This window comes from Accipiter gentilis, chromosome 1 (genome assembly GCF_929443795.1).
Source record: "Accipiter gentilis chromosome 1, bAccGen1.1, whole genome shotgun sequence".
In the NCBI taxonomy this organism is placed as follows: Eukaryota; Metazoa; Chordata; class Aves; order Accipitriformes; family Accipitridae; genus Astur; species Astur gentilis.
Genome location: NC_064880.1, coordinates 53,572,081 through 53,860,438, shown reverse-complemented (window position 1 = coordinate 53,860,438; position 288,358 = coordinate 53,572,081). Strand labels below are relative to the sequence as shown.

The 288,358-nt window shown below is 45.0% G+C and overlaps 2 protein-coding genes and 1 long non-coding RNA gene across 17 annotated transcripts; 1 reads left to right on the top strand and 2 right to left on the bottom strand.

Annotated features, from left to right (window-relative positions):
- Nucleotides 1-91,932: 91,932 nt before the first annotated feature.
- On the bottom strand, nucleotides 91,933-97,547 carry LOC126037852 (uncharacterized). 3 transcript variants are annotated; one of them, XR_007505827.1, is made up of 4 exons: nucleotides 96,895-97,547; nucleotides 96,517-96,612; nucleotides 94,061-94,841; nucleotides 91,933-93,716 (listed from the first exon to the last, which is right to left on the bottom strand). It is a non-coding gene; the product is annotated as an uncharacterized LOC126037852 (long non-coding RNA). The 3 variants fall into 3 exon arrangements; XR_007505825.1 differs by having other exon boundaries at nucleotides 94,061-96,612; XR_007505826.1 differs by having other exon boundaries at nucleotides 94,061-96,612; nucleotides 97,324-97,547.
- A 237-nt stretch (nucleotides 97,548-97,784) lies between these two features.
- PRPF40A (pre-mRNA processing factor 40 homolog A) lies at nucleotides 97,785-125,538 on the top strand. Of its 5 annotated transcripts, none has more exons than XM_049798712.1 (26): nucleotides 97,785-98,454; nucleotides 99,551-99,688; nucleotides 102,683-102,763; nucleotides 105,328-105,358; nucleotides 105,604-105,626; nucleotides 107,746-107,823; nucleotides 107,930-108,040; nucleotides 108,494-108,614; nucleotides 109,909-109,933; nucleotides 110,316-110,630; nucleotides 111,493-111,601; nucleotides 112,597-112,661; nucleotides 113,302-113,466; nucleotides 114,185-114,293; nucleotides 115,790-115,940; nucleotides 116,741-116,874; nucleotides 117,267-117,381; nucleotides 117,539-117,630; nucleotides 117,806-117,922; nucleotides 118,444-118,581; nucleotides 119,255-119,350; nucleotides 120,369-120,455; nucleotides 120,545-120,641; nucleotides 120,739-120,800; nucleotides 121,950-122,078; nucleotides 123,258-125,538. In XM_049798712.1, exons 1-26 carry the CDS (start codon nucleotides 98,089-98,091, stop codon nucleotides 123,348-123,350), a joined length of 3,048 nt encoding a protein of 1,015 aa, XP_049654669.1. In that variant the 5' UTR covers nucleotides 97,785-98,088; the 3' UTR covers nucleotides 123,351-125,538. The 5 variants fall into 5 exon arrangements, with proteins under 5 accessions (XP_049654669.1, XP_049654661.1, XP_049654650.1 ...); XM_049798704.1 differs by having other exon boundaries at nucleotides 117,527-117,630; XM_049798693.1 differs by having other exon boundaries at nucleotides 107,722-107,823.
- Nucleotides 125,539-126,779: 1,241 nt separating this feature from the next.
- FMNL2 (formin like 2) lies at nucleotides 126,780-279,955 on the bottom strand. Of its 9 annotated transcripts, none has more exons than XM_049805942.1 (28): nucleotides 279,694-279,955; nucleotides 198,336-198,419; nucleotides 188,650-188,730; nucleotides 185,106-185,182; nucleotides 182,945-183,028; nucleotides 181,163-181,315; nucleotides 170,444-170,552; nucleotides 169,145-169,221; nucleotides 166,606-166,699; nucleotides 152,790-152,864; nucleotides 148,661-148,771; nucleotides 147,272-147,421; nucleotides 145,220-145,321; nucleotides 143,918-144,233; nucleotides 143,267-143,470; nucleotides 142,106-142,126; nucleotides 139,737-139,861; nucleotides 138,884-139,086; nucleotides 137,483-137,717; nucleotides 136,702-136,770; nucleotides 136,451-136,531; nucleotides 135,964-136,093; nucleotides 135,622-135,785; nucleotides 135,241-135,342; nucleotides 134,651-134,749; nucleotides 133,606-133,729; nucleotides 130,372-130,418; nucleotides 126,780-128,905 (listed from the first exon to the last, which is right to left on the bottom strand). In XM_049805942.1, the coding sequence occupies exons 1-28, from the start codon at nucleotides 279,808-279,810 to the stop codon at nucleotides 128,867-128,869; spliced, it is 3,273 nt and encodes a 1,090-aa protein (XP_049661899.1). In that variant the 5' UTR covers nucleotides 279,811-279,955; the 3' UTR covers nucleotides 126,780-128,866. The 9 variants fall into 9 exon arrangements, with proteins under 9 accessions (XP_049661899.1, XP_049661861.1, XP_049661924.1 ...); XM_049805913.1 differs by having other exon boundaries at nucleotides 128,795-128,905; nucleotides 130,325-130,418; XM_049805904.1 differs by lacking the exon at nucleotides 130,372-130,418.
- Nucleotides 279,956-288,358: the final 8,403 nt, after the last annotated feature.

Below are 288,358 nucleotides of genomic sequence, written 5' to 3'. Positions count from 1 at the left end.
ATACTTATTAGGCAGGTACCATCTTAGCATATGAAGACTGAAAAAAAATCACACAAGTCCATTTGTAGAGTCACCCAGTGATCCCCATCAGGGACATGTAGAGTGCCAGTAGCCAAGTTCACCAAGTACTGTAGGAGGTAGCCTTTCTTAACATGTTATTTTTCCTTTTTTTTCCCCTTGATCTCTGCCTTTCATCAATATTTCTGCTTGTATCATTCACGTTGGAGGTTGGAAATAAATGGTGTTTTCTCTGCCAACAGCAGTACCCCAGCACGCTCCCTGGAATTTACTACAACAGCGGGGAGCATGCCTGAATCCCAGGGGTTTCCTGAAAGCTTGTCAGGACCCATGAAAAGAACTAAATAGAATATTTGTATACAAATTAACACAGAACCATAACAGACTTTCTAGTGTTAAGTCATCCCATTGGCCTTCTCATAAGTCTGAGAGTGGGGTTTTGACCAAAAATCTGTCCTTCATATTCAGACCTTAATTTCCTTCTCCTCACTTGATCTCATTACTTGTAATTTTTTTTGGCTTATAAGTCTATGGCTCTGGCAGGCAGCTCCCAGCCTCATCGCCTGCTGCTTTGGGGCTCCTGCGAAGTGACCTGCTGGGCTTCAATGAACAATTTCTAGAAGGAGCTCAGCGCAGCGAGGAGCGCATCGTGCGGCACTACTCCAGTATCACATCCCGGTCGCGCCATGAAAGGCACAACGGCAGCACGGAATAGGGCACAAAGCGGGTTTACGGCTGCCAGATTGAATTAAGGAATAAAATAATTCGTGCCTGCAGCAAACAAACTGATTAGTGGCAGCACACCCAGAAAACTCCTCTTAATTTCTGGGCGATTAGGGCACTTTGCTAAGACTTCTAGCAGCCTCCAAGGTCCTATTTATCCCGCAGGGAAAAGGAAACGACTGAGACGCCGGAATAGGTTGGGTTTGTGGGAGGATGGCAGTGCTCATCGTGTAGGTATCCCAAAGTGGTGCCTTAGGGCAACCAGCTCATGGTTTTCAACCCAATGACAAAAGCTACTGAAATGAATTTACAAAGGTATAAGTGCCTGAAAGCTAGTTTTATGGAAAAAATTATCTCTTTAGGCACAGAGAAGCAGACCCAGGGCAAGCAGCTCTGCCTTTCCAGCACAGCCCTATACCACACGCTGCTCGTATTTATCCTACAGAAAGATTATTGCCAAGTACACAAGTAAGGTATTAGCTACAAGTCTGATTTTTCAATCCTTATCATGACCATTAGTTACAAAATAATATCAATTAACATAATCTAAATGTTTGGCACAGTCACTGCAGTCTGTGGGCAGGCTGGAAGAAGCACAGAGCCCAGGATGGCTTCTCCTGGAGATCACTATGGCTGATTAGTTCCCTAATTCCTGCAATTATTAACCTTAATGAAATTCTGCTCCCTAATAGCTGCATAGCTATTGATTTTTAATTGTTTTGTTTGTGCCTTGAATTGATTAATATCAATTCTGGAAGGCATGCACAGCAGGAAGAGTCATATGTCATTTGCAAATTAACACAAAACCAAAATGAACCCAGTAAGCAGCCGTGCGTGAGGGAGCTGCCGAGAGCATCCGTGGACCGAGCTCCATGAGCATCCCCATCCCAGACAGCTATAAGGCCATTAAAGCCTCTGCCTGAAGGGGACAAGATGAGAGATGGAGGGCAGGTAAAGACGTCGCATCTTGCTCGCTTGTCGTGGCGTAGTTTATATCTCCTTCTGCTAGTGCCCTGGGCACTGCTCGCAGCAGTGCAAGAACCGAGGAGGAGGCAAGGAGCGCTCTCCTGCCCAAGACCGGCCAGTCTCTCGGATATCCTTTTCCCTGGTTTTAATTATATTTTTATAGAAGACATTTGGCATAATTTTGTCAAAAAGTTATACAAAGAGACAACTAGGTAAGTTAGGATTTTTAGGTCACTTGTTCAATGTCGCTGTGATGAGCGTTCCTTTCAGACACGGGCAGCCGAGGAACGGCCCCGAGAGGCTGAGGGGGTCCGCACGGCCGCGGGGACCCTGCGCTTACAACGCGGTGCACGGAAAGCCTTCTTCAACGTTAGGCCAGGAAACCGAAAGAAGTGAACTTACGGTCGCTGAGTTTGCATGTATAGAACTAGACCGCTGAGCATCTGAGCTACATCTAATGTAAATAAAAGAGATAAATTCTTCTTTGTCACGTATCCAAGACGTTTCTCTAGTTTTAGATTAAGCAGTATCCTCAAAGGTAGCAAGAAGTGGCCTACCTACTTCATAAACAAAACCCCAAGCTTTAAAAAAGTTCACACATTAGTATATTTTCTTCAGATGAACTAACTATTAAGTTACATAAAGGAGCTGTGCTAAACAACATAATTAGAAAAAAAAGAAAAACGAGACTAACATCCAATAACAACGAGAAGCAAGGGAGGACCGGGAGCAAGACGCAGCCCTTCTCCAGGGTAGTCACCAAGCTCCTCGCCTGGGGAGCGGTGGGGACAGGTCAGGGCATCGAGCCACCTTTGGGACGGCGGTCCTGTCACTGCTGCAGCCCCGTGCTTCGGCAGGAAGATTCCCATGGGAGAGGAAATCTTCTTGACCTAGATCTGTCCTGTTTTCCTGAAACCGGTAAACGCGATGCCTAAAAAGGAGCCATTTCATCTCTGGCATCTCTCCCCGGGATGTTCCCGTTATGTTACTTGTACCGCTGTGCACAAACGAGGGGAGCACGCTTGCTTGCGAACCAACCCCCGCAGCTTTCTAACTTCAGGCTGGTTTACCACCAAAACTCCCGAGAGGACAAAGGAGATCCCTCTCCTGCCTGCTGGTGGGCGAGCAGCCTCCAGCCTCAACTCTCCGGTTTTCCCTCGAGCATCCTGCAGCAGGGATGCGGGGATGCAGCTCAGCGCATCGTTCCCAGCCGCCCACCATCAGCCCCCCCCCCGGTGCCCGGGTGGGCGTCTGTGAAAGGCGAGCGATGGCTCTGCCACCCCGCCAGCCCCAAACTCGCTCCCCCCGCCGGCACCAGCACCGGCACTGGTACCGGCAAGCACGGCGGGGGCTGCCATTTGCTCTGGATTAACATCTTGCCGGAGCGCATCCCTCCTTCCTCCCCATCAACAGCTCGGGGAATTACAGTCCGCAGCAACTGGCATTTCCACAGGCTTTAGCATTTACCTTTTTATTATTTTTTTTACGTTAACAGGCATAGAAATCCTGAGTCTTAAGGAAGAATACCGCTATTCAGAGTATTTATCTTCCAGCAGCCTCCAGTTCAGAGAAGGGGTGCCGCTTACTCGATTCACATCGGAAATTTAAATCTCCTAGCAGAAAGGTGTGCAAACCAAAGTGCAGCAGAACTCTCTGCTTGACTTTCCAATAAATAGAGGAAATAACTTTGCGTGCAGGACGTACCTGTGAGGTGGTTCACTCCCAGCTGGGGCATTACCATGTACACGCAAAAACCTTGAAATTCATCATAAATGAGAGGGGCAGGGTAGATGCCACAGCCCCTTAGTCTTTATAATTTCAAAACTGCCTCTGCTTTCTCAATTTTAACAAATCCACGTTACTACTCAATTTCCAGTTGGCCAAAATAACGCACAGCGGTGAGAAGCAGGAGCTAGTTTAATCTGCTTTTCAAAGTGGGATTCTTCTAGTGTTTTGTGTTGGAGATGGAGTCTCCTGTAACCTGCTTGTAGGAATATATGGTCTGATCAGAAGATATCAAGTTTCTCAGCTCTACTGGAAATTTTGCTGAACCTTCTATAAAGTGGAGATGAAATTTAAGAAACTTTCTCCAGTAATAGCTGGCAAGTTACTATACATAAAGCAAAACTTTTTCATCTCTGGAATTCAGGAATTAATTTAATTTTCTTTCTCATGCTTATAAGATTAAATAAAACACATTTTATGCTCCCCATAAATACGAATTACTGTGTGTTTCATTTTGACATTTTACGTGAGAAACTATTAATATAGAAAAGTTTGGGCCAGATACGATATCCGCGCTGCCTCTGTAGATGAAATAGGTTGCTCGCTACACACAAGAGAATTCACAGATTCAGTAAATCAGGAGCGGTTTATCCTCTTTTTCAATTTCAGCAATCATTAGCATTGGGTCTTTGCGCTGGGCTGGGGTGAAGATACGCTTGTTTTAGGGACACGAGGAATATTGGGCTCAACCCAACAGGCTGCTGCCAACCTGCCCTCGCTGCCTGTACCTGCCCACGACGCTTCTTTTTGCTCACGCCTGCCCTTCCCAAGCAAAAAACCAACCCATTTTTTTTCCTGTTAGCTGTCACTGTGGTTAGAGGGGATGCTAGGATCTCGCAGAGCGCGTCCAGAGTCTGCCGGTCCAGCTACCACAGACAGCCCTGCCAACCGTGAGCTGGCTCTGCCTAAGTGAGGTCTCCGCTGCCGTAATGGAAAATTCCCCTGGGGCCAAGCAAGATGCTGCTTTTTGTACTCGTCTGAGACTGTACGACACTGCTCTGCTTTAATTAGCTTCTCAGAATCGAGGTACTTCAGCGTGTAATTACGAGCAAGCATTTCGACAGACGTTATGCCGAGATGGAGGCTCAGCAGTACAATACAGCAGAGCCTTCGTGTTCTTCCCCGAATTTCTCTATTTGCCGAGTGTTGGGTTATGGTGAGGGCCCCCTCCCGCGGTGGATGAGCTGTGCAGGGTCAGCCGGCTGCCCTGGGGGGACTCCAAAGTGACACCCCTTGCCAGAGAAGGGGCTGAGCGTGCAGCCCCCCAGCCCTGCCACGGCTGGACCCCCCCTGCCAGGCACAAGCTCCCCCAAATCCAGGCACCACCCAGTTGACAAGGGAGCTTACACGTCCTTCGAGAAGATGCTCTTCTCCTTGCGTCGCTGTAAGTGGTGATGCTCGCGGTGGCGAAAGCAGCACGGAGCAGCTTAACCCTGCCAAGGAGCGGTGGGAAGAAGAAAACCACCGTCATGCGCGGTCGGTCACAACTCCCGTACCTCCTCCGGCTGTGATCTCCGACTTCATTTCATGGGTCCCCACCAGAAGAAGCCCTTCTGGCAGAGGGAAGGAAGGCAATGGGCAGCTATAGCTCCCTTTTCTTCCCCAGGTACAATATTCACTGTAACACCCCAATGCCTCCAGGTCCGCGGACTGAGAGTTCGTTGGGGTGGTTTCCCACAAAGCCAGCGCTCTGGGTGCCTAACGCTGTGATCAAAGTTAAATACACACAATATTTCCGTCCTCGTACAGTCCTTAAAATCAATATTAGCAAAAAGAGCAAGGATGGGAGATGAGTGTTGGGGGAAAAAAAAAAAAAAAAAAAAGGCAAAAGAACCATAAAAAGAGAGGGTGAAATACTGATGTTGCCCTGTGAAAGCATGCTAAATGCTCTCTTGAGAACGAGTGAACTGCAAGAACGATCCTGCACCGTGCAGCAAGCAGCGATCTGGGTGGTGCAGGGCTCTGCCTGCTGTCGCCCCTCGGAGCTGGTTTTCCTGCCTCTCGGGACGAGACGACCAGCGTACACCCAGCCCACGGTTTGCACTTTTGAAAAGAGCAGAGAGATTTTTCAAAACTATTATTTCCCCGTGAAAAATAAACTTAACGTGAGCTGGAAAAGAAAGCGAACAAGCAGACAAAAGAAAGGAAACGCTTAGCTACAGTAAGCGTAAAAGAAAACAGGTTTCATTTAATCTTCACAATGAATGGAGAAGACTGACTCTTCATCTTATTAAAGTGTGAAAAGATCGCTATAGCTGTCAAGTTAGTTTAAATTTATTAGCTTCTCCAGAAAGCATTTTGGAGTGGATTCCTGGTATTAGAGCACTTCACTTTTCGAACCTTCTGTTTTACTGAGCTTCTTCCAAAAAAACAAAACCAAGCCAAATATTTTTTTCCTATTAGCTGCCATTTTGGTTTGTGGGGATATTAGGCTCTTGCTGCTTTTTGAACACATGTTGTTAATGGCTCTAAACATAGCAAATATTACCAGTTACCGACCTGCCTGCTGCCCTTATTCACTCCTCCCTCATTTGAAAAATCTAGGACAGGCTTTAGAGCAACTCACAGTCAATGATAGGGCCCATAAGCAAAGCTGCTCTTTAGATTGATAAACAAATTTAGAAAAAAACCTCCTGTTTACCTGCACACCTTAGTTATAAATGACTACAAGTTTCAGGATTTGACCTATAAAAATTATATATATTAAACCAAAGAGCGCTATAATGATCAGTTAGCTAAAAAAAACGAGGCATGGCTTTTAATTGTAGCATTCATTGGTTTTTCTAGGTGTAAACTGAAAGGGAAGAGGGAGGGAGGGAGGGGTGTTGTAGCAGAGCAGGGCTCAGAACAAGGTGATATTTCTGTTTACTGTCACAAAAATGACCAACCGAAATGAAAAATGCGTTATGTGGAAAGGCACTTCCCCAGCAGGCTTTCTGGGCTGTTATGCTGTTAGGGGCTTGGGTTCTCCCGAGGTATTAATTACTGGAAATTATCACCCAAGGAGGCAGCGCCTTCCCTGGTGAGTTGCTCTGAAGATGTTGCTGGAAAACCTGGGATGCCTGCGATGGCCAACAGCTCTGGGACAGCGGGGGGATAGGACAAATCACTCCCCATGTGTTTTCCCCCACCTGGGTTAAGCTGAGCTTCCTGGGAAAATAACGTATTATTTAATTTATGCTACCGGATAGGGTGACATAGTGAGAGCCGGCAAAACAGCCGTGCCGTGTTGGAGCGGTTCACAAGGCAGAGAGAACAGCCAGCTCCAGCCGCGGTGGCTGCCAGGTCAGCGGCGCAAAGTCAGCGCTGGATCCGTCCCGCCGTCCACATACGGACAGTCTGACCCTTCTTCTGCCGAGATCCGATAAGCCTGCCTGATATATCCCTGGCGTATAACTCTTTCTACGGTGCAGCGTGGTGGAAGAGGCAGCTGACACCGATGCTCATGGTTAGTGACCAGCAGTACCATTGTAACAGGCCTCTTTTTCCTTTTTTTTTTTTTTTTTAAAGAATTCCTTTGCTCTCCTAGCTTGAACATTAAGATTTGTCAAGCCATCGACCCAGCAGAGCTGAAGCACCAGGAACCAGCCGAGTCAGGAGGTATTTCCAGGAGCATCCCTGTTACCTTCAAGCGTAACCCTTTCTTTAAGAAGACATTTGGGTACCTGAGGACCGTCCTGCTGCAATTCAGAGCTGCAGGCATTTAAACAGCATTTCTACCAGACACCAAGGGAGAAAGAAACGTGTCCGCAGCATTGCTAGCCCAGGTCAGAGCGCAAGTGCGGTCGGCCGGGGCGGACTTCTGCAAAGTCTGTTGCATCCCTAAACCTCTTGGCTCAGCTCCTTGGAGGCACTTAAGAGCCCAGACCTGGCGACTGCAACAGATCCATTTAAAAGCCAGCATTTACCCTCTTTGGAAGATGTTATTCTGCACTGGGTGTTGGCAGGCTAATGCAGTCCCTGTGGCGGCCGGCCGGGAGGCGAGAGACGCTCTGCCCCGGCTCCCCAGGGGTTTTCACCTAATGGAAGTCTGGGCTCACGCCAAGCTCTGCTTTCCCAGTGATTTTACTGCAGAAACCAGAAATACAAAGCGACAGCGACAGGAGAACAGACGTTGATGAGAGGAGTGGAGCAGCTATTCAGGAACGGTTCATCCCCATGTCAAACCCAAGCCTTTCTCTTTCGTGCCACGGTTAGCTAGGATTGCGTGAATTACTGGTCTTGAACTGCCTGCTACAATGAAAATTATGTTTCAAGTGGCCCCTTGCTGTGATCTGCTCCTTTTGAGGCAAATCAGAAAAAAAAAAACAACCCACCTCACAGTGTGGGCAGGACAGACAGAATCACCACAGTCCCGCTAGCCGAAATGCCAGGCGACCTTGCACACCGTAAAGTGGAGGAAAAGTCCAAAAACTAACATGGGATCTCAAAGCATTTAGTGAAACTATGTTTTACCCAAAAGGCATGTTTTTCAGCCATCCGCCTGAACAGGTGGAGGTTGACTTTAACCATGGAGCTCCTCTTGCTGCCAAAATAAAGCACCAGAAAACTTCCCCGCCGTGGGGCTGGTCAGCATCCGCGGAGCCGGTCCCCTGCGCGCTGGGAGGAGATGAGGCTGGCTGGCACACGCCACCTGCCCGGCAGATGACAAAGGCTTAGTTTTAAGTAATGGGTTTATTAAAGTAAACTACATCCCCAAGCGATGGTTTACTGAAACACAGTGATTTCTCTTCAACACATACGGCGTAGGCTGGGCTTTGCTGAAAGGTGCTGGAAGGAAACAGGGATTTGGGGAGACACTGTTTGAATTTATGGGTACGCAGTAGAGTTCCAGCTGTACAGAAGTTACACACTGCTATAAATTCCGGTTTTGTAACTGGAAGTATTTCATAAAAGTATGTTGAAACAGTAAGTGGATATTCATTTTGCAATGAGTTGTAAATACCGCATTGTAAATATTAATCATCGTGCAAACATACTAGCAAGCCTTGATTTTAATATATGCATTCAAAATGTGACAAATTTTGCTTCAGATCACATATTTTGCCAGCTGGGCATTAATTTGAGGAGCTCTACTTCAGTGCTTTATTAAGCTATCTGTTTATATCATGATCAAACCAAATAGTGTGAAGTGAGAAATGGAAAAATATCGTTTCAAACCATTTACCTCTAACTGATGCCAGCTGCTCTCTTCTCAAATGCCATTTTAACAAACGCCAGCCCCACTGGGGAGCCCAGCGATTTCATCACTCCCAAACACGCAAGTCCCTTCAACAAGGATATTTATTACTTATTTCTTAGGTCCTAAACTCTGTTTTAATTCTGGCAGAAAGTGGCTTAAAAAACTGAAGTAGTACTCTTATTTTTATATGCTTATACACAGTACAATTTTTTTGTTCTCAAGATAACTCAAACTAATTGCACAGCAAAACCGTATTCAACATAAACAAGGAGCTTAATATTCCACTCGATTGCAAAAATATGATGGAATGTAAAAGGAAGTAGCACGCGGCAAGACGGGTGCTGGATCCTCAGGCGAGCTGAACCAAGGGCACAGCTGAGCAAGCAGGTTTGTCTGGCTTTTATAGAAAAATAACTTCACAGTATTTACTCCCACACTAATCCCAGATGAATTATTTCACTAGAAGTAGCTTGCAAAAAAAAAAAAAATCTTACAGATGCCAAAATTTAGATTTCCAATGAAACCTCAGCAGCGTATTTTCGCCTTTTGCTAGAGAACAGCCTGGAAATGGATTCAGTCGGCTGAAATTCAAGGCAGCTCGCAGCAGAGGGGACATTAGTGCTGCTAACCCAAAACCAGAGCCCCTTTCACCACGGCTCCTACCGCTCAGGGAGGACGTGTTTGTGTTTGAAAGCTAACAGGGCTACGCTGGGGTGAACCTCTGCCAACCTGGCTGGGTTTCCTCAACCTTTCCTTGACAGTGAGCAATGAAACTCAAGCCACCTCGAGTTTAAATATTTATACTTTGATCTGAAACGTAACAGCTTTCCTATGATGTTTTATTGTTTTATATTCCCTGTGTATGTTTAAAGGCAGAAGTCTAAATATCTGTCACGGGGAATGGCAACTTGCTATATATTATAACCACTAATGTTTTTTGTCCTTTCCACAGCATATTCAAGTTTAACGTGTGCTGCGTTCCCTGGGCTCTGCAGTTAAATGCGATTTATAAACTTGCAGGTGATATCGTAATTTACCAGTGTTTCAGAAAAACAACCCTGAGAAGTCGCAGTACCATCCAGCTTTTTAAAATTCCAGTCCCATGGGGGTAAGACTAACCCCAAAGTGACGGTGGCAGCAGGGAAAACCACATTCCAGAGAGACCCGGCTGCCGCCCTGCCCTCCATCACGGCACTGCACCAGCTGGGCGCTGAGCCTAGCCTAAGGGTAAAGCTTGGGTTTAGGCAAATATCAGCCTTCGGACGCATTTTCTGCCTGCTACCTGGAGCTAGCAGGGACAAGATGACCGAGGGGCTGCTGCTGCATGTGCCTCCTGCCAGGATATAAGGGGCACGAGCGGGAGGCTGGTGTTAAATGGTGAAATAGAGAGTCGGCGCTGGATTTCTGGCACATCGCTATTGACCCGGCATCAGGTCCCCTCGCCGGCGAGCCCTGCCTGCCGCGGCAGCCGAAATCGACCTGGCCACGGCGAGAGAACCGCTGCCCCTCAGCTGCCCTTCTGTGCCCGGCCGTTCAAAGCTACGCCACAAAAATCAAAAACATCTCCCACCTCCACTGGCGGCTCTCCGGTTTCCCCCGCCAGCTACAAAAGCTGCGCCGGGGTTAGGCGGAGAAAAACACGATAGGGCAGCAGGAGCCAGCTCGAAGCACGGGATGCAGAGGTGTCCCAGGACCAGGGCTCCCTGTGACAAGGAACCAGAAGCAGAGAGGGCAAAACACAAAAAAAAATTCTTGCCCTGATCCTTAGGAGCACCCAGTCCTACCCAGTATCCCAGGCACAGTACCGGGGAGTTATAAACAGCTTTTCTCTCTGACCCAACGTAATAAACGGGATGCTTTAAGGCTGCAGAAGCGATTAGAGGATGGGCAGACCGCGACCAGACAGGAGGAGACGGAGGTTTGGTGCCTCCGGGTGATAACGCGGATCAATGACGCTCCGGTTTCTGGAGTACGTCCTGGGTCCCGGCTGTCGGCTGCGGCTGATTTATGGTAAATCAGGGTCATCTGCGAGAGCTCGTACTGAAAATGAAGTAAAACACGGGACGAAGGAGCGAGAGGAGGACGGTTTCTGGACTAAAACTGGGCAACGAGGTGGAGTGCAAAGATAGCGTCCAAGTAGCTTCTGGAATACACTATGTTTGTTTTACGTGAATATTCTTTAAGCAGTTAATTTAGGCACAGAACAGTAATTACTGACCTCATATGCGTCCCCTGTGCGTTATCACGGGTTTATATAAGCAATAGTTTCGGGTTTTTGTCTCGTTTTCCTTTGCAGGGCAGGTTAGGGGCCAGCATTCGCTGCCTGATGATGCGCAGAGCTCCAGAGCAGGAGGAGGTAACCTCACCCTCCGGCTCCTTTCAGACAACTCTCACTTGGAGATTTGCCTTCTCATTCCCTTTGGCTTATTTGGATGCCTCCCTGGCTCCCCCCTGGGGGGGTCCCAGGGCAATGCCCACCCCAGCAACCCCTCCAGGATGGGGGACACCAGCCTCCTCTTCAGGCTGTGCGCTTCCAGTATACGTAGGCAAAATAACATTTAACATTAGGACCAGCAGCTCATAAGCTTGCAAAAGCCAAAACGGCCAAGTTTTTGTCTCCTCCCTGGCCTGGCCAGGTTTACCCCCTCTGATTTAAACCCATCTTGCCATGCAACATGTCTTTGCTCAGAAGGGAAAAAAGCATCTCAGGGTATTCCTAGGAGTCACTGCTGTGGATTAGGCTGTTGTCTCCAGACAGCAGGGAAGCACGCCTGGAAAAAATGTGAGCGTATGCTGTTCAATCAACCTGGTTTAGAAAATTTTATACACATGCAGGAGAAGCAGCACACAGCTATTAACATTAAATCAAACTTAAGGGTTTATATTTTGCACCCTGTAACACTCAGTTGGAAATAAAATTGCTTAGTAGGTGGACTGAACATAAAAACAGTACGGTATAAAATATTTCAATGTTTGCTTCATTTCACATAATAGCTATTCCTATTATTAATTGCTAAGCGATTGAAACACTCTTTCTCTGGAAATAAATGCATAAGAAATATGCATCTCCTTGAGTGACGTCCATGGAAAAAACAAAGCATTAAGGAAGGCAGAAGTAACAGATGTCGCTCAGGCTCCCCTGTTCCCATCTCTAATTAAGTTAGGAACCAATCCACTTTTATTAACATAATTTTTTTTTTAAAAAAATAATTTTTTCCTCTAGCTTAAAAATATCCCATTTCTGTTATACAAGCAGTAACTGCTCAGGCAATGTTTACCTTTTGTCAAGACTATCTATTTGCACTTTTTTAATGTTTTTGTACAATTCTGCTATACACTGCAGAACGAACCGCCAGAAACCAAGACCCGGCAGCGGCTGTGCAGCATCCCCACCCGAGCAGCAGCCTCCTCCGGGGGAAGCTTCTTGAGCCGTCCTCGGGCATGAGGGAGAGCTCGAGTAACCCTCTTGTTGGGGCAACGTGCTTGCATACGCTTGGGTCAGTCATGACAAGACAAGTGGGTTTACCTGGGGTTTTGTATCCTGGGAAAATGAGGAGGAAAAACCCCCACTTCTTTGCATAAGTGCTGCGGTCATACCTTTGGGAAGGATTGTATCTACCTGATGGTTTCTGCTATCTTAACCTATTCCAGCAGGATCCACAAGATAACTCCCCTAAGGAGTCAGTGGAAAAATACCTGGGAGGTGCCAAACTCTCAGTGGTGCACACGCTGTAATCAGGGAAATAGGGAAAAAAGAATAAAGTCATTCTGTGGGAGAAGAGAAAAAAAATCTGGATGTAAAATCTCATTGTATACCTCCCGGGAGAGACAAAGGGCGCTCAGCACCAGAAACTCCTCAGGAACCCTGCCTGCTGGCATCTCAGACGCTTTCCTGGTCCAGGATCGGGCTGTTCCTATGCTGCATGCAAAGGTACCGTTTCAGGTTTTGTGAATGCCCATGATGAGTTATCCCACAGTTCAGATACCATCTCCAGACACTACTGAGCAGAGCAGCAAAGCTCATTACAGTGTGGAGCTGGCTTGGACGTCGTTGGCTTCCCACATTAGTTTTTCACATCCCCTTTACTCCTCAGCCACATCAATTGCAGTTATACATGTTCATGGCTTTGCAATTAGTGACAGGCAAGCGAGCACAGGTTGGAATAAAAGGTTAATGCTATTCCGACATCCCTCCCAAGGAAGCGACAAGGGTCAGCAAGTTTTTGACGTGCCTTCTTGCAGCATTTGAGAAGCTGCGTGCTGCAGAAGCCACAGTGATGCAGAGGAGATGCGTGGGAGAGGAGATCATCTCCAGAGGTCACGTTGCCAAAGATCACAAATGCAGCTGCTGGAACCAATCTAATTTAACTGCTAAATTAAACATGGTTACTGCCTCAGGGACCTCTCCATAACAAAAAGGTAAAGCTGTCATGTTTCTCAAAACCAAGTATATATGTAGATTTGAAACAATAGCACAGAAATTAATTATTTCCCAAAATAAGAACTCTCGAAAACATCATCTAAGCTGGGTTCCTCCTTGTTTTGCATCTGAGAGCAGTCTGTATTCTAAGCCAAGACTGAGGACACCAATGCCAAGACATCACCCAAGCTCCATCGCCTCATCCCCTGCCCAGCCCGCAGCCACGCTGGGAACGGCTCCCGCGTTTTGCAACAGGAGCCCCACGTCCCCTCTACATCTCTGCTGGTGCTTGCTCTGCTGCTGTGAAGTTTAGCTTAGGGATGATGGATATTGGGTGGTTCCCACCACCACGACTAAACTATGGGGAGCCCGTGCCTGTGCTGACACGCTACCAGGTCCTTATGGCAAAGGGACTGCGAGGGAGAGGGAGCACCGAAGGGCAAGACGTGCCGTTCATTAAATATAGTGCCTGCTCCCCCCGCACTCCGCAGAGGAGCCACAAACCCACTTTTCTGCCAAGTGCTAGATGGAAGCTGCTGGAGGACCTTAAGTGCAATTGCACGGTTCTGCTTCCCAGAAGGAACAAAGAAATTAAGTCACTACGACGTTATGCATAAGGTGAAGCTGAATTAAAATGAGATCTCCAAATCAAATAAAAACCCAAAAAAGGCTGCAAAAATGAGCAAGCCTTTCCAGAAGCTTTCCAATGTCCTCATCAAGATGGTCGGAGTGGGCCATAATGAACAAAGGAACCTCGGCTCATGCATTACACCCCAAAAAAGTTATTGACATGCAAAAAATGTAATGAGAAAGCGAAGGGCAAGAGGGAAAGAACAGTTTACAAGAAGCGACGACAAAACTAGCTACAAGGGCAGCACTTAACGGATAAAGTGGTTCATCTGGGAAAAGTAGTTTATAAACAGCAGAGGGGAAAACGCTGAAGCCTCCCCATCATTCTCCACTTCTCTCAGCCAAAGCATTTGCAAACAAGCGCAGAGAACAGTTGTCGTTGCGATGCCCGGCTACTCGGAGCAAAGAGTCAGCGGGTTTCCTGCACATATGCTAAAGGATAACTTTCTCGTTGGCTGGGAACAGCCACAACGGGCTGCCGGGAGCGCAGCTCCGTTCCCGCGTCCACCGCTGGCCAACAGCTGCTCCCACCGCCAAAGTGTGCAAAATGCAACTGGTTTTGGAGATGCTGGCATACAGAGAAGACTTACAGTTGAGAAAAAAATGGGTTAAACATTGCACGTGATCAAGTTAAAGTGCCATAAAACGCTTTCCCTTGAGAACGGCAAAACTACTAGCAAAACTCTCCATTGTGCAAAGGCAACTGTTATCTCAGCTTACTTTTTACAACTGAAAGTGTCCAGTTGTAATAAAAGGAACACAAATATCTTGCTTAAAAACTATAACCTTTGCATAGTCATTACAGCCTACATAAAACCTGTGGGAGGCATGCCAGCAAAGTACAAAACAGGTACTAAAAACTCCACGTTTATGCACACAGATCAGTGGATTCAGCTAAAGGATTTCCAAGTAGTTCTATTAATAAGCCCTTAATACAGAGTTATTTGGTATTGGGCAGCATCATTAAATGTTATTGCACAGGACTGTAATACCAATTTAATGGTATTACTCAATTCATGAAACACAGCCCAGGGAGTCAATAAATAGAGCCGAGACCCACGGGAGAAAGGCACAACACGGAGAAGAGCGGTTGGGAACGCGGGCAGGAGGACTGCGCACAGGGATGCGACACGTGGGAGTAAGCTCCCGGACAACAGCACTCCTTATCCCCATTCCCAATACCTGCCAGCACTCCTGCTACATCCCACCCACCAATCCTTACCCCAGTAACTACATTTTCCAAAACCTATTATGAAAAGACAAAACCTATTACATGTCCCCTCAACCCCAGCTTTGGTTTTCACGCTCTTCCTCCTATCTAAAATAGCAGCCAGCAACATCTCCTCATTTAAAAAAAAACCAAATGGTATTTATGAAATTTTTAAACCATGTCTTGGTGCAAGCGATTACGATGCGTGAAGCAAAGTTACATGGGTAATATGGATTTAAACAGAGCCTGCCTCTGTTCGTGGTCCTCCTGCGCTGCAATGGAAGGTCTCCAGCTTGCTGGTCATGGCAAACACAAGGGAAGCTGTGATAAAATAAGTCATCTCCCTGCTGGGCTGGTCCCAGCTGCGAGCTACGCTGCGCCGAGGAGAGATGGGGTGCCCGAAGGAGAGGAGGGGGCTTTTGGCCACATTTGCCGTCGAGGGCGGCCACTGCGACAGCCCAGCTCGGCACAGGACTCTGCCTACCACAAAACACCAAAATGCCATTTTGAAGCATCTTATTTTAATCCTATTTTTCAAATTCCCCCTTACTAGATAAGGGAATAGTTCAGCTTTGTCCTCCAGTTGGTGCTAGGGCTGGCCAGCATTCTGCACAAGCCACACAGCAATGTATTCTGATATATGGGAATACCAGGTTAATTCAGGTCAGTGGCTTGTGTTAGAAGGTGGCTGTCCAGCAAACAGGTATTATTGAAAGATCCATTTCTCCTGTTTCAAGACAGAACAGGTTTTTCAACAGATTTTAACCTTTCCTATGTAGTATTTTGAGTTTTATTTCCTTTTTAAAATATTGTTTATTTGGAAAAGTCTTCCAAAAATCTTGCAAATTCTGTTTCTGCTAATATGTAATTAAGCAGGCTCATTTGGGGAAGAATACTGCCCAGATCGAGTGCCCCATGACGTAATAGATTGTATGGCAATTTACTGTAGCATGGTATAATTGCTTGTGACAAAGTGCTTCCATGTGTCAGCATGTAATGCCGCTTCCCAGGACAATTGATTTTAGAGAGGGAGAGAACCCAAATTTATGTAACAGTAGGATACAGTGGTGTTTCCTACACTATTCAAATATCCCGGATTTTTCTCTGGTCTTTTACATACCTGTTTTAGCATAAAAGAAATTAAGAACTTGCTTTGTTATGGGGGCATTTTATATAACCATACAGTCGCTACAACAGATCCTCATGGGAGAAATATGACATGACTTTGTGCCCAGAGAAATAAGCTGATTTTTCTCTCTTGCCTGCCTTGGAGTTGCACAGAAAAAATCCATTAGGTTTCAATATTGCTGCAGGGCAATTATTTTTTCCAGGGCACTCTTTGGTGATGCCCTGTCACTGTGGAACATTCTTGCTTCACTTGGATATTTTGCACGGTTGCTGATGTCTATTTTAAAAAGCCAAGCTACCGAACGCTGACACTCCCCCCCCCCCCCCCAGTCTGGGCACCAAACCCACAGATGAAAATGCCTCCATAGACCCGCAGCTTCTGAGCTCCATCAGGACTGGAATCGTTAGGTCCTTCCTGAGCTGCTCTTAGAATTTGGATTTGGCAAGCAAATTACTCTAAACATTATCGATAAGCCCTTGTTGGTTTTTTTGGTTTTTGGTTTTGTTTTTTTTTTAAGTAGTCAGATTACTTTAAATTACCTTTATCATTCTCATGTGAAGTCTCATGTCAGGTTCCTCCACCCAGTAACTACTTTCACCTGGTTACTGTACGGTCTCTGCTCTGCACCACATCCCTTTCCCACTCCCATTTCAACCCCCCAGACATGACAGTGACAGGGATCAGCAAGAGGAAAACCAAGTTCTTCACCTCTTGATTGCAAGATGTTTGGGCCCCAGGTACAGTCTGCCTGGGTCCAGCTTGATTTTGGAAGCAGACTGCCACCAAACTTGCATTTCTCATGTCCAGCTCTCTAACCCCTGACATTCTCTCTCCTTAATTATTTGAAGAAAATACTGAAGCTCAGTAAGGATCCCACAGCCACTGCAGCACCCTGATGGGAAAGCCAGAAGATGACCCTGTTAAAACTTGGATACATCCCCGCGTCGGCCAGCGTGTCTCCAAGTACTGCCCAATCTATATTCCTTCTGCAAAAGACAACCGAGGATGTGAAAGTCACCTGCGTTTGGGTGGGAAAGGGTCGTTCTTGAACAAGGACCTACCTCTTGGCCGTTATCAGCTTTCAGGGCTGCGACACCGTCTGCCAGCGGGGACATTTGGGTGCTTCTCGCACCCCCAAATGGGGCAGCCGTGGGAAAGCAAAGCGGTCCTGGCCTGAGATGCACCTCCTGAACCGACCGATAAAGCATTTTAAAGACACACACAGGAGCAAGATTCCAGCTAGTGGATCAGAGGCCACATGAGGATACCCGAGAGTTTAAAAAACAAAAACCCCCTGGCTCTGTTACTGCTAAAGATACTTCCTTTAGTAGCATTTCGGATGTACAGACTTCATTAAAAAAGGCCATCAAGCCTTGCAGTGAAAAGCACAACAGAACCATCAACAACCTAGCATTTTTTCTGATCTTTTCAATTATTCACCCCTTGCATTACCAGTGGGGTTTAGTCATCTGATGCTCCCAGACTGCTTTTTCCATGATGAATTCATGTTTTGACAGGCTTAAAATTTGAAAGTCCTCTTCGAGAAAGAACAGCAAATAAAATCAATAGCAAACACAGCATATTGAAAAGACCACAGCTTAATAAAAAAAAGACTCTGAATTCAGTAATCTTCATGTTCCCAGAGAAAAAGTAGTCATTTCCCAAGAAAGATTTCATTGTCACTGCCAGAGGTTTGTTTTAAAAGGGATGCATAATGCCACCGGCAGCATCCCATCGCCCCAGGTCTTGGCAACCTGATAGACAATAAGGGAAAAAAAATAAAACCTAACCGCAGCAAGCTTACAATCTGCACTTTTAATATTACAGTCCGCCGTTCCCTCTTATTGCAACATCTGCCTCTGACAACTCTCTCCGCTTTTAGTTAAACGTCAGGACCTCGCGTTGTGCAAGAACAGCAGCAACCAGCGTCAGGCGACTTGGTACAAGTTTAAATTCATATCCATTTATTTTCACGTATATACCGGGACCACAACAGGCACGGGCGGTGCAGATGAAGGTACCGAGACCCGAAGCCTGCCCACGCCGACCGACGTGCTGTGTCCTGGGTCAGAGGAACGTACGCAGAGAGCAACCCTCGCTAACGCGACAGGTTTTGCCATCAGCAGAGACATAAACCACGAGCAACCAGGCTTCTCCGAGGGACTCGCAACTTATGCACGTGAGGCAGATGGTTTGCTAACAAGGTTTAATCTGACTTCAAAATTTGCGTTCATAATCTTGCTTTAAATACACGACATCTGCATAAAATACATTAAAAAAACCACTCTCACAGCTATATAAGTTGTGATGCAGATTTAATGAATCTAATTTGATAAAAATGAGCGAAACAGATGTGATTTTTTTCATCATTTCTATCCCCTTGCCTTGCAAATTTTAAGAATTTTTTAAAATACATTTTAATTTAGCTTAGATCAAGAGACATGGACAACCTAGCAAACTGTTTCCCACATTTTGGGAAGTGAGTTTCAAAATGCATTTGGCCTAGGGTTTGCCTGCAGAAAAGATCGATTCTTTGCTAGTTTTGAAAAATCTGACCTTTCTTCCCAGCCACAAAATGAGAAGCGTAAGCACTTATCACATAAACGGGTCTCAAAAGATAGCCAGAGAGCAGAAACCTCAGAATGATGAGTAGCCACACTGACTTCTGCCTGATTCAAGGATAGCGTGAAGAAAACATCATGGGAAACGAAAAGATATTTATGTCAATTATCTAAATACACCCAAAAAGGGGCTTATTCTGCCAGGAAGAATACAGGCCTTATCCCAGGGAGAAACAGCAAGACCTCTGGCAGCTGCTGAATATTGAAATTAATTTTCCATCAGAAGGTGACACAAAATATCCAGATAACAATCTTCTGTTGAGCACAGGAGCATCATATTAGCCTCATTAGAGCTGCAAAATTAACTTGAAATCCTGCAGATACGACAGGTTTACCGCTCGCCTGTGGGATTTGGAACAAAACAGCCAACGGAGCATAACGTAACAGCAAAGAGCCCAGGCACGCGCTGAGCGTCTCCATCCCACGGGCAGCGGTGTCTGACGAGCAGATTGCGCATTAACCTGCCCCGTCCTTCGTGAAAGAGGCTCAGTACGCCGAACAGGCTAATTTCTGGTGATGGGAAGCACCGTTACTGTTGAGCCCTGGTTTCCTTTGCTTCTTCCAAGAAAAGTTTGCAAGGATGAAAATGAAGGTGAGCTTCAGATTAACTACTCAGATCTGCACTTGCCTGCTGCTGCCCAGATTGCAGGTGCTGGGGAGACTAAAGTCTTCAGTGGTGTTGTCCTGGCTCTAAAGTGAGGCTAAGCACTCTTCATATACAATTAAAAATTAAAAAAAAAATAAAAAAAAATCTATGCAACACTTTTTAAAATAAACTGCCTAAAGATTCAAAGCAGCACCGAGCTGACACTTGGGTGAGATGGGATGCTGGAACAGAACAGGTCTGGGACGCTGGAGCGCTCAAGCCTGTGATGAGGAATTGCATCCCCACATACTGCAAAATCCTGCTGGGAGCCCCCGATCCAGAGGGGACCAGGACAGGGCCAACTAAAAGCATTTACACCCAAAGCACAAGGTTAAGATTTTGCACAAATCTGGTTTATACAGCGGCAGGCAGCAAACAGGTGCCTCTGCTAAAACAAAACGGGAGCCTGGACCCAGTGCCAGGGAAAAGCTGGAGGGAAGGGGAAAGCGATGAGCAGGACCAGGCGAGGGAAGGGGAGCTGGGTGGGAAGCAGCAGTCAGAAATCAGGGAGAAAAAAAATGGAAAAGCAAGCACATGTTTTTGACTGCAGCTTTTGGTTAGGCACATGCGACGCTTGGGCACCTGCTAAAAGTAGATCTAGAGGTTGCTGAGATAGATCAAAGTGATCACCAAACTTTTTAACAAAATTAGCCTACATCTAAGCAAGGGGGAAAAAAAAAAGAATTTCTAGCTAGTTGGTTTGCCCCAGTAGAGCTTCATGCTTTGCTTGTTCTTCCAGAACGATGCTCCCACCTCTGGTGACCCCGCAGCCGAGCAAGGGGGAACACCCTGGTACCTCCTGCCTTGTCCACAAGAAAGGCAGTAAGTGGCATTGGCATAAGACAATAGAAATCCAACAATATGAATGACAAGTGTTTTGCTGAGTTTCTAAGAATGGAATTTATTTAATGACATCTCAAAAAAAAAGGAAAAAAAAAAAAAAAGCCGCACTGCTGTGCTTGATCTCATCCTCATAGTTGTGTAAGCCAGCGTCAAATTTTCTGAGAAAATTCACAGGGAGGATCTGCATTTGAGCGGGTGTAAGGTTTAAGCAGAATAGACTTTTGCTGCTCCAGTTGCATGGCCAGAAACTCAAAGTGCTGTTTAAGAATGGTCTTGAGAAGCCATAAGGTGAAATTGTTTTTATCTTACATATAGTAGTTCTTTCCCATGAAAATCTGTGTATCCAAAATCGAGATGCAACAGGTTCATTCCTCTCACAGTTGAGGCTATTAACAAAATGGGACATTCCACCACATTGAGATAAACAGGGCAATACCTGAAGCCCGAATTCCTCAGTTCGGCTTTGCTTGAGAAGTGCCCCAGAAGTGGTTTAAATCAAAAACCATTAAAATGTTACTTTTGTTTGAAGAAGTTTAGTGCCAAGGTCCCGGGTCATCCTCCCACCTCACCCCTTTTTAAGCATTTGCTCTTTTTCACATGTTCAAATTCCTGCTGCAAATATGTGAAGATACTGCAGCTCTCCTTACCTTCAGTGGATAAAATTATCATTTATTTTCTTGTAACACCCTAGTGAAGTCTCACCCTCCTTTGGTAAATTGGATCTAAATGCTGATTAATTTAACAACATAAATCAAGAAAAGTATAGCTGCTTCTAGACTTTGTTGAATGTAAGACACTAGAGAGATCAGGCTGTGACAAGTCATCATTAGATTTTCCTATGAAGAATTTCAGCAAAGATAATTTTAAAAAATGTCCTGCTCAGAGTGTTTACTGTGGGGAAAAAAAAAATTCAACAGTTATGCAGAAAAACTCTTGTGTGAAAACAGAATTATTTATCATGCTTATCCTCTAGCAAACTAAAATTAGAAATGGTTGCTGGAACAGAGAAGTGTTTCCCCCCCTGCCAGGTGAAAATATATGGGAAGAGTGCCAAAATCATCCCTGGAATTATACCCATAGCAAAGGCAGAGATAAGTTTGGCAGGATCCTAGCCCCGGTTTTGTGCAGGGGGTAGCATGAGGCAGCTCTGCTCGTTACTCAAGACGACTAACAGCCCTCCTCAGCCACGGGGCTGGAGCTTCCACTGCAAACGAAGGCACCAGAAAACTCCAGAACGAAGCTCAATTTTACAGACAGCTGTATGAATATAGATGAACCGCCGCAAAACAGACCACACAGGCATAAAAATAATCTGAAACCTCTGAGAGCAGAGTAGAAAAGCACCAGGACCGACCAATGCCCCGCTGATGCCAACGCTACCCATGGCACTGACTTCAGCCAGATGAGTATTTTACACCCAACGCTAACTGATGTCCTATCCCCTTAGTCAAATGCTATTATCTGTGGAGATACCACAGGTCCACCAAGTGCTAGCCTCCAAACACAGGTGCTTGGAAGAATATTGAAAATAGAGCAAACAAGAACAATCTGTTTATGTGGCATTGAAAAACCCCAGTACCTTAAAAATGAAATGTATTTTTAGAAAATCTTTACATTTAGATAGTACAATAATACAGTCGTTACTGAAAAAAACTTCAAAAGCAGTTGCCTTCAGCTTCAGCAGATCTCTGAATACATACATACGAGGTTTTAACCTTGAGTTCAGTTGCTTCTACAGAAGTTGGTAGAGGTTTATTTGTGTACACCCAGTAAGTTTCTGAGCTGTTGGATATGGGGGTTCTGGGTTGTTTGAGGAGGGTTTTTGTTTATTTGGGTTTGTTTTTTTTTCACTTGGTGTGGTTTTGTTTGTAAGATAGTTGAGGGTAATAATAAAACAGAAAAACCCATTGCTAGACTCAGAAGCCAAAATAAAGTCTAACATCCCTTTCTACAGTTGTTTTAATTGGTTAAAAGCAATGTCCTTTCATGTCTTTTATTCAGCACCAACTACTGTTTGTAGAGTTGAAGACTACAAATAAAACTTTTAGGGCTGTGTTCAGATAAGCCCATTTCTTCTTAAAATGATTTAATTCATTTTAAGGTCTGGGTTAATCACTACAAAAATGTTATGAGGCTTCTTGCTAACTGACACCACAGTAACTCACCCGGCATCTGCCCTGGCAAGACCACAAGTCGCCTTAGAGCTCGAGCATCTTATGGAGGATGGGTTATCTAGTCCTCCTTTGGAGACTGGAAGGTTTGCATAATTCACTGCACGGCAATGGTTAATTATACTCAGTCCTAAATGTCGACATTGCTTCTACCAGTGAATTTTCATTTTCCATTTCCCATCATCTCCAGACAGAATTGCTTTCTGCACACTCAAAGCCCTTCTCTTTATACCAGTATCTTCTCATTTTAGCCAAGTTTTTCGTTAAGGAAAATATTTCACATTTTAAGTAAGATAAAGTTAAATGAATATTTCTTTAATGGAAATTATTTGGGCCACTAAGCAGCAGTTTAGCAGCTTGAAAAAGGAACAAGCAGGAGAAAACAAATTGCACTATTTTAAGATCAGCTCTCTGTGCTGCAGTTAAGGCATAATTTAGTCTTATAATAAGGCCAAATTCTTATCATATTTCATGAAGGTTTTGAGAAATAGTCAGATGACTCTACCAATTTCCATTCTAGTCTAATTGCAAGTCAACTGCATTTATTTTAAAGACTTAATTTAAATAGTCATAACAATTAGCTGAACAGGAGTGAATGGGACATCCAACTCTCAGCACTGACACACTAAACCATGGGTAAACCAAGAGCAGATCCCCATGCCGCGCTGTACGCAGCTGCTGAAGACAGCAAAACCCCCCTCATTTTACTATCACTGGGGTCCCTGCCTCAGTTTCCACTTGTACAACAGCAGAAGGAATAACATCAACCACCTCTGCAAAACAAGAATTATAAAAATGCTGAGAGATTAGAGGTACAAATATTATCTAAATTAAGCACAAAAGCATGCATGGTACTGTTGGACTTGGTGAATAATTTACATTTCAGTTTAGGAGCAAGAGGAAGCAGACTACAGTAAAGACTGTTTTTATCCCTGCACGGATTAATTTTTTGATCTGAACATACGTAGTTTGGAAAATAAACATTTGAGTTTAGACTTAAACTGTTCATACTTTCTATCCTTAAGAACCAGTTGCTACTCTATCTGGCCAAAATTTTTCAACACAATGAGCCCTCTGAGCCCCCTTTTTTTTTTAATTCTTTAAATCAGCCCGTTATTTGTTGAAATAGATTGAATAGCTTCAATTCTATTTTTGATTAGTTTATATTTAATCCATGACTAAACCAAAATTCTCCGGTCAACGGAAGCCAAAGCTCCATGGGAAAATTTAATGCATTTCTACCCGAGGAAGTTAATGCTTGCCAAACATCAAAGCACAAAGCACGGTTGCCAAAGCTCTTCACCAAAGCACGTTATTTTTGGCCAACATATTTTTGTAAAAAGGCAGTTACTGCATAAAGGGGGACCGTCACCTCTGTGGGAACGACTGGTTTGAACACCATAAATCTCTCAAAACGGCGCTTTGCGTGCACCCCGCTTTGCAAGAACACCTTGCCACGGCCCTTTTGGTCACAGCGGCTACGGCGGCGTTGGGGCATTCCCACCCAGCTGCACACGCAGCGTGTGAAAAATGGGTTTTTCTTTCTTTCCGTGGGCTTGTGGCGCAGGAAATTCAAGGAGCCAGAAAGACGAGCCTCTCTCCACTCTTGGCAGGCACACGCTGTCCACCCTCCCAGCTATCGTTTCTTCATGGGGGAGAAATTTGCCAAACCCCATCTTCTCCCTCCACTTGCAGCTCCCGGCAGCCTGCAAGGTTTTTGGGGACGAGCCGTTAATTTCATTTCCATGGTCAATGCCAAGCTGAAATGATGCAATAGGACTCAAGAGCCCCCAAACTGCACCCAATTTGGGGGGCCTGGAGCAGTGGAGCCCCAAGAGGGTCAGGGTGTGGAGATGAATCCCACCTCTCCCCTCCATCTTTCTTCGTTATAACCCAATAACGGGGTTTCAGAGGGGCAAGGCAGAAAGCAATTTACGCAGCTCTTACGCCTCTCTATTATTCATTGCCTTATTGGATACAGGTTTATACAACTCTGTAGCCTTGGGTAGCTTGCAACACAATAATAAAATACGATAAACTCGGTAAAGTACTTTTCCTGTCTCACATCCCAAGGCGCTGTACAAATAAGATTTAAGAGATAAGGTCCATCCCAACTTTATGAGGAGAAAGTGCAGTAAACGGAGACTAAAATAAGAATCATGACACCAGCCATACATTAGTCTACACCTATATGGAGCAAGAATTGGGTTGTGGTTTACACTATATTTCAAGTCTTTCCCCCCCACCCCACTCCTTTTTCTTTAAATGTATAATCTACAGAGAAATTAGGAACCAGCATGGGACTGCATGGACACACGGACAGTATGAAGCATCTGCCCACAAAAAGAAATTGCTCAAGCCTGGCGACATTCCCAGGTGTAAAAATAAATTCTTCAAAAATTGTCAGTCAAGTCTCAGAGGGCAGATAGGCGTAGGTAGGAAGATGGCTAAGATGCTAACTAGAAAAAAATAGCTTTATTGAATTGATCTCTATTAAAGAGAAAATGACACCTCAAGGGCAGCAGACATGCAGCACCATCTGCAGCAGGGCTTTTTTCAGAATTAGCCTTAACCAGTTTTGAAACATGCAACTGTGATTGTCCTTGAGCAGACTTTCAGTGGTTTGATGCCACCGTGCAGATCAGCAGGAAAAGCCAGCCCAATTAAGTTGTAAAGTCTTAAAAGTTCATACGTGGGTTACAATGGGTTTCTTTTGCAGGGGACCAGACCAGAGAAATAAAAAATTCCCTCGGCCTCCAGTGGACAGGTCCTTTGTAAGTATTATTTTGTAGCAGCTGTCCCAGTGAGATGGGAAGGAGCGGCCAGCGTGGCTTGGGACACGATGGATAAGCAAAGCCAGGTGCCGGGAGCAGAGTCCCAGGGATGCGGAGCAGCTCCAGCATGACCACGCAGGGTGTTCTGCAAACAGTAAGGCAATTAGCCCAGCCTTAATTAAGAGCAATAGAAGCACCAGTCTTGCTCATCCATATCCATCAGGGGATACTTGGACAGGGCTCTGAGCAAAAGCCCTACGTGGAGTAACAGACCAAGCTGGACCATCCCTAGACACCTCCCTAAATTTAGAACTGCCACAGCGTACGTTTGGAGTATGGTGCAGGGATGGATGCCAGGGACACGGAGCTTCACCGGAGAGAAAAAAAAATAATAAATCACACCATAAGGGTCAAAACGCACAAATAATAGCATGAGAGGTTTAGAGCAGTAAGTGATTGAAGGTTAGTGCAAGTAACTCCAGCACAGAGTAGCACATTATTCAGCAAAACCCCTAATTTAGGCTTATTTCCCCTGGCAATAGCCAGTTTTCACGATATTTAATGGAAACAATTATCCTTGAGAAATACACACCTCTTTCACATGGGTCTGAAATTGGACTATGTTTCCAAATTAGAGAATGAAGAGTTGAGACAATTTTATCCTGCTGAAAATTCATCTTAAAAGTCATTAATTTGCCAGACACAAAATACATAAGAACTGGGCTGGGTGCACTGTTTTTCAAAAAAGCTGCACTACAGTTTCCGACATAGGTTACTTATTTTCAAGTTGAACTCAATGCCATGTTAGATTTTAATTAAACATAATGCAAAAATAAAGCATGTGTGAAAATGCTGCTCTCCTGATGCCTCCAACACAAGGCGTTTCTTGCTTTCACCATAGTGCAGAAGTATTTTGTATCTACTACCATCACCTCCATGGGGCAGGATGGATGCCCTGTGTAGCAAGTTTATGTAATTAAGGATGAAAAACAATCGGCAGGATCTTCCTTTCAGAGAAAGAAGAAATTGCATCTCAGCATGAAGATGCTCATCACATCTCCCAAACAGCGACAACTAAAAGCTTTTGCTGTTTATCTCGCTCCCTGTGTGCTGCTCACTACAACTTTTTTTTTTTTTTTTTTTTTTTAAACACCTTTATTGACATGGCCACACTGTCAAACAGGTTGCTAAAGTGATGCAGACTGAGAATAACCATAGGAATAAAGAATAAGAAGCAAGAGACCAGTTCCAGCCACCCTAGAAGATGCTCTTCCCTGCCACGCGCTGCCGTGCCCCACAGTTACGAAGCTGTTTAAGCTGTGGGATGCAAAGGGACCAAACTGGGGCGAGGGGACACGACTGATTTGCCAAAAGCATCCTCGGAGACATTTACCGCCACACAGAAAATAATGCGTATCGTGTTTATTCACATAATTTCACATTCAGGAGCAGACTCAAAAGCAAATTCCCTAAGTCGGAGCTCTAATTCAAGATTAACGACTTTGAACATAGTGCTAATAAAACATGCACAACTCCACGAAAGCCGCCCAGAGAGATTTATGTCAGAAATGGATACCGGCCTTCAGCCTAGCAGTCTCCGACCACCCCAGCCCATCTCCTTTTAACCGAACGAACCCAGCCTCGCGTCTCTGTAAATATTCCTGTGAGCACGGAGGTGCCAGCGGCGGGGAGCCGGGCAGAGCACACCCCCATCGCTCCTCGTTGCCCACCTCAGAGGACGCAGTTTCTGCTCCGAAACCCCACTTCGAGCAAAGCAAAACCCAGGGCCGAAGCCGGTGCGTTTTGGCAGAACTCTGCAGAGCCCCGTGCGCTGCTTTCGGTCGCTCTCCCTACCTGCCAGGAGGCATGTATTGAGGGTAAACATACTTTTCCTTCCCAACTCTAGAAAATCAGGCTGAAGCAGAGCTAGCAGAAACCGGACTGAATTTGAAAACCAATCTTTTTCCACAAACGCTGGCACAAGAGACTGAAATAAGAATAACAAAAATCAGCAGCAGAGTAGCAGGCTTTCATTGCACTCACAGGATTCGATCTGTATTGCAGCTTTATTGTGTACATTGCTCAAAAATATGCATAAATACAACTTAGTATTGCACTGTGAAACTAACTGAGCAAGAAAAAAAAAAAAAAAAAAAATCAGGCACATTACCAGAGCTGCAATAGATGTTGGTATTGCACCACTGAGAACAATTTAAAGATTGATATTTATTTCTGTCACTATATAAATTATATCTTGGGAGCCAAAAAGCAAAATAGGAGACATTGTAATAAAACAGCATTTTGTTCTGACTACTTTATTACCTTCAGAGGTGAATAAAACCAGAGAACCATGTTTTATTTTCTGTATTATAATCTGACTTTCTTTGCTGAAAAAAAAGAGAAGTATTTCAAATCAGTAGATAAACCTAAGTAAGAGCTATTCCCCCTCTACAGTGATTTTCCATTTAATAGCATTCACAAACATTACTCCCATGACTGGCTGCAGGAACATCATGTGGTAATGCTCCTGCCAATCCTGTTTAAATGGCAAGGTTACCTTTGGTCCATGCTCTTCAAATTTAGCAAATCAACAATAAATACCAGATCAAGTAGTGTACTGTTACTACAGACTCCTCCTTGCACCTCTGCTAAATATTACTTTTCAGGGTTTTTAGAAATTATGGGAAGTCAAACACCAGCCAACATATTTAAACCCAAACACAAGTCTAGTTTGACTCTTCTGAGTCACCTTCAAAGCGAGAAGTCTCCATCCCAAGTCCTTTGCAGGGATATTTGCCTTCAGTCACCTCTCTCAGCCCTTCAAAACAAAAAAAAGAAAAACCACTTGGCATCATCTCAGGAGTTTTTTCATAGCTTGTTACTTGACTGTCCGAACACCATTAAGTACATTTGCCCAAAGAGGTGTTAAGAGACTCTCCAGGCTGCCGAGGCAGCCTAGAAGTGTTCACGGTGGGTGGGTGCGAGAGGGACAAGGAGGTCCCAGGCCACCCCTTCCCACCGGCTCTCTCTTGTCCCTCTCTCCAGGCAGCTATGTCAGCCTGGATCCGGGCTAGAGAGAGCTGGCCAAGGGACATTTTGGGGCTGGTTCCTCATTTCACTCCAGTTTTGTACATTTTCCCTGTTCCCCGGCTCTGGAAAAAGTTAAGAGCGTCCCAGGACTAGGAACAAAACTCCACTTTATGCAACACCGATGAAGGGCTTTGAGATGAGGTCCTTGCACACTGACAGCGAGACCAAAAGATGACGACCACCTTTTTCAGTTCCATCAGCCATTTCTGATGAATAAGGAGACACAAACATTAGGCCCATCTTCTCTGAGAGTATATTGAAAATTAGGCTCAGAGTGGATGAATCTCACAGACCAGCACTCACCTGCAGCAAGAGGCACAGAGTGAATTTTCCCCCATTTCTCTGTAGCCACATATGTCAGTGAACATACCGGTGCTACCCGCTCCACCACGCTGTTTGTAAGGGATCAGGAACCCATTTCCATGAGCACTGTGCAGGGGGTTTTGAGTTTGGAAGAGGGAGGAGGAGACAGCAGAACCATCTGCTACAGAGCACCTGGTTGACCTTGGACCAACTCCAGCTGTGATGGGTGCACAGCCCTCGCTTTTTTATAAAACAGCATCTAATCTCAAAATTATATATGTCCATCAGGCTTCCCGCCCAGTTATCTCACTGCAAATACTTTCTGTATTCCACTTCTATAACGCTTCTGGAGTTAGTTTTAGACAACCCCAATTACCTGTTGTAAGAACTTCTGCCCCAGTGCTGCTTATCTCGGCAAACCCAAGCCTTGCTAACGGAGCTACCAAAGTCAGAGCCACAGCATGACAGCTTTCAAACCATCGTTGCTGCCGTTGACTACAGGCCATTGACCTTAGCGTAAACCAGGACAAAACTGTACGACTACAGCTGCGTGCATATGAAATATCACATTCCAGTTTTACATCTAAAGGAGCGTCACTCATCCATACAAAGTCTCCCAGGAACTCCAGTTCACTTGCTCAAAGGCCACCTTAATACCCACAAAATTAACACGTTTTGCCTTATTAAGCAAATCAATTCATATTTTTCTACAGCTAGACCAGCGGGCTTTAGCATAGGAATGATGAAAACCTTGTTCCAAAACCTTGTTTTGGAGCCACTTGTGTTTAAATTAAAGAAAACTTCTTCTGGATACATAATGTTTTCAGTCATAAGAAACAGACATGTCGAGTTCAGATAGAGAGACGCCAGTTGAGGTTTTTGAGCTCAGCCCAGCTGCTGGAGGAGAAAATAGATGTCATGCTTGTAGGTGCAGCATCTGGCAACCTGCACGGCCTGAGGTGTGGAAAAACCCGGTTCTCGTGCAGGAGGGGAGGTGGGGAGGGACAGCCTGGGTTTGTCAGCACTGGCTGGCAGCGCAGTCCCATACGTAACTACTCGGGTATACCGAGCTGTCCAGAGATGTCCAGAGAGCTGGGGTTTTGGGGAGAGCTGACGGCTCGTGCAATGGAGACCTTGAGAAGTCCCACAGGGCTGGCAGCAATGGGAAGCATTAACGGATTATTTATGGCCTGTTTTATATCACAAACTGCCAACCCGATAGAAGCAGGGATGCAAACCTACCAAAACATGCTTGGTTTGGACCAATGCTATACGCTACCGTGTCCTCTGACGTGCTTTGTCTATTCTCTAGTTTCCCATAATTTATTTCAGTCGCTGCCACTGCGAAGAGTCACGCGGAGCAGAGGCGAGGATTCCCCAGGCAGTCTAGAGAGGGACATCTTCTGCTCTAGAGTATGAGATTTTAAAAATATAAACCAAAAAGTGTTGAAACTGCTGCAACTCTGTAATGCAATCCTAGCTCCTAAAATCTGTCCCACAAAGCCGCTCATATCAGCTGTCCCCAGGCTGACAGAGGAAGCAACCGAGAAACAACCTGTTATATTGGCTACGTATGTGCGTAGGTACACACACCTCGTTAGGTGAAATGGGCTGGCAGCTGGGGTGAACATCAGCACCCCAGACACGCTCAAGCTAGTCCTTTAGCACAAGGACAGGTGTTAGAAAATGTATTGAAGCCCCGTTACAAGTCAGTTGTCCAGCCACGGACAGCCACCATTTCAGGTAGCGGCACCTTGCAACAAGGCACAGAAGAGGGAAAATGCTGTAACCACAACAGCAGGAGAAGGAAGGCTTCCAGTCATCATTCGCAGACCAACAGAACTGCAGACAACATGTTTGCAGACAACACAAGAGGCGTTCAATTTAACTGTAACCTCTTGGTTGTGACGCTTGGAGACTGACACTAGAAGTAGAGTTTAGAAAGCAGTTTTATTGCAGCATAAAATACAATAGGGGAGAGCCCTCTTTTTTTGTACGTAACTTTTAGCTGGGTAAATCAGATTTTTAAAGCCTGGATCACTACTGTCAAGAGTATTTTCTGCACAAGATCACAGTCTGTCAGCCCTGTCATGCATACAGCTACTAACTGTCTTCCTTTCATTTTAAGCTTTTAAACTGTCTACTTCGCGTTGTACCTTTCATCTTCAACCTTCGGAAGACGTGCCCTGTATCTTCTGGCACGCCGCAGAGATGCGGAGGTCCCAAACGCTGGCAGATAAAACCCAACAGACAGCGCAGCAACCCAACCTGCCGGCAACGCGCTGCCCGGCTCCGGCACCGCAGCCGATGAAGAGGCATGAGGCAAGGGTGAGGGGCTCCACGGCCCTGCCAAAATCCCCCTTCACGCTCCTCTTGGGCAGCAGGAAAGGCTCAAACAACCCCCAAGAGTCACCACCTTCATCCAAACCCAAATATTTAGTGTTTCTAAATAAGCGATAAAGTCTGCCTTTGTGCTCATGTCCAAGGGTCCCTATTTATAAAAGGCAGGAATTCACTCTGCAGTTTGGAGATTATAGTTTTTCATGGGAAAAGTTACTTTCACTGTGTACATGTAGCATTTTCTCAGCGCCACTGCTCATATTAAAACAGAATTAAAGCATCTGTTTGGCAAAACAAGTTAATTATTAATCACAGGTGGTAACAGCCAGTCAGCCAGGTAACAACAAGGGGACTCTACTTGTATTACACAAAACAGAGGGAAAGAAAATCAATATGTTCCTCTAAAACGGGATCCTTTTCCTAAAGCGACATTTTTACAGTACCTTGTTCTCAATATTTATTTCATCCCCAGGTTAAAGGATCATCACTCACCTTGTGTGACTGGGTTGAAGGAACGAACAGCCCCTTAAGCCCCGCACGGCTGCCCCGAATCGGGCACCCCAGCCCTCTCCCACACCCTGCAGCATCCCAACCCCAGCCCATGTCACCCACAGGTAATTAGGTGTGCACATGGCTTGCTTAGGGCAGAGACTTAAATCAGCTATTTTGCAGCAAATGACAACAAGACAAGGTATAAAAGTGCATGGATGTTTTTTCTTACTGATGTGAAATAACTTACAACACATTAAACCCATTCCTTGGTCAAAAATCATTACAGCACTTGAGCACCCATCTCTAAGGTGGTCCAAACACATCCTCTCACTGCAAGGGGGCCCTGAAAGGGTAACAGCAGTTTTCAAAGCTACTTCTTAAAACAATTCACTTAATTAACACCTGTCAAGCATCCAACACCAAGTTAGCAAACAGGAGTTGTTCTGTCTGCAACACGCTCTCCAAGCACACTCATGCGCATTCCTTGGTCGCTCATCCGTCAGCACAGTGACATTTGCAGGGGAAGCAAAACCCACAGAAAAGGTGCAGAGGAAAGAAATCCCTCCCCACAGCTCATTCATTAGGACTCATTTGGACATTTTATGCCAGGCTTTACTTTTGTTTAAGTTGAGCAATACGTTCTTTAAATAGCCTTTTATCTCTGAAATCAAGGATACTGCTCATAAAGCAAAAATATTGCCCAGTGCAAGGAAGCGCAGTGAAACCTTGTCCAAGCTCAGCAAACATCACCGTGTGAACTAAGCCACCATCCATCAACGCTGTGTTGTATCACACACAACCAGTTAATAGAGGGTCACAGCGACTACCTGGATACACAAGATGGCAAAAGCAGCAAAACATTTCCAGCTTCACTGTGGTTCCTGTATTTTCCATGGAAAGGAGCCCTGGATGCCCCTTTTCCTGGAAAGGAAAGCTGGCAGAGGGGGACCCAGCTCAACACCTGGGAGGCATCGCTGCTGGGAAGAGCAGCCTGGAGAGCGGAGATTAAACAGCAAAGACCGGTTTATAAATCCAGTGCAGTTTTTAGCAGCTGCTCCAGCCTCCTGCTGCACCAGGCAGGTCTGGGCTGGCAGACTGGGAGCCATGGGGACCGGAGGGGACAGCCAAGGGATGATGCCAGAGGTGACTTGATTCGTAGCAGAAAATCTGGGATGAAGGAGAAAAAGGGAGAGCGAGCTGTTGACTCATTTTCACGGTTTCATTAAATGAGAATACAATTGTTTGGAGCTCAAGTCATTTAGTACATGTAATAAAGATCTTCGGTCTTGCCTTGCAAAGGAACAATCGTTACAGTGATTCCCAATTTCAGCCTGAAGAGTTACCAGCTAGGTTATTCCTGTACTGTCGCTTGACGAACAGTAGGGTTGTGTTTGCAAAATGGGAGGCCTTGCAAAAATCTGACCTACGGAACAAAGATGATAAAAGTTATTTAAAAAGTGGAAGGATTCTTATCCAATAGGGACATATCTTCATTGCCAAGATTATGTAGAAAAAGGGCTACCAGTCATTTTAATAATGGCCCTTTTTACAATCTATTTTAGTAGTACCAGCAGTATTTCAAATAGTTACAAAATTGCGCTCTATCATTTTTAATGAAAGCCAAGAGCTTTTTACAAAGCCAATGCAACAGCAAGATACTAGGTGCTATATAAAAGAAGCTGCAATAGTAGAAAATTACTAATCACATTGTGTCAGTGCCTAAGGGCTCAGACCTGAAAGGTGTGCTCCACTGTGCTAGGTGCTGTACAAATACTTCAAAACAAACTTACCACAAGGAAGCTATAATTAAAAGTAAAAAAAAAAATTCTTGAAGTGAACCACACTGGGTTTTAGTTAGAAGTACAAAGCAACTGTGAGATCAACTTTTTGGTGTCACAAGATACTGCCTATTTAACAACTTTGGGGGTTTTACAGGCTTTCTTGGAAGTCTAAGTAGGGAGGGGAAAGGGGAGCGACTTGGGAATATGCACAGACTAGCTTTTTTGAAGCATAAGAAAATACCCAGGAGCACACATACACGGTACACATTGAAGACAGAAATGCTCCAGAAATTGCCACCAGCAGCATGGCAGGCACGGCAGCAGGGGATCACAGGGTTGGGGGGGGCCAGTCCCAGCAGGACCCCCAGGGCAGAAAAGGAGCCCGAGTTCATACCAGGTAAGCTGTTGGTCATCTGTACAGAGATGGCAGAAGACATGCTGCTGCTCAGCTTGGGCAAGGGTCATTGCTGATAACACAGCCTAAAACCAGGACCAGTCCCTGCAAGCTGGGTGATATACCCAGTTTCCATCATTGCTACGACAAGCCTGGAGCCCAGTAATTTGGCATAGACCAGTGCGCACGACAGGTAGCCTGGAAATAACTCCCTTAACTACTGAAAACTTTTAACTCCTACAGCAAACAGCGGTTTGCAGACCAACGTGCCATGGGATTTTCTGGAAGCCGCTGCTGTGAAGTTTCCCCACTTACCAAAAACCTAGCGCTAAGGAATGGGATGATCCATCCTAGCTTGTTTTTACAACAGAAGTCATTTTTCATCACACGCAGTGGAACAGAGGCCCTACACGCAAGCGTGACATGAAGAACCTGAAAAATGGCAGGGGGAGGGAGTTTCACCTCTGTGGTCAGCAAAGAGCCCTTGGAGCTTCCTTCCCCCTTGACTGGAAGCAGTCTCTCTTTCTTCACCGGAGCACCGCACGCTCTTCAGATGCAAACGTACGAGAGCCGGATGGGGCGAGCATAAAAACGCAAATCGGCACGCTCAGACCAGGCTGTGCTCATCCGGCTATTTTTAGTTTCACGGAGGACTTTAAATCCCCGCTGGGTTCAGCATAACACACCAGCGGTCTTTCAAACCAGCTCAGTCATCGCGTGTTACCAACAATGGCCGGTGGCCCCGCGGGACCCCGGCCAGCCCGCTCCCCCGGCCTCACCTCTTTGACGGGAAAGTCAACCCCAACCAGTTCTCAACACGCCTCCTCCCAATGGCATCAAACAGGTCATCGTCCCTAAAGCCATTTATCAATTGCCATGGTTTAACCTGGCCCCATCCAGCCTCACTGCAATTGCAACCACCCAAAAGGAAGGGTGGGAGAGCGGTGGGTTCAGTTTGGTCTTGTTTTCCTCTGAGAATCTTGGCCATGTTTGGTAATTTTGTTTGTGGCTTGAGATATCACTTTTCCATACAGCAGAGGCCTTGGGGAAACTTCTGCAGTTATCAGAAATTATTTAAAAAATCTGCTTAACCTGTATTATTCCAGCCTACTAGCATTTATCTCTAAAGGTAAAAGAAAGAACTAATGAAAAGGTCTATGCCTTGAAGCCCTTTCCTACAGGGACACTTGAGTGTAGGAAAGCTTGTTGTTTTGGAAAGACATTTTTAAGAGAATATTTCAAGTTAATATTAACAGAATATCAACGCTGCTTGAAAGTCATACCAGGGCAGGCTGTGCTCCCTTCTTTTCAGTAAGTCAGTCAACACTACTATTTCTTCATCCCTCACTGTTTCTTGAGATTCTTGGGTGATTTGAACCATTAAAGAATTTCAGATAAATTCCTGATGCCTTGAGAGAGTCTTCTCTTTCCTCCCTCGCTCCCTTCTGCCCCTTAGTGTCCCCAGACACCTGGGAATAAAGTCCCAGGAGCAGGACCAGACAACAAGAGTAAAATGATTCTGTTCAAGACCTTCTGATCATTAATACCCAATTAACCAGCAGCAAGGATCAGCTGAGCACTGGCTGACCTGAGGAAACCTGCCCCAGCACAGGCAGAGCTGAGGACAGTGACACTCATCTCGCACCAGAGCGGCACCGGCACATCCAAATCATGTTTTAAAGGGGGCAGAGGCAGAACGAGACTCTCTGGATTAAAATACGATTTTGGCAGTATCCAGCCCAAGCAAAGATGGCAACGATCTACTAATTTTCACGGCTGTAAATGAGTTTGGAGTGAACTCCCACGCTGCCAGGGTAGGTTTCACAGTTCATCCCAACTGAGAGGCTCAGAGAGGTCTGGCTGAGGCACCACACAGGGTACAGCAAGCCAAAACAAAAAGAACAAACCAACCCCAAAACAAGGGACTAACATTTCAGATTGCTATAAGCAAACTTTGTCTATAAAACGAGAGCTACGCAGAACCTGATCCAAGTTCTACATCTTCATCAAGTGGCTGATTTACTCATTATTCAGAAGCGAGGAGGCAAGGGCTTCATAACAGCAATAGTCACCTGCCTTTTTTTTCTTTTACTTTTTCTCCCCGCATTCTGCAAATGCATTTGCTGAACCCATAGCTGCATGTGTTGCCATCCACAGAAACACCAATATTAAAGTAATTTGTGAGTGGTGATGATGCTATAATTTCTTATAATTCAGCATTAAAGGACGGAAAAAAAGCAAAACAATGAAGGCACACAAGGAAAATAGCAAGCAGAAGTCCTAAATATACTGCATGTTTTAAAACCACCTGCCTGCTGGTCCTTAGTGAACCTTTCTGCTCCTCCGTGCCCGTGATGGAGCCGCAGAGGAGCGCGGGGTTTAGCACAGAAACCGGCGAGTCAGAGGATGGGCGTCTGCTGTGCAGGGACACGATCCGACCGCATCCGCGCTTGCCAGCAGAACCCATCGATCAACGTTCGTACACAATCAATGATGCTGGCCAATGACTTTGGGGTGCTTTGCAAGGGGGAATTTCACTAATGGTTAGTACATTACAACTCCAAGCAGCGCAGCCCTAAGATGAAGTACAAAGTCAATGAACCCAGGCAGCAGCTATACATTTGATAACCTTCATCACGAAGGAAACCCTTCCACTGCCAGGAACCCACATTTTGGGCCCCTGCAGGGACTGCCCCTCCTGCAGGTTTCTGTTGCAAGGGACGTGGGAGTCATAGAGTGTCCCAGGATGGGGCCCCTCTGGGTGTCTGACGGGCTGGGGACTGCTGGGACACCCACTCCACCGACGAGACAGGTAAGAGGGATCTGAGATGTGGGACTGCCCTTCGGTTAGCACTTCTAGGGACATGAAAAAAAATTTGTTATTTCATAGCAGACCTGTCTAACAACTTCACTGAACGACATACTTAATGAACATAAACACAAGTTGTCCGTGGTTTTGAAATGCACCTGGCAAAACAAAGAACCTAAATTAAAGAAGGAAATCCTTCCTCCTCTCCCAAGTTGCAAATTAACTGACACAACACCGCAGGGCCAGCTCCGGGGCACGCTCACGGCACCTGGCTTGTACCCCTCGCCCACCTCCCCTCCCACAAGCACGGCTCGAGAGAAACAGCAAGAAACATGACGTGCAGACGACACAAAATCAATATAATCTACCAGTATGGAAGGGGAAAGACAAGGGAAATCAGCTGTCGCAAAAAGCTTGCAAAAGCGTCAGACAAAATCAGCGGGTTGGATGGGAAAGGAAGAGGTTTTGGGTTAGGAAATGTTGTCTGTGCTGAGCTTCTGGGGAAGGAAGCTCACGTGTGCCACAGGTGAACGGAATATACAACTGGTGACACGAAAACAACACATTTCTGAATACAAATATTAGCCTTGTGCTGAAGGATGCAAATGGTGAGCATCAAAGGAGTATCACACCCAGCTTACGCAGATGCCATTAAAGCAAATGAGCCTAAGCAATGTTTGTTATAGCACCCAAACATAGTGCAAGCACCCACATTACACTTGTAGGAGGCTCATGGTTTGGGCAGGCAGGCTGGTCGTGCCGTATGGCCACGGGTGCGCAGAGGGACCACGAGCCACCAAAGGGACGGGCACACGGGGCAGCCTTGTCATCCGCAGCATGAAAATTCAACTTGTCACAGCAGCATGCGTGGGGGTGACTTGAGACGCTATTACTTCTCCTCAGCGAATTCCATACCAGTATTTTTCCTTCTCTTTTATCATGCGTTTTGTCCTACCTGCGTTGCTTTTGAATTTCAAGGACAGCCATGGCTGTGTAACACAGCAGAAACTATTTATTTTATGATCACACATTCCAGAATATTAATTGGATAAATTACAGTTCTTATTTCAGTCAAATGGACATTTTAGTTATAGAAGGGAAGATCCATAAGCTTCCCAGTACATCCCACTATTTTATTTAGAGCACCTAGAAATTATCATTTCCACATATTTTCATTTCAGAGACCACATTGCAATTTATGTCTTGAAAATATATTTATTCAGAGCTCTCCTGTAACAAAATTCTTATTTGACAAGTTGTCCATCAAAAGTGTTTTCAGCTGCAACAATGTCATGAGTCACGCAGCAACCCAGAGATCCTGACCTGTATGTGTTTGTTTCTCAGTCTTGTCAACTAGCAACCAGCTCATTTGATGGTCTGTAAAAGTGTCTTCTCCGGAAGGCAAATATTTTTCCAGATTACTTGGAAGAAAAGTTCTTTTTAATCAAGACCTAGCATAAAATGCTTCCTTGTTCCTTCCCATCATTGCTCAGTTTTGATTTTATTCTCTAAAAATTAGTTGAGATCTAGGCAACGTCAAAACAAACAGCTAAACTGAGCAGGCAGCGACACATCCCTGGGTAATTTGTTCTGTGAAGGGAAGGAAAAAGCCCTTTTACATTGGTGTCAAATACACTAGTCATAAGTTTTCTCAACCTAGACTGAGGAAAGACTGGATGGGGCCAGATAAAAAAAGACCCACTAGAGTTTCATTTGCCAGAACATCATCTGACAACCCTTAAGAAATACCGACCAACTACGAGCTGGAAGACAAAAGGCATAACAAGTTCAAGTGACTTACCTGAGTTTAAAAATAAGTCTTTAGTCAAAAAGCCTTACCTGGGTAGACAAGGGTGCCTCCCCATTTAATTAGAGGTAGGTATAGGTGAGTTACTGGTACAATAGTCTGGTTTTTGAGTGTGGAACTCTGAGGGCTGGGGCTTGTCCCTATTTATTATAGTCTAGGTGACAGAAGAAGAAAAATATAGACCACCACTACCCCAAAAACATTCAGATATCAAATGATAAACTTTTAAGAAGGCAGCTGTATTTTTCTCCTCTTTATTGATCTGGAAGTTTCCAGTGTGAATTTAGTTCCCAGAGGTATGATTATTAGACACAAAACCCCTTTGAAGCTGGTGACAATCTCTGCACCAGCTCAAGAAAATACGAGCGCAGATCTATGTAAAAGTCACCATTTTGAAAGGTTTCCATTTCTGCATACAGATTGCCTTATTCTTCATTTCTATCAAGTCTAAAAAGAACTGCTGGGAAGAGTGATGAGGGATTAGCTTTACAGACAGGACATTTCATTTGGTAAGCAACAGTTTCATGTGTGTCTCAGATTGTCAATTAAGTTGAAGAGATTATTAAAGAATTCACAAAATTGAAAAGTCATCGTCTCTGCAAGGCTGGTACGAAGTGAGCTCACAGTACCTCAGGTCTCAGAGATGAGCAGCAGCAGTGGGAGATCACTCAAAATGCTCATTTCTAATCAGTTCTGTAAGACTCATTTGCAGGGGAAATTTTCCGTTTTGGGAACCGTACAAAATGTCACATCTTTCAAGAGAGCCTTATCAGAATAAAAACAACAAATAAAATGCCAAGTTCTGACACTGTAAAAGTTCATTGCAGTGAAAGCTGTATTTCATTACTTTACCTCCGAAAGTAACTCTATACCCAGAGCTTTAATTATAATCAGCTACAGACAAAAACAGAGGAACATAGTCAATGGAAAAGCTGTCATGGGAATATGCAGATGTGATCCCAAAGCTCAATATCCAGGTCTGGAGTACAGATGTCCCAAAGCTAAAGAGTTTTTTAAAGTTCTATCAGCCTAACAGGTTGAAGTTGTTTAGCCTGAACGTCACCTGCAAATGCAGGACGACCAGCGTAAGAGGGTTTTGCAAAAGATACAGGATATAAAAGCAGCACTTGGGAAAAACTCATAATTACAACGGGCTGGTTTCCCCAAAAAGGCGGTAGAGAAATAAGGGCAAAGTAGACCATGAGGAACTAAACCAGCCCAAGGGCAACAGAGTAAAGTAGTTACAGAAGTTGAGGAGTCCTGGTCCTGCCAAAAGTAAAGTCAAGGAGCCCCTACCTGGCCAGCCCGCTGAATCACACCCGACCTCCCACCCCTGGTACTTCATTGCTCTAGTTCAATTAGACCAGCAGAACTGTTTATTATGGAGCCTGAAAGGATGTGGAAATTTAAAAGAGAAAAACAAAATCAAAAACCGCAACAGTAATAAAATGGCTTAATATTGTGAACATCTTGGTACCCCAAAATAAAAACATTCTAAAACAGCTACTGGGCGATCTGAAATGCTTCCTAACAAGATTTATCAAAACCTGGGGAAAATAAGAGTTCTGTAGTTCAGTGAATTGTACCCTCTAACCTTTGATAAGACCATTCTGCTTTTATTTCTCAGAACAAAAATAAGTCTGCAACAGCAAAACTTTGCCTTGAAATGAGCCATCATGTCACTAGAGACGTTCAACAAAGCTATTTCTCTCCTGAAACATAAAATGAGGAAACTTTGCATTTTGGATTGAAATAGAGAGCTTAGCTACCTCATTATACACCGCAAAAACCTGCCCTTGCCACAACTGGCAGAAACTTCACCCCCAGCTTCAGCAGAGGCTTGGCAACAGAATCCATCATGGTTTACAGAGACCAAAAGAGTCATACACAAAAGGAAAAAGCCCGAAGAAATTTCATTTTATCGGCAACTGTTGTCCCTACCCAAGGAAACATTTATGCTAAAAGCTGAAGCCCCATTGTCTGTGGTTTCTCCTAAGTTTATGGAGGATTGATGGACTCACATTATTTACATAAGTGAATAAAAAAGTGACACTACCATTGCATACAAAATGTCACCGAGGACTCATCTTTGCTGATCTTTTTCTTATCCACCGAGGCAACAACCCAATTAAATATCTATATTCCCTCTGCAGCGGAGCTGATCCCACATTTCCCGACAAATTTCAAGTGTAGAAGAATAAATTACCTCTTTTATAATGATAAAAAACACAGGCTGAGAAAACAAAGCCGTTCTGTACAATTGCATGTCTTGCTAAACCCCTCTGCCTATTGCTTCTAGTCTATTAGCTTCTATGAAACCTGTTAGTATTTGTTCCTTTAAAAAAAAAAAAAAGCAATAAAGCGCACACAAGCCTATTTTCCCCCATCCCTCCCAAAGCTAATTTGTGTAGGTTTTAATGCGATGCCTTTTGGCGACGAGTACAGCTGCCCACCCCAAGTGCTAGCGTTGCAGGCAGCCAGCTAAACGCAGGATGGACCCTTGGCATCACCCCAGCTGCTTCTCTCTCCTTTAGAAACGGCACGGCAAGTGCTTTAACATGCATATGAAAATGTACGTTAGATAAGGTTAGAAAACAGACGCCAGCAGCAAAATATCAGCTCGCTACAATATACCCAGCAGCCTTAAAAAAAATAAAATAAAATTAAAAAAAAAAAAATGGAAGCCACCACGCTGTCACCAGTGGGAGCCCAGCAGGGTCAGACGGAACTCACGGCACAGCCCACGGCACGGAACCAAATCCCCGCTGCACCGCGGCAAACCTCTCCTCGGCATCCACGTGCAGCACAGCCTTAGCCCCGAGTTACCGGGGCATTGGCCCTAACAGCTTATTTTTATCCAAATCCTACCTTTGGCAAGAGTGAAGACAGCAGGGTTTTTGATCGCTTCGGTGCGGATAAGTAGTCTTCTTTCTCAGCGCTCAAAGAAAACCAATGTTAAGAGTTTCTCTCATGCTTTGCGACGTAGCTGAACATTTTCCAATTTTTATTACAATGGTGCTTTGCTCAAATTAGAGCTAGGTAGAGCCCCGCGTGCCTTTTGAGCCCTTTGTCAGAGGCTAGTGCTCCTTTTAGAGCTCTGCCCTGTTTGTTGTACATAAAAATCAAGCTTCTCAGACTGTTTTCTCTCCTTTAAAGCCTCATCTCAGCTTGAGTACGTGTCCCTTCCCAGGCCTCAGCCAGATCTTTACGCCAGTTAGGTTAATCGCTAGCACCAGGTTTAATACATTCTTAATTATGACTAAAGCCATAGCAGGTCTGTACATTCTGGGGGGAATTGTGTCACTGTAATGGTTATTTACAGCCTGGTCCTGCCAGCAGGTGCCCAGCCCCACATCACACACGGCTCTGCCTGCATCCTATAGAAATAGCCATCACCATGGCCATAACCGCAGACATCACAGTGATACATGTTTTTTTTCTTACTCGCTATAGGAAGCACCCTCTCCCTTAAATCCCTGTAACGCCACTATCATTACGAGACGTCAGAGAGAGTAAATCCAGACTGTGCCCTACATTATTTATAGCCCTTGCTCCATTCAGAGAGAACAAATACCTTATTCAGCTCTAACTTATAGACATTTAATGAAAAACAACATGCTTTTCTGCCTAGTTAATTTTGAAAGTAAGGATTTATCTTAGTGTTTGGTTTAGTCTGTAAAGTGTCTGGCTCTGCTTGTTTTATCAGGCTGTATGCAGCTATAAGAGAGCTGAGTAAGTACAACTACCCATGGCACACGCTGATGGTAAACTGCATCCTGTGTGCCTTATTCGGACAGATTCTTTTGAATTTCAGAGCAAATTTTGACCAAGTAAGGCATCTGAATCCAAACTAAAGCTGAGCTATAAACCTTGTGATGCCATTTTCTGATCCCAGGGATTTTCCAGTAATTAGAAGACGACACACGAACTTAGTCTACTGCTGATTTATAAGGGCTACTACATATTTCATCGGCAGAAGAGGAGTTTGTTGTGAACAGACCCAACAAGTTAAAGCATCTGCCCCGGCAGCAGCAGGGGGTGAGTATTTATCGGCAGAGCCGGCAGGTGCTGTAACCCCGCTGTCACCGGGAGCTACGCTTCCATAAGCACAGTCTCACCAAGCAATTAGCACACACCCAGTTTTAAGGAAAGGAATATCACCTTCCCAAACCAAAACAGGAAAACAAAAAAGAAAACCCAGAAATCGGAGACTGCTGCAGATGTACTTCAAGTGCTGCAAGCAAGGGCAGCTCAAGCTGAAGGTCTCTTTTTTGGCACCTTGAACTTCGCAGATATGTGTCCAGCTCAGAGGCACGCCCATCCAACTCGCATGGACACGTCTCTATTTGTAGCCCACAGATTCAATTAGAGAGGAAGCTGACATACATGCCTTAATTGCACTTTCCATTACCACTGCTGCTCAGATGCTGCAATTCTCTCTCCTTTCTGGCAGCACAGCCAAGAGCTGCATCCACTCCCTGGGATGCTCATTAGCTAAAAGCCCATGTACCAAGCACCAGTACATGTTCTTAGTTTATTTTTTTTTAAAAATAGCTGGGCCTATGGCTGGTGCCCAGCTAATTGCCCAAGTGTCTGGAAGTTCCTGTCAGCCAAGGAGTTCAGGTCTGAGTTTCCCCGTGACCTGACCACACATAGCCACTCCGACCCCAACAGCATAGGTTTACTGATTCTACCTACTTCTTAACAAATTTTAACATTGCTCATTCCCTGGAGAATAAGATCCCGTAAGAAAATCCCATTAACTCCTCCCCTGTAACTCTCAGTACAAATTCAAATCAGCCTGGAAGCGCGAGAGGCAAAGCATGTTTTAATTACCTGGGAGCAGTACCTAAACCAATTTGCCCAAACCTCTCCTAAAACAGCAAGTCAAAGCAGCTGAGCCTTCATCAGGAACGGTTTAACAAGCCTGGATTTAAATAAGAACAGGGACGTGCATCACCCCCTTCCCTTTCTAAGCCATATTTTGAAGGGGAAGCAAGAGAACCAGTTTCTGGAGGATAAATGCAGAAGAGTGTTCAATCAGAGTAATCATGTTGAAGTCTGCGATTTTGCTCCATTAGAATACTTATGTATCAATGCACATAAATACAATGACCCCACAAAACCACCCCTCTTTTCCACCAGTGCTGCCTGCACAAGCCACCTCTGGGCAGCAAAATGGGCGGCCCCCAGACCCCCAAGCAAAAAGCCACCTTCACGTGGTAATTATTCAGCTCATCATTTGACACCACAAGGTAACGACTGGGTTTCTTGTTTATTATACTGGCACGCAATTCCTCCAGGGACGGTGCAGTTACACAGCTGAGGGATGGGTTTGCCCCAGTGACTTGCTGTTAGTTTTGGCCGGGATGACGGATGCCGAGATGTCACATTGCACCCACTGTAGATGAGGGTTCTGCAATGTGCCATTTTGCACTTCCTAAGCCCAGACTTTGTTTTTCCCTAGAAAGTGAAGTCCCCCCAACCATAGGCACACCTCTGCTGCTCCAAAACAGTTCCAAAGCCACTCAGGGAAACTTGATCCCTTGCTCCGAAGCAAGGGAAGTGAAAACCATTGCTCTTCAGGAGGAAATAAATCCAGCTAATTGGGCGTCATCACGCTAAGACACTGATTTACAGTGAGTGCAAACACACAAGAATCCCTTTTAAAGCAGGCGAGTTACCAGAGGTGGGGGAGATGGGTAGGACAGGTTGGATTCCCAAGTCCCCGCTGGGCTTCCCTGCCAAAAAAAGCTCCAGCTCCTCTGTCATTAAATGTCACGCGTGGGACCTCATGCTTGGTCAGAGATGCTGCTGCCGAATGTAGTTCTCAGACTACCAGAAAGTGGCTTGAGTAAAAATCAAATCACAATCAACAGAAACCAAAGAAGGGAAACTCTGGGATATTGAAATTGGAGCAGGTCTGAAGGAAAGAAAGAAGTTAAAGTTATGCACCAAGAAGGAAAGCACTGCATAAAAGCAAGTGACCTATTAAAGCAGAAAAGGAAAGTTAAATTGAAAGGGCAACGCACAATAGAATACAACATACTCCTCTTGCACATTTTGAGAGGTGCTCAAATTCCAATGCTTATAACTTCCAGTAGAGTGTGATGGGAAAGCAGTGCCCAGCCCCACGTGCAGGTCTACCAGCAGGGAGTACAGGCTACTCGCCATCCAAGCATCACTCCAAACCCTGCCTCTTCCTCAGCACCACACCGGAGAGGGAGATTTCAAAACAAACAAACCAAGCCAAACAAAACCACAAACAAACCAACCCACGCACCACACCACCACAAAAAAAAACAAAAACAACAACAAAAAAACCCCAGAACCCCCCCCCCCCCACCCAATCAACCACACAGCCTCCTCCTACTTGTGATGGGCTCTGCCAACATCAGTCCATGACTTCAGAAGCAAAGGGGTCAAAGGAAGAGCAAGTGTAGGGCAACCCCAGTTATTTATTCCAAGAAGTTGATCAGGACTGTGACAAGGGATCATGAAATAAGGCTGAGGTTCTGGGCACACATCCAGCTCAGAGAGTGTCAGATACAGCCCTCAGTTAAAACTGGTGAAGATATAGGCACCATCGCCTTGCAGAAGAGTTTACTGGTAGAGCGTTGGTTAAAATCATGTAAGCAAATATTGTTCTGTTTAAAAACACAATTAGGCTCAAATACACACATTTTGCTCATGATTTTGTCAAAGATTCAAATGAAAATACATGTAAGAGTTTGATGTGTTTAGTGGTTTCCCCGATAGAAGAATTTGAGGTTCAGCCCACGGTAATGCTTCTAAAAACATTGCATGGATGTAAAACTGAAATATAATCCACCAAGTTTATTTTTAACGTTCTCCAAGCATTGTGTATTTCAGATGGCAGAGCTGGGGCACTGGACTGAATTAGAGTGCTTACCTGAGCCCCGAGACACCCGTGAGTGCTTGGGTGCAGCAGGCTCTGCTTGTCACCAGTTGTCCACAGAGCCCTTAAAATGGGATGTAAGCACCGCGGCAAGTGATCCCAGCCTAACGGGAGCTGCTTGCCTGTTATCCAGGGACGGGCTGAGCAGTATAAGGGAAGGATTCAGAGATTTCGTGTTAAGGAAGAGGCAAGTTTTAGAAAAATAAAACAAGCAAACATCAAAAATTTCCGCTCTTAATACCATGTTTAAGTTGGCATTCCTATGACAAATACTGATGTATTTGATAACTTCTGTGTTCTAGACAGTCTCGTTTAAATGTATTTTTCACAGCAAAGCATCATGGTGCTCCAGAAGTGAACTCCATCCAATATTTATTTAAACTTTCAGTGCTTTGCTGTTGCATCTCATGTTCTGGTAAGTTCTTCTCTTACCAAAGTCCTAATTCATTTAGCATTGATGCTAAGAAATGATCCCTCCCAACAGCACCGCCTCAGGTCTAATAATTCCCAGCAGGAAAAGTTAATTGAACAGCCTTCTGGCTGAGACAACATTTGATTTTCCTTTTCTAAAACCCATCAGCATCTGCAGGTGTTTTGGCCACTTTCTGGGAACAAGTAAAGGGAAAGTGCTTCCATTTCAGAGAGACACATTATCTCTGATGAAGAACAATTTGTGAAATGGCAAGCTTTTTGCAAGAGCAGGAAGTAAGGAAAAGTGTGATAATGAAAGTCTGGTAACCTGTAGGCTGTTCAAATAGACCAAGAGTTACTGGCCAAGGGAAGCAAGCTCAATAAAACCAAAGCAAGAGACTAGTGAAAAAAGCCCCTGGAAACAGATGAAGATAAAAATGCAAATTCACTACACTGAAAACCACACAGATCTTATTCATCCCTGAAAAATTTTTTAAATAAAGGATCTGGCAGGAATAACATCAACTCAGAGCTGATGATACCAGTTCCACTTGCCAATAGATAGGCACCCATGTAAATGATGCCCATGCAGTGACATAGAAGACAACACATTCAGAGGTGATGACCTGAGATCATATAAAGAGCAATTAGCACAGTTCAGTGGTGAGCTGCCTGATACACTTCTTCTGTACATTAGCATATTGCACGATTTTCTTAAAGAGCAATACTTTTTTTTTTTTTTTTTTGGAGGATCACATGATGTAGTTGATCATTACTCCCAATGGAGAGCAAATAATCTTGGTCATTAAGCTGAGAAAGCTCAGCTGCAGCAAACTAAGAAACACATTAGAGCTTTCCCCATATATAAGCAAGAGAAACTGTTTCACTGAAGATGTTAGAAAGATGCAAACTGGAAAGACATGATACTCTTCTGTCTCACAGAGGAATCACCTGAGGGTCAGTGGTTTACTTTTTCCCCACCTCTTCCCCTGTCTTGGTTTACAGGCTTGGATCACTTAGATCCCAACGCCCCCCAAAAATTCCACTTAATTTTTGGTGACAACAGCGGATAGTCAAGATAGCCTTTGCAATGAGAATTTCACCCTATGGCATTTACTATGTAGGTAAATAAGATTATTTTGGGGTCCAGCACAACATACACCATACAGATGAGGCTCTTCCAATCCCCGTCCCTGCAAAGAGCCATCCCAACTGGGACACGGGATCACCCAGCTGATCCCCACAGCTCTGCACATCACACGAGACACATCCTCAGGGCAGAGGAGCTCCATCCTTGCAGGACCATCTGCCTCAAAGCTAACTTGTAAGCCAGCACAGATCCCTGTAGCATCACGATGTTTCAGCCACTGCCCAGCACACACCCCCCCATGCCGAGCTCTTCTGGGCACCAGACAGCTTATTTTAAATATTTAGACTACTCAGCTCTCTGCCCTCAGACTCAAAATGAAAAATGCATGACTTATTCTTGGTATTTATTTTTCATCTGTAAGTATCTTCTGTTTTGTCATAAAATAAATTCCACGTTAGACTCAAATACATTTCAAAGTTTTGCATCTTCAGGGGAATGTATGAGATTAGTTGTTTTTCCTGGGAAAAACAAAAACCTAAACTGCTTAAGAATTCAATTAACTTGTGAAACTTACTGTCATTAGGGATGATAAAATATAAAACTGTGAAAAGATTCAACAAATGCATGTATAGTCATGTGACTAAGAAAAGCCTCCTCAAAGCGCATGAAGCACACAATACATCATCCTGTAATTGTCATCATGGTGCCAAAGCAGATTTCATCAAATCCTAGAATAGTTTGGGTTGGAAGGCACCTTATAGCTCATCTATAAGTTCCAAACCCCCCTGCCATGGGCAGGGGCACCTTCCACTAGACCAGGTTGCTCAAAGCCCCATCCAGCCTGGCCTCGAACACTGCCAGGGATCGAGCACCCACAACCTCTCTGGGCAACCTGTTCCAGTGCCTGAACAACCTGAATTTACATGGGTGATCTCACTTCTGGTATTTTCTAGAGAGGTTTTTCCTGCCAGCCTATACAACCCAAGCCCATAATGCCCCAGGTGCTCCACAGCCAGGCTCTCTCCCACCCAACTCCTGCCACTTTCAACAGGGACTTAAAACAGAGACACTCCTGCAGCATGTTTTTATGTCAGCTAACCAAATTTTATTAAAATCCATTTCAGCCAGATTTCTTACGACTGGCTCTGGTCTGACATCAAACCAGGCTATTCTTGTCCATGGTCACTTTTTCCTTTGATTCAGATTTGATTTTATTGCTCACAAGAAATGCCAAATGGATTCCTGAGAAGACACAAGAGTGCTGCCTACTCCTGGAACAGAAATGTGAAGAGGGAATTGAAGAATGCAGCTTTCATTCAGGTTTTTAACAGAGAAAGCTGCATTCAGTACACAGATAGTTTGTTTCCGTGGTCCATTTATCCTTGGGCCTTTCCAGGTACAGAAGTGCCAGCTGAGAGCAAAGGATATTTCAACTAAGACCAATTAATTCACAACTTTGGCATTACACAAAACCTGGATTATTACAAGCAGCACAAAAGGCAGCAGTTTCATCTAGTAACATCTTCCTTACAGATGTTAATATCCAGAACTTCAGGGAAATCCTAAAGAAATCACAAGCAAAGTTGCCCAAATTTGAAAACACGGCAGGTTTTGGCTAAAGCTGCTGGTCCACAAAATTCAAAGCCAAATTGTATCAGGTAGAGCCTATGTATTAGGATTAATTTATGCAAGGATCAGTTCACCTCCCAACATTTTTACTCCATCCTAGAAGTTTTTGTCGTCAGAAGAGTAACCCCATCTTCCTCACCTACATCCAGATGTTCATTGCGTGTTTCCCCGTGCTTCTCCAAGGGCCACCACGGTTCCTAGTCCCTGGGAAGACGCATCCAAGAGCCGCACCACTGCTGAGCAGACAGCAGAAACATTGGGCAAAGGAGACTAGCCACTAGAGATATGGCCAATTACAAGATTTACTTGATTATAAAGATATAGGGCACCCACAGCTCCTCTCCGACCCCGTTTTGCTGCCAGGGGTGCAGGCACTCCCAAGTGCAGAGCATCAATTCAGGCTCCCTGCACACACGGCCATCGACAGCTTTCCCTCTCTAGTTTTGAGCAGAGAGTTTCAAGGAGGAAACAAAGCTTCTGGGAGTATTCTTAGGATTTAGGCTTCTCTGGAAACCTGGTATGACTTACTTGTGCTCATTAAAATATAAAAATAAAAGATGCTTGTTACCCGCATAGACCAAGTAGGTAGATTAAACACTATGTCCCCTCAGTCATGGAAAATTGACACTGCTAAGGCTCAAAGCATCCATCTCAAATTACTTTGTGAATCATTTTCCCTTCTGGGGAAGGAAAAAAAAAAAAAAAAAAGACAAGAAGCAACTAAAGCAACTATGCAGTTATTTTCTATTTCTTTTTTATCATTTCACCATTGCCACCTGCTGTGCAATATTTTATGCTCCATTTCTTCCAGTTAGGCTATTTCTAGGTGAAAAAAAGAAGTAATTTATTTTGTTCAGGTACGGGAGGTATTTATGTATTGTTCTACAGTGATGGACACCTATGAAGTCTGAAGGATAGAAACACTAATCTAGCACAAGAGACATCAGCCCTATAGGCAGAACAAGCTTTAAAGGAGGCTATAACCATTCTCCCTTGTTTTTTGAGTGAAAAAGGAAGTATCTTCTGCTTTATGATTTGAGGAAAACAGCACGGAAGAATGAGATTTATGTGAGCCGACATAGAAGTGCATGCTTCAATCTGTAGCTATTCCAAAACAGTGTCTTTAAAAGATGTGACCAGCCCCAGATGTTTCTCTGACACAGGACCAACTGCAGCCACGGATTCATTTTCCCTTTTCGGTGGAAGCAAGACGGGCAGTTGCAAGACTTTCTCCTGCTATTACATAGAGCAAAGTTTCCAGACTGCACTGACTTTCCTTCATTTCCAGCCCCAGTGATGAATCCGATGCCTGAAGCCCAACTTTCTTCTTTTTTGGACTCCTACCAAAACAAACCCCAGAATGCCTGTCACTTTTTTTATAACCTCAGAAGACTTATTACTGCAGCCGCTAACTATTCTGGGACACAATACAGTTCCTCAAAACTACACATTCATCTTTACAAGAGAAACCTAATGATTTTTTTTTTTTTTTTCCCCAAGCAAACATTAGTCTCCAAGATTCAGAGGCATATTTTACATTAACAACAGTACTGTAAACAAGACAACCCCTGCTCATCACACCTGATGTTGTTAAAAATAGAGCCTGCAGAGGCACCCTGTGTCTGGATGACATTATTAGAGGAGTCCGCTCCCACTCACCAGGCTAATGCAGCTGCCCCCCACAACAGTCCACACCACAAGCGTGATGCAGAAGAAGGGAGTCTCAGCCTTGGTGTCACGTTTTGACAGAGGAGCAGAGGAACCATCACTGCTTTGCAGTCACTTAACTGAATACCTGAAAGAGGATGGGTTTTCTCTCCATGTACTTCATTGTCAAGGACCACAGTCGTAAACATTTGCGCACATTTCTCTGGAGACAAAGGTATTCCAATAAGACAATTTTACTAACTGCTGATGCTATGAGGTTCCCTCAAGTTTCTCCAATTCCTGGCTATTCCAGGATGTGGTAGTTGACAGTGCAGCAACATAAGAGTTAAGTGAACAAGACAAGCAATTTCTAATGCCTTTTTATTGACACACCTGATACTCAAACTAGTCACCAGCCCCTTCTGCTTGCACCAGGGAGAGCTGTGCAGGGAGCACCAGGGTCTTTGACTATTTTTGTTACTACTGCCTAAATAGCCATCTTCGTACAGCAGTCAGTATTAACCATTTACTGGGTTTTTCTAGGCAGGGGTTGGGTAAGCCTGCAGCACGTCAGAGTCTTATCGTACCTTTCTGGTACTCTAATAGCATGCTTTTTGAATCAGTTTTCCTGGTTAACCAGAGGCAGAAGTGTTCACACCAACCCTGGCACTCAAAAGGCTGAAAGCAAAGCCCACTGGTCTGCAGCGGACCTGGAAGGAAGGGATCCCCAAAACCCTCATTTTGGCCCAACTCAGACAGAACTAGTACAAAAAGAGTCTGGGCAAGACACTTAACCCTCAAGAGTCACTGTAAATTCACTTAGGATATAATTAAGGGTATGAATTACACTGAACACGTGACTTGAATCTAGCTGAAAATTTTACATTCATAACTTAAAACAATTTAGCTCACAGCAGGAGAGTGCTAATGCTTGAAATCAAAGCAGGTGAAGGCAGAGGCTTCACTGCCTACATACCAAAGTGATAAACGATAACTTGAGATAACTCAAATAAGGTGAAATATATAGGTGATACAGGATTTGATATACCCAGGTTTTAATGAAGAGAAACTCATCGTGAGGAACTGATATCTTCTGTTGTGTACTTGGTTCCTCCTCCTGCTTGCAACCAAGCAACCACCTCTAATACGCAGGACTAAATGAAGTGTTACAGTGGAAAACCCACGACCAATTTTTAACTTCCACCTATAAGGAGGGTCTTTTATTTTGCACAATTCCATCATTTTTGCTGTCCTCTGTGACCTAAAGTTAGTTAAACAAAATCTTTTACACCTTCCTCTTGCTTTTCTTAGGACTGCTGTGAACATTTAAAGGTCACTTACAGCTGTGTTTTAGAAATCACACTGCTCTCCAGCCTTCCCTCCCCTTTGTCATGTGCCTGACATTTCTCAGATGGATTTTGCCTTTTGTGCCCTCCGTTCATCTGCTCCACCACGTCGCCTCCTTTGGCGAAGCAACCTGTGTTAAGCCAAAGCACTTCCCCAGGGGCGATTGCAGTGAACTTTCCTGCCACTAAAGGAGCAGCTTTGGAGGAGTCAAAATGCCCCTTTTGCTGAGCCACCAGCCAGCAAAGTACCAAAGAAATCACAAAACCCTCTCTGAAGGTCATTGAAATACCTTGGGTAGCACAGCAGTCAAACTAGAAATAAGCAATAAGCCACCAACAGGGTCAGCAGGAATCGTGCAAACTGTTAGGGAGCTCACAGTGGGGTCTTGCAGAACATACCACAGCTCACCAGCACCACCAGTGCCTCTGCCCACGCCGTCATCCCCGCCAGCAGGTTCCTGGCAGCCTTCGGTCTCGACAAACACACACGCAGCAGGCAAGCAGTCTTCTGGCATCTTCTCAGCTTCCCTAGTGAATTATCCGGTTTTGACGCTGCTTTTGTCACAAGTGGGGCATTCGCAGACCTCTATGGGTTCTGATAGGAGTATTCCTGATGTCTCGGGTATAATTTATAAGCAGCCCTGTTCTAAAGATAAACCCAGTCTTTGAGCAAGAATGACATTTGACACAATTTTTTTTTTTTTTAAGATACTTAGTACATTCTATTTTCATTCTTGCATGGAAAAAAAGAAGAATATTTTAAAATCAGGTAGTCACTGTGAGACCACATCCTTGTCCTTCAGCCAAACCCACATTTTACCCTTACCTGTGAGCACAAACTGCGCTTACAGACCCTTTAACACACACCTAACAGCTCCTGCCACCTGCTCCCACCATTCATTCTGCTCTTTTGTTTTTGAAAATATGGTTGCTTTATGTTACAGACATAGCAAGGATAAATGCGGAGAGTTCATTTTCTGTGGGAGATAATGGAAAATAACATTGAGAAGTGACTTCTGTGCAGCAAGAACTAGACCGGTATATTTTCAGAAATTCAGAAGAACATTTACTTCAACGAATAAAACAAAACTGGGAAATTTTCCACCACTGCCTTGATTCACAACTCTGATCAAACAGCTCGCTCTGCCCCAGTTCTCCCTAGATCAAAATGGGCATAGGTATCTATCCCACAAGGATTAGCACACCCTAAGAGAGAGTATTTTAACTTAGCATCAAGCATAATGTCTGTGTAAGTGGCTCAAATGATAGCAATGCCAACTTTTCCTTGGATGGAAAGAGAGAAAATAAGTAGAAATTAGCAATTTGGATGGAGCAGAACACAGCAGCCGTTAACCATTTATCCCTCACAACAGCCTACCCAGAAAAAGCATTTTCTTTTTCCCAGCCTAGGAAAGAGCACCGTAAAGATGTGATGTGCTCTTTGACACTGTTGTGTAACCTTTTCATACTTCCAGTCGCTGCCATTTCACACCACCGTGTTACTTCTGGGACATTCATCAAGGAAAGCATCCCGAGATGCACGACACACTGTCTGCAGGAGACACGCACGACCCGAGAAGAGAAGGCAGACAGACTCCCAGCACCACTGGCCATCAAGATGTAAGGTTTATGACAACAGGAGAACATCAGACACAGTTTTATGTCCATCAGGTCATCATCCGCAGATCTGAAATCACAAATTTATTCGGGGGAAAGACGGTTCAAGAGCTCTCTGCCCTTTAAGATCCTTGCAGGTTTTAAACAATTTCCACCGAGACCACCACAAGCATCTCCTCTTGAGCTCATTTTTAGACAGCTCTGTCAGTACACGCTAGCTTGACACTTGTGATCCTGGACAGTAAGGAGCATCACAAATTGAAGTGAACACAGAATTTTTTTTAATTGGAAACCAATACAAATTCCACATCTCCAGCAATGAACATATCCAGTGATGAGCAGTTAGCACAGCTTCCCTAACACAAAGTAAAAGGGAAAATAAGTCTGGTCTCACCTTGTAAACTCAAAGCAGAGATATTTAGCACAATCAACTGACATGTGGAGTGGTTTGCCACAGCAGGCTGGAGTCAAGAACAGCAGCTGGATATTGAAAGCTGATTTTACAGACAATAATGAAAACATGTATTTATGCATGCCAAAATGCAATTAATTAAAAAAAAAAAAAATCACATCTCACGCTTCAGTGTGATAACTTATTGCTGTAAGGATGAGGAGTGAGATTTTGCTTCTTATTCACTGGTGAAGTGGCCGTTGCTGGAAACAGGTAACCACATACAACGGACACAGATCTGATCTCTGCTCTGAGCTTGGGGGCCAAGTTAAGAAACTGCCAGTCATTGACAAGAACGATGACATATCAAAGTAAACCTCTTTTCTTTATTCATTTCAGATACCTGCAAGTGCTCAGGTGTTTCTCTTCATTCAACACAGAAAGTAAGATTCCATACAAATTAAGAGACCTTTCAAAAATTAGAAATAGTATTTGTTCTCCCAGGTGTCAACCTGTGGTGAATTCAGGCCAAGATACTGGTCCATATGGCAAGATACACTGGGCAGGACATGCCGTACCTGCTGCCAGGCTGCTGGCGCCAGCTGTGCCCAGAGCAGAGTCAAGGGGCAGAAAAGAGAAGAGCACATATAAGCACAGCCCTTCAATCTGCGATTTGGGACACACACCAGCCTTCCTGCTCCAGGGATAAAAAGCCATGGATGCAACAGCCAGCCATGAGGTGAGGGACTCGTATTGTCTGCTTGTGCGGATTCCTGCCCTTCGCCTGCACTGCCCCAGCTAGAGGCAAATACAGTGACCCATAAGCTGGAGTAAAAACGTACTGCTTCATCACCTTCAGTAGGGCTACACGAAATGAAGATCTGGCCATGTGTTTTTGCTTAAAAACCAAGAATTCAGCCAATACGTCCATGCAAAACTGCACATCGCGAGTGTATGCAAGGGCGTTCTCATTACAGCTATACACACCTCGACTCCTCCAGCGCTCCCGTGGTTCTGGCTGGCAGAAAGGTACTGCCACTTGCCAAATCCCTGTTCCTCGGCAATAAGGGTATTAGAACAACTTGAATAGCAGACCCAGGAGCATATCAAACAATTATCAATAAACAGCAGCAGCAATGAAGAGCACTGACCTTTTACAGGGCTGAGTGAAAAAAAGCCATGAAGTAAATCAAATGATTCCCAGCAAGTTTAATGGGATTCACATCAGTCCCAACCTGAAAAAAGTTATCCAAATGCCATTAAAACAATGACAATCTGTCTATGCTGTCCCCCAAGCAACAAATGGAAAATAAGACAGAAAGCTGTTTTCTTCTGTGTATCTCAGCTTCCATGGAGTTATCTTCACTTTACTCAAGATAGCATCTAGAAAATAACCAATGGTCTATTTGTCATACATATCTGTAACTTGCTTCTACATTAGTCATATTTTCAGAACAACTTTGTAGTAAGGAGGTTTTGGATATTTTTCTTTCACTAAAACCCACAATTTCCCCTCTACCCCTTTGCTTTCTCCATGCAGGCTGAGAAGAAGTTCATTGAACATCTTTGACATGCAAATACACTAGCAATATCCCACCCCACCCCATTTCTGAAGTTTATGGAACACTTTGATCAAAACAAAAACCTTACAGCTTCCCTTCCAATTTCTGTATTCCCATTTGTCCCTAGAGAGGCAGTCTGCCTACACAGGCTGTGTTGGGTCTGGAAAGGCAGAGGAGCATTGCACACTCACATGCAACTCAAAACGTTCAAACAGCAACAAAGAGGATGTTTCTCAGCAACTCTCCCAACGCCCCTCTCCTCCAAATCCACTTCTGCATTTTCATCACAATATTACTGATTCCCCATGGACTATATGGGAATAGCAAATACCCATTCGCAGTAAAAGGATCTGAGAACAGGTTGTGCTGCTGAAGGCAAAAGCAAAGCTAATTCTTTTCTGAGCTCTCACGTTGATGAGATCGGTCACTGAAAATCCCCCCAATTTAATTGTGTACAACCCACTGCCTCATTGCACACAGCCTCTTGTGGTATTTTGCCATTCAACATGAAATTGTCTGCGTCCTCCCTCACAGTAAAAAGAAGGAGTGCCTAAATTTTCAGGGGAAAATCTACAAAAGGTAGAGGACAATGTTCTTCCACATACTGCTGATAAGGGAATAATGGTCAAGATACACTTAGGATAAGAAGTGCCAATTAACTCTGGAGATGGCCACCTCCTTTGATGTTTTCTTCCTTATTAAGGTGCTGAAAATACTTAATGTTTGTGAAACACTTCAATTATTACCATTTGTAGACATGAAACCCAAACATTTAAGATCTGCAGAAACACATGCATTTCCCATCATCCAGCCTGGAGATTTCTAATGTTTCTTCCATGTCATAAACAAAAGTACAAGTAGGTCCTTCATTCTAAACAGCATTTGCATGAAACCCAGATTCCAGTTAAAGCCTTGATTTGTTCCTTCTGTTCTTTCTCCATTTGAAGTCACCACTCCCTGCGGTATCACAGCTGGCTACTACAGAAATTAATTCTGTGCCCCAGCACCAAATTTGCAGGATACTGACGGGAAGCATCCAAGAACAGTGGGAGCTTAAGATCAATCATACAAATTATTATTTAATCTAAAGGCTGGAAATATGTGGAGGTCCAGGGAATCTAACAGAGTCAGGATTAGTCTTTCTTCATCATAAAAATGAAGTAGTTAAATGTTGCGGACTTTGGGGTTTTTTTTAAAAGCACTGCTCAGATAAAGCTCGAGTCCTTCTCCCTAGATAGACATCAACAGAATATAATCATGCAGATATTAACGTTCGAGGCAGGAAGAACTACTCATCAGCTAAAATGGAGCAAAGTCAGATGTCATGTTTGTGGAGCAGACTCCGCGGGCTCTTAGCAAACCGCAGACGACTCGCACGTGATGTCAGAATAGCATCTACGCTTTGTCAGAATTCAGGACGACCATATGGAAATCTCAGAAGACCTTTTGCTCTGCACAGGGAGGAGGAGCAATGCAGCACCGGCCTGTCTGCACCATCAGGTCTCCCCGTGGAAAGCCCTTGTGTGCTACAGTCAACCGGGTTTTGCTGCCATTACAAAGAGCCAAAGGAAAATGCATTTTTATAAATGCCTATTGACAGAAAAGTTGGTTTTAATGAGTAAACAACAAAATGACACATCTTATTTACATGTACCCGATGCCCAAGAACGACACCGGAGAGTTGTAGCTTGTGGAGAATGTAATAGGCCAGAAATTATAATAAATGTCCACGCATTTGGTTAGAGAACGGCAGAATACTGCACAGGTGCTTGTAGAAGAGAGTTCATCTTGACTGGAAGCTCAAGTTACTGATTGAAGTAAATGCTCTCACCACCAGCCAAAGCATCTGGTACATCTGCATTTCTCCATTTACTATTCTGGCATAGGAATATTTGACAGATGCCAATCTCTTCCAAGTATGAAAGAGGAAGAGACATTTTGACAAGCCTTATGGAATGGGAAAAATAATTTTTGCCAGCCAGAAATGCATCTACCCTGTACAGTTAAATTGGTACCTAATAAAACATGCTAAAAAACCTTCTTATTTGGACATGCTATTACCTAAATAACATTTCTGTAGGTGTAAATTGGCAGCACACTTTGACATAAGGTTTCTATTTTTCATGACAACTTTGTGATTTTCTTAAAATTTATTTTATACTCCCTAGTGAACTCTTGCATGAGGGCAGCCCATTTTAGAGAAATGTGTGCTTCTGTTTTTATCTTTTGGAACATCAAATCTTGTTTTACAGGCTCAGTCTATCACAGAGGTGTAACAGTTTGTGAAGAAAGTCAGCAACAGATAGACAAAGTGCTATTTCATTAACAGTTAAATAGCAGAAATAAACTCTGTTTCAAGAGATCCATCTCTAAGTGTACTTTCACTGAAGAGTTGAATATGCATTTTTTAAAAAAAATCTTGCTTTATACACTTAATTGCTAGGCATCAATCTTTAAATTACTGAAGATGAGTAGAAAAAAAATAATCATACATGGAAACAAAGGAGCACGTTGTAAACACCACGTGTGTCTGCTACAAAGACCATTACTATTCATGTGTGACCTCTTAAAACAGACCAAATCCTCATGCACAGAAATCATAGCATCAGTATGGAATAATACCACTCACAATAGCCGAAAGCTCCTGTTAAATGCTGGGAATTGTAGGTTGCATGAAGGCTTTTATTCCTTTTGTGCACCTGACCATCTCAGCTGCAAAGCTGTCAGGGAGACTGTTTAGATTCAACTAAGAAAATGCTCCAAAACCAATCCCTTCCCCTGCAGATACCCAACGCTTTAGTCCCTCAGTCTGAGCTATCAGGGACCTGCATCTTCACATGGACAATTGAGCCAGGCTCGTTAAAACACAGCCTTCAACCGCAGGATTAGCGCTTTGCTCACTCATTTCAGCAGCCAGCGTCCTTTACAGCGGGGCTTACAGTGAACAGACACATGGCACCCAGTTTAAATCCTGATGTTGTTCGTGCCACCATGTTACATCCCTTTTTTTTTTTTTTTTGCCTAGAATAAAGGACCCTAGGTTGTGACCGTCTCCATGATGGAGCAAGAAACTAGAGCTTTGCTTTGGAGAGAGCAGTTTGGGAGCACAGATGCAGAAGGGATGATGGCACACAGACATGCATTTATATCTTCTCTGCATGTGTGTCCCCCCATCCAGAGCGAGCCATCTTTCACCCTATCATGCCATAACCAAGAACCTCTGTGGCTGCTTGAACTTGAAAAGTTTTTAAACAGCTTCCCATGAGCCACACTACCAGGCAAAAACCAGGCTACAGTGATGGGTATGCAGTCACTCCTCTCACCAAACTAAGCCTATGCAGGAGGAAGCGTGACCTCTTTTTGCACAGACCTACCAAAAAGGAGAACACACCAAGTGGTATTTGCAGATATGAAAGCGTGACCCAGCTGGCTAATAGTCTTCTTCACTCGTAGCTCTGCCAAGTGCCTAAATCCCTTGCTTACTGCAGAAAGTTACCTCCTGAATACTTTTAGGCTAGCAGAATTATTTGGTCAAGCACATCTCAGCGGTGACCATTTATCCCCACCAATACACAGAAGCATTCCTTGCTGCGGCACAAAGGAAAAAAAAGTTTGCAACAATATTGGGTTTAAGACCACTTGTAATCCACACGCTCCTACACCTAGCGCAGGAAACCAGTACCAGGCTGCAAACTGCATTTCTTAAACACAAGTTTCTAGTTGCATGCTGGAAATAACACCTTGTAGTTTCAAGTGTTGGGCAGACAATGTTGTTAATTCTGTAGCTCATAGTACAGACACACGGTAGGTGATTATTTTTCATGAGTCCAGAAATACCAGATTAGCTGTAGTTAGCCAAGAAACATACTGGTAATAGAATAATGACAAAATAACCAACAGTAACTCCCGCTTCCTCCTCGCCCACCATACACGTGCCCTCGCTAGTGTCAGTTCAGCGTTTTGTCTCCGCTGGAGGGTATACTCTTAAACACTACATTTCCAGTAATCCTTAAATTGTTCGCAGATTCAGCTGCTATCGGTCTGTCAAGCAAGGAAATAAAAGTCTGTTTTAAGGAGCAGAAGCTCTTATTCCGGCATTTGAGAACAGCTACAGATGAAGCAGCATGCAGAGAGCTCCTGGCACACCAGGTTCAGATTTCATGCCTCTGCTGTGCGAGGTTAAATGCCAAGCTCTTGTCTCCGCAGAGCTGGGCTAGCGATCGATGGGAGAACTGTACTGCGGAGCGATTGATTCCTTCCCTTCAAGGGGATCCAGATACTCTCGCTTCTACTGAGGACAGTTATTAAGGTGTCTGGTTCTTCTAAATATTTCCTAATTACATTTTCTGAAATATTGCACTCGTTTCACAAAACCTCCCTTAAATCTTATTTCCTCAGTGAGTTGGCATTATAAATCATTTCGCAGGAGGCACAGTCATGTAAAACAGCAAAATAGATACAAATCACCTCAACACCTCCTCATCACTCAAGAAATCAGCTATAAGATTCATGATCTAGTAATAAGATGAATTAACAGACTGCTGCAAATAGTCTGGTCATTAACAGCGTGTGAGCTTTACATGAAGCATCCATGAAGCCTGTCTAGGAGGACACAGGCTTCTCCATCTTTATCACTGTCAAAAATCTCCATACGAATAAATGAAGCCACAGACTACTTCGTAACGCAAAGTAGCGAATTAAAACTTAATGACACCACTGTAGCAGAGACAATTTCCAACCTCTGCCTTTGTTACCAGAAAGCAGGATACTGCATAACTAAAATAAATCATTACAAGCTGTACAGCAGAGAGTTTGTCTTTAATGAGTTTCCCCAGAAATTTGCCACTGAGAGGAAAAGTTGCAGGTTTTGCTCTGTGAAAGAGAGAGGTCCCCACTACCCACCAGGCATGCTACAAAAACAATGAAACACCCCTGGTTTGGTGGCATGTGTATTCTGATTGTGCTGGTTTTAGCAGCTTTCAAGTCACCAACACAATCTTGTTTCACGCAAAAAAGGCTTAGTTCTGTACAACAAAGACACAATGATATTGAGGCCAAGAAACCCCCAGAGCCAGAGAAGGTCACCAAATTCATACTGAATTAGTCAAAAGAACAATAACACTTTGAACTCCAATTCTCATCCTTATTAGGCACTCCCAACTCCAACTGTTTTCATACCTTGATGGACACAGATTAAAAACTCAGAAACAGACTGAGCCACTGGGCAGCATTATTTGGGGAAACAACGTCTAATAAGAGAATGAATTGAGCATATCCTAGAAGTTTAAGTACTAACACACATTCCCCACCCCACCCCCCTTAAACTCTTGATGCCTTCTTTCCACCTCACTTTCTAATAGTTTCCTCTAATCCCTACCTAGAATCATGAATCTCCAAGCCCCCCCCCCCCCCCCAAGACAGAAGCAAAACAAACCTGTGCCTTTTTACAGTGCTGATTTTGAAAGCCAACAGCAGAAACAACAGCCAGCAACCCCCTCCACCCCTAGCAAGTACCTTATACCATCGCCAGCCTAACTTATATGGAGAGGAGCTACTAACAGGTGTAAGTAATGATCACCCCAACCTCCTCCCTGCAAAGCTGCATCTGGGAAGGGTGATATTAAAAGCCTGGTAGCAATTCCCAGTCTGATAGGTATCACCTGTGTTTCTGCAAAAGCTACCTCTCACCACCTAGCCCAGGACTGGCTTTCCTACTTTCTATTTGGAAAACACTTGGTCCTGCTCCTCTACCTTCCCAGATCATGCACTCGAAAGGACACAAGCATCATCACCTTGTGTCATTTGTCATCTTAAGGTGACAAACCCCAACATCCAAGATGCCTATAACTTCAAAATTGATAAATCCACACAGTATTTGTGCAGGTGATTAATCATTAGCAAACAACTTGTTAATTAAGGTTGCTGATTAAAAGATGTAAACATCAAAGCTGCACCTGCTTTCTAAATTGATCTCCGTTAAAGTGTAAATATTTTATCTGTACAAGATGGGAAAACAGAATGTCACCAGTGTTTAATCTGTGCCATTCATTACAGATTTATATTAACCTTTAGAAAAGCAGTGACTACATCACAGCGTTCAGGATGAACCACTGTTAAGAATAAGACTGGAGTCAATTAAAAATTGAAGGATGGTGCTGTACTAAAGGACAGAAGGTGGTGATGATGATGATGATGGTGATAATTATTATACCATTGCAACAATCCTAAAGCCACAGTTAAAGAAGGACTTTCCTCTGGTGTTATATTGTCATGCAGATATAACTTTAAGTTAAATTTTTCAATCTAAATAGTAACATTTGGGTTTAGCACATGGGGAAGAAGTTTGATCAAACTCCCAGGTGATCATTTTAGACCACTCCAAAGCAGAAGTTCCGTCACTCAACTGAGTCTAACGCAGCCTAAAAACTTCACAACAATAAGGTATAAAAATACGTAAGAAATAACTGCTTAAAGCCAGGGGATCATATAAAATGAGTTCGGAATACGAGTTCACAAACACCACAGGTATATTTTCATCCTTTTGTTCTAATAGACTACCACCAAACTGATTCCCAAAATAACTGACAGAAATCAGGGAGGGCAAATAATATTTGCCAGAAAACCCCAAAGCACCAATAAGGCAGGCTATTCTGAGTTTGAGAGTATTTCTAGTTATTAAGTCAAAAATTAACTACAGGAATTAGGACATCTTCCAAAATCAAACAGAAACCATAATTTATAACATCTTTAAAATTATGCTATTATTATGAGGTATGGAAGAAGCTGATAAAAATTATTTCATGCACAATTTCTAGATTTCATGTGCAAGAGATACAGATATGCTGAGTTTACTGTTGGGAATACATCTTGCACTTTGGCTGCAATTATTTCCGTCCATGCTATCATATTGCTTGACAAATGTGACGGACCGAGAGACTGCATTTCAAGGCATGTTCGCAAGCTGGCAAAGCAAAACTAAGTTAAGGATGCATGTGAGCGTACAGAATTTCAGGATCTGACATAGTTCTGATGCAATGCTTCAGTACCCATAAAAATGAAGAGATGCAGGAATGAGATAGCGGTACGTAATTATAATGTCAGAGGCTAAAAGATGCCTGAAAACACAGGCTAAAATGAGCACTATTGCCTAGTACATTATCTTCCAACCCCAAAATGACAATAGCTTTACTGCATAATTGCACTTTTATTGTTTTATTGCACTCATTAAGAAGAGCAGCCTTTCTCTCTTTATTCCTTTCTGACTACTTGTCTCCACTGCTCCTGGCTGCTGGCCTAAATCCCTCATCCAAACTTATCTGCGGAGCAACTGGCAACGGTCTGGAAATAGCCGGCTGGTCCCACGGCGCGTCCCTTCCCAGTGCCTAGATGCTAAACCCCGTTCGGAGACGGCTCGGCGTGCCCTGAGAGAGGCCTCGGCACTGGTTTCCCATGGAGTCCCTTGCCGCAATTGGCACGAGGAGGTCCTTGCTGTGCCAGGAGGAAGGGAAATGATCCGTGCAATCAAGGTGGGAGGCTCTCGAAAGTTTATTTTTGCTTGGCACCACAAACATCGAGATATGTGCACGCAGAAGGCTGTTAAATCTCCGAATGTCCCTAAATCCGGTGGGTCAGCTCAGTTGGTGACTTTCCGCTTCGTTTTTTTTTCTTTTTGCGCATATTCCCCTTGGTACGCAGCTGTGCAGAGCTAACTCTAGCACAGGCGGTGTCCGATGTTGTAAACGGCATGGTATCGATGCACTCGACATGGAGTAAATCTCTATTAGGACTAAAGTATTCTTGCTCGTACAAAGGCAGATTGTAAACACAACCTCCAAAGATAGCTGACTTGCTGTACCAGACTGGTCACCCGCCGAAGGAGGACGTGACAACCAAGGGAAGAAAATCCCCTCACCCTCAAGTCTTTGGATAACATCGCAGACTGAAGTCCCCAGTCCTGCAGTCAATAAAGTGGAATTTCAGTCAAAATCAGTGGGATTTTGCCTACTTTTGGCCAAACGATCCGATCCTTCAAGGAAGGCCACGTACCGAAGGAGGAGGAATTGCTGCAGTTGCAATGCGCTGGCAGAAGTCTTTGCAACACCTGCTCATCAGAAGAACAGCTGTCACTTAGTTAAGCATCATTTTAAATGAGACCCAGGACCAAATTTGGATGCACTAATGAACAAATAAATTATTGACACTAAGTGCATGGCTGTACTTGTTCCACTAGTCTTGAGGGTTAAGCTTGCCAGAGGGGATGAATAATCACAGTTTGTCCTTTGAGGGCCTGTTATACAAGGCACAATCCGGTTATTTAAGTGCAGGTCACGCTGACTTCGATTGCATTGTTTACTGAGGAGTTACATACATGCATGAAGAACTCATAAAGACAGACCCACAGGCTGGCCACTTCTTAAGGCGAAGCATGACCCGGTTTCAGAAAGTTCTCCACAACCGCAGTGCTTTATAAATCATTTCTCATAAAAGATGGTGGATTTAAACTCTCGATGATCTCCAAGTTCTTGTGTGTTACTAGGGTTTGAAGAGTGAATGGCAGAATGAACAGACTGGTGTCCTTCTGTGGAAGCTGGCTGTAAGATATTGAGGTGAGGCACACTAAGAATTACAAATATTAGACATTTTTGGTAGAGTTAGGATCTAAAATTTAAGGTAACCCTACTAGAAATAGTAAGTTTGACGGAAAACAACAGAAGGGTTAAAATCACTCCTTAATAAGTACCCTGCCCGCCTGCTTCTTTGGAAGCCTTGGGTGTATAAACATCACCTATTCTGTACCAAATCTGGTATCTGCAGCTCACATGAGCATACCCACACAAGGGTTAATAAAGCTAAGCTCAGGGGCTGAGGACAGCAGAGACCACCAAGGAAGAGATGACAACCTACGGCCAGAGCTCCTGGGGGCTCCAGCTGCAGCCAGGGCCACGGCACTCATCCTGACCGCCGTCTCCGGTGACGAGGCGCGGTGGGCAGGCGTGACACCCACCCTGCCTGTACAATCCGTATGGAAATTTGTCTTTAGGAGCCGGGGCTCGGTCTGCTGCACTTGTGCTAGGAGACAGGAGCCAAAGGTGGAGGCTCAAGAGAAAAGCCATGCAAAAATCAACTTTGTTGAGCGGAGTGGGATTGTAGCTCCCTGCTCAGGCACGAGCCGCAGAAGCCAGAGCAGGCTAATCAGCACAAAACGAGGGTAATCACAGAGATCCCCAAGTAATCCACGCAGTAATCTCACCGCCGGCAGGAGCCGGCGGCTAACTCGGCTCCGGCACGCAGGTTAACAATCAGTGAAAAGAGAAAATGTTACCCAAGAACTTGATGAAATTTTCTTCATTTTTAGTGACTTTGGATTTTTAAAGGGGCATCTAGAAAATTAAATTGGAGCACATCGTTTTAGCTGGTAATAAGTTAATGGCTCAGAAAAGATAAGAATAATGGCAGCAGAAAAGGGAGTAATTGCCGTGTTTTTTCTTCTTTTTTAACATTTTAATTTCTGCAGATCAGGATTTTACTTCCAGGTGTTCAGATAATGTGGTCCTTACAGTGATTAACCATTTTTCTCTCTATTCTGCTACAGCACCTCACCAACAAGCCTGGCTAAATCTTCACTTAGCATCAACTTCGCACACAAGAGGGTCAACTCACCCCTGAGCAGATGCCAAAGTGATTTAGACTCAACCATTAATATAATCAATCCCAGACTTGGAAGTCCTAGAAGTCAAAAAATCCCTTCGACCCAGAGGTCCTTTCCCAAGAGGGTATCCCTGGCTGGTGTAAATTGGGAACCCTTTCTACCAACCGATGGCAGCACAACAGTTACACGGGGTACCTTGCTCTGTGCTGGTCACATCCAGATTTTATATCGTAATATTTTCTCCTAGGTTATTTTATGTCTTTATTGTTTACTTTGTTAGATTTATTTATATGGGAAGACATTTACAAGAAGGAGGTGTGAACAACTTAGCAGTAACAGCTGCCTCTCACCAAGGGACCATAAAGACACAAGTCTATATACAGGGTTGAAGAGCACTGAATATTAATACTTACCATATCATCAGGAACATGTGAAACAAACCCAGCAGAGATGATTCCCAGGTGATAGGAAAATACAACCACCAGAACGAAGGCTCGTTAGTAAAGCGTAGTGAAATTTCTGCAATGTTAAAAGAAAGTTAGTGAGAACGCTGGCTGCAGTGGGATACTTGCATGTGGTGTAGCTGCAGGTCCAGACCTCTGTCTCCCTGGTCCTGCACGCTGCCAAAAGCAAGTCTCCCTAAATTACCTCGTGGGCACGCTGATAACCACCAATGCTGTGACGTGCACTTCTTGAAAAGTTCAATTCTTAGAAAATACTGCCCTGCATACAAGGAAAACACTGAAACCTCTGGCACCAGGTATTGAAAAGTTAATGTTGACATTTAACACTTCTCAGGGTCCCAAACTCTGCACGGGATAACGGGGTGCTGTTACTGCCCCGTTGCAGAGATGGGGAGGTCAGCAGCAGCAACACCAAGATGCTGCAGTGACTCAGTGGGGCAGCTGAAAGGATCTTCTGATGCCCAGCCAGGATATTTGCCTTAATACACTTGGTCTTGCAATATAATATTTAAAAAGAGTCACTCCAACGTGCTTGAGAGTAGGGAAGTCGATATTAAGGACATCAGTCAGGAAAGCAGCAATACATTATTCAAACGGTTTCTCGAGCATTCAGATCTCTGCTAGATGCCAAGACAGCTCTCCAGATTTTATTCTTTCAATTTAGTACAAGAGCTGCAAGAATGGAAAAAAATGGAATCAATAATCCAAAGCTATGCTCTCGACTATTAAAATGAGAATTCAGAATATTCAGAATACCAAACTTCTAAGTCATTTCATGTCCTTTTGTTAAATGTTGTCTTAGATTTCAAGTTCTCTGTGCCTCTAAATGGAGCACAGCTTTCCCAAGAAGTGAATAATTCATTAAGAACTGTTTTGGACTTTGATCAAGACTAGTAATTCATGTTTGATAGCCCAAAGCCCACAGAGACAGTCCTCAAGAAACATGGGCAAGCGGAACTACAAGGCAGTGTCAAATCCCAACGTCATTAATAACTACCTGAAAATAATAGCTTTTCTGTGGTGATGTCAATAGGTTCAAAGCTTTCCGATCAGGTGTGAAAAAAGTCAAAATGAAACCCAAAGCAAATAGCTCATTAAAAAACAGCAGTGAAAAAGACTACAGATGGAAAATAAGTAGTTGCAAGCTGATGCAAACTGTAAGCTACTTTCTGGTATCATGGATATTCCTTCATAATTTTGGCAAAACTTGTTCGGTAAATCGTTCTACTCGCTTTGTTTGCGTGAACTGCTGAAACCAAACCAAACCTACACCTTCTTCCCACACGGCTCCCAACACAGACCCTGTGGCTGATGTCCCCATCGCAGCAGCCTTCAGGCACGGCTTCCCAGTTAGGCAGTTTGGCTACTGGGAACTCCTCCGTCACTGGGAACCGGGCACTGGAATGGGGACAAACACCCTGTGCCACGCCAGCACCAGGTCAGGGTGCCGTGGGGTGGGTTTGCCATCAGCTCTGCTCCTCGTGGCATTTCCCGTGGTTTACAAGAGCTGCATGAGAGCACGATCCAGGCAGGGAGTCAGATTTATCAGGCTGTTATTAAACATCCATTGATTGCAAAAACATTTAAATTTTCACATCTAAAGGGAGGACTTAACCCAAACTGTCATATTAATGCAGCTATATTGTATATCTTATATTATGATACTTACATATACAGCGTATATATTGTACTCTCATATAAACATATATTCATGTAACTGTATATTAAATCACTCATTACAAAGTTGAAAGTTTTTAGAAGTACAAACGCATGCCTAAAATTAACTGAAGCATTTGTTTTTACCATTAAGTCAGCTGGCAATGCAAGCAAAAAAACAGGCTGTATGAAGGCACACGGGAACACATTAGTCCCACAAATAATAAAACATAACGATCATGGTGCTCTGAATGGAAATGATTGTGAAAGCAGGGCAAGCACTTAGATAATTTCATGCCAGACAAATAGCCTGCCTACAATAGGATCTTCTCACAGCCAAATATTAATTGAATCAGTCAGCCAACAGAGTGGCCTAAAACATTTGTTCTGCCAATTCTTAAAGTTTCTAGTTTTTGATAGAGCTCTTCAGACCCAAACACCACATTGAGCAGGATCCTGTACTTCGGCAAGCAACGAGAAATGCCGGGAGGAGAAAAGCAGGGAGGCTGACAGGGGATTAGAAAGTGGTGAGCCAACTCCCCCAAAAAAGGTGGCATGGCCAGCTTCACTTTCAGCAGGAATTAGAATTTTCCCTTGTTGGGTTGGGTTTTTTTATTTCTTTGTTTCTTTTTGTCCTGGAACTGCAGGCATGGCACACCGTGGCTTCTGGGAGACAGCTGAAGACAGGCATTAAATGCTACGGGAACAGATGAAAGAAAATGCTATTATCAAACAATTTGCATTTCAAGGCAGGTTAGTCATGGCACAAGGAGCAGTTTCTTTTTGTGTTTAAAAGGCTTGGATTTCTCCTCTTTCTGAGCAGGATGTGGTTATGCATAACGCTCCTTCCTTTCCTGACCAGAGATAAGCTTGCCCCCACAAAAGAGCAATGATTTATTTTTTTTCCCCCTCAGTTTTGCTGTCTCACCAATGGGTTTCTCTGCTGCTGCTTCGTAACATGCAGAAACCCCGGCAGCCTGCTTGCAGAAAGTGTGCACAGAGCATTCCTCACACTGAGGGATGGGAGGAAGAAATCGCAGGGAAAAAAATCCCAGCGTAGCCATCCTGGCCCCATTTCCTACAATTCCCCTTAGCCGAGCTCGCTCTGCTCCAAGACAAATGCCTATGACCCCCCACCCCCCCCCGCCCAGGACCCCGGCTCGGCAGCAGGGACAGAGAGCCCAATCTCTCCCCCCAGCCCAGCTGCCCAGGGAGGGGATTTTCTCCTGCCCTTCGAGATTCACTGATTTTGGTGCTAAAGCACTTTAAAGGCATTTTTATTATGTGTACAAGGTCTTTAGCCGTGTTTTCACCGGAATTTGGGAAAAGGCGAGTTAGCGCACTTGCAAAGGCGGACTCTAGTGATACCTGTGAAAGTGTTTGCCTGTTGCAGGCAGGTTTTTCAGCCCAAATTCTCTGAGCCAAGGCTCTTGAGGAGCGTGGGGAAGGCAGCCTGGACAGCCGGACCCGCACCGCCGAGAGATCGCGTTGGGTTGTACGAGACAGCACAAAAACCACCCGCATCAAAGACGACTGAAAAAAAACAGGATAGCAATGTTGAGTGTGACAGTCAGGGATCAATTAAGTATTTAAAAACAGATCCACACCATGCTTCTCCCCATGCATCCTCCAAGGAAGGAAAAAGCGCAGCCGCTAACGAGCTCTAACGAAGCTGACTGGCAGCGTTCCGCCGGCACGTCCCCCACACATGGCCCCGGGTGGGCTGGCGGAGCGTGTCGGAGGAACGGGGGCTGCCAGAGCCCATCGTTCTTCTTCACATCCCTCCTCCTGACCCGTGGGCGCAGCGCCGCCGCGTGCGCTCAGCTGTGGACACTTCATCGGCAATTAATCTCCCGGCGCTCATCAGAGAGCGAAGATGGCCCAGGGTGTTATTTGTCTTTGTCGTACTCTGAAGTTGGGATGTAGACAAAGGGCCCCAAAACCCCCTCTTCTGCCAGAAACGGCGCCCAGACCTCCATCCTCACCTCGTCTATGGGGAGCCAGCTGCCAGCACCCTACACGTTCCTCTCTCATGCGTGGCGGCATCAACATCTGGCAGGAGCTGAAATTTCTGCCTGGGCAAAGCGAGTCCTTGGCCACCGCAGATGCTGCACATCTGGTGACAATTCGTTCTGCAGCCCTAGTGTTGTCCCTCAAATGGGGTTCGTTTACCTGGTGTGCAAGCCAGTAACACACAGAGTCGAGGTATTTTTAAACTAATTTCATTGATGCGCATGAATGGGTGCCTGTCTCAAGACAGCACACCTTTCTCTCAAAAATTCCAACATTTATACACTTAAGTAATACTTATTCATTACTATTTCCCTTAACGATTGGTTCTTTCTTCTTCACCTCTCATGTAAATGAGTGCACAGACCCTGTCTTCTTCCTTCATTGTCTTCTTTTGAGTAGGTGGTATCATTTGAGTAGGTGGTCGGTAAGTCGGTGGTCGCGATCTCCCCCTCTAGGAATTACCTTTTACCTACTTCTTACTCTGTCTTGGCAGTTCCAAGAGGTTCTTCAAGGTTTGTTGAACAGACCACAATCCATTACCTTTTCTGACATAAACATAAAGCCCCATTGTCTAGTAGTTAGTTCCGAAACCCTAAATCATGTCTAGTTATTGTTTCCCTATTTTAAATATTAACTAATGGGGCTGTACACAGGACTTCAGCAGCTCCCTGGTTATTTCATTCATATTATACATATTAATTGGTAACACTGGGACACACGCACAGGAAACACGGGACAAGGGGAGCACATACAAGCCTGCCGTAGAGAGGGACAAGGACCAAGGAGACAAAAAGCGAACCGTGGGACACCAGCAGAGACCTTCATTCAGGAAACACCCTCCTGAGGATGAACAAAGAGCACCGGCTTTGCCACCCGCTCTCCAGGCAATGCTGTTTGGGGCCAGGGTGGCTAGAAGGGAGTAGGACTGTAGCCCACGCCATGCCCAGGGTCTGGCCCCACAGTGGGTACTGTTGGCTTTGACCCTTACATCTTTTAGGCTGGTGATGGACAGACGGTTGTTATGACCACCACCGCTCGAAGCAGAATTTGACACAGGCAGTATGTGTTGGCGTGATCAAATCACACCTTGTGAACCGGGTCCTGCAGCAGACCCAGTGTGTAGGGCCATTAGTTTTCTGAATGTCAAGCATCATCAGGCAATACATGAGCCTAAATGCTCAGACCAGTCCAGGTATGTACAATAGAAGCACTTGGAGGTGCCCAAGGACTTGTTTCTCAGAAACGTGCTTATGGCATCTACACACCATCAGCCAGGATTCTTGGATCACACTCTTGAATTCAGCTGTGTAAACTCCAGCCAAACTGCACTTTCTGGATCTCGTTCCAAGAGTTTCCAATCAGTAAAGAATTTAAACTCAGTGCGGAAGAGCCAGAAATAAACAAGAAGGTCACATCACTGGTGGTTTTTTGCTTTCTTGCCATTGTAATGAAAAGCAGCATTAAAGCTCTCCCATAAATGGGCTCTCCAGATACAACATTTTATATCCCCCTAAAGATTCCCTCTGATGGAAGCGCTGGTGATGGACCAGCTGGAGGAGAGCGGCCATACACTCAGCCCCTGGGTACCACACAGGGCTGCAGTGAGCCCCGGTTCTTTGGCTTTGTTCTTACACACCTGCCGATCTATACGGTGTGCAAGTCTAACTAATAAAGCTGGCACCTGGCACTATTTTAATTAATTTCCTTGCTCACCAAGCTGACAGCGTGGCTGACACGAACTTGGAGCATGGCTCTAAATGTGTATTCCTCTTAGACTGTGGGTGAGAACTGAAGCTGAGTAAGAGCCAAGAGCAGAGGAAGCCACAACTGGTGATGCACCAGATGCTCTGCTGGTTGACTTGCCGTCTTCTGACCAGTTTGACATGAAAACTAGCAGAGTGACAAGAAACCCATCCCCAACATCACAATTGTCCTTGAAGATGTGAATTGCTGGTACTGGTTTAAATTAGGACATAATCTACTGATAAATGATGCACAGCAATGAAAGCTATGAACCACAGTACCACTCTTCAGACAACTCAGCTGCTCCAGATGTGAACTGTTAAACACAGGCAATGGAGAATCTCTTTTATTCTTTAGATAATCTTCAAATAAAGCCCAGATGTGACAGGGAGAGCGCTCTCACTTTGTAGCATAGGCTTCTAATTTGTAGATAAACCACTTTCTGGGGGATATTCATCAGCAAACAGATTATCTCTACATTTGTCCCTATAACCACTTGCAGTTCTGACTGAATCACCAACAGGTTTAAGAACAGTATGAGCAAAAAATCTCCAGCCCATCCACTGTAAGAAGAGAGATGATGACAGGATGCTATTCATCTACCTTCTCTCATGAGCATCACACAGAGGGTCTTTCTGACAGCTGGGAAGAAGATGGAAAAATATGTGAGGGGTGAAGGGAAAAATAAATCTCTCTATGAAAAATGTTTTGTAAGAAAGGTGATGGGCTGAGATCTTCTGCCAGGACCCAACATCCAAATCCTTACTCACTGGTGTACATTGAGTTACTCTAACAAGCAAGGACAGCAGAAACATAGAAACACGGACCCAAGTCCCTGCCGTGTTGCCAGAGCACCTACTTACACTCCGCAGCCCCCATTTCTAAGCCCCATTTTGCAGGGATGTAAAGGGAGGTGTTTTCTATCCCAGCAAGGTGCCCTAAATATCAGGCTGAGGAAGAACCTGGAGGACCTTCTCCCAACCGCTTCTTCTCATAGAAATAAATATTACTTAGAGATTTGAGCCCAGCTCTCCCAGCATCTGTCACCTCCAGGCTGCAAGTTGCTCTTTACGAGTCAAATCAGACACAACAATCTCAACAAGGAAAGACAGACACCCTGCCACCAAATCCTCTGGGATGTGGGAATTCCGGCATTTCCATCTACCACAAGTCAAGGTTCGGGAATTCCACGCTGGTCCTCCTAACTCCTGCCATAACGGATCTTCCCATTGCTGTCAGCTGTTTTTACAGGTGGTCCATGGTCTGCTCCGATGGGCATACTCCAAGTTCTCAGTCTGGCTCCAAAGCTCTGCAGACACAGTCCTCAAGCACCAGGAGCCTAAGAGGCAATGGAAAGCACCTAAGAAGTTTTGAAATGTGATCAACTTTATGCCTTATGTAAATGTAATGACAGTTACATTATACTTGTTAGAAAACAAGCCTATGAGGAACTTTAAAATCCATTCTCAGTTAAAAATTATTCATTTCCACCACAAATTCTGTTTACGAGTCAAATTCTGAGATGACTGAAACCCAGCAAGTAATTGTCACTGAGCTATCTAGGTGTCAAAAAACACCAGCAGCATTTGCCCCAGAAAGTCCTTACTTTTCACATCAAAAAGTCTGATGCAGTTGGCTTCTGATGTCTAATTAAAAAGGGCCACTTTCCTCCACCTTCATCAATGTTTAGGACACTATTTTAATATCAGCCCAGGTTATTAAATTGGACAGCAGGAGAAGTGCCGGAGATGCCCAGAGCGATGGGAGAATGATCCCCATCTCAAAGTAACTCACTTGAATTGTTAAAGGTTTTTTTAAATAATTTGGTAACATAAATTCAGGAATACTTAGATAAAATCAAAGCTCTGCTTTTACTAATGATTAGCCATTTCTTTAAAAGAAACTGCATTTTAGGTGGACAGCACGTCAAGCTTTGCCATGAGTCTTTTCACTTCTCTCATTTCCTGCTTTTGGTTTTCTGCTGTTACCTACAAATATATTTTATGTTTTATTACACAATTGGATATACTGGTGGTGTTTTACTTGTGGCTTTTTAGTTTCTTTTTGTTTAGATTCTACTGAAGAAATTCCATGAAGATTAACAGCAATTTTTATACGAAGAATTAAATTTTAGGGCCTTTATAACTGAGATAGACAAAATTAAAAGACACAGATGTAGGTTTCTTTTGCCAAGGACTGTAGCCAATCCTGATTGTGAAGTTCCTCAATAATAAATCTTCATTTTTTCCTCCTGGTATTTACAGCAACAGGAACAGGGAGTAAGTGAGAAAATCTGGTTATTATTGTGTTACCTTATGTTATTGTCTCTGTGAAGCAAAGGAATAAACAACTTTTGATGGTGATCACTCCTATGAATAGTTTATCCCAGGAATAAGTGATGGGGCTTGCTCTAATCATTTGATATTGTTCCAGTAAATTATGGAGGCATTAAGACGTACATCATCTACCTGTAAAGTGAGCTTTATTTTGGATCCTTTATGCTCTCCACAGCCCAAAAACTTGCTGTACATGTTAAACAAGTCCTAGGGCTATTAACAGGAACCCTTTTGGAACTTGTTTTAAAATGCAAGTACTGTGTGCAAGCAGCAGTCATGCAATTAAAAATTACTACAGTCCTACTTAGCAAACTGCGTGAGGTATTTTCAAGGTGCTTAGTAGAGTATTACAGGCAACACCCTCACGCCATTTAAATCAACAGCAAAATTCCCAGACATTTCAACAGCTGTAACACTTTTTTGTATTTCCCGTAATTTCTTAAGTTGTTTTTTTCCAAGCAATTCATAAGTCCCCAGCGGGTTAGGCTAGAGCTGCTAGCAATAAAGTTGTTGTACACCAGGAGAGATCAATCCTGACCACGCTCAGACTCATTTTCTCAGAGCACATTTGGACTCCCGTGTTAGACATAGCCATCCAAGCCAGATATTAATGTTCCCTCATACAGCCAGTTCATTAAGACATAGCACAAATATCCCGCACGGATCTCCTGCTGTCACACTTTGCCTTTCGGCAGTGCCAGCTGGGTAGCACGACGCCATTCCTGGTACGTTTTGTGGAGATACACTAAGCATAATGCCTGCGTTATCAGCTGAGCCTAACTGTGATGCTATGGCTTAAAATGGGTGCAAACACGAGGGAAATATCGAAGACGTCCCTTGGCACATCACAGGGGGAAGGAGGACGGAGACAAGCGCTGCTGTGTCCTTCAACATCTCCCCTGCCCACAGCTGCTGCTTCTCACCTCTGCCCTCCCTCAGCCTGCCAGGATTATTTTTGCTTTCTATATTTACCTCTTGTCCTCTGCTCTGTGGGATCGGTACAGCATCTTTTTCTCAGTTTTGAGTGACGAGACCCCAGCTGTGCGTGTTTGGGGCGGGTATCCGAACAGAGCAAGACCTGCCTGGAATATACCTCCAGCAAATGAGCACACCCAGCCCTTCCTGCCATCTGTCCCCAGCTCCGGAGGTGTGACAGAAATGGTAATTGTTATTCTCCACAATGAGTATCTGGCATTTAACAATGATATTCCATACTCCTTGTGATACAGTAGAGTAAGCAAAAAAAAGAAATTATCTTCTCTGATCCAGCGTACACGTACCACCTCTGCAGCTTAGCAAACCAAGAATGCTGCTAGAGCACAAAAGCACTGAGCAATTCATTATAGAAAGCTTTGCCAAACAGCGTTTGAGGCATTTTGGATGCCTCCTTTTCATCAGAATTTAACTCTGCAGCTCACTGAGGGATCATAACTTGACTTTTTGATTGTTCTCTATACGACTTGACCACCCTGAGAACATCCACTTCCATCATTTTGATGACACTGAGCCTTTTAATCAAGCATCACAGTTTGCAATGACTGCAGTGTTAGTTATCTGTTATAAAGAGTTCATTGCCAAAAAAAATCAGATAGTTTTTGCAATGTTTATGTTAAGAAGACTTAATGAAACGAACACGCTGGCATTAGCAGAGGAGCTATTTCAAAAAGGGCGTTCTTTAGAAAGTTCAAGGCACTGTAAACTGTGGGATACGCTATTTAATATTATATAATCCTAGTCCTGTGTGCTGCAACGTGTACAGTGCTAGTGAAAACAGAGGATTTCTTGATTTTACTGCTCTATTGTCCTTTCTTAATTTTGGAGTCACTCCATGGGTGCCCCTTACTCAGCCCCTCACTCTGCATCTGTGTCCCAGATGCAGAGAGAGCAGATCAGCACACTGCTACTGACTGAAGAGCAGAAAGCTCTCCAGTCTGGAAAAACAGACTATCCTGGACCTAAGATGCACTTAGCAAAGAAAGGGATTTTTGTGGCAGCAAACAATGAATGTGTAAAAAAAGTGCTCCCGAGATCCCAGCAAACCGACACTCCCTGCCCTCTCTGCTTTCCAAAAAAAAAAAAAAAAAAAAAAAAAAGACAAAAATGGAAAACATCTTTAAACAAGTCCCATTAGCTCCGTTCTGTGGGATGACAGCTCAGCTCTGCGCTCGCCAGCTTTCCCCTCTCGGCCAGGCACAGCCGCCGCGGTGATGTTGTCTGCGAAGGAAGGATCTTTTTCAGGGTTTTTAGCTCAATTCACAGCTTTAGCGGTTGCAACAATCACATCTGTCCACCTCAGTAGGTACGACACAGTCTTCTTTGAAATGATCGAGAGAAATGACCATTAAGAGTGGTATAAGCCACTGAATTAATTTCATATATTTCACATACAGCTTATACTTTTTGTAAACAGGCTAGTGCTTTATCACTCAAGTAGACAAAGTGGATCTGAGTATACATCTTATGAAATTCTGATTAGGAAATAACTCTGACCAGATGCCAAAAATGTAAAAAATGAGTATCTGAATAAAAAATGCCAATCTGCAAGATAACACATTCCAAAGTATAAATCGTGAATATCAATCCAGAAAAAATGGAAGACTTAAAGGGGAAGCATTATTAAAAAGGTGGCTATCAGTCCTTATCTATCTCCTTTAGCATGATAAACAGTCTTCTCGCATCCTAAGTCTACCTAATTGCAACTGGAAAGTTGTTGCTATGGATGCCTCTAAGGTGTGCAGACTGCTAGTTTCTATTTTTTTAATCTGTTTCAATGGTGCTTTGTACGATACAAGCAGAAGTGCTGCTGGAATTCAGATAAAAATGAGCAGTTAGCTGACAAATGAGACTCGGCCACTTTGCAACTGGACAAAAGCAGAACGCAATCCTTTTATATCGCTTGCAAAGCCTTTTGTAATATTTCGGTTGCTCAGTCAGCAAAACGACACTCTGGGGAAGGGAAAGGGAGCTTTGATGGGCCCGTTGCTGGACCAGGCGGGCTCTCTACATGCGGGGCGACCTGCCCTCACCCTCTGGCAGCGGCTGCAGGGATGGGGCAGCCTTCTCGTTTCATCACGCGCTGGCACCAGCCCACAAATCTGGGCTGAGGAGCAGCGGGGAAGAATCATGGAATCACAGAATGGCTTGGGTTGGAAGGGACCAGAAAGATCATCTAGTTCCAACCCCCTGCCATGGGCAGGGACACCTTCCACTAGACCAGGCTGCTCAAAGTCCCATCCGACCTGAACCCTTCCAGGGATGGGGCATCCGCAACTTCTCTGGGCAACCTGTTCCAGTGCCTCACCGCCCTCGCAGCGAAGAACTTCTTCCTTACACCCAACCTAAATCTGCCCTCTTTCAATTCAAAGCCATTACCCCTTGTCGTCTCACTACGTGCCCTTGTAAAAAGGTCCCTCTCCAGCTTTCTTGCAGAGTCAGGATACAAGCCAAAAGGTGTGTTTAGCAAAATCACTCCGGGTTCGGCTCTTGAAGGAGAGCAGTCAGTCTGCACTTGGGTCAGTCCTCAGTTCCCCTACCGATGTGCCAAAGGAACCTGCGGCTCCACCACCCCCCTAAGCTCTGCATGGGCCGCTGACCCCCGGTAACCAACTGGCCGACAAACCAGCCAACGAGCTTAGCAAAAGCAATGCTGCTATCTGCAGTTTAGCTTATTGGAGAACGAGAGAAAAAGAAAGGGAGAGAAAAGGATGTTTTCACATTTTGCTTCACCTCCTGCTTCTCATGCTACTCCCACAAACTGTTGCCTTTTAAAACAAGAATATGCTGCACAGACCTCCCCAAACTGAAATTTTAAAAGGCTCTTAAGAAATCAGACTATGGCCACAGTAATCAGACACACCACCCCCTCTCATTCCTCTTTTACAGATTCCCAAAGAAAACCGATTTGCATTGGTACACCAAGGGATGCAGGAGGCTTGGTTTCACCGTAAAACAATGCTATTAATCTCAGTTACAAAACCTATTTCTGTTACCACATTCAGGACCAAAGAGAAACCAAATAAAACATTTTTCTTAATCATTTCCCAAGAAAACTGCTAGTCACCTTGGTGGCACCACACACTTGATTCTTTCCTCCCACCCAGGCTCTTCGGAGCCCATCAGACCCCTCAGCAGTGGGCAAGCAGGGCTGGGGACGGCAGCTCCGGCTGCCGGCGACCCGCGGGGTTTTCTGCCTGGGAGCCAGGAGCCGTAACAGCCACGGCACTTACCACCCACTTCACAAGCTTGTTGTGACCATTGATTACACCATATTTGCAGAGAGCTTTGAAGATATTGTTCTGTGAAGAGCAGCCTTCAGGAAATCATTTAATACCTATGTATAATTTCAACACAAAGTACTACTTAATGTTATTTTACAAGCATCAGTACTAGAATATATTAAATGCCAACGGCACAGATGAATCACTTTTTCCACATCAAAAATGGTAATATATTTCGATAAAAGCCCAAAACAATAGGAGTCTCTATTTATTTATATCAAAAACATAAAAGACTCAGCAAAATGCATTTTAACCACTGAGATAGTTTTTAAATCATTTCAGATTAAATAGAATTCTGTCTTAGCTGTGGTTAAAAAGATAAGAAGGAAGAATGTTGATAGGGCTTCTAAAACTTCTTTTTACTCATGATTTCAGTCCTTGTCTTTGATAAAATACACACAAAAATACAAAATGAGTACTGCTGCAGGCTGTGGTTGAAGGTGCATGCTTCCTTTACACAGCTTTTCCCACTACTGTCCCCCAAATAAGTAAAATAGTAGAAAATCAATATTGCAACACAGAGACCGTCTCTAGGTCCTGATGTGACTGAAGTCAGCATTGACAAAAGGTTATTCGATAATATACATATACATGAACTTGGTCTAGCAGTCTACAGTTAATACAATAAAATTTGGCAATGGAATTATACATTGTAGTCTAGCAAGAAAATGTAAAGACTAAAGCTCCCTGGGAAAAAGATTATATTTAAGCTGAGCCTCCCCTAGCCTGTATTTGCCCTCTTGCCCCCGGCACAGCAGTCCCCCCCCGGAACCACGGGGGTATCAGCAGTGGCAGAACCACAGCTGACGTCTGGACCACTCACAGTAACGAACAGGAGGCACACTGCTCACAAAAACAACAAGAGTGAAGAAAATGTATGGTGTAACCAGTATCATAACACCAACACCTTGTACTAGTTTCTTTCACGCGAGGCTGAACTGGGCAGTTACGCTTCTTGCCGTGCTGCTGAGGCTGTTGTTGAGTGTCTAATGCCAATGGTAGTTCCAGTAACACCAGTTGGTATTCTAATGCCTTTTGGCTTCCTACCATATATACGTTATGTCCCTAAGCATGGCGTGGAAAGGAGCGCCAGGCTCACAACCAAGACCTGGTCACGGGTACAGCCAGTGTGACTGTACTACTTGCAAGGACCCGTGACGGCAGTACCATTTGTTTTCTAGCGAGAGCAGAAAGAGAGCAACAGGGCTTTACTGGTGCTTCTCGCTGCTGGATGCCTACATCGCCCCGTCGGGAGAAGGGTAAGATTTCTTTCAGTCCACCACCACTGCCACCTTCTCCTATCAAGAGCTACGTGTTTGCTTTGTTCTCAAGATTTTGCACTAGATGCACTGGGTGTTTTTGTAATGCATTTTCATTGCTTAAAAAATAAAACAGCAAGCATCTCAAAATAGACAAGCACAATATTTCACTGCTGACAAAGCAGGACCTGTTTAGAATGGCTGAAAGAACAAGGAATTCTCACCTTGTTTGCAGTAAACTTGCAGAGAGCTATATTGATGAATAAATTAGCTAAAATAACATCGCTTGTTTTACCTGAAGCTTTTGAGGACAATTTGCTTATTCTCACACAGTGCACTCAACTACAAAAATGCAAATCAAAACAGGTAACAAGTTCAGTTACCAAAAGAAAAAAAAAAAGTGGGTAACATTTAAAAGCCCTTCAAAACCAAAACAAACAGTGCATTACAGGTGGCAGCCTATTTAAAGAAATATTTTACTAGCAAGTCATATGCTTTGCTTCCATGCTTAATTCTTTGCACAGGCTCCTTTGGCAGACTGATTGCCAACGTGCCAAGCTCAAAGTCTGCAGGTGAGCCCATTTCTCGACAGTTAAGCTCACGGTTCCCACAGTCCGTATAAATCGCAGTGCCAATTCAGTATCTCCAAGAAAAACACAGACGCCTGCTGCAGTAACGGCTACTGAGAGCAAGGTTTTGGAAATATCCATCTAGCTGCTGGCTAGTGATAGAGAGGACAACCGAACCCAGCTCTCCCTGTGCTCCAGGAAGGGTTAGGAATATCCACGACCCTGTGTTAGGAGCTGAGACAGAGGGTTGTGTGACGGGGTCCCGTTGGCTGCGCATCCATCGCCGGCAGCGGGACGGGGTTCCCACGGATGCTCCACGTTTCTTAATGGTGGGGTTGATCAAGGTGTCTTGTTTCAGCTAGTTGCTGCTGAAACACCTCGCCCACCTTAGCTCCTCTTCCTAATCAGGTTTTTCTTTTAAATTAGTGAAAGAAGCTAGAGTAAAAATTTCTCTTATCTCCATTTGAGACAAACCCCAACTCCTCAGGGACAACAGTGCTATGAAATGTCAAATTTTTCCTCACATAAAGCCAACACAGGCACTCATCTGATGTCCTCAGACTGAACCGTTCTCCCCCAAAATCATAGCAGCTCCCTAACTCTAAGATGCATACTTATAACTCTTACAATTTTGTAACATATATTAATATTTCACTGGTAAAGAACTGGTCCTCAGGTGAGAACTTTGATTCCGTTGCATGTATTCATGGCAGCAGTGGCTGGAAACTTGCGTACGTAAGTGCTGCAGCATCAACTGCTTTTCCAGTTACTATTCTTTTATTCCTTCTCAAAAAAACCTCTTTCCCACATCTGTTATAATCCAAGGCAGCAAGCAGAGACTCTGTATGCAACATCCTTGAGCGTCATTCCTTTATGATAGCCATTTTACCTTTTCTGTCTCTCCTCCTTCTTCTCTCTGTGGTTTACTTCTCATGGTTTTCTTTGGCCTCCAGTAGCCCTTTCCCAAATGTGGTGCAGGCCAAGTGCCAGAAGGGGAGGAATGATGGGATCAAAAGCTCAGTCTGGATTTCCGAAGCCACTGTTGCATCTACGGTATGTGTGAGCATCTGAATAATTCATTGCTTAGGATATTATAACACAGTTTTTGTAGGTCACGGTTTTCAGCGACAGACGTTCAGCATACACCAACTGTTTTGAATTGCTACACAGAGTGAAATTTAATCCAAATCTGTGAATTATTTGGAAAAGCTAAAAATAAACTTTAAGAAATCCCCCGTGGATGTTATGTGCGCTCTAGGAAGTGCAGAGAACGATTTCACACACTGTATAATAAAGAAATAGCGAATCACCTACAAATGCTGAAGGTGTTTCGGACGCGTCCAGGGAGACAATGCTGCAGGGAATGACTAGGGCTGAAAGATCACATTTCAATCCACAAACAAGTAAAAAAGAAGCGAGAAAGGATAACGCCACCCGAGCCCCACTGCATTAACTCTCAACACACTTTCAGTGACACAGAATTGGACCGTATCGACCACCTTTGCCTTGGGCTTCCAGAAAGCCGGGTGGTGAGAGAAATCTTAAAACTATAGCAAAACCCTGACTCTGCTGAGAAAGAAGGGTGCAAGAGTCCGTGTCAGGGATGGGCTCGCTCTCTATCAAACGCAGCCACAGACCGTACAGCTTCCTCGGAGTCACACTGTAAAAGGGTCCGAGCAGCCTGCTTGCGTACTCCAAGACAAGCAAAAAAATAGCGTGCAGACTGCTATTCCCAGCGAGCTGTAGTGCACCTTGCATCGCTTGCCGCCAAGCCTCACGCACACACGGAGGAGGTTTGTCTCCATCCCTCGAGGGAGCACCGCTGCCTTCCTCCCTGCAGCAGCTCTGCTCTTCCTCACCGACAGGGCAGGACTCTGGCAACAGTCCTGCTAAGTTTCCAAATGCATTTTATTTAGTAGAAATATTTATTTAAATAATTGAACCAGGCCCTGCAGAATCGTATTGACTTTAAAATGTATTTATTTTGAATTCTTCAAATTAGCGATAGTTGAGAGAATTGAAATGGGAACAGCAGTTTGTTTTCCCAGCTGCGACATCGACAACTGGAGGAGGAAGAGGACAGACCTTGTTTGACTGCTTTGTATAACAAGTACAAAACCTTGGCGTAAGATTTCGCAGACATTGCATGCATTAATAAAAATGTATTTTTATACATTTTTAATTTGAGCTGTCAGTCATAAAATACCTGCTGTGATTATGGCTGCATTTTATTCATGTCTTTGAAGAAACATCCTTTGACGGACGCATTTTCACAGGTACCCTGTAAAGCACAAAGTGTAACTGGGATGACAAGCTGAACGCCAAAGCCTGCAGGCAGGCAGGCAGGGCTGTGGGTTAGGCAGGCAGGATAAATAATTGCAACACCTTTCTCGGTGGGATCTGAGCAAGGGAAAGGTACCGCTACCTGACCAGCCTAATTCAAAGAAAGCTCACCTCTTCAGTGAACTTGCACTCGATACAACTGCGATCCATGCCCAGGCACTTAAATAAAAGCAAAAAATCCAGCACACTCCTTTAATAGCATGGCAATCTACCCTCCCATGCTGCTGTGTTTTAAATAAAGCTCCTTTTCCAGATCAACCACCTCATTATACAGTGATACTAATGAAGTCCAATTCATCTGTGTACTTTCTATTTTTCTTTCTTGAACTGTAATAAAGCAGCACATAACAAAGGGCAAACAGATAAAGGATTGGTCTACGAGAAAACAGGGTGCTTTTGCCGACCAAAACTTTGCAACTACCTGCCCTTTGAAGGAATTGCACTTCCCTGGGCAGTGACAGCGGGAATCCAAAGAGACTCTGAAAGGTCAAAAGGAAGGATCACACCTATTTCACATGACACTAGGAGAACATGGATGGTACAAGAGGAGGAAAGTATAAATATATTACAGAGATCTCACTTTTCTCTGAACTTTTCAAAGGACAATAAAAAAGCCCAACTCTCGTGCACATCCATGCCTATTCTGCGTCAAACACTTTGGAGAGCAGGACCCGGAGAGGTGCCTGGGCTCTGAACATTGGCAGGACCCTGACCAGAGCTGTCTGCACCACGTCCAACCAGCCAGCTTCGGGCAAAAGCCTCCTCTGTGCTCAAATCAGCATTTCAGGCAAGCACCACACTGGCTGCACAGTCTGGGGGCCTCAAACGCAGGTTCTCAGAGTTACGGGCTTTACCAAAGCTCACGTTTAGTCTCTCTTTTATGTGGGCAATAGGGCAAGACGTACCAAAAGCAGCAGGTAAGGTGTTTGCATCAGTCATTGCGAACGTATGCTGCTTTGTAGGTTTTGCCTCCCACCTCCAAAACGACTCAGAAGGGAACTCAAGGATCTTCTTACTAGAGTTTTAACACCAACGTTTTAGCTGCTGACAAGCAGATCTGAGAAGTAACGAGTTACCTTGTCTTTACTCCCAAAGGCAAGCAAGTTAGGGAGTATGTTGTAACTCTACCTGGATTTTAGCTGCTACACTCAGCTGTAAAGTCATTCACAAGCTGGCACCTGGCAGTCACCCATGCCAGCTACCCCATCAGTAGCTGCATCAGACACAGCACACAGCAGAAAGCATTAAAGCAAACACAAAGTCTTCCAGACCCACCCACCTACCATACATACTGTATCACAGACATATTTATCCTACTTTATATAGCCATTTTAATTAAGAAATTTAATTTCCAATGTAACACAACTCAAGGAGACCACTTTATGTGCACCAGCTGCAGGGAATTACATTAGACTTCCTATAACCAAGAATAACCACTACCTCCATCAGACTAGTGCTGTGTACGGAGACCCCAGTTCTGCCCTAAGCAGAGAACATAAGAATTACAGGCTTGAATAATTCGAGACAGAATGGTTTCAAACTGAGGAAAGGTTCACATCGTTAAGGAAAGCAGGGTGGAAGTGCTGAACTGTTCCACCTGCCAACAGTGTTTGAAAAAGTATTTACAAACAGACCAATAATATTCTGCAACAATACAAGTACGAAAATATAGGTTATTAACATAGTATTTTCACCTCCAGTATTTTCTGTGCAGTGAAAAGTGAAAAAAAGAAAAACACTGCATTTGATGACAGCTACACATACAGGTTTGCATAACTAAAATTCCACTGCATATACATGTACTCTTATACAGAAACAGGTTTCAGAGCACAGTTGGCTATTGTGGCATTTGCAAATCAAATATCAATCCTGTAAATTCTTCATAATATTGACTTTGAAATCATATACATTTATTAGAAGCAAATGTTTCTTCACAATTTTAGTTATGACTTACAACTCATTCACATTTAACTAAACCAGACTTTTTTCCTGATAAATTATATTAAGCAAATCAAGTCAGACAAACCAAACTCCGTCATCTATCACTGCACCATACATGACTGGCAGACTTGATCCTCTCAAAGCATGGGAAAAATACTCCAGAAAAAGAAAGCAATTTTATATACTTTGTAAAGACAAAACCCCCTGTAATAGTTCCTTCTACAGTTCTTCAGTGTGAACATCTGCAAACAAACTCTAAACCACACTAATATATATAAGATTTAAGTGTATAAGAACACAATAGTGTTTTTATCCTTTGTCTCTGTCAAAATCTTCTTATATCCTTAGTGCAATTATTTTTGCATATTCAATAATGGCAGCATTCCTTGCAGGTAAATACAACATCAAGAAGTTTACGCACAAGATTGAGATTGTTTATAAGAACATAGGAAAGAGTAACTTGTCAAATCAGATATAAAAGGGATTATATTTTCTCTGAATCCAACAAAAATGCTTAAATAACTTCTTCCCTGCAGCATTAGGAAAAAAAACCAAACAACAAACAGTACTGTACAAATATCACAGAGCTCATGTACTTGACTATATGAACTAAAAATTGCTGATTTTTATCAGGTATAATTTAAACAGCAAGAGCACTGGAAAAAAAGAGTTACTGGACTTCATTAACACCTTAATTGCAAATTAGTTTTGTCTCCCTCTACCTGCACCCCTATAGCATGGCTAGAAGCACAGACAAAAATACTACCAAAAAAATCAGAAAATATCTTATGAAACATTGTCTGTTTTTCCGGACAATAAATAGTCATAATTTGTATCTAAGCATGCATCCCCTTTCCTTTTTCCTTCCACATAACACCCAGTAAGTCTAAGGCTCCATCTACAGATCTGAAATGCACAGGGAACAGCATACTATTCTATTCAAAGACCTGAACCATCATTCTCTGCAGGGTTATTTAAGACAAACTCCATCAGTAGGCTCTGGGTGCGTCTTCAAGGAAGAATTAGCAAATGTCATTGAGTCACCACACCAGCCTCATCAGGTACCGCAAAAACCCAAGAGCAGCCACCACACCATTTGGGGCTGCCATGGCACAAATGATGTGGAAAGAATATCCTGTTAGTCCCTGCAGAAGGAAATCAGAATGCTAATTAGTGCAGCTAAATTCATTAAAACAAATTGACTCTAAGGCTTTATCCATGCCAGACTCCTTTTTTTAGTTGCTAGAAGACAGTACTATTTTCACAAGTAAAGCCATGAGTAAGGAAACCAACCACTGTGTATAGTGTTACAGCTTCCTATAAGCATACATGATGTGAGGTGCTCTTCTGATATACATACATGTGCGTAACAGAGGGAAAACTCAAGTATTTCCCAATGGCTGGGCATTCATAATATTTCCCATGTAAATTTTTTGTTCTGCAGTAAGAGCTGAGATCACCCAAGAGTTTTCCCTTCAAGCTGGGGAAAAATCTCTTTTCTGCCAATCCCTTGTCTTTGCAAGCTCTTCCCTTCCAGTTTCACCAAAGCTGCCCAGCGGACTCCAAAGGTCTTTTCTGGGTGGTGATGGGGAACAGAATAGAGGAGAAGAAACAGACAGCAAGTGCCCTCATCTCACAAGGCCCGTTTTATCAGACATGAAGCTAAAATAACCACCACCCGAAGGCTTTGCAGGATTAGGAGTTCAGAAATCAGTTTGGTTGCTCCAACTTAGAGGGAATTGCTGGCTGCAGGCACCAAAGTGCGATTGCTGCCCATGGTGCCGCTGAGCAGAGGAGCACAAACAAAGGACCGAACGGGCATGGAGACACTTTGAAAGCAAACATCTTGGATTACTGTTTTAAAGCATCCCATAGCAGCAGCTGAAGAGGAAAACACAGAAAACTATTTTATCCAAACAGAAAAAGTTCTCAGATTTCTACAACATGCCCTAAATTTAAGCCCCTTGTTGGTGGATGCTTATGTTTCCACTGGAGCTACTGTGTAGCATAGCAAACAAATTTAAAATATAATTTGACCAAAAAAGCACAGAAGAAGAGAACCTTGCATGAAAACCTGATCAGTGCATTGACAAGAACAAACATTAATTAAACTCTCCTTCCACCATCTTCCAGACAGCTGTAAGATCCATATTGAATCAGACAATCTGCAATCATTTCAGCTTTCCAATTTAAAGACGACATTGCCAAAAGCCGTTAGCAGCAATCTTTATATAACGTGGTCAGGATCCAATCTTCCACACCATCGTATGCTGCGACTTCAGACGAATTCTAGATGTTTATTTATAACGCATTATCTTCGAGGTCCTGCAGTGCACTTGCACTCTCCGCTCCTTTCCAGCCTGCAGTAGAAACAATAGCTCTGATACGCAATCAGCGCTGCTCGCGCCCATCAGGGCCCTGATGCTGCTGTACGATGATGACAATAATTCAGAGGTAATCTTTGCAGAAGACATATTTAAGCCCCAAACTCTTCTCTGTGGGATTCAGAGAGAAGTTCTGCTCGGGATAATTTTTTGCCTTTAAAAAAAGTGCACTAGTGCAGAAGGAGTCCTAAATCCAGAGCACAATTAAGGACAACAACAACGAAAAGCCTGTCTCTGACTCTACAAGTGCCTGAGCCCACACATCACTATCAGATCACTGCTACGGCTGCTGTTGGCTGCACTCTGATCTAAACCAGCTATTTTAATGCTCTAAAGTACTAGGGGAAAAAAAAAATCATTGCCACATTTGCTGTCCACTAGTGATGAAATAGCTATGTCCCCAACACCCTGTTCTTGCCTTGCTTAACTTGATTAAAGTTCCCACTGCGGGACCTCTGTCCTGGGAGATGCTGGAACCCAGCTGGACAAGGTCCCCAGCGAGCTGATCTTCAAGGACAAACCCACCACAGAGCTGGCCCAGACGAGGCAGCCTCCGGGGGGCCCCGTCCTTCCTCAGAAATGGATTCAAGGGAGTTCATCAACACAACCGATCGTATGATTGCTTTCTGAAAAATATGGAAAAACTCTCTGAGATTGAGTTTGTTTAAGAAGTGAGAGGGAAACAACGAAAATGGACACCATCGTCGCAGAACTTAGGCCCAGCTCAATAGAGCAGACACTCCAGAATTAAAATACAACATATTTTATCTGCTTTTTGCATACAAATTAAAAAATTGGATTATATCCAACATCTTTAAACATACTTACAAAAATTGAAAAATTCTTCAAGAACTCTCCCGTAATCACGGCTAACTCCATAAGATTAAGAAAATGCTTAATTACATTTCTTAATGATGACAGCAGGCTTTGATTTGTCAGGTTTGCCCACCTGCAGAATCAGTCGGTCACCAGGAAATCCCTCTCCTCTAGAGTTGCCTTCAAACACTTCTTCAAACCCAGATTTTAGACAAGGTGACAGCCCCGGGGGTTTCCGTGCCCTATGAAAACGCACAGCCAGCAGAAAGTGTTGGCTGTGGGACGGGCTGTTCGGCTCTCCACACTGCCTGGGCTGTGAGCACACCCAGCGGGAAGCAGTGTACCAGCAGGAAAATGTGAAAATTTGACTAAAATTTTTAATTTTTAATTGTTGGCATCATTTAAAAAGTTGCCTCTAACAGACTTTTCCATCATGCATTGGGAAGAACAGTAAAGCTGCTGAACAGTGCCAAAAGCAAGCAGGTGTACAGATAACATTTGGTACTGTCAAACTGATTTCATTTTCCATTACACGCCACGCAGACTGCCAGAACACTTGAACACGATGGAAAAAATAAGCAAAAACACTTTACAGCAATGCAGGCTGAAATCTTCTCTTTATAAAAGGCCCCCACAGCAAGGGGTAGAGGAAGCAAACATTTAAGTCAAAGTCAAATGAAACACTAAAAAAAAAAAGTTAGTCATTGTAAAAGCCATTTTAAGCTGAACAGAAACATGACAGGATGACCAACCGGGAAGTGTTGGCTTGTTTCAAATGGATTACTGAAAAAGACATTTTCAGTTTCGCCATTATTTCATTCTGTGGGCATATGCCAGTGTAATTAAAAAGCTTTTTTGAGTGACTACAGAGAGCATCACTTTGGAGATGGTGCTCCTAATGCCTCTGGGACAGAGCTCTTCCCAGGTGCGGGACACGATCAGAGAAGGAACTTAACTTTCCCCGTGTGCCCATTCCTCTGCCCATGTTCAGCTTATTTCTCATGTTCAACATCAGATTAACATATTCATTTTAGTTCTTTTGTTCCTCTCATACTATTATTTGCTGGATCAAGTAGCAGATTAGAAAACACCCACCATTAAATAGGATTGTTTCTTTTAAACATTTAATCATCTGTAGTCTCAGTGACTTTTGTTCCCAAAGGTAAGCCTGGACCTTTCCTTCCCATGAACTCAGAACAGGACTCACTGCAAAGTAACACCAGAAGATTTAGCTAAAGCAATCCAAGCAGACCATCCTGCTAGGTGAGATCCCATTTTTAAAACACTGATGCTCTGATTTTACATCTTTAAGGGAATCATCTCAACTTCCATAAAAACCTCTGTGACAACCGATGACTTCCACATTGACTGTCACGGTAAAACACCATCCTAGGAAGTGAATAAAACTAACAATAAGATTAAGCTCATCTTTATGCAACAGTATTACGGATGGTAAAGCCTACTTTCCATGACCCACTAGACCAAAATTTAACTATTCATAATATCATTGATTCTCTTATACCAATAATACTCATTCCATGTTTAGCCGTCTAAGTTCAAATCAGGGCCATCAGAAACAAGGAAATACATTTGCATCAGAAGCCTGATGAACAACATTCTTCTGTGTGGTGAAGTTCCATTTACCCTGATTTTCAAGCTTAAATTCACAGAAAACAACTACCTGCAGAGACAACTTGCTGGATCACAACAAATTGATTCCTTTCTTGATGCATTAACAAGTTTCCCTATGAAGTGAACTCCAGAAGTGAAATAAGGTACATAAGACTTAGTACAAGGGGGGGGGGGAGGGGGGGGGAGAAAAGAAAAAAAAAGGAAAAGAATGGCATTCAGGAAGATTATCAAAGAATTAATTTGCCCTCCTGAAGGACAGGCCACACTTAGGTACAGAGTGAGCTGCATTTCCACAACTATTTCCCAATATACCCTTTTAGGGTTTTTGTTCTGACTTTTCCATCACACTTGACATTAACTTGAAAGGCTGTCTTTGTTTTTCTCTCAGCTAAAAAAACCCTTCCTGCTGATAGGTGCCTTGAAGTGAAAGAAACCACCTTCAGAAACAGGGAGAATGTCCAGGCATTATTTCTCTTCCTACTGCTAACGTTGTTTGTGAATTAAATGTAGCTCTATTGCCCTTTAAGCTTTATCCCTATGCTTTTATCTTTAGCTTCATTAGTCTCTTTAGAACACATTTCAGACAGGCTTCAAAGCTTTCCCATGTAGAAAATAAAAATTTCAGATAACATGGACTGCTATTTTATTCTGATTTCTCTCACACATTGCCTTTTTTTTTTTTTGCTTTTATTTCTTATACCTAAAGACTTCAAAGGTTCATAACTTGCTTGAGAGGTCTGGATGCTATTAAGCAGATGTCATTACTCTTCATTTTTTAACATTTCTCTTGAGAGATTTTTTTTTCCAACTTTAATCCTCTCTTATGACTTCAGGATTTGTTTTTCAACCAATAGTCCAGAGTACATTTTTATTTCTAGCACTTGCTAGTAATGAAATACGGATTATTTGTCTTAAATCCATGAATTCATCAGCTATACAGCAGTAGGATCAAGCAACAAGCATTACTGATCTATGTTTCATTGCATGATTTTTATGAAACAAAACAAGCATATGAAAACAATAAAGTGGGATACGCAATTATTTAGCATAAAATCCCTTATTAGCTTTATCAAAATCAATAATTAGTCACTTGCATCAAATTTTAACTAGGATTCTACTAAAAACCAAATCAGGTGGAAAAACACCAACATTTAACATACATGACTTGCAAACACACAAATTATCCATCTCAGAGTGAGAATTCCCCTGGGCATAACACACACTCACAGAGCTGTAAGCTACCCAAGGTAAGTATCCTTTTTTTTTTTTTTTTTTTGGTCACATTTTTTTCTTTGCATTTTGTCTTAACTTTTCTACAACCGCCTCACATCCTTCATTTGGCACCGGCTTTAGGATGTGCTGCTTCTCATGGTGCCTGACACCTAAACTCTCACCTTCCTGAGCTGACAGAGAGGTAGGGATTCAACTGATTTCCCCAGAACCCAAGTTTTTCAGGCTCCCAAATTCCCCAAAAGGATCTCGGGAAATGTACACCTTCACAATGAAGATCTCAAAGGAAGTTTCAGACCACCACCAAAGATGACACCTCCTTTCCAGAGGCATTCTTGTTCTGTTTCTTCTGACATCTGTCACATGAAGCACTCCCTAGAAATAACACTGCATTCATTCTCAACGTTAGACTTTTTCTGGGAAAAGGAGTTAGACAGACTTTTGTTACTTTTCCCTGCCTTGGGCTGATCTGAATCCAGGTTGCTCTTGGTCTGACGCTGTCTGTGATGACAGTGCAAGTGGAAGCAGAACACAATCATAACATGCCATGATAATATAGCACCCAGCGTAAAACACAATGCCACAGTTTATAAAGCAAAATACACTACTGGAAAATTTGAATACATTTTTCATAGACTAAGGAGTGAAAACTACATAAAATTATTCAGAGGAAGAAATAAGCTGCAAAGAATATGGGAAAAAGGTCCCTACAGCTCTTTTCAAAGGAGACTAGGGTTATGTGCTGAATATATCTAACTGGAATATATCAGACATCCCTAGGACTCCCTGCAAGGAAAAGAAACCCAAAACCACCCTTACCACAACATCAAAACTGTATTTTTAAAAACCAAAATCAATACAATTCTTGAATAACTTACGAAGCTCTAATGGGAAAAAAAAATCCTTCTGTATAACTTAAAGCACATCTGCTGTGAAATAATCAGACACACCAGCAAACCAAAACCGTAACTAACTTCATGTGGAATATGATTTCATCCTTCTTTTTTTTTTTTAGTGTTCAGAGATTTCTTCAACTCAATCTGTTAGAAACCAATAGTCCTAATCTATCCAGAATCTAAGACTGTAGTTGCTAAGGCAACACTGCCTTTTAGACCCTCTTGCTCTTTGCTTAATATGCCAACATTTGAAAATATTTTACTGGTACATATGAAGCAGGACAGAGTTCTAAATAGCACTCCAAAATAATAAAAAAAAAAATTTACAAGTGTTTTTTCCTTAACAAGCTGCTCTGTTTTATTAACTGAATCCCAAGACAGACAAGCTGGAAGCTTCACTAATATTTCCTTTCAGTCAGTCTTAAAAGGACATTCTGTGTACAAGCCCTCACCCTGCTGGCCAGACTGCAGACTGTCTCTCTTGGAAACCACTGTTTCTGCAAAAAATAACCATCTATACATAAAAGGACAGGTGTCTAGGAAACATTTGAGAGTAATTTTCTATTTAGTTTATACATAGAAAGTGTAAGTGCACTTCTAAGAGCAAAAATAAGAGACCACTGTGTATTTAAATACACTCTTACTAGTAGTGCTGTCATTCCATTGTAAAAGAAACTTAGGCACTCCTCCTCCCCCCAGATCCCTACAAATTCTGTATTTCAAAAAACAGATGTACTGGCAGGGGACTTTCCTACAGAACCAGAAAGGAAGAGAGGGTGAAAGATATGCACCCTGTCAAAACATATGCAAACCAAAAGTTAAATACTTCACGGGGGGGGGGGGGGGGGGGGGGGGGGGGGGGGATATAAAATCACTTGATTTAGACTTATTTTACGCAGCAACGTTTAACAGAAAAAGCGAAAAGAGACTGTAAATAGCAAACTTGCACCTCAGGATAACAAAAGCAACTTTAACCCCCTGTTGAAGCCATGCTCACTGGAGGAAATCAGCAGCAGTGCAATTCAACCCTCCTGAACACAAATGCAAAATCAATTGCATCGCTCCTTAGAACAACATATGTCTTGAAATCGTTCTTGGCTGGGGGTTTCTGTGCCAAACTGGGGTTCTCACACCATGAAAGTTCAAGTCCACACCTGGCAGGCCAGGAAGGGGAAGTGCTGGAGGATGAAGTGGTGCAGTAGCCACAGGGAGAGTCACAGCTTGCGGAGGCAAAAACATGCAAAATGAGGGTGTCCTTGTTTGGGGAGACATGCTCAAGAAATGAGGAACCACACCTACAGCTTATAGTAACCGGCACCTAAATCCATCATAAATCACAAGGCTAAAGAGAGTAATCCAGGGAAGGCTGGGCAGAGCCAGGAAAAGACAAAGCATCTGCTTTCAGATTTTGAATGAGACCCCTTATCTTCTCGTACAAGGTAAGCAGATCTTGTTTGGATAGGAAGACATTTCAGATTAAATGGGATGCTTTAGTAGCACCATTAATTCTAGACAGCAAATATGAGACTTAAAAATTCTACCATGGCAGAAAAATCTGATGAAGGCCTTCTAATATTTATGTATGTGCAAGGATTATGGTTTATAGCTTTAACTCTAATTTCAAACTATGTATGAATTAATGTAAGCTAGTGATTGAGGAGCTATTTCACACAGATCAGTATCTCCATCCTGAAGTGGAGAACTGGCTTAGTGTGGCAATGAAAACAACAAAAGCACTGCCTGTTCAATTTTAATACTGTTAAAACATTTGGCTCAACTTCACCCTGTTTGTAACAGATCTTAAACACTGAAGCAGCAAAGTCTACAAATGGGGTAAAACTGGCTTTCTTCTCTACCACTGAAGGGTAATATCGAATTCAACAGAAAACATTAAACACACACATCAGATATACCAAATAAATTCCTCATCAGAATACCTTTATTTCATATACTGAACAATGTAAAAAACACAGCTTATAATGCATTCCTTCAATACACATATACACACAGAAACACACACAGAGTTGAATTAAAATTATACAAGCTGATTGCATTTTTAATCTTATCCGTAACCTAAGAACTCCAGTGGATATTCACAAAGAATTTTTCCTTGATCCCACAATCCAAGAAAGATTAAAAGTAAAAGGCAAAGGGTACACGCTCACTTCCATCATCAGAACACCATAAGACACTTCAAATACATCCATGTAGAAAATAAGTCTGTGAGGGCTCACCCTGCCCTCACCCTAAGCCACCTGGATTTGGGAGGCTGGTTCCAGCTGGGTGCTGCTGCACCCTGCCTCTTATTAGCTTCAGAACAGTGCTAACGAGCCAGCACAGCTCCCCATCTGGGGCAGCCCAAAGCTCGCCACTTCAGCACCTTCACTAAATGAGCTCACATCTGACTGCAGAAAAGTGGTTTAAAAGTCTGTACTCTCAAAGTGCAATATTAAGTGTTTGATAATAATGGAGGTGGGTAGAAATCAGATAATATTATACAGGTGCAAAAATAAAATCCACATCCCCTAATATCTACTCTCTTCAAATGGGAAGACAATGTAACATACAATATGCAGTGCAATTCTAGTAAAAGAAAAACGTATTACAAGTTTTGCAATTATAGGAGGTACCTACCATCAGTTACAATACTTAAATAGTAGCAACAAAGATAAACATGACATCACTCTGAGAAATAAACAAATGCCAAGAGAGCAGAACTGTGTGCTTTTTTCTTTAGTTCCTACAGAAGTTATTTCCAGAAGTTTTTGACTACAGTTGTTTAATTTTAACTCGTTTTAGCAGTACATGATCTCAGTGAAAATTGTTTAAGTATGAAAACAAATCTTTATGCATGCCAGTGTCAAGAAAATAGCACCAGTTTTTCAATTTTAAATAAATTCTCACTCTCCAACTTGAGCTTATAGTAAAGTAATTTTTAAAATTAATTTTTAATCTGAATGTGTCACTATTACAATTCAACCTGAGAAGCTGCTGTCTTGGCACAAGGAACCCATGCAGTAGCTGCTTCTTCAGCACTGCATCTCACCTCAGTACAAGTTCTTGTTATTTGTTCAGATCATTTAAGATCACCAGCAGATCAACCAAAGCCACACCAAAACCAAGCACAGCCAAGACTACTCCCTGGATCTCTTAAACTATGCTCCTGTGAATTTCAAGACAGCATTTGCCTGTTCTGCAGCACCAAGACACTGTTAAGTTCAGCTTATACTGCACTCAAAGTCCTCAGCCCTTTCCTAGCTACTGCTGCACCAGCTGTTTCCACAGCTGGACCTTAGCAAACAACCTGCATCACAGCTAAATTTGGTGTTGCAATTAAGTGGCACAAAACAAAATTATAAATTTTGATTTTTTTCCCCCTTTACCATCCCTCCAGCCCTTCTCTCACTTCATTCAAGTTTCTATCCCAATGACTAAATTCACAGACAGTAATTTTAGTATTAAGGTCATGTGAACTGATTTCTTACATATGCAGTTTCACCTGTATATTCATACTAGATTCCTTTGTTTTCTCTAAAACCAGAGCATTTTGTCCAAGTTTAATGAGTGCATCATATTTTAAATAACATACATTTCAGCAATAATCACAGTACCTAAATCGATGACACCGTAATTATAATGGCCATATGTATTAACTGCTGAGCTTTAACAATTATTTAGTGACACCCCAGCTTACATGCACATACACACTGCAGTTGCTCACTGCCACCGTAATTCAAATCAACATCTGTTCCCTCCACTCCTCTGGAAAAAAAAAGAAAAGAAAAAATAACAATGCTAAAAACCATTCTAAAGGCTTCCCGCAATTCTGGCAGCCCACACGGACAACTCTACGACATGCCAAATCAACATGGCTCGTTTCTTTTGAGACCCCCCCTCTAAGTGGTTGGCTCATCAAGCTGTCTGGTGAATATATTGTATCAGTGTAATCCGCAAAAGAAGAAATCCACCCACTCACCCTCTGCAGAGACTAATAACGGGAACACAGAACAGCTGTAACACAGCTGGTTCTGTCCAAACAAACTGCTCAACTTTGCAAGATGTTTTTAAACAAGAGATTAGGTAAATTCTTCAGGCAAAACTCTTACCTTCATTGTCCCTAGGATATTGTTCACATCTCTTATATGCATCCATCCCTCTTGTAAGTTGTCAGTTTTGAGTACAAACTGGTAGGTTTGGTTTTTTTACAGCAAGTTCCTGTAACGTTCACAAAACTATCAAGAACAGACACTTGGTGCCTTCACTAAGGGCACAGCCCGAGTTCAACCCTCCCTAGAAAACAGGGAAATCATCCATACAGAAATCATCCAGGAATTCATTCACAAACACAAGTCTAAAACTTAAACTGTGTTTCCAGTGCTCACAGCACTGCTTGCTCCTCCCTGAAAAAAAAGAAAAAAAAAATCACAAAACCACGCCTCAAACTGTTTCTCTGGAACTTTAAACCCAAACATCTTTACTTAAGACAACAGGGCATTAACATGGTGCAGCTTTCCCTGCTGAAAGCTAGAGACAGTGTCCTGTCTTTTGGTAGCTACCGCCTCAGGGGTGACAAACAGTACAGTCAAACCCACAGCAGAACCCACGCGCCTTGCCATGCGTACAGACACGCCTCACTCTTACCATCTGCATCTTCACAGTTGCCCTGACCACATCTTTAAGAGAATATTCATTATAAATAGTTATGAAGCTAAGTTTCCATTGCTTTTCTGACACAGACAGTAGCCTTTTATTCATCTCTAAATCACATGGACAACACAGGTGAACAGGATTGATAACTTCCCCAGCAAGACCCAGGACTTCGCAGATGGTGACGATTTCTTCACATGATGAGTACCAGATGACATCTTTCACCAAACAGTGTGCGGCCTGCAATTGGATTTGAGCCATGCAACACAAAGCTGCACATACACCCTGTTTACACAGAACCCACCCAGAAAAGGATACATAGGTCAGTTTGCAAAATACAAGCAGTTTCCAAAATAATCACTTGCAAATTTGCAGTTGTTTGCTGAAGAGGCAGTGACTGAAATACATAATTTTGCATTTGAAAAACATATTGAAGCCTAAGAATCAAGTCTTAAATCATGCAGCAGGATATGCCAAGCTGTTAGGAAGGGATGCTGATTTTATGAACTGATGAAGATAAACTGATTTTTAGTACGATAGAATTCAAGTTTTAATAACCTGTCCACAAGCTGCCCTGTTTTATCACATGGTGATACCTGTACAAAACTTCAACATGATAAAAACACATATTAAAGCAAAAGCACTGTTACAAATCAACAACTCAATCTGTCTGCACTATCATTTCTGCTTTTTAATTTCCTCCTTTGGTCCTGGTAAAAGTCAACATCGACCTGAGCAAATTTCAGCGTGTTTCTTCATAAAAGCATAACTAAGACTCAATCAAAAAGACACCACAAGTTAGAAGCAAGGTATGCGATTCAAAAATAATTTGCCTATTGCTTTTGTCTCCTTGAAAACACATATCTGAAAGCTTTTTTAACATGATTAACTTTTTGATAATACGCCTATAAAAGCCAGCTGAAAGCATCAAGATAATGCTTATCTACAGTAATCCGACAGAGCCACACATACTATTCTGCTCTTATTGGACAACCAGTTGGGAATTTAATACCTTCTTCATAGGAGAACTCTTAATTAGAGACTCTCACCCAAGCCCAGTGACATTAGACACATATTCTTTCAGCCTGGATATAGTATTTCCTATTTACAGAGTTTTAAAATAATCTGTGCGTTTCACACAAAATAAATTAAGCTTCGAAATATAAGTGTTGCTCCTTATTAAGGGATAACTTGACAGGTACATTTGGTATGGAGGAAAACCAGCGGCAGAACTAGAAACAGTTCCTATCAACAAATGCCAAGTTCCACCACAAGAGTATTGCTACAGTAGGACAATCCTGTTGTAGTGTTACAGAGATCGTAACTTTGGGTCTTTGTAGGATCACAGCTTAGGCAAATCCTGTCAGTCATCATGCGGAACTTAAGACTACTATTAGACAGACTTAAGTGACAGGAGTAGGACACCTGTACAAAACACTTCCCCATTTAGAAGCTAGCACTTATTTGCAGTATCAAAAAAACCCAAGCCAAAACAACCTCACACACTATTACATCTAAAGGTCCACATTTGCAACAGATTTTAAAACCTACAAAAATACGTACAGTGTGCTCACCTCTACTTACAAGTTACTGAGACATAAGACAATGAGATGACACTATGGATAAAAATGAAATAAAAGACACATCCCGTACAATTTTTACCTTGATATAATAAATGAACTCCTTCCTGCGCACCAAAAACTTTTCAGTAGGTGTATATATTCTTATAAAAAGCTAGCTACACACCATATGCAAAAAAACCCAGTTTGACACAGTTTTTACCATTTTATTGGAAACCAAGAGTTACATTTTACACTTCATTTCAGTTTAAGCTACAGTGAGTTTTAACATTGGGTCAATTTTCAGCTCTCCTTTTCTGGCCCTTCCCTCCCCCCAACCCCCCCCCTTCTCTCACCATTTCCAGTAGCGAATCTGACCACAAATTACGAAGGGGACTGAGGGACCAGGACAGTTACTGCTGCAGGACTGAAGTAGTAAGGCACGTTCTGATCTGAAGCAGGGCAGAGGGTAGAAGGAGAGAAAAGACACGAAGAAACAGTGTGAAACTGATGTTTAAGATAGTCTATGTTGGTTCAGGTCAAGCTCTATCAAGCCGAGTTTATATTCTCGAAATAAAAAGCAAAAAGTAGGGCTTTTTAAAATTAAGGTTACTTTGAATCCCTATCAACGTCCATCATATTAAGTATTCTCAAAAACTTATTCATAAAATATGGATTTCACAAAAATGTTGCACAGAACCCATGAAAGCATCAACACGTTTGCAATGACACACCTTGCCCAGCTGAGCCTCTCCTACTCAGTTCTCATTCGAGGCAGCAGAACGGGATTCCTAAAAAGGATAAAACCTCTCAGGTGCTTCCGCAAGTCTCCTTGGAAAAGGTCAAAGGCATCAGTGCTTGAAGAAGCCCTAACTTCAACTACTTTCGACAAGATTTGTAACGACTCTCTACCTCAACTTGCCCTAAGTAAACCAGCGACTGTAATTTAAAGCAGGACACTTTTTTCTCCTCGGAACTGGAGAAAGACTTACAGAGCTACCAACGCAGGTTTTTTTCCAGGGCGACAAATCCCCCCCACACACACACACTGTGCGGCTCTCAACCCACAGGGCGGCAGAAAGCCCCCCCTTAGGGCGGCGATACCCGTCCCGCGGGCCACGCCGGTCCCGAGCGGGCTGAAATCAGCTCTTCTACGGGCCTACCTCAGCCTCCCGGCTGAGCAGCCCCAGGCTGCCCGCCCTCAGCCACGGTTCGACGGCGGGGGGAGAGCGGGGCTGGGCCAGGCACCTTCTCCCGCCCTGAGGAGCCGCCTCCGCCATAGCGGCCGCTGCACACGGCCCGCTTCTCCCTCAGGAGGCGCCTACCACCGCGCTCCCTAGGGGAGGGGGTTATGCTGCCGCCCCGCCGCGCGCTTCCAACTGCCCCGCTCGGCACGTACCAACCCGCACCGGCACAGGGGGGAGTGGTGGAAGGGGAGCGGACAATGAAGCCGAACCTCCGCGCCGGCGCGTACCACCTGCCTCACGGCGGAGGGGAGAGCCACCGCCACCTCCCGGTCTGCTTGAACGGGCGGCGAAGGCGGCGCTAGGGAGCCTCCCCCCCTCCCTCCTCCTCCTTCAGACGCTCCTGGTGCCGCCCGGCTCCTGGCGCCCCGCCCCGCGGCCCACGTGAGCCGTTTCCCAGCGTCCCCTCCGCTCGGCCCCCGCCGCAGCCGCTTCCCCCCGTGCGAGCTCCGCGGCCCGGCGGGCCCGTTCTCTCCGCGGAGGCCCCTCTACTCGCCGCCGACGCCGCAGAGCCCTCCGAACCACCACTCCCCCGCCCCTCGCCCCGGTCCAGGCCCGGCGAGCCGCTTATTTTCTCCGCGGCTTCCCCCCCCCAGCACCCGCTCGCCCCCCGCATCCGCTCCGGGCGTCCGGCGCTAAGAGAAGGCGGAGAAGAACTCCTTCGCTGCTAGGCCGGCGGCCAGGATGTCAGGTGGGGACTCGGCGGCGGCGGCGGCGGCGACTGCCTCCCCGCAGCCGCTCCCGTTCTCCTTGCCGAAGCCCCCTCCCCTCATGCAGCTGACGCCGGGGGACGCCGTCCGCCCCGTCGCTTCCGCCGCGGACCAATCGCCGAAGAGCACCCGACTGGCGGGCCGCCCGGATTGGCCGGCCGGCAAGCCAGTCAGCCTGCTGGCCCCGCTGCTCCCGCCCCGCGGGGAGCCCGAACCGCTGATGCCCTTTGGCCCCTCGTCGCGGCAGCCACTCAGAGGGCGGCTTCTTGGCAGGTGCAGCGGCGGCAGCCTGCTGAGCCCCTCGATGCGGCCCGGCGGCGTCGACCGCGGCTCCCTCATGGTGAGTTGGGGGGGGAGTTACCTCAGAAAGTAAGAGAAAAGGCGGTTAGGCTCCGAGGAGGGTGTGAGGAGGTTTTGAGGGAGTGCGGTTCTTGTGCCTTGACTTAACCTGGGCAGCGTCTGAGAGCCGTGAAACAGGCGAGCTGTCACCGCCTGTCTTGTGAGACTCAAGGGTGTGGCGGGGAGAGGGGGGGTGTCCGGTGTTAGGTTCGGAAGTTTCAAACCTTTCTGGTTGTTTGTGATTTCCTCGCGTGAACCGCCCACTCCCCGCCTCAGAGAGCCTTCTGGTACAAAAAGAATCACAGAAAAATTGTTTTTGAAGACATCGAAAAAAGAAACGTTACTTATCTTTCTAAAATGATACTTTGCTTAAGAATAGTTTTCGTCTTGATAACTAGGCTACTTTTGTGACACGTTTCTGCATGTGTATACCTAAGTTATGTGTTCTTCAAAGTAAAACACGTTCCAGGATTTATTCTAAGGTGCTTCTAGAGCTGTTGCTTCTGTCTAGAATAGAAAGCTCTTAATATGTTTCGGTAGTTTAAAAAAATTTTGAAGAAATGTCCATATACATTTTTGTACTAGCAGTGTGACCGTACCAAGGATTGGAACAGCAACAGGATTCAGGTTTTTAGGAAAATAGGGAGACGGGGATGGTACGCAGCATAGAATCTATTTCACACTTGGACATCAAGAGTGGAAGATATTTTGTTTCTCTGACTGACTTTTGTGCCGCAGGGTTACGTGCGTTAATCGTAACTGTATGGAATAGCGTGTGGAAATAGTTGCATTCCTAGATTTAGTACGTTTTTCTGTGACAAACCACAAGATGAAAGATTATGGGGTTGGTGGTTATTTTTCCTTTTCATTTGGATGTTGGTTTTGAAATTTTAAATGGATTTGTTAATTAGGATTCAGTCGGGCTCTAGAGGACCTGGAAGAGTGAAGGATCTTGCTTGCTGTCTTGCAGTTTCAACCTAAAATTGCCCAAATCATTTTCAGTTCAGCGTTGAGCGCTGCTTTGTTATTAATGCTTTCGTGGGGGCTTTGGGTTGTTGGTCTCGTGCTGATTTTTCTCATTCGTTGCTGCCTTTCAGATGGGACACCCAGGCATGCCACATTATCCTCCCATGGGAATGCACCCTATGGGTCAGAGACCACCAAATATGCCACCAGTTCCACACGGTATGATGCCTCAGATGATGCCCCCCATGGGAGGACCACCAATGGGGCAGGTAAGGCAGTTTTACAAGATTCCTCTTTTCTTTCTGTCTTCCCATAATGATGTCAGGTAATCTCTGAGGTAGGTAAGTCTTGTACAGTAGCTTGCAAACGGTAAGGTTAATAATTCGGGGTATTTTGTGCCACAGTTCCTCTCCATGCAGAAGCTCTTCTCATTTGTCGCAGGTAATTGATGCACCTCGTGTGTAACTTTCATTGTAAATAGCCATAGGTATGAATTTGTTTTTTATTAAAGCTTTTTGGTAGTTTTGTTTAGATTTTGAAGAAGTAAAGTTGTCTTACTAATACATACTGGAAACATAAAGTAGTGGTTCTTTTCAGAGGTAGTAATGGTGGAGAACTTCATGTTTCTTTAATTCTTGGCTAAATCTTATGTCTACACAGATGACCATTATAGGGAGATGCAAGGGAAGAAATAATTACATTTTGAATTTTTGCAGAATTCTTTCTTGAATCCTAGGGAGTGGTTTATGGTTCTGTGTATATACAGTTGTTGCCAGTGTCGTGTGATTGAAAAATTAACTTGGCCATTCAGGTTGACAGGTGTGAACCTGGGTTGACAGGTAGAGTAGCCAGAATCATATCCGTGCTTTTTTCAAATTTAAAGCTTTTATTTTCAGTAATCAAAGATCCTCTCGCTGTGTGGTTTCTGATTAAATTCTGAACTTCTGAAAGAAATAATTCTCTTTCGGAATGTGATAAATACCTAGTGATACTACCTTTGATGGTGGTTTACATAAGTAGAAACTGAGTGTCATCAACTAGACTGGAGGGATAGAGTAGACCAGAGCAGACAGAATGGCAAGAAAGATTAACCCTTTGAGAATGGCCCACAAGGTCATGCTGGCAACTCAGTGTCTCCCTTTGCAGTGCCTTGGATAGAGTGTGTGTCTTTTTTGTTTGTTTGTTTTTAACTGGTTTATAAAGGCTTGGTAGGAATCTCTTCAGCATGGTTTTGCAGCCTATTAAAGCTTCTGGTATAAAAATAATGCAGTTTTAAAAAATGAGGACTCGACCATTAGCATGATGTCTAATAGCATGAGCTTTTGTATGTGTTCATTAGAAACTTAAGTAGCAATTCTGTTTTATTCCTCTACTTCACAGTTCTTTCAAAGCATCTCTTCCACTGTTCTCACTCTCATACGCTGAGTATTTCAATCTTTAATATTTTAGCCAGCAATATAGACAACTCGGGGCTTTTTGGTAGATGTAAAGCAAAAAGCTAAAGATACATGGCATGGCAGAGAGATTAGAGGCTCAGTTACCCTACAGCCCAAAGGATGGGCCAGGATGGTGATATTCTTACACCAGAACTATTGTGCCAGAAGTATCAGCCCATGTTGGCTTGTTTCCTTGAATGATAAGTTCTTTCTTCCGGCAGATATCGGAGGTTTATTTGTGAGGCTTTGCAGGATGGGATGTTTTGCATCTTGTTTTTCTTCTTTCTGAGGTGAAGCCCTGCAGGACAGGTACTTTGCATAGAAAATAGCAATGGCCCCCTGTCAGCATCATTCAGAGGAAGGTCTTTTGGAAAAGAATTCCCTCTCCTTCCCAATTTTTTTTCCTTTGCTGACTTTGGGTTAGCGTTATGCAGAAACCGAGCAGTGCACAGGGTTTCTTCAGGACCTGGGCCAGGGCTTTTAAGAAGTTTCACATGCTCAGAGCCCCCTTAGTTGCAAGTAGCGGTGGGGCAAGAGTGCTTTCTTCTCCTGCTTCTACAGGATGGCGAGGAATGGGAGGGGCCGCCTTCCAGTCTTTCCTTCCTCCCTCACCCTCCCAAGAAAACCTTGTGGATTTGAGGGTGGAGCAGTAGCCCTACCACATATCCCTCTCTCCACACGAGATGCAAGATGAGGAGAGTGGTAACCTGATGCTCCCTGAAGATACAGGGGGATGGGGTCACTTGGCCAGCCTGCCAAGGACAATAAAGGTAAAGGGGCATAACTGAAAGGTTGAAGGGGGTTGACTTCTCGAGACCTGTCGGGATGAGTGGCCAAAAGTTTGTGTTCGTTATGACCCAAATTATATATTTTGTTCATTTTGCCACATTTTAATGGCTTGTTAATTCTTAAAAGCCAGGATCAGCAAAAATAATGGGAAACATGCAAGGTACTAAACACTTTTTCAGTAGCATTTTTGACATCTTCTCGGTGCATGACTTCAGTGATGCATAACTTCTGCATAGCTATCCCTTTGAGACTATAAGCATGAATATTTGAGCAAAAGCTAGCTTACCTGAGCAGCAGTTCTGTGGTTTTTTGGTCTCATCGGACCACCCAGCAAACTCAGAAACAAGTCTAGACTCAAACTTTTCATTTCTGTAGTGTTGTATGTCCCCTTTACCAAGTTCACACTGTTAACATGGTTTAATATGGTATGGTTTTTTCCCAGACCTTTAAAAAAAAAAAGTTCAGAATTGTTTTTGAGCTTTGATGTTTAAATTTAATAGCTCTCTTCATCTTGAAGTTGTTTGCAGAAATTCATTCTTCTAGTGTCCCTGTAAAGTGTTTCTTCCTATCTGTGAGGCAAGAGGAAAAAGAGACAGGTTGAAAGTTGTCAAATAATGTGAGCAGAACTAATCTTAGAGTTTACCTTTCCTTTGTTTAATTTGTTCTTTGTGGCCTTGGAATTTTGCAGAAATCTTTCCCAACCTTTATTTTTCTTGCTTTAACTTAGCATTTCAGTAATGGCTTATCAACAGATTACACATCTTAACATTTGCTGTTGTTCTTCCGTAGTTTGAATGGTCTTGTTTATCAATATTTCCTATCAGACTTTGGAATACCATAGAGACATTATTCCTAATGTCGATTTGTAGGAGCATAGCGAAGGGAATGAGAATTCTACAAACCTTCTTGTTGCCAAGAGCACTTGGGGGTTTTTTTGATTAAAAACTAGTACCAGGTAATTGCTTTTAAATACAAATAGAAGAATCCTCATATTTTATGTTTAAAATAAAATATATCTGAAATACTATTTAATTGTAGATGCCTGGAATGATGCAGTCAGTAATGCCTGGAATGATGATGTCTCACATGTCTCAAGCTGCTATGCAGCCTACAGTTCCGGTGAGTTTAACTTAACTTTTCTGGTTTTTAAAAGGTCTTTGTGTCAGTTGCTGTCATTACTTCGGTATGGGTATGCGTTTGTTTTCTTGAATTGGATTATGAAAAAAATTTCAAGACATTTAAAGTAACTGTAGGAGATTCACTTAACAACAGTTCTATCCACTTAAATTTAAAAATGTATTATTTTTTATTTTCTTACCATGCAGATAGTACATCCCCAAGTCAGATTTCTTCCTTGTAGAACTCTGAATTTTTCTATAGTGCTAAGCGCAAAACCTTTGCTACTGCTTTTGTTGATTATTTTAAAAAATAAGTTGGTTAATACTCCACTTGTTTGTTGTTTTTTTTTTTCATTAAGGGTTTGCTGAAAGAGGTTTATTGTGTTAAGCAGTCAGTCTGCCCTCTGGAGTAATAAGAGAAAAATCACAAAGACACAAAGTTTCTGCAAAATAAGTAGAGAAGGGACTGTTAGGAAAAGGATGTAATGTGTCTTTGATGTGTACTAGATGACTGAGAATTCATACCAGAGAAGGGATGAGAATTATCTTAACAGTGGAGAAAAACTTAAATTTAGTGCTTGGGCTTTATCAGACACTAGAGTATCTATCTGTTAGTTACAAGTTTGTTTCTCACTGTTGGTCTCTGTTTAAGGAGGTGTGAGTGTATGTTACAGCCTTAGTGTAATTCAAGTAAAAGTTAGTAGCTCCTTAGGCAAATTCTTGGGAACCATCCTTCATTAGGTCTTGTGCTCTTGTAGCTACTTCCTAATGCACTAAATGTTTCAGAAGCTACCAAGCAGGAAGGATGCTAGTGATTTTCCCCCACTTCCCATACAGAAGTTTTGTTACGAATTTCTAACAAGTGATGCTCATGGAAAATTCTGAGAGAATTTCAGACCTTTGGGGGAAGAAAAAAAAATCTTAAAAAATGCTATGATCAAGAGAGACTTAAAAGGAGAGGGGGGGATCAGTGCTACCATCAGTCTAATTTTGAATTTTACTGTATATTTTTACATATTTTGGCAGGATGGCAGATCATTTGGTTTTCTAATACTGGATTAGGAATAAATTTTGATTTAATTAAGTCTGTGGATATATGGTATTCAAGAGGCAAAGTAGCATGGCAGAGAGCTCCAGCTTTTAATTTTGCCCTTAAATCTCTTGGCAGTGATGGCAGGACCTCATGCCTTTGCACATGTTTATGAGGAGGCATTTGTCTGTCATGGCAGCATTCTTGTACCTCTCTGCTATTGCATGTGTACCACAGCCTGGAAGGTGTTTTGGAAATAAAAGAATGATTTTGCTGCTTTCTAATTTAAAACAATTTGTAGATGAGTAAAAAAAATCCTGACCTTCTTTGCAGCTCTGATGATTTTCTTGGTAAAGTTCGAGAAATGCTTGACTTGTTATAATTTTGGCTGTCTGATGGAAAATACCTTCTCCAAGTGTAAAATGTAATCTAAAGCTCTCTGAGGCCAACTGAATGACTCGTATAGACGTCAGGGCTCTTTGGTCTTTACTGTTTCATTCAAGAATGGTGGCCTTTCAAACCACTCCTATGCAGGTTCACTATATGTTTTGTGATCTATAGAAGTGTTTACTTCCAGAAAGCTGATTTGAACCAGTGTAATTCCTAAAAATTACTATTTCAGTCAGATTGGTGCTCTTACAATACACAGCAAATCAGAATGGAATTTGGAAAAGTAAACATAGGCACAAGAAAAGAAACATGTTAGAATGATTACTTACTTGAAACGCAAATTTAACTATGGCCTTGCTTAACTGACACTACTTATAGACATATGCGCGCACACAGAGTAGCTGAAATATTTAATACACAGAATGTACTTTAAAGGCCTGAAGTTTGTTGGCGATTCACCTGTTTTAGTCCTGTTGGATAATATCAAACATAATTGATCCAATATGATATCTTTTATCTTTTGAACAAATTTTGGTTTTTTACTTGAGGAGTTTTTTGTTAATGAAGTTTGTAGAAGAGAGCTGAAAGAAAAACCCTAGCAAAAGATAAACCTGCAAGCTATATTTTGCCTACAGAAAAAGAAAGAAATTAGAAAAACTCTATTTGAATTCTGTTAATCTTTTTCCTTAGTTTGAAAGAATTTCAAAGTGTATGTAAGAGCTTTGGTTACTTGCAAGCAGTTTTTTTGGATGCAACACTAATACATTCAAAGGCTTATGCTCCATAATTATAACAGAAGCCTAAGCTACTCCAGCAGAAATTCAGAATAATTTTTTTTTTTTTTTTTTTTTTTTTCCTTCTCAACCTACTCATTTGGGAGATAAAGGTGGGTATTGGAAAGATGGCAAGGGATCCCCTGGTGTAGTTTATTGGATATATTTCCTTTCTGAAAAGTAGCTTGATGTTCCTAATGGCTTATTTAAGGAGCAGTAATAATTAAGTGGGCAATGAGAAGCAGGAATCCATATTTTAAGGCAGTAGAGCATTTTGTTGCTGAAAGCACTTGTTTGGAAATGTACTGTATTTATTGGTGATTTAATTACAATTGCACTCAGTACTAAAATGTCTGTTGATTGTTTCTACAGCCAGGGGTGAACAGTATGGATGCGCAAGTAGGTAAGTATAAACAATTTGTTACCATTTCAAAATATTTCACCAAAGTTAGGTGAAGTATTAAAGGGGGAAAAAAAAAAATCATACTTTTCTGTAAAATGTGATTTAGCATTTCAGTACTTGACATCTTCATTGAGTCCCAGAAAAAAAAAAATTTCTTTCAATCATTGATTAATTAAAGTCTTTATATAGAAAAACAAAGCAACCAAACCCTTTTAAAATAATTTTTTTACAATTTTATTTTTTAGGTGTAACACCTCCTGGAACTCAGGTACGTGAAAACCAAATTTCTAGAAGACTGTAATAGCAGTGTAGTGGTGTGCATATGTGGCTTTGCAGGCTTAAAAGAAAAGCTTGTATCTTATTTTTCTTCTCATATAGAGCTTCTTTGCTTATTTGACTGTCAGTCTGTAATTAATAGTTAAAGTAGGTGTGTTTTCTGTTGTATTTGCACTAATTTCTGAGCATTGAAGTCTTATTTGTTTCTAGTTCTTCTAGTATGCAGGACAGCAATATGAGATGTTTCTCGTGATGTTTTTAGGTCTTTTTACCCTACCTGAGCAGCAAGTGAATTGTAGCCTAGATACCTATGTTACTTTAAAGCTGACTGTTTTCAGATTTAAGTTTTCAGATTTGCAAGTGTTGGGATGGATAGTTACTCAGGGTAGAGTTGCGGTTTTATTTGCACTGAAGAAAATTGAAGGTTGTTCCTCTTTCTGCGTGTTTCCTCTTTTTTTTTTTTTTTTTTTTTTTCCCCTTCCATATCAGTGAATAGTTTATAAGCAGCTTTTCATTTTACTTGCGTTTGGGTAACTTTTTGCCTGTTACACATTAATGAATATTTTGCTTTAGCAGTTCTAATGTATATAGCAGAATTCGGTAGGCAATGATTTAGTCTTCCTTGCTGTTCCTTAACGCACCTGCACTTAGCAGGAGAAGCCAGGTCAAGGTTCTGGTATTGTTCAGTCCTGTGTGATTTATTGGAACCTTTATTAGCATTGTCAGCTTACTGAGAGTTTTGTTACCAAACACTTTAGCAATAAAAAGAGAATAGCCTATATAGCTACCCATAATAATTTTGAAGACATCACTGGGGTTTTTGAACAATACAAAGTACTAACGTCAAAAGAATGGTTATCACCACTCCATCAATTTTGCTGCTCGTTGGTAATTTAGCTTAACTCTCTTGCCCCTACCTCCCACCCCCAATGTCTTGACATTATTTGAAATTTGCTTTTGTTAGTGTCTCCTTCCGTGTTTGTGGGACATAGCATGACTTAGTAACTTAAATAGGAATAAATACTGGGTAGGTTGCCTGAAAGGTGATTTGATGTAGGTTGAACTTGTGAACAGGATGGTGGCACACAGGCCAAATTTACTTCATTAGATGATTTTCAGTAGTCTTCCACCTTTGCATCAGGTGGGAAATCACTGATGGAACAGAATTGGTGCTGTATATCTTATTAGTGAAACTTCTGAATTGTGAATCAATGTAACTTTTTGTATTGAGTTAGGCAGGTCATCTGGAAGTAATATCAAATTTTAAATTTGTCTTTCATGGCACCTTGAATGACCGTGAATAACTTTCAGTCACTGTCAGATTTCTATTTAAAATTTTGTAAATATTAAATTACTTCTCAAGAAGATATCCCAGACATTTACCTTTAGTTTTTTTAAGATGATGAAGAAAATAGTTTGGCTAGATAACTAAGAGGCGGAATCTGTAAAAAATATTCATGTGGCCTGAAAGATACCCCATTGTAAGTTTTTGGTTGTTGCTTCAAAATTTGGGGACCTCGTACCTAGCTTAATTATTAAATATCAGTGAATATTAATTGTGCTTTTATTTCTATGAGATTTGCATTCTGTGCCGTTGAACAAGGCAACTGGACCTGTAAGGAAGTTGTTTATCCTCAGCTGTGTCCAGTAACTGGAATAGAGTAGATGGTTAAAGCTGTATTCGACCAGCCCTAATTTCAGGGGGTTCATATGAACTGTGGATGAAAAGCAGTAGGAAGGTACTTCTGAGTTCACACTAAACTCTTGAAGTCAGAATCTTCTTGAAACAAATTTTTCTTGGTTTTGAAAACAGGGTGTGCTTCTGGGACTGTCACTTGAAGTTGTTAGGGTCTGATTACTTTCACTTTTGCTTTCTTTTCTGATGGTAATTGGCTGCCTTGGATTGCTGAATGGAAGGGATTGTGAGACTCATAGTAGCTCTTGTCACAAAGAAGTAGTTTCTTGAAAACAATACTGACTTAAATGTGTTTAGATTTTGGCTTGCTGTCTTTGCTGCTGGATTACTTTAGTATATTTAATATACACATTCAAATGAAAAACAAATATTAACCAGAATGTCTTTTCAGAGCTCTGTTTTGTTTCGCCCTCAGACAACACATCCTGTAGTTTGCGCAGCCCAGCAAACCGCCACAACCAACAGTTCTGTTAATGAAGAGCACTCTAAACAGGTTTATCTGCTTTCCACTTGTATTTAACTTTTTTAGTGGCTTTTAATAGCATTTCAGTCAATAATTATTGTTCACTATTAATGGTGTATATTTTTATTTTTCCTAGAAATCTACATGGACAGAACACAAATCACCTGATGGAAGAACATATTACTATAATACTGAAACAAAGCAGTCCACCTGGGAGAAGCCAGATGATCTCAAAACACCTGCTGAGGTAAACTACATTCAGATGAAGATTACTGTACTGTGTGAGTTTGTGTGAATGCAAGAATTTACTAGCATAACTGTCATGCAGGAGGATAGCTGTGCCCATAGATTTTTTTTTTACTAATGGGAGCAAACTTTTAAAATAAAGAATTGTTGCAAAAATGTATCTCGTTCCTTATGCTGTTGGAACTTGAGGCTGCAAAATGGACAAAACTCTGGACAGTTTTGATCAATTTTTAGATAAATTGTCCTTACTAGAAAGATGCCTTTCTTTAATATTTAGATAAGTAATGTGTTTGTTTATCACTAGGGAGGATTTTCCTTGGAAAGTATATGCCTTGTGTTCATTGATCCTTTAGTTATTTCTTGGCGTAGTGTTTGTGGCTCACTTCTAGCTATCCTTTTAATTTTAAAACACCATTGTAAGTTTGATTTTATGTTTTTGTTTTCTGTCCATTAGCAATTGTTGTCTAAATGTCCCTGGAAAGAGTATAAATCTGATTCCGGAAAGCCCTACTATTATAATTCCCAAACAAAGGAATCACGCTGGGCAAAACCCAAAGAGCTTGAGGATCTTGAAGGTAATCTTAACAAAAATGAGTAGGGAGGGTGGCAGTGTGTTGCAAGCTGTGCGTATGCATGACTTTTGGTAAAAATTTGGTATCAAAGCATAGCAGTCAAACTTCTGTTAGAAATTAAATCTACTGAAATAAGCTGTATGTAGTAGAGTTAATGCAGTCTGAGATTTCGATGGAGCGGTCTTGTCTCCTGTGTGCTCACCACCTCATTGCCGTACCTTTTCCATTATACTCTTAGTTCTTCCCTATTTATGTGGCGGCAGCAGCAGCTCCCCCTCGTGTCCCTAAACAGGAACTGGATTAGGATGTAATGTGCTGTGGCTTGTTCAGCGCTATGTGCATGCTCTCTGTGTTAGCAGTAGGTAATGCTTCAAGTCTTTCTTCATTTTGGGGCTGTTGTAGGATTTGACTCATACTTAGCCACCAATCCTTTGGAAACCTGTAGGAACTTAGTAGGATTTGTGAAGGGGTTCAGGTTGATGGGAGAAGAAAAGAGGCAGAGGGGGGTGGCTGTAATAACCCTCATTTGCTTGGGAAACCAGGGTGAATGGGTGCTGGACTTCTGTAATACGCTATAACTTATAATTTAGTAAGAATTACATTTTGGTTTGGTGTCTTGGAAGAATTTTGAAAACAGTAATGCATTTTATACTCAAAGCAGTAGTACTGGCTCCCTGCTGAAAGCCAAAATTGTGTGTAAGGCTTTGCTTAGGTATCAGTTTGCTTTTAATTTTTGACAAAAACTTTCGAGAAACTATGATGTGGCAAAACTACTAGTAGGTTTTTTATTGCCCTTCTGTATTATAAAGGCACTGTCCCCTTTTGTACAAAAATCATATGATGCTGTGCTCCTAGTTTTTGCTTTTAGCGTGGTTTTGTTTGGTATTGTAAGATGATGAAAAAAAAATCTACAAAATCAACTGGGATAAGAAATGAGTATTTTTTAAAAAGTACTGCAAAGAATAAGCATCAGTGACTGTTAGAATAAAAAAGAAAGATCTGTTTCAGCAAGCCTGATTCTCTGTTCTTTAAGCTAGTCTTTTAAAGCTGAAATAATTATTTTAAACCAAGAAGTCATTCTTATATACCCTAACCTTTCTTTAATGGGATTTCTAAATTCTCTTTTAGTCTGAATTGATTTCAGTCTGTAAAGGGCACAAATATTAAAATTATTGATAGTAACAAAAATATTTTAACTGTACTCTTATAAAATCATGTTAACAGTAACTTTTTACCATGCGTATATCAACTATTTTCGAAGCTGTATTTTGATTGTTTTTTCTCCTTTCTCCTCTAGCAATGATTAAAGCTGAAGAGAACAGGTATGTTCTTAATGGTATGCTAATGTTTTTTATGTTAAGCTGCCTGTTTCTTAAAAATGGACTCTAGTCCTTGAATCTTAAAACACGTAAAATATTCTTCTTGCGGCTTTTCATTCCAAATAGTGGCTCAATATATAAAAAATAATATATTCTAGGTTTCTTTTTAAGTTAAATGATCGATCTACATAAATACACAGTTTCAGTAAAGCATTTCCTTTCTCTAAGCTAAGATTGTTTTGTGTTCTTCTGAGATACAATCTTTGTAACTAGACCCAAACCTCTCATTTCGTACTTTATTAACTTATTTAAACTACAGGTTTCCCTAAACCATTAAATTGTCCCATGCTTGTATGTGACTGTGCCTGGTTTTTGATACCTACAGCACAAAGCCCGAAGAATCAACTCCAACGCCATCTGCTTCAGCTGCTGCAGCAGAAGCAGCAAACGCAACCACCACAGCCACAACTGCTGCTGAAGCTGCCGCAGGTGTTAGTACCACCACTGCTACTTCTGCAGCAACAGCAGCCCCTGAAGGAGAAACTGCTGCAGCTTCTTCTGTGGTAGAAAATGAGAGTACTGGCACAGCCGCAGCTGAGGAACAGGGACAAGCAACTTCTGCCCCTGCTGTGCAGGAACAGAGTGCAGAAACTGCAGCTAACGCAGCAGACGACTCTTCCAAGCAGGAGGCCTCAGCAGAGTAAGTGAAATGGCAAAGTGTGTGGCTTTGCTGCAGTTTTGTACTTCTTCTAGGATCTGGTTTATCTTCATTTGTAGGTGGCCAGGCTTCTCTGACAGTTAGCCGTTTCTTCAGTGAAACATGAGCATGAATCAGTGGCAGCAGAGAATAATGAGTAAGAAAGCAAGGAAGAAGTATTAAATCTAATTCTAGAAAAATTAACGCCCTTCCCTTGCCAACCCTCTCCCAAAACTCTTAAACCCTACAGAGAACATTAGTGGCGTGAACGTTTCATAAATTTTTGATAGCTGTAAGACTTTCCCGGGTTAACGTTATATGCTTACCCTGTATGTTTCCTTCCATAGATCTGCACAATTGGCTATCATTAGAAGAAAATGCAGTACTAAATAGATCTTTATCTGTTCCAGCAGAAATGAGATCCTTTGTTTTTTAATAATGGAGAATTGATTATGTGGACAATTATAGCTTATGATTTTTTATCATTCAGACAGAAAAGAAACACGCTGGAGGGGGATTATAGCCAGCAGGAGATCACTAAGGGCAAGAGGCATATTTTTAGGCACTGCTAAATTTCAGCATTATATTTTTATGAATCATTTCTAGGTAACTTGACCAGGCAGCCAATTGCATAAGTGATAATACTTTTCTGAAATAGTTTGCTTTTTTGATCAGCTGTGTATGGTGTCTGTAAGGAAAAGTCTTGTACAAATTGCAGTATTTATCGTGTAGCATTATTATTTTACTTTGAGTTGCTATTTAAAAAACCTCATTTTATCTGATTATGGTAGTTTATGACTCTTCAGTGGCTCTAACTTAGAAAAAAAAATGCTTAAATAGTAAAATTATTGATTTTTGTATATAGTGCTGCTTCAAAGAAAGAGGACGACGATGCCCAACCAGTTAAAAAAACCTATACATGGAATACAAAGGAAGAAGCAAAGCAAGCGTTTAAAGAACTGTTAAAAGAAAAGGTATTTTGGTCAATTATTCTGAGTGCTTTATTGAACTGTAAAATCTGCATTTGCCAGAAATTGCTAGACTTTTTTTTTTTTTTGTGAAGAATTTCTCACTGTCGTGGAAGGGGATTTTTGTACTAGACAAGAAATGAGGGAAAGGAATATTACAGTGAAAACAACACACAGTTTAAACTTTTTTCAGCAATTTGGGTGAGTGGGGAGGTTTTGAGTTTTCATCAGGGCTCTCAGTTCAGCTTTTTCTTATTTTCTTCCTTTTACATGATCCCCACACTAATGAAAACTTGTAATCAGGTCTTTGTCCAAAATTCAAACTGGAACAGTGAGTGATTTGACGGACAGCTTCACTAGATGCTTCAGAGACAGATAGTGTAGAGGTCCCTTTAGAAAAAGGACAGACTGTTAGGTTTAGTATGCAGTGTTTCCATAAGCTAGTCTGATTTAAAGACACATTCTTTTTCCCTATGAAGTAGTAATTCTAAAACTGTATTTAAGTGTTGTGGAAATTATGGTTGCCAGTATTTTTGTCTGACAGTGAGGTACATTTCTAATGAAAGTGTTGTCTGATCATCTGAGCCCTCAATTTTTTATCTTTGTTTTAAAGATGAAGTGGGAGTAAAATGAGACTGGCTTTGGTTTTCCCTCAGAGCATATGGGATCTGTTTGTGCGTTGTATAGCGAGTCAGCATAGTTGTATAGCGAGTCAGCATAGTTGTATAGTAGACAAACTTACAGAAGAATTTATTGTAGAAATGGCAATAAACCCAGAAGTACCTTGTTTTGTTTTCCATGTTGACTGTTAATAAAACTTAAAAAAAAAATTGTGACAAAGAATGTTGTCTTAACCTTGAAAGAGTAGTGCTTTTTTTTTTTTTTTTTTTTTTTTTTTTTGTCTTTTCCCCCCCTGCCCCTAAGGTCTATTTTTTAAGGAATTGGTCATTGTTGGATGTTGGTTCCAAACCTAATTAGTTAATGATTTAATGTCTTCACAGCGAGTACCATCCAATGCCTCTTGGGAGCAAGCTATGAAAATGATCATTAATGATCCCAGATACAGGTACTGCTTGATTCTTTCCTCCTTAAATTTCTACTCAAAAACTGTTTTAGGTAGTTTGACTTTACTGACATAACTTTTGATTGTTTTAATAGATATTTGTGCATTTGTGAACATGTACCGTTGTCGGGGAATTCTGTTTCTTTCATATGTAAAGAAATGCAAGTCCTAGGCTTAATTTTTCCTTCAGAAAAAATGTGGCAGTTGTTGGTTGTATTTTATGCTATTTATATTATTTTCTTGGGAATAAAAGCATGCATTTACAATGACGGAGCTGAAGACTTCCTAGGTTACTTTTTGAAATGAGTGGCTGCTAAAAACATTGGCAGAAAAGTAGTTGATATCTATGATAAAAATAGTATTGTAATGTGAAATGTGTAAATGCAACCTGAAAATGTGATAGTAGCTTGTGGTTTATTATGGACTGCTTTTACTAGCAAGTGCTTGTTTTTATTGCTTTTTTTAAAATGATCTTCCGTTAATCTTAAAGGAGAGACAGGGTGATGACTGGCCATTTAGATTTAATTTTGTCTCAATCTGGATTATTCAAATCTGTTATCTTCTGGTTCTTTGGTTTTGTTTTTCTAATGTAATTTCCTTTTGTATAACTGACATTGTTGCTTTCTTTTTCTTTGATATGAAGTGCTTTGGCAAAATTAAGTGAAAAAAAGCAAGCCTTTAATGCTTACAAAGTTCAAACAGAAAAAGAAGAGAAAGAAGAAGCAAGATCAAAATACAAAGAGGCTAAAGAATCCTTCCAGCGTTTTCTTGAAAACCATGAAAAGATGACATCCACAACAAGATACAAGTAAGACCCATATTAAATGAAGTTCCAGCCTTTACTAGCTTGCCAAGTTAATAATCAAACCTTGCTGCCTTGCTCTTGGTGAATGCTAACCTTTGTATGTGCTCAGCCTAGAAAAGCCTGTAACTGAAATTTTTATAGGAACACAAATAGTCTCATTTTCATAGAATGTATTTAAGACCCAGGCAAAAACCACCTCAAATGAGTGATGTGCTGGTGATAATGGGTTGAGCTTCTAATAAGTAGAAATTAAAGATAACACTGAGAGGAGTTTTATATTACATCTGCCATTAAGAACAAAGTAGTTCTGATAGCTCGTTCATGGAAGTTCAAGCCCAAAGGGAGGTACGTCTAATAAGCTTGTTGCTGAAAATTTTGTAGATCTGATATCGTATAATGTTTGCTAGAACAGTGACCTGAACATGTGCTAGTCTTCAGATAAAAACTACTAATGTAATGCCCTGCAGGTGAACTTGCACTTCTGTGGAGAGGAGTGTATAGCAGCATCAGCTGTAATTTTTAAGTGTTTCCTTTGTTTGTAAGAGATAGAAAGCTGTCACAGAAAAAGCTTCCCAAGAGAGAAAATTAGGGAGATGTCATACAAAAGCATTGCTACTTACAACATTAATGTTGGGTTCATTAATGTTATTGTAAGCCAATGGGGCATTTAAGTCAGTGTTCAGCAGTAAATGATTGTATGCTTTTTCTTTGTTTTATACAGAAAAGCTGAACAAATGTTTGGGGAGATGGAAGTCTGGAATGCGATATCTGAGCGTGATCGTCTTGAAATTTATGAAGATGTCTTGTTTTTTCTCTCTAAGAAAGAGAAGGTAACTTGCTTTCAAACTTCACTTGCTATTTGTAAATTAGTTTATACCTCTTAGTAAAGAAATCTTGCAAACAGTGCAATTCTGAGTGTTGTTCAGCAACAGTCAAAATGCTAACAGCAGGGGAGGAATCTCTAGGAAAGGCATGGAGAACCAAATGAGAACATTGCTGCATTAGTGTGAACCATGTACTGCTTACAAGTTACAGGTCAGTTTACCCTCTCCTCAAAGGTAGAGGGGAAAGAATAAGAAGGGAGGCAAGGTTTAGCAGCTGTGAGATGCTACAGAGAGGGAGCTCCAGTTTAGCAAGATGTGATGGGGCAAGGGGACAAGGAAAAAGCGTTGGTGGAACTCTTCAAATCTATGACTGATTTTGTAGATGTGAATTTGGAGACCATTTTTCCTTATTTCTCATTATGCAGTACATAAGGGGTATTCAATAGAGTTAGCAGGCAGAAGGTAATGAGTCCTTACCTAAACAAACTGTTGGAAGTTCTGTTCCTGCACAGTACACAACTGAAGTTGTGGAGCTAACTGCTGCAGGGTAACATTTTGGACATCAAAATTTCCTGAAAAGCTACCTGTCTGAAACTGGGCAAGCATGGTAGGAGTAGATTGCTCTTGCTATCTTTCCCTAGTTCCTTGCAGTCTGCTGGTGGACAAGATGAACCCCTGATTTGACTCTGTATGGCTGATAAAATAGCAGTTTCTTTGAAAAGTCTTTGTTTTTATTGAGATATGTTGCTGCTAATTTTGCAGTGTGTTTAATTTTTAGTATGATTTTAATAAATTATATGATGACTTTTATTCTGAATTGCTCTGAATCAGACTGTGAAACTATCACAGGGTTGTTACAGAAAGCTGCATTTCCTTTAACCTCAGTGGTACCATACCGACTGCGGGGATCTGGCCCTAACCATATCTGGCTAGTTCATCTTCACTGAAATTTGGCAGTGATGCTAGCACTCACCAACACCCATGGGTAGATGCAAACAGTCAATTAGAAACAAATTGTGCAACAAGACTGTTTCTGAAATTTAGTGAGACTAGTGTTAAGGTCCACACTTGCTCAAAAAACAAAACAAACAGAAAGGGGCCAGCCTTCCAAACAGCACTGCTTAAGAAATTACCTATGATTAGCTCATCTGGTTTAGATCTGCTTTTTAACAGCATAGTGGGCCATAGTACCTTGTTGAAGCCCTGACTGTTTACTGAAGTTGCAGTTTGCAAGCAGTACCTCTGAAAGATGAGCTCCGTTTCATAAGCCTTTCCCATCTATTGGGAACAGTCAGAGATAGCAAGCAATATAGTATGCAAGCAATAATAGTATGTAAAAATTGTATGTAGGTCCAAATTGTATTATGTTGCTTTACATGTAAATGAAAGGTGAATTATGTGTTTCCTTGGAGAACAAATATGAGGAGTCATGTATTTTTGTCTGTACAACCTCAAATTTAACAACAACAACAACAACAACAACGAACGCGTTTTCTCCTCAGGAACAAGCCAAACAGTTAAGAAAGAGGAATTGGGAAGCTTTGAAGAACATACTAGATAACATGGCTAATGTCACTTACTGTACTACTTGGTCAGAGGCTCAGCAGTATCTGATGGATAATCCTACATTTGCAGAAGATGAGGAACTTCAGAGTATGTAAAAAAGTTTATGCATTTCTTTTGGAAGAGGGAATGGATTTGTCTTTAGCAGTGAGGACTCCTGACTGGATATGGCTTGCTCTTGCCCAGTCCAGAGCCACTATGACAGCTGCTGAGCAGCCTGTGTAAAGTACCCTGTCTTGTTTGGTTCCTAGGAAACAGATGTCAACTTCAAAAATCATTGCTGATTAATCTTAATCATAAAGCAAAGGATACCTTTTCCATGGGGACTGAATTGGCTTAGTAGTTCTTAGCCTTTGAAAACTGAAGTATTACATGACAATGTAATCTGTGGCAAAAACTTACACTACCTTCTGCTAGACTGAGTGAGGTCCTGCTGCGTTTGCTTTCCTAGAAGAAGTAATTTTTTTTACTCTTCTAGGGTAAGAAGGTATTTTTTCCATTATGAGCAGATTTTTCTTATAAATGAGTTGATCCTGTATTTTAAGAGCAGCATGTGCATTTACACAACTGCTAAAGCATTTGACAAAGATACTCTGTGTTCTTCCTTCTGTGTTTTTAAGATACCTGTTGGAATGTGGGGAGATGCAGAAGTGCTCATCCACAATGCTTTTCTCATAAAGGGTTCTGTGCTCTGTATTGGCAATGATGATTTATCCAGGTTGGGGGAGGTTGGTTTCTGCTGCTGCACAGATCTTGGTACCTTTCAGTGCTCAGTGAAACTTCCACTCACTGTAACAATTGGCAACCCTTATCTCATAGAAACGTTCTACAGTTGGTGGGGAGAAATACCTAATTTTTACTCTTATTGCTCTATTGTTTTCTGTTGCTAGACATGGATAAGGAGGATGCACTGATCTGTTTTGAGGAACATATCAGGGCATTGGAAAAGGAGGAGGAAGAAGAAAAACAGAAAAGTTTGCTTAGAGAAAGAAGGCGACAGCGCAAAAATAGAGAATCTTTCCAGGTTGGTGGACTTTCTTTTTCTGTTCTAGACGTGTCATGTGAGTAGATAATTCTATACAGCTTTTTTATTTCTTAGGGTAGGCTAACGGGTGCATATAATGCATCAGTTACCAGCTTTGTAGCATTTTGTCTGCTGTGTAATACATCTGTTTGCCCAAAAGCTGCAAGGGTAGTGGAAAGTAAAAGGAAATATATTTGAATGGAAAGGAAATGCAATTGGAGCATTGTAAATGGTGGAGGAAGGCAGGAAGAAATGATGATGTAAAAAATGATTTTTTCAGTCACATTTTAACAAAAATGGAATTCCAGTTATCGAGAGTATCCATTCCAGCTGTTTGCCAAGTAAAAGTGTGAGGAGTGACTACAAACTTCCATTTCGCTTCTGTTTTGCAGCTATTTTTAGATGAACTGCATGAGCATGGACAATTGCATTCCATGTCCTCTTGGATGGAGTTGTACCCAACCATAAGCTCCGACATCAGATTCACAAATATGCTTGGTCAACCTGGTAAGAATACTGTCTCTTCCAACCCTGTAGAAAGTAAGGGAAAGGTCTTGGATTTGGGGCAGAATAGAGCAGGGTTATTTGTATATTTTCTAAATGTCTAAAAAAATGCAGCTCTTGTATTAGAGCTAGCTTTTGACTTATCTAGTTTTTTCATCAGGATCGACAGCACTTGATCTTTTCAAGTTCTATGTTGAAGACTTGAAAGCACGTTACCATGATGAAAAGAAGATAATAAAAGATATCTTAAAGGTAAGAGGGGAAAATGATCCATTATGTGGTTTCATCTTTTAATGCCACATGCATCATTCAAGTGAACTCCTTGCTACTGGGAAATGGGATTTCACATAGTGTTAATGTCATGTGCATTAGCACTGAAGTGAGAGTTCCCAACTTACCTGATGCCAAAGAAGCAACTTTCTTACAGGATAAAGGATTTGTGGTTGAAGTGAATACTTCTTTTGAAGATTTTGTTACGGTCATCAGTTCAACTAAAAGAGCTACTACTTTAGATGCAGGAAATATCAAGCTGGCTTTCAACAGTGTAAGTATTAATATATAGGAATGTTTGAAAACTTATAGTATGAAATCTCTCGTAAAAACAAGAATTGGCACTTATTTTCACTGTATTGCTATGACTACTTCTGTAATATCTGAAAGATGCTGCGCTTTAGAGTTGTTTATCCTGATACCAGTTCCCCAAATAAAGATTGCAGAGGTTTGTCTTTATTCAAAACACAAACATTTCAACTTGAGAAATTCTGTGGTAGGAATTGAGTCACGTTCCCTCATGTGTGCATAACTTTTGTCATGAGGGATTTTGTGTGCGTTTCTGTAGTTCTGGCTTGTATGATGCATTAACTCTATTTTAGATTCTGTTTGAGAAACAGCAGTTGCATGCTTTCAAAATAAGTAATTGGTTAATTTTCCTGTAGGCCCAAGTGACTAATCCAAAACTCTAAAGGTGAACTGTCATTGGACTTTCCAAAAATTGCATTGAACTGAATTACTAGTCTTCCATTTTGATATCTTTCAAATGATCATATGACTTCTGTTTGATAACAGCTGCTAGAAAAGGCAGAAGCCCGTGAAAGAGAGAGGGAAAAAGAAGAAGCTCGCAAAATGAAGCGGAAAGAGTCTGCCTTCAAGAGTATGTTGAAGCAAGCTACTCCTCCAATTGAACTGGACGCTGTCTGGGAAGATGTACGTATTGTCACTTACTTATGAATGTCTTTCCAAATATATTTAACAGGCTGCTGCATGCTAATGCTTTTATAAGTAAACGTAGATTATTCTCTAAGCTCATAGTGTTTCTGTTTATATAACTTAGACACATAAAAATTGTCCTGTTGTTTCTTCAGTAAAATTTGAAATTTGATGTGAATAACATCATTTTATTGATACTTCCGTTTGAATAAAATTTAAAACAAAAAAACCCTAAACCCAAACAAACAACACCCACTCCCCACCCCCCAGAAAAAATCACACAAAGCCCCCAAATTTAATTTAAATGCAGATAAAGCATAAATGCAGATAAGCAGATAACTCTGCTTAGTTAAGTCTTTAACTTTGTTCTGGTTAATATTAACCTTTAAACACCTTTCCTCTCAAAGTACACTTTGTATAAAAATGCATGCTTTAACAAGCTTGCATGGCTTAAATAGCATATGCAGGAAAAAACAGTGATTCTGCATGCTTCCATCTGTTACAGTTTTCCTGAAGACTGTTTTGGTTGTGAAGTTGGCATAAAAAAAGTTTAGCCTTGTAACAGTACAATGGCTTTTTCAACTGGTAAAACCATGTCTCTTTTTTTTATTATTTTTATTTCTGAATGGCTCTATTTCATACTAGTATTTCATTGCTATCTTTCTTACAGATCAGAGATAGATTTGTGAAGGAACCAGCATTTGAAGACATAACTCTGGAGTCTGAAAGAAAAAGAATATTTAAAGATTTCATGCATGTACTAGAGGTAATTACTACTTTCTTTTTTCCTGATTAGAAAATATTAAAAAAAAAAAAAAAAAATCATTATAGGCTCTTAAATTGTGTGGGAAGGGAGAGGGATTTAACAGAATTCTAATGATTTCTGTTACAGTGGACGTTGTGTGTTACCTAAAAGTAATGGATAGTTAAAACCTCACCTTGAAAATAAGGAACTGAAGAAACATGTCACAGTTACTTGACATTATTTGATACATAGTTGTTCTTTTAATCTGCTTCCCTAAAAGAATTTTCAGAAGTTAACTTAACATCAAGATTTCCCGTTTTATTTTAGAAAAATTGTTTCTTCCTGTGATTTCATATAACGGGTGATGAAATTAGAAATAGAACTTCTGCAGTATTTTATTCACTACATGTCTTGAACTTCAAGAACATACTAAGCTCTGCAGATGTAGCTTTTTTTAATTATTATTACTGCAGCCAATTTTTTTGCTGATGTGCAAAAGGGATGATGTAGTTTAGTTTCACTCTTAACTTTTGGATGGGCTGCAGTTAAGAGTTAAGCTGCAGAAGTTTTGACAAGTCATTCTTGTTGAATAAGGTGCTGTTTTTTCCTAGATAATGTGAGATTCGATTTGCAGCACATGCTCTTTGGGGTCATTGTTTCATTTTGTAAGAGATTTTAAAATGGCTTAATTTCAGAATTTGAAATTTGGCAGAGCAAGGTACGCAGTATATCCTAGGCCACCTTGAGCAGGGGCTTTAATTGGAAGCATTGAAACAGGGATCCAGGTAATAGAAGCTGTGTGCATCCACGCCTGAAGTTGTACGCTTCCTTGCTTCTAAATGCTTCTTATTACCACTTTAACATGGCAAAACTGGTAGCTGTTTATGGGTTTTGACATGATAAATGCTGGATTGTTTAAATTATTTTTTTTTTAACCACTGCTAGCCATAGATGTCTTGTGGACGATGAGAAACATCATTACAGTTTCTCGCTGTGTCCTACGGACAGATTGTAACATTTGCCTTCTCTTGTACTCTAGCACGAGTGTCAGCATCATCATTCAAAGAACAAGAAACATTCTAAAAAGTCTAAAAAACATCACAGGAAGCGATCACGTTCTCGTTCGGTAAGGTGTTTCATGATGTCTTAAAATCTGCTTCTGTAACTATTCATAATGCTGTCATCTTGCTAATCACATTGGGTTTGTATCTCAAGGGCTCAGAATCTGAGGATGATGATAGCCACTCAAAGAAGAAAAGGCAGCGTTCAGAATCTAGATCAGTTTCTGAGCGTTCTTCCAGTGCAGAGTCGGGTATGAGATTTTGTTTGTTTTTAAATTAGCGTTACTGTTCTATTGCTGCATCTTTATAATTTTATTGATGTCTTTTTGTTTCTTCCTATGTCTGCAGAGAGAAGTTACAAGAAGTCAAAAAAACACAAGAAAAAGAGCAAGAAGAGACGACATAAGTCTGTAAGTGCAGTTAACTTTTTTGAGTTGGCTAATGGACAACTTGACACCTTACAGCCTCAGTAATCCTTTTTAGGTGTCCGTAATCATCCAGCTGCCTTTGTAATAGGGACTGTGTGAGATCAGACTGGAGGAGGGTATTGTCATAATAACTTTCTGTTGTATATACCTTAAGCCATTTAAGACTGCTAATTTTGGGGGTTTTAGCTGCAACCATGCAAGCAAGCGTAAAGGACTGCACTAGTAGCCTGGTATTTGCTGTTTATCATGGCAAATCTTGGCGTTCACTTTTTCTGTGGAGAGCTGGGAAGAATCCCAGCCATCAGCTTCTCCTTTTGCCTTATGCTGAGCATCATTCCTTTTGTCTGCTTGAGTGTCAGGGTTGCATTAGAAGCTCCAATATCAAAGGTACTGGAGCATCAAAAGGACCTAAAGAGCAGAAAGAAAGCTTTCATGCTATCAGTTGAGGCCAAAATATTTTTTGTCCTGGGTAAAGAAAGAAGCTTGGGTCTCTGAACTTATGTTGGCTGCGAAACTCTTCAGAAGTGATGTATTCTTTTGTTTCTGTAATTTCTGAGCAGTTAGCTGTGCCTTTCCGTGGACAGCGTTCACAAGGAGGGGGTATATTAATTATAAGCCACTGAGTAAGATACTAGCACTAAAGGGTTGCAACACAAACAGGGTCACCTAAGGTTAGCAACATTGGGATGAAACTTGGAATAAAAACACAGTCATGCCACCTAACCCCGCACCATATGGTTAATATCCAGTAAAAGCCCAGCAGTGTTAAAGCCAAGCAGCCGTGTAACAGAAAAATATTTCCCAGATTTCACCCTTTCTAGAGATCTTACTGAACGAATGATGTTTGTGCACAGAAGAGGTTTATTGTATGGCATCCTGCATGCCTGAGAATGGTAAAAGTTCTTCTGTATTGAACAAACTTCTCTCCTTTTCGTTTCATATCACTTCAGTAATGTTTTTGAATTACTTATTTCTGCAGTAGTTAATAGGATGTGCTTAATGAGTCACCACTTTAAGCAGTTTTTCTAATATGGTGTACATCGAAATGAAGTCAGATTTTCTGAGGTGTGGTTATTCTATAAATTAATATTTAAGATTAATATTTAATATTTTCCCCTTTTATTTACACAGGATTCACCAGAATCGGATATCGAACGAGAAAAAGACAAAAAAGAAAGAGAGAGCGAGAAGGATAGAGCTAGACAAAGATCTGAATCAAAACATAAATCTCCTACTAAAAAACGACCTGGAAAAGATTCTGTAAGCTTTCTTGTTTCCTTTTTATTGGATGCTTTGGGCTTTATTTATCAGTGGGGTGCTATAGTATAGTATGCAAGCTTTGTAGGTGTACTTCAAGTAAGGTGCTAAAGCTTTATTTACGTTCCAATTCCATTTTTATATAAAAAGGGCCAAATGTTGAAGCAGAGCTTAATCATGCAGATCCTATGCCCTCACTAAGTGTTTTGTTACTGATGTGTGTAATTACTATTTGATTAAATGCTATTTATTGTCGCTAGTTGACGTAAAGTGTGAATGAGGCATGTTATTTTATAGACAGTACTGAAGCTCGGTCCATACTGTGACAGTGGTATTTGTGACCAAACTGCCGTTCTGTTTTCCATCCAGTTGGCCAGATTGATCTTAAAAGAGCTGAGCAGCACAGCTGGTTAAACATTGGAGTGACTGTGTGGCACCTGCATTCTAAAATTGTAGTAGTTGCCATGCTGTGCTGGTGCTAGGCTGACAGTGGAAGAAAATCTTGGGGGAACAAAGTTCCGCAATTCTTGCACTTTTCAAGCTGGCAAGTCCTGTGGGAGCGTGCTTGTGATTGCAGTCCTGCTCTTTGCTGTGTGTAATTATTTGTTTTGGAAGGGGCTTAGGATACTATTTTCAGAAATGCTTAAAAGTGCTTGAATGACAAATACAAACTTCTTTTGGTTCAGCATCTTTTGGGGTCTCTTCAGGGGGGGAATTACCGGTCTCGCTCTGGTTATTTGGATGGTGGTGGTTCTGGTGGCGTCTTTCTTGATAACGCCCTGTACGTTCCGCCCTCTGAGAGGAGATGGGAGGGCAGATGTCTGCCTTTTGTATTATCTTCTTAAAATAAGCTGCTTTGGCCTCCAGATGCCTTTGAAAAACCCAATGACATGGCCTAACGCAGGCACCTTCTGAGAACGTGAAGGCGAGGGTGATGAAGCAGACGCAGTCTGCAGCAGGGCCTCGGCTAAGCTGGCCATTTCCCCCCTTGCCCTCCCCGCTCCTTGTCTGGCTGCCGCGCTCGGGCCTCCGGAGCGTGACGCCGAACGGCCTTCTGCGCCGTGTGCTCCCCAACTTTCTGTCCCTGCTCCTGCTGAGGGCTCTGGGGGTAACGGTGGGGCACGGGCTGCACGGCCCCAGACACTAAATGGTGCTTAGCACTGATCTTGCTTCTCTCTGCAGGGGAACTGGGATACTTCGGGCAGCGAACTGAGCGAAGGGGAGCTGGAAAAACAGAGGAGGACTCTTTTGGAACAACTGGATGAAGATCAATGAGAACATTATTTATACCAAATATGTTTACATTGTGGCATAATAAAAGAAACCAATGTCTAATTCAGGACGTGGGTTCTGATATCCTGAGTTCCATTGTTGAAATAACAGTGGGTTTTGATTTTACCACATCGATACATTCTCAAGTACTATTATTACGGGCCTGGCATCAAATCTAGAGAAGTGAGTGAAATCCTGAGCGCAAAGCTGAGTCTCTGTCCTGGACCTGCCAGGCAGGATGGGAGCCCTCGAAGGGAACACCACGGCAGAAGGCCCGCCAGTGCTCGCTGGACCTTGTCTGCAGGCCCAGGGAAGTGTTGGCACCTTTCTAGCAAAGCATCTCTTAAGTACGGTCCTCCCTAGAAAGGTAGTAACGCTGCTTTTCCTGGCTGGTGTAGGCAGATAAAATTTCATTTTTAGAAAGAGGTTCCTAATATAGTTTCTTGTGGTTTCATTTGTTTTTAGTTTGGAAAGGGGAAGGCAAGGGAAGGGGAGCAATGAATCCAGGTCTTGATCTGTACTGCAAAAAAAATACCAGATGATACTGGAATTGCTCTTGTGAACTGCATCACTGGCCAAACCGATGTTGAGTGTTTGTACGAAGACTCGATGTCCTGGCTGAGATTCGTGTCTAAGCACTGTCTCAGAGTGAATTTTTATGGTAAATTTTCAAAGCCCTGGAAGTGCGGTTGATGGGAATGCAACCAGCCCTGCGTTGCGGTGCCAGCAGAGGATGCTGCGTGTCACAGCCACCTCTTGTGTTCCCCTAAAACCCGATCCGGAACAGCTACAGGCATTATTTCAGCGTTTTATCTTCATGCTAAAACTTTACAAAACAAAAATGAAATTGTAAATGAATTTCAATGTGTTGCCTTAAGAACCTGCTGAACAATGTACCACCACGTTTCGACAGCAGATGGGTCTAGAGCATCCCTTAAAAAGGGAGAAGGAAGAAGCTTAAGCCCCGTCTCCTTTTTAATTGCCTTGGGCCAGTTTAGGAAGGTTTTGCCAGCCGTGCTCAGTGCAGTGAGCAGTGGCGGCTGTGGTACACATTTGGAAACCTCTCTGATGGGAATATTTTTGTACATTTTTATCAATTATTAAACCTTGTCTTCTAGTGTGTACTAGTATTTATTTCTAATTTTAAATACTTTCTACAGCTCTAAATTATTACTATCTTCCAATGGCTGGATTTAAGCAATGTATGTGCTCACAAAAACTATTTGAAGACTGTATTTAGAGTTGCTTCCTTTTCAGTGCATTTTTTTTTCCTAATATATGACAGCTGTTACTAGCACATAAATACCCAAAAGATCCAATTCATACGGCATTTCTTGCTATGGTGGTGAGGTGATTCTGATTCTTAATACTATTGGAGATCGATGTTAGTCATTTGAAATAATACAAAAAGCTGGTGACAGCTGATCTGTACTGGGCAGGAACCCATAACCTTTTTTTACTGTGATGATGAGGGATTCAGAGTGGCTGCAGTGCAGAGCGCATTTCAGCAGTGGTGGTTTTCCTGCAGAGGGTGCAGTGGTTGTTCATCAACCACTCACTGCCCATCACTTTTAAGGAAAAAAAATACCTGAGTTCGACCAAACAGGACTTGTGGCAATTGTTTGTATCCAGTGGTGTGTGTAATGTCAAAGGCAGAGAAGGGGCTGACCGAAGTGTTGGCAGTGGCTTTGTTCTGGGTTTCTCCCCTGTAGGAAGTGGCTCTCCCAGGCATGGAAGGATGGACAGACAGCAGCTGGTGCTCCCAGGACTATTCACAATCAATCAATCAGCTAAGACTTTAAATATGTATTTTGCTAACCTTGTAAATTCACTTTCCTCAATTTATATTTTAAAATGGAAATGTGTAGGGAGCGTAGCAGGTAGCAATGCCCGAGTGGAAAAACAGACCAACAATGGGTTTAGAGAATGTAAGGTGAACTGTTAATTATGGCTTACGCGGGTTGTACATTGGTGTAGAGCTGGGCCGTGGGCAGGTAGAGCGTGCTGAACTAATTTAGAATTTGACAGAACATAATGGTTTGCAACGCATTAGAACTTTTATGTACAATATTTTGTTATTGCCTTGCATTTGCGTAACTTGCATAAGGAAAAAAGTGTTTCTAAGTAAATATTACTTTTAAAAGGTCTGCCTTTATTTTTCCATTAAAAATAAAAAAACTGTAAATGTAAATTACTCTAATGGGGTTTCTTTGGTATATCTTAATTAGCTCTTGCAAAAAAGAAATGCATCTTAAAAAGAGACTGCTTTCAAAACAATCCTGCCAAAGCATACTTACTTCAGTTTTTTAAGGGAAATGAGTTCAGGTCTTTTTACAGGGTTGGGGGTTTTTGTTTCTTTTTTTCCTTTTCTTTCCTCTTTCGCAGCCTCGTTTTACAGTGGCCTGGCGCTGGTGTGGTAGAACAGCGTTGCCCATGTAGCCCAGCCATGCTCTCGCACAGCGACTGTCTCTCCTGCCTGGCCAGGACAATGAAGCTCTGAGCTCAAACGCTGGATTTCTGCCTTGAAATTGAAAGGATTTTTAGCAAGATCAGTTATTTTTAAGTGTTAAGGGTGTCTTATCACAGCATTTAAATTTGACCGTATTTCATTTGCTCTTTGTTTTGTGCTGGTTTTGTTCCAATCCCACCCCGCAGCTCACGTGGGGCTGTCTGCACCCGTTCTCACCCTGCGCTCCATTGCGTTTCTTTTGTTAAACCCTTCTACAAATTAAAACTGAATTTTGAAGTATGAAGTTGTTAAGTTTAGGACTTACTTAAATATTTGTACTGTTGTTTTTCAGGTATTTATGGCAAAATACTAATCGCCCCTCTTTTTCACAAAGAGGGACTGGCATCTGGTGCAGCCGCAGGGCTGTATTCCTGGGCCAGGTGCCCGCAGCACGTGCCCCCCGCAGGACCAGGGATCTGGCCAGCCTGGCCCTGCCGTAGCTAGGAGTAAACGGACGTCGCAAATTACCTGCAGAATTACTCCAACGTCGATACTGCACGTTAATCACCGGTAGCAGAGGTCGGGTAGCGAAACCCACTGGAAAAGGCAGCCTTGGTCCAGGGCGCGATCGCCGCAGGGGGTGTGGAAGGGCCACACGGTTCCCTTCCATCCCTTCCCCAACTCCAACAGCCCCCACGAATCACACTTTGATGGGAGGGGAAACAGGAAAAAAAATAAAGCACCAGCATGCAGTAACAGTCACTGAGTGACTGGAGCCACAAAAGCCAACAGTGAGTGGTTTTAAAGAAAAAAAAACCAAAAAAAAACCAAAAAAACACCAAACCAACAAAAAACAACCAAAACCTAAACCGGCACCCAGGCTTTCTCTCTGCCCCTGCTGAAAGCTCCAGGCGTTCACCTGCAAAATACCACCATTTGTGGGAAAAACATCAGTGACAAACCTCCCGCTATGGATTACGGTGTAGTAGTGTAAATAGTTTATTTGATCTTATGCCAGGAACAGACCAGGAAAGTAACATGAACTGCTTTTATAAAACACTTCTAATATTGCTAAGAAGCAGGTCTATTACTAGAAAAATATTAAAGAGAACATGCCAGCATTATATTCTAGTTGTATGGAAATTTTCATCTTCAATTAAAAAAATACCTTTGCGTTTAAGAATGTGAGAACTAGTGCTTTTAACCATTTGCCTAACAATTTGTTAAGTTAATTGTCAAATTTTCTTACGAGATTAAAATACTCTTCTGTCACTGTCAGTGAAGAAAGAGACGATTTGGCATGTTCTCTTTAGCTTGTCAAGTACACGTTGCTGTAAATGCAAGAAGGTGGCAGTTTTTAAAGTAAACTTCCTGTAAATAGGTAAGCAGAGGTCAATGTGGTAACTTTGAGCCCCAAACTGTCCATTTAGTTAAATATAAAAACAAAAACTATAAGTTAAAATAACATTCAGATTGTATAGCACAGGCTGATGCATTTTTTTTTTTTAAACAATATTTACAATATTACCCAGAGGCTAAAGTGGGAATAAAAGAGAAGTGTAAAAACCATAAAAAACTGCACCAATTTTGTAGCAAAATATCTGTACATTTAAAAACAGATTATCATATAACTACACATTATCCAAGAAAAAAATGGGACCTTCACCAGTGGTTCACATAAGCACAACATAAAAGAAAAAGAAATTCAGTGGTTAAATACTATACAATAAATTTTACAATTAACATATTGATGCAATGAGACCAGGAAAGGTAAGCTGTAAGCAAAATGTATCTTGGAAAGTACAAACTTCTCTTCAGTCCAGTTCTTCACTTCTGAGAAGATCGCGTACCCTGCCAGCACGAATTCGGCTTCATCTCGCTGCTCTGGGATACTGGTGCAAACTGGCGGCGGGGGGTGCGTAGTGTTGCTGACGTTAAGTCTCACGTTCCTTTTTAAGCTTTCAAAATGAAACGTATCACCTACAACCTACCGGGATTTTTAGGCTGGGCGTCCCTTCGCTGACCAAGCGATCCTTAGCGGGGAATTCGAACTGGATTGTCCAAGGAACTTGGGAGTCGGAGCGGGGTATTAATCCTACAGAGCAGGGCACAGGATGATTCTCTGCGCGAGTAACTGAACTGCAACGGTCCTCGGGATCCTAATACTGATTATTGAGATGTTAATACCTTAGTGCTAATTAATAAATACACTGTTATTCCAAAGCTGCCTCTAGCTGAAGAACATAGTACATGCCTTAGCCACCCTCCTCGTTTTGTGCATTTGCAATGCGTTCCCCCCCCAGCACCCTGCATTGCACACTACAAACATCACAACCTCAAGGTGAAGACTCGCGCTCCTTTGCTATACATCTTGTGACCACTGACGTACGTGGTACCGCATCCTAGCTACGGTGGAGTCTGTGTGTGGTGGGAAAAGGTACGGGTCTCTTCTTGGAATTGCTTCCATGTTACGCAGAGAAAGCCCTTAAATGTCTTCCTTTTTTTAAAACGACAAAAAAGCCAGTAAGTGCAGCTGAAGCCAAGGTTAAGCCCTCGGCGGACAGCACAGGAATGCATTTAAAAGCAGAGCACGTCCAAGTATTACCTGTTCACAACCAGCCGGGATGCAGGTCAGGTCCACAGGAGACCAGTCGCTAAACTTTTATATAATCAAACCAAACTAAACACCCAAAAACAACACGTATTTTACATTTTGGTTAAAAATACTGAATAATGTATTGGTGTAAAAAGATACCCAATCAAATCAAGTCCTATTGCTTTGATTAATTTGAGCAGGTACTTCAATTTTAGGCACTTGTTAGCTACGGTTGAGTGGAGAGCCCATCGCTGACGTTCCTATGCATTTTCTAGGTCTTTGAGCCCTTCAGAAGGTAAATCTTACTGTTCCCAAGGCTGTAAATGAGTGGCAGAACACAGAGTTCACACGGACAAGGTATCATTCAAGCACCCCCTTTACTCGACACCTGCAGGTCTCCAGCTCACATGGTTATTTCAGCACCGTTTGCAGAGCGCAAGTTCTGATCATCAAAGCGCCGCCGGACGCTTCTCCTCACCGCGTCGGCCCGTCGGTACGGCTGGTTTCTAAGATCTGCGGAGAGGAAAGCGGCGTTCGTAAACACGCACGGCTCGCCCACGTGCACACGCACACTCGCGCGCAGACACACGCACACACGCAGTCTAGACAAGGAAAAGTCCTGCTGGAAGCCAATCAAAGCAGCTTGTGTAGGAACAGGAGAAGGGACTTCACCCCAATGAGAGCAGAAGTGAGCAAATACCGACGTGCCCTTTTACTACGCACCCAAGCAGCAGGTAATACTGGTGAAATGCGCTGAAATGCTGGTGAAACTAAATGGAGTTACGCCGTCAAGTTAGCGTGAACGTCTCCTCGCCCACGGGCTGCTAGTGTTCATTAACGTCAGTAAGGAAGGCAACGTCAACTGAAATCGGTTTGCTCGACGTATGCCTCGGTCCTTCACGCAGCCTCTCAATCGTTAGCGTGAGCTGGAGGAGTTTTCTAAAGCGGGATGAAGCTCACTGGAGATGTGCGACCCAGGGTACAATGGTGCAAGTGTTTAGCAACACAAGGATGGATCTATGCTCCCTATATACACCCATTTATCTAAAGAGGGGGCCCTGAGGAAAAGCAGCTGGTACGCTGCCGCCGGCTTGTGAATCTCCAGCTGCCCTCCTGCCCCACTGCCACCATCTCGCCCAGCTGCGGAGATGCTTCGTTAGCCGAAGGCAGCGGAGCCGCCAACCCCCCTCCCTCCTCCTCCTCGCCGGCGGCAAAGCCCGGCCCGACCTGCCCTGCTGCTGCTTCTGGGGAGGTGAGAGCTCGGGAGGGAAGAGGAGGGAATACTAAGCATGCAATGGATCAAACAGCGGAGAAAGCTGGAGATGGACGTGTTGACGAAAGCCTGTTACATGTGCTGTTACATGGGCGGCTAGGACATAACAAGCGCACTTGGTACACCTGAAGACTAATCCGAGTTAAAATATTTCTCTCCTGGAAAAAAACTTTGCCTTGGACTGGGCAAACCCTCCCTCATATTTCCCGGACGACTTATGTCTTGGTTTAAATACATCTCCCAAACTTCTCAGCTCTTGGTGTACCCCAGCAGAAGGTGCCTTTGTTCGAGGCTGCCCTCTCCCATCTCCGCACTTCGAGCTGCTGGCTGTCCGTCTCGCGTGCCCCGTTCAAGGCCGTAGTGGGAGCGAGATGGGTGCAGCAGAACCAATATCCAGGGAACTACGGGGCTGAAACAACCTGGGGACAAGACCGCCTATCCCGGGCTAAACTGGGAAAAGAAAGGGCCAAAACGGAGAGAGTATGAACACGGTCACCAGCCAGGGGCCTATGGATCCCCTGCACCGCAGAGGGTGAAAATAAACGGTCTCGGTCTCCACTGGCCTTTAGGCTCTCACCAGTATTACGCTTAGCCACATCTACCAACAGGCTGTCTGGCATACAGAGAGAGGAGGAAGCTAAGTAAAAAGTGATGCTTGCCAGCTCTGTGTATCCTCCACCACCGGTGTGCTAGAAGAAATCCTTACCCTCGAGTGAACATTTGGAAATTTAGTGATATTATTCTTCTTTAGGGCTAAACAGAAAAAAAAACAAAACAAAACAAAACACAAAATGATGGTTAAGTAAAAAATGGGATGGAAAATGAAGAGCAAGTCAACTCAGCGTTCAAAACTCCCAGGCACGTTAGCCAACAGAGCAAGAGGGGGTAAGGCCAAGGCTACGAGAGGAGGTTAGACACGGAGAGGAAAGGACAGGAGGGCCACCCTCGCCTCTCGCTAACCGAATTCCAAGCTGCTTTGAAGATTGGCTCCAGGAAGATAATACAGCAATTAACTCGAAAGAGCAAATAACCGTTGAGCTGATTATAGTTTGCAATTTTATTAGAAGCATTCATAAAAATACATATCGCAAAAGTGAAACACTGTTGTCTTCTTAAGCCGCTGAGTCCTTAATTCAAGACAACAGTGTTAACAGGCATGCTGGGTTAAACACACCCTTCTTACACTTTACACCACACAATGTAAATTGCTCAGTTCCATGTCAAGCTTTTCATCGTCACAATTTCTGCGGTGCTGGCACGTAGCTAAGTGTTTCCCCAGCTCTGCTCCTTCCCTCTCCCCCCGGTTCCTGCACCGCTGCCGCTACCGAGCCCAACGCCAGCACTGCACAAAGTCCAAGTGAATTGGAACTGGTTAGTGCTCAGCAAACATCCCTGGCTTTATTTAGATAAAGTTGGCATGGAACTGAAAAATGTTAAATATGGATGTGACCGAATGAGAAAAGATTTACGCTGTTCATTTTATCCCGTATCTCACATGCAGACAAACATGCAGGTGCTGGTTAAGAAGTCTAAAACAAAACACTCCTCACAGAGGACGTACGTTATTACAGACAACCCTTCCAAGCCAGAAAGCAAACCCCAAGAAAGCCCCGCTCAGTTCATGCAGCCCGTCATTTTGCTTTGGCATACAGCTGATGTATTACATGCATTTTACATAGAGAGACTGGCATACAGAGAAAGATCCGTAAGCCAGAAGAGATGACATAGAAAAGCCAAGTGAACTGTCACTTTATGACTGCATTTGATCTCCTAAGTCTTGTGAACTGTAGGAAACCTGCACCAAATCTGCTGTGACTTCCACCACTTGCTGTTCTATGGCATTTGTCAGGAGGGCGAGAGATGCCTTTGAAACGCAAGGATGGCCAAAAGCATCGAGTGCAAAGTCGATGGGATGGAATAAAAAGTTACGGAAACACAAGAACATGCAACAGAAGTGACATAAATACAACTTCAGGTGGACGCTGGACATTACTATACACTCAACATTCACATGATCCTGGCTGAGATCCGTACAAATGGAGAAGTGTCAAAAATCTACAGCAACCTTTCTTTTTTCTAAGAGCATCAGATGTGAAAGAGGAATAGTTTAGTAATGGAATTCCTCAGTGAGAACAGGTTCGCAGAAAAACCGAGAGCCCCGCTTGGCGGTTCGAGCGGTAAAGGGCACAGTCTTCAGCACTGCATGGGAATAACAGCCAAACAGACAAACAGAGCCGTGAGAAGCGGATCTATTGCATTAGTCCAGTGTTAGTGCTCGGTTACGGACACCCAGGGACGGTTTTACATGTTCCAACCAGCTGTCTAATAGCACTGCACTTCAATAGGCTTTGGCAACAAGGCAATGGTAAGTCTTTGGGTAAGTATGTCTTATATTACCTAATTTTCAATGTATTTGAGAGATTATTGCTAAATGTGCTCCAGAGAAGGGTGTGTTGTTAGACAGGGCTCTGCTCCGGAGCAGCAGAGCTTTCCCGGGCATCCGAGGCGGCACTATCCAATTTAAAATGACAATTCTGATCATTTCCATGCCATTGACAGAGTTCTCGTGGGCTGTATTCAAGTGACCTCAGTCCTACCCGACTTTCTGTGCCTAACCTTTATTATTACACGGCGTGAGGCCCTCAGAGACACACCCCCATAATGGGACATACTAGGGCCAAGACCATAGAAAATGTTTAATTTGAGTCTGGCACACCCTCCACTTGACTGCCTTTTGCATGTGCATGGTCTTCTGCCACACAATCTGTTTCTCCCACAGAGCAGGAGAACCACTTTACCAATTAAACACGCTTCCAGGAGTCTGAAGGAGTTGTAGAAGCAGTAACAGATTAGATATTATAGCGATTCTGCCCTTTAAATAAAGAATATTGTCTTAGGAAGCTATTAATCAAGGTTAACAAGAGTTGTGAAAGCTTCAGGCATTTCAGCGCTGTCATCTAGCTGGGCAAAAACTCCCTGGCTTTCCTTAGTGAGTGGTAAAACAGCTCTCCTGCCCTCCTACAGGAAAAACTCATGTGAAAAATATTCAGGAGCAGCAGCCAAGGAAATCCTGCCCAAAGACCTTTTTTTGAGCTGCTGTGCAATGGCAACAAATTACTGTAGAACTATCGAAGTGTTAAAATCATGCTCCTTCCACACCACAGGTGAAGAATGTGCAGTAAAATCAAAGTTCTGCAATCAGAGCAGCTGTATAGATAAAAAATGATGTGACTCCTGAACAAATGAGGTTTAGAAGGCGCCTCTTTTTATCAGCAAATGCTTGCACCTAAGCCCTGACTGTGTTTGGCTACAACAGCGGGTTTTCAGCCTCTCCCTCCAGCCCTAGGTTGGGATCAGTGCAGACTTTGCCTACCAATCTGAGAAGCAGTAAAACCAGAAGCAGTTTAGGGTCATAAATCATTCAGGTTTGACCAAATGATTTGCTTTAACTGTGCAATAACGTGGTGCAATTACTGTTAGTACATTTTAATGAAAATGTAGGCTCTTAATAATGTTAAAATCCGTCATTCATTCCATTTATGGGGAAAAAAGGTTTCTGGGAAAGATCTGCATGGCATGCATATCCCCACCAGAGCATCTGCTGAGAGCAGGCACTGAACTGGCTACTCTAAAGAGCAGAGAACGAATACGTCCCCACATGCTGAAAGAGAAGAACTAAGAAACCGAGCGTGTGTCCGAGGTCTGCGCACGCAGCATTGGCAGCGGACACGTAAAGGCAGGTTACTGGGCTTTGTTTGTTACATACCATTAGCAAAAGTTTCTATACTTGATTCACATCATATAAACAATGTCCTAAGCTGTGCTTAAGTAATACTTTTTTAAGAAGTACAGAAAATGCTTACAATAGCTACTAGGCAGATACACTTTTTTATCCTTTGTGAAAGGGCCTCTGAGATTACAGAACAAAAGGTGTGTTTACCTGTTATAATATCTTCAATAGCACCATCCTTCCCTTCGTACACATGCCTGTTATCCTTGACTTGCCGCCGTCTGAGCTCTGCAATCAGCTCTTGCTGTTGTCTCTTTGTTTTATGTGAAGGAGACTGAAAGCAAAGAAGAGAGGATTTGTAAGGACTGACCTCCGGCTATCCTGTTTCTCTCTTCCCATACGTTAAACACCAGGTGATCCCACCGGCAGCAACCAGCAAACAGTAACTGCCAGTTTTCTGCCCAATTTTGCAAGACTAGGAAAACACACATGTGCAGTTAGCTCACATCCCATGGAGAGGGTGGGCAGAGTCACACATTAACCTGGATGCCAAGCTGCTTTTCTTTCTTATGTTTGTAATCTACTTCCAAGCCTTCTCATCACTTGGAACCGGAGCTCCAAGCTCTTACCTCTGAAAAGCATCAGGGGAACAAGGAGAACAAGCTTTCCTTCTGAGGGAAAAAGCTTGGCTGGGATCAAAGATCCCAACAACAGCTGCGGGAAGCAGCACAAGCCGACAAAGTGGCTGGTTTAGAGCCATGGGAAACTTCCTCCAGCAAATCTAAAGAGTTACCTCAGGAATAAAAAAAAAACCCCACGTCAGGAAAATACCTATAAAACAGTAACGTGGGGCTCAGTCCTGCTGCCACGCTCTGACAGGGAAGGATCTGGGGAGGATCGTTCCTTGTCCCTGTTAGCGACGAGAAGCTCTGCACACTGAACCCCGGCAGGGTTTTAACAGATACAGGGTCAGAAAAGAATAAAGTTTAGCTAATGGCAGTGTGGACAAGGCGATTTTCTGTCTATTCAGTTTTTCTTAATTTTGCAGACTTCAGAAGCAGCAGAACCATACACCGTATCTCTTTCAGCTTATTTCAGCTCTCTCCACACAAGGAGGAAACTTCCAGAGACTCTACTTCTAGGTAACTGAAAGTTGGACAACTAAAGTTCTTGTACAGAGCTGAGGTTTCTGACCTATCAGGAAAAACACAAGAACATGATGGCTCCTGCCTGTAAGACATTATCTGTGTCATACCTTTTGGTCCTGTTGCTCCATCAACGCTTCTTGCTCCATAAGTTTTTCCATTAAGGCCTGTTCCTGCTTTTTTCTCAATTCATTCTCTTCTTCTGCTTGCTATTTATCACAAAAAACACAGGTTATAGCTTCCAGTTGCTATAGGGAACCTAAATGTTACAAATGAGTAACACCATCACTTGCTACCAGGGGGCTTTCCAAGGAAGCAAGATTAGGTGTAGCAATTCAGCTGCCTCCGAGCACAGTCTGAAAAAACTGGGCTGGGAGAGACATTCCTAGGTCGCACAAACCATCCTCTCCCAGTTCCAAAAGACACCTATTCAGAGCTAAAGGTGTAAGCTGCAGCTGCTCAGACATTCAATTTCTGAGGATTCCTCCAGTGTCTCAGACAGCTGTGTTGACTTTCAGCCCTGAAAATAAGCCCAAAACAACTCTTTGTGCTGCCTGGGGCTGCTGTTGCCAGGCTGTCAGGGATGGCTCACATTGCATCAAAGCTAGAGGGAGCCCCAAGCTGTTTTCTTGGGAGCCCAGAGCCACACCGGTACCACATCGGGTTGAGAAGGACAGAAGAGAAGGATGCTCCTGTTTACCTTGTAGGCCTTCACAAACCGGACAAACACTGGGAAAAAGACCGAGGGGGGGGTTGTCTTGGGATTCTCCCCAAAGTACTTCACAGCATCATCAAAGGCATCCTACAAAAAACACAGGTTTGCTGCACTGCACATATTTCAAGACAAACTCACCATCCATTACTTCGGTATTCAGTGTAAAGAGTCTAGATTTCCCCCATATGTGAAACTCGTCTGAGACTGGCTTGTCTACGCCTAGCACCTGAACTCAGGAACAAATACACAACACTGCTGCCTCTTCTCCTTCCTGCTGTGTATATAAAGCACGTCCTTTGCAGTGACATGCCACTACTCACTGTGTCACTTATACCCTCTCACCAAACCCCGAGAATAAAGAAATACCTGGGCTATTTTGGCATCATCCTGCAGTTTCTTTAGCTTCCCTTCGTTGTTCTGAATGAACTCCTTCAGCATCGTGTTGTGGTCATGCATGGTGTACTCGCGCTTTGTCAGATCCAGGCCCCTCTGCAGCTCCTTCACGTCCAAGAGGACATTTTCAAGAGACACTAGGAAATAAAACAAAAATGCTGCATCGCTCCTGCTGTGCAAGTGCCTGAACCCACAGCCTGAACAACTCCCCACCAAGAAGGGCCCCCACAGCCCGTGCACGGACGGTGTGCCGTGAAGTCCCTCGCATGGCACGCATGCCACCACCGCTCACCAGGCACAGGAGGGTCACAGTACCTGCGGCAGCCTTCTCCACGTAATGAAGTTCGTTGTAAAAGAGGGATACGTGCTGGTATTTCTCCTTGACCACGTTAGAAATATAGTGCAGCAGGGTCTGCTTTCGGTCTGTTGACTTTGTTTCTAGGAGCTGGGGAGAAAAGGCAAAGAGACTGCTGGGTGGAGGTGCAAGCTGGCTCCAAACAAAGCAACTTGACCCGTGCTTCTCCATCTGATAGGGACAGCTGTAAAAGCTGTAAAAGCCTGTTTAATTGTTTAGCAGCTGGTTTTCAAGCTGTTGTCCGCAGAGCCTCTGAAGACAGGTGTCTTCTCCTAAGCAGCCCCCCAAAACAACGATAAGCAAAGCAAACTCGCACGGCCTGGCAGGGAGCGCCTTCCCTGCTGCCACTCTCTGCCTTCACCGGCTGCAAAGCACCAAGTCCCCCGGCAGCCACTTGCCGTGTACACGAAATACATTCCCACCTTGGTCCCCACAAGGTTTACTCACCAGGTCTAAACTCTGTAGCTTAAATCCATACACAGCTCCTCGTTTACTGCTGTTCATGTAGTTTCCAAGAGCCAAGATTATCTGCCAGGATAAAACACAGCAGAGCATGAATTTTCAGGACAAATGCATGGCGCTTTAGAAAACTCTGGAAGGAGAGTTGGTACGTCAGCATCAAGGTATGGTTTCAGTATATGTAAGGGGACGCACCAGGGAGTGATGGAGCTATTGAATGTATCGAAGACCAGACCTACCTCCAGTATTTTCTTAAGCTTTTGGGATGACTTTATTGAGACAGATGCAGCTATTATTGCATGAAGTTGCTGCGGGTAAACACAGGAAGAGCTTTGGTTAATGCATGTCCAACCCAAGGGCAAAGTTAAAATCTAAACACTCACATTCTGAAAAAATCCTGTTGGTTTTCATCCATACTGTGGGCCCTAGCATGAATGTTAATCCTGCCCTAACACATCAGGATTTCAACGATTTGCACTGCAGATTTACCACACTCAGATGTGGTTGGGTAAAAGTGTATTTACATTTCAATGCTTATGACTGAGAAAGATGCATCAGGCTGAAGAGGACGCACTTCAAAGAGCCCACAGACCAGTACTGATAATAACCTTCCCTGATGATACAAACTACTAGATTTTCATTTAAACCAGTTTTAAACTTCTACAGGGTAAAGAAGTAGGACAGTACAGAGTAGTCCAGGGTACAAACAGCACCTGGGATATCAGTTGTTGATATATGAAAATATAGCTTGAAACCCACTTCTTCATTTGTGTAATTGTTTCTTGTTCTGTCTCCGTGAGAACTGATGATCACTTAAACCATCTCTCTGTCTTAGAAAAGTTAAAATCTCTATAACCTTCACCGACTACCCCACACGTTCACATGACTGCAGTGCTCCCCATAAGCTGACCCATGCCGCAGATCGCAGCTCTTTAAGCGGAGGCTGAACCCCCAGGAAGCCCAGACCCCTGCACAGCCAACGCATCGCCCCCGTGTCCCTAGGAATTGTCCCTCACTCACTGGGGTCAGCATCTGGATGCTTTCTGCAAAGTTGCCTATAAACGCCATGATGGTCATCTTCTGCATCAGCCTCTCAATCTTGCTGAACTGCATCATGAACCGGTCTTCGTCGGACAGGTTCTCGATGGGTTTCCTCTCCCGCTCATAGAGCCGAAGAACTTTCACTTCATTCTCGGTGGGCAGGAACCGCATGAGGCATTCAACAAAATCCACCGGCAATGTTTTCAGGTCGAACCTGCGTGATAGCAAACCAGAAGAAGTGGTGTTACGACAAGGCTCGACACAAAACGATGGAAAAGTAAAAGCGAGAAAGCTGCCAAAGGCAGCTCTGCCTCCTATGCTGCTCAGTTACACGTGAGCCCGAGTCAGTAAAGCAATGAGAAACTACAAAGAAGCTGCGAAGTTACTCCTGCTCTTGTTGGGGTGGGGGGCACCGTCCCACACGTGAAGCTCTGTGCACATCAAGATGTGAACAAGGTTACTGTGCTGACACCCTGTTTCTGTTTCCAAAGACGTGGTCACCCCTTCATGGCCACACCTCATTCTTATGAGAGGAGATTGGTGGGGAGGACCAAAAAGCAGTTTTATTTAATTGGGCCACAGCCCTGTAAGGCCCGACTGCTGAACGTGCCGGAATCGGCAGCAGGTTTGGGTCACCCTCGTCACCAGCCCGAAGGTAATGCTTGTGCATCCGAATTTTGAAGATACCCCTCTGAGGAGGGATGTTAGACGTTTGTCGAGGCCACAAGTACTAAGTGCTTCTGGACGGAGTCAGGATCAGCCCCAAGGAGCAGGTACACCGGCGCTCCGTCCCTGAGAGCCGCTGGAGTCGGCAGGCGAGGGTCCGTATCAGCGCAGGATGGGGCGCAGCTGAGCCCCTCGCTGCACTCCTGCGGCAGGGGTCTGCCGCGTACCTCGGGTACACCTGCATCACATTGAGGTTTGGCACTGCCTGGGGCCATGACGTAAACCTAATTCTATGCAAAACCCTTCCAGTGCGCTTGGACAAAACTCGTGCTTTATGGGGCAAACTAAAATAGTTGCCTCCTCCCGATGTTCTGGCTTTTGAGTGTGCATTGCAACAGAAAGTACTGTGCAAACAGAATGAGAGATGCAGTATGCAATGGCATACTGTGGACATACATGAATTAACTTCTTTAATAAAAGAAGTGTTAATTTGTTGAGTCTAAACAGTGATACAGTGACATAAAACTGCAAGTTTTTTTATTTTAGTTCGGGGAAATCTGATTTCTGGGAATTCAGAATGGTTCCATCCTTACTCCTGGATTTTTTCCAGATGCAAAAACACTGACATCAACTGCCAATTCAAAACCATTCCACTTACCAAAAATCACAGTAAATCTTAAACATGATTTCTTTGCTGACAAGTGTTTTACTTACACGTGAATAGCTTTGCATATTTCATCTGCTGTCTTTCCAGCTTTTCTTAAAGTAATGGCAAGATTTTTGGCCCTGTTGGCATCCAGTAACGTGACTTTGTTTGACCCTTTCTGAGTTATCTTTTGCTTGCTTGAAGTAAGATCAATGGCTGGGCCTTGGGCTTTTGTTTTGAATATTTCTTCAAATTCATCCACGTTTAAATCCTAAAAAGGAATGAAAATGATTTATCCCTCCCGCAGCGAACACTAAAACCCACGCTGCCTAATGCTGTGCCAGAACTGCAGTAAAAACCTTGCAGCGGCTGAGACTATAGCACAGGACTTCGATCGGGGGCCGCGGGATGTAACGAACATGCACTCCTGAGCCAGCGATCAGGAAATCTGGCCTCCACCCCAATGCCCCATTCACGTTCCAAAGTTCACAAAAAGATTCATGCCAGCACTCAGGCTTTGTCCAGCCACGTGCACCTGCAGGGCACGGGGAGCATGCAAGACCTGCGTACTCGGCTCTGCTCTGGGCTGCGTTAGGCTTCCTTCCCTGGCAGCCACCCACCCAAGCCTAAACTCCTACAGACCGGACCAGCAATTTTAGGCTGTGATAAATGCACCTTCCTCATGTTAGTTGATCTGTTTTAAACAAACGCGCACAACAGGTACGCACCCTTTATAATCGATACTACCAACTACCATCCCTAATTCTCAACCAAGGCAGTCACGCTGACCTACTGGGTACCAGGGGCCACTGGATGAGCTGTTTGCCAAAATAATTGCTGCAATCTATCCCTGCAAAGACCGATATCCACTTGTATTACGGACAGAAGCGGGAAGAAGGCGGCAGCCAGCGGCACTCGTACCTCCAGGATCCTTTCATCATCTATTTCGTTGAAGACTGTTCCATTGATCTGGTTGGGTTTGAGGGCGACCCAGTTGAACACCGGCATGCGGAACTTGGTCTTGATTGGCTTCTTGATTTTCACAGCTAAAGACATCAGAAGAGAGGAAATGACAAATTCCCCAACTGCTGAAAAACACCCCGTGTGCCCAGACTGCAGCTTTTGAGTCGGCATTTCAGCACTGGAGGAAGAACTGGCCAGAGCTAAATTATCACACTGGAAAGCCTGGAAAGATCTTGCTGCCTCGACAGGCAAACAGCACCGAGAGGCTTTCATCCAGCCCCTCTGCTGTTTCAGGTCCAGCCTCTGCAGAACTGGACTAAATGCCAGAGGCTGTGAAAACTTCACGAAAGGAAATGTGTTATTACTTTATTACTGCACGTTGTCTGGATTGATTTAAAAGCCCAAGCTATTTTTAAACGCTACAGAAAATGGAGACAGTGGTCAAATTTAACCCTGTCCTGCTGGTTGCAGACCCCACCCTTGCGTGAGCTGATGCAGAGCCACGCACAGCTGATCTGTGATCCGTATGACAAAATTCAACGCAGAACAGGGGACAAGAAGAAAAAAAACCCCTTTCGCAAGGCGCTGGTGTAGGGAATGGCCTCTCCCACTGCCTGCTGCAATGGGGCAGTGCTGCTCCTCACCAGGTTTGTCTTCTGAAGCAAAAGCAGGTGGGCTGCAGCACACGTGAGCTTTAACATGGCCAAAATATCAGGTTTAATCTTCCTGCGTTGTGCAGTAAATGATTTAGTAATTTACACACAGAAGCTGTGAAAATGAAGACTGACTACTCATTAATCTGTGAACAGAGTACAAAAAAAGCAATGTCGGAGCAAGGAAAACAACACTTTTCTATTGCTATTCCTAACGGGTCTGGAAAGTACACGAATAATTTCAGTAATTCAGTTCTCATTTCTCTGTATCTTGATGTAAACATGGAAGTTGTTAGTTGCTACAAAATCAAGATGTTCATTAAAGCGATCAATCAACGTTTTGCTCCTGAATTACTTAGAAAATAAACTGTTTCTTTCCAAGCTGCAAACATGAAACAGAAACCCTGGTCCTTCCTCTCCAGTGCTGGAAAGAAGAGGCATTCAGCCGGCAGCGGCGGTCAGCGGCAGAGAGGCATGCAGGGGACAGCCCCCGCTCCCCCCACCGGGGACGGGTCACGTTTGGTTTAGTTCAGTCCAGTGTTTGCTCCTGACTCCCGCCTACCCTGCGTCGGTGGCAGGAGCAATCTTGCTAAATAATCGATGCTCTGTAGAGGTGCTAGATTTTTTTTTTTCCCCTCGGTTTCAGAAGATGGCCGGGTTCCCCGGTTGCAAAGCACTTGAGCAAATAATTATTTTACTTTCCCATAATGATGCTGTATGTATGTTTCTGCCAGGACAAAGACATTCTATTTCAGGGGATGGTCCTGTTGTGTACCGGAGATGGGTATGCTGAATGCTGAAAACATTTCTCTCGCTTTGTCTTTCCAACTTTTAAAACAAGAATTGAGTTGTGCGTCCATGTCCCTTTCAGGCTCGTGCTCATTTTGCAGGGACATCACAAAGAATAAACTACTGGCAAGAGTATTTGCTTGAAACAAAGAACCGTAAGCGAGTAACAGGGAACATACACGATATTCAGCTGTGTATTTTGAGAACTATATTTATCCAACTGGAAGACATGAACACACGTGATCAACTTCTGCTCATCTAAACTAAACAGAGTTTTACTCGCTGCTTAATTAATGTGGTTACTTCAAAATAATTCCTAAAATAGAAGAAAAGAAATAGCTTTTTCCATCCGAAACACCCATGAAAATAAACATTTTCCACTTGTGCATAGATTAGAATAGATTATTAACTGCTCCTGGGTTATTTCAGGACAGGCAAGGAAGCTAACTGCCTCGTGGGCCAGTTCCTGATTTAGCTAATCAAAATCTCTTAAAATTTCCCTTCCTCCTCCATTACGGAGCCCTGGCAAGGTGACATTCCCGGGAGTCGTGCTGCTGCCAGCAGTGCAGTGGGGACAGTCACGGCTGGGGACCAGACCCCGCAAGAGCGCAGCTCGAGGATGGCTCAAAAGAAACGGCATGTCTCAATTATTTGCTGAAGTGCTTTGCTGAATCAGGGACCCCCGGGTGCCAAATTCTGATGGTCGGCAGCATCCCCAAAGCTACCGCGTGCTTCGGCTCCGGTTCTGGCCAGCGAGCCCCCGCACCAGCCTCCCCCTTCCCCACTGCCTCCCCATCGCCCACGCAAGTCCACAGGCACACACACAGGCACAGCACAGAGGGAAACGCGGAGAGGTAGGTAAATACTTAGCAGAAAGCAACCTACAGAAGAGCTTGATTGGCCCATCTTACCAGGAAGCAGAAGGAACAGAGAAAAAAATGTTAGCAATGGTCAGAAAAGCAAAATTTGTTATTTCACCGACTCCCCTCTGACCCAGAAGGTTCCTGTCCTGAGAAACGCTCTTTTCGGCGCAGCCATCGTATCAAGAAAAGGCACTTCCACTCTCCTTCCCTCTCCTAACTCACTGAAGAACAAAATATCCATCCCACCTGGCTTTGGGCATCTCACCTAAACAACGAAGCAAGGAGCTCGGCTGCGGGGGCTTGTCCCTGCCGTCAATGAAGCTCAGAGGAGCCACGCGTGGAGGCAGTGCTTGCTCCACTCCTCCTGTCCCCAATTAATACCGCAGGGACATCGGGCTAAGGCACGGTGTCTGGGCACCTGGCAGCGCAACCCACTGATGTTCATGGCAGCTCCTGTCTGTGTCATGCCTTTTGTGCTTTTTTGTTTTTTTGTTTGTTTTTTTGGTTTTGTTGGGATTTTTTTGCAGTGCACCCTACGACCCTCTAGTTCCATGATGCTTTTGCCTTTCAGAAGAAATTTTAAAGGCTGGAATACTTAATCAGTTTTCAAAAAAAAGAAAAAAACCCCTATTAATCAGAGCTCCTCGGTCTCTCTTTCTGTACTCATACCATGCTCTTGAGATTTCCTGGGAGGGAGCGGTACAATACCAATTTGCATTTACTTGCTTGGCATATGTCAGAGAGTGCAGAAAAACATGATTAAAGACAGTAAATTTTTCTTCCTTCCAAAAAATTACAAAAAGTTTGCCATTTTTTTCACAGATATTTCTTCATCAAGTTCTCAGAAGAAATCAAAACCATGAAGCTTTGCGTTTCTTTCAAAACCATATTTTGTTTGCTTAAAGCCAAAAATGATCATGTTTGAAAAATATTTTTGGCAATAGCTTTAGCTTCACTGAAGAAGCCATCTCTTCCAGACCAAACTAAAAGAGTTTGGTTGATAAATGCGCTTTCCTTTTATAAACCCCTCTAAGTATAATAGCAATAAGGGATAATGGGTGTTACTTAGGTGACTAAAAAATGAAGTCCCACCTCAGCGGGACTAGCCAATGTGGCCTGACCTAGCCTTTGCTTACTCTGCCAGCAATCTGCAGCATGCCAAGGCGATGTATAGGTGTTTTACCTGCAAGCCCTGAGTTGAACACCACAGTGGGAGAGGCTGTCCCAGGCAGGGGGGGTGCCGACGGCGGGGGCGGCGGGGGCAATGGAGCCGCAGGAGCCGTCTCCAACGACGGACCTGGGAGAGGAGGCGGCGGCGGTGGTGGCGGAGGTGGTGGTGGCGGCGGTGGTGGAGGTGGCATTGGCACTGACACAGGACCATTTTGCACTACAAAATGAAGGGAAAACGAGGTATTACCACGAACATCGATCAAAACGTCACAAGCACCCGCAGAGAAAGTCACAACATCCACCCTGTCCCCTACTATCCATGTCCTCTCCACCACTATACTGGCCCAAGCATTTTTTGGACCATTCACCAAAGTACTTCAGTGTATTAACACGGGAGGAAACTACTCTAAGAAAGAAGCTAGTATTTTCTTCTATCAATTGAAGGGCTCAGAAATGGATCAGACAAACAGGGGACCCACCCATGAGTGAGACTGTAAACACAGCTGGGGGACCTCAGCATCCTCAGTTGCTGCAAGGTGCCATGACCTGCAGGCTTGTTACAATCAAAGGCATTTTTGTCAGTCTAAGGCTGTCGTGACTGTCCCTGGCACAACAAACTCCAGCTCCCGGCCAGCCCATCTCTCAGGGACATAACGCTTCTTACCTGCCTCAGACGCCGCTGCTAAGGCAGGTAATGGTGGCGGAGGTGGTGGTAATGGTACTGAAGATGCAGCTCCAGCGACCGGTGCGACGCATGTGCCAGCCGCAGCCTCCGACCCTGCCGGCACCACTCCAGAGGCCAGAGCAACAGGAAGGATAGAGATGTCACCATCACCTTTCTTCTGGATCTTAATGGTTCCCTGCTTCTCCAGTTCATGGATCTTTTTCTCCAGCGTTGACTGTCGCTGGATGGCTTCTTCTTTTTCTTTCACCATTTTTCTCAAGGTGTGGACCTGGGTATTTGCATCTTTGTAGATTTCCTGAGAGTGCCACAGAAACAAGGAATTTGCACTTGTACTCCCAGAACAGAATACCAACACCAGAAAAAGAACAGCCTGACACGGGACGGTCACTGCGCCAGCCTCTACCTAACAATGAGCTTTGATGCAAACCGTATATCTCCACTGGTGAGGAAGAATTCATTCTGTGTTTTTCCCCAGGTAGCAGCAAGGTAGGGAACAGTGCTGAGTCCTGGGAGAAATCTCACCTGTGGGCACCAACACCTGGGCGTGCAGAATTTCTCATCATCGCTTTTTTGTGATGCCTCCCACTTCTTATGCTAGCCTTAAATATAGAGTGTAGGTACGCTGCCTCGATTTTGACTTCAACAGAGAATATCTGATGCCTTGCTGGTTACTGTGCCTATGAGCAGATGCTGACCCGTAAAGGGAAGCAGGAACAGAGCTCCTGATCTGGAGGGGAGATTGTACTTGCAAGTACCCAGGGCAGACATTCAGAAGGAACCCTAGAAGCAGCCGCACTTTGGGATCACATTTAGGCTGAAGTTAGTTAATATTATACTGATAATTTTTGTTACTAAGACTGCACACGAAGAAGTAACGGGTCTGGGTTGTGCACAGAAAGCTGGCTGCAATTGACAGCACACAGGGAACTTGCTCTGGTCCTGCAGCTCTGCAGCACACGCCTGAAGGACTCCAGATCCACCTCCAACACCCCCCCGCAGCCAACCACTCGTGCAAATCTCCAAACACAGATGCTACAGACCCAAGTGGTAAGATGTACCTGACTCATTCACTGATTTGCTGGCATGTTCAAAGAGTTTTATGTCCATCTTTGAGTGCACACACTAGTAATTCAACTTGAAATCTGTCCTAGGTTCAAAATTAGGAAGCTAACAGAAGTCACTTGTCCTCTTAAAAGAGTCATTACCTCCCATACATCAAGCACACAGGAGATCGCTCCTCTGAAGCGTGGCACCCAGCCAGAGCTTTCCCATCGCACTCACCCGAATGACATCCAGTTCTTTGTTTCTTTGCATAAGTTGTTTTTCCAGTTCTACAATCTTTGCCATGGCTTCATTCTCCGTATCTTGGAGTTTTTCAGATAACTATCATTGAAAAGACAAATAAATGATATAAGTGAGTAACAGTAGTTTTCTCAACCAAAATGTCAGGAACACTTGTTGGAGCAGTGGTACGTGGTAAATTATTGATATTCTACCAAACCCTGAAGTCTTTCTTTGGAAAGAAGAAAAGTTCCTGCATGCAATCGGGGGGCACTATGTGCTCTGCTGAAGATTCCTCTGAAGATGAATATTATCCTCCAGCTACAACCAGCAGGTAGCCTGGCTGGACTGTAGCTATGAACCTGTCCAGGTAAGAAATCCTACTCCCCAGTAAAGCACTTAAAATGCAATTATTTTCATACACACTAAGTCTGATCTGAAACCCCCAAATCCCACAGAATACCACAATGGCAGTGTTGCAAAACCAACAGAGGCTGAAATGGTGGAACCTATAAATACCCCCTCTCAAAATGAGGCTAATTTGATTATTAATGAATGAAGGAGTTTATTTTCTTTTTTCCTCCATTGTCTTTCGATTTTTTTTTTTTTTTTGCCAGCCTCACAAACCTGAGGTTTGGAAGCCCCACAGTTCTCGCTGGCTTTTTCCATCACCACCAATCACGCCAACTCAGGCGAGGCTGCAGAGGTGGTGAGGTGGCACTGGTTGCTGTGTTTTTGAGATAAAACTTCTGCAATTCTATTATTAGTACTTCTGCCAACACATGACAGAAAATTATGTCCATACTCCTGGGATGAGTCTAGTTTATGCAACAAGAGATCAGAAGCAAGCCCTTAAAAATTTGCCACAAGAGTAAACCATTAAGTTTCCAAATACTTACTGAATCACTTGTCTCTAGCAGAAGGGCACCTCAGACGGGCAAATACTGCACAGCAAATTATTTTAAGAACATATTTATTCTAAGTGATGGCAATGTAGGAATGGTAAGAGAATTACGACCTTTGTATGATATTTTTTTTTAAGTATGGAAAACCACTTTGATTTTAAAATGCTAAGCCATGTTTTCCAGACTAAAGTAATTGACACTGAGAAGGTATGGGACAGAAAAGCCGTGACCAAACGCTGAAATGAGCAAACACTGAATAACCGCACAGCGCTATTTTTCAGTCCCTTCCCTCTTGAGCCCAGTAATGTGTTTTAAGACACAGATGGGATGGTTATCTGCTCTATTTACCGGTACTGCATTGCTGAGGAATTTGCAATTTCTATGTAAATTAGCCTTCCCAGCTCACGTGATATCTCTGTGCAGTGGCTCGGTGCACCAAGTAACTCCACCTGGAACCGCAACCGAACCGAAGCTGAAGCCTCCAAAGCTGCAAACCTGCCGTGCCAGGGCCTCGGGGGGGGGGTGCGACCCTTCGCTCGGCTAGCCCCCAGCTTGGGGGGTTCATGCCCTCCCAGCTCACCACAGCTTTCAGAGGATAAACTGGGTGATGCTATTGAGGCGTGCGGGCACTGCAGCCGTGGCCATGTAAGCAGTGAGACGGGCAGGCACGGGCCAAACTGTCCCTTGACGTACACAGAAACAGCATGTCAAGCCCCACATTAACAAGCAATGCTATTTCTTTTTAAGAAGCTGGGGGTTGTGTCAGATAGCAGAGTAAATAAAATGACAGAATGAGACATTTCCTCACCAGATCAATAAACAGCTTATGAACAAATTTTTGTAGCAAGCGGAGCACCCGCTAACTAAAACATGCAGAATATGAGGTTCAGGATAATAGCATGAAAGCACCCAGGAAGTTTACCTGCCTGTTATCTCCTAAATTCCTTAAATTTGCCAAATATCTTGACTACTGCCCCAGTACAGAAGCACAGTAGTCCCAAGGCTTTTTCTAGGTGAACCTCACCGCAAAAGCTGTAGGCCCACTGCGCCTGTGCTTCCACCTCCCCAAATGGGCAGCAGCAAAGCACATGCGCAGAGCGGGCTCTGAACTACTTCAGAGGCAAAGGTGACAAAGTGTGGTACTAACATGGGAAATGTTTTCTTCCAGTTCTTCGACTCTTTCCAGGGCTGCATTCTTGGTTTCGGCATCCTCCAGCAAAGCTCCCACATCAAAAACGTTATCCAGGTAAGCTTGAATTTGTACCTGCAGTTTGTCGCTCTCCGTGTGTTTCAGTTTCTGCAAATCCAAGAAAAAAAGGGGGTCACTCAGCACTGGCAGCCCTTTGTGGCAGGAGGGCTGCAGACAGCAAGCGGCGTGGGGAGAGCAGTGGGAGCTCAGGCCACTTGTCACCCAGGAAAACGCTCTGCATTTTAATGTTAGCTGGGGTCACTAAGTGATAAATAGTCATTTTTGAAGATGAAACAACCAAAGCTTCCAAACAAAGCTAAACAGTGTCTTATCTTCTGTTACTACAGAGGATATGACTGCTCTCCTCCGTGCTTGCTCCTTGAACATGGCAAGCTCTGAATCCACCGCCCGGCCCTGGGATGGTGCAAGGCTGGCGACTGGCCCACGGTGGCCACCAGCTCAGTGGCCAGTAGGCAGAGGTGAGGCCTATGTTTGGGTTTGAAGCAGGTGCATGGCCCAGCGCAAATCCTCTGATTGCTCTCGCTGACCTTGCGTTGGGTTTGCCATGTTCAAAATGAGCGTGCTTTATCTCCAAAGATAACGTCAGAGCACGCTTTGAACTGCCCTGCCTGTTCCCGACAGACTGCAGGGTTTGTGCCACCCTGGGACCCCAAAGAGACCTCTGCTCAGAAACGCTGTGTACGAATACTTCTTGCAGACAGCAAAAAACCCCTCTCCTGGTTACTGCTGAGCAGAAGTCAGCAGGGACAAATCAACCCCTCGTCAACACAAGCACTGTTTTCGTGTCTGTGCTCCCAAGGGCAGGGAGCGGGAGAGACAGAAAAATACAAAAGGGGAAATATAAAAGCAGCTTTCTTCTAAAAGGGAGCATTTCCCACAGGACGCCAGAAAACGTCTGGCTGTCAGGAGAAAACTCAAAGGAGGACTTTTTTCACACAGAGATGGAGGGGGCCCTGGCGGCACCTGAGCTGGGGCCGACACGAGGCCCAGCAGCCCGCGGCTGGAGGTCAAGAGACGTGGCGCGGGCGAGGACGACTGCGGTTCATCCTCCCTTTGTTATAAGGCAAAGCTACAAATTTAGCTCCCGGTCTGTAATTGCAGTTCGTTGCCGCTGATTTGTCTTCTGCAGGGGTGGCTCCAGGCCACAGCCCCCAGTCAGCGGCCAAGGCACTGCATTTTTAGCAGAGACTACAGGACAGCCCTGCTCTGCCCTCCCAAAAACTCTCGGGTGAGGAGGTTTGAGGAGGTTTAAGGCTAGGCTGGGCAGCGGCAGAGTTGGGGGATGTGGTGTGGACCCGCCACGATGGAGACCTGGGTCGTACTCACGTCCAAGTACTCGTCCAGCCCGAGCTTCGTAAATTCGTACTGCAGGTGGACTCTGAAGTTCATGTCCTCCACCGAGTGGACAACGATGTTGATGAACTGCATGCAGGCCACCTGCAAGGAGAACCGCTCCACGTGAGACGAGGTGACGGCACGGCCCCGGCTGCCCCCCGAAAACCCCGGGCGCAGGGTCGGAGCGGGCTCTCCCAGGGCCCCACGGGTCAGACACAGCAAATGACCACATTTCCTTGCAGTTACTACACGAGGGGAAACTGTGATCCGCTATTCTGCGGCTTTTTTTCCAAGCCGTTGCTGGATTCGGGCTTACGGGGTGTTTGTCTGCTGTGATAAAGGGAAACGTGGGTTCCAGAAATTAAGTCATGTCTGCAGAGTCTACCTTTACTGCGTGCCGGTGAACAGAAACGCTTTCCATGCCAGCTCGCACGGCCAGACGTCGTACAAGCACACAAGCTCTTAAGAAAACAATGCTGTTTCTGAAACGGCCTGTAAAAGTGAGATTAATTTTGCAACTGGAACCCCTAGCTTAGGAAACGGGACTTTCACAAAAGGCGCCTTGTTGTTTGCAGAAAGCATATTTCCAAAGCTGTGGTTTGGTAACTGAACAAGGGACCAGATCATAGGAGTTGGCATCCAAACGCGTCCAAGCACAGCGAAGGAAAGGAAAAGGCTCTCGAGTGAGGCGGGTCACGAGCAGAAGGAGCAGTGGGGGAAACCTCCTGCAGAGTGGCAGGAATCGGGCTACAAACCCCAAAAGGTTTGCCCTTTACTTGAATGTAAGGCACGGCCAAATCCTGCTCTGCCCAAGGATCCCCAACCCTCTTTGAGCTCACAGCTGACCACGTCTGTCACTCTCTGAGCTGCTTTAAGAGAAGGTTTGCCTAGTCCTTCCTGGGTTTTTTAAGGGCATAACTCTATCCTGCCAGCAACGCTGCAGCAGGGGTAATACCAAGCTTCTCAACGTATCTGGGAAGTGTCTGAGTAGTTCTAGAACGAATCTGAGAGAAGATAAAAATCAAAGCAACCTGATTTTACCCGCAGGACAAGCCCCTAAGAGACGCCACGTCTCTGGGTCATTTTGTGGGAAGAACAAACTGAAGACCGCTCTCTGGATTACCAGTTTCCTACGGGAAATTAGCCAGTTCTCTGTGATCTGCTCTAGGGCCCAGAGGATAATAAACTCATGGGCAGGCATCTGCTGCGTGGTGGCCTTTGACTACAGGTCTGGCCAGGATGCCCCGGACTGCTCCTCCCAGCTAGAGCTCCCAGCAGCCGCTGAGCTGCCATAAAAACTTTCCTGGCTGAACTGCCCGGTACTGCCCGGCTTTGGAGCTGGGACCAAGGGGACACAACAAGCCAAAATGGTTCAGTCAAAACCTTTCAGCTACATCTTCCCATGTAGCTCCTGGCCAGCTTCAACCACTTGGTTTCCAAAATGACTTTAACCCTAGATAATACAAAGTTGTGAGACTGGTAGCATGTATAACCCCAAAGAAGAGAGGAAGGAAGATGGTCTAAAGACTCATCCAGGAGCTCCTGCGATGTCTCATCCCCACCTCTCGGTGCGTACCCATCTCTTGCACGAACAACCTGATCCATGCAGCTGGAAACCTAACTTCAGGTTTCGAGACTTTGCAGTACCCTTTGTAGTTCCTGAGCTGAACCCTGGTTCCTCCTAGTGCTGGTACTGGCCCTTGCCAGCTGAACCCTGCTATCCTGTTGTATCACCCAGAGCCAAATTCCCCTTTTTCAAAAGTGCTTTTGTTGTACTTGCTTTGGCTCTCGCAACATTAGGGCCAAATTCTCATTTCCTTTCTCAGATCCTTACATACACAACTAAGGAATTTATCAAGTCAAAGAAAACTAATCTAAGAAAGTTGCTTTTAAAATGAAGTCAGTCAATGTCAACAACAGGAACCTTCTCTAAAATACTTCTGCCTTTTTGTTGCTCTTTCCTCCCTGTTGATCCATGCAATTAACCGCAGCCCCTTCCAGCTCCAGCTTCCCAGACAGCTCTCGCCTTCTCCATTTAGGGCAGCGTGAAAGCCAGGTCCTGCAGGAATAGCTCTTTGTTTATGTTCAGTTGTTGCAACTTCTTGAATTACTCAAGCTTTTAACGTTACATCCTGGAGCCTGGGCTCCGGCACCCATTTTATCCCGTCCTGCGGAAAGGAGCGATGTCTGCCTCGGGCACACGCTGGTGCAACCCGCAGGCTCCTGCAGCGCTGGTACCGCAGCGAGCCGGCGGGCAGGGGCCCACCGCGCTCCCCACTCGCCCCCCGAAGCGCACTCGGCAGCCAGCGCTCGCAGTGGCACGCGGAGCTCGTTAGGGCCAGGTAGTGACGAGAACGAGCGGATCTGCCAAATGGTTTGTCATGAGCTCTCCCTCCTGGCTTTAGGCGTGTCATATAGTCAAGCCCTTAAGTGGTGGAAGCTGCCCAAAGATGCAGATTTTCTTAGTACTTGGGCAAGTCCTGAAAAAAATGTATTGATCGTTTTTCAAGCAAATTTCACCACTAACTTCAACCTGTGGCCTGAGAGGACCAGGGAATTTTCTTACAGGCCATCCAGATGGATGCTGAATATTCACAGCTCGCCGGGCTTGTACTCACATGCATATTCCCTATTACATCCTTACAATACACCATTTCATATCTTAAATAAATATTTTTTTTTTAAAAAGAGTGGGCAAATCCCGTAGCTCACAGCAAGGTGGCTGGCTGCAGGCTGCTGCCACCATCTTCCTTCCAGGCTGCACTGAGCTGTGTCATTCTCCTGCTCCCCAAATACGATTACCCCCCTCCCTGTGAGCACGGGAAAAATGACTAAAAGTCAGGTGTTGAGGACTGACAAATCTTTCTGTTATATTACAGACTAAATTGTACATACATCTGAGAATACCTAATGTATACTGTGACCACCAACATGTCCTTACTGGGACTGCAGTAATAAGGAACAAAACCAACTGTAACGTGTCAGAGAGTTACTGAAAGCAGCTTGCTAACTTGAGCAGAATTGCAGGGATCACTGTAACTTTTTTTTTCTTTTTAAATACAAGAAAGAGGCCATCCTATCTCACTCATACCACCTCCTTTTTATTCTGCTGTCCCCTCAAGGGCGTGATCCTGCCCTGGCCATCAGGGCTGCAAGCCACTGACACCAGAGTGTTCAAAGCCTGTAGGAAACACCACACCAGGTGCTTTAACACCCAATTCCTGGCAGAAAGAGATCTTTAACACAAAGCTCAGCACTAAAACAGTATGAAGTGTCACAGATGCTTAACAGAGGCCTCAGCAGACTGGCCAGCGTGACTGGGTGGGATGCCCTTCTGCTCCGCTCTCACCTCAAAACAGGATCACATCAGATCCGAGGCACGGAGCACGAGCCGTGCAAGGGATTCTGACTGACCATGCCAGCAGTTGCATTCCAACTAAAAATAGGACTTGAAATTTCTTACACTTCTGACACCAGCACTCACTTGCTACAGACTTTAAAAAAACAGATACAGAAGTATTTTTGATACTGGACACGTAACCAGCTAGCTCATCCTTACTGTCGCAACCTCTGCCTTTCACGTGCTGCCAATGTGCAAGTGGGCGCCGGTGTCTGTGGGTGCCAGCCAGAGCTTCCTCTCTTGCCATTCTCTCTTGTGCTCCAGGGGAAGTGGATTTGGTGAATAATCATGCATATGTACATTGAGGAACCACGAGTGGAGCAAACTACTGCTATATTTATCAGCAGATACGGACAGACAGCAGCTGCAGTTGAGTCTCTCCCACACTTCCCTGTCTGTGACTCCGAGGATGTTGGCACACAGACAGAATATGCATCTTGATATTGCAGAAGCTGCTGCTTTGCTGCCGCGAAACAGTACACGCGACCAAAAGGCCACTTTCCTCTTACCTTCACTGCGGTACAAGGCATTTCTTGAAGATAACTGAATTGAATGGAAGCTAAAAATGAAGTGCACATTATGTAGTTTAGAATACAAAAAAATTGTATGGTGGTAATTTTAGGCCAAGGATCAGAAGGCAGATACATCTCTGCCTATGGTAGCAGGACCAGACACAGTAAATACTGAAACCAAAGTTTGCTGATGATAAATACCACTCACCATAAAGTCTATATTGTTGTCTTCATTTCGGAAGTGCTCCATCAGCTTCTCAAAGCGCTGTTTCTCTCCACACACCTACAAAAGAATCACCACGTGTTTGCGAAACTACAGCTTGCAAGACAGAGTATGAAAAACATTTTAAAAGTAGCTCATCCACTTGCTCAAAACCTCTCCGTCCAGGTTTCCTCTCTTGTTAAAAATGCTCTTCTTCGTGACAAATCCAGCAGAGGAATCACAGGTGAACAGCTGCACTGCAAGTCTAAGGGGTCAGGTACAACTATAACATAACTTTTGGTATCTCTTTTCCACCTAAAAATTTAATCATACCCACTGATGGTACAAATGTAAGCCACAGAGTTGCACCAGGCTATGCCACAGGAAGAGTTGGTCTCTTTCACAGTTCAGAATTGGCTTTCCACTGTAATACAATGTAATTAGGGAGAACAACAAATTACAGGGAGGAAAAAAGAAAATTATCACCGGCTAAATGAGGAGTGAAATACATCAGCGTAACTATCAGCTGGTCAGAATTACAGAGCCCTAATACAGGGGCGTTGGCAGGAAACACAAGCAACTTGAGGGAGAAATAAGATCTAAGATAAAGCAGGTCCCAGGATACTGTTTAAATCTTATTACTTCCCAGGAGCTTTTCTGGCTCAGTCCCGCTTTTCCCAGCACACAAACGATCTAGAGTAATCCACACCAAAATCACAAAATATTAAATAAGTTGGAGCAGAGGTGAGCACCAGGAGGTGCACCCATTTCCCCATCCTCCCTACTTAGCAACTGCAACTCCCCGCTCTGTGGTGCATCGGTTCAGGGTATTTTTTCTGTCCCTGCATGAACGGACTACACCAAACACCTAAGCTGTAGGGCTAGGAGCTGGTGCATGGCAGCCACCCTGAGCCCAGCCGTCCCAGCTAGCCCCACCATCCCAGCATGGTCAGATGGGAAGTGACAGGGGCAGCGCAAAGTGTCCCACTCACACATTCCCAAATTCATTGAGAATGAATACCTCATACCCTCATACCCTGCACCATGAGTTGACTTCTCGCTTGCTGGATTTTGGCGTCAAACTGAGCAGCGAATTCAGGAAGAGCACAGGCATGCTCTTCTGAACAAAGCCCTAAGTGCCTGGGTAGGCACATCCATGCACAAACAGTGATAAATGCTGCTTCACCCTCCTCAGATGCTGCCTGTTTGCAGAGGGACAGAAGAAGCTCTGAAGGAAGCTGGTTTGCTCTTAAAAGGTCCTGAAAAACAGAGTCTGCTCATCTGGAGGACTGAAACTTCCCTTCTGCTGAGGAACAAAACCCTTGGTGAGCCCAAGAGGCTCCTTCCTTCCTTCCTTCCCCAGATTTCACCCAAATGTCCCAGGAGCGTCGGGTGCTACCGATCAGGAGCAGGGGACACGGCAGTGGGACATCCAACCCCGGCTGTCCGGTTAGGGTCTGCCAGCCTCTGAGCAGCACACCCCCCAAGCCATCAGCTGCTGCTTCCCTTAGCAGCCAGCTCATGGCACAAGCAGTTATGTGAAATCAGCTAGCAAATGGTAATTAAGGATTGGTGGGAGCACTGGCTACTTCTGCTTTGGAAACTAACCTCTCTGGGGCAGGGACTGGTTCTTTGTACACATTTCTACATTTGTGTCTCCCATAAGGAGACCAAACCCCCAACTGAGGTTTCTAGATACTCCCAAAAAGCAACTTCTTCACAAAGTATGCATTATTATTACCATTCCCGTATCAGCTTCCTCTTCCTAACTGTGTCTATCTTGCAGCAGGTACCTACGCAAAGATTAAGGCACTGGGCAGACCTCGCTGAAATCCCAGAGAGTTTAGTGGGACCTAAACTGCTGATCACAAGATCTGCGAAGCACGGTGAGTAGCGGCCTGCTGGGTGACCTCTCGCCACACTTTCTGCTGTCTCTAACAGCTGAAAAAAACATACTTGTGTGTACGTGATACATCTTCTGTCATTCCTAAGCAAAACTGCCACAATTGGGTTATTATTCAGGTATTTGTCATCAGTACCTGACGTCAGTGGGAATTCTGCTACTGGATCTCTGTGAGAAGATGGGGACACTGGTTATGATGAAGTATTTGACAACATTACCATCAATATTCATGGCCAAAATCCCACAAGTTGCAACTAATGGGCTCCGTGCAGGCTCAGCAACCCCCACTCGCACAGCCTCTGGTAGGCAGGGTGCTGAAATCACACACAAACACTTGCTAAAGTTGTATTTAAATGTTTCCAGCTGAACCTTAAAGACTCGCAAGGTAAAATAAACACACTTAAACACCAAAGCATGCACCCTCATGAAAAACAGATTACACTTGTTGGTCAAGCAAATTATCATGACCTTAAACCCAACGGACTCGTCTCTCTCTACAGCCTATGCCACGGAAGTGGTTTTGAAGCATTAAACACCTTTACACGGGCTGCTCCACTAGGCCCATAAAACACACATTAAGGTCTACGATAGACTACAACAGAGCCGAGACAGACCCACTCTTGGACAGAGCAAGTCTCCTTGGTATTGCCTGGCCTGCAGTTGTGCGAGGGGTGAAAAACACGCGACCCGTCTCTCTGCTTAGCAGAGATGGGGTCCCTGGGACACGGAAAGGACGGGTGAGTTTGGAGAGCCACTGCCATTCAGCTTCGGGTTGTAAATCTTCAGTCTAATCTCGAGCTTTTCTTCAGGAGTAATCCTCATAAAGGCTCCCTACAGCATCAGGAATTGTCCTGCTGGGAGATCAAAGCCCAAACACCGCATGCACATTGCTGATGGTTACAGCAGCTCCAACGAAAACTGAGGGCGAGCGAGCGACCCCCTGCCCCAGCCTCCCATTTTGCTGTGCTTTGCAGCAGGTGTCTCGAGAGCTGGCGTCACTGGTGAAGAGCCTTAGGCTCTGCAAAGCCACCAAATGGCCAAACTGAAATTCAAAATGGCCAGGAGCAACCTCGGAAAAATAGGGAGATCATCGTGAATACTTTGAAATGACTATCCTGTTTTCACAAGCGTGCATTTAAAAGCGAGAGGTGGGATAATCGCACTCCGGCGGGGACCGGAGCATCTCCGCACCAGACGACGGCACCGGAGCCTACCGGCATCGCGCCCGTCTCCCCAGCTCTCCGTGTGCAGGACCACGAATTGGTCTGGTCATGAAGAAGCCCAAGTTCATTGAACATGCAGCAATGTGACCTACTCCGGGCACTTACCACAAACGCCCCACGGGGCACCCTCTCACCATGCGCCCCCCAAAAGCACTCTTGGCAGGATGCAGCCTGCAGGCACGCAGCTCAGCTCTCCTGGGACACATACGCTTCTGTGCAGGAGCAACATGCCCTTCAGGAGGAAAAAAGATGAAATGCTGACAAGAGGCTGGCCTCTGTCAAGAAGAGCCAAAGAGAAAACCAGAATTTGGCCACGTTTCAGGAACCTACTGGCACTGTAAGGATCAAAGGCAGCAGCTGCCCGCCGATATAATTTGATTTTGGAGGCAGCTCCCGCTCAAAGCAAACCCAAGGAACCCTCTCCTTCACTTGCACCACAGGCTGCTTAGATGCACTCGTCCCTACGTTATTATCCCAAGCCATTTTTTTCCTACTATAGTAAACGGGATGGCATTTCAGTTTGACCAACTGCAAATTCTTCCAGTGGTCTCCATACTCTCTCCTCCCCACAAAACAGTTAAGAGTCCACATAACAAAAGAAAAAAGTAGGTTCATCTCAACTTTGAGCATTAAACAATCGCATCTCTCTCATACCCACTTCAGAAAAAATGGAGCCGACTTGAACAAAATCATGTATCGTGGAAACAAACATAACAATGGTGCATACGATCACTAAATAAAAGCCAGAAGGACTGATTTCTGGGAAATCTAATGTAAACCGTTCCACATGGATGAGAAAAGCTGACATAAACAACTACAAGCCATTTATGGCTGACTAATTAAATTAGGGAGCAACCCGAAGTGATACAGCGCCGGCAGAGAATTGCCGATCCCGGGACACAAGCAGCCCTGGCTGGCTGGGATACAGCAGCTGATAGCAATAGGAAAAGCAACAACAACCTGCGGCTTTCGGTGGCTGCTCGCAGATATTTCACACTATCATCAGATGAGTCAGTGCTGGGAACATGTGCGTTTCAAGAGACAGCGAGCTGACTTTCATGAAATGATATAATTTATCCTGGAAGATTAAAGAGAGTGAAACTGTAGATGAAGCCTACAGCCTGAAGATTGGCCAAAATCCAAGACGAATGCTGAAATCAAATCCCACCACATAAAACCATATGTTGCCATTTATATTTGAATAAATTTCCAAGGTCTGTCATTTGAAAGTATGGCTGGGACTAAGAAAGGCTGATCTTTCTTTTATTAGCATTATTCTGTGTAAGAAGCAAGATTAAACGGGTTACCACGGCTATAAAAAAACCTCTGTCTCTACTTAGGCTGTGAAAAAAACTTTTTAGGTTGCATTAAGCCCACGTCATTCTAGAAGAACAATGTGGCTTTATGGAAAACCACCCACGGAGGGTCCTTTCTCTGGAAAGCGTTTGGGTGCTAACGAAGTAAACCCATCACAGATCTATTACAAAGGTACAACGCAATCCTGTAAGGAAGCAAAAGGATCCGTTATGAAAAGTTTAGCAGTGATTATATCCATATCCACCTGGCAATGCTCTCAGGTCATACAGTTCACATCCAGACCACCCAAGAGGAAAGTTCAATTACAACCACCCTCACATTGCTCCTGCTCCAGTGGCCAGATTACTGTAAGATGCTCCAGAAAAGCAACCTGGGCCGACAGCAAAAGACAACAAGGGTATTTTGGAAAAACTGAAGATGTTCTCATGCGCAGTGTCAGGCAGAAAGTGAAAATCCAGTCTGATCGAAGCACATCCATCATCCTACCTCAGACGGTCACCTAACAACACGACGCACAACCTCATTTTGTTGCAGAATGGAGCTCGTAACTAAACCTCACCACAAGCAAACACAGCGTGTTCCATATGGAGATGGCAGCGAACACAGGCAGTATTTCAGGCTTTGGAGCTGCAGCTTGTTGGCCAACGGTACAGAATGCACACTAGGAGACACAGCTGCCAGACCGCTATCTCCTCCACATCTGGAGGACTGATGCTCCTAAGCCTGAGCTGCAGTGCCCCATTCAGCCACTGCAACTGCCTTGATGCAAGTGTCTGTCGGGTGGGGGAGAGAGAATGACAGCTCTGAGCTAGCAACCCAACTTCACAGACAAGACATCAGTAAGCTCATCAGCTCACAAAATGCCCCTGTGCCAGGAGAAGCAGGTAACGCCTGGTGGTCCCCAATGCCATACAGAAACTGAAATCATTTTGGCTGGGTTTACACTTGAGGTGAATAGGGTCTGGCATGGCAAAGGCAGCTAACAGTGACCTCAAGACAAGGAAGACAATTCTCTGAAGGGCCAAATTTAAAATACTTAAACCTTAGGAAAGACTTTGCAATACAGGACATTTTCTGTCAGTGCAAACATTAAAATGAGCATCTACCACGTGTTGCCCAAAGGTTGTTTTAAGCTGCTCCCTCCTCCTTCAATAACCTTTTGAGTTCTGCAAGAGTGAGAAGTGGCAGCACAATTTCATGGAAATATATACTGTGCACATGAACACAGCCCATACTGGATGTGGTGTTATAAATAGTCTGATGTATGTGCAGCCCAAAAATTCATGGGACACTTTGTGAACCTTTTCTCCTGTCTGTGCTCCTTTGTCCAGCGGCACAATGCTGGCTTTCTCTCCCCCACAACAGCCCACTGTGATCAGCAGATCCCACCACCGGCAAGCAGCACTCCACAGGAACACTTTGTTTGGACTGATCATGCTGACATTTTTGCAGTTTGCTGAAGAACAAAAAAATCAGTTTTCCCATAAGTTACTGGTTAAGTAAACAGTTATTTAATACGTACTAGGTTAAAATACCTTTTACTTCTCTACCAGCAGGGTTACGGCGCTCTCAATATACTGCTGCAGTGCAAAAGACAACAAATGCATTTACATTTTCTAGCACTTGCAAACAGTTTCTTCTAGTACTGAGTTATTATAATGGCCCGTAAGAATAATTCAGAACTGCTGTTTTCAGTGCCACCGTTCATTATTCAAATAGAGAAATCTGACTCTGAATTAAGCATTGTGAAAATTGAGGGCTGAACAATATTGTCTCACTTTGCCAGAGTGAAAACTGATGGAGGTAAACAATGAGGTTCATTTGCCATGCCCCCGCCTTTCAGCTCGCTGCCCAGCAATTCAGATGAACCCAGCCTCTGTAAGCTCAGCATTAATAGTCATAACCAGGCGATGCGCGAGGAGATTGCAATTCTTCTCACCTGTCAGATATTTCAGCGCAGCAAACACATAAGTCAATTAAACTGATGTTAAAATGAGAAGGAGCGCCGGCGTGCTGGACCCAGCCCCTCTCTCATTCCCGGTCTCCAACAAGGGAGGCCAGCTCTTCTCTCCCCAGCACGTGGGGAAGTTCAGATGCTGGAATAACCACCAGACAATGAGCTTCCCAAAAGTTTTCTGGATTATCTGAATTCCAATTTATTTTTTTGGCATTTTTTCTTGTCTTGGAGCAAAATGAGGTGGTTTCTTGAAAGCTATGGTTCATCTTAGGAAAAGCACCTCAATTCCGCTGTTATTTTTAAATACTAAAATTATTTCCCATATGGAGAAACACACAAGCATACACTCAACTTACTGAATTCAATTATTCTGGTATATGGTTGTATAATAAGCAAATTAACTGCTTTGCTGGATTAGAGCCAAAGTCAGGAATTGTTCCCTGCAGAGAGCCAGGATTATTTCTGGCTGGCTTTCTGTCTCACTACAGATCTCAGTCAATTCTTTTGCCTCCTCGGTTTGGATCCATTTTAAAACTACTATTGTGCTTATTAAAAAAAAAAAAAGGAAAAAAAAAAAAGCGGTAGAGTCCTCTGGTCTTTTCCCAGAAATATTTAGTTGTTATTAAAGTAAATTCTCCTATGTTTAAAATGGAGATTAACGAAAAGCCACATAAGGATCTAAGATTGTGCTCCTTAAAAACGTTAGTTCAGAGTGCTGTGAAGTATATTCAAAAACTGACATTTTCAGATCTTCACTAAAGCTGAGGAAATTAATATTTGCAAAAAAACCCAAAATTGCTTTGTAACTGTTTTCATTACACAATCACATTAGTGCTGCTGGGTTGCAATTTTTTCAACATATCTGTAAACTTACTGAACCTATTTGTTTATTGGCTGCTACGCTTTCAGTAAATGAAAAACATGTAAACCTTGTAAATAAAACAGCTAACTAGAAATGCCGCAAAAATTTTCAATTTTGAAGCAAGGCCACAAGTGAGTTGGAAAACAGCTTTCTGCACTCATAGCCTCAACAAGCTTTAATTCTGTTGAACTAAAACTTCTGTGTTAATTCTATTTCTGGATGTTCTCACCAGATTTTATAACCTTGCTCACAGTTAGCCAGTCCACATTATTTCTGTGCCTTCGGTCTAAGGAATCCTCATTTAGGTTTGGTAATAGCCTGCGACTAAATGTGCAGTCTCTGAGCTGGGGAAGGGGTGTATTTTGGGTGGTGGTACCCAAAATAATTCACAGGCGGTCTCACCGCCTGCTTCCCAGTGACACCCTGCGATGCTGCCCAAGCCCTGCGTGCAATTAGGCTAATTCAGGTATTTCTGGGGATATATGGTGCACTAAAACCTTTGCCTCCAGGCTCTGTCAGTGACATCTTCTTCCAACTAAAGAGAAATGGGCTGAGAGATTCTGACTCTGACTGTAGACAAAAGTTCCTTAAAATTAACCTAAGAGTCAAAGGTGTATATATATATACACACATGGATGGATGTATATAAACACGGATATATAACGGGCAAAGCATTACCTAATTTTTACTAGGAACATACAACCGTAAGAAACTTTACCATGAAGCAGATCTAACCCATAGCACAGCTCGGAGCTGGCCCCTGAGGAGTCGGAGCCACAGTCTCCATCAGGGCAGCACCTGATAATGTCGTTATCAGGTTCCCATCCACGCTTGCTTCAGGCTCCCTGGGAAGGGGCTCCGAGAAAGAGCTGCCCCCAGTTAACAGGTACACTGGTCATCAGTAGAACATAACCCAGGTCAGCTCGGAGAGCAGAAACTCCTTTTTGAGCTCTGCTTCCAAGAGGAACGCAAAGCAACACGGGGTTTCAGCGCTCAGATTAGAAAACAGAGAGAAAAATGCACAGTGAGTTTAAAAAACCGCTCTTGTACTCGAGGGATTGCTCTGCCAAGTGTGTGCCGGAGCCCGACCCGCTGTGATTGCACAGGCAGACACCACGCTGCCCAGCCTCCATGCAAATAGGGCCAGCCAGCGATCAGCTGTTTGTTAGAGTTCGGTCCTTCAAAATTTCCCTGTTGACTGTTCTGCTACATTTAAAATGTATTTTTTCCCCAATTCAAAATGCCAGCCACGCGGAAAGCCGAATTTTCCCACATGCTGTCCCACACCTCCTGGACCAAGACCTGGCAGGGTGCAGGTGACTGAAACTACAGCTGCCCTCTCAGGTGGAAAGTGCTGGGGTTTTCAACCTGCTGAACACATCTTTATCTCACCATAAAAATCTTGACCCGAGAACAGTGGTCTTGGTTATCCTCCTGTTCTTTTTCTCAGCTCTGTAAAACCTTCTTCATCTTCCAACCAGCATCAACTGCAGCAAAAAATTTCCTATGCAATTCGCTCTTGGCATACAAGTGTATTAGAAGTATCCAGTCAACGGCAGTGACGACTGCAAGATCTTCTAAATCTGTAGAATCTCACCCACATGAAAACATCCTTCCTTGACAAGGCAGCAACGAACAAAAGCATTTTGATTATGGTAAGATGTCAGGAGAACAACAGAGAGCAAGGGCAGCTTTGGAACGATGCTCGTTTTGGGTCCTGAGTGAGTTACCACCGCGTGGCTATGCTGCGGTTTAAGGAGCACCATTCCCCACACCATGGCCGTGCGACGTGAGCAGAAGCGCGCCGTGCTGGCTCTCACCATTTCTGATGGCTGCGGGCAGATTCACCAGGAGAATGACACACCTAAGCTCCAGCGCAACACGCTTTTGCGAATTCAGAACAGCATTTCCAGGAAAGAGTAAGGCGAGTAAGCAATGAGATAGTAGTAAAACGAAGTTTTATTATTGACAGTGAAAGATGGCAGCTTAATTCTCTGTATACCCACACATACAATCACACTATTAGAATGAATTAACTACTCTGAGTAAGCGTCAGGAAAATATATCTTGTTTTGTAACAGTGCACTCAGCCTGCTTCAATTTAAATGGGGCACAAGCTCTCAGCATCTGTCTGTGACCCTCGGAGCTCCCCCAAAGCTCTCTTGCGGCTAACTCCGCTCTCCTTTTCTTCCCCTGGCATTCTGCTGAAATGCATTTGCTCGTCCTGCAACACAAATCCCAGGCAACTCGGATAAAATCGCGTAGCCAGTTCTCACAAATCCATGGAAACAAGCACAAAGGCCCGGGAACGCCGCTAAGGAAGCCCACTGGCAAGTGGGTAAAGGCCGGGGTCGCGGCCGTGCCGAAGAGCTCACCCAGGCGAGGCTGCGATATCCCATTCAAGCAGCGTTTGCCTTCAGTGCGAGGCGCTGGGAATACGAGGTGGCTGCTAACAGAACCGGCAACGGGCCAGAAAGTATCAAAAAAGATAAGGGAATAGCCAAACACCCCAGCTATTCCCGTGGGCTACCTGTGGTACAGCGACTCCAAACTATTTCCCATAAATACAGCAGAATTCGGTCAAGCAACGCTCAGAAAAGGGAAGTTTTCCAGCTGCAGAGCGCCGCATGCTGTAGGCAAAGGCAAAGTCCTGCTCCCACCGACGGGGCTGAGCGGGAGCCTCCAGCACCACCCTGACCTCCTGGCACTTCTTCTGCTCCGGGACCTTGCAGAAGCCGTTTGAAGCCTGATGACATGGAGAGCGGCTGCAGCCAACCCAAAATGTCTGCTGGCCTTCCTGGCTAATGGAGCTTCTCATAACCAAGGTCTGACCGTCCTCAAGTAAAAACTTCGCCAGGCAATGAGGCTTTTCTTGACGTAGAGGCTAAGCGGCACCTGGACTCCAAAAGCATTAAGAGTTATGGAAGTAGCATTTTTGAAAAGAGAAACATGGGATGATGTAAAATTCCACCTTGCCCAGGAACAAGCAGGGACAGGTCTTCACAGTTTAATTTGAACTTTCTTTCCTGTTTAGCCCAGACTGAGACCTCCTGAAAACGGATGAGCTGAATTTAGGCTGGAAATTGGGGACGAGCCACCCAACATCTGCACTGGCCTGGAAGGAACGACCAAACCCAGAAGGTGCGTATACATTTTGGGGCACTTCCCTCTCGGAGAGCTGGAGTTGCCGTTCTGTCAATGCGGAATAGTTCCCAAAACACAGAGCAGGCAGCAGAAAGCAGACACGTGCACCACGAGAGACTGACCTAAACCATCCCCTGCTTGTACTCAACATGCAAACTCCTTCAACGTCACAGAGAACACAAAGGAGAAACACAAAGATGGATGAGAAACTAATACTGGTGTCTCCCTTGAAATTACTGATTCATTCCATACAATATGGATGAGGATTTCATTGTAACAGCTTTCTGCCTTACGGCAAAATTAAAAAAAAAAAAAAAAAGCATTCAACAGCTCTGCCACTCACTGGCCTGAACCAGGGGGCTTGCGTTTCCTACCACCAGTGCGACTGCGTGAAGCCTGGTTTCCTCAGCTCTGATGAACTTTGCATAAAACACCTGCCTTTCCTTCCATCCATCCCAGCCTACTCCTTCCCTCTCCTGGTCTCCATTCGCCATCAGTAACAATGGTTCCAGATTTTTCTTCTCCTGTTAAGTACAGCTTTATTCAATTCCGTCTCAAGCTCCTCATTTGTTGTACCTTCCCGGTGGCTTCGAAATAGCCCAGTGTTTCTGTTTGCAGAAGTGACCCGTCCAACATGATCTTAACCCTGTAGTGAAAAGCAAGCACCGGGCTATGTCTGTAACGCACAGAGCCGAGTCCCCTGCAAAGAGAAACAACCTGTGCAGAAGAAATCAATGATTTCAGGTGAAGTAACTGGACAAGAGTAATTTCCAAGAGACAGCTTAACAAAACAAACCGTCCTCCATTTTAATATCTCGAGCCCAGCCAGAAAAAGTTTGGCCTGTAAAATCATTCTCAAATGAAAAGTCATTTTCAAAAAGAATTCTTGACAAGATTCAAATCAGCTGCGGTCTTCCAGCTCAGTCAGACCCTGAGAACCAAATTCTGTTCTCATTTACATCAGAGCAAAGCTCAAAGTCTAAGGAAATATTTGATGTTCACCCTGATGTAAATGAGAGCAGAATTTGGTCCAAAATATCCTGTTTTCCCTACTGACTTTATTACAGGGTGAGTGTTAGGCAGGAGTTCAGATTTCTTTTGAAGTTATTTTATGGCAAGGGGATAGACTGGCAGAGATCTAGTTTGACTAGTCTAATCTGTCCTAAATATGCACACAGTGTCTGATGAAAGAACCACAGAGAAGCTGTGGCAGCCCTGCAGTGCATAGTTACAGAAGCCACACAAATATGATTGAGCTTACAGCAATTTAAATTGGAAGTATACTGCTAGAAATCTAACCCTGGGTACTTTACATGTCAGCAACTCAGAGATTTTTAATATACCAGCTGAATGAGTTATAAACATGAAAACTTGAAACCATTACTGAAAACTTGCCCAGAAGGAAACTGGAAAACAACAGCACAGAGCAAGAAATAAGCAGCATAATTGGATAAAGCGAAGAACAGCTAAATGTAGAATTGAGAAAGGTAAAATCCCCTCCTTGCACGCTCACTTCACCTGCAACATCTGACAGTTCCACTATAGCAAATGACTTGATCAAACACAAACAGGAATGGAATAAATACATAATGGCAGACAAACTGAACGTGTTACATTGGAATTTTTGAACGTCAGCCTGAGAAAAGAGAGGTGATAGAGCACTTGGAAAAAAATGAAGGAGCAAAACCTCGACTAAAGATGTCAGAAAGGTAAGAAAGCAAATGGGACTTTACACATCCTTCCCTGTGACATGCAAAGGGCCTGTTTAATGAGCCTTACAGACTGTCCCGACCAGTGGTATTTCAGCTGTAGTTATTTGCCCAACTTATCAGTCATCCCTCACACCACCCTCCCTAATGAGTCATATTTCTTCTATAATAGAGTAGTAATAAGCCAGAAGAATTTAAGCCTGGAATAATCACATTGTACTTTGCATGTTTACAGTGCTTTTCCTATTTAAAGCACTTCTCTCATATTACCCAATTGTTCTTCATAACAAACTCATCTGCATTTGCTTCCGTGATTCCTTCATTTCACAAAGGTGCAAATAAAGACAAAGATACCAGCAGCTTGCCCAAGGCTACAGATGAATAAATGAAAGAATCAAACTATACTTTCCAGTTCCCATTCTGTGCCTGCATTAAAGGACTGCAGACCCTTCCCCAGCTGGAAGCAGAACATCTTATTTCCATATTCTGACCATCTCTTCCGCCAGCGTAACCCAGGAGCAAGGCTTTCTCCATGGTCACACAACACTTCCAACTCTACTTCCACTTCATCGCCAGCAGCCGTGCCATTCCCATTACCTCTGTCCTCGGGTAGCTCTACATACACAACACAGCTCACAGCTAGGACGGGTCTGGTCTTGCAAAACTGGGCTTTCTACAACAGGCCCACACTGGAGGTTTACTTCAAACCTTTTGCTCTGGCTCTGTATAATGACGAGTGCCTCAGAAATACAGTTATTTGTCTACAGCATGCAAATATTTACAGTGGATGTAAATCAGAGATTGGTATCTCCCCACCAGAGATAATTCCCAAAACACAAAAAGTTAAAAAAAAAAATAAAAATAAAAAATCAAGAACTTGGCTTGTTAATCATCTGCATTAACCCACTTACAGCAACAGTGGCATTAAGGAAAAACAAGCTACATGTTTATACACAGTCCAGTTGGGACTCATCAAGTCTAACAATTTTTGAGCTTGTAAGTCTAGATTCATTTTTTTCTTGAATAATAAATCCACACATATATCCAATATTCAAAATAAACTAGAACAGCAGCTTTCTAGGACTTGATTCCCACACTAGCACTTCTGAACTTTCATAGGATGTTTTCAAATCCCATTAACCGCTGTATGCAAACGTGATACGCTTGAACGTGTATCACCTATGAATGACAGTCTTGCCCTACTTGAGCCTATTGGAATACCCGTATTAATTTCAGCAGTCAGTGTTCCATCACGAAGACTTGATTTTGTAATTTTTTCACAAATTAAATTCCTACTGATAGTAAAACCAGGAGTTTTGCCTTTCAAGAGCTTGTGTAAATGGCTTTGAAAACGGGAGGTCTAATACACCATTCCTGGTTGTTTCAGAGACAGAACTGGAGTAAAGCTTTCAAGATCTCCATTAGTTTTCCACTTCAGGGACACAGCTCGACTGACCAAAAGGTGAAGGGAGCAAATCACAGTCTGGATTCATGTTGTTGGGATTATGGCTCTTTTACGCAAACACGAACAAAATGATGGCATAGACACCACTGGCTACTTCTTTGCAGCTCAAGGTGACCACGGGAAAATCTGCAGTTTATGGAAAATCCTTACTCTACGAAATTTAGCTGAATGAGAAAGCTCTAGCCAATAGCAAGAGAACTATCGACACGCGCACCAAATTCTAACAAAGCAGAGTAACGTACCTCCTTAAAGTTATCGAATGCAGATAAAATGATTTCATGCCCTCCTCTGACGAGGCAAACAGCTGCTAAAAGTTCTAGGACAAGGGCCTTTGTCCTGTGAAGAAAAGAAACGGTGACAGTCAATGACCACCACGTGCTGAACCACCTTCTTTCTACTTGCTCGCAAAACGGACGTGGAGACACTGGGAGATGTAGTTTGCATCCCGTCTATTTTTAAACCCTTGAAACTAGTAAACTTGCAAGATGCATAAAGCTGAGCATCATCTGATCCAGGGCGTTTTGACTCTCCCAGGATCATGCAGTTTTCCCCATTTTAATGCTTCTCAAAACATGCAAAAATTTAAATCACAGATTATACTTGTGGAAATTCAAGCAAACCAAAGGCAGTTGCATAACTCTGGTAAAGGCAGACCACGTCAACCTTCCACAGCTTGTACTCCAGAGAGTTCACCTGCACAAACCCGCAGAGGAGGCAGTTTTACACAAGCCAGGATCACTGCACATCAGCCATTAGTCAGCTGTCATCACCGCAACGCAGCCCATTTCCTCTGAGCCCAGTTTTTGTAATGAATGTGCTTACAATTCAAATCTGTATTTTTCCTGATACAAATCTGAATTATTTTTTATGGTAATTTGTATTATTCATAGCCACACACACAAAAATAAACAAAAAAAAAAAAAAGACGTGGTTCACTGAAGTAACTATAGGATGCCTTAGCACATCTCTCCCCTCTTGAATCAGAAATCGGGGCAACTGATTGACAGCAGTGCTAACACAGGCATGTTAATGAGAGAAGACAACAGATTACTGAAAGAAAAGCATGCAATAGACTCAGTGTAACTCCGGTATAAATAATCCCCAGTACTTTTTTATCAGGTTCTCATAAGGCAAAAGCACCAACCAAACTTTATAGTCAGATGAGCTCTGAGCAGATAGTCAAATCATGCAGACACATATGAAATTAGTCTCATGCTAAAGCATTGACTCAAACCAGATGTTACAGAAAAAGAAATACCTTTCGGCTCTCAAAGTGTCAAGGTTATCTTTGGAAATCAGATAAAATGTTCACTTTCCTAGGAAATTTTAAATGTATCATTTTCAATTCTTACTCAGCAATTATTTTTTTTCCTGCCGCAAGAAGAAAATCCAAGCTCTTTCAGACAGGGTGAAGGAGCTCTGACTACAGATCTTCAGTAATTTCCCCTCCAAGGGCAGGCTCTGAGCTGTGTGTGTGGAGAAAGGGGAGGGCGATCTCTGTGAGCAGAGAGCCCAGGGGGATGCCCAGGTCTCCGATGCTGGCCGGAGCGCTCACCCACCGGCTGCCCACGCATCTGGGGTGGGATGGGGAAAGAACAGTTACGGCTGTGTTGACGGCATCTGTTTGGGCACAGCCAGAGAAGATGGAGTCCCTACATCCATCCTCCACCCGGCCTGCCCACTCCTGCAGCACTTAGCTCTGCAGGTCCAGGGATGGGATCAGCTCTGCAGCATCGCTCAGAGCAGCTGCTTCCCTTTCTGCACACCTCAGCCAACCCTAAGCACTCAAACCTTTGGTTTCTTCAATAATCATGATGAGCCTAAAACAAATTAGGTTTTGAACATCGCTAACGTTAAGTTTTGTCTTCAGATTATTTTAGCCACATTGGAAAGCTTTTTTCTCCCCCCACCCCCAACAGAAATCTAAATAACCCACTTCTTTCAAAAATGAAAACTTAGGCTTTCTCTTGATCACCTGATTCCCAGGCACAGGACACCAAAAATGATAAAAACAATAAACATCCTATATCCTTCCCATTTATCCTGTGCCTAGGCTTGCTGACTGAGGACTAAATAAAAGAAAGGAAGGAAATACCTACTTCCATCAGGACAAGATTTCAAGCAGTGCACTGTAAGGCAAGCGGACAGCCTAAGCAAAGGCTATATATATCTATAGTGCTGTTTAGTTTTGTCTCATCCCCTGGTTTTACCTTTCCTTGCAAACATCAGTATGTCAGATTTGGTTTCGTTAGACATGCAAGAGGTCTGCAGCTCCAGGCTTTGCTGGAAGTGGCTGCCAGGGTCACAAGTGTGTGCAGGGAGAGGAGGGGGGACAGCCTCGCAGCCATCACTTCCACTGTGCAATGACGACATTATTGCTGTGCCTGAACAGCAACCCGACACAGAACAAGAATGAAACCCTCTCTCAAAGAAATTCAAACCTAAGGATGCTTTAGACAAAATTTTGTAAAGAAGATTTTCCTACTCTTCAGGAAAATCCCATGCTAAGCTGCTCATTATCAGCAGGGTCTTCTTGGCATTGCAATAGAGCTCAAGTGCTTATGCAGTGGACTTTCAGCTGAAGAGTCAGTAGGCTTCTAAAACCAATAGAACTAGGTGGCAATTGCTCATCTATCTGCACCGTCACACAGATTTAATCTGATTCAGAATGAAGTCTGATTTTTGCTACAGGTTTGTGCATCCTGTAAATCCTGAAAATCCTTTTCCAAGTACTCTTTACTTACCTACTTCTTAAACTCTCTAAAAGCAAGTACAGCCTACCTGGGATTCTTGTTGTTCAAACTTAGTGCAATTTCATTAACGGCATGTGGATGCGACATGACCATATTGAATCCATACTGAAAAGAGAAGGGGAAAATATTGTTACAGTTTCAAGACTGAAATTATTACTTTTAAAATCCAATAAATTACATATCTCTGACCAGATCTAGTGGCAGCCTTTTGCAGTGCTGTAAGCCAAACAAAACGTTGTCGAGTTTACCAAGTCAGCCGGAACATTTCCATCTACCACCGTGCCTAACAACTTCTCTGCCACTAACAGTGTTGAAAGTACTTGCTTTGGCTGCTCCTACACCTCTGCCAACCCCTCTGCTCGTCCTTTCCTCCCTCCAACCCTTTTTTAATTCTGACAGTCAAGTACATCATTTACTCTCTAAAGAGGACTTTGAAATTCAGCTGCCAAAATTGCTTCTTTTCCAGCGTGCATGCTGCCATAAAGCGACTGCATCATGCAGTTATTGCATGAGTACTGCTGGCTTTGCTCTCCAAAAATGAAAAAAGAATTGCTTTGGAAAATACTGTATCGGTTATTAGCACGAGATCGTTGTTTGCATCCTTCCCATCAGAGGTAAAACACACTGTAAATCCCAGGGAGCTGGTATCCCCAAGGGCAGAGTTCACATACGCAGCAGTGTTGCAAATACCTCATACGACTGTACAACTCATAATAAAGGTGTTCACTGCAGCCTTTCCTTGAAGCATGTAACTTTTAGCTGTTACTGTTTTAGCAAAAAATCCCGAGTCTCTGAAGCTACCAGGGCATGCCATATGATCACAGCATCCCACTGAAGAGAAAAAAAACTCATGAAAATAAGATTAGCTTTGGCCTAGTTTATTCTCTGACTTGCTGTTATTGCAATTGCCTTGCCATAAACACATAACGAGTAAAAGCTTAGATTTTCCATCAGTGTATAGCTCTTCTGAAAAATTCTCATATTTCCCAAGTGTTAGCACCAAATTCTGAGACAAATTATAACTTCAGTTGTGCAGCTGCATGTCTAATCAGTTAGTGTAAACTGAGCCCATCACTGCAAACAGGAACTGGCCCAATACGCACACATTCTTATCTACGTTTGTCTTCACATCTGTACTAAATCAGCTGCACGGGTACACAAGGACGGTGTTATATTGCTTCCAAGCTACACTGCCTAAGAATAAGTAAGAATTTAAACTTTTGCATCAGTGTTACCTTAACAATTCACCACTAAACTTCCCCCGCCCCCCCCCCCCCCCCCAACAACAAAATAGTTACGTGGTCCAAAAGAACAAAAAGGGAAATACCTGGTAATTCATTATGGCCCGTAAACACATGATGCAGACATGAACATCATCTTTTTTACTCACTAATCTGGAATTTTTTAGTGTTCTTCGACTTGGCAAGGTGTTATACCTGCAAAGAAAAACACCTCTCATCAATCACAAGGCTATTTTTAGGCGGTAAGAATAAAGGAATGGAAACACTCCCCTGGGTGAAAACGCAGACATCTTTCAGTTGTGCAGAGGATACAACCGCCGGACAATACACATGCAAATAAAGCAGAAAAAAGGTCACGGGCTGTTTACGTTGGCAGCGTACGAAGCCCCAGATGCACGGCTCCACAACTGCCTGCTGGCCACCGCTGCCCAGCCCAGGGCCGGCAGAGACCACGAGCTGCCGGTCTCAGCCCTTCCACCCGGCACAGCCGATGCCACCAGCCACAGCACGACCCATCCAAAGCCAGGTACCTCCATCTCTCGTGGCATGCAACGGGGAAAGAACGATCCACCCGCAAGCAGAGGTATTCCGGATTTTCTTCCATGCACTTTACTCTGCACGAGCAACGGCACAGACTTTTAATGGAACTGAACATTCGTAGGCATCAGCAAATGTATTAATTCCCGCTGCATTTCATTTAAGAATGGTGCCTCTCTTCTATTCTGCAGCTGAGCGTTCTGAAAGGCCTCCAAATTATTTAAGGAAAATACAGCCCTTAGGAACTTTACTCAGAACAGAGGCATTAATTATTTTAATTGTAACCCTTAACTGGTAAATCAACCTTGAATTCAATTAAATAAGTACACAGAATAAACACAAAGGGAAATCTTTAAATCTGTCATTTCTATGTCATAGTAAATGAAAACCACATTTCAGCTCTTCCAGAGATACTGCTTATTTTCTTTAAGAAAAAACATGCTTCACGAGCCGAGCACAGGAAATTGGAGACAAACTGCCATACAAAATACATAGATGTTCTTACATATGTGAAATTGAATAAGCAACAAGATGATTACGATTATGGTCCAAAAACTCTTTTGACAGTGATCCACTAACTGCTGTAACAGGCCGATGGTGTCCACGGTGCCGCCGCGCTGCCCTGCTGAGCCCCGGGAGCAGCACACCGCAGGACAAGCCCTATCCAAACTGCGGGGGGTCTGCAGGGTCCCCCCAGGCTGTGCCAGGGACACGGAGGTTTCTCTGCAAAGCTGTGCAGGCTGCCCCGAGCAGCTCTAGCTGGCGGCACCGCAGGCGACGCTGACAGCGAAGGTGAAGTTTGGTGTTTGGGGTTGGAAAAATACATTATTTATCCCGCTCTCCCAATTTACAGCGTAAAAACAGCCTGGAGAGGTCCAGGCAGGTTCTCAATTAGTCACAGGGCTGCAGCATCCAGAGATTTGCTCCTGATTTACACCTATACAGGTGAGAGCAGAGACCAGAAGGGCATCAGCTCACCAGCTCAGAGGCTAACGAAACCTCTAGACAGGCACAGTAATCCTTTTGCACTTCCGACTATCACACTCAGGCCTGAAAATGGAGGAAGAAAGAATAAAAATCTGCTGATAGGAAGACAGAAAGGAAAATAACATGATGCACGTGCAGTGACGTGCAAATTCTGACATTTGTTAGGCAAAGAGCAGCTCCACTGGGGAAGGAAAGAGAAATTCATAGGTGAAGCTCGACTGGTGGAGTAAATACAACCTCCAGTAAAAACAAGGCTTCTTCAGACAACTGCAGCTGGCTTCACACTTGCCAATGCCACCTTTGCAGCCCGAAGAACATATACAGGAAGGCTTTTCTTCTCTTTGATTCAGGAAAACAACTGCAGTGGGGAAAGCTTCTGGAATACAGCACCCTTAGCCCTCACCACAGCCCCTAACCAGGAGTTAAACATACCAGTGCTGGTACCAGCAATGACTCAAAGCACAAATGCAAACACGCTGAGGCAGGGTGAGGTGAGCTGGAGAACGGGAGAGCTTCCAAGGGACACGCAGAGCCAGGCTTTTCCATCTAAGAACTATCCCAACACTCCAAGAAAGTATGAGTGGCGTGGAGGGAGTCAACGGGGAATGATCTGTCATTATTTCTCGCACCATGGGAATTATGTGGCATCACAGATAATTATCAGGTAACAGGATCAAAGCAAACCTGGTAATTTTCGAGGCACTCCTCCACACAGTGCTTCGGAGAGCGGGAGTTCTTCAGCACAAGTGCTGCGGAGCCCAAAGCCTGGCATAGGCTTCAAAAGCACTTAAACCAATTCACAGAGAAAAAAAAATCCATCAAGAACTATTAAACACAAGATGCAATCCTTCGATCAGGATGCTTAAATCTACAGACTGCTGGAAGAAGGAGCATGAACCAGGAGAAACATCATTGGATATCTGCCTTGCTCGTACTAAGCACGCGCTCTAAGCATCTTGTGAACTAAGTGTCTGCTCCTGGGCAACGTCAGAGAGGGTATTAGATACGGCTTTGGTGTTACCACACTTCACTGTTTTCCTCTTTCTTTCCTCTGCATATTTTGAGTGCATTTGGGGGGCTGACCTGTTTATTGTTGATGCTACTGTGCAGTTGCTTGTCTAACCAATGCTACTCATTTTGTTTAAAAAAAGAGGTGTAGCTTTAAAATCAGTGATTACATTATTATTATTAATAATAATAATAATATTAAAGACTAATAATAAATACCCGAACAAGTAATAACAGACTTCTTTTATTCTGACTCACTAGCTCACTCTCCGACACAAAGAACGTACTTGCAAATTTTCTCACTTCAAACGTACAAAACGAATGAGGTAGCTCGTACGAGGGTCTGGGTGTCCCGTGTGCTGGGCAGTGATTACAGCGCAGCAGCACCCTTGCTGTGTCTGCCTGTGCAGCTGTGGGAGCCTTCCCTGCTCCGCAGCTCCGGTGCGGGACAACAGCGGAATGCGTGGCGAGCTCTGGAGCGTGGTGCCAAACCACTCTGCCCACGGAGAGCCAGCGACTCTCAGGCTTCAGCAATTACTTCCCTTTGCTTTCATTTTCCAGGAGCGCCGAGATGAAAGAAACCCCAAAATTCAAAGCAGAATTCAGTCAAATGGCTTCCCCCCCCCCGTATATATGAATGCATAAATCAGCTCAGGGCACTCCAGACAGATTTCGGGTTTGCGGGAAACATGACCTAGTTTTGCATGAGAACAGCGAGCAGTTGAAAGCACAGGAGCCGGGTTTCGGGGACAGGACCCCGAGGAGGGGCGCAGGCTGTGCCTCGGAGGACCGGGACAGGATTAGGCTGCTCCCCACACTGCGGGGCTGTCCTGGCCGGCCCCAAACCACCACGAGCACTTTGGATGGGGTGCTGCACTGCACCTCACACCTGGGTGCCAGGACACTTTGTCCGGCTGCTCCTGGTGGGAATGGGGCCGGCCAAGGAGCTCCAGCTAGGGCGGTCCTGCCTGCATCCCCACGGATGGGGCGACTGGCCAGGCACAGACCCTGCGCTTGGGGACTCATTTGTCTTCCAAACCTCCCTTCCCAAGACAAAAGAGGAGCAGTGCGACCTTTAGTTGGGAGCCCTACGTTAAGTCTGAACTGGGACGCGTGGAAGCACTGCCAGTGTTGGCTGGAGAATGCGTAACCACACTGCACTAGCATATTTCCATACAGTCCGTTCACTAAATATGAAAAAAATTCCAATAAAAGATTTAAAAGTCATTTCTGGTCATACAGAGATAGTTCCTACAATGACTTACCTCAGTTTTAAACTACTAAAGGCTGCATACATTATTTTCCTTTGAATTTTAAATAAGCAGAGTAATTAGATCTTTATCATGCCACTGCTAGAAAAAAAAAAATAAATCTTCCTCAGCACCTGGTGTATCAATTCCTTAAATTTCAGAATGCCTTTAGACATCTGACAGAGTTTTGTCAGCTGCAACAAATGGGAGCAAGTCTCCTTAAACTAATAAAAGATGACCATGAAGTCAGAATGTGGCACTTCCAGCCGCTTGGGGAGCGAGGAGGAACAGAATCGGGGAGCAAGCATACTCTGCAAGGCAGCAGGACCCTGGAGCACGCTGGGTCCGATGTCCCTGGGAACTCAGCTTGGGATCCAGCCACCTGGACGGAGTCTTCCCAGGCCGAGAGATGCTCCTCTCTACACCTCTCACTACCCGCGTGGCTTTCCGGGCACCTTATCAAACCCCCGCACCACAGAGCAATGCAGGCACCAGAAGAAAGGTTTGAGATGACAACAATATTCACCTCTTCTGAAGAGGTGGAGAAACCCAACGAGGGCTGCAGACCTCCCGTATGGCACTATCTGCCCGCAGCCAAGAAAACTGCTGTTTTGAAGCCTGGAGATATTCACCTGGAAATTCTCAGGACCAGGCAAATAGGCAAAGTTAGAGGTAGCTGTTGCGTTCTCCCCCCAGAGCCCAAGACGACGCTCACCTCTGGGGACTCTGCCCCAGGGCAGGTACACAGCTCCAGCCCCAGGCTGCACACCTTGCTCTGCCCTCTCTCCGCAGCAGTCCTTCTGCCTTCCCCACCACCCCTAGTCGGTGGTGTGTTATTCAGCGATATCATCGGTGATATTCAGATCCCACACCGTCCACCTCGCAGAGCTTCCACCCGTGTTAGTTTACGATTAGACTCAGAAATGGGTGCAGAATATGAAATCGAGAGCTGCAGTGCAGAGAAAATATCTCTAGCACAGATGGGATTCTGCCCTAGATTTAGATCGCTTCCCTTCAGCAGATGCAAATTTCTTCACACAGACATGAATGCCAAGAATTAATGAGGATTTTTTGTACAGAAACTCTTTTACGACGACTCTGCACGCTGGAACTAAGGCTCAAGACGCTTTCTCTGTATTAGAGGCAATTGCAACAACCCCTGATGTTATTTGTTTCCTTCCTAAAGGCAGGGCAGACCGGCAGTAGCTCTAACACCTCCCTTTATGCGACATGAGCCAAGCCAGGGTGGATGATCTTCTTCTGCTTTTATTTCATTTCTTGTTACTAAACATTAGGCTGATCTGAGCATCTGGATGAATCGTTGGTTTTGATTTCCTGTCTGCTGCAGGTCAAAGATTATGTCACCAAGAGTATATTTATCCTGGTAATTAAATTCAGATGGTTCCTCTTTTATTTCCTTTGCCCCTCCTTTAAAGAAGAACTATAAAACCTTACTTCTGAAAAAAGCAGAAACAGAAAACCTGACCATGTGCAAGCTCCTGCAGCGTGTAATGCTTTCCTCCTGCCAGCCACCGGCGGCGGGTACGGGATGTCACACGTGGGGAGGGAGCTGCTCCACAGCTTCGTGCCTTTGCTGCTGGAGGCTGGGGGGAAGTACGCAGGATCTGGCGTTTCCACAGCCGGGACACTGCACCCGCGTGGGAAAACCAACAACCGTTAAAAGCGAAGCTAAACCCATGCTGAAATACACAGTACGGTTTAAGATTCTTTTTCTCACCCAGATCTAACGTAAGTACATTTCTGTTCAGGAATAACCCATTCAGCATTTTTATTCAATTTGTTAACAATTTAGTTAATTCGGTGCTTGAAAAGGTACTGCTGTGATGTCTCCGGAGACCAGGCTGTGCTTTTACCCACCAGCCTCCTACAGAAAGGTGAAAAGGACCATTCAGTCCAGCCAGCCTGAAGAAATTTATTTTGCTAAACTACTCCTGCCTCCGTGTCCACATGACTTTGTTAAAGCGATCAGCCAGAACTGCTGAAAGTGTCCAGTGTGCCCCAGACTCATCCAGCACTTACACTTACAACCAAGACCTAATTACTTACAACCAAGACCTAGAAAACGCAATACACAATGGCATCTTCTGGTGCAAAACAGCTCACACTGACACCGAAGACCCACAGATGGATCATAAAAACCACCTACACAACAAACTGGGATACTCCAAGTAAATAAAAGCCCTTCCCCCCATGGTAAGCAAGCGCCAATCTCAATACAAAATCCTGCCATCTCCGCCAACTGCAATGAGAGGACTTTCATGCTTAAAACGAATTTCATGCTTAAAACGAGGACATGTGCCCAGTCCAATGGTGTAGAGTTCCAAAGCACTGCGTTAATAACGAATACAAATTACAGCTGGTTTCTCCTATCATTTTTATCTTATTATCTGCTAAAGAATATCATGCCCTCATCTGTCTACGCCAGCTCCCTCACAGTAGGAGCAGGGAGAGCAGAGGACAGCCCAGGATGGAGCTCACCGCCCCCGGCAGCTCGCTCAGCTCTGTGTGGGCTGAGACTCCTGGTTTTCATTGGGGTTTGGTGGTTTTTGGATCACATTTCTGCAGTTTTGTTGTCGGTGGTTTGGAGGTGGTGATGTTTGTATTATGAACGTCCTTCTGACAGCAGAAAGGGACTTTGGAAGAGGAAGGTCTTGGTGCTTCTGCTTCCTACTAACTGTGGATTTCTCTGATCTCTTAGAGCAAGTTACAAGCCGGGTCTGCTGGACGTGGGGAGATTGAACTTGCACCCTTCTGCACGGGACGAGGGCCAGAGAGGGAAAGACCACGAGCCTGTGCTCAGTGGTGGCCCCCCTAAGTACTAAAACCAGTGAGGTGCAATCAGCTCCTCTGCTCGTGCAAGGGAAGCCAGAGCAGCTAGCCATGCTACCCGAAAATGTCTCTTTTCTGCCACTTCAAACAGAGGTGACAAGACTGGTTTGTGCCACAAATGTAAAGAAAATAAGTGACTTTGAGCCTGCTGGTTTTGTCTTCGTCCAACAGAATCTGGGAAAATTATTAATCCATAAAGCTGAGGAGGTATTTGCTGCTTAAAAAAGGTGAGAAAAGAAATCGAAACAGCCGGCTTTGGTCTCCTTCCCTCCTCCCAGCCTACACAGCCAGTGTGTGATTACAGACATAAATGCACACCCAGGTCGTGCGCAGCTCTGCCACGCTGTGTGCATCCCAGGTAACTTCCAGCAAGGGAATGAGCATGTTTCTTCACCTCTGTACACAAACATGGATGGGTACTGTAGGGGATTCTCCCCCAGTTTGACCAGGACAGTTACCTATGAATACCCCAAAACATCACCGAGAAGGCTGTGCAGAAGTGGGTGCATACTGCGTTGGAGCTACCCTCAGCTGCCAGAGACCCCACTGCCTGGCTCAGGTCTGTAAAAATCATCGTCTTCAGGGAGAGAAACCAGAGGAACCACGAGACTGACAACTGGCTGCTCAAAAATATGCTTTGTTAAATTAGCAAGTATCTGACAAAAATTATGACTGAAAAAAAAAATTCCCCGAGCAGTGAAAGCGTTAACGGCAAAGTCCAAATTAAATCATTGTAGCATACAAAGCAGCGTCAAATTTGAGTCCACTTATTGAATGCATTCAAAGCCCATTTATGGATTAAGATGTGTTTGCCTGGCTCGCTCTCTCATTATGGACTCCACAGATTTTGAAGAAATAAATGAAGTTTCTCAGTTCAATCCACATAAAAACTGAAGTATTTGACTCGGAAGAAAGGGAATTTCTAATGGGCTGGGACATTACAAAGTCTGCATTAATATTTATCTGACAGGAGAGTATAACTTTCATGTGAAAGTGATGCTCTTTCTCCCCCAAAAAAGCAGCAATAAAATCCCCAAAGGTTCATCCCTGTTTTTATCCTTCTGCCCTCATTTTGGTGTTTGCTTCCCAAATCCCTGTGCCTCGTCTTAAAAAAAAAAACCTAAGTTGCCAAGGAAACCCAGTGAGCAGGGAATTGGCAGGGTTTAGCACTACTAAAAAAGAGCTACAGGAAGCCAGTTAAAGTCACAATTAGAAGTGGATAGCCTCAGCCACACAAACGAACAGACAGAAAGCCTCCATGCCCACGTCACCACCGGGTGAGTTCACACCGCAGCAAGCTTGCCCTGGCTGGTCGCAAGGGAACTGCTCACTGCGATGGAGCCGCATCGTTTGCAAGCGTGCAAGGGCTATGACCCTGCCAGTACTTCCTAGTGTTACTTTGTGCTTATCTCCTATTCCTTCTGCTATAATTAAATGTCTACAGCACACGTCAGCTGGGACCGTGCAGGGTTCCAAGGGCTACAGCCGGTTTACTGCTAATGAACCCTGAGGACAGGCAGGAGAACTGGTGCCATCCAGGCACCAAAAATGAGAAAAAAATGGTGTTAAAGCTGGCACGGAACACTGTCTCCCCAAATCTTCTTGCTGTTTTAATAAAAAGGAATCCAGGCCAAATCTGTTCTCATTTTTCATACTGCTGTGGCATTGCAGGGACAAGTCCAGCTCCTGAATTTTAAATTACCCTGTTAAGATTGTCAGCCTTCTCCTTTTTCATCCAAGAGGAAGGACCGCTTCTTCCTTTCTCTCCATTTTAATGGTTTTCATAACAAAGACAGAAGAACGTATGCCCTGGGTCTCTGCACGTCCCAGACACATTGTCTACTCAGTGACGAGGCAGCACCCTCCTGATTTTGACCAGAAACACCATGCTGCACACCCTCCTCATTTGATGAGCACCTAGCTTGTTCTCAGGAAAAGATCTCTTTCAATTAACCAATATTTACTAATTATACAAAAAAACCCTTCTCGAAAACTTCCCACCTCCTTTTAGCTTTACTTTTCTTAATACACATAGTCCCCAGCTATTGAAAAAATTCAGATTTTAAAACACAGAATTATTTTTTTTTTTATGAAACACAAACTAAAGATGCTAATTCCACATAAATGTTGGACAATTTCTGCCCAAGCTGCCCCAGTACAATGATGACTCTGCAGGCAGGATGGGGCACTTGGCTGAAAAGCACTGTACTAGGTTATGTTTCTGTGCCAGTTCTGGATGTGCATAAAGCCTCTATTTGTAATAAAAAAGATGAAATAACATGACTAAGGGCTCTATGTCTTAGGTATGAAACTAATAATACTACTTGCAATATGATAAAGAAAACTAGTATAAAGAAAACTAGTGTCTTGTTTCAAAGTAAAACACATTTTATTTTCTTTTAGAAAATCCCGCTCTACAGAAGCAAACTACACTTTGAAATTATAATGTGATAACCACATGTTTTGGAGACTGAAAAGTCTCCCTGATGCCCAGGCGGTCGCTTTACCAAGACGTGTGATTACCAGATTATAAGGCATAGAGAGCGGTGCTAGCCACGCGGCTCCCATGCCCTGCACAGCCCGTGCTGCAGGTAACCTTGCACCTGGGACTTACGAGATTTTCCGGCTCGAAGCCTCATCGGCAGAGCGCACAGTGAAGCTGCTCCAGAGGCAGTTGGCTGAAAAGCAGCTCTGGCAGCGTTTGAACTGAAGTTGCTCAGGCAAAGAAACCAATCTGATGGTATGTGAAAGGTGGATGACAGCAGAGGAGGGAAGGATGCGAGAGAGAGAATTGGAGAAGAGCATTTGAAAGAGGGAAGGGAATGAAGGATGTGAGGAAGGAAACATTGAAATGGAAAATAAAAAAGGTAAGGAATAAAGGGGCATGTGAAAAAGGAAACAAGATGGAAGGAAATGAAGAGAGAAAAAAACGTAAGAAACATGTAATGTATACCTGACACCCATTTCTAGTGTAACTAATCACAAGCATGCCTCCCAAAGACAGAGAGCAGAATCAGACATCCTCCTGCAAGCACAAGACTCTACCATTTCTCTGTCATAGTAGTTAAAGATGAAAGAAAGCCAAAACCAATAAGAACACCTTTGCAACATTCAAAAAAAAAAAAAAAAAAATCAACCGGTCAAGTGATTTTGCTGCACTCCACAGCCTGTATTTCTTTACCAGAACTGTGTGTCTGTCTCTCTCTACTGCCTGATGTCTGTGAACTACATCTTCCAGGTATCACATCCGCTACCACTCAGGATGTAGGTGGAAGGCACTCGCTTAACATCAACTACAGAGCCAACATTACCATTGACTGACAAAGCAAAACTGAACCTCTGCTGGAAGACGTAGGAAAAAGCTGCAAGTCCTCACCAGCTCCATCTTTTTTGGACTCTTCTATGCTCATCACAGTACTATGTAACAAAACTCCGTAAAAGCCAAAAAAAAGTCAAAAAGAATTCAGCACTCTAAGCTGCGTCCCTAGGTGACAGTACTGCTAGAACAAAGGTGGTGTTTAGTATGTTTTATAATAGTGAAGCATCAAAGGAATGTAAGAGAGTTGACTGCCATTCAGTCCTGGGAAGAGATCCTGCCTTTTTCACAAACTAATATAAAAACAAAAACAAAAAACAGTATTTGGAAAGAGAGACTTCATAGTAAAGCCCAGGGTAGTGCTAGAATTAACAGCAGGTTTGAAGGATGAGAGTGGCCTTTCATTAAAAAAAAATCTTGTTCATAGCAGCATGGAAGGAATGCGCTGCTGGAAGAGACCTTTTTGGACAAGACACCAAATCAGAGCCCCAGACTGGCTGGGTCCATGGAAATGTTGAGATACATTTTGGAGAAGAGGAACCACTTCCTCTGTGCAAGCCACGTTGTACCTGATGGAAACGTATTGTACATCTTTAGATCATTCTGTCATTGGAAAGGGAGGCAGAGTTATTCTTGTCTTTTCCTCAATTGCTGTGTAATGCTTCCCCAAGTTACTAGCTTAGCACTTCTTTCCACCTCAAAACTGTCAATACAATGTCACATTTCCTATATATGTCAAGCCTATACCGTGAAAAGAGGGAAGATGAAAAATATTCTAATTGGAAAAAACATATTGACTCTTCTCACTTGGGCACTCACTGTTTGCGGGTCACCCACTGCCTGATTAAACGCCTTACCGTAAAGTCGAGTGTCTGCCAGAGCGGGAAATGCTGTTGCCAACTGGTGAGGGTAAATTACTGCCTCTGTGCAGGTCCTCAATAGATCGGCTCCAAGGTTTGGACTTGTCCATCGAGTTTTCCACGTTGTTCTCCAAACTTTCAAAGTCAAACCTGAAAGGAAATAGAAATTCCAACGCCGGGTTAGACAGAAAAGATGCACATAGCGTTTTCCTTCCTGTTCAACATCTGCAGATTTTAGTAGGTCCCAAAAGATTACAAAAAGAAAGGAAGAAAGCAATGCAGGCTGAAATTCAGCGTGAGCTTCAAACACGCAGTGCGGCAAATTCGGACCTTGACAAGGGGAGCAGCTGACCACATGAGCACACAATTTCAGAAGGATCAAACAGCTACGTATTATTCTACTTCAGTGTAAAATAAATACAATGTTGGCCACTTCGCTGATGAATAGCCCTGCCTTGAAGGGAAGAGGGCAAATGCTTAAAGCTGTCTCCATTTTATTTCAATAAATCAACACATTTTGCAAGTACTAATTCAGTTTACTCCATTGATATGTGGCTGAGCATTTACACTGCTTTGCTGGCCCTCACAAATCTCCCAGCATATGTAATATATTACCATAATCATTACAGATTTTCTTTGATTTCTGACTCATTGCCCATTGTACTGCTATTTCAAGCAAAAATTGCTTGTTCCTCTTACAGCTTTTGAGGCTATTACTCATGTTTACCACGTTCGAGAGAGGAAAAACCCAGCAAGCTAACTTGCGTACATTTGTATAATTTTAGGAAGAAAGTCTTTATACAAACACTTCTTTTTGCTGTGCACAGTTTTTTCCAGTGTTAGTAACATTTTAAAACATATAATTTTCCTTCATTAATTTTATTGCAACCCCACCAAAAAATCTCTTTTCTGCGTGATGATATATATACATTTGATGGCAACTTTTCTAAAAATAAAATATCAACTCTACTCAGCTTGAGTTCCTTAACCTACTGCTTCTTTTCATACAATTTTATACAAAAATCTACTGCTACAACATCCTCAATGAAACCCTTTGGAAATACAAAAACAGATCCTCAGCTGAACATCTATTTCAAATTGTGTGATATAAGGACAGCTGATTTTTTTCCCATTTTATTTTAGTAGAATACATTTAATGATTTATTATCTAAAGGACTAAATCTGACTCCCAACTAACCAAATGTCAGAATTGGAAAAAGCTTGGTTTATAGTCTTCCCAACTTGCAAAATTACCTTGAAATTCCTACTGATGTCTTGCAGCGCATCTACTGCACAGGATGCCAACAACTTTGCTTGCCAGCAGCCTGGTGAGGAGTGGTTTGTGTGTGGATGTCGCTTTGAACGCGGCAGGCAGGATTGTAATACCTTGGGGTCAGACACTAATTCCAAATCTATTTCTTTGGAAGCCTGCATGCTTCTACACATTTGTTGAATGTTTTTTACACTGTACCCCTAGGATGGTCAGAGGCCAAAGGTAAAAAATATGTCAATATAGTCTTAGAGATAAATGATCTCAAGGTTTAAACTTAGGCTTTTTTTTGTCTGCAAGATGTTATGATGCCATAGTTTTGGGCTAATGTTACCATTTTCTCTGCTCTAAGGTATGTACATAGTATTGTACCAAGCTGCTAGCAGGAAAGCTCTGCTACAGGGAAAACTGAGCGTTTGCCCTGGCATTTCCCTCTCTTGCTCTGCAGTGATGGCAGGATTCTTGCTTTGCCTTGCAAGCCCAGAGAGTACCAGGCATGTCTTACTTACGTGACTGCATACTGCGCAAACGACAAGTACTCCACCAGAACATCCAGGCCTTTGTTTTCTTCATTCAGGAACTCCCTGACCCATCTGTTAGAAAAATCATTAGACATCACAGTGTTTCATGGGCTTTGTGCAGTTACTGGAATTCTTGTCAGAAAGAACTAGAGACAGATCCATTGCAGGAAAGGCAGCACTCCTGAGCAAAACTTTGCTTTCTCACTCAGGAAAAGAGGACTTTTTAAAAATGCCCTTTATTATGTAGAGGACTTTAAAACAGTCCTTTAGAGGACTTTACAAATGTATCGAAACAAGCTTTTTTGCAGCACTATGATGGGAAAGACATTCCAAAAAAAAAAAAAAAAAGGCATAAAAATCCCTATGCACACTCTGCATTGCTCAGAAACTAGATGTTTCCTCTTCTAAGTACTGAGCTCCCGAGTCGGTAAGTGCCTTTCCCACCATAGCAGCGTTGCTGCAAGAGGGCCACGGGTGCGCTGGGGAGCTCAGCTGCCGTTCGGCTTCGCTCCAAACCCAGGCTCATCTCCTCTCTGGCACGCACTGCTGCACAAACCGCTGAGCAGTGGTTACAGCCGCCTTCTAACGCATGAGTTGCAGGGATGTGGTTTACTTTTTATCACATCCTGATCTCTAGCAGTCTTTAAAAGCACATAGAGCAGCAAAAGAGTAATCTGACATCCTGGACGTACATTTAACAGTAATTTTCCCTTCTCTTTTTAAAAGGTGTTAACCTGTTACTGTGAATTTTGGCCCCTGAGAGTTATGCAAAATAATCTGCAATTCAGAAATGTCTATTATCTTCCAAAACTTTCAAAAACTCAAGAATGCCAAATAAAGCTTGAAAATCTATCCATCTGGGGGCAAACCCAGGCGAGCGAGGACCCTCAGCACAGTCCCAGCTCAGCTCTCCTCTGGACTGCAACCGGAGCAGCCAAAACCCCACCAGGAGTGGGTTAGGTGCCACTGGAATGAGTGGGGAGCCAGGGAGGGAACTGGGGGGCTCCAGGCTCATCTGCCTCCAGGGCCTCGCAGCTATGGATCCCCTGCTCTCAGCAGAGTGGGAACTCATTACCTCTGAGTTATTCTAGTCTTCAGGCTTGAAACCTTTTGCTGTCTACCTGCTAAAATAAACAACTCTGTATTTTTATAAAACATATTTTGAAACACATCTTTCAGCCAAGTGAACCAAATAAATAAACATTGGCCTTGTCAGTCTCTTTTGTTTATCTGGTGCACCATAGTGGTTCCTTCTGCACATCCATGAGCCATCATGAATCTGCAAAATGTCACGCTTCAGATGCCCTAAGTCTCTGATGGGGAATCCTCTGTGTTGGAAAATGAGGGTAAACATAGTAGGAGCCAGAGAAGGGGTGTGGGAGAAGTTTGTGATGGTGCAGCTTGTGGGAAGGACCACCACTGCCATGCACACCGTCCATGCATGCCAGGTTTTTTCCTCAAAATAAGAGCAGCACCCTGTAAAATTGATGTAATTGAGCTGGACACAGTGTGTGATCATGACACAAAACGTTGAAGAAACCTTCCTGGCTGATGTACCAGTGCTGAACTGGCTTCTGGTTCCAACACCCAAAGCAGAGAGGTAAGACCAGTGGAAATGCGGATGGGAATGGCACGTTCGATAAAAAACTAAGTCTCTGGCGATTCTTTTACTTTTGCTATTTGAAAGGAATTTTCTGCTTTGTGGAAGTAAAATCCTGGTAACACTACGCACAGCCAGCCTTCATGAACTGCAGCATGTTAAAGCTATAAAACAGCATGGGGTTTTTTTATACATACATTTATAGCTGCAATACAATTACTATTCTAGACACAAACATGCTCACTCCTGCTCTGATTGACTTAAGGTGAGCAGAAGTTGACTGCAATCTTTTTGCAGCCTTCACAGAGATGTGGATGAACCCCATCATGAAAGGATTAAAGCTGAATTATTCTCCTGAGATGCCCAGCTATCTCTTAACTGAGCCCTTCAGGCTTTAACAATCAATCAAGTGGTATCACTACTTGACATGCAAAGAGATATTTTCTCAAAGACATCCATCAGTAGATGTAAAAAAAAAAAACCAAAAAAACCCCCCTCCCAAAACCCCCAACAAACCACCTTAGACCAGAGGCCATCAAAAACTCTTACCCGATGTGATTTGTTCTTAAAGAAATTTCCAGTTCTCGGAGTACTTGAGTAGACTCTTGGACTCGTCTTCTGAATTTCTGTAATTGAATGAGCAGGCAAAAAAAACAATTAGATTCATGTGATGCTATTAGAAATATCAGCATCTCACGCAGCGCAGACTGAATAAATAAAACATTAAGGTAAACTGAGAACCCCTCTAAATCCTGAGGAATGCAACGACGATAGTCCAGCAGTCAACAAAAACACACAGAAAAGTAACTTCTGTTCCCATGCACATTTTCAAGTTTCCAGGATTAAGAAAATTAAAAGCCTGTAGATAAATAAACATTTCTTTACAATACAAGCTTTGTTTTAGTATCAAACTCTCCATTTAGGACTACAGTGTTTGGCTTCATTCTCAGCCTAGTGCTTTAATCTCGCTTTTGCGACTTTACACCCACACCAAAAAACCTGCTATGATTTCTGTGTAATTACCAAAGCCGTGGATGCAAGCCAATAATGAAACACACATGTGCTGCCATATGCATGCTTTAATAATTTGTGCATGCTAAACTGTATCTGCAAAATTAGATGCTGGGAAAAGGCCATAAAATGGCAAAAGTGAAACACTGCAGCAGAAAGGAGATGAGGTTTCACGTCCTCTCCATCTTGGAGGAGAAAGGGCACCCTGGCAAAACCTCACTGGGACGCAGCGAGAGCCCCACTTCACTCCACAGCTCAAAGTGGGCACCGGTCACGGCTGAAGACCTCTAAATGCACACCGACCCATGTCCTCTCCTCTCCACAGCTCCTCCCCATCCTCTGCAAAACCAGTTTGCAGCAGGGCTACCTTCAGTGTGCAGACAGAGCGAGCCAGCGATGCCTCCTTCTCTCCCAGCCGGAGAAAGACTGTGGTCCTCTCTCCTGCCTGGTGCTCCCTACCCATGGAAATGTACTGAAACAGCTGGATAAATTATTCTAGAGCAGTTGTTTCGGTAAATTCTCATTTGTGAACAAGGTAAATGAGAGCAGAAGTGGATGGACAACGACAATCACCTTGGAACTGCAGTACTTAACAACCAACCTGGTCGCCAGTTATCACACACAGACTTGACGTGTTTGGAAAGGGCTTATAAATGCTTAGGACGCAAGCAATGCTGCTGCAAGTAGGACTATGCTCTGAATACTAGGGAAAAAAGGGTTTGTTCTCAGTGCACCACAATAAAATCAAGGGGACTACTTGGCAGTTAATAATTCTCATGAGTTCACTTACTGAGGTGAAGATGAGGAAAAGATAGGATTTACCTGGCCTCGCTGACCTATGCGAAAATTATCAGCTGCCTTTTTCACCAGGGTTTTATCACGTGCTAGTTAGCGCCACTGGCTCACTTGAGGTAGGACTAAATACCACCTCAGAAAGCCGCTGGCAGACTGAGAAAGATGTCTCACTGTAAAGTCCTAGGAGACACAAGGCACTACTAATTTTTACTTTGAAATAGCTAGTTGAGATCAGACATACAGGTTCTCTGGACCTCAGTTAATTAGCTGAGAGTACAAAGACACAGTGCCTTCTCTCCCAAGAGAGTTTACACATTGTAACCGCAAGCAGTGTAAAACCTTACTCCTCTACAAGTAAAGGTAAAAAACTGATACAGCAAGAGGCAGACAGGAGACTGGGGTGGGAGGGCACGGCAGAAATAGGCAGGAGCATCATCCCCCACCCCAGCGAGGCCAAGCTGCTCTTTGCAACCACAGCAGAGACCAATCAGCCAGCTCTGTGCTTTACTGGGCTCCAGGAACCACCAAACTGCAATCTCTTTAAAAAACGTGTAATTTCAACACTTTCATTTTCCTGTTTCAAAACTCAGCTCGGATGAAAAGCGATTGTTTTCCTGGGAAGAGCCATTATGACCCCCATTACAAGCTGAAACACACATTTTGCAGCAGCGTTTGGAGCCACCTTCTCTGGGCCACGCTGGGGATCATCAGCAAAAAAGCTGACACCACCTCAATTACAGCAATAATCCTGGTAAGACGAGCTCTCCTCACAATATCACGCGTTCGTCCAGAAGCCCATTTGTAAATCTTTCCGCCTCGCAGCCCAGGCTGAGGAAAGGCTGCTGGTAATACAGAATAACGCAACAAAAGAGAGGAACTCAATGGAGTTATTTTTAGGCTCCTTCGGTTTTGTCATTTGTCATGGGACTCGTATAGTGGTATTAGGATAAGAAAGGCTTCAATGTGTGCCCATGGAGTAACCACAGAGCAAAGCCAAACACCAAACGAATTTCAAAAACCCTTCAGGAGAAAAACACAAAGACCCCTGTTCACCATTTTTTTAAAAAAAATTATAATCGGCTACAGGCAAATTTAAAGGTTTCCTACTAAATGGTTTCCTACTCCTTGTCAGAGCCTCTAACAAGAGAAGCACTGTCAGAAGACATCACTGCAGCCTTGAAAACACGAGCTAGCAACGGTGTGCTGGAAGCACAGAGCACCCAGTGTTTGCCCCTCGCCTTTTGCAGGGACGGAGGTGCACCTCCGCTGCGGCTGGAGCCGGCCCCGGCCTGGAAGCCCTGTGTCAGGATACGTATTTTACCGCAGGGCACCAACCTCAGCTAATTGTACGGCAACACAAAGCAGCGATTGTTGAGGACAAGGCAGAGCCAGTCAATGGCAGGATCTGCTATGCTCTCGCTGCCTTTTTTTTGCTTGTTTTGGTTTTTTTTTTTTTAAGGCTATTATAACTATCAACACAGGATACAAGCTGATATCCAAAGTGGTTAAATACCAAAGGTTCAGCGACGGTCTTCTAACTGGGATGTAGGTTTACTGTTATTCTAAAGTTCTGGAAGCTATTACTAAGTCCATCGGAGCGGTGCAGAAATATCAGAACCAGCCACAAATACATCCTGGTACAGAAGCCACATTCAGGGATGCATGACTTTCACGTGAAAGGCCAAGTGAAGTGCCTGAGTCTTTCATGAGTGATTTTCAAACCGTTTTGTACAAAATAATATGCAGAAGGATGGATGAGGCTCTGCCATGTAAATACACCCCAGGATACGCCTTTACTGCACAACCCTGAAACCTCCAGATGAGACTGCAAGCAAAGGGTGAACTGTGCCAGCTGTACTGAACTTCTGTCATGGAAATGCCCAGAGAAAATGACTCAAACTTCAACATCCCCTTCACACAGGTGAGAAAAGTGCCATCCGACAGAGGTTTTATTCACCACCTGCACTGCCCACATGAAAAGTCAGACCTAGAGTACAGCTCAGTGATAATTTGTCAGACCAACTATTGAAGCTGAAGTTATTAAAACAAGTGGTTTCATGTATCAGATGGTCCTTTTCTCTGCAACATCTGTTCTCCTTTCTGAGCTGCGAAAACTGCAGCGGCCTTCCATTTCTCTTTGCTTCTCTCTGCAGTTTGTTACCTCTCCAAGACTCTTCTCAGAGACTTTTCTGGGGCCTTTTACACAAAGGCAGGAAGGAACCCGGACCCTGGGACCATCCTCGCCGAGGAACGAGGGACAGGCGAGAGGAAACAGGACGCTCCTCACCTTCCTGGTTACAGCCGGGTCCAGATAGCCCTTCAACTTCTGGATGTATGTATGTGGAGGATTCTTCACTTGAAATCTTTCCTGCAAAGGATACAAGAATAAACATCAGCCATTTTATAACATCTTCTATATTTACTTACTACACATATAAAATGCATGCACACACATATATATTTAAACAGTACATATTTATAATATAGTTTTATATGTACATACCTTATCTTCATCAGTATATAATCTATCCATGCAAATAGAATACATTTGCATGTATCTTGATATTCTGAAATTTGATATTTATATAGGATGCATAAAAACATAACTTAGATATTCAATGACAATTTTGAATTTTAGTTACACAAACACACACATCTGAAATAACAGGGTTTCTGCTAGTCAGGAGTACTGAGAGGCAAGAGAAGCACTAGAAGAGCAGACATGTGTCCGTGTTTGATTGAAAGGCATCACCTCAAAAGCCCAAGACACCTTTTTTATCACTTGGAACAAGCCTAAAAACACACCGCATAGTCTAGTCATGGGAGAAGTCTCATCACTTCATTGTTCCGATTCCAGAAAAATGAATGCAAGAGTGGTGCGTTAGCAATAAGCAAGTAATATTTTAATTCCATGATATTAAATCCGATTGCCTTTGTAAGCAGCCTACCAGGTCCCAGCCCAACCCTTCCCACAGGTTCCCATTTACAGGGACGGGCACTGGACTGGCGAGGAGGCAGTGCCACACGGGCACAGGCAAAGCCGCCCTGCCACCAGCACAAAGTGATCACCCACTATTTCGGCCACGGTGAGTTCAGCTCGTCCGTGGTGGGGCCCCACAGGCGAGCAACGACCAGCACCAGCTCTCGGTCTTTGTTTCCATTACAAAGCACGCACAAGGTTGGCCACCTCTCCTGGCAGTAATGATGCAAACTTCGTTAACCAGCCCTACCCAGCCACCGCACAGGAGGGCTTGTTTCTTCTACGTAAATACACCCAACCACAGCAGCATCCCACTTCCTACATCAACTCAGACACCAACACACTCATCGTGCCTCAGGATCGGCTCCCTGCACCATCTTCCGCCAGCACTGCTTGCATGGGGACGGCACTGGTGGTTGAGCTCATCCCAGCCACCCACGGCTCCCAGCAATTCGGAGGGTTTCCTTCTGCACCTATGTCACACGAGGGCAGGGCTGAGAGATCTCCAGCGCGGTGGGAAGCAAGTCACCAAGTGCGACCAAGGCCACCGTTCCACTTACCAGGGAAAAATTATGGACCAGACGCCCATCCCTGTCCCACTGGGAAAGCCTGGGAACCACCACGTGCCTCGCTCTCCTCCCCGCTACAGCTGGAGCCTTACCAACCTCAGGACACAGAGGAAGACAGGTTCCTGTGATCGTGGGCTTGACCCACGTAAAACCTCTCATTACCCACGCCTGCTTTCCTGCTTTCTGTCGTACACCACCAGCGTGCCTGATCTCCCTTCCCCATCTCACTCACCTGCTGCTAGTCCAGTGCCAAGAAATTCCTACCTGCCTTTGAGACTTGTTTCTCACCGAAGGCTCCCCAATGCCTAACCTTACGGGGGGACACCTGATCTGCAATCCAGCATCAGCCATGTTCAGAACAGAATTAAAGATTCTGATGAGGAATACAAGGTCTACAAGATTTGTGTTCTGAGAGCTGCTTGATTTTTGCTTGCTTTTTTACCAGTCGCACGGCCAGCTTGAAATTTATCCTATAAAGCTGCTGTGAAACACGAGTTGTTCTGCAAGGAGTATGCTGTGTCCAAACCTGTTAAGAGCATTACCAACAGTTCTGATACTATTTGTATCTTGGAAGAATTTTAAACTATTCTGCCCTTTCCCTTGAGGAAAGATCTCATAACAATTTCCTCCTGAAATTTTGCATTTTATAACTGATATCTGAAACCTCCCTTTATTAGGTCAGGATGCAATTTTGACTACATTATCTGAATGTTATTTCATAATGAATAGGACACTGCTGCCCAGTTACCAGAACGTACTGTCTGAACACCAAAAGTTGTTCCTGTTATTATCTTGCCGCTTGCTGTAAAAAAAGTAATTCATCATGGTCAGCAGGAAAAAATGAACTAAAAAGTCTGCCCTATGGTCCATCAGCCCCGGGCAAGAGCTGTCGAAGACAGAGAGCGGACATTTCTTTCCTCTTTTACAACCGTGGGGTTTTTTCCGTGCACCTTCACACGTACGGGCCAAACACAGTTCTGGAATTGGCATCTCCTTTTTATCTAAAGAACAGTTCAGAAAATGCAAAGTTCTTTGTTGCCAGCTCCTCTCTGGCCAAAATGATGCCAATGGTGTCTGTCGTGCTCCATCCTGCCCCAGCACCATCCCCACCACCACGGCTTCCTCTCAGCTTGGAGCCAGTCTCATTCCAGCTGGCCCCCACGGGTCAGACAGTCCCTTTCATACCCTTCTAGTTAAATCTGCTCCTAACTGGAACTGCTACCAGTGCGTTGGGATAGAGAGATGCAAGAGACAGATGCATGGAGTTACAGCCAGGTTTTGGAACGACGTGCCAGGGTTCCATCACGCAGCTCCATCAGCACAAGCGGAAATCATCTGCCACATCCCGGGAGGTGCCCAATGGTCCGCCCTAGCATCCAACTCTCCAGAAAACAGGAGCAGGAACACCCACAGATGTTCACAGGAAATAGAAAAATTAAACAACAAAAAATAAAAGCACGTGAAGTAAATCAGACAAAAGAATAAGATGTCAATATTCAAAGTAGTCTAACTGCTTGATTCGTTTTTGCACTTTTTGCAAGACACTGTTAGGCCAGTTTCTCAGTCAGACTTACAGCCCCCTCAGGATACTGTGGCTTTACAGCGGGCATAAATATAAGTTATTTAGAAGCAATTTCCATCCATTAACCCATTTTAAAACTTCTTCACACTGGCAGACAGACAAAAAAAAGCACTTTGCTGTAAATGAGAATCTGGCCCATTGTAGACTACTAAGAGTTAACAGAGATAGCTGGACCTTGGAGACCACCACCATTTCTCACTTTCCTCCTCAACAGTTTTATATTAGGTCCAGAGACATTATAGCATTTGAATAACCATGTCCTTCTCTACAAAAAACCACAAAGGTAGAAGTGTTTTCGCTGTGCCACTTGATAACCACGTCCAAATATTATTCTTTGCATCTGCAAGTGATGGAGCAAAGTGGTGGAGCACCAAGCCAGAGTTCCACTCCTGAAGAGCAGCGGGTGACGTGGGAGCACCAGCAAGCACCAGCACGGCAGGAGCCAGCTCCTCCTGAGAGCAGAGTCCCAGACTAACACGGCTCCATGTTAGCTCTCCTATTTATTCCTCCCCTTTTTGGGGGGGTTCTCTCCTGCTGACGTAGCTCTACTGTGTTTAGTCTAACCCTCCAGAGAAGCTGTTTTACTCTTATGGATTTATTTCTCTTCCTAACTAATCAACCATCATCTGCTGAAGTGACAGGAGCTTTTCCTAACTGCCATTTTTAATATCTGGAGTCTTCAAAATGAAATGCTTCAAGAGACTCAATGAGCACATTTAGTAGTCTGGGATGCAGATACTATATGTTTTTGTTTGTTTTCTTAAATCCTAGCTGTAATTATGTATTTATGTAATAATCTCAACGGCAGCTTCATTAAAAAAAGATGCTGCTCATTACTGTATAGTGGAATTATTTGGGTTGAAGGATTTTAAAGACATTATCCATGAACAGCAGATACCAGCAACGCTCTTCTCTAACTTGTGACCAAGAACCACTTGTGGTAAACATGTACGAGTCCTGGAAACGTTTTTATAGCCCCTTAAAGTGTTTTTTCTGCTTTGGAAAGCCATGAGGCATTAGCCTTTAAAATTGCCCTCTCCTGGCTACGATTACTGTCTCGGTTTATCCAGCTTTGACTGTTTTATATTAGAGGCTGATACGTTTCAAGCTACAAGAACCAGAGCTTGGTGCTGTGCACTGACGGCAGCCCGAGGCTCCCCGACGCCTCCGGGACACCCTGAACGCCTGCTTGCAGCCGTTGTCCTCCCAGAAAAACGATGCCCTGCCAGAGCTCAGATGGGGTGGGAAGGCCCAGTCTTCGTCGGAGCAGCGTGATTGCAGTCTGGTATTTCGCCTGCCATGAATGCTGTAAGCGACTGCGCAGGTTGGCCAGCCCGGCGTCCTCTCAAGGTCCTTCTGGTCCTTCTTGAGAGCATTTACTTCCCTATAGAGACAAACACGCTTCCCAGCTAATGCTGAAGCACTGCTGTGTTCACATGTAATCTGCTTGCCTTACATACCGTAAACAACGAGTTAAAAATTGTTGCTTTTTCCTGTCTGCTCCTCCTCTCCACTTTTGGCAATTCGCAATCACTCACTGGCCAAATCTGCTTTCAAAATAAGAAGTTATATGGCAAAGGGTTTAACGCTATTTGAACGAGGAGGTCAGGGATTTTTACCACACACATATAAAGTTTAAAATCCCTATTTGAGTCTCCAAATTTCACTGAGCAAAAAGCATAAGCCAGTGGGTGACATCACGACTGGGACATGGTGGCTTCCCCTCCCAGTCGCCCCAGGACTGGGCCATTCAGACACAACAAAGTTAATAAATCCCGATGAAACCTATTTTATCTCCACTACGTGACTCATACAAGCACCAACACTATCTACAGCCCTGAAAGGAGAAAGGCACAGACCAGCAATAACTCGACCCTGCCTTTGTCAGCCACCTAGAAAGCAAACTAACTTAATTTCCCGAGGATAAAAGGCCCTTTCTTACTTGAAAAATTGCTGAGGAGTGCTGCCATAAGCCAGAACAACAGACAAGAGCAGAGAAGCACATACAAGGAGCCAGTGGTACCGGACCAGAGAGCTAGTCCCCAGCACCTCCCCTTTAGGGTAATAAATGATGAGTATTCAGGGAAAAAACTTGCATGGGGGAGCACAACACCGCTCCAGAGCTTCTTTTACCAGCAAACCCCAGAATTAGCACTTTCTCTTCTGATGGATACCAAGAAAAGGGGGGTTGGGAGGGGGGGGTTTACTTCAGCAGCAAAGAGGAACTGCTGGATTTCTGCATCTCCTCCTCCATGTGATCCTACAAAGAACTCGACACATCTCTTGTTCACCCAAATCTGGAAAACCTATTAATTCCGTAACCAGGAAATTGTGGCTTTTCCAGAGATATTTTCCTTCCAAAAACATTCAGAACATTTTCTGCATTAGTGACATATGTTATTATTATTATTACCCTCGCTAACGTGTTTCATTCTTAGGATTCACATACATTAGGTAAGCACACAGTGCATCTCACTCGGTATCCAGGCTTGTCAGAAAGCCCAGCAGGCAGCCAGTAACTGCTAGGAGTGCACGAAGCCCATGGAAGGTGAACGCTGGTGGAAGGAGGTGGACAAGCAGGGCTGGAGACCAGCGTCTTCTCACTCCCGAGGCACAAACACGTCGTAAACGTGATGAATATTTCCACCACCCGTCCCGCATCCCACACAGACCTGGAGGGCAGCTCAGTTCCTCGCCCCAGCAATCCAGCCAGCCCACCAGCAGGACAGTATCTCACTTTATATGTCTTACTATGAAACGGAACGACAGCAGCCGTTCATCTCTGTGCTATTTAGGGGGCAGAGGGATCTGTTTCCACCACTATTAATTTTCTGCAAAACCACATCACCAGTGCTTCTGCAAGGGACCCAGCCAAGAGTCACAGATGCTCCCTCCGAGGCCGGAGATGCCAACCACTGCCCGGCCCCGCACCGCTGAGCCTTGGACCCCTCATGCCCCATGCACGTACCTCCGATGGCTCCATCGTTCACCGATTTTCAGTGAGCCACCTCTCTCAAGGCCAGCAAGTCAGATAAATGAAGCCACGAGCATCTTTATTGTCCAAATGCTCAGGAGTTCAATAAAACACAGGACATTCTAGCCTGTACTTTGCCCACATCAGGGGAAATTCATTGGTACACAAAACATTTTTTTTATGCAAAGCATCCCAAAACAGAACTGTAAATGGCTACTGAAGCACATGCAGAGATATGGAAAATGCTTGGTTGAATGCTGTCAAAATAATCTGCTGCAAAAGGGTTAACGGCACCATATGGCAACACGCTGCAGTGAGGTACCACTTTTCAATCACCATCTCTTCATCACGTTTCTGAGGAGAAGTTTGGTTTGGGGTTCACCTGAGATATTTGTGTCAAACAAATAGCGCAGCATTCCCGTGACACCCTGCTCCTCACTGTCCTGTCCAGAGGTCGCTGCCTGTCCCCTTCTTCATCAGCCACCCACCGAGACCCACGGGCAGCACACGGGAGGGCTGCCTGCACCCTGGACATGGCCCAGCATGCTTTTAAAGTAACTCCCAGCCCGAATCCGAAGGACACGTAGGTATTTGTCAGTACTCCCCGGTGCTCTGGACTTTAACATGGCAGGCATGGACCACTGTAGTTCTGTGCGATTACGCTCTCAACCAGTCCATAGCGCACAGTCTCACAAAAAAACACCCCAAAATAAAAATAACGTCAAGAAACTGCCTCTCCCCAGACCTGGTTCATGGAAGGGAAGGCTGCACACCATTTTCCCTTTACAGAGCTCAATGAACAGCGTCAGAGGAGGCCAGGGTGCAGAAGCGAGCCTGGCTTCAAGGGCGTGCGGGTGTGTGGCACACATTAGTGTGCACTGACTGTGTCTCCAACAGGGCCCACACCTGCACGCTTCTCAGTCCAAGTTAAAATGAACCCGAAAGCGGAACACGGCACCCCACGCGGCCCTGGTTCAGATGAAATTACCCCCGACACAGGCACGTTGGAGCCCGAGTAGGGATGATGGATGGCGGAGGACCACCTGCCCGGGAGGCTGCTGGAGAAACCCATCGCCATCCCAGCGAGCTCCATGCTGGCCACCAGCCTCCGAAAGAGCCGGCACCTGCCTTCATTCAGAGTTTCATTAGGAAAGGGAGAGAGTCCTACAAATACCTCAGTGATGGCATTTTGGATGTAAACTGCACGACTTTCGCCTTAGGTCTTTTAATTCGTTACTCCCTACTCACACCTCTAGTGTCTCCAAAGGTGAGGACATGGTGATGCCCCTGCCACAATTTGCCATTAGAGGGCAACGAAGAACTTTGTGAGATGTCCCCGACCTCTTCCCTCAACATCCATGCCCCCTGCACCGCCTCATGGCACACAGCTGGATAAAGAGACCTGGAGTACACCAAAAGGGTGGCTCGCCATGCCAGAAAATGGTATCCTCTTCCCTGCCTGGATCTTTCCCAGCACTTACCCCACAGATGACCACTGCTTAGCCCTCTCCAGGATGGGTAACCAGTTTACTGGCTTTGTTCCTCTTCTCCTCCTTGTCTGCTAAGCCAGAGAGGCAGGGAGCAAGCTTTCAGGACACCAGCAGCAACACTTAGATGACTTGCAAGGTTTATAGACAAACGAACAGAAAGGACCACACGGGATGAGTCCTCCACAACCAGCCCAGCAACCCTTACAATGATTCACTACAACATGCACAACTCTACTCGTGACAGATTATTATTATTATTGTCGGTTTTGTTGTTACCATCATCATCAGACTGGTAGCTCCCCACTTTGCTTAATCGCACTTCTGCATGAGTGAGAGTTCCTTTTGGGGGCTGAACTCTCTCCCCTAATAATCTCAAAATACTTCACAGACAAATGGCCAGGGTCTGCTTTACAGACTATTTAGAAAATCTTGTTTAAGAGTAACCTCTGGACACTTTTTCTTTTCAGACTTAAGTTGAAAACCAGCACAGGAGGGTAACAGTTAATTGCCTCAAGCTGTTACATTAATTTACATCCTCAGTCCTTCACTAAGCAAAAACGGGTGAGAATGGTATAATGGGTAATACCAATAGAAAATAGCAGTCAAAATTTGCATCCACGCTAAAAAGATACATTCTGTACAAATTCTATTCCTGAACATACTTTTAGCCACGTGCCATAATTATGTGGACAGATATAAATATTTCACACCCCATATGCTGTATTATGGTGCTTTTACAGACACCTGCTTCATGCTGCTCTAATTTACAGTGGCTGGCAAGCACCCACCAGGGATACCAGGGCAGCCGGGGAGCTGCGACAGATCACAGATACGCAGCCCCTTATTGCACATCCCCTCGGATAATGGGACCCTGGAAGGGTGGCACACCGTCACCTCCCGTCCCTTCGGGATCCTCGCAGCACTGGGCTCCGCAGTGCTGGTTACAACAGTCCTGCGCTGCTTCTCTGCCTACCCTCTCCAAGTGATGGGAAGCATCCCGGGGGTGGACTCAGTGTTGTGCAAAGAGCTATTAAGATACACGATTACTCCAGATTGCAAATTTCCTCCCCTGCGTTTCCATCTGCTCATCCCTCCTATCTTGCTGTATAGTTCAGGAATGAATCAGCAGCAGCTGCATGTTGCAAAGGGTGGATCAACTCTGAGGTGGGAGTTTGCACACTGAGGCTATGATCTAACTGCTTCTGCCTGCCCCGCTGCCAACTCAGTGCAAAGCCAGCACGCAGACTCCAGCACAAAGCTCACACTTCTACGTGCATGCTCTGAGCGTGCATGCTCTAAGCAAACATCCATGAAACAAATCACTTACAGTAGATTAAGCAATTTGTTCAGTGTCTCACTAAACTGAAACTTTAAATAGCTCAATGCTTTACATTCTCTGCAGAGAAAACTCATGGAAAAAAGCAAGTAATTCTTTATTCAGCTTTACTTTAAGGTAGATGGATTTTATCAGAGGCTCCACCACTGTAATAGCTGAATAAGAAATGTCCCGCAAATCTATTTATTAAAATGCTCCTGACCTCACAGCATGACTGTACCTTCTGCCAAACTCTCATCCTGGTACCGCTGTGTTTACATTTCAAGGAAACGTCCTACTTTCTCAGTCCTGGATCAATTATTTTCATTAGCGATTACTTTTGAAGTGTACGGCAGAACCTGATTTTGCTGTTGGCTCACAAATGCACATCCTACCTTTTGCATGCTTCGCTTTCTCTAAATAATGCCGTTTCTGTTCATTTGTCATGGCAGAGCCAACCTGTTAATTGTTCTATATTGCTGCCAAGTCTGTACGCCACAGCAGAATTCATACACAAAGGATGCCTCAGCATATGGTGCTGCTTAATCCGAGGTTGTTGTTCAGCCTCTGGAGGCGAAGAGGAGTTCAAGCTGCATCACCATTTGCCTCTCCCTGAAGGCAACAGCTACCGCCAACTGCAACAACGGCTCGTAACGTGGAAAGCCAAATACTCACTGGATCGAGACCGTTCGTTCAAGTTACACAGGTCAAGGCAGACCAAACTCAAAGCACTTGCTGAGAGGTGACTGAAGGTCAGTCTCTTCGAGTCTGTGCCAGGCAAAACAAGCAGCATTCACCACCGCCCAGGGCAAATGGGCACAGGGGTGACGGTAATATCAGAGGGGAAAGAAATACCGCTCTGTGGCAAAAAAAGCATTATTTTTGCAAGGCTTCTATGAGTCGTTACCAATAAAGGAGCATAAGGCCAAAGAAATGAGTGTTTGAAACTATTCAAATACTTGTCGTCTGCAAGGTCCCTTTCTAAGCCCAGGGATGCTGCTGATGAAACCCGGTTGGTGCTCCCAATGAGATATCTGCCAAAAGCCCCCCGGACCTTCCTTACCTGGTCACAGATGAGCTCCCACTTCTTCTCATTGTCATACTGCCGCAGAAGCCGGGCTTTGTCAGGCGGCAAGTTCATCGCATTCTGTGGAGAAAGAGAAAGCAAATGTGAGGGACCACAGAGGGCGCAGGCTCCGGCGGAGTCAGACATGAGCAAACCAAGGCAACGTGGCTGCGGTTGCTTTAGTTGTTTTATGTGAATTCCTGTTGACAGGGTTATTCAGAAAAATTCCCTCTAAATGTCATCTTTGGCCCCAAAAGCCAGGCACCAAATCACAAGGCACCAAAGGGCAGGGCTCGGTGCTGGGCCACGCTGGGACGCAGGAGGTGAGCGGTTGGAGCTCAGGACTGGCCACCTCCGTCCATGGGAGGCCACGGTCCTTCCCCATGCTGCACTGGAGCCACCTTCCAGCCCAGACGGGTCCCCATGGTCCACCACATCATCCCCTCTTCCCTTCGCCTGCCTCGACACTTCAGCACGCTCATAAGGAAAGCACACGCTCCAGCTGCGGGCTGGGACTGCAGAAGGCCAGTTCTTTCCAAACAAGACCTTGAAATGCCATTTCGTTTTATTTCAACAGCAGGACGCCATTCAGGTTTTTAAATGTCACCACATGCAACCTTATCTGGATAATACAGATCCCGGAGGTAGGATTGCCGCTGCCCATCGTGACGTGCTACTTGCACACACACACACACAATCCCCAGACTGTGAATGACAACCTGCAGTAAGGCAGGGGAGAGGCAGCAATTAGATGATGCCTATCGTTTGCTGGCTCCTTTGATGTCAGCTGAGACATCTTTCCATGGGCAGCTGTCTGCGGTAGGGTGGCACAGGCTGGCTACTTGCTCCCAAGGCAGTTTTCCTCAGAGCCGTGTCTCTAAATGCGCAGCATAACTATCATGCTTATGCTCCCGGAGAACCCAGGAACGCCTCAAGAGCTTCGCAAACACCAAGTCTGGAGAGCCTCCCTATCGGCCCATCGGCGCGCAGCAAGGTGAAGTGGCCGAATGAAAGACCCGCTAAGCGCCTCTTGGTCTCCAGCACCTCTTGATCTCCAGCTGGCATTCCCAGACCGGCCGAGTTATCCCCAATTAACCCTTCAGGACCACAAGCCTCTGGCGGTCCATCCCGGACTGCTACTGGAATGGGAGCAAAGTGCTGGCTGGTCCCTGCGGCACTGCACGCCGCACGCGGGTCTGGCTGGTGCTGTGCGCGTCTCCAGCACGACCCTTCCACGTTTAATTTTAAAAAGGCTACGGGAGGCACAAAAGTAGGCCAGAACCAAAGGCTGTTAAACAAGCCTGCAGCAAAGCAGTAATCAATGAACTGGTTTCGGTTTAAGTACCGAAACACTCTTGCTCTAGAAGCACCCATCTTCACAATCTGTGCAATAAGCAGTTTTACAGATTTATTAAAAGCAGGCCGTCCTGGGGATCCTCAGAAACACTGAGGACCCATACTCTGCTACAGCCGGACTCGCGCAGCCTGTGGCCCAGACCTCCTCCATTTCCTCACACAAACCCTGTCCCAGGTAACAAAGGAGAGATGCGGATAGCCCAAGCTACCACAGATGCCAACAAGAGCCTGTGTTACAATCAGCCCAGCCTGCCAATTCCCCAGTCTGCTCACCCTGAATAGCACACTATAAAATAAAAATTTAAGTAAGTCCGCAGACGGGGACCGCGGGCATCAAGGGCAATCCCCGCGCCGCTGGGACGGTGTGTATAGCACTGACCTCATTGATGGGCACCGCAACAACCGGGTGAGCTTTGGGGGATGAGGGCCTTTGAAGGAGATCCAAGAGGTTGACTGGCAGCGGCCGGCCATCCACGGCAAAGCTTTCCAACTGGGTGGCTAAGCGCTACGTCCCCGTTGCAAAGGCTTTCCCTGCTCGTCTTCCAGCGGTTGGGTATGATGCAGGACTACTTTCCCCTATGCTTTCCCAAGGCTTTCACATCTCGGCTGCCTTGCTAACTTGCGGGCCAGGCTGACTGTCAGCCTGCTCCCAGCCCAGCTTAGCTCAGCCCTGGGGGGAGGCAGGTGCAGAGCCGGGGCTGCTCCTGACCCAGCTCCCTCGAAGCTGCAGTTTCAGATTTCCCTCTCCTTGGGTTTACTCCCACAGCCCGGGCTGGAAACCAGGAGGGCTCCAGCGTGATCCAGGAGCAGATGTGGCATTCCTGCCCGCGGGCAACAATAGCTGCGAGGAGGTAGGGCCGGCGGAGGAGCGAAGGCTGCTGCAGCCATCTGCCTTCACCCGGAGGGAAGCAGCCCCTCCGCAAGGCTCAGCGGAGGGGTCCCCCTCGTCCGAGGGTGTCCCCGGCCACGCTGGTGCCACCACGGCCCCGACGGAGCCTGTAAGCACGGGAGCAAAGGCAGGAACAGAGAGGCTCATGCCCCAAACACCATCCTTCCACGTTTTTGGTGTGACAGCAAACATCTCTCCTTACCCGCAATACTGCGGACCCCCAAGGGACCCCTCTGGTGCACGTGTACCTCCTGGTCCGTGCAGGACCACGGAGGGAGGCAAGGACAGCTCAGGTCTACGGCCGATCTCACCATCTTTTACGTTGCAGATGTATTTGCTATTGTCCCACAAGACCTTATCTCCCTCCATCCTGGCTGACAAGGATCACCCGCTCCTGGGGATCCCCTCCGCCGCCCTGCTGCTGGGATGACTGCTCTTCCTAAAGCTTGTTTTCCATCAGATAACAAATAATCTTCCTTTTGCTCATCTGTGCTGTCATGTTGACAGTATTTATAGGCTGCGATCATATCTGCGCTTGATTCTCCTCTCAGTCTCTCACCATGTACCTTATCAGTTCTACTTATCATTTTAATGCACTTCTTGGTATTTTTCCTGGGGCTTCTTCAAGCACCATTCCTTACCTCTGAGGATGCAAACATATTTCATAGCTACACAAAATCTCAGCTGTAGGAAAAGCTTCACTGTTTACCTGCAATACACCCCTTGTCACACTCTGATCTTATAGTTAATCAGCTTACCCAACCAGGCTGGCGCTTGGACAAGAACCTGCCTGGAACCCTTTGCAGAATTCAGTCATGGCAAGAGTTCAGCACGGATGAAAGCCTGAAACAGGGAAAACAAGACCCAGGCAGCAGGCTCCAGTGATCTCATTTTGAAATGAATTAAATCTGATCTCATTCTGAAATGTGAACTCTACTCCGCGTCTTTTTGCTGTACACAATCATTTCATGTATTTCAACAATGACTGCAACTCACTTCAGATACCTCTGTCCTGGTCCAACAGGTATAATTATTTATGAATACCTTGTGTGCAACCAGGTTCAAATCTCTACGTGTAAGCAGTGCATGATTTGCACCTACTCGCTTCCCAATAACAGATTTAAAGCAGTTTTGAAACCTGCTAGTGTGCAAGTCCATTACCATGCTATGGACAGGACCCTCCACTGAGGCAAACCGAGGCAGGTCACCCCAGCAGCCCCGCTACCCCCTGCCTTCATCTCTTCTGGAGGGAACTGGGAAGGAAACGACTACTTCTGCTGTCTGCTGCCCCGCTGGCCTCATCACTCATGCGGTAAGGAGGGAATGCGCTTGGACCAGGGCTTTTCATGCTGGCAGAGTCAGTTTGACATTAACTTTTATGTTTTATACATAAATCAGTTTGAATGGCTTTCTTAGCAACTGGATCAAATTGCACTCATTTACTGGAAACTATCGCAAGACATTCTCACTTACAACCCGAGGGTCTCTGCTTGTCGTGCAGGTTTATTCCCTTCTCCCTGTCTATAAGACATCTGCTGAATCACATCTCCTGATCCCCCGGAGCTCCCTGTCCTTCGGCTCGGCTCTCCAGGCCAGTGCCCCAGCACACCTGACCCCACTCAACATACACCTTCATCAAGGCTGTCAGTGGCTGTAGCAAATAAGCCTTGTTTCTCTGTACAAAATAACTCAGGTGTAGATCGTACCGTCTCTAAAACCTGGACTAATGCTGTTCCTCAGCTGGTCTTACCATTAATAACCATTCCCTGCTGGAAAACTAGTTGCTAAACCATGGTATTTTTACTTAAATGGGAAGCAATGTATTTTATGTTTATGCATGGCACTATACCAATTGGCTTTCTGAAATCCAACTGCACTATATCTAATTGCATAACCTTTAGCTGTTGCACCAGTAACTGTGGCAAAGAAGGCTACTGAATTGGCTGGCTTGACCTTAACAGTTGCCATAGTTTTGAGTCTAGTCATAACTAACCAGATGCATTAGTAGTCTGGCTTTCTTGTTCTCTGTGGATCAGTGAAATGACTCATGAATGTCTCCTGGCCACTTCCAGCTCTTACGACTGTGGGCTTCAGGCATACCAGCATTTTTTAGTTAACTACAGGTCTATGACCTGTGATTTCTCTTTCCATCTTTACCCTAATTAAGAGTTCATGCTTTGAAGGCTTTTGATAGCATAACTATTCCCCTCCTGATACAATCTAAATCCCTGCTGTTGCCAGAAGGGATGGCCCCACTCTCTCCTCTCCTGTCTGTGTCCCCAGCCAGGTCGTCCCTTACCATCCCCTGTGTCACCACCAACACTTACACAGCTGGAGGGCCTTTGCCAGCAGAGCAGACTTTGATCAGCTCAGGAAGAAGCACCGCACCTTTATACTGGATACCCATCTTCCATTACGATCCTATCTTGGGCCATAAAAGACCATTTCTTTTAGTGGCAACAGCAGCTGAAGCAGCCCCGCTGTCTCGTACCCCACTGCCCTGCATCCCAATCCCCGGCTGACCGGTGCACACACCTGCCTGGCTCGTACTGAATGAGGTCTAGATTAAAAAGAACTGTTTCTGGTCAAGCTATTTTTAATTCAAGTCAGTGCCATGAGTCTGACAAGCTGCACAGTGGCACGAACCGAGGGGCTGCCGGGGCCATGCCACAGCTCTCATGCCGGACCGCACAGTAGCTGTGATACAACCTCCCTACGTTTGGGGTTTTGCCTCTTGCACCCCATCATTACCCTGGCTCACGCAGCCCTGTGTAAAACGCTGATGCCCACCAGACCTGGCTGAGCATCTGCATCCAGGTGAGGTCTGCAGCTTTGCTCCACTCCTTCCTCCCACAGATTCACAGCCTTAGGAAATTAGTCCCACCTTCCTCGCTGTACTGCAAATTTCCATTACATCACACCGCTTCTAGGACTGAAGAGGAAAAGAAAAAAAAAAAGAAAAAAAACCCAAACCAAACCTCTGGCACATCATTCTGCCTCAATGTCTGCAAGGCAATAGGAAATTGGTGCGCACCGCCGCTTTACAGCCTCCGAGTGAGGTTTCCGACTCCTCAGAAACACCTACAAACACAAATCTGGAGCACCGCACTCAAAAGTAACTGCAGCTAGATCCTACACAGCATCGTGCTGTCTGCGAGGGCCCGTTTCCAATCGTATTTTGGCTCCAAAACCACATAACTTCTCTTTTTCCCCACAAATTCCGAAGTTATTCATGTCTAGTGCTACGTGCCAAATAATATAGGTAAGGTTTCCATTCCGTTTGCTCCGGGTTGGCATTATAAAGCTAGAACTTAAATTAATCACAGTAGCAGATGGAAAACTGGGGGAAATACTAGCAGACCTATGAAATATTAAATTGCTTAAGAGTTAAAAATAAAACCAACAGCACATCAAGGAAATATATGTATTTTTAACCTATGAAACAAAGCCTAGCTCCATCCAAACTGGCAGCCCCAACAGCATCTCCAAAGCACGGGGCCAGATGACTCGGTAACGCCGCTGCGTACCAGGACGCATCAAGATTTAGCCTCATCCCAAGGAGATGATTTCACCCATCTCAGTGTGACCGCGAGAGCAGTGGTCGAGCACAGGGCAGAAAAACACTGTTTCCCATGCAGCAGCGTTATCTTCTAGCTACGAGCAGGCAGAGGAAAGCAGGATTGCTAGTGCGGGCATCTGAGCTTTGCACTTCACGTGCCACCCCCGAAAGAGAGAGCAACTGTAAATACAGGTCAGTCACCGAGAACCGAACTCCTCCATAACTCAAGGTAAAAGCTGTGGGTTGCACTTCGCTGCTCTGTTCAAAACTGACCAAATTTTGTGCTGTTTGCTACAACCGGCTGGCTTGCTGGTTGTAACCCTCTTACCTCTGTCCTCCAGAAGTCTCCATAGAAAAGCAGTTTCAAATTAGGTTTTGAGTCGACAGAGCATCTGAATTTACTACGGAAACCACTTTTTGGCACTAAAATCTATTTCTGTAGACCGATTTGCAAGAGTTGGGCACCACCGCCATGGCGCTTGGCTTCGCCCTTGACCTCGAACCTGGCCCTTGGGGATCCGCACGCCGTCCCCTTCCATGGAAAAGGGGGGCACCAGCTCGGCCCACGGAGCTGCTGGTGGCCACGCACGGTAGCCCCAGGCTTCAGGGGCAAAGTGCTCCTGCATCACCATGCATTATCACCATTATCCAGAGAAAATTCTAAAATAGTAGCCCACGCACTGCAGAGTGATAAAGCGCCCAACTGGCTGAGTTTATTCACATTACAGAAATATCAATACGTTCAAGCAGCATTTGTGGTTTTGCTAAGGAAAGGACTAGCACGTAACTACAGGTTTGAACTTGCAGACCAGGTCACACCGGCAACAGCACTGCACGCTAGATGCTGGTGGTGGGGTGACTGAGCTGTATTTTTTCTAACTTATTCCTCGTTTTAATGAGAATTAAAAGGCTCAATGTTTTGGAAAACAAGTGTAGCAGCAACCTGACTGACTCAAAAGCATAAACATTGCTAATTAATAGCATTAGGCTGTTGCTCTTATTAATCTTATCATCTTTAAGTCTAAATCCCTTTTATTTCTGAATCATGACATTAATGTGCTAGCAACAAACATGACAGAGTCCTCCTGATCCATCTGTTCCCATGAACGGCCCTGCATGCGTTAGTAAGACAACTGGAGCACGTGTACCCCTAAAATATGAGATGTTTCCACCAGCCTACTCCCATCCGCCGGACAGTGATGGAAAAAGCCTGGTATGGCAGCAAAGCTCAGCCTGGCAAGGCAAGTCAACCAATGCTGCAAACTTCAGAGCTGGAGGAAGGCAAAATTTAACAGCTGCTTCAGCAAAGAGTTAAACTTCCCACTTTCATAATAGCACCATTAACTTTAAATAAAATAAAGGTATCCCAAGAAAACCTTACGTGCAACTACAGCATCTTCAGCATGGCAGGGAAGGGTGCAGGTTCATACCCACTCCTCTATGAGACACGGCAGAGTAGCTTATGTTCCTGAAACCTAATTCCCAGTTCGCTTCCCCCTTCCACCCTTCCTCTGATTGGGATTATTCCTGACTTGCACTAGTACCAGAGACACAGAAAAACAAACCTGGGTAGTTTTTGGCTTCACAACAGCATTGATGAAAAAGATCGGGGCTTTAATACATTTAAAACAATATTCTTGGCCCTTGTAAATTAGATTCAGATTTACATACCGACATCAAAGCTCTGCTCGTTACTCCAGCAATTGCAGACTTCAAGGACCCCCTATCCTCACCTGGAATTTCCTAATCTGAGCTTATTCTCCAGCTCATCAGTTAAACCTCTCAATCCCTTGCAGACTTTAATAACAGCCATGTCTATTGCATTTTGCCTCCAGCTCTCCTAGTTTTATCTCCACTTTCTCCACCACGATGAGCTACAATCTTAATTTTTTCTGCATTACAGTCAGGGCTGTTTTAAGGCACAGCCTGAACTATTTTAAGCTTTTATTAATATCTAGTGAGTTCTTACAAAGTAAATCCAGAATTAGTTCATAAGTCAAATCCATACCTCCCATTTTCATAAAACTGAGAAAGAGCAGCCCCCTTCCCTGGCTAGAGAAGCCTGAGAACGAAACACCGGCTCCTGAGTGGATGCAGGTTTATTTCTTGGCACTGTGAGGTGCCTATGTCTTCCCAGAAACCAGGATCCAAAAGTAACCAAATTCCAGAAATAATAAAAAGAGAATGCAAAGCAACGTAACATGCAGTTCAGATCTGTTCATGTATATTCATAAAGACATTGACATTATCACCCTTCGTTGTCAGATATGTACCATTTTTGAGTTTGTAAATGTTCCTGCACGTTTTCTAAACTAAAGTCAGTGTGAAAAGAAACCAGTTTATAAAGTTACAAAGTGACACCTTCTTTACTGAACAGAGGATGCACAGGCATCAGTGGCAAGGCAAGGTTTTGTACTCCCCCTTTAAGGTTTGAGTGATGACTCGCACCTACTCAGCTCTTGTCCTCTGTGGGGATAACCAACTCCAGAGGCGACAGGGGCTGTCTCATGTTGACTCAGGGCCATAAAGCCCTCACGAGTGACACCTCCTTACTCATCCCGCTCACTTAAATTACTCCTGACCTGAGGTCTACTAAAGGTCTACAACATCTAAAGCCTCGGTACAGTGTTCTTCATCTCAAAACATTCCCCAGGTGAAACACACACTGACCAGATCACCCAACACCACGATGGAGGAGGTTGGTGGCAATCAGGTTTGTTTAGCCTGGGGTAAAACTCCTAAGAACTAGACTCTTGGCCCCAAACTCACCTCACTTGCCATCGCTGGAGAGGGTCAGCTCGCAGTACTGCCGCACCGCGCTGCCCAGGAGGAGACCCCCTTGTCCCGTCCCTCGCCCTGCCCCTAACTATGACCTCTTCTGCCAGGGAAAGAAAGAAGGAAAAAAAGTCTCTTGCTAACTTCAGTAGCTGCCTACTAAAACAACCCTTGATATTTTTGTACAGTATTAAAATTTAATTCCAGGACCCAGCCTGTAAAACAGCCCTTAATATTCTTCTACAATATTAAAATTTAACTTTTTGCCATTTTCTGTGCTACTTAACTTCTCAGTCCTGCTACGGTGTGTTTATTTAGGAAAGCTGGAGACAAGTGAAGCAATCTCAAAGTTCGTTGACTTTATGAGGAATCCAAGCTAGGCTAAAATTAAATGTACTTATTGTTCTAATCCTCCTTTTTTTTTTTTCCCTTTTTTTTTTTTTTTTTTTATTTTTCATTAAACTGGTCTTTGATCTAAAAATACCAATGCTCTCGCTGCACGAGTCCTTTCTCCTCCTGAACACACCCTGGCTCTGCAGGGAGAGCGCTGCGAAGAGCAGGGTCACACTCGCCGGCATGGGGTGACTTGCCGAGGGCCGCAGCGTCCCCACTCAGAGGACACGGAGCATGGGGGGGTCATCGCGGCCCAGGTCTGCGGTGGGGACGCTGGCACGGAGCTCATCCTCAGAAACACGAGGGGAAAAAAAACAGGAAAATTCTTTGCCTCTGGATCCGTGATTCCCCATGCTCATCTCAGTGGGCCCGATGAGGTCGTCGAGCAACATCTACTTTACACCTCGAAAGGGAAAGCTGGGATCCAGAAAACCGCTGTGAGTACCTACGGTTCCCCAGCAGACAAGGAAGGACTAAACCATCCAGAAATCCAGCGGCAGGGAAGAGTAAATACTTCTTGGGAGGTCAGGCACCTCCTGGGTGTTTACAGACGAACGCCCCGCGAGCAGCAGTTCTGCTGGCAGCACATCAGCCCTGAATCCTGACGGAGCATGGCCCGGAGACGTTCCCAGCGAGAGAGCCGAGGGGTCCCTGCCGCATGTGGCGGGCGGTGGACGACGTCCACGTTGCGAGGCTGTCACTCAGATGCCAAGAAGCTTGTTTCAATGCCTGTGTTTCACCATCCCTGCGGTTCTCCGCGACTTCCCCGAGCCCCTCCACGACCGGCCGCGCTCATCACCCCCGCTCTGAGCTTCCTTGTGCCGCTGCTGTTCACTTTGCTTCTCTCTGCTTTGTTTTATCAGCATTACCGTTTGCAGATTAACAATAAATTAGCATTTAACTCCAAAGCTCCTCACAGAGGTTAGTCCCCATACATATAAATACTAGCATGGGCATTGTACAAATGAAAGCACCGACACGGAGATGTTTAATGCTGCTGCACGTGAAACTGCAGGTGAGAGTGGGAATCTTGGAATTTCCCCCTGCCGCTGCGGGCTCGTCCCCATGCAGACACAGCCACAGCTCGTGTTTGGGGTCAAAACCCCTTTGCCTCTGCGTGGGATCACACGGCGAGTGGGGTCCCGCTGGGCAGTCAGGATGCCTCTGACGCTGCTGCTGAAACTTCATCTGGGAAACCTCCCAAAGGTTTTGGTGGCCAAGGACGACTGCTGCTGCAACAGAGCTCTTTGCTCCTTTCAAAAATTCAGACTCGGCCTAATGCGTTTCGCATTTTGGAAAAGCTGAAGCCTCCTTAATTCACCCCTGAAAAATAGTTTCATGCTACAAAAGCTTCAAAGCCCAACTCGCCGCTGACTCACCCGGCCTGGAAGATTGCTCCAAGCAAGCCCCACGGCTTTATTAAATCATTCAAAGGCACTCGCTGCTGATAAGGCAAACCACAAAATCCAAAATTAAACCCGTTTTAGTGAAATGTCTGAGAAAGTGTCTTCCAAAGAACCAAAATACACGCGCCAAAGGCTGTGATTGGACTTGCACAGATTGTGGTCAGTGCGCAGGATTGCAGGCGCTCGGGGCGAGACGTGTCCTCACTGCGGGGCAGCCGACCACGGCACCAGCCACTCGCCTCGGCTGCTGGATGCTGCAGGACAGGGAAACGGTAGAAGACATACAGACGAGGGTCTTCAGTGATTTTTACACTTTTTCTGACCCTGCGCTGGCACGCGGCAGTACCGAGGGGTGAAGCCTGAGCATCTCAACAGTTATCCCAGATACGCTGATGGGGTTTGGTTGTTTTCTCAAACTTTTATCTGGATCTCATGGAAAAAAAGCTTTACTGTAAATCAGAGGATCCCATCCCCTTGTGACGCCGTTCACTATAAACCATATGGAAATAAGAGCAAATGTTGCAGAGCTACGTGTGTAACTGAACTGCTGTTCATCAATCACTCAGTTGAAAAGAAAAATCAAAATTAAGGGCAGCAGCACCTATCAGCGGCTGCCAAAAACCATCTGCCATCTGTGCACAGAAGATGATTGCAGAATCTCAGCATAAAAGCAGCTGCAAAGAACAGTCGGTTCAAAGGCCACGTTCTTTCCAAAGGTATAAATCTCATCTGCGAAGTAAAGCAATGCTGCGTAACAGCCCCTTGATTTCAAGAGGAGAGTCAGCCCCGAGCACCCTTCAGGGAAAGCTTGGGTGGCGAGGGGATGCCTCGGGGCAGCAGTTGACCACGATGACCCAGCCGGTAGGGTAACGAGATGAGAAGGATGCTCCCCGAACATACCCTGAACATTTTGGAGCACCATTTGATAGGACATCCCTGAGGACGAGAGAAGCTATTTGCAGGAGGTGAGTGGAACACAATACCTCCGACCTCACCTCCCGTATGGAGGCCTCCTAACTTCCCCACCACCTAAAGCGATGAACTGGTCACAGACAGTCTGCAAAGTTGACCTCGTTGGGGAAAAGCTGCAAGCTCTCATAAAAACAGCAGTTAAACTTCATCTGACTGCAATTTTAAAAGCAGCTGATGATCACAAATTATCCTACACGCACTTTTTCGATAGAAAAAACAAGTCTTTTCCCACCAGAAATACACAGGTGATGTAGGGTGAGCCCACATGGTTCAAAGGGCAGCAATACACCGCTTCAACGGCGAGAGAGGGACAATTCCCTTATCCAGAAACAACAGGAAACAAGAGAAGGAGCAATCGTACCCACGCTCAGCTGCGCCCTGAGCCCAGAGCTTAGCACTTTTCACACCAGTCGTTCACGTGCGTACAAGAGGGAAATTTCCCCGGTGAAATCCAGGGGAAGCAGCAATCCTGCTTTGGGAGCGGAGACGGGTGAAATGGCAAAGCCCACGCTGCCCAGGCGGGTATCGCTGTCCCCACGTGTTCAAGGGCAAGGTGCTGCCCAGAAACTCTTCAATTTAGCGCTGGGCCCATGCTAAAGGCGTTTGGCAAAAATGTACTCCAACATCACTGAAGCTTCTTCCCTGCAAAAGTATGGTGAAAGAAGTGCTTTGGAATTAGATGACAAAAATCACAAAAAGTGGGGCTCGTGTTATCACACGCACTTTCTTTTCCTCTCATGCCCTTGTATTACCACTCTACTGAACACCTATATAGGAAGGAAAGACATAGCTATTTCTGTCAGGAATCCATAAGAATGTTTCCGAAACATTGAAGAGCTTTTATTTTTCACATTAGTATACATTAAATGAAAAAAGAAAGCACTTCCTTTCTCAACCTACCATTTCAAGAATAAGTATCACACTGAAGTTTATAATTGCACAGCTATATTTGTACGGTAGCACAACTAAAGAAGCCTGAATTTAGTGAAAGCTTGAACTGTTTCATACACGTGAATGCACCTTTTCCCCTATACACATATGGATATAAATACATGTAATTTATCAGAGTGAGTTTCTTATGCAAATGCATGTCAATATTTCAACTATTGCATTTTAAAGCACCCAAAAAAAAAAAAAAAAAAAGCAAAATCCAAACACCAACACAAACATAGGCATAAAACCCCCCCAAACCCAGAAGAAAACACAGCGATGCACACGGTGGGCACAAACTGAAATACAGGAAATTCCACTGAAAACGTGAGAACAAGCTATTTCACACGGAGGGTGGCTGGTTGGCCACCTCCACCTCCTCCACTTCACCGTTGCCCACAGGTTGGGACAAGGGCCCCAAGGGGATGCACACTCGCTCTGCATCCCTCGCACAGGCGAGAGCACGGGTACCCACGAGTGCAGTAGAGAAGCTGCTCACCTGTCCCAGCCCACCCTCCTGCTCCTGCTTAAGCTGATAGACGTTTAAAACGGACAACAAATAAAAACTAAAAGCAAATAAAACCCACACGGCCACCGCGTTTTAGTCTGAGGACACAGAGGAAAACAGTGTAGGTTGGCAGCTTCCCTGATTTATGTTGGTCTAGAAACAAAATCTTCATTTGAATAATATTAAGGGCTGAATAAACCAAGAAAAATAAATGAACTCAGGGATAAAAAGCCTGGCCCATGTCCCGGTCCCAGGTTTTATGTCTCTGACGGATGTCAGCACGAGCCTTCCTTGCAAAACCACGTCTCAGACAAAACTCCTCTGCTTCTGAAGCAGACGTGAACTCACTGATCAGGTGCTCAGAGTTCACTTAAGCAAACATAGCCTTTAGTGCCTATTTTTAATTTTCCCTGTACACAGCTGAGCTCTCTTCCCTGCCTGACAAGTATCCCACATTACCAGCGAGACAGGTCTCTGCAGCTTGCTTCACGCTGTCCAGAAGGCAGGAGATAAGCGAGAAGTACTTTTTAAAAATTGCAAATTATTTACGTCCCTCTTTCCTGCACTCAAGTACCCGATGAACAGTGAAAGGAATTTATCTGCAAGTTTGTTACACTTAAAAATGTAAACACAAGAACAGGCTTTCATATGCCAAGCTTCAATCCCAAGTGAATTTTTAAACGTTCATAAACCTTGGTTTCTATTGGAAATATTTACAGGTCTAACTACTGCAGGCACCACCGCAACCCAACAGAAGAGGTGGACGGGAAGCCAAAGTAAACCACAAACGTGTGACTTTCTAGCCATAATGAGAAATACTTCATACAGCAAGACTGCTTTGTCTTTTACTCTGTTATAACTGACCCCCAAGGCTCCCTTACATTACGTCTGCCTGGGTTGACAATAAAAGAGTCAGTAAAAATGTATGACACGCAAGTGCGCACATATACGCAGGCACATCATATGAATAATTTTAAGCGCCTAAAAATTATGTATCTTCAAAATACCAGCCCCAATATTTGCCCTTTCACCGGTCACATTTTCATGTAACCTTCTTGAAGTATTTTTTTTTCATTGCCTTTCAGCGTTCAAGTGTTAAGCTCCAAGTATTTGCCAAGTATGAGGCATCAGGATTTGACTGAACAATCGCACATGGCCGCGGAGCAAACACCTCTGTCTTTGCTCCCTTTGGTCCCCTCCTGGAAAACCCGTCCTTGATGGGCACTGGCTGCCCTTGCCATGTCCTAATCCCAAACGCGTCCACGTGTCTCACCTGGGTAGCCCTCACCAGCAAGCTCCCGCTCCCTGCCCGAGACGGACATTTTACAGCACTGCAGATGTCAAACTGAGCAATACATTAGCGTTTATGTAGCGCGTGCGCCCTGCCAGACAACTTGGCATGAAATATAAATGAAGAGCTGCCGCAAGCGGGGAAATGGTCTCAAGCGCTGCGCACAGGTTTGCTGAAACGCCGACTTGCTGCGCGCGGCTCCTTGCACGAGGGCACGGGCAGCGCCGTCCTAAATGCAACCACACTGCCGCCCGTGTGCTGCAAAAATATTCCCCCGCCTCTCGCAGAACCAGAATTTGCTATGGCGACCCCGTCACAGTACACGTTGTTTTGTGCTAAACCAACCGAAGGCGCATTGGGAATTCAGATACATGCATTACGACAGTCTCCATCATTTTTTCTACATTTATTGCCACACTAATAGCTCCCGTCGCAGGCAAGCAGAGTTCACATAGTGACCCAAGATGCTACAAAGCCACCAGCTCTTTGGTTAAGTAAATGAATTTTCACAAGTGTAAACCTTCTTCACTCATCCCACATGGGTTTTAACCCCAAAAGCTCAGGATGCTCTTCTCAATATAAGCAACACTGAGGACCAGTGTGGACACAGCCGACCCCCCCTCATCCCGGCGGTGCTTCATTTGCTCTCCTCCCTGAAATCTGGGATAAAAGACCCGCAGTTTGGCACGCTGAGCTGGCCGTGCGGTACCGAGAGGGTCACAGCCTTATGGAAAACCTGCTGAGCTCCCAGGCATGGGACAAAACCTTCCTCAGAAAAGCTCCACATCGGGAAACAGACTTTGGTTATTCTTTAAGTGCTTTTACTGCGGCCATCCCAAAACCGGTCCTAAAGGTAGATGCTAGACCAATAAATGTTTGAACTCTCCCATAAAAGTTTCTACTAGGTTACTTTTTCCAAATAAAGCCTTAACCACATTTTCTGGGCTCCTGCTTATGATCAGCACGCTTAAGTTTCCAGTGTGCACCAGAGTCACTGACACTTCATAGACCTCAGCTTTCCTTGCACGGTTTCTAATTCACTTCTAATAAACTTTCACAGTCAGTCAGTGAGTCGTCTACGATACACATTACCTAACACAACGCTCATGAACTGAATAAAGTGTTGTTACTGCAACACTTAAGCTGTAGAGTTACTACAGAGACTTGAGCACTAAAGTTAACTTGCTTGAAACGTGTATCTTGGAAAACGATGAGGCAATTCTGAATGCTATTTTTAATCTCCATAAGAAGATGAATACTAAATTTCTGGAAACTTTCCATCTGTACCACACATACATGGATACCTATACACAGAAATACAGGCTTAATTCTTTATACGTGCTATGTGCAAATACCTAAAACTGCTTTGTCTATTCAATCAGGGCTTAACTCTGTGCAAGTGCTGTACACAAATCAAATCCACAGCACACCCACTGCAATGAATTTATTTCTTTTTTGTTTTTCTGTTCTTAGCTTCACTCCTTACTACAGGACAAGAGTTATCCTCTGATTCCTCATCGATAGGATGTGCCAAGACACAAGGAGAAAAATCATTGCCCAAAGGGCTTACTCCAACGTGCCAGCTGGTGGATTTCTCTCTAGCTCCAGTCATGCTCCCAGGGTCATCTTTATTACTGATTTCCATAGGATTTCTCACCTGATGGTAACACATGTACTACAATGGCCTTTGTTTATCCAAAAATATGTTTCTAATTTAATCTTTTCATCTTAGAGATACTTCACCTGCTCACCCTCCAAGATACCCACCTCGTGATTTTCCTGGTGCGTGAAGACTGTAAACAAAGGAAACTTGTATTTCATCAAAAATCCCTTTGATGAACGTTTATAAACTACAGAGCAACCAGAAATGTGACAGAGCATTACATTGCAATGCTGCACACTTACATCTCCTGCCTGGAGCACATCAAGGACGCTAAATGTCAAAGGCAGGATTCCATTGCCTAAATATCAGTGTCTCTTTAACGATGTCTGTTAGGGACATCCTGGAGTTCTCAGGGCACCAGTGTGGAGTGGGCAGGTAGGAGACAGGACTCGCTGTGCACTCGTGGAGCAGGAGCTGCAAGCCAAGCTGGGTTACCCATGGTGCTTAAAAAGATGTTTAGGTGACCGAACCTCTGAATCCTCCTAAAATCCCTCCCTCACTGCCAAAGAGAGGGAGAAAATCCACAGGTGTTCACAAAAGTCAGGTCATATTGATATTAGAAGAATAAATATGCATTTTATCTTTGTCTAGCTTATGCCTTGGAAGTGCCTCCTACTTGACCATAAACCTCTCTCCCCGAGGTAATCATAATACTTTGCATTTAGCCAGGGAAGAAGCTGTAAAGCCTACACCCCGATCAAAAGCACACGGATTCAGCTGCAGCGCAGAAGCACGGGAAGGCAGCCCGGCCGGTACAAACCCTCGGTGCAGAGCTCAGCGCTCAGCAAAGGCCAGCACCTACCACCCTTGCCGTGGTACAAACAAACCACCTTCCCTTCACGAGGATGGAGCCATAAGTGAGCTTTGTCTGGGCTCCCTATAGCACGTGCCAACGTCACCATCTCCCAACATCACCTGGAAAAGTTCTCTCCCTGCAAGCTCCCAACAAGCACTACAGCTCTGCTCCTCCAGGCTCTCAGCCCCAGCAAGGGGACAGCATCAGTTCACACCGACTAAAAATCTGACCCACTGCATTATAAGCCCACCCTTCGTGCTTTGTCATTGTGGTGAATAATTAAATCAGGTAACAGCAAGTGGGAGGCTGTTACACAACTGTCCAGAGGGGACGTCCTGGGGGAACACCAGACTGGGTTTCCCGGGAAATACTCCCATGCAAATGGCAAATACCTCATTCCTATGCAAGAAAGCTCAGAGCACACAGCCCTCCCATGCCCCTCCTGTAATTCTCTTTTTACGACCTTGACACTGTAAATATCAACAAAAGAAGAGGGGGAAATAAAGGAGGCTAAGCTATCTAATGCCTTTCCAGAAGGCTCTGCTGCTCTTTAAGAGCCTCAAATTAAGCGGTAATGCTCTTCTGATTAACCCCCATTAAGAAGAGAAAGGCCATTTGCAGAGGTTTTTAAGTGTCTCCAAACCCAAGGACAGCAAAGGAAGGAGGAGGGCGAGGGGACCGATCCACCCCTGCCCACCCTCGCTGCTCCCCAGCCCAGGAGAGGGCAGCTGCCCCCTGACCACTTGTTCTCTCATCGAAGGGCCACCCTGCTGGGCTGGGTCAGAAAATTGCTGGAAAACCAGAAGCGCTGCCCATTTTCTTTCTACAAGGGTTTGGATTTATGTAAGCAGTGACCACATCAATATGTGAACCCTAACAATTTCAGCGGGGCACGGAAAGAGCTGCCAGGGCAGCCTGAAGCAGCACGCCCACAGGGTTTTATTGATGCACGAGGGCACAGCTAGCATCTTCAGTAACATCCAGTTACCACCTGCCTGAATTCCATGTCCCCTTTAGGCCAGGGCCTTAATTCAGCAGTGCTCCTAATCAGAGAGGGGTTACAGAGCAGCACACCGCGCAAACGGGCTTTGCTTTTACTGCCCAGGTAACTGCGTTATTGCTTTTTGCAAAAGGGGCTCGGGAGGTCTCCAAGTTCCCTCCAGTCCGTAGCTATGTGCTGCCCATGCAACACACACCCAAGCACACAGACTCAGCAAAATCATTACTCCGGAAAAAACCAACTTCCCATCTTTTTAGCAGATCTCCTCGCCTGCTTCTTCTGCGCAGCGGTCACACAGTTTTGATCATTACACAGCAGTAGCACGCTTTGAACAAGTCAGGCAAACCCAGGATAACGCTTCTCCTGTCTTTACCTCCAGCAGGTAACCAGCATTTCCTTCCTAAATCGTCCCTAAAATCAGTTATCCAGTACAGCATTGCCAGAATGAGGTCTACCAGCAGAGACCTCAAGCCAACCTAGCTGTCACCATTTACCAGCCCAATTCTTACAGAGCAGCAAACAAGCCTCCAGGCACTCCACAAGCAATTAAAAAGGCTGCGCTGCGCTTGAGGAGGTTGCGTGGGTTTGTGTCCATCGGCCTGTGAATCCGGCTACTGAATGGAGAACCCTGGTTTTTAAAATAGCTTGAGCACGCTTCCTAACTTTCCCTGAAAGACCAGCAGGGAGCAGGGATGGTATTGTCACATGGAAACCTGAGCAGGAAGGCTTAAGCAGCACCCCATGCTTTACCACAGCTCCAGCCCACGTACAAATGGGAAACTTAACTCTGCATACCTGCTCTTCCTCAGCTTCTTTAAGCTAGAGCTGCTGTCCTTAATTGCTGACAACAAACTGCTTCTTAATTACTTACTTAGAGAGTCAGGATGGTTACAGAGGAGGAAGCTGGATTCAATTATGCTTCACAGTCTTTGACTAAATAACCAAGGACCTTGACTTGCAGATCCCAGGCAGAAGGAGCTGGGCCGGCTGTCAGAAAAATCAGTAAACTGAACAGATTTGAGCTTAAAAATACCGCAAGAGAGAAACAGCTGAAAACAGCTGTTTATAAAGAGACTCTTTTCTGGTAACAAGCATATTTTAGCCCCTGTTGCACGCTGCATAATTCCTTCACCTGGAGGCATGTTTGTTTATTACCCGTACAGCCTGCTACACACCCCAAGTGGCACCAACATGCAAGGGCATCATCACGCATGAGTGAAAGCCTGGTTTTTTAATGTCTAAGTCACTTGGGTACACACCGTACTCAGACCTCTTCAGAAGTGCTGAAACGAAGGTATCTTTGTTAAATCGAGCTCCAGCTTTCCTCGGCTTCCAACACCAGGAGCTCAGGCCATCCCTGGGATGGTAATTAGGTTAAACAGCTCACGGGCTCATGCCGAAGCAGAGCATGGCACTGAATGAAAACGAGCCTGCACGTGAGCAAAAGCTCTCAGCCAGCATATGACCGAGATGGCCAGCAGAATAAATCCCACACCAGCACCAGCACCGACAGCAACCAGCCCCCAACCTGGCATTGGGATGAGAAGCAGTAGGCACAGGCTGAAATACCTTAAATTCCACTTAAACATTAAAAATAAAACAACAAAAAAAACCTCTTACATGGTAAGTACGATACAACACTGGCACAGGCTACCCAGAGATGCTGTGCAGCCCCCATCCTTGGAAACTGAATGGGACCCAGCCCTGAGCAACCTGCCTCGCACTGGGGCTGGGACCACCTCAGCCCGTCATTGACTTGAATGAACCACCATAAGGAAGCTCATAGGATCTGCCGGCGATGGGAGAAGCAGCACTGACCCCACAGAAAAGCACATTTTCTCTGACAGACAGATAGAGAGGAAGTTTCATGCTCCAGATCACAAACAGCCTTTACCCTTAGTTGGAGTTGGCAAGGAAAAATATATTCTTCCCAGCAATCGTACATCCTTATCATACTTACGCTTCATTATCCTTATCTGCAAAAACTTAAAAGATGCTATCGGCCAGGTCCCTACCACGCACTTCCGTGGCTGATGATGCCTCAGGGAAGAAATGTCAAAAAAAAAAAAAAAAAAGAGAGAGAGAGAGAGAGAGAGAAATTCGCATGTATGAGTTCAAATATACTTGCTTTATACAGCATATTGGAAAGCAGCCAGGTCAGGTCCCTTTCCAAGCCTTTCCAAGTGGCACAGGTCCCACTGCCAACAAAAGCTCCCGGCCCGTGATGGAGACAATTCCTGCCTGGGAGCCGTGTGCTCCCTGGAGCTGCTGTGCTTCCATCAGGCTGGTGTGTCAGCTCCAGTGCTTGAATACAAGAGTGGCCCGTGACTTGTGCAGCTCTTAAAACCAAGTGACGGCATCTGGAAGCCTTGTCTGAAGTATTCCTACGGGACCCGAATTTTCGGCCTCACGCAATGCAATGTGGTGCACACCCAAAGAGCTTTGGGTAATCTCACCCCAGTGCTTCCCTCCTCCCCAGCTTCCCCCACGCTCCTCACCTGCCATTCCAGCTCTTTGGGAACCTCTAAGGGATGGCCAGCTTGACTTGCAGGTTAATTTTTGTAGCACAAAGTCACAGGAAAGAAGAGAGCACCAGAAACAAACACCAGAAGCCCGCACCCACCAGCCCACACAGCTAACGCTTTGGGGCAGCAACGCTGACATCCCGCAGGACCAGGGGAGCGACGACACAGCCGGGGTAGTGGCAGCCTTCGTAATAAATGCAGATGCGATCACGGATGGCAATGGCTCTCTTGGACGGAGTTTCAGCAGGGTGGCAGGATACAGATCTCGCAGTGGGGTGGCACCACCAGTCCCCTGCCAGGCTCCTAGCTGGTGGGGTACCACCAGCAGCCCCATCCCCGGAGATGGGCAGGCACCAGCCAGACACAACCCTTCCGAAGTCTTCAGCCGCCTTTGGGAGCGTCTTCTCAACTCTGACGGGCACCAGAGATTACTGGAAGACTGTAAATCTCAGTATTACCAAGGTTGCAACCAATTGCTCTTAATAACGCCCCTTCTGAACATATGCTCGGCCTTCTGTCATTAAACACGCACAAAGCAGGCTTTGAAAGCAGAATAGTACCAGCAGCAGTCCCGCAAACAGGATTTCACACTCCTGATGTGAACACTGCGTTTGATCAGAGGTGCTGGGAGTGCTGCACAGCAATACGCCATGGCATCCTCGGGACATCAGCATCCTCACACCTCTGCTACAGAAAGTACAAAATAGGCGTAGAAAGACCGGGGTAAAAGTTTTCAAAAACTTATCTACTTGAAAGTAAGCACCTGAATTCAGGTTTTAGTGGCCTAAACTTTCAGAGGCGTGACAGGATAGGTAATTCATGACTGTCTTGCTACACTGACTGCAGACAAAGGTATGGAGAGCTGAGACCAAATACCTGACTTTAAAACTAAACAGAGGTGAGAGAAATCCCATCCTAATGTTTAATCAACCAAGTATTCAAAAATAACATCAGCGGAGAATGAAGCGGAGACCAACATGTTGGGGGAAATGGCCACAAAAGGAACCTCAGGTTTGCCGATCGTGTGGTCTCCTGCCTATCCACTGTGTACATTTATTTATGCATCAATTGAAATTAATACGTTACAGGCATGAGGGTTGGGTTGTATGTTGCTAACATGAATGGCGGTCTTCCTGTGGTCAAGTTACTTTCCGCATTATGTATGGCACTGGAGACCCAAGCAAGCACCATAAAGTATGCTTCAAATAATAACTATGTATGTTTATAAAAGATAGCAACTCCTGGTCCTCAGGAGGAGCAGCAGAACCTACCAGATCAGTCGGTATTTTGACTACTTTCATGAACACTGCAAGGAGGGTACAGAGGCATGTCATACAGGCAAGTGTAAAGGAAAACCCTTTCTTAACTCCCAGTGCAACCTTTCCCTCGTGCTGGACAGACACTGCTTGAAATTCAAAATGCAGAGAGAGCCTTCGAGTGCCTGCAGCCCCATGACTGTTGCGCTGGGCTGCCGATTCCCTGCACAGGAAAGCACCTACGCCAGCCAGCCTCCATAAACGCACAGAGGGACTACCTGCGGGGTAAAATCGGGGGGGAGGCGGGGGGAACACGTGGGACCCCCAGAATCGAGAGGGAGCATGCTGGATGGGAGCTGCAGCACGGCAGCCGCGCAGGATGGGTGCGCAGGCAGCTCCGGGCAGCCTGCCTGAACATCCCCAGCCAGCCGTGCAGCGGAGGGCAACGCCGATGAGGGAGGCTGGCTCCGCTCCTGGGAACAGCACACAGCAGACCCACACTGAGCACAGCACTGGCTAATTAGTCTTCCTTTTCTGCTAAGCTAATGAGGGTGGGAAATGAGCGCTGCACTGTCACTGTGATGTCTGTATTTCAGGACGGCTGATGTGAGAGTTTTCCCAGCTTGAGCTGCTTGGCTGAGTACAGGACTGGGATAAGTTTCTTCTGCATGGCGAGAGGGGACGGGTCCTCACACCTCCACGGACAGGCACGGGCAAGAAGCAAAACTCTCTCTCAGTGTTTCACAGGATGACAGTAGTGAAGAGCAATTAAACATGCTGCCCTTACATACATAGAGGATCGCTTAACCCCAGCAGGGACAAAAAGTCCTGAATTGGAGACATCATTTCTTCTTTACCATGCATGGATGGATGCCTAATCGGGATGATTTTCCTGCAAAGGTGCCCCAACTGACCTGGCGCACAGTGAGGACATTTGGGGCTATCAGTAAGAAAAGCTATTACGCGCAGCCAAACCAAACCTCACATAAAAGCAGCAGTCAATCTTATAACATGCATCTTCATATTTCCTTTGGTCACTGAAGTCCCTGGTAGCTTTAAAAGGCTCAATCCTGATATGCTTTTGCATAATCCATTTTATTTCCATGTTTCTCTGACTGTATTTTAGCCTTCTAAATAATATAAGATAAAGCCACACCTTTAATCCCTCTTAAATGTCCGTCTTTCAAAGGAGCTCATGCCTGGTGTGTATGATACAAGTACAGAGCTGCTTCAATGATGGACACTCTCAGCCAGGGGAACCAGGAGAGCACAGGGCAGCCCCAGGACACCTTTATTTCAAATGTCACCCATAAAAGAGAAGTAGGAAGCCAGGATGGACAGATGAAAGGAAAGGCAGCAAGCAGAAAGCCTGGTTTCTACAGGCTTTCTTTGAACTTTCTTTGAAAATTACATGGCATCAACACTGACTTTGCACAAATAACGACTGTCGAATTAGGCCAGGGCCAGGACCAGGACATGGCCTCTTCCCGTACTTTCTGCAGCTATTTGGAGGATCTGAGCTGATACACTGGACTTAAACATAATCAACTAAGGAAACGGTTGAGTCAGGGTCCTAAAAGTTACACCACAGGGCTGTCTTCCCAAACGCCACACACACCAGAATATACAATTTTCCGTACTGTTGTCTAACACGAACTCTGCTAAGGCTCCCAGGCTGAGCACAGGGAAAGCCAGTGAACCAGCAATACAAAGGGCTCTGCCACAACTACTGCAAATGCTTAAAAAGCAAGTTTTTATCCAACCCCAAAAGTGAAACAGGGATGTATACAAATCCATGCTCGCTTGACACAAGAGCTGTCAGTCTACAAAGGATCCACAGAGGAACAAAGAGTGGCTGGGACTGCTCCAGCTGGGAAATGGGTCACCGAAACAGGACTTAGTTCACAATTAAAACCCCTGCATTAATCAGTCTCCTCGGAAGGGTAGAAACCACCAGCAGTAGCTGCCAAACTGCGGAGCAGCCACTTTTCCTGCCAACAAGGCAGAAGATGAGCAGAACGCATGGCTGCAATCAGGAAATAATTTGGCAGGAGTGTTGCTGATAAGACCCAGCCACCTCAAAGACCGGGAAACACCTTCACCACCCCACGAGCTCCGGCTGCTGGAGGTCCTGCCTCCAACACCCACCAGCACCAGGGGCAGGAGATGTACGGCACTTTGCAGAAGGCAGACGGGAGCCCTCGCCCACAGGCAATGTTTACGCCTCACAGTCATTAGTCAGGAGTTTGGCTCATGCCTTGAAACAAGATTTACATCCCCTGAAAGAAATACTAGCTCGCAGGAGCAGCAGGAGTCTGAGCATCAACCCCAGCATTCCCCAGCACAGGATTTTCTCTCCACAGCTGGCACACATATTTACTTCCATGCCATGCCAACATATGAATGAGGCTGGGTTTAATGGGAAGTGAGAAAATTTTGCGTGGATAAAATACTGCATGTGCTAGGGGCTTAGCACGCATCCAGGCTGATCAGTACCGCAGCATCCGTCAGGGAGTGCATTCAGCATACCGTACCTGTGCTCCCATCAGCTAACACAGCCTTGATTTTGCAGATCTCTCTAATATTTTGGTTTTGCCTACAAGTTTATAATATAATCAAGACAGAGCATCTGGGCCTTAAATACCTGGCCACTTTTTTATTTAGGGCAACAAACTAGCTAAAACAAACCCGGCATTTAGAAAAAATTGGTTCCTTTTTGCTCTTCAGTGCCCACCCTCCACCGCCGCTCACAGCCCCAGCCCACCGCCAGCAGGCACAGGTGCTGGCAGTGGGGAACAAAGCCACGGGTGTCCTGGCAGAGCCGGTGGCAGGCCCTCTGCCCAGCTGCTGGAGTACCTCTGCAGTCCGGGCATGCCGAGGCTCTGCTCTACCTCCTCACCTGCCTCTTGGCTTCCTCGGCTTCCTCCCCAGCTCGTCCTTTGGGAAGGAATACAAGCATCCCTCCCGGGCTCCCTGCTTCAGGCTAACAGACCAGGAGGTTTCACTTCAGGAAAGAATGAGGCCAAAATGTCACTTTTATAAATAACAATGGAAATATTCAAAACATTTTTTTTTCCTGGTAGAAAGGGGCAATCGAAACCTCTTGCTAAAGATTCTGCTTGAAACCCAAACAACCAGAGCACCGCACGCACCACATGCTGAAATGCAAACTCTCCGTAAACAAGTTAAAAGCAAAAAGTGGACGCTGAACCAGCTTCTCTGTCCAAAAGAACAGAGAAGAAAACAAGCACAGATAAAAAAAAAAAAAAAAAAAAGAAAATTAAGACAGAGAAAAAGGAGCAGCAGAACCGCTCTGTGTCGGCTCAGGGGCAGGCTGGAGCACTGCTGTGTTTGGCTGTAGCCAGCCCCCTTTGCGAGGCAGATGGGAACACCCTCACCCCAGATGGACTCGTGGCTCTGCCGGACCATCACGGAGCAGGAGGCCATGTCGACATGACAGCAGTGCTCCGGCACCACATCCAGGGCCGTCAAAGGATGCTGACAAACCCCAAGAGACCTGTGCCGCTGGCTGCTATGCCATCCACTCGCCCACGCGTGTAGGACCTTGACTGTTTCCAAAACACTGTGATTCTCCTAGCTCTGGTACGCTTTATCTGGCAGCAGTCTCCAACACCACCCCCGTTCCCAAAAGAAGCCTGAGCGAGGCCCTGCATGCTGTTGTGGGGTGACACCAGCCCGGACCGTCCCCAGCAGCCCAGGATGCTCACCCAATGGACGAAGATGTTCACGGGGCTGCCACGGGCTCAGAGCTGCCGGGGCACAGTCAGGCTGCGTGTTACCTTGTTTCACTCCAGAAACACCGAAGACAGAATTTCTGTGATTTGCAGGAATACAAAAATGTGCTGGATGCTCATAAGGCTTTATTTAATTTTACATGACAAGAATCCCCTCCCAGGCTCATACCTTGCCCATCAGCTTTCAGCCAGGAGCAAGCCAACAGGGCCAAGCTTCAAAAACCTTAAAGATCCAGGGTTACTGCACCGACACCAGAGACAAGTGCAGCAGTGCAGACAAGTGCAGAAGCATGGCTGGCACCGCAAGGGCTAGAAAAGGCAAGACCATCCCAAGAAAAACAGTCATGGAAAAGAACAACGTGAAATCCTGCTTTCTGAATGACTGTTAGAGAACATTGTGGTGGGTTGACCCTGGCTGAACACCAAGGTGCCCACCAAAGCCGTTCTATCACTCCACCCTCCTCAGCTGGACAGGGGAGAGAAAACATAACAAAAGGCTCATGGGTCGAGATAAGGACAGGAGAGATTACTCACCAATTACCATATGGGCAGAACAGATGCAACTTGGGGGAAATTAACTCAATTTATTACTAATCAACCAGAGTAGGGTAATGAGAAATAAAACCAAATCTCAGAACACCTTCTCTCCACCCCTCCCTTCTTCCCAGGCACAACTTCACTCCCGGATTCTCTACCTAGCCCCCCCCGTGGCGCGTGGGGACGGGGAATGGGGTTTACAGTCAGTTCATCACATGTTATTTCTGCTGCTTCATCCTCCTCAGGGGCAGGACTCATCACAGGCAGGTCATGCCAGGAACCTGCTCCAGTGCTGGCTTCCCATGGGATCACAGCCTCCTTCGGGCACCCACCTGCTCCACCGTGGGGTCCTCCCCGGGCTGCAGGTGGAGATCTGCTCCCCCGTGGACCTCCCTGGGCTGCAAGGGGACGGCCTGCCTCACCGTGGTCTTCATCACCATGGGCTGCAAGGGAATCTCTGCTCCGGCGCCTGGAGCACCTCCTGCCCCTCCTTCTTCACTGACCTTGGGGTCTGCAGGGCTGTTTCTCTTGCATGTTCTCACTCTTCTCTCCAGCTGCCATTTCTGTCTGTCCCCGCAACTTTTTTGTCCTTCTTAAATGTGTTATCACAGAGGCGCTACCACTATCATTCATGGGCTCGGCCTTGGCCAGCAGCGGGTCCGTCCTAGAGCCGGCTGGCATTGGCTCTGTCAGACACAGGGGAAGCTTCCAGCAGCTTCTTACAGAAGCCACCCCCCTGTAACCCTTGTAAATCCCAACCCCCCCAAAACCTTACCACACGAAGCCAATACAAACATTAAAAAAAAAAAAAAAAAAAAATCGCCTTCTAAAGTAGGTGCCCGAGCCAGGTCCTCCTTCAAGCCACTCTACAGGATAAGAGGATAGCAAAAGCGAGGTATCAGCACCGATCAGGTTTACCCCACTTTCAGGCCAGTTTGTGCACTGATACTAAATACCCACCACCTGTTAAACACCCACCACTACTGGCCACGGACAAACATACACTTCTTCACAGGCACCAGGGTTAGCTTCTCCTAGTTCACAGTTTCTTAAATGAACTGATATCATCAGCAAAGGTATGACCAGGGGCAAAGCTCAGACCCCTGCGGTAAAGTGGCAATCCTCCGGCACAGACTTCCACCAGTCGTTAAAAACACCAGTGGGGCACGGGAGCCCCTCCTGCCCCAGTAGTTCCTCCAAAACAACAAATGCTGTTGCTGCTTCAGTGCCCTCGTGACATCAAAACTGGCAGTGCCGTGAAAACTAACACTTTTCTGAATTTCTTGGCTCGGCTTTATTTCCCAGTGGAGCTGGAGCTGCAGGGCATGCTCCCCTCTGTGCAGGCTGCAGTGGTTCCCTTGCAAAACCAGGTCCGTGCTACCAGGCTGGGTAGACACCGAGTATCAGGCAGCTAAACGAGAATACCACCCATCCTCTGCAAACAAATGGTACCTTAGTACCTCTTCATGTGAAGGGGCACTCTTTTCAAGACATTTGCTCATTCCAGCTAACCCTGAATGTCCTTGGGCCAGGCAAGAAGGAATTCCTGACTATCACTTTGCCAAAAATGCCCACTAACCAGGTCGTTAGGAAAAGGGAATGTAAATGTTTGGAGGTAAGCGTTACGATTCCACAGTAAGTACACATACCATTAAAATGGGTAGTTTTACTTCTCAGTTACACAATTAATACCAGCTAAAATTACGGGCTGTTGGTTTAAAATGAGACAGAAAGAGAGTATTAAAAAGCCAGTGTGAAACCCTCCGAACACCACATCCATCTCAATTCCTCTCCACAGGAGCAAATGCAGGATCTGGCTGGGTAATGCCCATCCTAACGCTTTGCCAAGAAAAACACAAAGCAACCAGATACGTTACAGCGCTACGGCATTAGAAGAGATGATCAATTCCCAAATCACATAACTCAAAACATTGTAATTAATGCTTCTTCCAGGCAGACACATTCACTCCCAAGATACCAGGGAGCTAACGGTCAACAGCCTGCAGCAAACGACTTTTGGAGCAGTAGCAGGGATCCCAGAGCAGTGCTCTCGGGAGCAGGGGAACCCTCAGTTCTCTGGTGGCATTCTTAACATTATCATAGATGGGGCTACGCTCACTTGCACTTGCAGACTCCTTCTGCTGGAGTAGCAGCACAGCAAACTGGAGAAGGTATGCTGAGAAACAACAGCTTCCAGCCTTTCACCCCGCAGTCTGAATGCCACGCTTACAGCTGAAGAAGACTATCTACGTGCAAAAGAAGAGCCTGTGTTCCCTAAAATGACAAAGAAATACCAGAAGACACACAGGATCAGACACAAAAGGTCACACTGGACAAAAAAATAACCATCTGTGAAAGAGGAGGACAATACTATACTGTTCTTTAACGTCTTTCTTGCATCTCTCTTTGTGCCTCTGTAACAGGGCTGTGAAAATACCTCTCTCATAGTGTTCCATTAATAAATTTTTAGCTAGTGCTCTGAATTTCCAGGTTAAAGGTAATCCTTATTATTGATACCAGAAAAGAAGCAACTGGGTCACTTCTGGACACACAGCGCAAAGAACACCGCTTCAGATCACTAGTCAGTTTAACGGGAAAGGAGGAATCGGGCACTGCCCAACCCAGCAGACATCAGTCCCGAGAAATCACAGCCCCAAGCCCTGATCTGGCTCTTTGGGCCCCCGCTGCCGGCAGTGATTAATCAGCTTGTGCAATAGAGTTCTCCGCCACCCTGAGAAACACATGCCTTTGTCCAAAAGCATTTGTCAGAAGAAAAACAGAACCACCCAAAATTGAACATCACTCAGTTACTTAAAAAAGAGAAAGGGTAAGCAAGCAGCAGAAGATGGGGATGGGCGTCTTCATCAACAGCGGTCTGAGATGCCTGAAAACTAATGAATGAAAAAGCTTGGAGAGGGATTTACACTGTTTGACAATATTTATACCAGTGAGACATAGTTTCCCAACAAGCAGGGGCTAAACTGATAGTGGGAGTTATGCTACCCCCAATACCTTCCATGGAAAAAAAAAAAAAACCAAACCCCAGAGAAAACACCTTTATGCTAAAAAGCACCAAATTCCAACTGACTGTGACACTGCTACAAACCACTCCAAAAGTAGGATCATGTCTATTAGGATAAAGGCAACTGCTGCACTAGAAAAAATACTTTTAGAAGAAATAACAAACAACAGAACTGCATTTAAATCTCTAAATCTGACACTGTTTTCCTTTCCCCACCACAGACCACCAGCAGCCAGCATGACTGCTGGCACACTTAAACTGTGATTACGGGATGCCTAAAGAAAGGGCAAGAAGCTGAGGACCTCCAGAACACGCTATAAAAATACAAAGAGCAAAGAAAGCCCCAGCCTGCGCTGTTCCACCAGGTACCCAGGAAGACGCTTATTCTGCCAGTCAAGCAGGACCAGACAGAGACAAGGTCATTAGTGCTTTTGAGGGATACGGCAGCTCCCGGCATAGCCGAACGCCAGGGCTCCAGCCCCTGCCTAGGTACCTGCTGCACCTCCCGGCGCTGCCAGCCCTGCCGCGAAGGACGTGACTTTCCAAGTGTGAGAAAAACCCGGTGGAGCTTTCACAGCCTATTAGCTAAGGCAGCCTGTGGCTTGCAAACGAAGCGGGGCGAGCTGCGTGGCTGCAGCCTGGAGTCCAGCTGGACCTGAGCTCCTCACAGATACACCCATGCGAACCTCACGCCAGTGAAATCCGGGCGTAGCCCTGCAGGGATTTCAGCGTTCCTGCGCTTCCCATCTTCTCCGACAAACACTGTCTCTGCAGAAAGCCAAGCATGAGGGCAGAGGGCTATTTTAATAAAACATGTTTTACCAATTAGGACCTCGTGATATCCATCAAAACATCCAACACAACACAGCAAAGCCATTAATAAATCTCGATACATGTATCGGGGTTTTACAGATACCATCTCAAGCCGTGGGTCCTTTCTTCTCCTGGCTGCAACACTGTCATCAGAACCCCGTGAAGTCTGCCTAAGTGGGCTTAATTAATTATAGTCTCTTGTTATCTAAGTCATGCCATTTCCCCATTTAGGTACGTTTAAAACTTCATTACTCTACTCCATCCCAGGACTTTCCTCTGTTGCAGGTTTCCACACGCAAGCTCCACTGTGGCCATTTTCTGCCCCAAGAGGTATAAAAACCTCTGGCTCCCCAGAGCTGCCCCGGGAAGGAGATGGCTGACTTCTGTACCAAACACCTATGCGGGCACTTGGCAAAGGCAGTTAAGGGACAAATACTAGAGAATTATGAATAAGGCAGAGATATTAACATTGATCAAGACCATTCTGTTCATTATTAAAACAAAAACTCCTTCCCACCCTGTGTTATTCAATCAAACATAACAGGCTCACGGAGTTTGACTCCACACTGGCAGCCACGGCTGTTCCTGTACCGTACAAGGAACGACTGTAGTTATTCTGCATGTAAACGTGTCAGAGCACAGGATGCTCCTTGCTTCCACATCTTGGGTATGTTAGGGACCATTTCTGATGATACCTCAGTAAAAATTACTAAAATGCCAAATGTCCTTGGGGACACAGGATATAAATGAGGTCAGGACACAAGAAGACTCTGATTTCTTCCAGAGTCAGAAGACACTCCTAATGGCATTACCAAGCAGATTTTAAAGCTAATTTATATTGTCTTTATTGCCACCTGATTTCAACAGAGTCTTAAGGGAGATATATTTACCATTATTTAGCTTACTTTTATTCTTACTGAAGTCTGACAGTCTTACTGAAATTTTAGCCTCATTATTGGTACATACAGATGGGACAACCACCCATCCCACCTCAAATCCGAAGTATTTTAAAGATAGGAATCCATTTCAGCATGCTCCTCTTCTAATTTCTCAATCCAAGCTCCATCAGCCAAGCTCTTGCAGCATCTATTTATCAGGTGAATCTCTGTCCAAAAAAACATACTAGATACTGATCATGCAAGTTGTGAAAAAAAGCCAAGCGTGTGACAGCAAGGCAGACATCGTGCCTCTGGAAACAAATGGCACCACCAGCGACTGGAGCACAAGCAGCACCAGCATTCAGGCAGTTGCACAGGCAGACATCAGTGCAGCTCCCAACACAGAGGCACAGCAGCAGCAATAGGGTGCAAACGCACCCTAAAAACACAGCAGTAAAACAAGCTCCATAATCCTCATCTATGACATTGCAATCTGCACGCAGCCACTCTTTGCATTTTTAGGGTTCTCTAAAATGCTGAAATTTCAGCATTTAAATGTTCCAAGATTTGCAGCTAGGTTCAGTGATCCTTGGCCTCCGGAAAAAAGGGCAACGCGAGGAGGATGCCCAGTGGGGTCCCAAGGTGGGGCACAGCACGGGGAGGGACCGCATCCCAGGGACCCATCCTGTACACCAAAACTAACCCGGAGGGAGCTCCGGCTGTGCGTTCAGTTATTTTAATGCATTACTAATAAAAAGACAGGCAATTTTCTCAGGATTCAGTAAACAGTCTTCTTTTGCCAGTTATGCAAATTTCATGTATATTTATCTTAATAAACTTGGCCAGTCTTACCAACTAAAAAAAAAGCACCGCATCTTGATTGTATCTCCCCTGTCTCGGCTGCTCCATAAGAGGGAAACTGGAGCCAAAACCACACAGACGCCTTGACATGCCCGGGAAGCGCTCCCCTTACTGACCCCCACCCCTGCAAAGCAAAAACAAGGCGCCTATCGCACCCCAAATTTCCAACCACCATACCGCACCCAGACATCTTTATCCCCTTCAGTCTGTAATTCAAAGCTTTCACTTCCTTTTCCCCAAAGTCCTCTAGCACAGCTCGTCTTTCACAGAAGCGATTACTACATTGCTCAACGAGGTCCCGCTTTGCAGAGCCACTGCCGAGCTCATCCAGGAGAAAGGGACATGCAAAGCACCCGTGTGCCTATAGGCCCTTCCTTCTCCGTCCCGTACCAGTTGTGGGAGAGATGTGACACAGCGTTGAGGGGAGGTGGGGACCAAACGTCATCTTCAACACCCTCCATGCACGTACCTGCATGTGCTGCTATTCCCCATGGCAAATAACTCACACTTTTGAAGGGTTCTGACACTATCTGTGTGTTAAGTCATGACTTCATTACTTAGTTCTCATGCAGAACGTGGGTCTTATTTGGAAAGGTATTATACTGGTTTCCTGGCACACGACGTCTGTTGAAATGGGCGTTGGTATTAGTTTCCTGTATGAGTTGTTCTAAGCCAAAGTAGAAAGTCTCACAGTTATGCTGAGGTTCATGTTGCTAGTATGTACGTGTCACAATTTAAAAAGAGTGGATTTAAAAAAAAAAAAAAACCAAAAAAATCAATAGAATAATTTGATTACATTTCTTAGGGTCAAGAGATATCTGGCAAACAGTACATACCAAAAACTCCCATGAAGTCAGCAGGAAGTCTTCCCCATCCTGGTCATTTTCCCAGCCCATGCTTCAGATGAACACCATTCCCTACCCTTACATATAACAACTTACTCTGCTGTAATTCACTTTATAAACCCGCATTCACACATACATTGGAAAATTTGACTTGTAAAATATTCCAGATGAACCCTTTCGGAGATCAGCACAGCCACTCCCAGGGTCCCACCTGCAGAAGACGGGACCTGCGGACTTGGGGGTCCCCCTCTCTTCCTGCTCAGAGGAACTCTGCAAAACTCACTTGAACGTGGTCCAGGGACTAGAACCAGGTTCAGGACTTCCTCAAAGGAGGGCTAAGCCCAGCTTTCAAAGTCAGGTCCTGACCAGCTCTGTACTTAAGAACCTAAAGACATGCCCTTGGGAAAGGAATATGCTTATTTAGGTGATCACATATAGATTTAGGAACCTATCTTTAGATCCTAGAAAGTTTTCTTACTTGCTGATGAAGTAGTGGCCAACTTGTTAATAAGAACGATAGGACTGATGGAAGAACGACCCATGGACGTACAACAAGAGCAGAAGATCCATCTGACAAGATGGATCCAGACAGAGACTCAACATCCACTGCTTTGAGGCTGGGTGCTTGGATAACTGCTCCCATCCTCTCCTTCTTCCAGCTAAAGTTCCTCTTAGCCCCAAAAGCACCAGGGACCAGGTTAGGGGACCCCAGAGTCATCTACCACTACCACATGTGCCAAATGCAAACTTAATATTTCTAATATTATTTCTCATTTTGGAGGCCTAATCTCTTAAGTTATTCTCTGCCCCCAAAAAATTGTCTTTAAAAGGAACAACAGCCAAAAAACGCTAAAATTCAAATCATTAGTAAATTTTTCACCTCTTGAGAAAGCACCAAAGTGTAAAACTCCACATAGGCACTGTGATGATGTAGGTTACCAATTAAAACATTAGCAGGAGAAAGAAAAAAAAAAAAAAGCACCCAACCCCAAACCTTCTTAAGATTCCTCTTTAATTAGATTTGTTTACAATAGCAATAGTATCGTTCTGGAGATATTCTGGGAAGCCTCCTGCCAGAAGTGATTTACCTTCCTCAGTGGTAAAGGTCAGGCAGGGTGCAGATTTAGCACTTTCATGGACATCTGCTGATGCATCCGGAAAACAAAGGAGGAGGCAGGAAAGACTGGAGTCAGCCAAACCCTCCAAAATATGTTATTGTACAAACAAATTTTTTTTGTGTATCCCAAGAACAATAAAGTAAACTTGGCTGGGTGTGTTTCAGTGCTTATTAAAACTGGCAGCTCGCTCTCCAAATTCTGCTTTTTATTATTGCAAAATCAGGATGGGACTGAACAGTGATGTCAAGCTTTAACATGCTCGGTGAGCCTGGGCGAGCAGACGGTGTGGGTGTAGGGGATAGGCGCAGCAAGGGCAGACACTCGTTCCAGAGTCACCCCGAGAGCCTGAACTCAACAGGAGTCATTTGTGAACTAGGAAAAATCATCCCCACCGCCGCTTGTGTATGAAGGATACAAATTAATTACAGCAAAACAAGGGAGTACCTCCAAATAAAGGATAATTGTCACTTGAAATTGTTCACATCTGTTGAATGCCTTTCATTCTTGGATCAAAGTTCTTTATAAACCTGAATCAATTCAATTAAGCTTCACAAAGCCTATGTGAATCATGCACCATGTTATTAGTATTTCTTCAAGCAGAGCTTTCTGCCAAACTGAGTTTGAGAAGAGACACACTATGTTCCTTTGAAGATTATGTAGTTATTCAGGATCACTGAAAGTTCTATAGGATGTTTCAGAAAGTCATAAGTTTATGTTGAAAACTATGAAAACACAGGATATACTTGCAATACAACCTCATGCCCTGACACCATCCAGGGAAGGTCCATTTCTCTCAATTTCTTTCCCGTAGTTTGACCCTTTCCTTAACTCTATTTGCATAACTGATTACCACACTACTGTTGTTGCCTTCGAAGTTTAACAATCCTTTAGGCTCTGAAAAGAGCTTTAAAAGCTAATGCATTAGGACGGCTCTGCTGTAAAGCAGCGCTGAGTCACTGCTGGATGCTATGAGCTGCAAGTCGGGTATCACAGCACGGCCAGCTCCAACGCCCAGCCCAGATGATGATCGCCGACTGCCTCTGCTCGGCCGCTCCTGTGGTTGAAGTTTCCAGACCTGCAGTCCCAAAACTGCAAGAACAGCACTGGAAAACCTGACCACACCATCCCGCACCTCCACCAATGCATAAATCAATGAGAACTCTAGGCACCTTGAGGAAAAAAAAAAAAATAAGCACTGTAAATGTACACTCCCTGTATTCTTGTCTGGTCTTCTAAGAAATACAGTCTCCTTTGAAGGCAACAGGACTAGCACTTGTGGCCAGCTGTGGCACACACACAGTTTACCTCAGGTACTAACTACTACAGCACCATTTATCCAACTCTGGAATACACCTGGGTTCCCAGAGTAACGCCTGGCATGCATGTAAATGTGCTCAGGCGAAAAGCATTCCCAGTAAGCCGGAAAAAAACAAAACTGCTATTCTGGAGTACTCCAGATCCAACACCAGCTTTCACTCAGGGAATGCATTTTCTCATCTCCATCGCAACTAACTGCGATCATTTTGTTTCTACCCTGTGAAAGAGAAGTGCAAGAAAAGTATTTCAATTTTCACGCAGTTACTTCCTATACGCCCTGTGTGCGGAGTACACAGACTACGTGTGCTGTATCCCAGCTGCTCCATTAGATAAAATCCTGTAAACTTTCTGACCCTCCTTGGCAGACCAAAAAGCAAACCTGTTTGGATCCAGGCATTTGGGCCAAAGAGAAGACAGAAGAGGTTTTTTTTGTGTCTGACTACAGGGCTTTTATTTTGTTCTACTTTTCAATAAAATATCAGAAAAATGCTGGCAACCCCATTTTAAAGCGTGAATGAAATATTTTGCTGGTTTACCATACACTAACACAAAAATTTTTTATACACACACAACACACTTACCCACAACCCTCCTGGGTTCAGAGCCTTTGCCAATGAGAATCCAGATGAAGGGACTATTTTGAAATTACACTGCTCTGAATGAAAGCAGAATCTGGCCCAAAATAATTTCAGCCAGCTGCTGGTGCCATGTGTACATATTTGCACTGGTAAAGCAAACAATTACTTTTTGGACAGAAATCAGAATAACAACTTAAAGTTAGGCTTTTGGCATTCTTTTATTTAGCTACTCATGCAGAAAAAATACAAACCTGTGGTTAAAAAAATTACTGTGGAAATGAAAACCGAGCGCAACTAGAAAGGGGTAATAAAAGCCCTTTTAAGTAAACCTGTTCTTGCAGTATTAAGAATATTGCATACAAATACTGAGCTCTGCCCACCACACGCTTGTGCCCGTGAACTCTCTTCAGTGACGAGGTATTGTATTTTTCTAGCAGCACTTGAAGACGTCCAACCAGGTTGCGCTGGTTACATCCTTTATAAACGTAACCCTAAAATCCTATTGCCGTATTACCGCTATTTAAAGAAATCGAGTAGCCTGCAGTGGTCACCCTGCTGTTACTTTCTGCCCGCTGAAGCAGAGAACAGGCCCGATGCCAAGCTGTTCTGTCATGCCTCTCCCAGCACAGAACACTGCAAAACCTCTCAACTCGCGACACAAGACCGAGCTCTCAGCAAAATACTGTTCGCTTTTCCGTGCCACCTTGCCTCCACTGACTCTTGCTCCAGGTGCTGTGCTGCCCTGCCGGTGACTATCACAACACATGGCACTCGCAAGAGCATTTTTCATCTAGAGAGCTCAAAACTCTCTGTGTTCATTCACTAAAGAAGGGGTACAACCCTACAAGCAGGGCAAGCGATGCTCGTGCTCCCAGGAGCTCAAGGCTGAAAAACCTCCAAAGCAACTTGCAACTGAGCAGCTTTACTCATCCATATGTGTTATTTGTGCTCTGCAAGAACCAAACTGCCAGACCACAATTGATGCAAAGTGATGCAAATTCATCAGGAATTAATTTGGCTTTTTCTTATCGCTGCTGTTGCTGCTTGAGCTCACTGCTTCCCCAGCCGAGACAAAAATATTGTTACTGACCCAATTAAACTGCCACCTAAGATGACAAAAGGTGAGGAGAGGGTAGGCAGCAACTGGAGCAACCTTAGGCTCTTACACAAATTAGTTTGAAACATGGCCCTCCTTCCAAACTGGTGAGCCACCTACAAGATAAATAAATGCAATATGCAAAAAGACTATTTAGCCAGCTTGTTGCTTTTAGGTGTTTCAGTGGCTCATCAGAACAGATTTACATAAAGCATTATAATCTCTTGGGTTTGATGCTGTGTTCCCTGCTCTCCATATACTTCCTTTTGATGTCACTGGGAATTTTCCCTGCGTGGGATCGCAAGTCAGGCTCGTCGCCGAATGGGACCTCTTCCTGCAAGATGCCGTCCAGCTCACACAGACGCAGGAATTGCTCCATGAAGTTATGACTGGTCTTACGCAAGATGGGAAGTGGCCCTTAAATTATAACCAAGCCTGGAAATCTGTAAAAAGTCTGAGTAGAGAACTGAAATCCTGCACATTGAGAAGAGAACAGCAAAAATCCCTCTTAACTTAAACTAAGCTAAGATTTCACTGCCTGGATCTAACATTTTATCTTCTTACTTTCCTTATCAGATAAAAAAAAAATAAATAATCTCCTGACAGTTTGCTTTGTGACTGTTTTTAATAACAGCTATTTTTGTGATAACTTCTCCTTTATTATCTGTGGAAAATTCTCAGTGCTTCAATACTCCAGGCATCATTTAACTCTTGGACGCGTCAGCTCTGCCTTCAAAACACACGCTACGTTCCCCAATTTAAAACCTGAAAAAGAGCGTTCAGCCAGTGATTGTATATAAAACAAAGACAAATAACCGCTGGAGAGCAGGAAGCTGGCCGCTGCCGCTGCTGCGTGCTCCAATTCACACAAGCCTGTCCTACACCCACAAGAGCTTTGGGTTATGAGTTCAGCCCAAGAACCCTTTCCGTAACTGCAGCTATCACGCAGGCAAAGACTGTGCACAATGTCCAGCCCAGAAGAACAAGAAAACGGGTATATGTTTCATGCTAAAAAGCACTTTTAAAAAAAGCACAGAGCTATACACTGCTCCCCTTCGGGTCACGGCACAACGGAGGAAAGCAAGACCAGGCACGCGGAAGCTGTTGCACTGCTGGAGACCCAGGGATGCTGCAGAGACAGCGCAAGCCATGGCAGCCAGAGCAGAGGTTAACAAGGCTGCAGTGGCCACCTACTTCGTTTAGAGGGTACCTGGAAAGGTGGTGGCTACCGGCCCTGCTCTGTGGACTGGAGGGCCTAGTCTGAATCAGAGCAAAGGGGACAGAGCAAGAGCAGGATCTGCCTTTACGCACCGCAGCCCGTCAGACTGGTTTAACCAACGCTTACGCGTCTGGCGTGAAACCATCCCAGAGCAGCTCTCCTCCAGCAGCAGCACCAGTGGCTGCACGCAGAGGGGTGGTGAGCGGACAGCAGACCAGCTTTCGCCAACAACTCTGAATCCGACACTCCTGACGAGCAGTTTTCTATGCAAAAGAGCGAGCGCATCCTTAATACTTGAAGCCAGCAAGTTGCCCTCTGCCTCCTCAGGTAAAGGCAAGAGCAGGCAGTGGTGAAGGGATTTTCAGCCTTTCCCACCAATACTCTGTCTTTTCCAGATGTTACCACTCTGGCTACAGGTACTTTAAGCAGAAATTAATTAGTTAACGTTTACAGCACGGCCAGGGTGGCACAAGTCCCAGCCGCATGCTGCAGCCACGGCCATGGTGCTGGGCAGCTTTTGGCTGCAGCGGGGCTTCCACCCACCTTCAGAAAGGCCAGATCCTGCGTGCTGGATCTACTCCTAAAGCACGTTGCAGCTGTGCATCCACCCACCCTTCCAAGGGCATTGCTGCGAATAACGAAACAGCATCTGTCCTGCTCTCCCTCAGGTCCGCCATTTAGCTCATCTCCTAATCCAGACTGATGAAAACTGTTCCTATTGATTTACTTTACATATTAGTTGTTTAAAATCTTATTGCTGTGACATTGGAAAGCTGTAATATAATAATGAAAAAAAAATTTTAAAAAATGCAATGCCCTCCTCATTGGGAAACATGATTATTGTCTGTATCTGTGAACCCAACGTACCTAACGAGAAGCCTATCCATGACAAGGTACAAGGAAAAGGAATCCGCTATGTCATGACTACACCATTGCTTTCACTTCCATCTTTCTAAGAGTCCCTAGGTGCACATTCAAATATTCTCCCAGCTAAAAACCTGGGTGGAATGGACCCGGGAGTGATTCTGCACAAGCCCATCGCTAGTTTAATCAGGTTCCTTTCCCCTGAGGACGCAGATTCCCTGTGGTCTCCTCCTCCTGCCACTCCAGCTGCCCACACACGTCCTCCGCTCTTCCATAGCAAGCCTTGTGCCACCAGCACTCCACCAGCACGCACTATGCTCCACTGGCCACTCGGCCACAGCGGTTCAGGTAGCCAACCTCCAAGGCAGGTTGCCGGCTGGCACCCCACATGGGATAACTCAGGTCCTCTGCCTCCCCCAGCTCCAAATCTAGACTGATGAAAACAGTATCACACTGCTGAACCTGATCAAGTCACTCTGCAAGTCAGTTTAAGATCTGCCCTGCAGAAAAAGCTCGTGTCCAAATACAAAGGGAAATATTGTCATATTGGTGTTTTCTTTAACCCGGCTCCATTTTGGGGGTTCAGATCCCTTCCACCCCTTTGTGCCAGGCTCCTGCTGGTTGTGCACCTGCATAAAATAAAAGGTTGGCATGTATGAGTTTGAGAGAGGGGATGGGAAAAAAAAAAAAAAAAGGCACGAAAAAGGCTTTCCTTCCTGATCTTGCTTCTGACAAATCTGCAATAATTTGCTATTAACTTCTAATTTGTTGGAGAATTTCCTCATTTCCTTGTCCCATCCACTCTTTGGAGGATTTGCTGAGATCACCATCTAGCTCGTTCCATCACCTACTCAGAGATGTGGGTTATCCCAGTTAAACCAGCCCATTCACCAGGACCTTCAGCACCAGCAATCTGTAGTACCATACCCCTCAAAACAGCAATGCTTTCAGCTGTAACACAGTGCCTTGGGGAGATACATCTCCTCCAGGTAGTACAACAGAAATTACAAAAAAAAAAAAAAAATTTCTTCAGTGAGGTTTTTTGTGCATCATGCAATACAGGGAGAAAAGGTCCCCCCTCTCTGGGGCAGGGCACCGCGGGGGGCTGGCATGCTGTGCTGGCTGGACGCTGCTGTGGGGTGAAGGTGGCATCGCTCCTCACCGCAGCGAGGTCAGACCAGCCAATTCTTGGAGGCAGCCCAAAAAGTATTGGTTTGAAACATATGGCAAACAATGCGGCGGGTTACCTTGGCTTCCCTGGCCTTAGGCTGGCCATGGACGATCGAACATGGCAGCTCTTCTTCAGCAGCACACGATGGCCATGCTTTCCACCAGAGGAGCTCAGCTCAGCTGGACACCACTTCACCCATACCCCTCTGCTGTGGTCCTGTCAAACCCCAAAAACTATCCTTCCACAAGTACCACGTACTTTTCCTTCTTGGTTGAAAATTGAGGGGCAATGATGCCGTTTCTCACGGCTACAACACCCTACTGCGCAAAGTGGCATCAAGAGCTACCTGAATGGAATAAGGCAGCTCTGTTTTTCAGTTTGCCTCATTAATTATGTGAGCACCAATGTCCCTGTCAAAGGGTGAGCTGCTAGTGGAGACAGTCCTGACCGCTTCCACTCGAGGGAACCAGTTTTCAGAGCAGGAGAAGCTTTCCGCACTTGGACTGGTGATGACTTGCATGCTGCAAAGCTGCAGGCCACAGACTCTGCTCCATGGCTGTACAATGCAGCGCAAGATGTCCCTCAGGATGGAAACTAAGAGAATAATGCAGGTTTCCTCTGTACTATATTTCCCTCAATTTTGTATTATTTAGGAGGTATACACAGAAAAGAAAAAAAAAAAAAAAAACAGGAAAAAAACCCTCTGGGTGGGGAACAAACAGGGAAAACAGAAAAAGAAAAAAAAGAAAAAAATACTCTCTCAAAAGTGCTGGGTGTGTGTCCACACTGGAGATGCATTGCAGAACTACTGCTGGCATCTGTGCCATGACAGACAACCCAAGATTTCATTTTATGATTTTAGAAAAGGCCAGAGAGGGAAATCAGCAACTTCCGCGGACATCTTTCATGTGCTTTTTAATAAAAAACCTGCACCGCTCATTAGTGGAGCTGATGGAAGCCATCTGAAGGCAGCCACATCAAGCGAGGACAGCTACAGCTGGCGGAGTCCACAGCAGAGCCACAGGAGAGGGCCACAAGAATTAAGACAGGGGAACTTTGCTTCCCACTGCTGGGGCAGCGCAGTCGGGCACGATGGAGTTATCCGAGCTGCACCACGACTAGCAGCCCATCCTCACGCAGGTCAGCCACGTGCCACACGGCTGCTCTGAATGATGGAGGCGAGGGAGAGGCAGGGACGACCATGTCCCCCTACCACCCTGCAATAAACACAGGATATGGGTGCAAGTTCTGAGCATAATGGCAAAATTTTCCCTATTTGTCACTCCCCTTTGACATGGAGCTTCCTGCAGCAGCCTTTCATGCATACACAGCATGGGTTTAAGCATCTCCGCAGGAAAATACATCTTCTTTAATTTCCTACACATTTTTTTTCTAGAATATAAAGGGAGAATACAACACCATGTTCCTCCTTCCTTCCTTGGGCAGTTCTGCCACACTGGGGTCTCTGCTCAAAACTAGGTAACTACTGGAGAAGAAAAGCTTTTGTGATATCTTGGTCATGTTCTTCAGGTTCAGTATTTTTTATGGCAATAATCTGACATACCGCTTACAAACCATTTCACGGCCTTTTATTTTTCATAGAATTCAATGGCTTTCAGGGAAAACAGAATACATTTCCAGTACTAATTCAATAAAGGCACCAAACTAGATTACAGTGTCTTCAATAATTTTAATGTCTTCTTTTGCAGACGCTTGGTTTAAGCATCTGCTTACAACTACCCACACAGCCCTCTTGCTCACGAAACACTTAGGAGCTTCAACGTAGATGATGTTGAAGCTGATAGAGCACAACAGAAAGGATGGGGGTTCACCTCCCCTACAGACATGACCTCTCCATATCGACACGTACCTCTGAAGTCGTGGTCCTTCACGGCCAACACAGAGGAACAAGCATGTCCAGCATCCACCTCCCCCATGCAAAACAAATAGAGTGAAACCTCTCACAGCCCTGAGCGCCTGTTTCTCCCCACACTACAAGGGGCTAGTTCAGATGTAAACAACTCCATTACCAACTACAGCGGGAGAGGAACACCCTCCCCTTGCCCGGGGTGGGCAGTTCCCACCAGCAATTACAGCCCAGCTGGAAGGGCTCAGCATCTAATGTGATCGGGTGCTTTGAAAATCCGGTTGTTCATTTACTACTTCAATAGGAGCTGAGCTCTTTTGAAAATCTAGTCCTGACTAGGCACTGAGCTTCTTTAGAAAACTGGTCCTTAATCTCTCTACATCTTGGTTTCCTCACCTTTAATTAAAAGGTACTTAATATATAAACCTCCTCCGCCAGGGCTCCGACAGGCAAACTGCACTCAGTTTCCCTTCCTGGAAAGGATTGTGCAAGTATTACCTTCAGTGATGCACACAGTGGCATTGCTCAAAAAATGTATGCTCCCCAAGAAGAAAGCCAAGGGGTATATACCCCACGACGGAAAGCGTATCATTGTATCTACAGGACTCTTCTTATTTCGTGGCCATTGCACAGTAAGAGTCCTTCTCATCCCCATTCTCACAGTATTCCCTCAACTCTTCATCATGTCTGACACACAGGGAGCAGGAGAAGGTCTACATAGACCCCGCTGGTGGCGGTCACAGATGGTCACACCAGTTGTCCAGCAGTCTCCTACAGCAGAGCTGCAGGGAGAAGAAACCACGGCTGAGTTGGAAGGCCTGGCTGGTGCATCCACCAGCCAGGGAAATGGATGCAGATATGGATTAGGTCACTAATAAAACAAGCCTTAAATTAATCCCAGGGGGGATATGCATCCCAAGCACAAAATCCCTGCACGTTCTGGCACAGATGAAAAATCTCTTCCCAAGAAGAGCTGTGCAGGAAAAAGCAGGGATGGGGGAGGGAGGAGGAACTGGGGAGACTGGTTAGCCCTGGATCCCGCAGTGCAGTCATGCAAGGTCACCTGCACCAGTGCTCCAGTCTTTCACTTTCTCAGGAATAAAAAAATGCTACGTATTTTAACTCAAAAAAGAAGAAATGATAAACACATGAGCACACACATACACACAACCAGCCTACCAGCATGTGAAGAGGCGCCTCTGACTGAAGGTTGTGCACTTGTCTGGGGGAAGACTGCCACTGTTGTTGTCAGCCGTGACCACATCCACTTGGCAGGAGCCACGGCACTGAAATCACTTTCCCCCGAGATGGGCTCCGCCAGCAGCCCTCAGCAATGGTTGCTGTTGCAAGACTCCCACAGCTGGGTGTTTTCGGAAAGCGTAGATCTTTCCTGTCACCCTTTTCTTACCTTAAAGTACTATACCCTCCTTCTGGGCACTGAGCAGCTCCTGGGGCACGGCAGCTTCTCCTGCTGCAGAAGCTGACCTTGACCACGCGTCCCCACTGCTGCCCCAGCAGGTCCCCAACACCAGGAGCAGTAACATGATGGGTCAAAGCCAGGAGCTGGGGCGACTCAAGGGGGTCATAAACTAGTAATTAATTGTTACAGTGCTACAGCTACACCAATTAAATACGTGGTGTGTGACCATCACATCCAGATCCCCATCTGGTGCAGAGGTAAGGATGTACAGGGATGAATGCAGCCACACCAATTCCCACCAAATGACAATCTGTCCCAGAAGGGTAACCCATATTTTGCCTTACCAAATACAATGCACACTGGAGGATTTACTTTGCACCTTTGCAGCCCACTCCCACCTTTGAAACCCCCCGTCTCGGCCGTGCCCAAGCCCCAGCTCCACAGAGCAGCGACTCCAGAAAAGAAGAAAACTGAGCAGCAAGCGGGCATGGAGGAGATTGCAATGAACAAGTGGATTCTGCCTTCATGTGAAGCCCACTAAAGCTCCTTATAAAAAAACCAGAACTTTAAGCCAAACACTGAATTGCATTACAAACATAAATAAATAGATATATGTCCTTGGCTCATCCTTTGCCTTGCGGCTGGCAGCCACAAGCCTGCCAAGGCTGTCCCATGCCTCAGGCAGTGTGGGTCCCCATCTTTCACAATTTTCGTTCCCTCTCCTGTGCATCAGGAAAGCAAATAACTTCCTTTGAGTTTTCCCTAGAAAATGCTGCACACTTGTCAATCCCTCCCTGAGATACTGCTTGTTCCTGCTATGACTAAGTACTTAGTGCATCCTCACATGCCCACATTAACCCATACTCATCCCCTTAATCATGTATTTTCTGACCCACAGCAAAGCAGGTCTCTCCAGGACCAACCCTGGTCTGCTCAACCTGCCCTTTGCTGCCAGGCTCCCCACACAGAGGAATAATACGTGCGCTGTTCTGCCAGCCGCAGTGGGCTTGGAAAACCATCAATGGAGCGTTTCACAGGGAATAACTATTGTTTGGCGCAGGCGCTTCCAGGGCATCAGCCAGCCCCGGCGGAGGGCAGCTGCTCTCCGCAGTAACACCAGGAATGCACAGCACTGCCCCAGGTAGGGTCCCGCAAAGCCACCCCAGCCAAGAGCAACCAAGGCGGTTGCTCTTGCCTCTTCTTCTGCCTCCACATCTGCTTGGCATTAGCCCCGTGCACTAGGGAAGCCCGCAGTGCCCACTGAGGTCTGGTTTGCAACGCCCAGCTCAAGGCCAGCTCAGCACCCGCTGCAGGTATTGGCACCCACAGCAGTGGTGCAGGACAGGGCTCCCCGCAAGCCATACACCCAAATCACGGCTTTGTGTCCTGCTTCGCTCCTCTGTGCCTTCCTCCCCAGGGTGCTTATGCCTCAAATCTCATTCTCTGAAGCACCGGCCACTTCTCAAGGGCACGTTTCTGCCGGGCTCGGAAACCTGACTGCTCTCCTGTGAAGCAGACATAGTACTCCATGCACTCTCTGAGGCTGAGACAAGCCAGAGGAGGAACAGGGACCAAGCCTCCTTGCCAGTCCTAGCAGCCAAAAGATAAAATTGCCTTTGGCGCCATACAGATCTCAGCTGATGGAAGGCACCGCACCCAGCTCCCTGCAGGCTTGATGGCAACATAGATCTGGCCAAGAATTTCTATGCATGAAGGCAACAGCATCCCCCTTTGCGAACCAGATCCTCGTTACATATAAACCAGCATTTTCACTGCTCTAATTCCTCCCATAAAGTCACTCCAGTACTCATCTATTTCAAAAGGAGCGATTATTACCACTGCTTCAAGGTGAATAATATTCCCATTAAAGGCAAAGAAACAATGCAGGGTTTTCCTCAAGTGTTACAAGTGGCGACAGAATCACCATCAAGTCTTAGCCTGTCTTGTCTTAAACGCAAAGGCAGAACAAAACATGAACCTACAACTACAGTTTATAGGAAGAACGTGACAGTTTCCAAAATACCCAGTAAACCCATACGACGCTTTTATTGATTCTGTCAAATGCTTTTTAAACCAGCATTTGCAGCAGGGATGCTTGCCTGGGACGGTGAGGTGCCTCGACGCAGCTCTCCCTAGGCTGCCTGGGGAGAGCCTGCACACAGCCCAGCCCAGAAGCTGAATAAACATCCGCACCTCCCAATTTCTTGGGGTGTCCACATCACATCTCTTGGTCCTACTCGCCTGGTCGCAGGCATTGGGGACGGGCAGACGCAGCAGGCGCTTCCCGGGCTGCGACGCAGCGTGCACTGCCAGCTGACTGGCATTTCATTCCTCCCATTGAAGTATGTGCACGGACCACAGCATCAATACTCCTTTTGTAATCTCCTCAGCTGACTTCATTCCTAACATATATCCAAATGGAAGAAATTAAATTACATGACAAATCCATGACATTTTACATCTGATGAATGCTGAGAAGTATACTCACTGGGATGAATTACATTTCATTGCTGCCAAGCATGTATCTTAAGGAAACTGATAGTTACTCTGCCAAAGGGTGGGGGGAGACCAGATTCCCTTCCTGTCTATAAATATTTTTCCGCTGCTTTGCTGCCTTGAACAGAGCTCTTCCAGATTTCTGTTGGAGGAAAGGAGATCTGGGGCCGACTCCGACGCAAGCCTGGAGCAACTCCAGCAAGATCAAACACGAGAGCAACACCGGAGTGAGGGAAGAATCGGGCATAACCCACGCATATGGTCTCCTACCACTCCTCTCCTCCCAAATATTTCATCCAAATGCCTTTGCCTGTCTCACCAGGCTGCCAGCAGGCAGCCCCACAGCCCTCCCAGGTGGCTGGGTCATGGGGAGATAACGCTGTACCATCTGACATGCCAAAGGTCTCTGAGGTTGCTCCCGGAGGCTTTCTGGTCCCTTGTCCCTCTCTGGTCCCCTTGCAAGTCCCCCAGGGCTAGACTTGAAAAATCTGAGCAGCAAGTAGTTGGTAATCCGAAAATAGGAAGCCTTAATCTGCCTGCTGCATTTCTGGAGCCTCCGCAGTCACTTCTGCAATGTGCAAGGGAGAGAAGCCCAGCAAGATTCTCAACATTTTCACCAAAAGGGAGGTCTCCAGGTCATATTTTTAGAAAGCAAGCAAAGAAACTACTACGCAAACACTGGAGGCTTGTACCTTAAATCTGCACACCAGATGTGAACTTCAAAAAGTCTCTAAGTACAATTTAGCTGTAGAAAACAGCCCTTAAAGTCCTGTGCTGTGTGCATCTGACCTACATCCCGGCCTTATTCTTTACTTCTTCAGCAAAACTATTTCTTTTTTCACTTGACCTCTGATTGTTTCCTGTTTTATCCCAAAGGCTTAAAAGCCATAAGAAAGTGCATCGCCAGCAATTTACAAGGGAGGAGGAGAGGCATACAGCTCAAATGAAAACCCTTAATTTTTCTGTTATACCCTCAAGGGCTGAGCATTTCCCAGGAATACATCTAGAAACCCTCTACAAACAAACCCAAGAAGGCTGTTTGGGCACAGAGGTAGCCAAACAAAGGCATCGCTCACTTTGTGGAAGCGCTAGGCTGAAATTTTCTCCCCAGGTACTCTGAGCAACATTTAATGGCAGGAGCATTAATGTCTGATCCATTCTTCCAGCTTTCTGCAAGACAGCCGACAGCTTGCCCTCTTCAGATGTTTATAACTGCGCAGCCTTTTGCTCTGCCCTCCCTGCCACCTCCAGCGTGCTCGCCTGCTGCAGGACTCCCTTCATGCCCACGTACTGCATTCGCAGCCGCGACGTACGCAGGCATATCAAGGGATGAGCACAGGTGAACCCAGGGAAGCATCCCTGTCCCATCCGTGCCACCAGTGCCTCCCCGGTCCTTCGGCACGTACTGCAGGAAGTTATTAGTGTTCAGAAAGAGCTTCCCGACGCTGAGAGACGGTGAGCCTCGAAAAAAACATGGCATGATGCCACACAGCTCGTCCAAAACAATCTTAAAACTCCACAACGCAGCACTCGGTGCCAGCCAAGAATATAGATGTGCCACTAACCCAGTAACACACTGACTGCGGGTAGACGCACGTGCAGCCCCAGCGCTGACATGAGACAAGCACCTCCAGCAACACCAGACCTTTTAAAGGAATGCATAAGGTGCTCCCACAGGTAAAACCGAAAGATGAATCAAGAGAGGCTGCATTGGCTAATGTTCCTGCACTCTGGGAAAGGGACTCCTGCAACATAACCAGAAGATAAGGGAAAAAATGTTTCTGTCCACTGGAGCCATATTCCAAAGTTGTTTAATGTTTAAAAGGAAATGTGTTTGTTGGCTTATTTGCAACGAAGGTTTTCATACAAGCAATACACTGCAGCAGTGTAAACCACCCAGTCACAACTCCAGAAGAACAAGCATCACCAAGCCCCAAAAGCTGTATGTGCAGCTGGGCCAAAGGAGAAAAAAAAGTAATAATAATAAATTTTTAGAAAGGCCCTCCCTATTTGCATTCTTTCCTCAATATCATCAAATACAGCAGCAGCAGAAAGGCAAGGTTCTTCCCATGTTCAGTAATATCTCATGATCTGACTTCAGTCTTGAGCCCCCTTTGAGCACGTGGGTCAGAGACATCCTCAGGTCCCTTCCAGCCCCAGTGCCACTGCGAGTCCCTGAGCCTCCACGGTCTCCTAACACACAACAACTGTCACGGGCTGGGATTTGCATCCTTCTACACATCACCAGAATCGGTGGCACGAGGACACAAGGGGTTCACTGCATCACTGGAGCTTAAATTACCTATCCGATTTGAGAGAAATGTCCTAACTGTGCAGCTCCCATCCTAAACTTGTTTATTGCGTTGCAATCCTCACTGAACACTACTGAGTATCCGGCCCGTGCAGGATGTTTGCAAGGTTTGGGTACTTGGTCTTTATCAATCCGAGACAATGACATTTCCCTTTATTTGCTGACATAATCTTTAAAATAGGAGACCTGTTCATAATAAAAACACAGATGCAATACATATACAATACGTATACAATGACAAAACTGACTCCAGAATAGTATCAACACTAACCTGCTTTCTCTCTTATTTTCTTACAGTAATTTATTTGCATCACAAGCACAGACACATGCTTTATGCCTTTGATTTTTTCCTTGCATTTTATGATGACAAATTCTAGGAGCAAATCTTATAGACACAGGCCTTTCTGTACAAACCCTCCAAACTGACTGGAGTTTTTTTTAATTTCTCTGAAACAATATAGAAGCAAACATTCAAGTACTATCAGGAAGGGTCTTGTACTTCCGAGGGGTTACATCTTTATTATTAAGTCGCAATTTTCTTATTTGCAAAAAAATAAAAATCAACTGCATGGAAATGGACCAAAGCACTTGCCAAGATGATGACCTATGAAGACACTGAGAGGTGTCCCCTGATGAGGCACACCTGAGGTGGTCCAGCAAAACACTAACAGATGATGTAACGATGCCAAGGCAGCACAAGGTGCCAAGAATGCCCTAGCTCCGACCCTGCGGTGGATGCTGTCCCTGTGTTTCCTTGGGCACTTAGGAAGGAAGGAAGGCATAAAAATTTAATCAAGACACCTTGACTGAAGCAGCCCAATAGGTATAGTGCCTGCCTGCAAAGTCCCCTGGGGGTGACAGCAGCACTTATTGTCAGGTTGTAACGAGGCATTTTTACACAGCCCAAACCCGGCACGGGCTGTTTAGACAGAAAGCACAAAAATGCTGTTCCCACGTTGCACACTGCTTCTGGAAACCAAACTGTAAAGTGAGTTTGACCTCCTTTTATAGCCTGCACCAGCCCCAGCAAGGAGCTGGCATCACTGCCCCATCTGTCTGTCCTCCCTCTCATCTTGCTTAAAGACAGCGATATGAGTGATAAGCCATACAAAACCAGGAGCAGTAATGCTCAACAGAGCGCAAACACATGCTCAAGTACTCATCCCATCATGTTTTCCTTGAAATCCTGTCCACGTTTCAGCAGAAGCCCTTGTGCCCCTGCCCACTCCTCCTCCCCTCGTTAGGAAGATCCATAACCCGTTCCCATAGGAACCGTCATCAAGTCACTGGCACATGTTGACTCAATGGCACAAGGACAGAAAGGAGCCCACGGACCCCAGGATCTGCAGAGCTCTTACTGGAAACGCAGACACACACTCACTGGTCCATCATCATACAAAACCACAACAGAAGTGCAGGTTTACAGGGGAATTTTTTTTAAATGAAAGAGCCCTTTCAACTCCAGAAGGTATGACAAGGAAGTAAACACACACGTGGGTGTAAGAAAATAAAGCCTTTTCATTTAAGCAACACTTACCATAATCTCTAAAACAACAAGAAAATCCAGGCGTGCTTCTGTTGTTTCGTATTTGGCCAGTCTGACATTTTGCAGCGTGAGTGGGTAGGGGTGTCTCTGAAACACGCACAAAGCCTGCACCCCTCGGCTAACCCCTTATAACCTCCTTTCTGCTATCCCCAGGAGGCTCTTCTATGACACAGAGTTACACCTACTGGCAGCTGCAGCTCTGGGTTGACTTTAAAGGATTACTGAAGCCTTATGGAAAATTTGGCGAAGAAAGGCTCGCGTCGTGTCTCTTCCTTTGCCTCCATCTTATCCAGAGACACGCAGGAAAATAGTCTCAGCAGCTCCAAAGCGGAGCACCCGCTGCAGGCCTGCAGCATTTCTGGTGAGCACCAACACAGCAACCCAACAGGGCTTCCACTCTGAGCCCTTCCTCACATCAATTCAGGATGCCAGATCTGTGTCTATCAATCCTCCAATAGCCCCAGCATCTCCTACCAGCTCCAGTGAGGGTGCAGGATCACAGCTGAACCCCAGGTTTGGCCCATCACGTTGTTCAAAACGTGACACAGCTGGTGTAGCAATGTGCAGGCTGTTTGGCCCACGCTGTGAGAAGACCTTCCACTTTGCTGTCTCTCTGCCCTGCCTTCAGACAAGGGGAAGCCAAAACCCAGAGTCACATCGCTCAGGGACTGGAAGGTACAAGAGGAAACAACTGGGAAGGAGTCCTGCCGCTGCCATCGACCACAGCATAAAGGGTAGATTTAAAGGTAACAAAGTTTCCCTGCCTGTATAGCTAATTAAGGAATAATTAGTAATTCTGACCCGCAGTTATTGTATGATGTGGCAAACCCACTCCACATTCACTGGAGCACCACCCTCTCTTGGGAGCCCAGTTTATGGAGAGCTGCAAAGACACAGATAACGACTGCATTGAATAGTTTAATGAAACTTGCGAAGTAACGTAGTCACTCACTAATTGTCATTCCAAGCAGCAAGGGGGACTTTTTCACTGCAGCAGCCTCTAAACGCCAACAGATTTCCACCAAAAAACTAATTTTCTTGACCCGTTGAAATCTCTCCCCTACAGTGCAGTACCATGTCTTCTCACCCAGGGACTCTGGTCTCACGTCTCGTCCATCCGCTGCCGACAGGCTCCTGACACGACACTGTGCTGGTGTGAAAATTACTCCTGAATGGAAGACAGAGTTCTCAAAAGTGTGGAGAGGAAATGTTGGTGATGCTGCAGATTCATGAGTTCTCCTCCTCTTTCTTATCTTCTTTTGGCCCCCCCACATTTGTCACCCACCAAGCCCTGGGGAAAGCCCAGGAGATCCTCCTTGCCCGGACTCCCTGCAGCTCCCTCGTCACCCACCAAGCCCTGGGGAAAGCCCAGGAGATCCTCCTTGCCTGGACTCCCTGCAGCTCCCTCGTCACCCACCTCCTCTCTGCCCTGATCCCCACAAAGGGGACTTTTGTCTATAGACCAGAAGGGCTTGTGGTTTTCTTTCACTTTTGGTTTCCCAGCCTGCCGCTGCAAATCTCCCTACTGGTTTTGGATCAAGAGCTTATGCATCAACTGCCCAGGAGCCAAAGCAACGTCTTCTGGAGCCTCCGCCACCGGGCCAGCCCCACACCAGGTAATCTACAGGCTCCCCGCCACAAAGGGGACATTTAGTGACAAATCAGAAATGCATTTCAAAGGGGTTTTCCAGCTGTCCAATAGGAAATACAACCAAACTGACTAGTCTCCTCTAAATGTAAGCAATTGAAGTAATCCAGGCTCACTTTACTCTTCTCTCTTCATCTGCTAGAAAAGCAAGCGCCTATGCAACCCAACACAAGGGCGCGTGTTTGTGCAACCACATCAAAGCCCATCACAGCCTCATCCTCTCGGCATCGGAGGGGAGCAGTTTGCATCTCAAAACACCCAAAAATCCAGCAACAAAAAATCCTTTGGAGAAACAGAAGAATTCACAAAACCGTTTTCAAGTCCCTCAAATTCAAAGTGTCGAGTCATTTCTTCAAGTCAGTTAGAGGTCCTGCATTCTCTTACAACACCTCTTTAAAAGCAGCTCATGCTTCAGCCAAACACCTGAGTCAGAATTCACTGCCTCTTCTCAAAAACACCCCCAGCTTTGATGCATTTTTACACCACTTAAATAAAACCAGAATTAGCTATCTCTGTGGAAGGTCTGATGCAGGCGGAGATTTGAACATGAGCCCAGCTGCCCATTTCGCAAAGGCCTGATTTCAGACTTTAAATCCGACTATGCCATTCTCATCAAGTTAAACCAGAGTGTGCTTGGTTGAAATTGGGCTAATATTATTTCTGCTCTTTGCTAGCATGTTCGGATGTGCAATCCACAGAATTATTACAGATAATATCCCTTGTCTATGACAATCATACAGAAATTAACATTCCTGAGTTCACTGTTAATGGCTCCACAAAATACATTATTTTTTAAAAAGGACTACACCTACCTTAGAGTAGTAAGGTTTTGCACTCAGATTTTACTTTACAGCGATGATTTTGCACTCACATTTTACTTTTCATCCTCAGATCTCTGAATGTTTTATTAAGACGGATATGTGCATTACAGTATTTTCTGAATTTGAGGGGAACCAGGGAAGGTTAAGCTTGTTTTACCTTTACATCTGAGATTTGTTAATATGTTAATGCTCCAGAGTTTTCAAAAGGTCTTCAGCCAAAACTGAGGCTGCGTTATTGCAGTGCTCACCTCCCAAAGCCAATACCCAGATAGAGCCCAGGTTTCCAACCTGCCCTGCACCCCTTCGATTCCCCCCCCTCGCCACGGTTTTGGGCAAGCAGTGCCGCCGCACCACGGCAGCCCTGCCGGCACCCCCAGCCACGCGGCATCCCCCTTCCCGAGACTCGGCACCAGGCTCCCCTGCCAGCAGCACAGCAAGACATGAGCAGCTCGGGGGACAAGAATATGTTTAGGCAAGTCCAGTGTTGAAGCTGTAATTTCACAGAAGGAAGAAGCTCCTGTGAAACTCCTTTCCATGAATGCAAGCAGGTATTTACGGTTATCCCAGTGCAAAAAATGCAAAAAGTATATGTTCAGACATGTGGTCTGACGTGGAAGCACCAACGGGTTTACAATGCAATTCTGGAAAAGTGGTTCAGGAAAGGTGTTACTCCCCTGGTATCAGTATCCTTTTTTATTATTTTTTTAATACAATCTTCATTTGCTGATCCCCAATTTTTAGTCAGGACTCTATTTAATCAGTGAGTATATCTGATAAATGGCTCAGAATCCCCGGCAGTTCAGAATGCAGCATTTTAATCACCCTCTTGTTCATTTGAAATAAAAACCCTAACAAGTCAGTAACCTTCATTTCCAAGCATGGCAAACTCACTTCATTAAACTCAATGAGGCTTCAACAGGGGGCTTTTGTATCAGCATCTATAAATTACCCCTAGTAATAAAGAGAAGAAGGGAAGGAGACAGCAGATTTCTGCCTTGCTCCAGTCGCCCAGCCGCCATTCCCGGGATCCCTTCGCAAGCACGCATGTCCGGAGCAGAACAGGGACAGGCAGAAGGCGGCTGCAGACAGCCCGGGCTGTCCTGCCACCATCCCACCATCACCACGGCCCAGCAGTGCTACGGCTCTGCCGCTTTCCCCAGACCCCAGCCCATCTCTTGCAGAAGCCTTGCCAAATCTTCACGTTCATCACACTTAAGGGAGGCAAGACTGAAGTGGCTACACCCATCCTAATGCCTAATGGCTCCCAAGATGAGATTTCTGCTGCCTTCTCCGAGACACCCCGTTTTACTCATCGGAAGGCAAAGGCAGAGAGGTGCTTCAAGGGCACGAAGTGGTGCAACTGGTGAAGAGCCCCGTGCCAGCACCGACGACTGCCGCAAAGGTGCACGCAGCATGTTCCAGTATCACGGCCTGCAAGCATTTGTGTTGAATTCGGCACGACAGACGGCATTAATGCCGTCTTTGCCAGCATCTTTTGCAGATGCCAAAAATCAAAAGGCCCACCACATCCCACCAGGCATGGCCCATGTAGGCAAGGGTTGAGTCAGGACAGAGCCCAGCAGCTTGCACAGCTTTTCGGTGGTCAAATAGGAACAAGGTCACAACTTCTGCAAATCTCCTCCTGCTCTTGGCCAGGAACTTAGATGAAAAGTATTATTTAATTATTTTTTAAAGCATTAAAAAGGTCTTTTTTTATTATTATTTTGGAAGACTGATGCTTAGTCCAGCCACAATTGGTTCAGAAGGTGTTACCCTCATACCAACTAAAGAGCTTTCCTTTTGGGCTTCCCCTTCACAGTTCAGAGCATCCCACCAGAGCATCAACAGCCCATTTTTAGCTTGCACCTGCACCAGGTGCCAGCCGATTCAGAGACAGCACATCTGCAAGAGCAACTCCAGCATGAAGAGGAGGGTCCCACTGCTCCTGGCCCTATCCAGTGCACGTGCAATACCTACAGGGCACATAGGCAGCACTCACAGCTCACTCCGCTTCGGAAATAAGAGATCAAAGAAGCAGGACAGCATCAAAGCTGAAAGGTACAACTCCAGATTCATTTACATCCACACAAGTCTGCAAATCTGTACCTTGCAAGGGAACAGAATTTAGTTCAGGCTTTTAAAGCATTTGAAAGTGACAAGTGTGTATCCCAAAAACCTGTCACTAAACACAGGACAACAAATACAAACACATACAAATACACAAATATGAAACTAGTCTCTAGCTTTCTCCCAAGCATAAGAACCCCAAACAAAGAACGTGGAAAGAGCGAAGTAAGAAACCGTTAATATTATGAGGTTGCATAATTTAAACATATAGCACTGTTTGTACTCTTGATTCCTTGACCTCCCACTTCAAATGCATTTGCGCGGCATACAACAATAACAGGGCAAGAACACCAACCAGAACTGTGTGGGATAGGAATAAATTTGGGTTTGAAATGAGGGGCATCTGTTCTTTGTAATGGCAGACACCAGAGATCTGCATCTGTGAGCCAAAATGAAAGCAATAAATGCATAAAATCATGGAGAGCCATACTGTCACATGCATCCAGTTCCTCTTGACGTCAATGAAGTTGTCTATAAGTTAACTAAAACCAGAATTTGACCATGAATATATACAGAACTGAACATGAATTAAACGTAAATTGAACTCTTCTAAAGAGACTGTATTCTGCTGAAAAAGAAAACACAGGAAATATCAAGGATGAAACTGATTACTCAAGAGAAGCTACCACAGGGACAAAATTTCCATCCTTCCTGAAAATAAATCATGAATTGCATATAGACAAATCTAACTCTTAGGCAATGGCTAGAAAATAGAAACCTTTCACATGTATCCCTAAACTTCTTATTATATAGTTCTACAGTTATAAGCTACACAATGATATTATGAAAAAAGCATTACACTATGCCATCATCTATCATGTCCTAAAGAACGGGATAGCATGTTGCAACAGCCTGGGAAAAGACAGAGGCTAACCTCAAAGGATTGCTGAGAGAGACCCCCCCACCAAAAACAAACAAACAAAAAAAAGTGTGCCTGGATCCCCTAGGCAGTGTTAACTTACGGCTTGATGGTCACAAACAAAAGGTGGCAAAACTGACCAAAGCGCAGCTCATCCCATTGTAAAACTATTCCCAGATAAAGGATCACTAAACCCAGGCTCACATTGACTTAACAGACACGGCAAATGCCTTTCACTCACTCTCGTTCAGTGTTAGCCAGAAGAAAAATTCCCAATAGTCTAAACTGATATTACTAACATATTTTCAGCGATAATTCATTTAGGGCAAGTGTTTTATTACCTACTGACACCAAACCCCACTACTACTCCTAAAAATTGGAAATAACGTATTCTTTTGCAGCTTGCTTATGCTCTGAGATTGCACCACCACCTTTACCTCAGAGCCTCTCTCCTTCGCAGCGCTGACAGGACCCCAGGGCACCGAATTAGGACCCCCAGGAATGTGTCTGGATAGATGGCCGATAATTACAAAACTGGCTGCAAGGGAAGAGCAGGTGGCTGCTCCAGCTGGTGCCCGCTACCAAGTCAGCAGGAAGACAGCTCAACCGCTGACCCCGAGAGTCTTTCCGTGTAATGTGAATTTTGAAAGTCATGGGGCTGGCACAGCAACTCATCTAAGCCCTTCCCAAGAGACAGGATGCAGAGCCTACATGGCTACAAGGGACTTTTGGGTCACAGTCCACAAATTTCACCCAAGGAAGCCACGAAAAGAAACGATGTGCCACACTGGCGTGCGGAGGTGGACTAACAGCACAGGAGCAGCATGGACTCCCTGAAATATTATGGTGTATATACTTCCATGAAAAGGAGCAGGGCCGCCATGCTCCACATGGAAAGCTACACAGCAGCATCGCGCAGGGCACGGTGTGAGTGTGAGGAGAGAGGAAGGTGCTCTGTTCAGGGCATGGGAATCTTGCTTCTCAATGTGCACCTACGGTTGTCTCAACTGAACAAGTATTATGTAAAACAAGCATCACTAGATAGAAATGTGTCTTCTAATCCAGCATCAGAAAAGATTTATTTAGAGGTTTTGTTTCTTTGTCAGATCTGTATTTCCTCTCTCTGCTCTATTTTATGAGAGAAGGTAAGACCAGCTATTACTATCACTATGTCTAATGACCTGCAAACCTTTCGGGACTCTACTTTTTTGTTGTTGTTTTCTTTCCTTTTGTGTCTGCAGTGATTATGAAAGAAACTGAAAAGTTGCTAGGGAAAAAGAAAAAAAGCAAAAACCCACACAGCAAGTTTGGTATTAGCCTTCGAGTTGTGAGAGCTCCCTTAAAGACACGGGGAATGTTCACAGCAAAATTCACCCCCAAAGCAGCAGAGCTGGACTCGGCACCATACGCAACTGCCCGGGCTGACTTTGCAGGGAGGATTCACTCCTTAAGATGTATTAATGCTAGCAGTGTAAAACATTCAATGACAAAGAAAACTGTACAAATAAATTTTTTTAAAAACCCTATTATTATTAAATACATCTCGAGCCCCCTGAGGCCAGAAAGTTGCAGCCATATTCAGATCTAATACGCTAGCCAGACAGGAAGGTTTCTGAGACCTGGGCAGGCAGGGAATTTGTAGAAGGTGTACCTGTATCTCGGTATATAACCGCAGGCTATTCACCCAAAGAGCACAGCTTAGGGGGCTGTCACATAAAACACAGATTAGGAAGGTGAAACCTTCCCAGATTTCTCGTTTCTCTTTGTTAAGCAATAACAGCAAAGCGATTTCCCACCGCGCTTAGGGAAAGCTGATCAGCTGGACTAATCTCTCGTGCACGCACCGCCTGCAAAAAATATTGCAGTAGACATCCCAAAAGCACTAGTCTTATGAGAGTTAAATAAAGGTTTTGGAGAGAAAACCAGAGTTTAAAAGGGGGGCAGAGGGAGAGAAAAGAACCCTGGCATTTCACAAAAAGAAAAGGCAGCCAGAGAGACATGCAGTCTCGAGGTTGGGAAAAAGGCCATTGTCTTCAATAGCTGTTTGTTAACTTGCTGTCTGGTGTGTCTTTTGGGTCTTTTCTTGTCCAGATAGACTCATTTATTAAGTCCATCCAAAAACACTTCTGTAGTGCAAGCTACTCACAGGTTCAGCCTATGAAGACTCAACATCAACTTGTTTCAGCTCAGTCTGTTTCGCTTTACAAAAGCAGCTGAGAGACAGCCAGGATCTCAATGCAGCCAGAGGAGGGTTTGCAGCAGAGGAAGATTTAGAGAGGGTTCAATGAACAGATGGCCAGTTGAGAAATAAGGCCTAATTAGGGTGAAATTTTTGTCCCAAAGTGTTAAGGGCTAAAGCACAGCAAAATATGCACCAGACTACAGAAACTCTTTGAACTAGGGTGCTCTCACGGTAACTATCACTAACACACCACCTACCAAAAAGAGATGTCTACCCATTTTGCACTCCAGTTGGGCGAAATCACTTTCATTACTCCCTGTTCGCACAGAGAATCGGAACAGCAATTAAATTAATTTACTTATGAGAATGTCCCACTTCTCTGATTAACACCTTCCATGTTCAACAATAAGCATCTTACAGATTATTTTTTACTCTCTCGCAGTGCTTCACTCCATCAGCTCCACTGGGCAATTTCTACAAACAGGCCAAACCAGATAAAGCTTCATATTGGTCAAAGTGTGGGTAGTATTTAAAGTAATGTCTTCTCTCTTCACTGCATCTCATCCATCTTCAATCCTTAATTTTTCTTAAGTTGCCCTTAACCACTTGTGTCCCATCTTCCCTAACAACTGCTTTCAGAAAAAAGACTGGTGCTAACTCTTTGCTGTACAGCTGAATCTAGGCAATGACTGCCAAAAACTACAAAGAAAGATTTATTACAGTGCAGAGTCGATAAACAGCTCTCAGTAAGGATCACTTTGCACCGATAAGCCTAGATTTGGGGTTGCTATCGAGAAAGTTTAAGAAATTGAAAAGTTAAAATTAATTCAATGCATTTTTGTTATGTTTTAGCCTACATTAAAAACATTTGCTAGAATGACTTTCATAAGAACATCCATTCAATTGTATTAACTATCCGCCTCTACGAGTATTCTCAACTAATGCCATAATAAAAGCATTAGTCAACCAACTCTGAATTATGTATGCTTATATCTATGCCTATATTCCTACATCAGTCAAGGTCTGTCAAAGCACGCTACCTCAAAGTCCAGGTGTTGTGAGATACCTGGGTGAGAGCCAAAAGCATCAGGCAAACGGGAGGGCTGACAGAGCCTAGAAACAGCCTAGCTTTTAGGACTCCTAAGCTTTTCCAATCCATGCCATAAATTAATGACCAGAAAGATTATTATTGCTGCTTTTGAGTTGTCGTATGCCATTAATGCTACTGCCTTCAAAGAAATTTATGGAGATTTTTTAGCTGCTTAGCTAAAATATTACTCACTTTCGAAGTTTTAATCTTTTGGAAATCACGGGGAAGAGAAGCCCCTTTTCAGAAAATACACAGAGAAAACACAAAGCCCTGTTTTATCTACTTGCGATTCAATCACATCATCTCGCTGGACTGGTAAACTGCATATTGCCTCACAATTGTATTGCTCTCAGACAGCTGTTTGGTGCTACAGTATTCATCACCAAGCATCCATGGCATTAGCTCAACAATGCAGCCTCCAAAGCAATAAAAAGACCATTTTTATTTTCCATAGTCCAGGAGTTAACCCCAGCTGAGAAATAAAGACAAGCAGCATGATTCATTTTAAACATCTGTGGGCCAGAGCCACGCTTCTTTACATTAGGCTGTGTTTAAGTTGGTCTCCAACCAGGTCTCTTGGCAAAAGGGGAACGACAGCCAGCCCCAGCGCTTCATCCAGTGGGAAGAGCGCAGCTGAGAACAGTTTGCCTCGCTGCATTGTTCCCTGCTAACTCCCAACACGTTGCCAGCCATGCTGCAGCCCACTAATGCCTCTCTGCAACGCTCTCCTCTATGAAAACACAGGCTAAGGCACTTCTATAAATGGAGAAAATGTATTGCATTTTCTGCCCATTCTCCCAGATGCATTTGCAAGAAGCCAAGCAAGTCACAACTGTGCCTTCATGGGCAGCACGTTCCTGCCGGGTGCCTGCGGTCACTCCTTCCCCAGCCAGGGTGTCACGGAGCTAAGTGAGCTTGAGCGCTCCAGGCTACTCTGAGACTCCACGATTGATTGTGCTATAAATAACCCTTGCACTGAATTACTGGAACAACTAAATTTTAATTGGGTAACCCAGGAAATTACTAGACAATTATCCTCATTTTTATATGTAAGCTGCTTAAGGGCCATGCAAGTAAACCTGTGGAGTATTCAATAGGGACAACCAGGGGATAATATTATCTGCAAGCAAAAAAATGGATTGATTTAGACAGATGAGGATTAAGATATGGAAAAGTAGCTCTTGTAGCTCAGCCCAGACAGGAGGAGTCAGATACAACATAAAAACCTGCAGAAGGAATAACAAGCTGTGAGACTCGCAGCTGGGCATCAGCATGCGGCAAGTGCAGCAGAACTAGTCTGGGGTGGAGAGGGAGAGGACCACTGGAAGGCAAGTGGCCAGTCGGTCAAGGGAAGAGAACATGCAAAGTAAAGCAGCATTTTCAGAAACCATGTTGGGCTTACCAACCACCTTCGATCAAATGAGACTGAGATTTGATGAATTAAACTCCCCAGTCTTCAGATGAAGGTTTGAACAAGGCAAAGAGGAAGAACAAAAGTCTGTAAACTGTTGGGATGTAGAAAATGAAGAGACGAGAGATGCCAAACACAACAGTAAACCCAAGTTATTTCATCATCAGGAAGGATTTTACAAAGCTAGAGATGGCAGATGGCATCAAAATACTCACAGTTCAGGAGTCCTACTCATTTTAAAAGCTTAAGAAAAACTGCATTCTCCTGGCAGATGAGAGGCGAGGCATGGATGGACTGCAAAACACCAGGCTCCAAATGGGAGAAAGGAAGAGGGACATACCCCCTCTTCTTTCTGTTTCTTTGGTGACTGTGAAAGGGTATCTAAGACCAATATACCTGAGAAATTCAACAAAAGGAACAGACAAAAGCCAATCTTTTCCTAGACTTCTCAAACCTTGAAATAAACTGCTAAAGTTGTTGCTGCAAGTGATGAACGATGCAAGTATTAAATACTACATAACAGGTCCACTTACAGGTTATTTACTGTTTGGAAACAATTGGATTCCCTTTTTTTTCCTGTTTTTAAGAGCTTTAGAATATTCTGAGAAGCAGTTAAAGGAGGAAAAAATATATCCCACTGATACACACCTATACCGGTAATGATAATCACTGCTGGATAATTTAATGGAGAAATGTGCTATGTAATTAATCAGCTTCTCCCTCATACATACAACAGTGTTCCTCAATGCTCCCTTGCCCCCAGGCTGGGGAATAGATTTATTTCTCCATGGCAAGAGCTGGGGACGAGCCCACAGCCGGGGACCAGCACAAGGCTCCTCTGCGGAGGTCGTACCAGAAAGGGCCACCACAGGGCTGTCCCTCAGCCCCCCGGTGATCAGCTCCGTTAGCAAAGGACAAACGTTGCCCCGTGCTCGTTCCCATTCTGTCTGCCTTTGCGTTGATGCTTACCAAGAGAGCCAGTGCCTTGGGTCAGAGACTAGAACCGGGCTGGGATCTACCCTGCTTTCGCGGGGCAGCCTGCTGGCAGCTCCTCTTCTTGCATCCGTTGAACACAGCATAATCCTGCTCCAGAAGCACACTGTTGAGTTCTTGCACACTGGCAGGGTTAGCACAGTCTACCCGTGGTTCAGCTGGTGGCATGCTTGCTCTTTGTCTGGAAAGCCCAGATCGAACCCCACATGTAGGTTTTGGCCCACTAAGGTGAGGTCACCTGCAGCGCAGCTCCTGCGCAGAGCATAGGCTAAGACAGCTGTATGTTCTCTGGGATAAATGTTAAAATCCTAATGAAAATTAATAAACCCATTAAATTAAAAAAAGCACACGAAAAATGCAGAACTATCTGGCCATATCCGTATTTAGCAGTAACCTTTTCAGTCCTTCCTAGAGCAACAGGTAACGCTCACACCCAATCTGCAGTTAACTCTCACCTGCATTTTGCGGTCATCCAGTGCACAAAACCCGGCAAAGAGCATCCAATGAAGAGACTTGCTCTTCCCTAGCTCCCGTTAGCTCCCCATATCAAGACGGCCTGGTTTCACTCCCAGCTCCTTCCCCAGGACCAAATCCCTTTTCCTGGATTACCTCCTAGAAAACAGATTGCACAACTCTCCCCTAAATACCAGCATTTAATATAAAGCCTTTTCATTTAATACCCAGCATTTTTTCCAGGCATCTGTCCTTCATGAATCTGAACAATCGGCCGCACCTTTGGTGGATTTCCAGCTCTAATATTCATATGTTAAGATAAAAATAACACTCTACTTGGAGAGCTGGAAGTCACTATTACTAATTAATTTGAATTACACATTCTCAGAGACAAAATCTCATTTGGTCTGGTGAGAAACATGACTGACTTGGGACACTATCATTTTCTGACCATCCCAAACATCTTCTACATTACAGACAAATTACCAAAACCTACAAACTTCTTGCATTTCTTAGCACTCCAGTGCTATATTTGAAGGGGACTGTGCTTTGTTTCTGGATTTCTACTCCAAACGATTACTAAATTTGACCTAGCAGAATGTAAGGCTGCCTGCTCTCAGTCTTTATTTGGAAAGTAGCTGATCCATTAGCTGTCAATTAGCATAAATTCTTCTGTTCAAAGCAGCATCTCCATTGCAATCAACCCTCCTAACTCATTTTCAGGATACTTAGAATAAAGGGAATACATGAACAAAACTGTTTTTTCTATTATTCAATTCATCTTATGCATAAATAAGGGTAATAGACTTTACTAAATCTCATTTGAGGTTTTCCTGGCTTCCCAATTCATAAATTAACAAAAATTACTTGATCTTTAGAAGAACAGCTTTTGAAGATTCAATGTATGAAATTTGATAACAACATATCTTTGGCTGTAATGCAGTTCTAAGGAGAGGTGAAGTTCACACACAGGGTGGTAAAGTACCCATCTGCAACATGTGTAATCAACCCATTGACAACCAAAACCAAGTTACTGCCCTAATTACACCAAACTCAGGTATGATGTATATGCCAGTACGTAAACTTTTCTAACAAGACAGCCAGAAGCTCTAAGTAATTCCAACTGAAATTCCTATATAAGTAATTGGTTTCACCATTGTCTAGAAATCTCTTCTAATGGTAACTACTTCTGAGTATTAAATGCCCTCAGACCATGCATCTGGACTTCTCTCCTGCAGAATTCTCTCTTGCATTTTTCAACTACAAAATGATGCCAGGAGTGTGACCACCATACACAATATTTCAATAATACCTATGAAAGAGCAGCAATGGACTTGCTGCAGCACCTGTCAATTTGCTTCTGAAGTGAAAACCCTTGTACCAAAGACCTTAGGTTCTACTTTCACTTCAAGAATTATGACAGTGCATTTTAATGAGAAGCTAAAACATTAAGTCTGACATCTCCATCCCAAGTCACTGCTGGCCCTTGCTTACAAGGACACAAGCAATGACATTTACACGGTATGTCATCAAAATGGAAGCACGAGCAGGGAGGAGGCTGTTAGGAATGCACAGAGAGTAAGGGGCACTTCAACTCCTCATTGCTTACAGAAAATGCAATCCTGGCACAGCATAGCAAGAGAAGTCAGGTCAGCCATTCCCAGGCACATCAGTGCCTCTCCAATGCACTAGCCTGTCCAGTCTGACCCCTGCCCCCCTGGAAATACAATACTGATTTCACTAACAATATGAACTAACCGGGGGGGAGGGGGGGGGGGGGATTGGAAACAACAAACCACACTGCAGTTTACCAAAACCACAAGCCCTTATGTGAACCAACAAAGTAAGAGTCACGGGCACCAAGTCACAGCGAAGCCTTGATGGCTTGTGCTGCAGCACGGGCTACAGCATGCAGGAGAGCAGCACTGAATGACCCCAGCACACAGTTTCTGCTTTCTCACTGCTTGCACGGGTGGGACACCCAGCCTGAAAAACTGCATTCACAGTTACCAGACTATTTAGGTACCAGACCGGTACCAAAACGGACCCCGAACACCCTCTGGTACCAAGGTCACTGCATCCCAGCAGCCTTTTAGCATCTTCTGTTCACACCATCCAGCTAATTCCCCGCCTGCCTTCCAGGACAGCAAAGGAAAGGCAGGGACGAAACACCGCGTGCCGTTATCCCTGAGCAGGGCAAGTCAGCTGCGGAGGCAGAGCCGAGTGCCAGGGGACATGTCACGCTGAAACAGCACTTCTATATCCTCATTGTAAAATTACTATTTCCTGGCAAGTGAGCTTTAAATAAAAGGCTGGGATTTTTTTATTTCCGTGCCCCTGAAATAACATCTGCGTCTACCTCGTTCTCAGTTACAGTATCTGTTTAGAAAGAAAGAAAAAAACCTGTACTGTGGGCTTATTCTTTGTATTATTATAATATTACAGTCTTTAGAAAGGAAGCTTAGAGCAACTACACTCAGGCAGGGCAGTCTGAAGCTTACTGGTTAAAGAGAATTTCCCATCATCTGGAACTTGTGCACCAGATTCAAAAAACTATCAAGCTGTTTCTGACGTATGCCACGCTGACCGCAGATGCTCTGCTGAGGTGGGACATCATCCCTGAACGCTCAGGGCTGCACGCTGAAGAAAACTTATGCTGACTTTTAGACTGGTTTAACATCAGAAAAAATACATGACAGAAAAACTTAAATATGTTTTCCAGATGATTTAACTAATTAAGTAAAAGAACAGTAAAAAACTCTATAGATCCTAAATCGTGTATGACTAAGATTACAAGTGAAATGGTTATTCATGTAACATAACCTCTGCACAATATGGTGCTACCATGAGCCAGGAAAAGATCCATCTTTGGAAAAGATGTTGCATATTAAAATGAAAGTTTTATATTTTCTTGTAATCTGAGGGTTTGAGCACTTAGCAGAAGGAAGTAAAGAATCCAGCGTAAAACACTATCCAAAGAAGCCTACTCATAGAGGTTTATAAGTACGGTTATTGTTTTATCTGAAGTAAAATAAAACCTTTGCATTTTACAGGAGCTCATATATAATACGCTATATTCAGAAATAAAATATATGCTATTCCTATTATGTAAGGAGATAACACTGTAAACAGCCAGGAGTTGGTTCCACTCCTATAGTTTCTGTTAAATTTGTACGTACAGTTACACAAAAGTCCATCTCGCTAGGCTAACAACACGATTTATTATTCTGTCCTTCTTGCCAGCCCACGTCCAGATGCTTTTAACTGCGACAAACATTGACTAGTTCATTGAAGTCTCTATGTTGGGTCTGTCTCAGGCTGAATATTCAACCCAAGACTTTCCCCTTTCTTCCAAGAGCCAGGTGAGGAAAAGTGAGTTGTTTTACACACATCAGAAGTGCTTTGGGGATAGCAAAAGGCACAAACCCTTTCAAGATGAAACCTAACAGGAGGAGAAAAGAGAAGAATGGGGAATCGGCGCTTTACCTGACACTACCAGACAAGGAGGGCAGTAACGCTTGTCACCAGACCTCACACTGCTCCAGCCACCAGCCAGCCACCCCATGACACCCCCTGCTCCCTGCTCCAGGCTCAGGGTATTTCAAAATGCTCACTGTGTATATTTCTAGCACGAATCTTCTCTAATTTAAGAACGCAGACTGTTGTAGATAGAAAATACAGGCCAAATTCAGCCCTCAGCTGCATCAGTGAAGCTCTCCAAGAGAACTGTGGGTATTAATTTCATCTTACGCATCCAGACAAGGGAACAAAAACCATTTGTCCCATCTTGTAATGCAGAGAATTACCACACCTGCAAGGAAGACTATATTTTTCACCGAGAAGAAGGAGCAGAGACCACCTCTGGAGTCCATCAACTCCTAAATTTGTCAGATTAGGACAAAAGATTAGATTTGCGTCTACAGACACACAACCACCAACAGTCTTCGCCAATTTAGATGCAATGATTTCTTGCAAGTTAGTGCCTTTTGCTGCTGTTGCTCCTTACACCCAGCACAACCAGACGCCGAAATTTTAAATAAACTAAGAGCCCAATTCTTATCCCCCCGACATGCCCATGTATCCCTCTAGAAGTGGAAGAGCCTTTAACACCAGCAAAATCAGGCCCCATGAATGTACTGAAAAGCATCTTTCAGAAACAGCAGTGCCACTCAAATTAAAAGCGATATCCACCAGATGTTACAAACAAGCCATACGTTTCAGAGGGCAAATACCATCAGATCAGGGGAATGACATTTGCTTCGCCTGACCTTCTTGTTTACACATTGAGTGCTCACATACATACACAGCCTCCCAGCAATTAAAACAAAACAAAACAAACAAACAAAAAAACACCAACCCACAACTCATTAGTGTATTGAGACACCTGTACAAGGCTGATTTTTTGATGAACATCATCTCTGAGCAAGCTGACCCCATCTGCAGACACGCCAGCCCAGGAAGGCGATGGTGTCCTCATGGCCGGGGTCCAAGGCTGTCCCCTCTCCCTGCCGCTGTCTCCTGTGCCCCGAGCTGTGTCTGCTCCCCGCCTGGGGTGGCACAGCCTGATAATCAGCCACCCAGCCCTGCCTGACCTCCGCTCAGACCTGTGCCCAGCAGGGTCAGAGGGAGCGTTCAGGAGACACAAATCCTGCTTTTAAGACAAATACGCTTCAGCGTTAGCCCGTATCCGTGGGCCTGGCTGCTTGCAGGGGACCTGAGGGACTATCTTAACTCCCGGAGAAGCCTCTGGGATGCAGACCTGCACTGGGCAGAGCCCACAGCTGTACAAAAGCTTTTACTCCATGGGGATGGAGCAGCAATGGCAGGCAATTATCCTAACAAGAAAAGGCTTGTCTTTTGATTTCTTATTCAGCTGAAACACTTGGTGACATCTTCCAGAGATCATAATGTGACATAAAAGTAAAAAAAATGGCATCACTGTTACATGAGAATTGCAAAAACATATGCTGCACAAACACATGCTATGAAGATGACATGCAAACACCACTGGGTTCTCATGACAAAAACACAGGGACAGTGCTCAAAAAGACTAGCTGTTTTGTAAGCTACAGGCTGCTCTGATCAAAAATAAAGAGGATGAAGAGTGTAAAAGTAATCCTAACGTGATAAAAACACGGCATAATAGATCGTACTGCTTATCACAGGACACACGTCCTCAGCTGACAGACAAGATAACAGCATCAGTGAAGACGGTTAAACACCGCTTCCTTAAATTGCAGCATCCCCTGAAGAGGAGCATTGCTTCCCAAGGCCACGCCAGCCTCCTGTGCATCTCAGGGTGCCCAGTGAGGGAGAGTTGTTCCAGCAAGTCGGTCTGGTGTGGCTGTGGGACACTTCATCATTATGATGATTTTTTATTATATATTGTCAAATTGCTCCCTGCTGCTCAAACACACAGTATGCAAGGTCCCTCCCTCCATCCACCAAGTACGCAAACTAGACAGAAACAACACAGTTCAGCCTCCTACTAATGCAAAAAATTTTGAACTCTGTTCCCTAATGAAGTGTGCTTGCTCATGGCATGTTGATATTTCTTGAGCCGCATTCCCTCCCACAAAGTTAGAAATGCCTTCAAGATAACCAAGGGGAGACGGAGCAGGCTGCTCTCCAAGCTAGTTCCTCAGCCGCATTTGAAGTGTCCTGTTAATGTGAAATCTATGCCTGCAATGAAGCTAGGGTGCCCTCCGCTCTTCCAATAAACATACCAACTGTGCCAACTCACCGCCCGGCTCCTCCCAACTTTTCCATGCAAGACCACAACACTTACCACATCACTGCATGGATCCACAAACAAAGCACAGCAACCCAAAGCCAAGTCTGTATTTAGGCCAGCGCTCATGAAAGTACAAAAATGCCTTTAAGGTTCCCACACAGGTAATAAAGAATGCTTGCAACCCCTCCGAGAGCCCCGTTGGGTCTCTCCTGCCCCATGGGCCTGGCAGTTCAACAGGGGCAAAGGCCACCCCACCAGAAAGCACTGCTTGGTAGCTAGAAGATGCCACCTGGTAAAACTCCTGAAGTGTAAGACGCAAATGCAAAGACTTTAAAGATCTCCATCATTTTAAAAAGTCTTTGTCCTGTGCTGGCAGTTAATGTGGCAGCAACAGCGGTGCAAACACTACCCTTGCTGAGGACCAAACTCCACTCTCAGCAGTGCACAACTTTTGAGAAGGCCCTGCGGGCGGGACCTGCACAGACATCTCCAAGGATGGAGTTTGGCCAGAAAAATCCATAAATCTACCCATCTGCTCTATTTTAACCGCTGTCTAAAGCCTTTATTACTATTATGGTACGCTGAGATGCTGCAATAGCTGCTGATTCCCTCTCCTGTGAGAAAAGGGAAAGCTTCAACCCAAAAATTGTTAATCAAGGGAATAAGCAGAAAACTCAAATTTTCTACTAATTGAAAGAGGAGGAAGCAGCCCACAGCCAGGCCACCGGCATCTTGAGTAAGTAGCAGCAACTTGGAAACCAAAATTAGGTCACTACTGTGCATTGGAGAGTCAGTGTATACAGCTTCCACAGAAGAACAGCAGATGTGTCCATGGATGTGGTATCACACAGCACAAGGTCAGCCATACTAAAAGCTCAGCAGGATAAGAGCAGCCACATTCAAGGCCTTAATCAGTGTTTTGGCTACACTGCTTTACAGTTCAGTGAAAGACGCCCTGCTTTTCACTAGTATCTTTGCAAAAAAAGTTTTCACTGCAGTGAACAGCGGTGCTTATGGTTCACCAAAGAGTTAAAACACAGCTCTTCTGCTAGCCACCAGCCCCGCTGGGAAGGGTGGACTCAGGCAGATGCAAGGCATGCACTGCCCATGCAGAGCTGTCGCACGAGGGCTACCTTCTTAACAAGTAATTCCTAAACCCACCATTTCTGAATAGGGATTTTTTCTGTGTTATGAGGAGGTGGTTTTCTCCTTACACGTCTTTTCTGTGGAATACCTTTATGGCACGGCAGCAGCAATTTGGAGAATTAACCCAAATAATTTTGTAGGTTAATCTTAAAAATACTACAACAGGTATTCTTTTTTCTGTTTCAATGCATGTATACATCTATATGCTTGTTTATGTATACTGCCTGAGTTGTTTCAATACAAGAACCGCGCTTTGTACTGGAAACGCAAGTAATACTCTGGTCTACACAGGCTATCACACCTCAAGAATCACCACTTCCTCAGAGCACCTAAAAGGGATCTGGTTTTAACAATTTACTGAATGCCTTACAAGTGCATCTGGATAGTTTTCACTTCACTTGCTAAACAGAAGGGATAATTCACCGTTAACAAAGATTCGCCATCAGACATAAAATAAACATTAGCAAAACCAAACAAACAATAGCTTTGAGCTTTCTAAGTAAAGTACTTTTCCCTTTCAGTTGTGCAACCTTTTGTCCCCGAGCCAACCAAAAATTCACTGCCGGAGAAGAATTTCATGCTTAATCAATTTTTGCCTCACTCATGTTTGTAGGTGTCTGAGTTCCTCATCTTAACTGAAAATCCAGCGTGCTCACGATGCACTGACTGCCCTCTGTAATTACTGCAGTATCTGAGGATGCAGGAGCAGTATCAGCACGTGAAAACTGCGCGCTGGTTTTCCTGCCCTGCTCTGTGAAACGGCGAATTCATTTGCATCACACTTGCTGATGAAGGATCCTGCTGCTGCTGAACACGGAAGGACTCAGCTCATATGAACTCTTGCACAAATTCTTTTATATTCTAATTGAAGTACTTAATCTTCTGCCAAAATCCTTCTCTAGTACAGAGAAATCCCACCTGCCTTCTGGTCTGAACAACAGTCTGGATTTACAGGCATATGCACAGCTTTATTTCTGGGAAACATCTCTGTTGCTCACATACCAAGCAATGGCCTACAAACAGAGAGCTAGACAACTGTGGTAACGATAAGGTATGGTACCAACAATTTGCTGTACAGAGCTTTTGCAGACTCGCTGTGTGCGAGAGACATGCCTCACTTAGGAGGAAAGGTCATCAGTCACATACCTGATCATGTAAACCTTCATGTGTGCTGATCTGAAAGGTCATTTCATTTTAATCTGTACAAAATCTGAGACTTAGCTTCCTAAATTCCTCTTCTCCCATTCTTTTGCCATTTGATCCGAGTCAGCTGAATCTCTTACTTTTCATGAATGCATTCAGCACAGTAAACATGCACAGGGAAAACACTGTTGACTATCCATACTAGGTACTACAGGTTCTCATATGAAAGGATTTTAAAAAAAAAAAAAAAAAAAGAAAAAGAAAAAAGCATTTTCCCCCAGTGTTTTGTGTACATCATTCATCTGCTCACACATCTCTACATTAAAGAAGAAATGTCTTTCTTCTACTGATAGAAAACACAGAATTAGTTTCGAAGTCAAGATGATTCTTCAGACCCTCATGACCTCCCTTCACCCTCATTTTCTCTCCTGAAACGAGCTCCACCACAGCTCTGATACTGCCTTTACTTCTCCAAAAGAGAAGTCTTCTTTGTGGCACTGGTGCCATAGCACTTGGCAGAGTGTGCTGAACAGACTGCAGTGCCAACCAGCTTTTTCAGACTGAAGCATCTGTGGATGAATATAATCTCTCCCACCTTCATGTGGACTCACAGGCCAACTATCTTTGGAAACAAGCCTTGTGGTCATCAAAAAAAAAAAAAAAAAAAAAACAAAAACACACAAAACAAACAAAACATGTTTCAATTCATACACGTGCATACACAAAGAGGGATTAAAACTTCATCTCACCTCCAGAATACAACAGAAAATGTAGGTGAGAAGCAAACAAAGCCATTAACTCTGTCCCAGCCAAAACCAGTACAAAATGAGATTATTTTTTTTAAATACATCAAAGAGAAAAGATGCCCTGAAACACCAGAAAATAAACAAACTAAAATGCTGCTCTTCAGCTTCTGTGTAACTGAGCTAGACAAATGAAAGACTTTAAAGGAAAGCTGACATAGTTCTGCAAAGGTGACTTCAAAGAGCCAAATGCCAGCTGCCAGGTCCCAGATCCACACGCTAGTGGGAGAGAGACACAGCAGGTTTCCCAATGTGTCAAACACATGTTCACAGGGGGAGGCAGCCAACATTCCCATTTTCTTTTCCCAGGGGTTACGGCAAGTGCTGGGAAGTTGGGAGACATTATTTCTAATCTCTGTCTGGTTGCTCAGTTTTGGGGGGCTCACAGCAATGCAGGCTTCCTTTTTCAAAAGGTAACAAGTGTAACTCTCACTCCCTGTCTTCCCCTGCAGCACTGTGAGGCTTGTGAAAGATTCATGGACTAAAAAAATGCCATAAAGTATAAAAGTTCTTGTTTTATTTACCAAAAAGAATATTGTACATTTGCCACACTTAGCTATTCATTTACATGATCAAGAGAACAGGCATTTGTACTTGAAGCTCTGACACGGAGCAGAACTGTGTTTTCACAGACACACTGCCACTTCCCTGTGCGCCGGGAGAGGATCACTGAGGAGACATGACAACTCCTAGACTATTTTAAGAAGCTGCAATTTTCAGAGAACAAGATTCACAACAATTCATCAGTTACATGTAAGCTAGATGCTATCGCAAAAGGATTAAAATTATTACCAAACGCTTTCTGGATCAATCCACAGCACGCTTTAATAATTATCATGACGTCAAATTGAGTTATTCAGCCTACCTGAAGAGTGTTGCTGGCCATCAAGCAACACCTTATGCAAACACAATGAAAGATAACCTGTGAGCCAATGCCTTTTGTAGGGGTGGCATACCAACCAACCCCACAATCCTCCAAAGTATGACTGCACCATGCAATGATTTGCTTACCATCAGTTCCACAGTAGAAGTCTATACACTGTACTTCATTTTGACACCAGCTAACATGCCCGCCTATGACAGCTGAACACAATTATTTACATTTGCAGTATTAGTGTTATTATGTCCAAGAGAAGAGACAAATACAACGTTGATCTAATATATCTGTGAGAATGTACAGATACACAGCGGCTCTCATACACACATGCAACATCAAAGCTTCTATTTGACCATGCTTTAAGTTAAATATTTGTGATAGTTAATTTATTTGATCTTCTGCAAGGCTCACAGAGCTGGGCAGAAAGCCCTTTGAAGCACTCCCAAACACACTAAGTTAGTGGAAACGTTTGTCAGAAAACTGCTGTATAAACTCCGCCAAGCTATCTCCATCACTTCACAGACCCTTTCGATAACGGTGCCACCTACCTCTGCCGGAACAGCTGGCTTCAAAACTGCTGGAGGTAGACGCATGTTAATTCGTTTGCCTCTCTTATGAGATGGAAAGCAGGATGAAAGGAGTCAGTAGAGGGACATGCCAGAGCATTAGATGGATGAACAACCAGAATTTCTGGATTGAACAATTTGCTTCTTCATTTTAATTACTGGCTTCTGAAAGACTTCAGAAACTTTGCCAATTTGTGCAACCCTCTATTCTTCGCTTTTGGCCTCAACTGTAGGCTCATTTTGCAGACAAACAAGTAACAGATGTACAATCTATATTCATCCCAAGTCCTTTTATAGTAAAATGACTTCTGGCCAAATAATGTATATTTTTAAAAAAAAACAAAAAACAAACAAACACAACCCCCACACACTAATTCTTGTGTTTTAAGGCATCTCCCACAACACCTAAACACACACTAAAAAACCTAAGACTTCTTCACATGCTTCTGGAAGCCTCAAGGATCTTCTGTCCAGGAGCAACTTCTGCCCTCAGCCAACACCCGCACGGAGGAGAGCAGCCAGAACAGACGACAAACATCGGAGAAGGCAAGGGCAGCTCTGTGGGCTCCTGCTGCCATCACCAAGCACTTCTGCCCGCTGGACCAGGGTATGATTTCTGAAAGGGCAGGAGGCCACAGTTAACACTGCTCTCTGTGTGTTGTTCAGGCAACATGACAAGAGAGCTCACATCTGCTAGGGGTTTGTAGGGATTGGCGCTCGGAAGATCTTGCGATGTACGGAAAGAGAAGGGTTAAAGGAGGCGGGATGACCGACAGACAGTATATAAGGGCGTGACGCAGTTGAATAAACGCCATTTGCAGCATCCTCATATTGGTGTCAGTGCTCTGTGGCCCAGGGTATGGTGGACCCTGTGCCGAGTCCCACGGGGTGATCAGACGAATGTCTACAGGGTTTTCCCCGAGGATCCTTCCGACATGGGAGTTTTCTCTGGGGTACACACCAGGCTGCACTGGCTGCTGTCACCCAAGCAGTCCCAGCACATTGCAGGACAGTTCCCAGGGCAAACGGCCACAGGGTGCCCCTGCGGAGGTGTCCCCCACTTGCCTCTCCAGTTCTTCAGTTGGGAAGCGGTTGGGCATGTTTCCAGCTCATGATCACACAGTTGCTCTCAAGAGTTGCAATGCAGAGTCCTGGAGGTCCACGCATCACACAGCGCTCATCTGAAGACCATTCATTTCCAATACAATACGACTATTATGCTGCTTTATGAATATCCTCCCCAAATATATGTTTAACGCTGCACAGTTACAGAAGACAAACACTCGTTATGTTAGAGATCCCATGGTAAATTGAAAACGAACACGCGTCCAATTTCTACAGTATGTTAGTTATAACAGAGTATGGGCAAGTTATACATTATCCAAGTCTTTATGCAATGAAACACTTGCGAAAGGCAGTAAGACGTTATTTTAGGAAAAGACAACGCCTGGGACAAATTAATGCTTATATTTTCCAATATATCTGTATATAATGTTGTGCATCTTGAGTTATTAAAACTACAAAACAGATGATCAAGGTCAAAATAATCAGCGCAAGTGAAACAACATTTAATTAAAACAGGGGTGCACATCACGCACCTTCCACCACCTACGGATCTGGGAGTCCTTACAGAAGTAATTGGAAATACAGCATTTCTCAGTGCCAATGCTATGTGGGTACGAGCGCAGCCCTTCAGTTTCAACTGATGCCATCGTATGAAGTCCAAGCACTAAAAACTTGCTCATTTTACTACAGGGACCCTTCAGAATTGAAACTGGCAGGATGCAATAAACGGGAAATTACTGCTTTTTAAGCAACAGCAGCTGAAAGTGCTTTTACCTGACTAGCAGGCAGGCACCTTTGGCTCCAGTGATGCTGCAGCTCCTAACTGCTGGAGACTTGGGCTAGATTTTTATTTTTTGTTTTAAACACAATTCTAAATCAAACTGAATGAGTTGGTGTCACTTATTTCCTATACCAAATTCCCAAACGGACTCTTCCAAACAAACAAAGAAAAAAACAAACAATAATTCAGCTCAGTTTGTCTGAAACGTGGCTGCACTTTGCTCGCTGCGGAAGTCTTCCAGGGGCTGCAACGGCTGCTTCACAGCCTCCGTCTGGAAGCGTGTTTCAAACTGTTCCTCTCAAAACAGGCAACGCACGGTTTTGCTCCTCAGCTAGTTTTAAAGCCTGATCTTTTGGTTACCAAAGAAAATCGCATTTACCTCTCTCACCAGTGAGAAAACCCTCTGGAGCGGGGCACATTCCATCCACAAGCGCTCCCAAGGGAGCGACCACCACCCTGCAAAGCCTGTCTGAAACAGCCGTGCCTTCTGCTGTCACGCACACCTCGCAAGGACACAGCACCCAAAAGGGACTAGGAAAAACAACCGCTTCTCTTGCGGTTTTCTTTATGGCTTCCTGCACTGCAAGTATTTTGATCCTGATCATAATGTGCTTAATTCAAACTCAAGAGGCAGCCCAGATGCTTTAAAAATAAACTGGTGCTGAAGAGCGTGGCTACATTAGCATATTTTGCATAATTCATTTCATCGTGCTGTGGAGAGCTCTTCAGTTCCCGCTCCGTGCAAGGTCACGATGGCAGCACACGCACATGCTCCTCCGCAGCTTCCTCCAGGCAGAGCCGGGCATCAGCCCTCCCCGCCCGACCGAATCAAGCCGAGGAGGAGGTCTGCAAGCGAGGCAGGGGTGGCTGCGCAGACGCTGGTGTTCACCTCCAGGCCTGCTTCACTCTCTCTCTCCTGGAAGACCACCCTTGAAAACTATAAGCAGGACAAAGAACTTAGCAATTTTTCAAGTAATTTCAAATTTGCAGTTTCTGTTATCTAAGAACAGTCTATTTAGGAGTACCCTGTTAGCACCTTGATCTAAAAGGAGCTCCAAAAGAGTTCAAGTTGACAATGCCCTTTCACATGAAGCTTCACATTTGGTTAGGCACAAGTCAGCTCACTGACATCTGCCAGACACGTCCCCTCGCACACCAAAGCACATCAGCGAGCACTAAACTCTACCGAGGGACGTCACTGAATCCCAACAACAACTTGGGCAGCAGAATCTGCAGCAAAACCGAAAAGGTCGATTTAACTTCCCCACGCTACAAGTCAACATTGGGCATCAGTGCCAAAGTGGGATCGTTTCATCCGGGCATAAGTAGCGATGGTGTCACTGGAGCACAAACCTGCCCCGTGAGACCCTTCTGGGCCACCTCCCGCTCACACCCACTCAAGAAGCTGCTGCTCAAAAGCAAGAGTCACACGTTGCAGAAAGACCACTAGTTGGGTCAGCAAAGAAAAGCAAAAGCAAAACTGAAATCAATCACAGGGATTTTCCACTCCTAAAAGCGAACAGTAGCCTGTATTCATTCTCACTTCTCTGTTACCGAGTTGGAAGAAGAACAGCAACAACACTGACAAACAAGCAGAAATGCTGAAAGCTCAAGACTAAAAATGTATTTGGGGAAAAGGCTGGAACTGGCACTAGGTTTGCCTTTTAGTAACACCCCAATGACCAAACAAAATTGATCAGAAAGTGAACGTCAAAGCTTGGTTTCACTTCAGGATATACTCCAAGGTTCAAATAATGAGGAAAAAAACCCAGCTACTCCTGTAGGGTCTTTCATTTCCTTAGCTAAGAACTGGCAGACCAAGATGACAGATGTAAACCACCTTTTCAAACAGACTGGGGGGAAAAAAAAATTCTTTTATGCAGCAGGTGCAGGCCTCAAAACGAGAGCAAAAGACCACTCAGACCCTGTTAAAAACAGAGGTGGTGTTGATCCGAGACGAAGTGCCAGACCAGTCCCTTTTGCAACTGTAAGGAGCACCCACCACCCAAATCCCAGCAGGGAAAAATACTCCCCTTCTTCTCTTAAGTAGCCATACAAGCAAAGGACATGGGTTGATAATTAGCATGGATACCTTCAGACAGCTGTTCTATTTTAAAAAGGATTTGGACTCTTTAAAAAGTTGCCTGAATAATTTACAATCTTTGCTGAATGATGCAAAAATATAATAAAAATAACAAGTATCACCATGTACTTTTGAACAAACACATGGGGAATATCAAACGTGTTTGTTTAGCTTTGTGCTTCTGCTGGGTTTTGATTTGGGGGGGGGGGGGCTGTAGATAGACTTTAATAGCTTTTCACACAGCATGAAAAGCTAAAGTGATTTTTTTTTTTTTAAATGAAAGCCTAAAGGCAGACTCCAGTGGCTCTAAGTCATTCAATCATCAATCAAAAACAATTCAACAGCTACTGTTTTATTTAAGATCATCTGGTAAACTCTGAATTTCATTTTGCGTCTCTCAAATTCTTTCCCAAGCATCACCCACTACATACAGTACCGCAGAAGAGACCATTTAACACCTCAGGGCCAAGTTTTGCATGACCTTGCTTGTGAAGACAAAATAAAAAAGAACAAAAAAAACCCCAACACCTTCATCTTGCACAAAAGGTTAAGGAAGTTAATAGAGATACTTGATAAAGCTTCAGTGCACCTGAGGAAAGATGATGGTGCAGGTTCAGAGTAAAGGCAGGGGGTCTGCTAGCTCGTGCTCTCAGGAGGAATTCAGCACCTGCAAGAGAAATCTCCCCGCGACCCCAAGGGTCACCGCACACAGGCCACCCCAGATGCAGGCACAGCCAGGATAAGGACCTTACCCCACCAAGCGCCATGCAGAGGCCTGTCCCCTCCCCAGAAGAAACACGGGACTTTGGCCACCATGCACAGCGGCTGCGGGGTCCTCCCTGGAGCCCTGCACGGCACAGGAGCTGCAGGGAGGAAACAGGGTCTGTACTGGGGAAAAAAAAAAAAACCAAACAAACAAAAAAAAACCAACCTGCGCACACCTGAAGGAAAAAAAGTTAACAACCCTGCCAAGTTCATAGATGCACACGTTTCTCACCCCATTTTGTTTGACTGACCTGTTGCTATTCACCTTAGACAAAAGCACAATGTAATTTGGAAGGAAATACAACATGATGATGGGTTTATACAGCACGCAGCACAAAAACAATTAGGAAGCCTCTTTGCTGTCATTACCATAACTGGGTTTGCAGATTCAGGCTCTTGCAGCCACCCGAGATGCCGCTGCCAAGCACCCCCAGAAGCAGCCCCCGTCCTGGGACAGCCCAGGCCCTTTGGGGAGAGGGAGAGGTGAGGCACAGATCCAGCCCAGCTGCGTGGGCATCAAACAGCAATCCCTTTCACCTGGGTGTTTTGAACAAAAAGCCTACTACTTTCTCTCAGGCTATTTGGAGCTTATGAACAAGTGACACACGCAGTTTGACAGAATGGGTTCATAACTCCATCATTACAGCCCAATAAATTAAGGAGATAATTTTGTATGGAAAAATGGCACACAGAAAAATATATGCTTCTATGCCAGCATAGCCATTTTTTAAGTCTTCCAGGTTTCCAGGATCTGAAATTAATATCACGAATGTGACTAACTTGCTATTAGCTAAACACCCACCACAGTATCCTTCTATTCCAGGCATTCAAAAAAAAAAAAAAAAGTTTTACAAAAATATTCTCCTGTGATGCCTAGGTGGAAAAACTTAGAAATGCCATTTACTGATTTACAAGGCAGCTTGACAGATGTGTCACCACCAAGTACTACTTCACTCTGTGAATTCAACCCGTCAGAAATACATGTATATTACAACATGAGTTATTAGATTGTTTCTTCAAGTAAAAGGTGTCATTGCTTGAATCATTTAAATTAGACCTTGAGGAAAGAGCCCAGTGGCAGAAGCCTGTCAGAGATGAGGTCTGAACGAGAAAACACAACAGGTCTTTTAAATATCTGAATTTTAGAAATCTCCTTTTCCTGAGGGTGGTTCCTAAATGTAATTTAGCACCTCAACTTCCATAGTATTGCCTTCAAATTCCACAAAACCAATACAAACTATGCTTGATATGAGAGTACAGGATCTCAACTGAAATTCATCCCATGAGACTTCTGTTAAATTTAGGAATTACAAGAAGGAATCCAGTGCCCCACCAACCCCACTGAAGCGAGGGAACTAATACTACCTCGCAGATACCTCCTGCAACCATGTCATGCTCTTTAATGATCTGCAGACTCTAAACCATACATATTATAAAACAATTCATAATATATTTGATAGAGGATTAGGAAGAGGAATGGAAAACAGCTGTGAAACGTTACAGAGTTTTCACACTGAGCTTTCAAATTCCTTAGCAATAGACACTAAAACTCCCTTGACTGGTATGGAAAACGATGCTCGGACAAAATCCACTGTGAAGAAGGAAATGCTAGCAGGACGAAGAAGTTCCGATTGGCAAAGGCTTTCGTGCATTCAACAGCGGCAGAGCTGATGCCCTGCCTCCAGGTATGTACCCTCACATTCAGCCGAGGACAGAGCACAGCAGGGCTGGGAGCAGGACAGCAGAAACACCTCCTCCCTCCACGCTCCCCTTCGTCCTACAGGACCGGGCACAGAAGACTCCTTTGTAAAATGAAACACCACTTGGTGGGGGTAAGAGGATATTTCCTGCTAACCTTACCGCAGATTTGTAATCCAGCAGTCAAATTATGTCAATCACAGCTCATTAGGCAACAATTTACCCTGCCAACTCTGTCCTGGCTGCTTCCTCCAAACCACGTGTCATTTGCAAACGTGCAACCCCGTTACCAGTTCAGAGAGAGACCACCCTGCTCAGGAGCTGGAAGCCTGGCTTCTACCCCAGGATCTCCGAACTCACAACCCGCTGCATCGGATAGCGGTGCCATAATGTCTACGGATGCATTCGGCGCACTTGGTTTGCAACGGCGCTCGCACATGCTGAACAATGGCTTCCTATGCAATAAACTAAGGTTGGTTACCAGAATTTGTGATTTATGCACACTTGCCCCATGTGTCCATAGGATAAAGCCAGGAAAAAAATCCAACACAGCTGAGCAGAAAAAGCGAGCGTGTTGGGGAAGGGACAGTGGCAGGAGGTTCCTGCAGACATACACCCCAGGGGCTGTGCCAGTGCTGGCAAGCTCAAAGTCAGTGCCAGAGCCGGGAGCTGGTTCTCAGTTTATCCAGCACCCTTCATGGCAAATCGGGAACTTGGTGGCAACGACACACCACCACTTTCCTGGACTTTACACTCTTGCGTAAACCTGAAACTAAGGGAATTATTTCATGTGTCCTACCAAACGGGGAGAATTCACATCAGTATGAGGGGATGGAAAAAACAACGCTTAGCTTATAGACAGACACCTAGATCTCTCATGGGTTATCCTCCACATTTTTCTCCTCAAAGTACATCCCATCAAACACGATGTCTTCCTGAAACACAGAGACAGACCCCGGTGCTCACCAGCAGAGACGAGTACAAATCTCAATGCAACAAACAAGCCAGGGAAGCACGTTTACTCCACCAGTTCCAAAAACAGTACCAGAAGACACAGCCACGGGGAAAACCCTCTCATGTTCTTTGCCCAGCAGACCAAGAGGTGTAACGCAGGCCTGGTATCGCTGTCCTTCACCTCAGTCAGGCGCCGCTGCACGTATGCTCAGCGCATCCTCAGTAATGCCAATGGCACCGTTACAGACTGGAGGAGCTTATTAGCAGAGTTAGATTTGAGAACTTCACCAAAAAAGTGTGACCTGGAGCACCTCCCATCATCTCCTGCAATTTATGCTCCTCAAACCTCAAAGAGCAAGGCTAACCAAGGAGGCAGTAAGGTGACTCTGCATGTTTGAAGTGGACAAACTACTTCACCAGAGACGTTCCTCAAGACTAAGGCTGCTAACATCCCAGCCAATGCAAAGCTAGCGCACATATACGTCACCTCCAGGCGCACCGCTGCTCATCCACCCCCTTGCCGAAGAGACCACAGAGCTCCTAGAGAGAAGATCAGGAGAGCATGTTCAAAGCGGCAAAAATAAAGCCGCCAACATAACAGCACTTGTGGTAAAAATGTGGCCAACCCGCCCTCTCCTCATAGACACGCACGTGTTTTAGAGGGCCTCAGCTCACTGTGCTCACTGGTTCTGCACAAGAAGAGAAGAATAAAACTTCAAAATACTGTTGTGAGGTTGCACAGGAGCAACCTTCCTCTCCCGCATGGCCCCACTCCTTACATACAGAAATGAACCGCTTAGCGTGATGACTGTATACCTACACGCAGCTGCGACTCAACTGAGCTGCATGTTCATCAATGTCAAAAACAGTCTTGAAAACTTCATTAGCAGTACGAAAATTGCTACTGTCAGCAAAGCCCTTCGGGACCTCACCAGGGCTCTCCCAGTGTGCGAGCAATGCTTGTGCCAGGCTAATTTCTTAAGACAGCGTGCAAAGAAGGTGAGATTTAGTCCTATAACCTTCAGCATCTCCTTCTTCATACTCTCATCTCCTGACTAATCCTCTCTCGCTACAGAAAATACTCATCTTTTTTTTTTCCCCCCCCGACCGCCATTCCTATCTCATTAATCCCTGCTGTTCTACTGCCCACCCCATTCTGGAGTTTGACCAGTGGCACAGTCATCTTCCCCTCAGAGCCACAGAGAAAACAAAATAATAACAGCCTAGAAGTTTATTCTTTCATAAACTGGTCAGATATTTCCTGGAAGCTGCAACAAATACCAGCCATCCCCAGCTGGCTCCGAGAACAGGCTGAAGGCGATTTTTGGCTGTTCCAGCAGTGGCGTTTGGGCCCCGTCTTGCAGCTCCTCCCGATGGGAGCAGACCATCCAACACCCCATTTGTACAGATGTGCATCTGCACGGCCTGCTGCTCCCTCCAGCAAAGCTACAGCACTCGTCCTCTGACCCTTAGTTTAAGTCCATCTTCCAAAAACAGATGCCATCTACTCCTTTCAAGTACCTCAAGAAATTACAGGCGTGGTCCTGTTATCTCCCGTATTTACGTTACACCTATCTAACGCGCTCTGCTTTCCCAAATGATGACTCTTCCTTTCACTGATCTAATCAATCGGTTCTAACTCAAAACCACTAATTTTCTCCCACAGACCACGCACATAAATTAAGCCAGGCACCCTTTTGGTAGGTTAAGATGAATCAGGACTTGGTTCTGAGCCATGTGCTGCTTGCGGGGGCATCTCCCATCTGTAAAACGACCACGGGTTTCCCTGACAAGAGCAATGCGAGATCAGGCTTTTTCCACTGTGCCTAATAATCGTAACATCTCACTCGCCATTTGGCTCATCAGTGGGGGTTCCTGGCTGAATAGGCTTATTCTTTTCTTAGACATGATAATCTAATTGGGTCTAACCAGAAATAATCCCCAACACACACCAGTTTGTGAATCCTCACTCAGCACCGCGAGTATTTCAAATACCAGGGGGGTGGCTCTAGCATCTGACACGGGAATTACTCTCGCAACAGCTTGCCTTGCTGGGTTTCACATGGCATTACGGGGAACGCAGGGCACGGCACGCACATGGGTTTTATTCGTCCTCCTCCCCCAGCTCCTGCTTTTCACGTAAACGTTGACCAGAAGTAAGCAGGACGTGGAAGAATAGGTGGGTCGCGATAACCTACTCGCACGACTTAGACACCCGAAAGAAAACGGGACGTTTGCCCCAAACGCTCCCATGCGGCACCAAGGGAAGCACAGCCCTTCCCTGGGAAGTTCCCCTGGGAAGGCGATCCCAAACGCCGAGTCCGTCGCGCTACTCGGGGGCGGGGGGGGGAAAGAGTGAAAGAAAAAAACACAGAGCCCGACAGAAACGCCGGCAGCCCACAACCAGCCCCGGCTGAACCTCACACACGCGTGCCGGGGACGAGGGGTCGGTAGGACCGGAGTGTCCCGGAGCGAGGTGGGGGCAGAGGGCCCCACCGCCCCACAGCCGACCGAAGGGCGCGGGCCCCTCTCCCGCCCGGGCTCCTTGGAAGCCGCCAGGCCGAAGCGAGGCCCCACCAAGTCTCCCCCGCGGCCGCCGGTTCCCTCAACCGGCCCACCCGCTCCCTCTCCGCCGACGGGCCGGTACCGCCAGCGAACCGCCGCGGGTTTTTCTCTCCCGCCGCCGCCGCTTTCCTCACAGGTTCGCCCACGAGGAGGGACCAGAACCCGGCCTGGGGAGGGGGAACCGCCTCGGCTCGGAGGAAGGCGGCTCTTTAAGGGGGGGGGGGGAGGCTCCAGAGACAAAGAGCCGCAGCCGGCACACACGCTTTGCCCCCGGCCGGGCCGTGAGGTGGCGGGCGGCACCGCCCCGCCGAGCCCACCTGTGCCGCCGGCCCCCGGACGGGGCTGGGGCGACCGCCGCCGCTGAGAGGGGGGGGGCAAGCTCCCGTCCCCTTCTCGTAACTTTTCCCCGGCTCCCAGCCGCCCACCACCCCACACACACCCCCGGGCCAGGCGCGGGGATCCCCGGCAACTCCTCCTCGGCCCCCCTCCTCGGAAGGCCCGCGGGCGGCCCGACCCGACCCTCTCCTCTCCCCACAGACAATGGGGGCCGGTACTCACCAGAACGACGGCGAAGCGCTCCTCCAGCTCACCGGGCTCGGGCATGGGCAGCTTGAGGGGCACGCTGTGAGCCCTGAACTCCGTCTGCTGCGAGTCCACGCTCCCCGCGTTACCCATGGCGGCAGCGGCGGCGGCGGCCCCTCCGCGCTGCCTCCGCGCTCCCCGCCGCCGAGCCAGGCGCGGGCTCCGCGCCCCGCGGTCGCCCTCTAGCACCGACGGCGGAACGCCGCGCCGCCGCCCGTCATGGCTCGCCGCCCTCGCCCTCCCCCCGGGGCGGGCTCGTTACGGCTCCGGCTCCAGCTCCGGCTCCTCCGGCGGCGGCTCCCCCGCATGCCGCCCCGCACAAAGCCCCGCTCCGCCCTCCCCCCTATACCCCCGGCCCGGGGCTCGCTGGGACTCGTAGTCCCGCCGCCGTCCGGGGGACGGGCCCGGGCGGGGGGGGGGAGATGAGGGAAGGGGCCGGCTGCGGACCCTCAGGGGCGTGGGCGGGAATCGGGGGCGACCCCTCGGCGTCCATTTTACCTCACAGCCTCTGCGGCCTTCCTCATCCAGGCTGCCACTGGCGACCCCCGGGTAGGAGCCTGGTGGGGTTGGGGGGGACCCGGGGTGTGTTATCTCCAGAGAGCTGAAGCGGTGTGGGTAGCTGGGCTGGTGGAGACCCTGCCTCTGTCGGCTTCGAGTCAAGGGGGAAGCGTTCACCCACACTGAGGGGATTTCGGGGAGCTGCTCGCCACCCCTCACGGCCCGCGTCTTGAATTACTGAAATCGGAACAAGGGGATGATAAATCTCCCTAGGTTCAGGGTGACACCACCCAAACAAATCCGTAATCGGGACAACACCGCCTCGGTCTAATCGGACGGACTGACCTTCTCCCAAGCGTTATCAAAACCGCCTGCTCTTCAGGTGATGTTTTCCATTTCTTTACCGTTGCCTGCAAGGTCTCTCCAACACGGTGTTTAAGCATCGTGGTGGTCCCACCCCAACCCCACGAATGTTTTCATCTAGGCCGTGTTGGAAGCGCCAGCCCCAGCGGCGCGATACCTTGGTACCCTCCTCCGGTTCGAAGAAAATTCCGCAGCTCAGCTTGAGATGCTATTGACCCATTTGGGTGACTGTGCTGTATTGCACTTACATTCGTTTTATTCTCCAGTCCAAGACCTAATTCCCTCCTGTCACCCCCCACCAATCCATATCCCAGTGTCTTATATTAACCTTCGGTTATCCTTCCAGGGAAAAGCGATTTTCGCTCAGTTTTCACCTCCGTGACGACATTCCTGCTGCTGTTTCTCCTCCTGGTCACCCCTGCCTTCGGTCCGTCTGTGCTTTGGCATCCCAGCGCAGGGACGCATGCGTGCACTGCTCTGGTGCTCTGCGTTGTGCCGGCTCACCATTACGGATGAAATTACCGACATCATTAAAGGCTTTCAGTGATTATCTGTGAAGTTCTGCCTCTTGCTGCCAGCTAGTTCAGGAAATTCAGTAAGTCTCATGAATCAAGCTACACGATGATTTACTAACACTGTTACCCGGCGGTAAACGTACCAGCTTGCTCTGCAATGGGATTTGGCCAGAGCTGTAAATTTCTGCTGGGATGTGGGAGCATTTCTGGCTTTGCCTGGTGGGAGATAGTAACTATCCACATGGAGATTAATTGGGGGGGAGGGGAAGCAAGAAGATAAGCATGATTGTTTAGAAAATGACCATTTCTTAATTTACATTACCTCGGATGACAATTGGGCTAGAGGCATAGCTTATGAAGCTGCCACAGAAGCAATGCGTTGGGAGTCATGTGCTGCAACACACGCAATCCTGCAGTCAAAACCCAAGGCAGCGACAGTAAGCTTTTCTCTGTGCGTGCTCTAAACCCACTACTAATTAAATGCACTCATTCTAATTAAAAAAAGACGTAATACGTTCACGACTGGGACAGTGAGCGACACACCCAGTCTTGGCTTACACCCCACCGGGGCACCTCACCCACGGAGCATCAGCCAGCACAGGACTTGGCCCGGGACCCCGAGCGATGCTGAAGGTGTAGATTCCTGCTCCACGGGCGCTGGGGAGGGTGCTGTCCCAGGGACAGGTCAGGATTTCGTACAACTGCTTTGTTAAAAGCCTAAAATTCTTGCGGCATCCTTAATAAACAAAGTTTTAAAACCCTAGACAGTTCTTGGGGGTTAATAACAATGTTATTGTCGATAGTGAAGGAAATAGTACTAGATACTTTGCCTCATGTCTTTTATCTAAGACTATCACAATTCTTAGAAAGATTAATTAGTTAATTAAGCTTCACAACACTGCTGCGAGATAAGGGAGCATTAGACTATCGCAGATAACAGATGAGGGTCAGGGTACAGGGTGCTGAAGACAGTCTCTAACCAAGGATCCTTCACTCTCCCAGCAGCGGATTGCCAGCTGTGCCAAGCGTTTGCCACTCCCCAGGACTCGTGTTGTGGAGCAGGACCTCCCCGACACCCCAAAAGGGTCCTGGGTGCGTGGGGCTGAGCACCGCAAATCACAAATCGCCCACCGTTATCCTCAGCTCCCTTTCAAACCCAGCAGAAAACGTGGCGCTTAAGCATCCCAGACACAACAGTTGTGTGGCATAGGGAAGTGTTACTTGCTTTATATTGCATACAGGAAAGGAAACGTGACACAGCTTTACAAATAAACCTGAGTGTCGCTGTTAATTACCTGCGACAACAAACTTACTCCAATATGGAGTCCCAGCATTTTCCCAGTGAGTAACTCCCACCGTCTTAGTATTCTGAATCAAGGGGAAATCATCTCAGCATTTTTAAGTCCCTCTGGACGAAGGGAGATGTTCAGGGACTGGGAGCCGCTGCTAGCCACACATACCTGGGAAAGGTTAGGATAATTGCAGGGCAAACTGGCTGCTTTGGCTTACATTTAGGCAAGAAGCCAAAGGCAGTTCTAAATCGTGCTATAAGGCATATTCAGTTCAAAACCAGACTTGCAAAATTTTTAATGAAACTAACCATCCATACAATTGGTGACTGCTTAACATCAATGCAGTAGTGCAAAGGAAAGGAATTCTTTTAAGAGAATGAGATGATTTTTGAGCAATTTGTTGTTGTCTGTAACTGGGATGTCGACATTTGCAAATGTCAAAATTAGTGTGGCAGCATTGCTAAATAAAAAAGCTACTTAGCTGGCTGACGCTTAAGCTAGAGGAATTATTCTGGGATAAAAATTAATAAACAAGACCTTCGGTTTTACATTTATTTATTTAAACTAAATAACCAGCTACACAACGCGTAATTTACAGAGCTCATCCCAGGTACCTGGGCGATTCACGCTGGGTGATGCTGCCCGGGAAGTCATTGTCTGCACTGGGGTTGATGGCTGTACCAGCTCTGCAAGGGCTCCGTGCCACGAGCGTGTGTGGAATTTCACTGGAGAACGAGACAAATACTTCTCAGCCTTTACTGAAGCTAACTGGTACCTCTGTTTGTCACCAAAATCTCCACATTAAAACAAAGCTGGAAGTTTGGGGCCGTCTTTCTCAAATTCCCCTGAACTGGTGCCTACTTATCAATCTATGGAAGAAACTCTGAAGGGAAAAGAAGCTTGTTTTATGAACCCTCATTTTCCCCCAATGCTCAGCATTTCAGACAGATCTTGAGCTGACATTTCAGTGAAGGTCCAGGTGACCTGATATAACGTTCTTAAAACTGGAGGGTCAGCGTCAGGCTTTAATAAATAGCTAGATCCTAGCTCAGCAGTGGCAAAGGCAGTATTCATTCATAATAAAGATGTAGTGCAACCATAAACTTCATTGCAAGAGCTGAGTAGTGTACACTTGAGATTATCGATTGCAGCACATGAACGGTTGACCTTGCCTAGAAGACTACAGAGGACTTTTTCTGTTATTAATGCAAGAGAAAAAAAAAAAAAAAAAAGGCTGCTTTCTGAAAACAGTCTTCTCAAGGAAAATCACCTTCTGCAGGGATTTCCTGATGATGGGGAATAAATACTTGACAGTCTATCCTCATGCACATCCACTGTTAAAGAAGAGGCAGTTTCACTTCAGTTCATCCTGCTTTACCTAGTACAGTGTATCTGCTATCTGCTTCAGGGCCTATTAGTTTTTTATTTATAGCAATTTCCTACAAGTACCAGAAACCTGCCTTATCTAGCCTCAACAGATCGTAGAAATAAGTTGCAAAATAATGGTCAGGCCTGTTAGCCTTAGTGTTACTGTACGTTATCTTAGAACAGCACGTATTATGTTTGAGAATTAATTAAATAAAAATCTAAAAACCACCCGGAACCTGAAGAGTTCACAGTCATTCTGAAGGACCTTACCAATCGCCATATCGACATCTTTTCTACAACCGCCTGTACGTCAGCACATAAAGCCTCATCGGCTTTGATCCTACCTTCTGACACGTAGGTGGGCCTGCCTGCCTGTCTTCTGCTCTCTCTTTTCATGCCTGTGTCCACATCCTCATTGCGCAATTGCTGTTTCTGCATCTTGTGCTGAGATCTGGGCTTGTGATAACAGATGGAAATGCTCGGTCCCGGTACACCGAGTTATTAGGTTCATATCTTATTAGCCCTCTGATTTTTCTCTCTCTGCTAGAAATTAAATTACTAACTTCGAATCTGATTTACTTGCAGCAGCTATGGTCTGGTTTAACTGTGCTGACGTCCTTAGCCTTACTTCCAACCCTTGTTTGTGTAGATCAGATGCAGTTTCATCAAAGCGTACTGTGATGGCAATAGCGATGAGATCAGCCCCCGGTTTCTGCTCAGGACTACTCCTCTACCAGCAGCAAGCACTAAATATCACATCCAGATCTCGTACAGGAGGGTGCATAGAGTTACACCCGCTTAATCCAAGACCAACCGATCCTTGCAGTCTCGCTGCTCCTTTCCAAGGCGCGGGGACAACTCCCAGCCCGTGGTACTGGACCGACGAGCCTGAAGCCAGGCTGCGTGCGAGCCCAGCACCATGTCTGACGGCACACAGCAACACGCGAGAGGGTTAAGTGCGACCCTGACGGTACCTATGAGACGTCGCTTTTTTCCTCCGCTTTGTGGAGAAGTACCACGTGGAAATATTTAGCACGATGATTTTGCGTCTTTCTTCTGACTTTTGATTTCTTCCTTAAAAATTGGTAGGTTTAATCGCTAAGCGAGGGCCATGCGTGCGAGGGCAGCTCGAGAGCTCTCTCTAGTCCGGAGAGCGTGATTTTCAGAGGAAGCTTAAGCAGATGCGTTTAGCAGAAAAGCTGCACTAATGGCAAACAGCCCTGTTTCTGCCACTGCCTGTTTACTGACCTGGATTTCTGAGAGGTGAAGTAAGGCCCCCAAACTCATTTCTCCGTGGGGCCCACGCCTGGTTTTCTGCCCGCTCAGGAGGTGGAAGGCAGAGCTGCAGAGCCAGCCTGTCCCACCTGGCTGACTCAAGGGCAGGGCTTGGACTACAGGCGTTATCTGGTTCCTTCAGGCAGGGACCCGGAGCCCGACGCCATCCTTAAAGGCTTGTGCCTCATCCCGGTCCTGGTCCGTGATGCTGCCGACTGTTAAAGCCAGCAGGGAGCCCGGTGGGCAGCCCACGGCAGAGTGGTCTTTTTTTTTTTTTTCTCCTCCTTTTTGCTTCTTTTTCCCCTATGCGAGGGAAGGGGTGAGCAGTCAGTGGCACAGCCTCCCCCCTTCTCCTCTCCTGCAGAGGGAGGCCTGGTAGGAAGAGCGGCTGCAGGACCACAAGACCACGACGGAGGTCTTCTGATTATTGCAGCAGCTTTTCCATCATTCTGGCTTGGACTCTCTCACAGCACCTTCCGCCTTCACAAACACCCCGTAGCTGCAGAGGTTGAGAGCTGCATTTGAGGGAACACGTCTCCCAGATGCCCTCGTAGGCACCATACGGATGAGTTGGACCTGGGGGAAGGATGCACGCGGGACCCCCACCTTCCCCTCTCTATAGTCCGGCACAGACCGGCAGCGCTCCAGCCCCAGATCAGCGCTGGAATGGCTCCCGGGAAAACACCTCTGGCGATCCCAGCTCCCTTTCCCTCCTAGCAAGCAGCAGAGGAGGGGTGCTGGGGGCCACCCCACTCCACCCTGCTCCATCACGACCCCCGGATCTTGGCAGGCAGGGGCAGTGCGGGATCCTGTTAATTTTTAGAGGGAAGACCGCGCTGTTTCAGCAAAACTGGGATTGTTCTCCTCGGTCGAGTGCAAACCTGCCTGGCACCACGGGCTGCTGAGGAGCCAGCCCAGTTTATTTTTAGCAAAGCTCAGATAATTATTCTTCTCCGGACAGCTAGTCTGAATGATTTGCTACAGTTTGGAGAAAAAAAAAAAAATCAGTTACAGAAAACAGCACGAGCATTTGTTCTGTGGGATGGAGTACAGAGAGCGTCTGCTTTTAAAACATGTCCCCCAGAGAGGCACTTACAAACACAGGGTGCTCACTCATCTGTTATACTTCTTGAAGAAATGAATGCAGTTTAAGGCTAAAATTTTCCAGGCACTGAAAATGAGAGGATACAGATTGGTGATCCTCACTCAGCCCGTATCTGCGCGCATCAGAGAAGCTCCCAGGACGTGCGCTGAGCGGGAGATGCTCGCACAGTGCACAGGAGGTTTGCTGCTGAGCGGGGTCTGGGCGCTGGCAGGTGGCTCAGAGCCTGCAAACTCGCCCAAATGAAAGCAAATAGCAAGCCAAAAAAAGCTGAGCCAAAGGGACGGGGGGGGGGGGGGTGTCTCCCCAGCACGAGGACCCCGGCTGGCACACGACCTACCCACCCTGCCTCCTCTGTCCCCCTCCCTCCCACCTCCTCCCAGCACTTTGCAAATAATTTGAGCGTTGTACTTAAAAACAGGGTGCAAAGGCTGAGGTGGAGGATCCTCCAGAAGAGCACCGGACTGCGAAGAGGTACACCTGGGGCTGGAGGGCATCGAGCATCCCGTGTGCTCCGCAGCCCTCGCCAGCGTCCGGAGGCTCCAGCCCCCGGCACGTGTCCTTCCAGACCGGGGTGGTGAGAAGAACCCATGACGGCGACGCACCGGAGCAAGACGTGGGATCTCCGTGTTCGGTCTCACGCCATCTCACTCGCAAGCAAATGTAACATGAGTGTTATTTTCTGGTATGATGCACCCCGGCCGGGAGCTCGTTCATGATTTATTGGCAGGAAGGCAGGCAGACAAAACACAACTTCTGAATTCCCAGAAAGGCAAAGAATTTTAAATGCTAATGAAACTGAGATAATGGAGCAGAAAATAATGGTAGGGAATGAGTCAATATTTAATAAGGCTTATACCTCAGTGTAAAGCAGCACTTTCTGAACTCAGACGGAGACACGAGGCTAGACTGGATGTGTATCTGCGTGCCTATCTGTCAGCCTTAAACTGCCTGTAAAAACCATAGCTGGGACAGAAGCATCAGAATCACATTTTAGAACAGGGACATTTTCTAACTTTTGTGGACTGTTATTATTAATTGCAAAAAGATCTTTCCCTCTCTTTTATTTATTTTTTTTTTCCCCTGGAAGAGTTACCAGCATGTGGAATGGAGGGGCTGTAGTTCAGTCGGCTTCTCAGCCCTCAGCTGGCTTGTCGCTCCAAACGACAGCCGTGGGACAATGCCGGCCATTGTACCCGCGGCAGGAGAAAAGCTCGGTGTGTTTCCACGCAGGCTTCGCACAGAAATGCCGCACAAGTTTCCATTGTTTTTCCACCAAAGGCTCTTGACAAAGAACTCCCAAGGATGGTTAGGCAAGAGGAATAAAATTAATTTAATTTTTTCAGCTGATAGAAGCTGTTTAGAGGCCTTAAATGGGTTTCAGAACTCATGAGAAAAATATGGATTTCAATTTAAAGGACTGATTAATAACATTTGTCTCCCAGCACGACAGGGGGAGGGGGAGAATTTGCAAGAACGGGAGTCATGCAGTCACTGGAAACACCTTTTCCAGACCTTGTGTTTTAAAGCACATTTTCTAATCTCATGTTTTCTAATCTCACCAGCTCGGTCTTTATCGACATCTCACTGCGGTCAAAGGTCCCGGCAGCACAGAGCTCCCCTCGCCGGTACTCCGCAGACGCAAGGGTGTCTTTTTGCTTTTGTTTTAAATTTAGGGACTCTTCTGCGTTTCCCAAGTGAAAGAGTTGCCTGCATCCATGTCCGCATCCCGGGCAGCAGGAGAAGTGCGGCGTGAGAGCTCTGCTGGGAATGCTTTCCATCGCTCACTGGACTGATGATCATGTAAAGACGGGGTGTGGGGTCTCTGCGTGTTGCTGTAGCCTGTGAGGTCCCACCTGGTCCCACGGCGTGTGTAGGGTCTTTAGGAGGATAAGTGGTGTCACAGGCTTCACAGGTCTGATTTTCACTGAACTGCTGTGACTGTCTTCACTTCTGAGGGCCTCTTTGTAGTGGATACTGGTCTGAGATTAATCAATCTCAGCTTGATAGCTTTTCAGGGGAGGAAAAAGCACTGTCGTGCAAGCTCAGGCACCTGAATCTGGAACTCCTCAGCTGCCCGGTGAGCTTGCTGGGAGCTGGACACTTGGACAAGTTGTTGCTTTGCTCCTGAGCCATGGCAGGCAGGGGTATGGCAGGCCGGGACGTGGATGGGTCTGTTTCCCTCCCAGTCCCACAGTGCAAGGTTTTGTTCCGATGCTAAATTAAAT

Bases quoted from the DNA above. Each gene is read 5' to 3' on its own strand.
- PRPF40A (XM_049798684.1), top strand. From the start codon at position 98,089: ATGTCAGGTGGGGACTCGGCGGCGGCGGCGGCGGCGACTGCCTCCCCG. The intron at 117,631-117,805 runs GTAAGAGGGGAA...ACTTTCTTACAG, and splicing joins TAATAAAAGATATCTTAAAG to GATAAAGGATTTGTGGTTGA. The intron at 120,456-120,544 runs GTAAGGTGTTTC...TTGTATCTCAAG, and splicing joins AGCGATCACGTTCTCGTTCG to GGCTCAGAATCTGAGGATGA.
- FMNL2 (XM_049805894.1), bottom strand. From the start codon at position 279,810: ATGGGTAACGCGGGGAGCGTGGACTCGCAGCAGACGGAGTTCAGGGCT. The intron at 152,865-166,605 runs GTACGTTACTCT...ATTCTTTTGTAG, and splicing joins CATTCGATAACTTTAAGGAG to GTGTGTGGAGAGAAACAGCG. The intron at 139,862-142,105 runs GTAGGTTGCTTT...TGATGTCTTTAG, and splicing joins TGGGCCAATCAAGCTCTTCT to CTGTGAAAATCAAGAAGCCA.